We start from the raw sequence: 288358 nt of genomic DNA, 5'->3' as shown, positions 1-288358 counted from the left end.
AAAAATATATAGAGAAGTATATAAAAGTCAGTATCCTAAATACTTCCACTTATATTTTTTCTATTCACTATATATATATAAATACATCTGTCTTAAGCAGGAACTTACTTTACCTACTGTTCTGAATTACTTTTTTTCACTTGACTGCATATCATGACTGTATTCTCATGACTCCACACAATAATTTACCTCATTGTTTTTAGTTGAATGCATAACATTTCATGGAAACGTGTAGTCTTTTTCTTTTTATTAGGGTTTCACATGAAAAACATTGTGGTTACTACATTCACCCATATTATCAACTCCCCTCCACATATCACATTGTCCATCACTGTCCAGATATAGAGTCACTACTTGTCTTCTCTGTACTATACTGCCTTCTCCATGACCCCTCTACATCCTACATTATGTGTGATGATCATATTACCCCTTAATCCTCTTTTCTCTCTCTTCCCACCCACCCTCTCCACCCTCTTTCCTTTTGGTAACTGCTGGTACCTTCTTGGAGTCAGTGAGTCTGCTGCTGTTTTGTTCCTTCAGTTTTGCTTTGTTGTTATACTTCCCAAAGAGTGAAATCATTTGGTACTTGTCTTTCTACACCTGGCTTATTTCACTGAGCATAATACCCTCTAGCTCCATCCATGTTGTTGCAAATGGTAGGATTTATTTTCTTCTTATGGGCTGAATAATATTCCATTGTGTATATGTACCACTTCTTCTTTATCCATTCATCTACTGATGGACACTTAGGTTGGTTCCATTTCTTGGTTATTGTAAATAGTGCTACGATAAACATAGGGGTACATATGTCTTATTGAATCTGATCATTTTCTTAGGGTAAATTGCTAGGATTGGAATTCCTGGGTCAAAGAGTATTTCTATTTTCATGTTTTTGAGGAATCTCCATGTTGCTTTTCACAATGGTTGAACTAATTTGCATTCCCACCAGCAGAGTAGGAGGGTTCCTTTTTCTCTGCATCCTTGCCCGCATTTGTTGTTCCTTGTCTTTTGGATGTTGGCCATCCTAACTGGTGTGGGGTGGTATCTTATTATGGTTTTAATTTTCATTTCCCTGATGATGAGCAATGTAGAGCATCTTTTCATGTGTCTGTTGACCATCTGAATTTCTTCTTTGGAGAAGTGTCTGCTCAGATCCTCTGCCCATTTTTTAATTAGGTTATTTGCTTTTTGGGTGTTGAGGCATGTGAGTTTTTAAAATATATTTTGGATGTCAACCCCTTATTGGATATGTCATTTATAAATATATTCTCCCATACTGTAGGATGCCTTTTTATTCTACTGATAGTGTCCTTTGCTGTACAGAAGCTTTTTAATTTGATATAGTTCCATTTGCTCATTTGCTTTTGTTTTCCTTGCTTGAGGAGATGTATTCAGGAAAACGTTGCTCATGTTTACCTTCAAGAGATTTCTGCCAATGTTTTTTCTTCTAAGAGTTTTATGGTTTCATGATTTACATTCAGGTCTTTGATCCATTTTGAGTTTACTTTCGTGTATGGAGTTAGACAATGATCCAGTTTCATTCTCTTGCATGTAGCTGTCCAGTTTTGCCAACACCAGTTGTTGAAGAAACTGTCATTTATCCATTGTATATCCATGGCTCCATTATCATGTATTAATTGGCCATAAATGCTTGGGATTACATCTGGGCTCTCTAGTCTGTTCCATTGGTCTATGGGTCTGTTCTTGTGTCAGTACCAAATTGTCTTGATTACTGTGGCTTTGTAGTAGAGCTTGAAGTCGGGGAGCTTAATCCCCTCAGCTTTATTTTTCCTTCTCAGGATTGCTTTGGCTATTTGGGGGTCTTTTGTGGTTCCATATGAATTTTAGAACTATTTGTTCCAGTTCGTTGAAGAATGCCGTTGATATTTTGATAGGGATTGTATTGAATGTGTAGATTGCTTTAGGCAGGATGGCCATTTTGACAATATTAATTCTTCCTATCCATGAGCATGGAATTTATTTCCATTTGTTGGTGTCTTCTTTAATTTCTCTGAGTATCTTGTAGTTTTCAGGATATAGGTCTTTCACCTCCTTGGTTAGGTTTATTCCTAGGTGTTTTATTCTTTTTGATGCAATTGTGAATGGAATTGTTTTCCTGATTTCTCTTTCTGCCAATTCATCATAAGTGTATAGGAATGCAACAGATATCTGTGTATTAATTTTGTATCCTGCAACTTTGCTGAATTCATTATTGTTTCTAGTAGTTTTGGAGTGGATTCTTTAGTTATTTTTAATGTACAGTATCATGTCATCTGCAAACACTGACAGTTTAATTTGTTCCTTACCAATCTGGATGCCTTTTATTTCTTTGTGCTGTCTGACTGCCATGGCTAGGTCCTTCAGTACTATGTTGAATAAAAGTGGTGAGAGTGGGCATCCTTTTCTTGTTCCTGATTTTAAAGAAAAAGCTTTCAACTTTTCACTGTTATGTATGATATTGGCTATGGGTTTGTCATATAGGGTCTTTATTATTTTGAGGTACTTGCCCTCTATACCCATTTTGTTGAGGGCTTTTATGATGAATGGATGTTGAATTTTGTGAAATGCTTCTTTAGCATGCATTGAGATGTTCATGTGATTTTTGTCAATCTTTTGTTGATGTGGTGGATGATGTTGATGGATTTTTGAATACTGTACCATCCTTGCATCCCTGGAAGAAATCCTACTTGATGATGATGGATGATTTTTTTTTTTTTGTAGATAATTATTTTTTATTGAAGGGTAGTTGACACACAGTATTACATTACATTAGTTTCAGGTGTACAACATAGTGATTCAACATTTATATACATGACAATTCTAGGTACCAGCTATCACCATACCAAGCTGTTACAATATCTTGACTATATTCCTTATGCTATACATTACATCCTTATTTATTTTACCATTGGAAGTGTGTATTTTTTTTTTGTGAGGGCATCTCTCATATTTATTGATCAAATGGTTGTTAACAACAATAAAATTCTGTATAGGGGAGTCAATGCTCAATGCACAATCATTAATCCAACCCAAGCCTAATTTTCATCAGTCTCCAATCTTCTGAGGCATAACAAACAAGTTCTTACATGGAGAACAAATTCTTACATAGTGAATAAGTTACATAGTGAACAGTACAAGGGCAGTCATCACAGAAGCTTTCAGTTTTGTTCATGCATTATGAACTATAAAAAGTCAGTACAAATATGAATACTCATTTGATTTTTATACTTGATTTATATGTGGATACCACATTTCTCTCTTTATTATTATTAGTTTTAATAAAATGCTGAAGTGGTAGGTAGATACGAGATAAAGGTAGAAAACATAGTTTAGTGTTGTAAGAGAGCAAATGTAGATGATCAGGTGTGTGCCTGTAGACTATGTGTTAATCCAAGCTAGACAAGGGCAATAAAACATCCACGTATGCAGAAGATTTCTCTCAGAACACGGGGGGTGAGGTTCTAAGCCTCACCTCTGTTGATCCCCAATTTCTCACCTGATGACCCCCCTGTGACTGTGCCTGTCTTAGGTTGTTCCTCCCTTGAGGAATCTTACCCGTCTCTGGCTAACCAGTCATCTTCCGGGGCCATACAGGGAAATGTAAAGTTGGTAAGTGAGAGAGAAGCCTTATTGTTTGAAATGGTTAGCTTTTTATTTCTTTGCATATTTATGCCCTGTAGCTTCTATGCCCAGCATTTGTCTTGAGGTATCTTTACCACTTGGAATAATTATGATACTCAGTAAATTTGATATGAGGCACAAATTCTGTTTAAGGGTTGTAATTAGGAAGGAAGAAGAAAAGCTATAGAAGTAGCAGGCGGAAGAAAACATGGGAAGATTGATTATTTCTTTGACATATCTTCTTGTAGAGTAACTTCAGCATGTATAGGTTTTAAGCTACTACTTAAATTGTGCACACACATTAGCATAATAGGAGTATAGTTACATAACCAAAGCATACCTGTAATTACAAGCCATCTCCAGTGAAACCAAGAAAACCTTAGGCATTTGTGAAAACTTATCTGTGATATGGTGGATATTGTCCAACTGAACTTGAACAGTCTGAGAGAAATCAGACAAATTAAAACAACCCATTCCTGGGGAATATTCACATCCCTTATGTTCTTTTAACAGTAAATAGTCTGTAGTTGTAAGATTTTGGAGCGCTACAATTTGCACTTCTCCTAATTCTTGGTTGAGTTCCAACAGTATAGATCCAGTCAAATTTGTTGTTTTACTGTATGCACAGGCCAGCTTAGATATCTCCTTCATTCCCATGGCAAGTCCAGGAGCTGGTGGGATGAGTGCATCTACAGCTGTAGCAGTGCATGGATCTTTGTTGGGGTTTTTTGATGATCATCTTCTGGCATGAGTCTTCCCGAGAGTGCTGATGTTGGAAGTTCTTTTTCATATTGTATCTTAGTTCATTTTCAGGGTAGCCCAATTAGGCTTTGATCCTCTGTATAAACACAAACAGACCCTTTGCCTACACTTTTATATGCCATTTATACCCTTGTGTAGAACTCATTGGAGGTTACCACACAGGAACTGCCCCATTTTTTTTTTTTTTGGTATCACTAATCTACACTTACATGACGAATATTATGTTTACTAGGCTCTCCCCTATACCAGGTCCCCCCTATAAACCCCTTTACAGTCACTGTCCATCAGCATAGCAAAATGTTGTAGAAATCACTACTTGCCTTCTCTGTGTTGTACAGCCCTCCCTTTTCTCCTACCCCCCCATGCATGCTAATCTTAATACCCCCCTACTTCTCCACCCCCCTTATCCCTCCCTACCCACCCATCCTCCCCAGTCCCTTTCCCTTTGGTACCTGTTAGTCCATTCTTGAGTTCTGTGATTCTGCTGCTGTTTTGTTCCTTCAGTTTTTCCTTTGTTCTTATATTCCACAGATAAGTGAAATCATTTGGTATTTCTTTTTCTCCGCTTGGCTTGTTTCACTGAGCATAATACCCTCCAGCTCCATCCATGTTGCTGCAAATGGTTGGATTTGCCCTTTTCTTATGGCTGAGTAGTATTCCATTGTGTATATGTACCACATCTTCTTTATCCATTCATCTATCGATGGACATTTAGGTTGCTTCCAATTCTTGGCTATTGTAAATAGTGCTGCGATAAGCATAGGGGTGCATTGATCTTTCTCATACTTGATTGCTGCATTCTTAGGGTAAATTCCTAGGAGTGCAATTCCTGTGTCAAATGGTAAGTCTGTTTTGAGCATTTTGATGTACCTCCATACTGCTTTCCACAATGGTTGAACTAACTTACATTCCCACCAGCAGTGTAGGAGGGTTCCCCTTTCTCCACAGCCTCACCAACATTTGTTGTTGTTTGTCTTTTGGATGGCAGCCATCCTTACTGGTGTGACATGATACCTCATTGTAGTTTTAATTTGCATTTCTCTGATAATTAGCGATGTGGAGCATCTTTTCATGTGTCTGTTGGCCATCTGTATTTCTTTTTTGGAGAACTGTCTGTTCAGTTCCTCTGCCCATTTTTTAATTGGGTTGTTTGTTTTTTGTTTGTTGAGGCATGTGAGCTCTTTATATATTCTGGATGTCAAGCCTTTATCGGATGTGTCATTTTCAAATATATTCTCCCATACTGTAGGGTTCCGTTTTGTTCTATTGATGGTGTCTTTTGCTGTACAGAAGCTTTTCAGCTTAATATAGTCCCACTTACTCATTTTTGCTGTTGTTTTCCTTGCCCTGGGAGATATGTTCAAGAAGAGGTCACTCATGTTTATGTCTAAGAGGTTTTTGCCTATGTTTTCTTCCAAGAGTTTAATGGTTTCATGACTTACATTCAGGTCTTTGATCCATTTTGAGTTTACTTTTGTATATGGGGTTAGACAATGGTACAGTTTCATTCTCCTACATGTAGCTGTCCAGTTTTGCCAGCACCATCTGTTGAAGAGACTGTCATTTCGCCATTGTATGTCCATGGCTCCTTTATCAAATATTAATTGACCATATATGTCTGGGTTAATGTCTGGATTCTCTATAGTCTGTTCCATTGGTCTGTGGCTCTGCTCTTGTGCCAGTACCAAATTGTCTTGATTAATATGGCTTTATAGTAGAGCTTGAAGTTGGGGAGTGAGATCCCCCCTACTTTATTCTTCTTTCTCAGGATTGCTTTGGCTGTTTGGGGTCTTTGGTGTTTCCATATGAATTTTTGAATTATTTGTTCCAGTTCATTGAAGAATGTTGCTGGTAGTTTCATAGGGATTGCATCAAATCTGTATATTGCTTTGGGCAGGATGGCCATTTTGACGATATTAATTCTTCCTAGCCACAAGCATGGGATGAGTTTCCATCTGTTAGTGTCCCCTTTAATTTCTCTTAAGAGTGACTTGTAGTTTTCAGAGTATAAGTCTTTCACTTCTTTGGTTAGGTTTATTCCTAGGTATTTAATTTTTTTTGATGCAATTGTGAATGGAGTTGTTTTCCTGATTTCTCTTTCTATTGGTTCATTGCTAGTGTATAGGAAAGCCACAGATTTCTGTGTGTTGATTTTGTATCCTGAAACTGCTGTATTCCGATATCAGTTCTAGTAGTTTCAGGGTGGAGTCCTTAGGGTTTTTTATGTACAGTATCATGTCATCTGCAAATAGTGACAGTTTAACTTCTTCTTTACCAATCTGCATTCCTTGTATGTTTTTGTTTTGTCTGATTGCCGTGGCTAGGACCTCCAGTACTATGTTAAATAACAGTGGGGAGAGTGGGCATCCCTGTCTAGTTCCTGATCTCAGAGGAAATGCTTTCAGCTTCTTGCTGTTCAACATAATGTTGGCTGTGGGTTTATCATAGATGGCCTTTATTATGTTGAGGTACTTGCCCTCTATTCCCATTTTGCTGAGAGTTTTTATCATGAATGGATGTTGAACTTTGTCAAATGCTTTTTCAGCATCTAAGGAGATGATCATGTGGTTTTTGTCTTTCTTTTTGTTGATGTGGTGGATGATATTGATGGACTTTCGAATGTTGTACCATCCTTGCATCCCTGGGATGCATCCCACTTGGTCATGGTGTATGATCCTTTTGATGTATTTTTTGAATTCGGTTTGCTAATATTTTGTTGAGTATTTTTGCATCTACGTTCATCAGGGATATTGGTCTGTAGTTTTCTTTTTTTGGTGGGGTCTTTGCCTGGTTTTGGTATTAGGGTGATGTTGGCTTCATAGAATGAGTTTGGGAGTATCCCCTCCTCCTCTATTTTTTGGAAAACTTTAAGGAGAATGGGTATTATGTCTTCCCTGTATGTCTGATAAAATTCCGAGGTAAATCCATCTGGCCCGGGGGTTTTGTTCTTTGGTTGTTTTTTGATTACCTCTTCAATTTCGTTGCTGGTAATTGGTCTGTTTAGATTTTGTGTTTCTTTCTGGGTCAGTCTTGGAAGGTTGTATTTTTATAGGAAGTTGTCCATTTCTCCTAGGTTTCCCAGCTTGTTAGCATATAGGTTTTCATAGTATTCTCTAATAATTCTTTGTATTTCTGTGGGGTCCGTTGTGATTTTTCCTTTCTGGTTTCTGATACTGTTGATTTGTGTTGACTCTCTTTTCTTCTTAATATGTCTGGCTAGAGGCTTATCTATTTTGTTTATTTTCTCAAAGAACCAGCTCTTGGTTTCATTGATTTTTGCTATTGTTTTATTCTTCTCAATTTTATTTATTTCTTCTCTGATCTTTATTATGTCCCTCCTTCTGCTGACCTTAGGCCTCATCTGTTCTTCTTTTTCCAATTTCAATAATTGTGACATTAGACCATTCATTTGGGATTGTTCTTCCTTTTTTAAATATGCTTGGATTGCTATATACTTTCCTCTTAAGACTGCTTTTGCTGTGTCCCACAGAAGTTGGGGCTTAGTGTTGTTGTTGTCATTTGTTTCCATATATTGCTGGATCTCCATTTTGATTTGATCATTGATCCATTGATTATTTAGGAGCGTGTTGTTAAGCCTCCATGTGTTTCTGAGTCTCTTTGCTTTCTTTGTACAGTTTATTTCTAGTTTTATGCCTTTGTGGTCTGAAAAGTTGGTTGGTAGGATTTCAATCTTTTGGAATTTTCTGAGGCTCTTTTTGTGGCCTAGTGTGTGGTCTATTCTGGAGAATGTTCCATGTGCACTTGAGAAGAATGTATATCCTGTTGCTTTTGGATGTAGAGTTCTATAGATGTCTATTAGGTCCATCTGCTCTACTGTGTTGTTCAGTGCTTCCATGTCCTTACTTATTTTCTGCCCAGTGGATCTATCCTTTGGGGTGAGTGGTGTGTTGAAGTCTCCTAGAATGAATGCATTGCAGTCTATTTCCCCCTTTAGTTCTGTTAGCATTTGTTTCACATATGCTGGTGCTCCTGTGTTGGGTGTATATATATTTAGAATGGTTATATCCTCTTGTTTGACTGAGTCCTTTATCATTATGTAGTGTCCTTCTTTATCTCTTGTTACTTTCTTTGTTTTGAAGTCTATTTTGTCTGATATTAGTACTGCAACCCCTGCTTTCTTCTCGCTGTTGTTTGCTTGAAATATGCTTTTCCATCCCTTGACTTTTAGTCTGTACATGTCTTTGGGTTTGAGGTGAGTTTCTTGTAAGCAGCATATAGATGGGTCTTGCTTTTTTCCATTCTATTACTGTGTGTCTTTTGATTGGTGCATTCATCCCATTAATATTTAGGGTGACTATTGAAAGATATGTACTTATTGCCATTGCAGGCTTTAAATTCGTGGTTACCAAAGGTTCAAGGTTAGCCTCTTTAGTATCTTTCTGCCTAACTTAGCTCGCTTATTGAGCTGTTATATACACTGTCTGGAGATTCTTTTCTTCTCTCCCTTCTTATTCCTCCTCCTTGGTTCTTCATATGTTGGGTGTTTTCTGCTGTGCTCTTTCTAGGAGTGCTCCCATCTAGAGCAGTCCCTGTAAGATGTTCTGTAGAGGTGGTTTGTGGGAAGCAAATTCCCTCAGCTTTTGTTTGGGAATTGTTTAATCCCACCATCATATTGGAATGATAGTCGTGCTGGATACAGTATCCTTGGTTCAAGGCCCTTCTGTTTCATTGCATTAAACATATCATGCCATTCTCTTCTGGCCTGTAGGGTTTCTGTTGAGAAGTCTGTTGTTAGCCTGATGGGTTTTCCTATATAGGTGACCTTTTTACTCTCTAGCTGCCTTTAAAACTCTTTCCTTGTCCTTGATCTTTGGCATTTTAATTATTATGTGTCTTGGTGTTGTCCTCCTTGGATCCTTTCTGTTGGGGGTTCTGTGCATTTCCGTGGTCTGTTCGATTATTTCCTCCCCCAGTTTGGGGAAGTTTTCAGCAATTATTTCTTCCAAGATACTTTCCATCCCTTTTCCTCTCTCTTCTTCTTCTGGTACCCCTATAATACGGATATTGTTCCTTTTGGATTGGTCACACAGTTCTCTTAATATTGTTTCATTCCTGGAGATCCTTTTGTCTCTCTCTATATCAGCTTCTATGCGTTCCTTTTCTCTGGTTTCAATTCCATCAATGGCCTCTTGCATCCTATCCATTCTGCTTATAAACACTTCCAGAGTTTGTTTCATTTCTGTAATCTCCTTTCTGGCATCTGTGATCTCCCTCCGGACTTCATCCCATTTCTCTTGCATATTTCACTGCATCTCTGTCAGCATGTTTATGATTCTTATTTTCAATTCTTTGTCAGGAAGACTGGTTAGGTCTGTCTCCTTCTCTGGTGTTGTCTCTGTGAGCTTTGTCTGCCTGTAGCTTTGCCTTTTCATGGTGATAGGAATAGTTTGCAGAGCTGGGATGAGTGATGGTTGGAAGAACTTCCCTTCTTGTTGGTTTGTGGCCCTCCTCTCCTGGGAGAACGGCGACCTCTAGTGGCTTGTGCTGGGCAGCTGCGCGCAGACAGGTTTTCTGCTTCCTGCCAGGCTGCTATGTAGTTTATCTCCGCTGTTGCTGTGGGCGTGGCCTGGCTCGGGCTGCTGCTTCAATGTGGTGGAGTGGCATTGTAGGGGGAACGGCTGGGAGGCTATTTATCTTCGTAAGGGGCCTCCCTGCTCCCTGCAGCCCAGGGGTTAGGGTGCCCTGAAATCCCCGGGTTCCCTACCTCTGGATTAAGTGTCCCGCCCTGCCCCTTTAATACTTCCAAAAAGCACCCGGCAAAACCAAACAATGACCACCAAAAAAAATATATATATATATATTTTTTAATTGAAAAAATTTTTTTTAATTAAAAAAAAAGGTGGCCACTCGTTTTTCTTTATTCTCTGGTGCCAGTCTCATGCATCTGCTCACCGGTCTTGCTGCCTTGTTTCCCTAGTATTGGGGTCCCTATCCCTTTAAGACTTCCAAAAAGCGCTCGCCAAAACAAAACAGCAAAAAAAAAAAAAAAAAAAATTGTTCGCTCGCTTTTCTTATGTCCTCCGGCCCCCGGCCCCCGGTGCCCACTCACTGTTCTTGCTGCCCTGTTTTCCTAGTATCCAGGGCCCCCCGTGCACGCACTGTGTCTGCGCTCTGGCCCGGATGGCTGGGGCTGGGTGTTCGGCAGTCCTGGGCTCCATCTCCCTCCCGCTCTGCCTATTCTTCTCCCGCCAGGAGTTGAGGGGATGGGCGCTCTGCTCCCGCCGGGCCAGGGCTTGTATCTTACCCCCTTCGCGAGGCACTGGGTTCTCTCAGGTGCGGATGTGGTCTGGATATTGTCCTGTGTCCTCTGGTCTTTATTCTAGGAAGGGTTGTCTTTGTTATATTTTTATAGATATATGTGGTTTTGGGAGGAGATTTCTGCTCCTCTACTCACGCTGCCATCTTCTGCGCCCCCCTTGGCAATGGCCTCTTATAGTCATGCTGAGGTTTCAGGGAGACCCACAGGCTACGGTCAAGCTCTGTCCTTGAACCTGCAGTGAAGGCTGGGGTTCAGCAGTTGATCCAGTATTACCCCCCCGGGGGGTCTCGATCCGGTGGCCGCTCAAGTTCTCCAATGGATGATTTTTTTAAATGTCTTCTTAAATTTGATTTTCTAATATTTTGTTGAGTATTTTTGCATCTATGTTCATCAGGGCTGTTGGTTTTTATTTTTCTTTTTTTGAGGTGTCTTTACCTGGTTTTAGTATCAGAGTGATGCTGGCCTCACAGAATGAGTTTGGAAGTATTCCCTCCTCTTCTACTTTTTGGAAAACTTTAAGGAGGTGTTAATAGGTATTAGGTCTTCACTAAGTGTTTGATAAAATTCAGTGGTGAAGCCATCTGGACCAGGGTTTTTGTTCTTAGGTAGTTTTTTGATTACCAATTCAATTTTGTTGCTGGTAATTTGGTCCATTCAGATTCTCTGTTTCTTCCTGGGTCAGTCTTGGAAGGTTGTATTTTTCTAGAAAGTTGTCCATTTCTTCTAGGTTATCCAGTTTGTTACCACATAATTTTTCATAGTATTCTCTCATAATTCTTTGCATTTCTGTGGTGTCCGTGGTGATTTCTCCTTTCTCATTTTTGATTCTGTTTATGTGTGTAGACTCTCTTTTTTTCTTGGTAATTGTAGCTCAGGGTTTATCTATTTTGTTTATTTTCTTGAAGAACGAGCTCCTGGTTTCATTGCTTCTTACTATTTTTTATTCTTCTCAATTTTATTTACTTTTGCTTTGATCTTTATTATGTCTCCCCTTCTACTGACTTTGGGTCTCATTTGTTTTTCTTTTTCTATTTTCATTAACTGTGAGTTTAGGCTGTTCAAATGGATTTGTTCGTCTTTCCTGAGGTAAACCTGTATTGTAATATATTTCCCTCTTAGTACAGCCTTAGCTGCATTTAACAGATTTTGCAGTGTTGAGTTATTGTTTTCATTTGTCTCCATATATTGCTTGATATCTGTTTTAATTTGGGTATAGATTCATTGATTATTTAGGAACATATTGTTAAGCCTCCATGTGCTTGTGGGCTTTTTTGTTTTCTTTGCATAATTTATTTCTGGTTTCATACCTTTGTGGTCTGAGAAGTTAGTTGGTACAATTTCAATCTTTTTTGATTTACTGAGGCTCTTTTTGTGGCCTAGCATGTGATCTATTCTAGAAAATGTTCCATGTGCACTTGAGAAGAATGTGTATCCTGCTGCTTTTGGGAGGAGTGGTCTGTAGATATCCGTTAGGTCCATCTGTTCTAATGTGTTGTTCAGTGCCTCTGTCTCCATACTTATTTTCTGTCTGGTTGATTTATCCTTTGGAGTGAGTGGTGTGTTGAAGTCTCCTAAAAGAATGCATTGCATTCTATTTCCCCCTTTAATTCTGTGTATTTGTTTCACATATTTGGTGATCCTATAGTAGGTGCACAGATATTTATAATGGTTATATCCTTTTGGACTGACACCTTTATCAGTAGCTAGTGTCCTTCTTTATCTCTTGCTACTTTCTTTGTTTTGAAGTCTATTTTATCCGATACAAGTATTACAACTCTTGCATTTTTCTCCCTATTATTTGCATGAAATATCTTTTTCCATCCCTTCACTTTCAGTCTGTGTATGTCTTTGGGTTTGAAGTGAGTCTCTTGAAGGCAGCATATAGATGGGTCTTGCTTTTTTATGCATTCTTTAACTCTGTGTCTTTTGATTGGTGCATTCAGTCCACTTACATTTAGGGTGATTATCAATAGGTATGTACTTATTGCCATCACAGGCTTTAGATTTGTGGTTACTGGTTCAAGGGTAGTTTCTTTACTATCTAACCATCTGACTTAACCCAACTTAGTATGCTGTTATAAACACAATCTAAAGATTCTTTTTTTAAATCCTCCTTTTTCTTCCTTCTCCCTTCTTTATATATTAGGTATCATATTCATGTTTTGTACTCTTTGTGTATCTCTTGACTGACTTGGTGGTAGTTGATTTAATTTTGCCTTTGCTTAGTAATTAATTGGTCTAGTTACTTTATTGTGGTTTTATTTCCTCTGGTGACAGATATTTAGCCTTAGGAATACTCCCATCTATTAGCAGTCCTTCCAAAATACACTGTAGAGATGGTTTGTGGGAGGTAAATCCTCTCAACTTTTGCTTATCTAGAAATTGTTTAATCCCTCCTTCAAATTTAAATGATAATTTTGCCTGGTAGAGTATTCTTGGTTCGAGGCTCTTCTGTTTCATTGCATTAAATATATCATGCCACTGCCTTCTGGCCTGTAAGGTTTCTTTTGAGAAGTCTGATGATAGCCTGATGGGTTTTCCTTTGTATGTGATCTTTTTTTTCTCTCTGGCTGCTTTTAATACTTTGTCCTTATCCTTGATCTTTGCCATTTTAATTACTATATGTCTTGGTGTTGTCTTCCTTGGGTCCCTTGTGTTGGGAGATCTGTGCACCTCCATGGCCTGAGAGACTATTTCCTTCCCCAGATTGGGGAAGTTTTCAGCAATTATTTGCAGCTGGCACTGGCTAGGAGAAAGGAGCAGCAGTCTGTGTATCCTGGTGGTGGTCCTCAGAGATACGTTTCCAGCCAGGCAGATGGAGTGCCTGAAGCTCCTTAAAGTTTCCAACCTGCTGGGCTGAGTGTGCTGGGACAATTTTGTCCACCTGTCCTTTCTCCTGAGTAGCAAGCTCTGTGCAATCCTTGCCCCTTTAGCAGCCCTCACTCTGTTGAGAAGTCTCTCAGAGTGCCCACCTTTCTTTTGTCTCAGAGCACCTGGTTGTATGTACCTGTTCTCCCACAAGTGGCTGATATCTCAGTGTCTCCAAGTTTTCTTTCTGTCTTAGCTTTCCAAACCCACTAATCTTCAGAGCACCATGTAATGTAGGTTTGTGCTTCCAGAGCAGATCTCCAGGGCTTGGTGTTCAGTCATCCTATGCCTCCATCCCCTCCCTGCTCCATTTCTCTTCCTCCTGCTTGTGAGCTGGGGTGGAGGAGGGGCTTATATTCTGCTGGATTATGGCTTTGGTACTTTACCCTTTCCTGTGAGGTCTGTACTTTTCCTCTGGTTTAGGTAATCTCCTGCAGCCTTCTTTCCTGTTGCTCTTTCAGGATTAGTTGTATTTGCTATATTTTCATATTATATGTGGTTTTGGGAGGAGGTTTTTGTCTCACCTCCCATTCTGCTATTTTTCAAGAAGTCATGTGTAGTCTTACGATCATGTACAATTGTAAATGTTACACTAAACATACTTGGAGAACAAGAATAAAAGGTGTATAAACTTGGCCTCAATAGCCAATACCCCTGAGCATGTAAAGAATGAAGGAGAGCTTGAGTAAAACTTATAGATTTTAATATTACATGGATGAGGGTGTTTAATACAACACAAGGCAATATCCACTGTAGACCTTACACTTTCTAAACATCTTCAATTATTTCTAGGAGACAGAAATTCCATGGGTGGGTAGAATATTCTGACGATTGCTGAATTAGGAAAGGTATTCCAAGTTCTCGGACAAAGTCATCAGCCAAGTATTATACTGACTGATTCCAAACAAAGTAGCAATCAAGACTGCATCTGGCAAACAACACACCTGGCTTGCTTTCTAATGTGAGATTGACTCCTCACTTACTGGATATCTGGGTCCAGAGTTCCTTTTGAGGGCATTGGTAACACCAACAAATGGTGGAATGGCAGGTGGAGGTGACTTAACACAATACTCACTCAACTTAGGGAGAAAAGCGTACTCTAGGACTAGGATAAAGAATAGTGATTCTATTCTGGTAGCCCTTTAGGAAGTACTCCATACTCCCAATTTTGTAGATTTTAACTTGCAAAGACCTCAAAGCAAATATTTCTTAGTGATGTAATACTGGGCAAGTCACTTAACTTCTCAAACTTAATTCTCTCACTTAAAAAATAAGGATTATAGCACCTGGTTATTAGAGCTTTAGTGAGAATAGAACAAGATAATCCATGCAAAGAGTTTAGGATAAGATCTGGCACATAAAACATTCAATATCCATTAACTGCTGTTATTATTTAAAAGGGAACTAGAAAGGAAGAAGACCTTATCAAATCTAAATAGTGTTCACAAAAGACAAGCATATTCACTGATATATCAAAGTTAAAGAATGTACCTGTAGGAGGAAAAATTGGCCTATGATTTAGTGGGAATAGTTTCCCACCAAATCCAGACTGAAATAATGTTCTGCTTCAAAAACATGATATAAAACTAAAACAGACATCAGATAGGGTGCTGAAAGTTGCTGAAAACAATAGTTTACCTCCCACATTGATGCCATTCAGCTTGTTAAGTACTAAAAGTCAGATCACAGTTAGGTACTGTACCTTTTTTCTGCCCCTGAGGGCATAGTAACCAACCAGGGCACCTGGCCATGAGTCAGTGATCTGTGTTGTAACGGCAGCTCTTCCGTGGCATCTCTCCAGGGATGAACCAGGCGTTTTCATTTCCTTCTAGTTTCACATGGGTGGTGATTATTTATGGAGTCACAGGAAGTGAATTTTTTTTAGTTTGAGCAACCAAATGTGGGTTTTGAGGGTCATTCCTTAAATAACAATAAGACTAATACTTTGATTAACCTAAGTCACTCTCTTTGTATTTGCTGTGTGGCCACTGAGGGCAATATTGGCATTAGGGTCATGTCACAAACATAGCTCCCCATGCTGTCCTGGAAATGGTCCATAGGATTCTGTCTGATGTTCCCAATTTCACTGTTTGCAGCTATTTTCTGCAGCAGTTTTCTATCTCTTCTACTGCAATTGGTTGCATGTGGCTATTGGCTTTTCTGGCTTTGCTCCCATTACGTGGACTTGCTTTCCCAATTCTGTCATCCTTCTAAGTTTTCTTAGTTTACTTTTGGCTCTAACCCCTGGGGATCAGACTTTTCTTTGCAGGCCAATGCAGTTGACTTTAAAGCTGTAAAAAACAGATATTTCTCAGTTGTTCCTGGTGTGATGAGGTGCATTGCCCAGCTCGAATTCCTTTCTTTCTAAAAATGGGTTAAAGAGTCTCTAGTAGAATCGCCTATCTTCTTTAGAATTTTCTAGAGTCAATGACCAATTGAATGTTGCTAGCCAGACAAGGTCTTTCTGTTTTAGTCCATGGTGGGAACAGGGGGCATCTTAAAGGTCCATTGCTTTCTTTTTCTTAATTAATTAATTTTTTATTGAGGTATAAGTGACATACTATATTAGTTCCAGGTGTATAACAGTGATTCAATATTTGTGTAATTGTCAAATGATCACCACAATAAGTCTAGTTAACATCTGTCACCTTACATAGTTACTAAACTTATTTTTCTCATGACAAGAACTTTGAAGATTTTTCCAGCAACTTTCAAATATGCAATTCAGTATTATTTACTATAGTCATCATGCTGTATATTACATCACCATGACTTATTCTGTAACTGGAAGTTTGTAGATTTTTGACTCCCTTTACTCATTTCTCCTCTAACCTCCTGCCTCAGACAACCACCAGTCTATTCTCTATATCTATGAATTTGGGTTTTTAGTTAGTTTGTTTTAGATTCCACATGTAAATGAGGTCATATAGTATTTGTCTTTTTTTTTTTACTTACTTCAGCATAATGCACTCAAGGTCCATTTATGTTGTTGCAAATGGCAAGATTCCTTTCATCTTTAGGGCTAATATTCCACTGATATATATATATATATATATATATCACATTTTCTTTATCCATTCATCAGTTGATGGACACTTAGATTGCTTCTGTATTTTGGTTATTGTAAATAATGCTGCAGTGAATATGGGGGTGCATTATATCTTTCTGAGTTAAGTGTTTTCATTTTTGGGGTGTAAATAACCAGAAGTGGAATTGCTGGATCATATGATAATACTCATTTAAATTTTTCGAGTCCCATCCATACTTTTTTCCATAGTGGCTGTACCAATTTACATTCCCACCAACAGTGCACAAGGGTTCCCTTTTCTCCACATCCATACTAACACTTGTTATTTCTTGTCTAATAGTCATCCTAGCAGGTGTGAGGTGAAAACTCATGTGATTTAGATTTGCATTTCCCTGATGATGGTCCATTGCTTTCTTATATCCACACAGCATAGGCTTAAGGCAGTCAAGTCACATGGATCTGACTGCATACATAGCCTAGATTCTGGACAAGAAGACACACCATATTCTTATTTATGTATTTATTAAATATTTATTCCTCATCTCAAATTGTATATTTATTGGGTTCCAAAATCAATGAGAAGAATGAAAAGAGCAACCTGACTAAATGGATTGGAAAACTTGGAATGATTAAAAAAAAATATTTGAAGGTAGGGGCTATGTTAATTTCACTCATGTTTAAATCCTAATTCAGATGTAGTGAACACTGCATTCTTGGTATTTATTCCCAAATTCTTCCCTCTCAATAGGACCCATTTGCCATTTGTAGATCATGTGGCTCCAGAGAAGCTGACTATAACTGTGGTTCCAGGGGTGACACACATGACTTGGGCTAAGCCAATCATTGTATTCCTTTCTCTGGTCACAGTATTGGCTTAAAAGTGTGCATGTGATGTACTGTGTACATCAGCTGATCCAATCACAATGAATCTCAGAATTTTGCTTGGAATTATGGGCCAAAGAAACTCTCTGAGAGCTTCTGGTAGCCATTTTGGGAACAGGAGGGGATGAGGCAGAAACTACAGAAGCAGAGCAGAAAAATTAATGGCAAGAAAACAGGTTCCTTATTTGGCTTGTTGAGGTCCTGGATCAAGCCCAGCCAGAAACTAGCCTCATCTCTGCACTTTACAGTTACATGAGCTAAAACATTTCCTTTATTTTTAAGCTATTTTGAGTCATGTTTATTTGTATATGCAAATAAAACAAAAGTATGAAAGTACCCTTTTTTATATGAAAGTATCCTCACCAATATATATAAATGATGCCTACCACATAATAGGTACTTAATACATATTTGTAAAATGTGTAAATGATTGAACAGCTATACCACATTGAAATTTCAATGAAGACTGAAAATATCTTCGTTTTATCTATACTTGAACAATGATTAAAGCTAGAAAAATTAGAAAATCAAGACTAGAGAAAACCATTGATTTACATGAAGCATTTTGATAGTCGTTTGGTGAAACCCAACTGAATGGGTCTGTGAAAGTTCTTCTGGATGCTAAACATGATAACCTTTTAACCAGAAGGATGCTACATAATGGAAATAAATACCCAGACCATCTTATCTAAAGTTACACCCTCCCCTACAACAGTTTCTAACACCTTCCTTTCTTAATTTTCATCCATAGCAATTACCACCATCCAACATATGTATTTCCTTTTACTTATTTTACTCAGGTGTATATATGCTCTGTTGTCAGCTCTGTGGGGTTGGGGATTCTGATATCTTTTTCTTCACTTCTGTATTCCCAATGCCTAGAATAGTGCCTGATGTGTAGTAAGCAATTGGTAAATATTTGACGAATGAATAAAGCTTAACCTTCCTTAGCAATCAGCAATAATGACAGATTACACATAAGAATTATCACTTAGAATAATATAGGGTCTTCAGCTTCAGGTTAGCTAGGGTAGTTTCTTAAGACCCTGAGACACCATAGATCTAAGCTTAAGGGAGTTTTAATTCCACCAAAGATTAGATGGGAGGCATGAATTTCATTTTGTTCAAAAACCACAGAGACACAGTTGGGCAAGACATCTCTGTGTCCTCTTATCTATATTGTCACTTTCATCTCTGACAGGCCCTACTTTGAGTACCCAGGAGCCAATCTAAGTGAATCTAAAACGATGAAATATTTTGAGGCTGATAAAATACACACAGACAGGTAAGTCCAGAATACCAACATTTGCATTTTACTTTCAGAGTAAACAATTCCTTTAATTCAGCTGCCATTTTTTCAAAATAATCAAGTTATGTAGCAAAATTTAAATAAGGGTTTTTGTTCTCAGGAATTGTTTTATCAGATTCATATAAAATAGTTTAGGGATGCCCAAATGTGAGGGTAGGATCTGTTAAATAAATTTATATCAGAGATATACTCAGCAATAACCTAGAAATCCTTTGATTTCCCAAACCAAACCAGGAGGTATGTTTTAAAACAGTGCAAGAATTTACTTGTACTGCATTTTGTCTGGGTATTTCTAAGCTTTTCTGAAATTAGTGACATTCTTGTTTCTATAGAAACTAATGTACCTTAAATGGAAAAGTAAAGGAGAACTTAATGGCCAAAAGTAAACAAAATGAAAAAGCTGTGTGACAGAAGTCAAACATAAGAGAATTGAGCTTGTCACAATTTTCCCTTAATTTAAATAACTTGATTGGAGAAAAATATCTTCAAGGAGTAACTCATGAATAGTTAGTTTGTCATATGTTAATAGTCATGAATTACTTTTCCCTTGAGTTTTAAGCATCAGATCATGCTGGAAGCTGGGGTAGGATCAGGTGAAATGAAAAAGATGACTCTTTAATTAAGTAGTGATAGGCATTTAATTGTGTTATTATCACTACTTAAAGGCAAATGAAGAATTTATTTAATATAAACTCGGAGAGTAAGTCCTGATGTTGTATTACAAGGTAATAGGTATTATCTGGTAAAATCTTACAAATTTGCAGCAGATTATTTAGCAGGATCAATGAGATGATTTAAATTATTCTCTCATGACAAAGAAACTTACTGTAAAAAGTATTTACATAAATATACATACATACTGAACAAACACACATACTTATGAAAAAAGTGGATAAAGAAAATATGCCCAGAGAAACTTTGCAGCTTTGGAATTTAACTATCAGTGGAGATTCTTATGGCATTTCAATTAGTTCAGGGGCATTTCAGTGCAATGCGGGTCTATGGGACAAGATTGGTCAGGAGCAGACTGCAGATAGGCATGAGTGCAAAATAGTGTCACCCTTTAGCTGTGACTTGTCACAAATGGGCACTCCTTGAAATAGTATATCCTGGGGCTGAATCCGCATTCCACAGTTTTCACCAGGAGACTGCTCACTCGAGTGGGGCTGAGAGAATGACAGATATAAGTGAAGGAGTGAATGGATGGATCACTTACTTGCTCTTTGTATACTATGATAGGATTAGATATTTTCATGCCCTCCTCCTCTGAATTCTGTAGTAAAACTTCTAATTCTTACTTGTTCAGAAGTCTTCAGGGTACCCAGACTGGTGGGAGGCTGGGATGTATGGAGGTCTAAGTTTGTAAATGCTCTGAACTACACAACATTGCTAGGTGTCTTGCCAATGGGTTTCAGCCCTGGGCAAGTTCGCTATGGATTCAGTGTGACCAAAGAAAATGACAGCAAAGTGTTCTTGGGGTGAAACGGTTATACCCAATTTTATTTCCAGGTGGCAGGTGAGTCACTAAAATTCCATTCACTCAGAGTGAGTCTGCATGCAGCAAGCCAGTCTCTGCCTCTGGGCCCCTCTGTCTGCACAGCTGTCCTCTGGGCCTCTCTGTCCTCAGCGCTGCCACCACTCCAGCCTCTGCTCTGCTGCAGCCTTGCAGCCCTGCCACCGTGTCATGCCCATAGCACTGGGTGGAGTTCTTTTTATAGAGTCAACAGCCTTTTATTGCCCACAGGTGTGCAGTAAGCTAGTCAACCAGGGCCCGGTGAAAATCCTGGCCACAGGAACTCTCATTTTATCCACACTAGGACATGCCAGGCAGGATGGAGCCTTTAAATATTGTTAATAACTTATACACATGGAAATAGGGGGCCATTTGGTAAAGCAAGGGATAAAAGTGGAAACTGGTGGCTTTTCAGAGGGCCATAGGATAAGAAAAAGAGTAAACAGTGAGGTGGGAAGATCCAGAATGACTACGACTGACATAGGGCTCTGTAGAGATAATGGGACTATTCTGAATCCCAACAAATGAGAGACTTGTGGGCAATTTTGAAAGGCTGAGACAGGGTCCATGAAGTCTTCCAGAAGAAGGGTTTGTTCTGAAGCTAAGTGGACTGATGTATTGACCAGATAGACTATGCCCTTGTTTTTCCAAACAAAATATAGCCTTGGATGAAAGACTGAAAACTTTAGCAAGAATAAAGACAGAATAGGGAACACAAAGGACTAGGGTTTGAGATTGGGCAGAGGGACAATTGGGAGAGGGAATCAGAGAGAGCAAGAGGTTGCTTTAAACCTGTGCCAAGCTAATTGAGTAATGTGAGGCTATGTGCTTCTGACTCACATAATCTCTGTGTCACCTGTACTTTGAGATTCTCTCATCTTGTCATATAAACAGTTTGTACACCTAAACTGATTGTGTGTCCTAGTTCAGTGGCTGCAGTGTGGAAAGGACATGACTTCAAGAGAAAATAAGGGAGAGTCCAGAATTCCAGGAAGTATTCTGTTTAAAGAAAACTTCCCTGATTTCTTCAGGTGATGTTAGGAGAAACATTCTAAAAAATGACAGAGGGAACCCAGAAGACCATGTTTTCTGCTTGAGGGTTGTTTCAGAGGAAGTCATCTCACCTGCTCTTCTTGTGAGATGCTCTCTGTTCTGTGGAAGTGGCCTGATCCTCATTTGGCTCCATAGACTTGGCTTTTCAGAGCTGCTGGGGTGAGTCACTGGTGGTGCTTACATTATTCCAAAGCAGGAGGGAGGAAGATTGTGCTAGTCCCTGCTACCACCATGAAACTTTGGGTGGTCTCTACTTAGAACTTCTTGAATGCTATCAAAAGAAAGCAGCCAACTGGAATGTCCTTCCAAAGGAATTCCAATATTCATCAAGTGGTGACCTCACTATGTGCCAGGTCTTTCACTAATTATCCTCCTTAATCTTCACAACAGCCTGTGAGGTACTTCATCTGTCTTGCAGATGAAGTTGCTGAGGTTCAGAACACTAAGTAACTGTCAATTCACTTAACTAGTGAACGCACACGCTGAGATCTGAACCTAGATCATGTTCTTTCCACTATGTGACTCTCCTAGTCTTAGCTTTGCTCACAGCTACGCAGTCTAGGACACAGTCTAGGAGTCTAGGATTCAGCTTGGCTGTTTAAGTCCTCAGGTTGCCCACATGGGTGAAAACTTAAGGCCCAGTTGTAAAAATCATTGTCTCTATTTGGTGGCTTTTTTCTCCTGCAAGGCCTTCCTGTTACTCACTATGGATTTCCCAGTGTTGTGATAGATCTGCACATAGAAATGACCTTGTTTATTTGAAAAATAGCATCTGGTCTGGTGCGATTGGTTCAGAGGCTTTAGCCACCAGTTCAATAGCCCAAGCTCTTTTTGCATTAGACTTACCAGCCACCCAGTGGTTCTCCTGCAGGCCTCCTCTTAGGCACTGATCCTGTCCCTAACAAGCACCATCTGGGCAGCAGGGTACAGATGAAGAAGAGAGCACGCCAGGGGTAAGAGAGGTCAAGCTGGCTGCCAGAGACCCTCCCCACTGAGTAGGCTGTCCTTCCTCCTGGCCAACTTCAAAGAGACAGTACATGCGGTGGTTAAGGTCTCAGGGATTCAAGTCACTTGTCTGTTCTGATCACCACCTACTTGCTTTGTTGGTGAAGGAGGGATCCTCTGTTCAAAGTAGTACAAGATGGCTGAACACATGACAGCCAACACTGATGGATAAAATTAACAGCAGTTCACTAGTCATATATATTCACAACATGAGGGCAGAGGACACTGCATGCCACACATGGGAATTGCACTTGGGAGCAGAGTGAATCAGAAGGGGCTGTGGGAGGCAGGCTTTGTAATAAGAGTGTGCAGTGCTCCTTAATTCCCATGAGAGGATTGACTGGCTTGTTTGAATGATTTTGTAAGCTGGCAGGGTGATAAAACCAGTAGGTTGAGGACCAGGTGGGGTGCAGCTGATCCAGCTAATAGGGACACCAACCAGGGAGGAAGCCTTTCCTACTGGATCAGGGGATAGGGCATATCTGGTGAATGCAGTGGGTATCATATTTAGGCCTTTGAGACCATGAGAGGCTCGAAGATGTTAAAGCAGCTCTTGAAATTTTAGGCCCTACAATGCAAGATCTCACATTTGTGCTCCACCATGTTCTGGACATTTGGCCTTAGGCCAGTTATCCTGCAACTTGTTCTCCCCTGAAAAATACTGTGTAGTACTTATCTCCCTAGGGCTACTATGAGAGTAAATGTTAAGTGCTTAGCACAGTGCCTGCCACATAAGAAATACAGAGTAGATGTCAGTTATTGTCATCATCACTGGAGATAGGAACAGTAATGGATGGTTTCCTGCCAGTGTTCATGGGTGAACATGTAGCTGAGCAAGGTCTTGCTTTTAGTTGGGTCATTTAGTCACCTCATCAGTCACATGGTAAATGAAGACATTACTGTGTTCACATTGCTGCCTTGACTTGACTTGGGAGCAAATGCTTCGCAGCATTATGAGGCAGATGTGGAAGGGGTCAGTAAGTGGCTTAAAAGGTTGAGGGGGAGAAATAATAACAAAGGCCTTCTATAAAGCTCAAGATTTAGACTGTTTATAAATTCTTTCCTTTTACTGCCTGAAATTCTTTATTTTGATCAGAAATGGAAGTGAAGGGATTAAAGTAATCAGAAGAGCGATTTGTAATTGGTCTCCAGACTGTACTCCTGTTTCCATTTGTCAAGAGCAAGCTGATGAATAAAACTGCATGGAAGGACTTTATTAGCAGTAGCTTTCCTCCTGCAGCTGGGATTAGAGGAATACTTTAACCTTGACACATTCATTTTATGATCACAAAGCCCTTTGCCTTTCAGTCTATTTTCCCCTTTTCATATTGCCCTGATCCTGGCAGAAGCTTTTAAAATTATCAGAGAATGGTTCTATATTTCTCTCTTTCTCTGTCCCCTTCTCCTCCTCCTATTCCACAAATGTACCCAACAATCTTTGTTAAGACAAAGAAAACCAAACCCTCAAGGATATACGTGTGACAATATTTTTTACATGTATTCTAGAAGGCTGCCAATAGGGACAAAAAGTATTGCCCTCAATGAAGAGCCAGTGCATATAGTATTGATTTCCAAAAAGAAATTTATTGAAATTAACAGATTTCCAGGGAAACACAAAACATGTAAGAACAATGCATTTAGCTGTCAGCTCATATGCAAGGAACAAAGGAAATCAGGAAATTGTATGTCAGAAAAATATGCATGAGACATCTCATCCAAATGGTGATTATGAAAAGGATATATAGATATCTTGTTTTAAAAATCCATTTAAAGTTGGTGTGTGGTGGTTGCCACTGAAGTGTATAAATTTCTGAGGTTCAAATACACAGTTGACATGTGTATTTGTTAATAGATCTTTAGTCAGAGTTAAATGTGAATTGAAAAACACTAGTATCCTAAAGATACAGCTATCTTTGTTGTTTGACAGGTGGAGAAATCTATCCACTGGGCACAGATTTATTATGATTATGGAGTTTTACTTTACTTTCTTCTTTATCCAGCAACATTTTTGACTTGTTTTGAGGCATATGTCTCATTAATTATGGTATTTAGTTCTCAGCTTGTAATTGGTATCTGGTACTAACTCACAGAGCTCTTAGTGTCACTGTTTCAAGGGGGCCTGATGAATTCGCCCGAGGTAAACTAAAGTGGAAAGTACCGATTTCTCAAATAACTTAAGACATTTCTTGTAGCTTCCAAAATTTAAGATTGTTCCAGCACAGGGGGTGGGAGTTGTTAAAGGTAGGTGGTACATCTGATTAATCTTCTAATCAGAGGTTTAGAGATAGGGTCTCTATATTACTGGCAGGACTGTATGCCAAAATGCAATCAAATAGGAAACTGGGTGCCAATGGTAATTTTTTGAAATGTGCTTTTATGACATCCTCCACAAAGATGAAAGCCATGTTCCCTAAAACAAACAAATAACACCGGACTTGGGCTAAAGCTCTGATAGGAAATTTATTTACGTTTCACCAAATCTGACTTGAAAGTAATTGTACATGATTTGAAACTTTTAATTGTTCTTGTTGTTTCTCTCTGCAAATAAGGAAATCCTGGCTTTCTGTAAAAAAACCTCTAGATCCTGGCTATTGGTTTTTTTCAAGGTTCTGCCACACTAATTGCTTTTTGTTTGATTCTGTGCCCTTCTGAAATTGAAGGTTGCCTCGAGGCAGGAACCAAGCTTCTGTGGTGACTTGTGGGTTTGGGGACTGGGATAACCCACAACTGTGGTTACAAGCCATTCTCATTATCCCATGGTTAGATGTGGCAAACCAGGGGGGCCATTTTACTGCTTCAGATCTGAGCCTATGACTGGAAGGGTTAGAATCTCAAAGCTTTCTCTTTGCATTATTTGTCATTTCTGACTGATAACAGCACCACTTTCTTTTGGGAACCAAACACTGGTCATTACGGTTTTGTCTTACTATGGTATTTGGTGTTGCATTTCACTGTTATTCAACCTCAGATTTACAAACTGGGAATATATTAAGGGATATGTGTCTTGCAGGAGATAGACATTTCACTCCTTTTCAGTGATAATATGACTTGATTACTTCTACACCAACATATTGCTAATATTGCTATATGATTGCTTCCTTTAAGTCTGTCTAAACCGTGGTGGTGAAAGTTAAGGTGATTTTATTGGTGTCTGAGAACATGTATGTGTTAGATGAGGTCAGGAACAATTTCATCAGTTCTGTGACTCAGCAGTTTTGTAAATGGGATTTCAAAATCATAAATTCAAAGTATTAATAAATAAATTGCTTAGTTATCCAGACAGATCTACTCGGTGGGGTAAGTAGGCATCCTTGCTGAATGAAAAGTTTTCAGAAAGTGGTAGTTAACAGAGAAGGCTATGGGTCAGACTACCTGGCTTCAAGTCCCAGCTCTGTCACTTTCTGGTGAGGAAACTCAGTGGATTCAATTCTCTGTGCCTCAGGTTCTCATATGTCACCTGAAGGTTTTAATGTTATCTGTGACTTAGGGTTGTTAGCACATGCCTAATGCTTTAGAACAATGCTGGGCACATGGTGGTGGCTTAATAAATGCCAACAGCCATTATTTTCCTAAAACGTGCCAGTACTTTTTAAATTGTGCCTATTAAATGTAATTTGGCCTTTTCTTGCACACTCTTGGCCATCATGGGGACTTCAGTGACCTCAAACTGATGCCCTTATGGGCCTGGAGGCTATCTAACCTCCTGCTCTCCAGGTGGCACTGCCGTAGCCTTAAACCATTGGCTGGGATCTTCCTGCTCCTGCTTACTGTCTGCCCACCACACTGTGGGCCAGCTGGGGGTTTTTCTTGTCTTCTCCCTCACAGCTCACTCTGTTTGCTGCCCTCACTGCTACCCACCAGGCCCCAATTAAAACACCAGTTCCTTATGCTTCCCTTTCATCATAGTCATCCTGCTTATAATGATCACAGTCAGTCTTTTTTCCCATTATCCAGTAAGCTTCTGGAGTCTAGGGACCACTCACCTGTCTTGTCCCATGCTCTCCCCTAGGGCTTTGGGGCACAGGCTCCTGAGAGCTAGCACCTACTCTACTTGAGCATGTGCTCCAGAGGCCAACTCTCTGAGTTCAAATTCTGGTTTTCCAGTTTGCTGACCTGTGTGTGATGGTGAGAAGGTTATTCAAACTCTCAAGTTTAAGCTTTAGTGGCCTCATTAACAAAAAGGACAGTAGTACTGCCTTCTCAGTATTGTTGTGGAGATTAGATAAAGTGAACTAAGTGAAATGACTAATGTATAATAAATGTTCAATTAAAGTTAGCAGTTATAATTGTGGTAAGCTGAGAAAATAATCTATAACCTCCATCTGTGTATCTCCCCCATCCTCTGTTGTAGAGGTGGTGGGAAATATTGCATGAAATTCCAACACGTTGGAGAGAATGGAGTTAAAGAGAATAGTTTTCAGTGTATATTATGGCATTACAAAATGACAAAGCAGGGAGTTAAAATAGGTATTCTGTTATTTCAAATTAAAACTAAATATCATTGTTTAGCTCATAAAGCAACATGTTTCATTTTCTAAGAGGCACCTATACTATCTCATTTTATCTTTGCATTAAACTTCTTCTGGGAGTTAACTATTTGTCTCTGTGGCTCAGATTCACTAGATACCTAATTGCAGGTGTAGCCCCAGTGGTTCTAATCACCATTCTGACTAAATTTCAATAAAACTAGTCCCTGTGTTCTCTCACTGTAATGATATGATCTAAGCAAATAGCATTTTGTCTTCAGGACACGTTGGTCACTGTCATTCTGCATTGGTTGTGGATCATAGATTCCCAGAGCGCCCAGACCTGGAAGGAGCATCAGGGGCTACTCGTTCAAACCCATTGTTTTTACAGGTGATGATTAGGAGGCTCCAAGAAGTTAAGCCACTTGTCTAAGACCACAGAGCTGATTACTGGTCATGGGGCCAGAAGACTCCTATCTCCTGTTGGTTGCTCTAATATTTGTGAGAGCACAGGTGCTTTGACTTGTCCATAAGCACACTTTCCACTTTTCACTTTGCTTACAGGTTTTGATTTTTTAAAAACCCACATTTATTAAGAGGGCACTAGATTGGGGATCAGCAAACCTGGCTTTTCTGATTCTATCCCTTACAAGTTTGGGGAATGACACTTATTCTCCAGTCTTTGTCTATAAAATGGGAGGAACAGGATGCCTGCCCTACCACATGAGCAGGGTTGCTATAGGCTCATATGAGCTAATGGAGGAGAAAGTACTTTGAAAGAAAGACTAAATGGACACTTGTAAGAGCAAAGTTTTGGGGTCAAAACATCCTGGTCATGAGCCATATAACATTTATGTACCCTTGCAGTTCATAAGTGGGAATAAACCTTATAATCTTACTAAATCTGGAGATTTAATGAAATGGCATATAAAGTACCTGACACAAGGTAGACTCTCAATAAATGGTAGCTATTATCAAATCATTAAGATATTTGACAAAAACAGTGCATCATTATCTGCTTTGAATTTAAAGTGCTGTGACCAATTCCTGTTCAATGCTGGCCCCGTGGTAATAGATTTCACTGTCTGTGATTTTTGTATATCTTCCACACTGAGAACAGAATTACAGTCAACATTAGAAATGCATGATGCATTTATGTTGTGCTGAATTGAGTAAATTCAAAGTGTGTTTATACTTATAAAATGGCTTGTTAGAAACCTTACCTGTAGAATTTATGAAGGAAAAAAAATGGCTATTTTGAGAATCAGTTCTTAACTTATTCAGGTTGTTTTCAAAACAATGAATGGTTCCATTTATTCCAGTTAAAAATCTAGAAAACAGTGTGTATGGGGAAATAAGGTCCAAATCACAGAGTAGGAAGGCTTTGCATCTTCAAATGGCACTGGGCCAAGTCATCATCTTCACATACAGTGTGTGCTTGTGTGCAAAGGCCAAGAGCCATCAGGAGGTAACCAAAAAGGCCTAGATAGCAAGAGTGCACCAGGCCCAGGCCTGTTAGGAGAATGGAAACTCCATGTGTAGACACTTCCCCACACAGAAAAGCAGGAAGGGCACCCTATGGCTCTTTTAACTTACACCACTTTTACTTCTCCATTTATGGGGAAGAAGAAGGATTGAAAAATTAAGCTGATGCATAGTCGTAAAGTCCTCATTAGAAAGTAAAACCACAGGGTGGGACTGATCAAAATAAATTATATTGTCATAAAGCAATTAAGAGAAAATCAGGCAATCATAAGGTGATAAAAGCTTATTAGTTAAAGTGCCTGGAAAACACAGCGGGTTGTAAAAAATTAAATTCTCACACATGGAAAAAAATGCAAATATATGCAATTGTCTCTCTGTGGCAAAGAGTCAGGTTACTGATGTGTGTGAAGAGTTAAAATAAAAGCCTTGAAAAATGTGAGGTGCAATTTTATTTCTCATCTGTGCTTAGATTTGAGGATTTCTGTCTTATAAATTCTTTTCTTTCCTTCACAATGTCTTATAAAATACCTTTGTTCTCTGAAAATAAGATATATCCTTTAAAATGAAATGGAAGAGCATGTAATGAATTTCACATAGGTTTCTACTCTTCAACTCATTGAGACCATCCTGGAATTACAGTCTTTAGATGTCAAAACAATCTTATTCTAATGCTGTTACTAGAAATGAAGAAAATGAGGCACCAAGAGGTTAAATCCAAATTTCCACTTAGCTGGTAGGTTAGTTAATGGGAGCAGGTTCGATTCTAGGGACTAGCTCACCTCTCTTTCCCAGATCAGAGCTCTTTCACTAAGCTACTTTGCTTTTCTGCTGTGATGGTAGCACTTGAAACATTTGTCTGTATTAGAAGTTGGCAATTTTTTTTTCTGTACAGGGACAGATAGTAAATATTTTTGGTTTTGCAGGCCATATGGTCTTTTTTGCAACTACTCAACTCTGAGGGTATAGTGCAAAAGCAGCCACAGAAAATACTTAAACGAATAAGCATGCATGTACTCCAATGACCTTATTTACAAAAACAGGCCAAGGGCCAGATTTGGCCTGAAGGTGGTACTTTGCCTACAGGTGGTAATTTGCCCTGGCATGTATCATTCTTTCAATAATCATTAAGGAGGCCTTAAAAGAACTTAAAAAACATTTCTGGAGGTTATAAGGACGTTTCTAATGGGAAGATTGACCAGTTCCTGGTTAGGTGCATATTCTAAGCACTATTCTCAGTTCTCTGAGGCTGTCCTCAACGAGCCCAGCCCTTGGTACTATAAGTGGCAGAAGCTCCAGTCTTGGATTAATTTTATCCCTTTTTTTCTGTTTCAATAGCAGGTGATCACACAGCATAGACTGGTGTCAGTACACAATGACCTGGTAGGTCTCCCAGGAGAGGTCTCTCTCTTTGTTCACAAAGGCTGATTTGAGCTTAAGGCAGGGATCTAACTGCTTTTCTACAACTGGATTAACAATTGTGCTAACACTTCCAAGTAATCTGTCTTTTGGCACTGATTAGAAATGCCACATTTATCACTATGAACTTTCCATATGAACATGAATCTGGATTTCCACTTCTGTTTTATTAGTCTATTCATCCATTTCTTGATGAATCTTTGCAATACTGTATCTTCTCCACCAGGTAAGTCTTTATTCAGATTTTCTTTTATGTTTTTTAATAAGAATGTATAGTTTGCTTTATATTTGTTGTACATTTTCATGATGGTTTTTACATAAGCTACATTTCACTGATTTCTAAATTAGCTAACAGGAATACAGTGGCTGAAGCCCATGTAGCGAAAGCACGAAGGACTGAGCTTTAAGCAGTTGCCAGCAGAGAGCCTGAAAATGCTTTATCATTTCTAAAACCTCTTTGGTACTGGAAGTGACAGACTGGAGTGCACCAAAACAAGAAGACAGAGTGGACAGAGCCAGGAAGAAGACAGAAAGCCAGGCAATTTTATAAAGGATCTGAACCCATTCCAGGAGCAAGATGGCCTTGCCGGTTTGGTGAAAGGTCTCTTCACCTTGCTCATGAGGAGGGATTGGAAGATCCCCCAAGGGCAAGGACTGCAGGGACTCCGGGACATGCAGCACCTTCCTAGCAAGTTGCACAAGCTTTTAGGTTTTAGTTGGATGATACAGATTAGTCTGCATTTACCTTATTCTTCCTTCCAGATCTCTGCTTCCCCCATTCTGTCTGATTGGCCCCAGTTCTTGTCTTTTGCCTATATTGATTCAGCCCAGCCTGCCTTATTTTCGTTACTTGCTTCTCATTCTTGCATTCACTTCTGTACCTGTGTTTATTTAACCTGATTTATTTGGCATCACCTGCATTCACTACCTGATTCTAGTCTACTGACTTTTACTTTGCTCTTAGAATGATCTCCATTTGGGCCATTTTTGTCTTCTGTTCTTCCATTCCTGGGCATCTCCCTGCTGCTCTGGCAACCACGTATTTCCCAGGAACATCAGTACCTCAGAGCTTGTGGGCCTTTTGGGTGAGACTCCAAGCTAACCCAATGCCTCTATCTTCCCTACAACTCATTATTGTTCTAGTTTGTACTGGTAGTTTGAATTATTTCTGTGTGTGTGTGTATGTGTGTTTCTGCATTAACTATTTACTGAGAGATATCAAATGCATTCTATAGAGTAGGATCACTTCTCACTAATTCTCTTGTTTATTTTATAAAGTCCTGTGTTAAATGAAATGCTACAGGTATTGTTGAAGAGGCTTATCTAAACCAGATGGAGCCAATCAACCCAGGGAGACGCTGTCCTGGTGAGTATACTGGGTGGTGCCCCTTAGACTAAGGTGGACACTGCCTTGATTGGGTTATTGTTGTAGGTTTTGCCACTCCAGTGGCATATTATTTGATGTTTGTTCTCATGTGTAAACATTCCTCTTGTACAAACTGAGATACATCTATACTAGCAGTCTCAACCATGGTCTTAGGATTATTTTGGCAAGTTTTAAAAGATAAAGATGCCCAGGCCCCACTCCAGACCAAATGAAACAACCAACTCAGAATTTCTGAGGGTGGGGCCCAAGCATTGTTATTATTAAAATTTTCCAGATGATTCTAACATGCATCCAAAGTTGAAAACTACTGGTTTAGCAGAACTTTTGGCAGCACCAGCTGTTCTGCTGCCCCCCCTGTTGTCACCAGATATCTCTCTTAAATGTACAGAAAACTTACACGAGCCTCATCTATGATTTAGGTCATTCTATCTACCTTAGAATCAAACCATGGATTCCTTTTTGTACTGTCTCTATTGTGCTAATCCCAGAAAGTGATGTATCAGAGAGAATTATTTATAATTTTTAAAAGGGTCACAGCAATGCCCAAACCCCATGGGTTTGTCTCCATAGGGAAATGGCTGTGGTATCTTTGAAGAATCTGGTAGGAATTTCAACAGAGTGGAAAGTTCATTGCGTATTAGTAGAATCCAAGCAAGTGCACAGTAGGATACTATTGTTGAAACAACTTTATTTCAGTCAGTCTTTCCAGGACATGCTATAACTAGTCTAACCAGAAAATTAATTTATTAATGACAGGTTGCAGGTAGGAGGACTGCCCAAACCCTGCCATGTGATTGCTTCTATGAAGTGCTGCCAGTGCCATTGGAGGTCCAGACAGGGCAATTCACCATGAGGATCTGGGGCCAGACCCCTGGAAGTCTTTGTGCAAGATTATGCCCAGTTCTAGGAAACAGTAATTTTTTCAGTACTGGGGAAGTAAGACAGATAGGGCAAATTCCTAAAACATAGGAAGGCTGTTAAAAGATATGGAGGGGCCTCAAAGAATGACGCTCTGTGCTCTTTCATTTTCATTAGCAGGGGTACCCTAGTATGCAATCACTCCTAATAAAAACTCCTTGGAAAACACCTGATCTGTATCCCTCATCTGTATTTCTATGTGAATCTAAAACTCTGGCATTCCCTCTCCCTGGAGCATGAGTACTTTGTCTCATCTCTAATGATAAAATGGAAGAAAGGCTTTGTACTCTGCTAAAGACGTGCATGTTATCAGTGGTATTGGTGGGAAGACAGTTGTAAATTATGTGTAAAGAGGACGAGAAGAATCTCCCTTTTAAGTCTATCCAAAAAAGTCAACTCCAGAAGAGTTCTCTGTCACTCCTTGATCTTTCATTAACACAGAAGTTGCCCCTCAAGTCCAGAGTTGGACTTCACAGTTAAGAAAGTTTACTATGTACTTGATACAAATTTTGAAACAGCTGCATTAAACTACTAATAGAAAATTAGAGTTATGGGGAAAGGATGGTAAGAAAATGCTGAGAACATGCTTAAAAGTTTTTTAAGTACAATGGATTTTATGGAGAAGATAGTACTCTTCCCATCAGGGAGAGGGGGTAAAAGGAATTTTTAAATTATAGAATAACAGGAGGGGTTTTATTTAGACCAAAGGAACAGTTCCCCAAAGTGTTGCCTTTAGGGAACTCAGTGATTCCCCTGGCCCTTCGGTAGAGGCAGTTCTCATCTAACACAGATGACTTCCGGGATTTGCCTAGAGGCAATATAATGACCCAGATAATCTCTTCAAGTCTCTTCCAGGTTTTGATGCTGTTAAAGAGCTTTTTCCTGGTCCTCCAGTGGACACCAAATTGGTGTCTTCAAGCACACTAGTGAAATTTGTACAGTCAAATGAAGCCTCTGGGTAGTTAGTGGAATAAGTAAGTAGATACACATCTGAGAATCTGCCTGCCTAGTGATCAAGCTTCACTCTCTCCTCATAGTGTAAGCAGTTTGCATTCATCTGGTCCTCTGTCCTCTTATACAGTGTGGCCCTTTGCTTCTTGAAAAGAAAAAAAAGTCTGAAACACAGACTTCAAAGACAAAAGGAATTCTATTTTAGCATTTTTATTTCATTACACTGGGACCAATCATTAAAGGTCATCAGTAAAGAACAAATAAGATAAGCATTGGTCTGGACATCTTCCAAAAAGGCTGAGAAAGGAGTGACTTCAGAGCAAAGCACAACATAATTAAATGTGTGCTGGCTGCTGATGGTACATATTCAGTTCTGTTTGCACACAGGAGGGAGCAGTTTTCTATTACAAGCATTTGTTTGGTATTGGTCCAGTTCACCAAGGGAGAAAAATTGCATGTTGGAACACTTACTGTGTTTTCCAGCTATGTAATGATACCATTTCTTGCACTTGTAGATTCCATTCTGTTTCTTGCTGTTGGAAGCCTGTTGTAGTTGCTAAAGGATGGTCAAAGTGTAAAAACGGGACCTAACATTTCAAAAAATACATTTGTTTCTACTAAAATTATTGAAAAATGAATGGAAACAAAATTATCTTGATATTAACATCTAGCATTTATCTATCTACTAGGTACATTAAACATCTTATCTCAACTTTACCTCCATAAAATGCCTATGAAGTATCTATTGTTGAGGAAATGAGGTTCAGAGATGTTAGGGAATTTGTTCATAGTAAAAAACAGATTTTCCCACAACCTTTCCATTTGGCTACATGGCAACCTTTGGCAGACTTTGCTGCAGTTGGCAGCTGTTGAGTGTTGTAACGGACAGTGTCAGTGCCCTGCCATATCTTCATACCCTTACCACTTCAGTACATACTGTCCAACTTCTCAGTTGGCAGTTCTTTAACTGAGGACTTCCTCAGGCTCACTTCAGAGCCCATTCTGCCCCTGCAGCAGGTCCTCAGTATCCTTGCATAAGGACTCCACTTCTCCCCAAGTGGCTGTCAACTATTGACTAAGTGAAGCTGGCATATAAATATCCTGTCCCTCATTTTTCAGGTGGGGCCACTTTAAGGGCTTATATTCTATACTGACTTTGAGTTCCTCAGTAAGAATAATCTTCAGTTATCCACAGTGGGAACTTGCTTGGAGTCCTCCAACTTCTGTATTCATGCCTTTTGTAATGTGAGTTTGCAGCTCCTCCCACCCAGAGATGAAGGGTATTTTGCCATCCTTTGCATCTGTGCTGGCCGGCCTTGAAATGTGCTTTGGCCACCAGAGTGAGGCAGAAGTGACCATGTGCCAGTTTTGAGCATCGGCTCCAGGAGGCTTTATGTACTTCTTTATTTTCCTCTCACTCTTGTTCTCATTCTCAGATGTCTTCTACCACCATATAAACTAGTCTAGGCCAGTGTGCTGGAGGGTAAGGAAACATAAGTAGAGCTCCTGAGAGCCTGCAGCCATCTGAGGGCAGCCAGACATAGCTGACTCACAGTTGACCCCATACACATCAGTGAATCTAGCTACTCTCAGCCATGTCTGGCCCAGACCAGTGAAACCGCTAAGCAGACCCAGAGACTTAGGGGCAAAAATAAATATTTGTTGTTGTATGCCACTGGTCTTTCCTGTGCAGCACTTCTGTGGCGATAGGTAACTGCTGCAGTTACTGCAAGCTCTTCTTATTTCTGCTGTTTCTACTTGTTCCCTTTCACTATGCCTTTTTCATATATAGTCACTTTCTCTGTTCCTCTCTACTAATGTTTGTAAATATATCAATATTTACTTCTGACCACTGATGAAGCTGAAATTGCTCAGCAATGTGCAGTAGACTCTGCCACTAATTTTACTGTAACCTAAAATTCCAGATAATCTTTTTAGGCCTTTCCTTCAGTTACCCTGATTATTACAGGTTGAATAGCTAGTCTATTTTTGTTTAGTATGACTGTAATATAAGGAATCATCTAAAGAGTGGTAGAGGCTGAGACAACATAGAGACCCTCAGAAGACACAATGAGGAAGGAAGATTCTCTCCAAAACAATTTTTTAAAAACAGAAAAGAGAAGATGGGAAACAGGACAATGCCTTATTTCTCCATTCTATAAATAATTGAGCCTCTAATATGTGCCAGGCACTGTTAGGTGCTGAAGATGTAAGCTTGCATAAGTACTTGGTTTCTGTCCTTAGAGAATTAAGATTTTAGTGGATGATTGTGCTAGAAAAAATGAACATTATGTAATTCTCCATATTCTGGGGGCTTGAGAGGGGATTTTGTAAATGTGTAATTTCTCAGGCAAGGACAAAGTTTAGACAAGTGAGAGAGTTCTGTGAGGCCAGTGGTATCCCAGACTATGAGGCCAGTGGTATCCCAGAAGGCAGCTTGAAGGAGACCAAAAGCCTGAGGGGCTGGTGGGTGGGACCAGCACTAGCAGAGAGGAGTGAGGGTTTGACAGAGAACAAGTAAGGGGAATTCACTGCCACTACCAAATGTGCAGTGAGGTCCTGACAACCTGGAGGCTGATGATGGGGAAGTACATCCTGAGGGCTCTCCTGCCTGCTCAGGAAGAGAAATCAAGCTCCTGTGGTTGCTGAGGGAAATGGGTTCTGTGGTCACTCAGTAGTTCACAGATTTACAGGTAGTCTAGCTACTTAATAGCAATCAATGTGTCATTTGGCATTTGTGTTAATTAAACTTTTTAATAAAACTTTGGGTTAAGAGTGCTTATCTCATATTTCAGACTTCCTAGGAGTGCTTAGAAAGGAGCTCAGAGTAGGGAAAATATGCCATTTGGCAATATTCCATGAAACTAGTTACCATGAAGAAATTGTAAAAATTTGCACAGAAGGGTTACAAACATTTGAATCAATTCAGAAGATAATTTACTTTAGTTTTGCCAGATTCTCAATATTTCCAAGTTCTTTACCTCTCACATGGAAACTTGTGAGAGATTCTATCACTTTACCTTATAAAGATCCCAACAATATGAACTGGTCCCTTAAAATCTGACTTACTTTTGAGATCCCACAGAAGTCTACATGCTAACACCGTAGGAAAATATGTTTTTCTTTGCTCTTTATAACAATCACCAACATGAAATAGTTCACGGAAGCTTACAGTTCAGTACAGGCTCTCTGTGTCATCTTGTGAGACCAGAAAATGATAGCACTGTGTCAGCCACTTAAATATAAGCTCTTTAAGGGCAAGGATTTTATGAGTTCAGTTTAGCTTAGCTGTATTTCCAGCACCCTATGTATTTATCCAATAAAATAATAAAAAGATTAGAAAGAGAGGGGGAAAAAGATGGCAGTGTGAGAAGTGAGGCAGAAATCTCCTCCCAAAACCACATATAACATGAAAATAAAGCAAATACAACTAATCCTGAAAGAGTGACCAGAAAGAAGATTGCAACAGACAGCTTATGTCTGGGAAAAAGAGAAGACCTCAAGGAAAAGGGTAAAGTAGCAACTCATGTACTGGCAGGATCCAAAGCCCTCCCCCCACCCCAGCTCACTGGTGGGAGGAAGAGAAACAGAGTGGGGAGGGAGGAGAAGCCCAGGACTGCAAATTACCCAGCCCTGGAGATATTCTCCAGGAGCACAAACCTACATTGCATGGTGCTCTGGAGATTAGATGGGTTGGAAAGAGGGACAGGAGGAATACTCAGAGAGACTGAGATTCCAGCCACTTGTGGAGAAAAGGTAACCACAACTGGCTACTCTGGGACAAAAGAAAAGTGGGTTCTTCGAAAGACTTCCCAATAGAGAGAGGGCTGCTAAAAGGGCAAGGATTACACAGAGCTTGCGGCTCAGGAGAAAGGACAGGTGGACAAAATCATCCCAGCACACTCAGCCCAGCAGGTTGGGAACTTTCAGAAGATTCAGGGGCTCCATCCTGGTGGCTGGAAATGCAGCCCTGAGGCCCATCACTGTGATTGATACACAGCCTGCCACTCTTTCCTCCAGGCCAGCACCTGCTCTCAAACCTAGTGCCCCTTTGAGCCAGGCCACATGGAAGGCAGCCCCACCTACAGCAGCTACAAGGACATATCAGAGAGGCTGCTCCCTGCACACTCAGCCCACTGGCCCTGGCAGCAGAGGCAGGCACTGCAGCTGGGGAGCAAGAAAGAGCTCTGTCCTCCTGGAAGGTACTGGAGCCATTCACCTGTGAACCCCCCACCATCTCTCCAGGTGCTGGGCAGCACCAGAGAATAGAGCTCCTGGGCACTACATGGTGCTGCCTACACAAAGGTATCATTCCACATTATTTAGTACAAATGCAAAAGAACCTTGTTCAATCCAAAATCCCTCAAACACCAGAAAGAGGGCTCAATGAAACTGAAATCACCAATCTTTACCTTCTTGATAAATATTTCAAAATAAAAATTATAAACATGCTCAAAGAGCAACAGAAAAATATTCAAAATCTCAGGGATGACTTTAAGAAAGAGAGATTTTGAAAAATACAGTATTCTGAAATGAAATGTACAATGGAGGGATTTAAATGCAGACTAGAAGAGGTAGAGGAAATGGTAAATGGAATAGATATAAGAGAACAGGAATACAAAGAAGCTGAGGAAGAAAGAGAAAAATGGATCTCTAGGAATGAAATAATAAGACAAATCTGTGACCAATCCAAATGTAACAATATTAGCATTATAAGGGTACCAGAAGAAAAAGAGAGAGAAAAAGGGTTAGAAAGTGTATTTGAGGAAATAATTGCTGAAAACTTCCCCAGTCTGAGGAAGGAAATAGTCTCTTCAGGCCATGGAAGTGCACAGGTCTCCCAAGACAAGGGACACAAGGAAGACAACACAAAGACATATAATAATTAAAATGGCAAAGATCAGGGATAAGGACAGAGTATTAAAAGCATCCAGAGAGAGAAAAGATCACATACAAAGGAAAACCCATCAGGCTATCATCAGACTTCTCAACAGAAACTTAGAGGCCAGAAGGAAGTGGCATGATATGTTCAATGCAATGAAACAGAAGGGCCTTGAATCAAGAATACCCTATCTGGAAAGATTATCATTTAAATTTGAAGGGGGAATTAAACAATTTCCAGATAAACAAAAGTTGGGAGAATTTACTTTCCAAAAACCGTCTCTACAGTGTATTTTGGAAAGACTTTTCTAGATGGAAGTACCCCTAATGCTAAATAACTATCACCAGAGAAAATAAAACCACAGTAAAGAAGTAGACCAATTAATTACTAAACAAATGCAAAATTAAATCAACTACCACCAAGTCAGTCAAGAGATACACAAAGAGTACAAAATATGATACCTAATATATAGAGAAGGGAGAAGAAAGGAAAAGGAGAATTAAAAAAAGAATTGTTAGATTGTGTTTATAATAGCATACTAAGTTGGGTTAAGTTAGATGGTTAGATAGTAAAGAAACTACCCTTGAACCAGTAACCATGAATCTAAAGCCTGTGATGACAAAAGTACATACCTATTGATAATCACCCTAAATGTAAATGGACTGAATGCACCAATCAAAGGACACAGAGTTAAAGAATGCATAAAAAAGCAAGACCCAGCCAACAGACACATGAAAAGATGCTCCACATTGCTAGTCATCAGAGAAATGCAAATTAAAACCACAATGAGATATAACCTCACACCAGTAAGGTTCGCCACCATCCAAAAGACAAACATCAACAAATGTTGGTGAGGATGTGGAGAAAGGGGAACCCTCCTACACTGCTGGTGGGAATGTAAACTAGTTCAACCATCATGGAAAGCAGTATGGAGGTTCCTCAAAACTCAAAATAGAAATACCATTTGACCCAGGAATTGCAATCCTAGCAATTTACCCTAAGAATGCAGGAGCCCAGTTTCAAAAAGACATATGCACCCCTATGTTTATCACAGCACTATTTACAATAGTCAAGTAATGGAAGCAACCTAAGTGTCCATCAGTAGAAGAATGGATAAAGAAGATGTGGTACATATACATAACGGAATATTATTCTTCCACAAGAAGAAAACAAATCCTACCATTTGCAACAACATGGATGGAGCTAGAGGGTATTATGCTCAGTGAAATAAGCCAGGCAAAGAAAGACAAGTACCAAATGATGTGACTAATCTGTGGAGTATAAGAACAAAGAAAAAACTGAAGGAACAAAACAGCAGCAGACTCACAGAACCCAAGAATGGACTAACAGTTACCAAAGGGAAAGGGACTAGCAAGGATGGGTGGGAAGGGTGGGATAAGGGGGCAGAAAAAGAAAGGGGCCATTATGATTAGCATGTATAATGTGGGGGTGCACAGGGAGGGCTGTGCAACACAGTGAAGACAAGTAGTGATTCTACAGCATCTTACTACGCTGATGGACAGTGACTGTAATGAGATTTGTGGGGGGGACTTGTTGATGGGGGGAGTCTAGTAAACATAATGTTCCTCATGTAATTGTAGATTAAAGATACCAAAAATAAAACACCTCAGATAATAAAAAAAAAGAATACAAAAATAAAAAAGCAAGACCCATCTATATGCTGCCTACAAAAACTCATTGAAACCCAAAGACATACACAGACTGAACGTGAAGGGATGGAAAAAGATATTTCATGCAAATAATAGAAAAATGCAAGAGTTGTAATACTTGTATCAGATAAAATAGACTTCAAAACAAAGAAAGTAACAAAGAAGGACATTAAATACTGATAAAGGGGTCAGTCCAACAAGATATAACCATTATAAATATCTGTGCACCCAATATAGGAGCTCCCAAATATGTGAAACAAATACTAGCAGAATTAAAGGGGGAAATAGAATGCAATGCATTCTTTTAGGAGACTTCAACACACCACTCACTCCAAAGGACAAATAAACCATACAGAAAATAAGTATGGAGACAGAGGCACTGAAAAACACATTAGAACAGATGCATCTTCAGATATCTACAGAACAGTCCACCCAAAAGCAGCAGGATACACATTCTTCTCAAGTGCACATGGAACATTTTCCAGAATAGATCACATACTAGGCCACAAAACGAGTCTCAGTAAATTAAAAATGATTGAAATTGTACCAACTAACTTCTCAGACCACAAAAGTATGAAACTAGAAATAAATTATGCAAAGAAAACAACAATGCCCACAAACACATGGAGGCTTAACAGTGTGCTCCTAAATAACCAATGGATTGATGACCAAATAAAAACAAGTAAAGCAATATGTGGAAACAAATGAAAACAACAGCTCAACACTCCAATTTCTGTGAGAAGCAATGAAGGCCATTCTGAGAGGAAAGTGTATAGCAATACAGACCTATCTCAAGAAAGAAGAACAATCCCAAATGAACCATCTAAACTCACAATTAATGAAACTGGAAAAAGAGGAACAAATGAGGCCCAAAGTCAGTAGAAGGAGGGACATAGTAAATATCAGAGAATAAATAACTAAAATTATAAGTAGAAAACAATACAAAGAATTAATGAAAGCAGGAGCTGGTTCTTTGAGAAAATAAACAAAAGAGATAAATCCCTAGAGAGATAAAGAGAGATAAAAAGAAAAAAAGGAATCACAAACAGAATCAGAAATGAGAAAAGAAAAATCACTATGGACTCCATAGAAATACAAAGAATTTTTAGAGATTACTATGAAAAATTATATGCTAACAAATTGGATAAACTAGAAGAAGTAGACAACTTTCTATAAAAATAAAACCTCTCAAGACCGACCCAGGAAGAAACAGAAAGCCTGAACAGACCGAATTACCAGCAATGAATTTGAACTGGTAATCAAAAAACTACCTAAGAACAAAACTCCTGGTCCAGAAGGCTTCACTGCTGAATTTTAACAGATATTTAGAGAAGACCTAATACCTGTTCCTCCTTAAAGTTTTCCAAAAAGTAGAAGAGGAGGGACTACTTCCAAATTAATTCTGTGAAGCCAGCATCAGTCTAATATCAAAGCCATGCAAAGACTCCACAAAAAAGAAAACTACAGACCAATATCCCTGATGAACATAGATGCAAAATACCCAACAAAACATTAGCAAACCAAATTCAAAAATACATCAAAAAAATCATCCATCATGATCAAGCGGGATTTATTCCAGGGATGCAAGGATGGTACAATATTCAAAAATCCATCAACATCATCCATCACATCAACAAAAAGAAGGACAAAAATCACATGATCATCTCAATAGATGCTAAAAAAGCATTTGACAAAATTCAACATCCATTCATGATAAAAACTCTCAACAAAATGGGTATAGAGGGCAAGTACCTCAACATAATAAAGGCCATATGACAAACCCATAGCCAACATCATACTTAACAGTGAAAAGCTGAAATATTTTCCTTTGAGATCAGGAACAAGATAAGGATGCCCTTTCTCCCCACTTTTATTCAATATAGTACTGGAGGTCCTAGCCACAGCATTCAGACAACAGAAAGAAAGAAAAGGCATCCAACTGTTAAGAAAGAAGTTAAACTGTCCCTGTTTGCAGATGACATGATATTGTTCCTAAAAAGTCCTAAAGAATCCACTCCAAAACTACTAGAACTAATAACTGAGTTCAGCAGAATTGCAGGATACAAAATCAATACCCTGGAATCTGTTGCATTATTATATACTAACGATGAACTAGCAGAAAGAGAAATCAGGAAAACAATTTCATTTACTATTGCATCTAAAAGATGCAGGAATAAACCTAACCAAGGAGGTGAAAGATCTATACCCTGAAATCTATAAAACACTCATGAGAGAAATTAAAGAAGACACCAATAAATGGAAATACATCCTGTGCTCTTGGGTAGGAAGAATTAATATTGTCAAAATGGCCATCCTGCCTAAAGCAATCTACAGGTTCAATACAATCCCTATCAAAATACTGACAGCATTCTTCAATGAACTAGAATAAATAGTTCTAAAATTCATATGGAACCATAAAATACCCCAAATAACCAAAACAATCCTTAGAAGGAAGAATAAAGTTGGGGGGATTAAGCACCCTGACTTCAAGCCCTACTACAAGGCCATAGTAATCAAGACAATTTGGAACTGGCACAAAAAAAGACCCATAGATCAATGGAATAGAATATAGAGTCCAGATATAAACCAACACATATATGACCAATTAATATATGATAAAGGGGCCATGGGTATACAATGACAGTGCCTATTCAACAACTGGTGTTGGCAAAACTGGACAGCTACATGTAAAAGAATGAAAGTGTATTATTGTCTAACTCCATATACAAAGTAAACTTGAAGTGGATCAAATACCTGAATGTAAGTCATGAAGCCATAGAACTCTTAGAAGGAAGCATAGGCAAAAATCTCTTGAATATAAACATGAGCAACTTTTTCCTGAATGCCATCTTCTCAGGCAAGTGAAACAAAAGCAAAAATTAAGAAATGGGACTACATCAAACTAAAAAGTTCTGTACAGCAAAGGGCACCATCAGTAGAACAAATAAGCATTCTACAATATGGGAGAATATATTCATAAATGACATATCTGATAAGGGGTTAAGATCCAAAATATATTAAACAACTCACATGACTCAACACACAAAAAGCAAATAATTCAATTAAAAAATGGGCAGAGGATCTGAGCAGACACTTCTCCAAAGGAGAAATTCAGATGGCCAACAGGCACATCAAAAGGTGCTCCACATCTAATCATCAGGGAAATGAAAATTGAAACCACAATGAGATATCACCTCACACCAGTTAGGATGGACAACATCCAAAAAAACAAGGAACAACAAAAGCTGGTGAGGATGCAGAGAAAGGGGAGCCCTCCTGTACTGCTGGTGGGAATGTAAACTAGTTCAACCATTGTGGAAAGTAGTATGGAGGTTCCTCAAAAAACTGAAAAGAGAAATACCATTTGACCCAGGAATTCCACTCCTAGGAATTTACCCAAAGTAAACAAAATCACAAATTAAAAAAGACATATGCACCCCTATGTTTATTGCAGCACTATTTACAATAGCCAAGACATGGGAGCAACCTAAGTGTCCACCAACAGATGAATGGATAAAGAAGAGATGGTACATATACACAATGGAATATTATTCAGCCATAAGAAGAAAACAAATCCTACCATTTGCAACAACATGGATGGAGCTAGAGGGTATTATGCTCAGTGAAATAAGCCAGGTAGAGAAAGACAAGTATCAAATGATTTTACTCATTTGTGGAGTATAACAACAAAGCAAAACTGAAGGAACAAAACAGCAGCGGACTCACAGACTCAAAGAAGGGACTAGCAGTTGCCAAAGGGAAAAGGCATGGGGAGGGTGGGCGGGGAGGGAAGGAGAAGGGGACTAAAGGGTAATATGATCAGCCTACACAATGTAGTAGGGTCAAGGGCAAGGCAGTATAGCACAGAGAAGACAAGTAGTGCCTTTGTATCATCTTAGTACGCTGATGGACTGTCACTGCAATGGGGTATGTGAGGGGGACTTGATAATATGGGTGAATTTAGTAACCACAATGTTGCTCTCATGAAACCTTCATAAGTTGTATATCAATGATACCTTAATAAAAAAAAGAAAGAAAACAGAAAAATGAAGGAAATAAAAAATAACAAAAAGAAAGATTATATACCATTTCACATCCAAGTATAGATAACAAAACCAATTAAAAACAAAAATGAATACTAAAAATAACACTTCGTCTCTGGGGACATGAAGAAGCAATGCACTTCTCAATATATGAATTACCTATACAGAAAGTATGTCTATGTGGCTGAGGATGCAAAGAAGCCTTAGAATAGTCCAGGACAAATGTCCCAGGTCTTATAATTTGAATCTCTGGGAAGCTTCCTCTATATCTTTTCTGAACCACATGCTGCCTATCTTCCCATGTTTGGAACCAGGTTTGACCCATGATGATGAATATAGAGGGAGTCCCCTGCTAGGCCTTAGCCTCGGAAGTTTTGAGTAACAGAGGAGAGGGGGTGGGACACTGAGAATGAAACATGGGGTCGTGGTTCATAAAAAAGATGGGTCACAGCTTTCTTTTTCAGGGTCTTTTGTCTAAGTTCTTTGATTCCATAAAAACCTGATCTTAAAATACTAACTTTATTTTTGTTCTTCAGATATAGTTTGTCTATGTGTCTGCAAAAGGCCCGGGACTTGCTTTGCAAGTGACACCTGGTAAAAAATTCAGTGAGGCCCACCCAAATACCAAGTCTGTGACTCTATTCACTTGTAAAGTCCCAAATGTCAGCCATGCACTGACATGCAGAGGAAAATCATTTTGGGTAAATGATTTTGTTTACTAAAAGCCTATAGGTATAATTTTCTGGATTTCTTCTCCAGAAGACAAAGATGTATTTGATACATAGTTTTGATAAACATCAAAAAGATTTGACTTGATCTTAACTTTGCCCTCTTGGGCTTCCTTTGATATCATCAAGAAGTGCTTGAATTGAAAATCAAGGGATGGATTGAGGCCCTGAGTGATATTTATTACTGTGGGAGTATAGTTCATGCTTTGCTTGATTAAGGAGCAGAGAAGGGGTCATCAGCAAATGTGCCCCCAGGTCTGTGTTTATCAGTCCTGGACTAGAGTCTCAGAGTTGGAAAACACTCATCAGTTCTAGAATCTAACCACTCATTCTGCACTCACATCCCAACTATGACATGTTGCCCATCTCTCCTCTCCTCCCCTGAGATGCCCATTCCATAGAACAGAGATTACAAACTGGCAGCCCACAGAAGTGTTTTGTTTAGCTTTCCTGGCATTTAGATGTTTTTTAAATTTAGCTTGTAACATTTAAAAATTGGAAGAGTCCTAATAGATGCTTGGAACTTTAGCTTCTCCTGAAAATCGGTTAACTACATTCGTGCTGTATTCTTGTGGACACCAATAGCCTAGACTATGGTAGCTATTCTTCCATTTAGGCAAAGCATATGCTTTCCAGCTTACCACCATTTCCACCCAGACTGCTTTCCACTTATCCTGTTGCCTCTCTGTGCCTTGGAGTCTCTGACTTCTGTCCTCAGATCCCCTATTCACTGCTTGGCACCATAAGAAACCAACTCTAATCAATGTGAACATCCATGTATTGTTTATAAAGGAGAACTCACTTCTTTAGTTACAGTCTTCCTATTTTCTCCACTCTTTTAGTTTGCATCTCCACAAGTTACTGATACTCTAGCTCATTTGAATCAAATATTGTCTGGGCTCTCACAGGGTCTAGCTTTTTTAATAGGTCCTATATAGCTGGCGCAGTAACAAGAAAATAGTATAGTCTCTACACAGGAGTTAATGGCTCCTTTAGACAAAAGGAAAAAGGAAATTTTTGTACATGAATAAATAGATCAGGATGAATTCTCTCTTCCAGGTGTGGAAACCTTCCCACTTGCAGAGAAATTCATCTTATTCACTGTTGGATAGTTGGTTGTTCCTATGATGAGAGAACAACTGAGGCCCTTTAGAACATTCTGTGCTGTTGGACATAACTTGAAAGAAGCAGAATGTGTAATTGTTCATATGGGAACTGAGTCTGATATCTTTGTCTGATTGCTAATATCATCAAAGCAAATTTTTTAAAGCTCCTATGATTTCTCTGGATTCACTTGGTGTTTATTATGCTTAGCTCAAATCATGGGAAAGCTAACATTTACTTTACATTCATATTCAAAATATATTGGCATCATGATTGCTTTTGGGTGGTCTAAATGCTCTCTCAAACTTGGACAGGGCTCACCTGGCTGTTAGGAGAGTGATTACCTTACTTCTAAATGATCAGATTTCCACTAATGATTAATAATAGGACTCCCTTCAATGGTACTTCTCAGGAATAAATTTTGTTAAATATATATATACACACATTTAAATGTACACATAGTTATACAGAGAGATAAGAGAAACAAGTGGGGAAATTGTAAATGCAGAAAAGATTAAAACCACTTGAAATGGACATTTATCTCTCCTTTGTCATAAGTAGTGAGTATATACTTCCATCTTACCGAGCATTTCTGTGAAGTAGAAGAAGCTGGTCTTTCTCACTACCCTGCCCCAGGTCCCCAGCTGTTTCATCTTAACAGACAACGGCACAAAGCACCTACATTTACTAGGCAAATGCATTGTTAGGTGGGAGGAAAGGGAATCATTTCAAGTAAAATAAAGTACAACACAAATTTTTAACACATTCAAACTCTACTCCAATTTCTGCAAGTCTAATCTATTTAACAGTTCTAATTGTGTCTTTTTAAACCTTAACCTTGCAAAGTGACTTAGAACTGACAATAACACTATCATAACATGCAAAAGGTTTTTTTCCAGCACTATTTTTGACTGGTTGGACACTGGAAGCTTTAGAATTCTACTACCTAATTTTTTTTGTATCATTAATATACAATCACATGAGCAACGTTGTGGTTACTAGATTCTCCCCATTATCAAGTCCCTACCACATACCCCATTGCAGTCACTGTCCATCAGCATAGTATGATGGTATATAGTCACTACGTGTGTTCTCTGTGCTATACTGCCTTCCCCGTGCACCTCTCCCCCCATGTTATGTGTGCTAATCGTAATGCCCCTTTTTCCCCTTATTCCACCCTTCCCTCCCACCCTCCCTAGTCCCTTTCCCTTTGGTAACTGTTAGTCCATTCTTGGGTTCTGTGAGTCTCCTGCTGTTTTGTTCCATCAGTTTTTGCTTTGTTCTTATGCTCCATAGATGAGTGAAATCATTTGGTACTTGTCTTTCTCTGCCTGGCTTATTTCACTGAGCATAATACCCTCTAGCTCCATTCATGTTGTTGCAAATGGTAGGATTTGTTTTCTTCTTATGGCTGAATAATATTCCATTGTGTATATGTACCACATCTTTATCCATTCATCTATTGATGGACATTTAGGTTGCTTCCATGTCTTGGCTATTGTAAATAGTGCTGCAATAAACATAGGGGTGCATATGTCTTTTTGAAACTGGGCTCCTGCATTCTTAGGGTAAATTCCTAAGAGTGGAATTCCTGGGTCAAATGGTATTTCTATTTTTAGTTTTTTGAGGAACCTTCATACTGCTTTCCACAATGGTTGAACTAGTTTACATTCCCACCAGCAGTGTTACTGACTATCTAATTTTGTCGGATTTTTTGCCTAGTATTGAGGCCTGTGTGTTTGGATAAAGGAGAAGTCTATGGTAACATCTCAATACATACATTTTCATATAAAAATATCATGAGAAAAAGAGAGAAAGGGAAGCTGCAAATGCATTAAAGAAAGTGAAACAATTCAGTTTGCCTTAGACATGCTGGGTGGCAAATGGAGTTACTCAAGTTGAGTCTATATAGTGAAGGGATAGACACTTGTGTCCACTCCGATTGTGGTTATTCAATTCACAGAAGTCTCCAGAATGGCAAAGTCAGGGAGAGTACCACAGGACAGTGGATCATACAAGAGAGGGTTGGGGAATTTACCCAGCAACCATGGAACCATTCTTTGAGTTGGCATAGGGTTCTACAGGAAGTAGAGTGAAGTGAAACCAAAATAAGAAATACCAAGATCTGGAGAGAGACAACTCTTTGGGATTCAGATAGAGCCTTCACTAGTAAAATGAAAACCCCTTGTATTGAATTTTGGTGCCCTTCAGTTCACAAAATGACCTTATTGCTAATAATTTATTTGTAACTGAACAGAAAGGGATTTGGGGAAAGGGATTCCTATTGGGAAACAACTGAAAGAATCCTGTGTGGTTATTTTTTAAGTTTGAATTTATTTATGATGAGATTTCTTAAAGAGGGCCCAACTTGTTTATGTATTCAAGTGAGTCACTTGAAGGGCAAAGTTTATGCCTTGGTTAATGTATTATTGTTTATCTGTTTTGTGAAGATATTCTTTCTACTTTATTTATAAAATCCAGTTAAGAACTGCTTATTCATTTGGCATCATCGCTATTGTGTAAATGAGTTTATTTTTGAATTTTAAGAATTTCCTTTGTGGAGTATGGCCTCAAGATAAGAGGACAAACACTTAACTCACACTCCAATCACCATCATCAGGAGCAAGAGGGGGGTTTCTTTGACCTGAATAGAAAACACTGGGGGGTAGAGAGGAGTTGGCAGGTCATCAACATAATTAACAAACATTCTTTAAGAACTTGTTTTGATAGACTAATTCTGCCTTTCGAGAAAGACATGTGAAATCCATTCCTCTAAGCATTTCCTTTGGAATCACACCATAGGACTATTTTTTAATTTCCTTTCAGCCACAGCTGTTGACTCAAGGAGATGGTGTCACCTGTTGTCTTACCTGTTGCAAACATCATTTGGCTGTTGAGCCATCTTTCAGGACTGGACACCTGAAGATGGATGTAGAAAAGAGGAAACTGGAGAGTGAAGACAGGCAGGCATTTGAGAAGTCAGACTCCCCAAGGCCAGGTGCATTAGGATTAAGGAGCAGGCCTGGACTTGTTTCCTCTGTAAGTGTGCCATGGCCCAGTCACAGCATGGCTAACACATCATCCATCCCAGATAAGACCCAAGAGGTACTTTCAGGTGAGTGAATGAAACCTCTTATTTGTTTGGTTCAACTAATCCTCTGTTAACTGACAGAATGAGTAGGAGGGAGAAATACAAAGGAGAGGAGGAAGGACACCCACCCCATTTAGAAATATTTCTTTTTTCAACTTCCTCATTTGTAAAGTGACAACAATATTATTCATCAGAAGTGATATTGGAAGGCTAAATAAAATTAATGTTGCAAAAGAGCCCACCAAGATTCTGACCCACAGAAGATACATAACCTGCTGGTATGAATCTAAACCACCCCTTGGTGCCCATGCTAATCCCAGGCTATGGTGGGAAGGGGCAGCTCTGAAGCATATGTGGGAAGTCCATCAGCACTTAGAAATACATCAGCTCTGGCAGTCAGATGTATGATCCTGTGTCCACAGTGGCCATCCTTGCTAAATCTAGTGTGCTGGTTACTGAACAATTGCCTCTAAGCTTCCAATCCTTTTTTCTCTTCCAATCCAATCCAATCTCTTTTCCAATCCATGTTCCCTGAGAATCAGCCAATAGAGAATACTAGAGGAAGACTGGAAGGCAGGGAGAGGAGAGCATGGCATTATAATTTGTTCCCAACTCCAACTTGTACGTGTACTCCCAGAACTAGTCTTAATGTCCCTATCCCATTCCCTCACAGACAACAGCACCAGCCAGGTGGTGACCCTTCTTGGATGTCTGAGTCCCAGGTCTGTGGAATGTCTCTTCTAGTTTCTATGTTCTGATAGCCCCAGTGTTCTCCCTGTGTTTTCTTAACTTTAGAAATAAGGGGAGTTTTTATAGTTAATATTGCTGCATTATCTTGGTGCATCCTTTTTGACTTTTTAGTTCTTTGACACTTAGAATACTGTACACACTCTGATACACCTAGTTTTTTTCTTGTCACAATCTATCTTGTCAATATTATGTATAGAGGTCTTCCCCATTTCTTATATTAGCTGCGTAGTATTCCTTTAGACTGAGGCATCATAATTTATTAACTAGTTCCTTATTGTTGGACTTTTGGCTTATTTCAATAGTTAATTGAATTTTATATTTCAATATTTATTTATGTGGCACATCAAGTGGAGTTGTCCAATGGGAAACTGGTGGGTACAGCTGAGGGAGTTGAGGTTCAGAGAGGACTGGGAGCCACTGGTGTCTTAAGGATGGCTGAAGCCAGTGAAGAAGATGAGATTGCCCAGAAAGTGAATAGAGAGAAGAGGACTAGGACTGTGCAGTGGAAGCAGAGCCAGCAAAATAGACCAGAGTGGGAAAAATCCAGGAATATGAATGCACAGGCCTGGGAGATTAAAGTTTCAGGGTTGGGGTTGGAAGGGGCAACAATATGCAACTCTAAAGGGGGTCTCATAAGCCAAAGCCTGAAGGAGGTCATGGGATATGGAAAACCACTAGAAGATCCTTGGTAGATTGTTGAGGACAGGATCTGCTTGACAGTGAGGGCAAGGTCCCAACGGGGCAAGAAGCTGGATTTGGGGCAGCGAGAGTAAAAAGTGCGTTTTCAGAAATAAGGGAATGTGCTCATTGGAAAGATTTTGTTTTGCTTGCTTGTTCATTGGTAGGATGCAGTATATTTGGTCCTACTTGAGGACCAGTGGAGAGGGAGAGGACTAAAGAAATAAGGCGATAATTTAGAGGTCATCGTGTTAGAGGAGAGGAGAGGGAATATGATCAGAGACACAGGTGTTTCACCTTTGGGAAGAATTGTCCTCTTCAGGATGAAAGTAGTCAGTAAGGATGGAGAAAAATGTTTGAATATGTTGGGGAATGAAGATGGAGGAGTTCTTGCCTGATGACCTCAATTTCCTCAGTGAGGTAGTAGATTATCTCATCTTCCAAGACAGCAGGTGTGAAGGTTCAGGAGCGAGTGGAGAGTTTCAAACAGCTGCTTTTGAGAATGGGAAAGGGAGCCAACACATGTCCATGTGACAGCAGGGAGAAGATGGAAAGCCCACCAAAATGTGAATGGAAGGGCTGCTCCTTATACATCTGTAGCTCTCTAAGAAGACTGTTGCTTCCTAAAGGGTCCTCATTTGATTTACATCTGCCTTAGCTCTGGGTTTAAAAAGTGGTGTCAGCAGTGCCTGGAAGTCAGCATGCCCACCCTGTCTGACAAACGCTCCTCAGACGGACAGCCCTCCGGCCCCTCTGATGAGGCCAATGAGATGCTTGAAAAGTCAGGCTCACAGAGACCCACTGGCATGTGAGAACCCACAGAAAATGTTCCTCCTGTGCATTATTTATGACTTTGCTGCATTTATATAATATCCAGCTTCCTGAAAGTAATTTGTTTTGGACTGTGTAGTGCTGGGCAGCACATCAAAAGTATGCTAAGCAGTGGTAATAAAACATTGAGGTTTATGGTCACTGAGGTATTAAATATTGCTCATAAATTATAGGGTGAGTATTTTAAATGAGCTATGGCTTGGAGAACAGTAGGCGCCCCATCTCTGCACGTATTAATTGCTAGTGCCTGGCTTATTATTAATTATCAGTAGTTTCAAAGGCTTTGTTGCTGTTCTTTTCTTAAGGAAGCACTCTATGGCCTTTCTATGGTTCTGTGTGTGTGAGTGGATGTGTTGTGTGTATAAGCTGGTATTAAGCATAACAAAAGTGTGAGGATCCTTTAGAAGACTGTAGCTTCTGGTAGCCTTTTGCTTAAAAATCAAGTATCCATCTGTTTTAACCACAGGCACTGTGGTTGCTCTTTCCTAACAAGGCAGGCTGCTTGCTGCTTGCTGCTTTGGACTCCAAGTGGCACAGTCAGAAGGACAGTCCAGATCTGTTTCACTTCTGGTTCTGATCCGTTTGGCCCCTCTGGTTCTACAGCTCTAGCCCAGCTATTCCCCACCCTTTTCTATAAATCACACCTCACTGGCATCTAAATTTCACAGGCTCCCTTTCAGTTTGAATACTGTAGTCCATCTCTGGCAGTGCTTTGTCATCATAATCTCCATAGTACTACCTTCATTTCTCTGCAAGCCTTTGTGTATTCTCAAATGAGTTCCTTTAGATTCTTTTTTAATTGTCCAATCCAGAAACTACCAAGGAGTCCCAGAGGACACCCAAACACCAAACTTGGAAAGAGCCTGGTGTTTCAGTAGAACTGAATGGTTCACACTTTGGGAATTTCATCTAAAACAGACATTCTAGATATAGAGTCAACCCAAGGGCATGGAACCTTGGAGGGTTCTCCCCAGCTTTGTAAAGTGGGAGGCCAGAGCTGCAATGGGCAGTTCAGAAGTTTAGGAAGTAGGTGGCTGAGCATATAAATCAGGTTAGCCCCCTGTCATTAAGTGGCCTTGACTTGTGCTAGTCAACACACACCTTTCACTACAGGTGGCTCTATGTGCCTACTTTTTTCCAGCAAGACCATCCATACTTTTTTAGTTTGATTTTAATCATATGAAACAAGGAATTCCAGAGAGGAAAAGTGGAGGTTATAGTTTCTTACTAATACAGGTCAAACCTGCTCTGTCCAGTATGGTAAACAAGGGCCACCTGTGGCTCGTGTGCTCTTGAAATGTGGCAAGTAAGACTAAGGAACTGTATCTGTCATTTTATTTAATTTCAACGAATTAAAATTTAAATTAAAAAACCAGTACTTGATTTAGTTATTAGAAAACTTTTATGTATGTTTGGAACAACTTGAGTATTGAATTTATCATTGCAACTCTAGATTTTATAAATCTAAATACAGAGCACATAATTCTAATGAAAATTTAGCAACCAGATGAAGATGCATTGTGTCAAAGGCACACCAGATTTTAAAGACTTGGTGTAAAAAATACTTAAAATGTCTTATTAAAAATTGAATTGATTATAGGATATTTTGAATATGTTTAGCTAAATAAAATCTCTTATCAAAATTAATTTAACCTGTTCAGTTTTATGTTTTTGTGACTACTAGAAAAATTTTTAATTTCATATGTGGCCCACTTTGTGTTGCTATTGCACAGCTTTGGGTTAGAACAAATATTTCTTGGAGAGGTGCAGGAACCCTTGGAGCCCATTCCTACCGAATTCTACAGAAATCTCAATTGTAGCAATTACTTGGCATTAGTTGGGTGAAAGTTTCAAGAAAGTGCTGAAATGCTAACTTAAGAGAAACTGCTAGGACTAGGAATTTAGACTCTAGACACAGATTAAGAGTTTGAATCTCTCTGTAATAATAATCACTGTCATCTTTTGAGTATTTTTAAACTTTACATAACTGATGTATGCCTCCACAGCCTTTTTTCTTTTTTGTCCTGAACATGATATTTTTTGTGAGTTTTTCATAGTGATCCAGAGTGATACTTGTAGCCCCAGTTAAGTCAATTTCATTGTCATATAGTGCATGGTATTCCATCATATGACTTCACTTATTGGCCTCCTTTTGAAGGACATTTAGATTGTTTCCACCACTTAGGTTATCCCTTACCATTACAAACAAATGGTCCTGTGAGCGTTCTTGGTTCATATTTCCTTGAACACATGTGCAAGGGTTTCTCTAGAGGGCAAGTTTGCAAGTAAAATGTTGAGTCTTGGTGTATACACATCTTCAACTTTATTAGAATAGTATGAAATGAATCACCAGGCATTATATCAATTTATACTCCCAACAGCAGTTCCTTCACTCTCTTCTCCATATGTAGTTTCTTTAGATGAAAGTGTTTTGCAACCTAAAGTGTGAAACAGTGTTTCATTGCTGTGATTGTTTGCATTTTCCGCGCATTTTCTCATGTTTTTTTGATCAGTTAGGCTTTCTTTTTTGACTTGTTTGTTCATAACAATTGCTAATTTTTTCCACTGGGTGATTTGCCTTCTCATATGCAGGACTCTTCCACCGTCATTCTGAAACAGATGCAGAGGTGATGGCTGAGCTGTTCCGTATCTCACTGTTGCTCCTTTCACCCTATGTGTTTTTCCTTTTCTTTAAAATCTTAAGCTTTTAAGTTTGGCATCTGAGATCAGAGAAGGACCTCCACTTTCTAGTTCCCCACTACTTCTGCTGTTTCTGACAACTATAAGGAATGGAGTGAAAAGACTTAAGCAAGTTGTTGTAGCAGTGAACCTTGAACACCAGCAGAGAGAAAGCAAGGCAATCTACTTCTTCACCATAGTCAATAGTGTTCTTCCTATATTATAGACAAAAGCTGCTGTTCACAGGAGTAAAAGAAGGTATAACTATCACATTTAGCATATTAATATTGAGAAGGTTCCACTGAGACTGCAATTAGATAAGAAAAATGAAATAATGTGAAGATTCCAAAATTACCACTAGTTTAAAAGGAGTGATAAAAACTAGTGTAAAGATAGCAACCATGCTTTAAAAAGCATCTTTTGCATCTACAGCTATATATAGGTTGAATTCATGAGATTGCAATTTTTAAGCTGACAGGAAGACACAAAACTCTCTCAATAATTCTAGTTTATGTCTTCACAGACTCTTGTGAAGCAGGCTTGTAAAGCTTTTCTGTGGCTTGTAATAGCTTTTGTTTTTTAGGACACTTTCTATCATAAGTATAGATATGGTCATTAAATGTTAATAGTGATACCTAGTATTTACACAACACCTTTCATCCAAGACCTCAAAGAACTGGGCAAACATTAACTAATTCTCATAAGAGCCATGAGGCAAGAGTTATATTCACTTTATTGATGAAGGAACTGGGGCATAGGGAACTTAAGTAAGTTAACTTACCTAAGGTCACCTGGGGTGAACATTATAGCTGAGAGTAGGTCTAGAACCCATGCTCTCTGTTCATGTTTGTCTAAAAAGTTATCTACTTGTTTTCAAGATTTGTGGGGTTTTTTTCTTTTCCCTTTCTATTCTAATGAGTTTTGTTAAATAAACAATTATGAACAGGGAAAATTTTTAAGGCTTAAAAGCAGATTTCCACAGGACAGTACAATGTCCTAATTTTGGAGACGTGACAAAAGAATACAGGTGTGTGACAGAAGAGGACAAAAAGATTATATAAGCTGTATCCACTGGTTTCTGATAAAAGAACCCAAGTCAGTCGGTAAAAGAAATTGCCCCTCATTTCTTTAAAATTCACAAAGAACATACTACCATTTCAGCCACCATTCCTTCTCTAATGAGAAGATTCATTCTTCTTTCTGCCTGACAAGTCATAAGGAACCTCATTAGTTCACTTGTAGCCCATTTTATTAAGGTCTGAATTTCCTTTTATACTGAATTGACACCTGACCTCACTGGTTTTAGTCCAGCCCTCTGGCATGATGTAGAACAAGCCTAAACCCTCTTCAACATGACAGACCTTCAAAGCTTTGGACTGAGATTTTTTGTTTCCTTTACGCCCTTTCCCTGGAGCAACCAGTTTCAGCAACTGTAACTCACATGTTGCTGTTTCTGGGTACATTCCCATCATGTTCACCCCTATCTGACACACTCCAGTTGATCAAGGTCTCCTTCAAAATGTGGTACCCAGAATGAAACATAATATTCCAGATGTGGTCTGAGATTGGAGAACAGCTGCTCCCACTAACCACACCATAGTTCTTCCTTTGTTTCAAAACTGTGGGTTAGTCTTCCTGCAGTCTTTTCTTCTCCAGGCAAAACAAAACAAAACAAAACAGAACAGAACATCAGAACACCCCAATTTACATAGCCATTTCTCAACTATTTAGTTTTCATTATTTGAATGATTTCTAAGCCTATTTCCTAACTCTTTTTTTCTAATGTATTTTTAAATTTCATAGAAGTAGAGTTCAAATACACTTTTAAGCTGATTAAAAATGGTGATCCTCAGTTTAAGTAAATCTTAAATTTTTTTCAGCTGTTAGACTGTAACCTTGAAATTTGGGTGTATATCTAATATTTGTCATGCAAGTTATGTTCTAAATCTGACAGGAGGTTTATTGTTTGTTGTGTGTGTCTGTTGCATGTATTTCTGATTACAAAAGAAATGAAGTTTAGCACAGTGCTTAATAACTCAAGTTCTGGAATCAGATATACATGGGTTTGAATTCCGTTCCTACAACTTAGGAGTCCTTGGACAAATTTATTTAAACTCTTTAAATTTTAGTTTCTTAATGTGTAAAGTGAGGATAATTACAGGACCTCTCTCATAGGATTATTGTGAAGATATTGTGTAATAATAAACATAAAAGACTTAGCACAGAACCTGACACAGAGAAAGCACTCAGCAAACATACACTATATTTATTGTAGAAATATTTGGAATATTCAGAAAGGAGGACATAAAGAAAAAGTCACCTATAATCTCCAGTTTATTCCAGAAGTAACTTAAAATATATTCTTCAACATTTTTCTATACTTGCACTACTTCTGAGTAAAAGGAATTCTTGCAGAATAAGCAAGGTTTTGAAAATTGGCAATGAAATTTCTAATGTATCATGATAAGCACTAAGATAATATCAACATTTTTATGATAGATTTAGCTTAGAACTATAAGAAATACATATATACAAATGCTAAGTTGTTATTACAAATTGCTTAAAAATAATACATAATGGATCAAATATTCTGTCTTTTACAAAGCAGATCAGAAGTGGATATTATTGATATAACAGGTATGTTTAAAGAAAGCTTCTGAGGGCATATGCACATATACACCCATGTCTTAGACAGGAAATGTTAATGATGGGACCAAAGAGCATCAGGTAAATTGTTCTCAGAATCTTCTATGATTTTATATACCCAAATTAGAGATTAATCAAGTTTTGGTGATAATATAAAAGTAATACTTTGAAACTAGTAATATCATTAGGGGATTTAATTTCTAATCGGCAGTTCATTCAAATTTATTTATGGGATTTATCTTATTGGTAAATAGATTTAAACTTGCATTAAACTGATTCAGTTCTTCCTTTCCCCTAATATTCCGTCCTGTAATGTAGTCTCTAGTCTGTGAAAAAGGATCTATGGTTTCCAAAGCAATTTTATTTTTGGCTTCTCTGCTGTGCCTGTCATGTGTGAGAGTGTTGTTAACACGGGACCACACTTGTTCACCAGGATGGAGCGTCCAATATCATTTCACACCCGCTTCACACAGCCTCTTGCAACTGCTAATAATATCTGGTCATTGAGCTGGATTCCAGCCAAAGTGGGGAGACTCCCAGCACCAAAACCCTGAGGCACCCTTTCCCATCCTTTTCTCAACCCCCTGAGCCACACCATTACCACGTAATAAAACTTCTAAGCCAGACACTAGAGCCAAGGGGGGTGGCATTGACTCAGGCTGGCTCTCTGTCTCTCCAGCTCCTCAGCCACAGGTTGGGCCAACAACTCCAAGGTGGAACTCTAGCCAGACAGTACTGGGAGCTGTGAAGGCCTCCCGAGGCTTGAGCGGATGCCAGGCCGGAAGAAAATAGGGCCGGTGTGGCATGGGGAGGGGAGCAGGGCCAGTGACATCTGCAGTACAGTGTTATCGGCACAAAGGTAGACTGCTGTGGAGGCTGTACGAACAGTAACCTGTGACAGACCAAGAGGGTGTGGGCTCTGAGTCACACCCACAGGTGTGTTATTACCGAAGTGATGTACGGGGTCTGGAATGTGACTTAAAAGGCCTTAATGAGACATTATCCATAAATACATTAACTGCTTCAAGTAACATGGCACTCAAAAGTAAGAGCAACCCCATTCTTACGAAATCTGTGCTCTCAGGCCACGAATGAGCAAATTCAAGAGATGCACTCAAACAAAGTAAGTGAAAGAGACAGGGTGCCACTTCTTTCTGCAGGAAGCCACACATTTCTTACTCTCTATATCCTTCTCTGCCCATTTTCCCAACATACTTTCCATGACTAATATAAACACCTTTCCAAATTTGATATCCCATTAGTTCTTAGGAAAATCTTACCCTTTCTTGTCATCCTAACATAAGATGTAAAGCCTTCCTCTTTTTTTGTAGTGTTAACTGACTTCACACAAGAGAACAGGGGTCTTTCAGGATGGTAAGAGATGTGTTTACTAATCACTTTGCAAGTACAGAGACTTCCTCTGGCCTGGGGCCCTGGACGTAATCAGTAGTGTTTCCAGCTTTACGATTGCTGACTGTAATCCCATGAGACATGCAGTGACTGTCTGCAAAGCTGACTTCCACTAGCCAGTGTGGCTGACAGGACACTAGACCAGGCTCCTCTGAACTCTACAAGCCTGTTGCCATCTATCAAGCTAGCAACCTCACCTGAATGTCCTCAGGGACCCCAGAGAGCATCTTATCATCACCAAAACCACACTGGCAAAGATAGATTCAGTTGCCATGACCAACCTGACCTCTAAACAGGATGGTTACCTCTTTCAATTTTTCACAGCATATATGCTTCTATTTTCTGTTTCTCTGCCTGTGGATTAGGATAGTTTACAATTGAAACCTGCTTCACCTTGATGCTACTTGACTTTTTCCTTTTAACAGTGTTTTATCATCAATAATACTACTAATACTAGTACCTGTATTTGCACATACTTGTTACTTTTTCAGTGTTTCTAATTGCATATTATCTCATTATTAATTTTTCATAATAATCTTATAGACAGTTGATTATTTTGAATAAATTCAGTACACTATAAAGAGTATCAATTTTTTCTTAAGATTATAATTTACTCACTGTCTTTGTACAAAAGATATTAGACACTGTCTTCATATACTAGCTCAAATTTTAGCTAATGTCCAATGTAAGAGACTGATTTTTCCTAAACATACTCTTTGCTTAATTGAAGGCATTTTTCCTCATTAGGAGAAAGGAGGAAGAAACTAACATTTATTGAGGCCTAATACAAAATGGTACCTTTTCATAGCTAATCTCATTGAATTCTCCACTGATCCTAAGAGAGAGCTCTTACTATGTCTGTATTCTAGACAAGAACCTTGGAATATTGCCCAAGGTCACAGAGCTAATAAGTGTCAGATCCAGTATTTAAACTCAGAATTTAGAATTCCATCTGGCTCAAAATATTCCAATAATGAGCCTGAATTTCTTATGTTAAATGTTAACTTTTAGAATCACAAAACCATAAGTACTCAGCATTTTAGCTTATTTGATAAAACCAAATAATACGAAATCCAGTTGTAAATACAGAGTCCATAAGCTAGAAATAATCTTGCCAAAAAAAAACTGCAAAGAAAATACACATTTTAAGCTTAATTATTTACTAAGGACTTGCTTTTCAATTATATCACTTTAGATTAAGAAAAATCTAAATAACTGAAGTAATGTTAATAAAGGGTTTTATTTCTACATAATTTACATACTTCAGCTTACATTTTCTAAATGATTCACCTGTATTTCTATTCTGTTTTTTAATTAAAGATTCTGAGATTTTATTAGCTAAATTATTCTCACTGCCAGATAATAGCCATCTCTCTACTGGTGAGGTAAATGTAGACAAATGTTGAGTAAATACTAACTACCATATTGTCTGCTTTACACTTCCGCTGCACTGGAAATTGGTAGAAACTCAAATCTACTAAGTGTGCATCTTAAATTAAAAATATAGCTGGAAATTAAGCTCAGGCTGTTAGAGGAACACTGCAACAGTCTTTTACACTTTAAAATGGGTATCTGTTGTTTGTGGCCTTAGGCAGATCATTAGACCTTTCCGCATCTCAGTTTCTACGCTTGGAGGCTTGGAGGATGGGGCCAGATAATTACTGCAGAACCTTAGTTCACTAAGTTCTACTCTTGCTTCTCTGTCTAATTGCTGTCAGGGCTGGGTATCTGCTCTTTGGGATGGCCTCCTCCTCTTGGTAAGAGCACCTGCCCCCACTCTTGCTTTGCCAACTGCTTCTCTCTTCCCAACACCCCAACAATTACTTGTCTTGTATTTCTGGTGTGGTAGCTACTTGGGCCCTCTGTCCACCCGACCACAGGGATGATCCAGTGGTGAGCATGTGAGCCAAGTAGGGCCAGCCCAAGCCTCTCTCTGAGATTTTCCATAGTGCCTAGAAAGGAAATTAATCTTTTCCTTTTGGAAGTCTAGTCATAGGGTGTATGCTAGAACCACCTGTTCTCACGTCCCTAACATGTGAAAGAGCCAGTGAGCAAGAGGCCAGGCCTCATGTAGAGGCCAGGATGAGAGACATGGAGTAGACAGATTCCTGATGGGGCTCAAGGCCCTGGATCTGGTTGACACTGAGGTCAGCTGCATGGCCACCTTCCTGTGATTTGATTATGGGAGTCTATAATGACCACTTCTTTGCTTCAGTCCTATAAGCCTTTGTGTCTGTCACTTACAAGCAAAAGGATCCCAAGCAATACAATTCTCCACCTCCTTCCAACTACCAGTATTCTATATTCCAATTCAGTTAAATTTAGTAAAAATTGTTTTTATGATTCCAACAACTTTACAACTCATCATGTCCTCAGAGCTTTTATTCTGAGGTGGTGCAAACGACAAGATTTAGACTGGTGTAATTTCAACTTTTGAGCACTGAGTTTCTAAGAGGTGGACACCTTTAATCATAAAGCAAAGAAATCTCTACTTTCACAATGACATCTGAGACCTTTAGTATCCTGATTTTCCAAAAGGGAAATCAAGCAAGTAGAAAACATCAAACAAATTACTAAGTCACTAGATAGAACTTCTAGGATGAAATTCAGGGGCAGAGGATGTCCTCTATCATATAGGATTTGACACTAGATCAAGAGGCAGTAGGGCCTTTTCTTGGTGGTACATGTAGGGGAACAGGAAGAGAGAGGATGGAGAAGCCACACTGGCAGGTACCTCTGAAAACTGATTTGCTATCATAGAGATTTTCTGGTCAATCCTGGAGAGATCACTGAGCAGTGTATCCTATGTGAAGGCCCACAGCAGTCTTGGCTCCCTGTTGCAGGGGAAACTAGGGACACATGTTTTGGGGGAGTATTTCAGCACCTCCAGCAGTATAGAGAATATATAGGGACACTTCCTTAATGACAAGGAAGAAAATCACATATAAGAACTCTTATCTATGGCTAAAAATACAGGCTGGGAGGAGAGGTCATTTTGCTCCACTAGTAAGAAGAACTCTTGAAAACCCAGAGGAAACTGCCAACCTTGTGTTTGGTGCATGGCAGAGCTGGTGAAGGGTGGGTGAGAAGCCACCACACAGAGGCCAGTGGGCGGCTGAGAGCACAGACGGACTCTGCAGATGGCGGGAGATGGCTCCTGAGAGGGAACCGACTGGAGCAGCCGCTCTCCACCACAGACACTCAAAGATAAACAAGGTCGTTTTTCCATTGTAAGTACAATTTATTTGCTTTAAATACAAGTAAGCCTGAATCAAACTGCAAGATGATGTGTAAATCCCAAGACTTCAATTCCCTTTTTCTTCTCATACCATTGTCACAGTAAGAGCAGTATGTAGTCTCCCTAGCTGAGGTTTGTATCACATGAATATAATTAGCACTGCAGCATACTACTAATATTTTAGGAATTAAAGCTTTAACACTGCCACAAAAGATTGTATAGTAAGTTACTCTAAGCACCACAATTTTGGTCACTGTAAATTCAACTTTGATGGGTTTATAGGACTGAGCACTCCACATATATTCTCTGTGCCTCCACTGCTTTAAGCATTTTCTAGTTATACATTGGTGCTGGGAGGTGCCATTAACATGTCTGACCTAATCTCCTTGTCTTTTGAAGGCCAGAACACTAAGGCTCAAATAGATGACATGACTTGCTCAGGGTCTTGCAGGTTGTTAATAGCAGAGCCACAACTAGAAGCCAGGTCTTTAGAATACCAGGTCCTGACTCAAACCATGGCTCCATGAAGTCTTCTACAGAAGATGGACATCATGACAGGAGTTTCTATGAAGAAATAAAGGGGACCAGCAAACCAACGAGAATGGATTTGACTGAGCAGCTCAAAATTGTGGCAACGTAAAAACAAGCATTTACTTAAGTGAAAATGACCAGGTACTCATTTTTTATCTCAAGCAAGATGTTGAAAAGTTAAATAACTATAATTGCCTTTAAGGCTTGGATGGTAGCTAACCTTTATATAATACCTTTCATCTGTAAGTTCTCAAAATACTATAAAACTACTATGATTAACTCAATTTTGCAGATGGGGAAGATGAGGCATTGGGTGGAATAAAAACTTACTGAAGTTATACAGAGAAACAAGAATGGAACTTTGCCTATGACCTTTCTTTGAGCCATAGAATTATGGAATTTTGAAATGTCCATAGTAATTATCTAGTTCTACCTCTGTGTGGAAACTGAGTTATAGAAAGGTCTAATGATCTGTCTAAGGTCACAAAGCTAGTTAGTAAGTGAAGTGCAATAAAACCCAGGCCCCCTGCATGCCAGGGCTGGGCTCTTCCCGTGTTCCCACAGCAGTCTTCTCATGTAGTCCTGCTCATGAGTCCCAGAAGGGGCTTCCTAATGAAGCTTTCTAGCCACAAGGTTGTACTTGTTCCCTTGTTCCTCCAAGTGATGGTCAGCTCTAGGAGACAACCTGTCCTTCCTCTGGGGCTGTGAAGACCTAGAGTGAAAATAACCCACTGATTCAGGAAGCCTGCCCGGCAACCTAGTCTCGGCTGGTGAGCAGCAGCTCCTAAACTGCTCAGCTGTATCCACTGCCACAAAGGTCAGTGACCTAACTAGAGGTCAGTAGTTGCCACAGTGGCCTTGGCAGCACTTGATGGCTACTGACTGGACTTGTTGGTTCCATTAGATTCTTAACAGTGTGTTCTCCAACTTGAAAACATGTAGGATTCTTCCCCTTACAGGCCACCTCTAAGCAAAGAACACCCTCTTATTTTTCCTTTAAATATTCTTTTGGCAACCACAAGACATGGCATCTCTGCTACAGTTGAAAATCTGCTCCACATCAAAGCCACCTTTTCTTTTCACAGAGCTTTTTATTCCCAGCCCTCCTGAATACTCCAAATGCCACCAGTGTTTACATTTCTGTCCAGCCTACACGTCTTTTCCTGCTTAAGAACCATATGCCCTATCACTTTAGTCATGTGGCTAACACACCCTGCTTCCTTCCTTTTTCCTCCAGCTCTTCTGGCCTCTGACTCAGTTACACCCATCCTGGCTAATGGTAGGGAACATTGAAAAAATACTGGTTCTTGCCAATGCCCTCTGACATGGTTCTCTTGTTCAGAACTGAAAATACTGCAGCCACTCAGTAAGCCACTAGGGTTCCTCAGTACTGGTCCTGTTCTGCCAAGTATTTCAGTGAATGTTCTCTTGGTGGCCACTGTAAGAATATTTTTTCATCTGAAGCCTATTTCTGCTGTTCTTTTCTCTAGTGAACAAGAATCAGGAAGTAAGTTAGTGATGACTGGGTTTGGGAAGGAGATAAAAACCAAACAGGTTGTAATCCATGTCTTACCTCAAAGTGAAGATAGAAACCCTGGTCTTCTCAGTGACACTAGGTGGAAAAAAAGCAACAGCTACATTCGGGGTAGCAAAGTCATTAACAATCTCCTCTGATCCTACTAAAATGTGGGGGAGTGAATTTTCCAGAGAATTCTTCATTCTTTCAGAGGGAAAACCTTTGAAAGGTTAAATCGTGCCATATTCTTAGGTCATAGCTGGACTCATTAATTCAGTCACTGAACCAAATATCTATGAACTACCATGGTGGGAGGAACTGTGCTAAATTCTGGAGATGGAGTAGTAGTAGAACTCATATGATACCTGCCCCATGGAGTTTACAGTCTAGCAGGAGACTGCATTGGTTTCCCACCTTACCCAATGCAGTCTCATCAGTCAGTTGACACCTTTGTAAATTAAATATCCATGCAGTATAGGGAAACACAGAGTATTTATTATATGACAATATAGACTGTTACACTGTTGAGACATTTAGTAGTAAGTCCTGCTAAATCTGAAAGATGCAAAACTTCCCAGCCTTTGGGTCAGCTGCCTTGCCAGCAGGGGGCACCATTTTGCACTTGACCAGAGAGCACCCCAACCTGTGAGTGCCCTCTAGGAATGGGAGGGTGAGAGAACACTGCTCACCTGCTGTGAGCTATGGAGCACTCCAGGTGGGCCCAACACTCTGTGCTACGTGCATAATCCAGTTTACTACTCACAGTTACCCCCTCAACCCTGTCAAGTAGGTTTTGTTGTTTTCAACTTTGTGGAGAAACTGAAATTCAGAGAGGGGAAAATTACTCATTCAAGGTGAACAGCTACTGTCAGGCCTGAGCTCAGATATGTTTACTCCAAAGTTCTTGATTCTCTCCCGCATGACACACTGTCTCTTATACCATAGAAATTGAGATCTACAATGCAAAAACTCAAAACTAAAGGTCTGCTAAAGTCATAATTTGTATAATAGAGGAGATATATTTTTACAAAGAAGCTGTTTGACCACTGGATCCATTGACTTCTCTCTTTCTTATCTGGGGGTCTTTAACTACAGAAATATTCAGGCTCTGTTGCCCTATATACATATATATATGCCTACATCGGTTTCAAAAGATATAGTTCACATCTGGATCTATTATTTCATTCTTTGCCCTAGTCTAGACCACAACAAAAACACCAACATAAAAACACAAATAAAAGGGAAATGCTGCAGGAACACTCACATGGGAATTGTTATGTAGAAATCATGTCCCTGAGCTCCACTTGTTCTGCCTTTCAGATCCAGTTTATCCCCAATTCTCAAGACAATGTAACAGTTTGTCATACCCTGAAGGGGAACAAAAAAAAACACAAAAATTGTACTTCAAAGCACAAAAAACTCCTTACTAACTTAAAAGAAATGAACAAGCAATTTAATATGAAAATGAGTCAAACTTACTAAAAAAAACAAACTTAATTTGAAGCCTATTGAAAGAAACTAAAGAAATAATTAGTTTTTTTTTTTTTTTTTAAGCAGATTGTTTTGAAAGGAAATCAGGCTTTTCTAAGAAACCCTATGCTTGTTGATTGTGGTCAGGCAGTTGCAACAAAAACTTGGAAATGTAGGATTCATGCTTCCTTCTCTAAATTGTGAATGTCTGATGGACTGTAAACCTCCAGAAAGGCTGTTTATTTATTCTGTGTTGTTGTTTGTGTGTCTATAGCATCAGTAGGGCTATTACAATATGATTTTTTAAACTATTGATCCTCATAAGATTGTAGGAATTTCCAGCACAAAAGGAGTCATCCTGCCATGATGTGGTCTGGCAGGTGGAAGGGCACTGTGTCATGAAATAGTGACCAAGGGGACACCAGTGAGAAAGAGATGTGTGTATTTATATCAGTGTACATGGGAGCTCACATGAAATGAGTCACTAATAGCATGTAACCCAAACATAATGGCACAAAGTCATATTTTGGAAGGAGCTAAAGAAGGAGGTATGTTATATAATCTGAGCTGTGAGCTGATCTTCAGGAAAAATACAAAACCTGTGTTACAAAGATGAGCTGGCTATATAAAGGGAGCAATGAGGAGGGGATAGAGACCAAGGTTAAGAGTAGGAGTGATGGATGAGAGGGTTTGGGAAAAGATTCTTCTCTCCACATGAGTGAGGGCAACTTAGCTTTGTTATTCATTTACAAGTACCTCCTATACAATAGAGTCAGTACTAAGCATAAATATGACATACTCACTTTTAAGCCAAGGGCCTCCAACTCATGGCTTGTTAATCTAATACCAGTGATAGGGTCTCAGCTGTGACAGGAACCAGAACCGAGAACAATTTCCCATGTGGGAAGGAGTAGGAGAGCAGTAGCATCAGGCACGTGTCACAGAAATACTGGGAACCTTATGAAGTGTAGGCACCCACTGGTAGCTGGGGAAGGCACCCTAGCTAGAGTAATAAATAGTAAATATATCTCAGTTAAGCAGAGTTATTTTCCCAGTTAAGCAACTGCCATGCCATTGAGAAACTCAAATGAGTTTGATTGGAGATGAACTGTGTTTTTGCTGAGTGATGGACTGATTGATTGAGTGCATTTACTGATTTTGTGCACTGTAGTGATTATTAATCTCACCTACTACATACTTCTCTGAGTGTTCTGGGAATTATCATTTAATGGATCCTTGAGTGAAGGCATATGATAGAAAAGGACAAGATACTCAAAGGGAAACATTTGGATGGCCAGAATAGGTCTTGTTGGGACTGCTGATACAGTTGCCTAAGTTTTTCTTGGAATTCTGGGTCATTCCCTCTCTCTGGCCATCTCACATCCTGTGGTCTAACCAGCACTCAGGGCTTCTTTGGTCGAGCACTTTGGCCCTGTTTCCTCCTTTTGCTTGGCTGGCAACTCTCACATAGACTTCAATGGCTAAAAGCTGTCAACAGTTCATAAAAGGATCAAACACCTTAAGATGTTGTATACAAGTCCCAGTGATGTTTTCAAATACACTTCCTTTCCTAGTTCCTCACAGATAACCTTTTGGCATGCAGTGAAGTAATTTGGAGGGCGGATAGCCAGTCTTGATTTGGGGGAAATTTTTCCACCCCTAGTTGTCATCATACGGGGTTTGGTTGGAGAGACATTTCATCAGTGGAACCTTGTAATGTTCCTGTCAGCAACCTTCCTCTTCTTGGGGAACAGAGGTCAAGGAAAAGCCTTTCAAAAGAGGCCAATTGTAAAGGCCTGGGCTTACTTTCATGTCTGCCATCACGGCTCTCAACCATTCCTCCCCAAAGAGAAGCAAAAGAAAACACAGCTTTCTATGATGTCTCTTCCTTTCATGCCAGCTTAGTTCATAGTAAAAGAGCTTCAAAATGAAGTTAAGGTTGCAGTTTTTTTCCCTAAGTTTCCAGCTCTGAGGCTAAATAATGGTAGGTAGGATGTTTAAAGAGGACTTAGAAGATAAAGAGCAAGAATATTTTGTGGGCATCATACCATGGCTAGTGAGGTTTTCTTGCTTTCTGTGGTTGGAGGGAGTAAATGGATTAACTGGCAAGGGAGAGGTGAAACTGACCCATTATTCAGAGAATCACAGTCTCTGATCAGCCTGTGAGAAACTTTTCCTAAGGCCTCCTTTTAGTTTTCTCCTTTGGGATTCCTCCTGAGAACGACAAAACAGAAAATGATTTGAGTGACTGTTTTCTCTACTCTCCCAAGGATGGCAGAGATTTGGTGCCATCCTGGTAAATGCATAGCAGTTAATTCCATTTATACAATGGATACCTCACAGCAATGAGGGCTTAATTCCATATCTGAACTGGTTGAGGAAGACTGTTAAGAGAAACACTACACCTAAAGGCCCAAGCTTGGGTCAGAAGATAACAAATTGCCTTTCCAAGAAGCACAGATATTAAAGTGGTTTAAAAATAAATGCACATACTTGAAATTTAACTTCAACATAGTCACAGAGTTCAGATGAATCCAAGAAAAGTTCTAAAAGTCTTTTAAAGCTTTAGATGGGATGGATGGTCACAACAAAATGAAACAAGATTTCTCCACTTTGGATTCAAGTGACCAAAGGTGAGCATGTTTTTCACAGTATTAACCCCTGTAGCAACTCATTAATTCCTTCCTCTTTCTAACAATAACCAAATATTTTGTTGGGCACTAGCTGGGTGATGAGCATTAGGGGCCCATTAAATATTTCATCTGTAAATTAGACACTGTCTGTTGTCAAGGTGCCCATAGTCAGTGCAGGGAGGAGGGCAGGCAAGCAAGACGGCCTTGGCAGTGAGAGACCAGAGATGGACTCGAGCTGTGGAGGAAACAGCATCTTTTTGAGTTGGTAATCAGCTGTATTTGTAAGTTAAAGGAAGGGGCTAATTTGGGTGGTTGGCTTTTACCTCTGGCCTTAAACGGGAAACACATGAGGTACAACTCAGTTGCTGCGGTTGTGGTGGTTGTATTTTGTTATTGTCATGTGCATGGTGGGCGAGGTGTGTTGACAAGTTTATTGTTGAAAGAATTTGAGGTTTCAGTAAGGCATCCAAGTGAAGGTGAACAAGTGAACAGCTGGACACAAACACATGGGCTTCAGGAGAGAGATCTCACCTAGAGCTACAGATCTGAGGGCTGTTAGAAGTTGTGGAATATGTTCAGCCCATTTGTGGAAGACGTGTTTACTGAGGAAAGGAAAGGTCTTCCTTTTTGATAACTTGAGAAGAATAGCTATATTTTTGGTAGCAGCTTCTGTCCTGCATATTCAAAAGGTAATGTAAATATAGTCATCAGTGAATACTTGGGCTTGACTTTGACCCAAGGAAACCTTTGCAGGCTTGCTGCTTTAGGTACCAGATTCAACAGCTTTGACACTGTTTTCTTGGATACAATTCCCTGTTCCTATTTTAAATACTATACTTTTTCAGTTTTCCCTAAGCACTTGACTTCCCTGAGAGAGACTAAAAAACCATCTGTACTTCCATATATCCTCTTTGGAAATCCATTTGATTATGCTGCTCATTGCAGGAGGGGATTAAATAGGAAGATTAGCTACTAGATTTTAATGTAATTAGTATCTAAATAGCCGAAGTTTTGCAGATTCCTAACAGCTTAAAAATATCTACATCAATTCTTATGACAAAAGAGACAACTATGATGATAAATTTTAAATACTGACTTCTGTCTATAAACCATCATACAAAAAAGTATGCACGACAAATATTGAAACACTGCATTTATTGAAAACCATTGAAAATATTGTATAAGTTGAAAAGCAAAATTCAGAACAGAGTAAAAGTGAGAGGTAATAGTATAGTTATCTCACCTAAGTAAATGAAGAAATTATTAGTGATAATATTCAAAATTATGTGTGATCATTTATTGACACAGAAAAAGCAAGTCATGTAGATTAAAATGGCAATAATTTCTATAAGAAATAAAATAATTAACTCCAATATCTTCATAAATGTACTGCACTTCAAAAAGGTTTTCTTACTGCTAAGTGGACCCCAATATTATGTTGTCCATGGCAGAAGAGAAGAAACAAGAGTTTTGTGAGAAGTCATACACATCGGTGGTTAAGAAGGTAGGCAGTGGAGTCAGACTGACTGTATTCAGATCCCTGCTCCAGAGCATGATCTTGGGAAAATTACCAAACTTCCCCAAGTACCTACTTGTTCAGCTGTAAAATGGGAATAACATTAGAATTTGGCATTTAAGGCCCTTGATACAAGGAATAAATGAGACAACAGAGAGTCCATGTGTAGTAACTGTTCAATAAATCTTATGATGCCATGATGATGGTGATGACTGAGAGGGGTTTTGAAATGAGATGTGACTGAGAACCATACTTTATTAAAACAGAATGTTGGATAATTTTATGAAAGACACTATTTTACACTATGATACAGAGGGAGAGTCAGTGCTGCTGTATTCAGCTGCATAGTCTGTGCACTGCACAATTCCAGGAGCTCAGTTCACAGAGATGGTGACATGCACAGACCTTGCTGGCTTTATGCTGGTTCTAGCAGAAATTAAACCACAAGGATAAGAATTTCCCATTTCTTCCCCTTCTTGAATTAAAGAAGAAGTTGCTTTTTCATCATTTAATCTCAGAACTCCTAAACTTATACATAGTTCTTCACTTCTGCTCCCTTACCAGAATCAAGGACCCCAAATAAATGCCTCTAGGGGCCAGGCAGTTAAAGAAACATGTGAACTGAACTTGCTATCATCAAAACAGAGTGGAGGCCTCACCTAAAGGTATTTATGTTCAAATGTTTTGAAACACTATGTAGCCCAAATAAAACACAACTTGATGACTTAGCATACTAACCAACTGTGTGACCTTGCTTGAATCATTTAATCTCAGTTGTCTGAATGTAGATAACTGAAAGATGGGACAGTTCTTTCACTGTTGACTCAGAAATGATCATGGAAGCTCAGGGATTCAGCTCTTGTTCAGTCTTCTCAGTCTGTCTTCAGAAATTATTGTTTCCTGAGTCAGACTAAAGATGTTGGTCTGAAAAAACAGAGCCTCTATTCTCCCATGAGTAGCCCATCTCCCCTCTTCCAACTTCTGTGTTTCATGGTCTCCTGTTTATTTATGTGAGTATAGCCTTTTAAATTATTTAAGTAGTATCTGTTGATTGTAAAATACAGCATTTGAAAAATACAGAAAAGCAGAAAGAAGGAGTAAAAGTCACATTTCCAAATATATTGACACATACTTGGTTTTCCCCTAATACTCACAGATAAGTTGTATGAAATTGGGATCATTCTGTACATGCTCTTTTATAATATGTCCAATGTGATTAATATTTTTCTTTAATATGTTTTTAAATTTAAATAAATGTTTCATTTTAGGAAAGTTTACAAAAAAGTTGTAAAAACAGTATGAGCATTTCTGTATTGCTAGAGAGAATGTGGGAGGCCCAAGCCCTTGGGTCTCCATTGCAGCAGAGCGTTCTTGGCTATGCGCAGGATAGAAATCAAGCACGGGCAGGAGGTACAGCATAAGGCAAATTTATTGAGAGGTAAAAGGTATAAAGCATGCAGCAATGCAAAGAGGGCTATTTCATAGACAGAGTGGCTCCTCCCTGGTGGCCTGTTAGTGCTCTTGCTGGAAGTGCAACGAGCATGTGAAGTAGAGGGCGGAATAGCCATGATTTCTCTGCAAGATTCTTAGAAGAGTGGGGCTTTTCCTTATTAGGTCTCTTGTGGGGGGTGTCATGGCAATTGTAAGCTGTCATGGGTTGATGGTAAATGAGATCTTAATGAAGTTAGAGGTCTACTCCATGTCAAATTGGATGCCATCTTGGTTTGATTTAGTTCCAGCCAGTTTCTGTCGCATCTTGCTTATCAGTCTCAGGCTGTTAAACAGTATCTGTTTAAACAGATCCCTGTTGCTCCTGTATCTTGCTAGTCAAGCTAGGTCAGACTTACTGTCTGCTTCCCCCTGCTATCCCTTGCATCTCATATATACTCTGCACCCATTTCCTCGATTGCTAGCATCTTACATTACTATGTCACCTTTGTCCCAAGTAATGAAACAATATAATACATTACTATTAACTGAACTGCACACTTTATTCAGATTTTGCCAACTTTCCTAATGTTCTTTTTCTGTTCCAGGATTCTCTTCAGGATAGCACATTACATTTTGTTGTCATGTCTCCTTGTTCTCCTCAAAGCTGTGACAGTTTCTCAGACTTCTCTTGTTTTCCATGGCCTTGCCATCAAAGGAGTACTGGTCAGGTCAGGTATTTTGTAGAATGCCCTCAAAGTTGGATATGTCTAATTGATTTTCTCATGGTTTGGCTAGGATTGTGGGTTTGGGGTGGGGAAGACCATGGAGGTGAAACCCCATTTTCGTCCCATCGTATTGGGAGTGCACGACTTATCACTGATAATAGCAGCTTTGATCACCTGGTTGAAGTAATGTTTGCCAGGTTTCTTCACTGTGAAGTTACTTTCCCCCTCTTCCCATAATCTTCTCTTTGGAAGCAAGTCACTAAGCAAAGCTCACTTAAAGGGTATGGAGTTAAGCTCCACCAACTTGAGAGAGGAGAACCTACATAAGTAACTGGGAATTTTTCTGTATGGGAGATTTTTATCTTCATTTATTTACTTGTTCAGTCATTTATTTATATCAGTACGGACTCAAGGCTATTTTATTTTAAACTTTGAGTTACAATCCAACACTATCTTAATTATTTTATTGCTCCAACTTTTGCAGTTTTGGCAACTGTGTGCTCTTTCATGTTGGCTCCTGTGTCTCTTTGACATGCCTCCATCCTTTGGCTTTTTTGAGCACTTTCTTGTTTTCTGGCACTAAAGATGTTCCAGGATCGTTTTGCATATTTCCTGTCCCAGATCTAGAATCAATCATTTCTCCTGGGAGCCCAGGTTGGAGAACAGTATTAGAAAATAAGATCTGGGTGATAGGTGTGGTTATTGCTACTATAGTGCCATTGCTCCTAGCCACTTTCAGCAGACAGGTATGGGAAATGTATGCACATATACTAATTTAGGTATATGCACACATCTATAATTGTTCCTGTATCTACTCATCTGGATCTATGTATTTGTATCTACGCTGAGCTAAATATGAGTTCATATTAATGTCTCCAACTCTAGTCGATTACCACGTGACTTATTCTAGCTTTCCCTCTTTGCTTATCTGTTACTTCCCCCTCCCACCATAAGAAACCTGACTTCCTTTATCGTCTATCCATTTGGTTGTTTGTTTGTTCAAATCCCATAAAAATTTACAACTATTTCAGAAGTGTTAACCAAATTCATGAGAAACAACTTTACCAACTAGAATACAGTGCTTATGCTCAGTTTCTTTTGTCTTTTGTCTTACAGTTTCCAGTTAAAATACAATTCTCCAAAGTTACTTAGGGCAACACCTTTTCCTCTCCATCCCATTCAATGATGTTATGTCACATGTTTGTAATACAGTTATATTCTCCTGTCAGAGTCTACATTCTATCCTGAGGTTTCTTGACCTCTTAATTTTTAAAAATTTGCATATATTACAGTTCACTGTATACCACAAAGTTCTCTGGGTTTTGACAAATGCATAGAGTAATGATATACTACCATAGTACCACACAGATGAGTTTTTTAATCCTAAAGAATTCCCACTGCTTCTCCTACTATACTTCCTCTTCCTTATACTCTAAGCAACCACCGATCTATTTCCATTCCCTATAATTTGGCCTTTTCCAGAATATCATATGAATTGATTCACATGGTATATAGCCTTTATGGTCTGGCTTCTTTTGTTTCTAAAACACATTTATGATTCATTCATGTTGGTGTGTGAAATAATAGCTTGTTCTTTTGTATTGCTGAATAGTATTCCATTGTATAAATATACCAATGCTTATCCATTCATCTATTGGAGGACATCTTGGCTACTTCCAATTTTTGACAATTATAATAAATGTCAAATTTATTATCAAATAAATTATCTCCTGTTATAAACATTTGAATGGAAGTTTTATGTGGGCATAAGTTTTCAAATCAATTAGGTAAACTCCAAGAGAGTGATGGTAAGTCTGTGTTTAACTTTTGAAGAAACTGCAAAAGAAATCTCCCAAAGTGGTAGACCATTTTGCATTCCCAAGAGCAATGAATGAGAGTTCCTGTTGCTCTCCATTGCTCAGCATTAGATACTGTCAGATTTTTACATTTTAGCCATTCTAATATATGTGTAGTGGTATCTCATAGTTGTTTGGATTTGCACTTCCCTAATGAAAAATGATATCAGACATTTTTTCATAAGCTCATTTGCCATCTGTATATTTTTTTCAGTGTAATGTCCAGATCTTTTGCCATTTTTAAGTTGCATTGTTTTCTTATTGTTGAATTTTAAGAGTTCTTTATATATTCTGGCCACAAATCCTTGTCAAAAATGTTACTTGCAAATATTTTCTTCCAGTGTATGACTTGTCTTTTTATTCTCTCAACAATGTCTTGAATATAGCAAATGTTTTAGATTTTTATTAAGTCCAGTTTACCATTTTTTCTTTGTGAATTGTACTTTTGGTGCTATAGCTAAAAATTCTGCCAGTCCAATATCACACTGATTTTCTCTTATTATTCCTTATATAAGTTTTATAATTTTATATTTTGGTCTATGATACATTTGAGTTAATTTTTTTATAATGTGTAAGTTACAGGTTGAGGTTCATTTGATTGCACAAGAGTGCCTAATTGTTCTAGCACCATTTGTTGAAAAGACCATCCCTTCTCCATTGAATTGCCTTTGCACCTTTGGAAAATAAGTTGACTGTATTTATGTAGATCAGTTATTTCTGGGCTCTCTATTCTGTTCCATTCGTCTATGTGTATATCCCTTTCCTAATTTCATATTGTCATAACTACTGCGGCATTATGGTAAGTCTTGAAATTGGATAATGGAAATTCTCCAACTTTGTTCATGTCTCTCAAAATCATTTTGTTAATTTAAGTCCCTTGTCCTGTGTGTGTGTGTGTGTGTGTATCAGCTTTTTGATACCTACAAAAAAAAACTTCTGAAATTTTGAATTTATAGGATAAATTAGAATTGGCATCTTAACAATATGTCTTCTAATAATTATATATGAGATATCACTCTATGTAGGTCTTCACTGATTTCTTTCATTATTGTTTTGAAATTTTAAACTTACATATCCTGTACATATTTGGATAGATTTACACCTATCTGCTTTTTCTCCTGCTATAAGTGGTGTGTGTGTGTGTGTGTGTGAAAATATGTATATACATTTTAAATTACGAAGTCTAATTCTTCCTTGACAGTATACAGAAATACAATTTATTTTTTATTTTGACCTTGTATTTTGTATCCTTTGCTGAACTCACTAATTTTAGGAGCTATTTTATAGATTCTTTGGAATTTCTATGTTGACATCTGCAAATAAAGACAATGTTATTTCTTTCTTTCCTATCTGTATGCCTTTTATTTTTCTTGCTTTATTATACTGGCTAGAATATCCAGTATGACATTGAAGGAGAGTAGTAATAGAGGACAGCCTTGCCTTCTTTCTGATCTTAAAGGCCTTCCTCAGTTCTCCCATTGTTCTGGACCCAGAGGTTTTTTTTTTTTTTTCCTTTTCCTTAAATGTTCCCTTCCTACAGCTGTACTGGGTTTTCACCAGTGCCCCAAGGGCAACAGTGCTTGTAGCTCATCCTCTCACCACTTTTCAGATTAAATCATTTGTTTTTTAAGGGAGAGAGGGGGATGGGCCTGGGTGGAGTTAAGTTCCCCTTCAGCAGCAACTGCTTTCCTGTCCTCCAAGCCATACCACAAAGGACACTTTGTTAAAACAGTCTCCATTCTTTTCCAGGGAGCACCTGGTGAGTTTTGCGGAGAACAACCTGAAAAGGGTGCCAGCTCCCCCAATTTCAATGACCCAAAGTGCTTTCCATTCTTACACCAGTACCCCCTTGTCCTCTACCACATCCCAACCACACAGTCAAACTCTTCTTATTTGTGTTGAATTGCATCTACCCCCTACAAGTCAGTGCACACATCTTCTTTCTCCCTGCAGCCGTCTGTTGCTTCTTGGACTTGGGGCCAGTTAGTCACCCTGTGAATTTAACAACTTGATGGGGTCAAAAAAACTTATGAAGGTGCAGTTTGTCTGGCTTTATAAGGATAAGAACAAGACTCTTTCCAGCTTTTTATAAACTTCAACAGAAATAAAAATAACTTTTAAAAATAACCAGACTTTTTGTCCTACTCACACAGAGATCCATATAGAGCTAGGATTCCAATAGCCTCCTTCATTGTGGTTCAATGGAGGTACAGATAATTTCCCAGCTCTGCTCTTTTTTCATAAGGCTTTATTTTTTAGAGTAGCAAAATTGAGAAGAAAGTACAGAGATGTGCCCATTTATCCCCTGCCCCATTATCAATATCCACTGTCTGAATGGTACATTTGTTAAAACTGACAAAGTTACGTTGACATATCCTATAAGGTAGATACTTTCTCCCCATTTTAAAGATGAGGATACTGAAATGCAGACAGGTTAAACAACTTGCCCAAAGTTGCAGAGCTAGGGAGTAGTCTGTACCTCTGTGAGACCATGATAAGAAGGTTGCTGGAACCCTAGTGTTTTCAGGGTAGAAGAGGACTTAAAGACCTTCAGTGTCCTTATTTTGAGAATAGGAAACTAAAACCCAGCGCCCAACATCACCCAGTTGCTCAGTTATTTATTGCAGAGCCAGAACCAGAGCTCGGGTTTATTTACTCTTAGGCTAGTGCAACTTCTACAATTCTACAGATACTGTTTGATAAGGCTGAACAGATAGACGTCAGCAGAGAGTGAGATTCACTTCCTATTGATTCCTGTTGATAGTGTATTTGCCTATGTCCTAAAGGTAGACCTGTAGCAAACCACATACAAGTGTGCCTAAGCCAGTCTTTTTCCTGAGATGAACCCCAGAAGACCCCAAAAGACTCCCAGGCAGCCAGTTTCAATTTGGTCATGTAGACTAGTCCTGTTGTCCATATATCCCCATTCCCTGAGTTCTCTCTATCACTGCCCCTATCCCCTTCAGGTCCTCTGAGCAGGAGGTTCAAGAAAAAGAGGAGGATGGAAGGGAAAAGTAAAGTAGGTAAACAAGACAGAAAATATCATTCTAAAGGAGAATATCTATGACTACCCCAAAGGCAAAGGAAGTTAAAAACATGTTCTGAGGATAGATAACAATGTAAAAGTTAATTTGAGGCTCCCTACAAGGCCTAGTGAAAAGATTGCACTTATTTGGGTGTTTATAGTCTGGCATGATTCACATTACTTTATAGTTACACATCCTATTCATTTCCTTTATAATGTCAAATAAAAGGGAAATAATAACACCTTATGTTTGTATACTGCTTTACAGCTTACTAAGCACTTTTACAACCGTGATCTCATTTGATCCTTGCAGTAATGTTGTGAAGTAGCCATGGAAGGTTATTATTAACTCCACTTTACAGATGAGGAAACTGAGGTTCAGAGAGATTAAATGAATGTGATCCACATCTTAAGCTAGGAAGTAGGGGCCAAGTCTGGACTCTAGGGCTGGGGAGAGAGTACTGCTCTGTGAGGGACTGCCTAAGCACTAAGCATGGCCAACGGTAGGAAATTTTTCTACTTCATGGATTCAGGATTCAAATCAAGTCTCAAGTTTAGGTGCTGAAAGAGGCTTTGAAGGCATATGGACATGGCACAACAACTTGCAGGTGGGTCAGGAGGTGAAAATTCTCTGCAAATAGGAATTAGGTTATTATTCCTAGCTTCAAGGCAGATACAATTTTTATACCATCACTGCTAGAAAAGTGAAGCAAATGCCAGTGAAATGGAAGCCCAAGAAAGCTTTAGAAAGGCTGCAGAGAGCCAAATAACTTGAACTCTGCTTTCGCCCACTCAGAAAAAAAAAAAAAAAGGAAAAAAAAGAGAGGAAAATGGAATTGAGGAAAAAAACAGTAAAACAGAAAGACACTCCTGGAACTCTGTCTACCAAAAATAACCAAGTATTTCTAATCTCCCTGTAAAATATACACAAATAATTTCAGAAGAACTAAACACACACATCTTCTAGGCTAAGCTATTTGTGAATATTTACATAATTTTGGAGTATAGGAAGTTTTCTAAGCATGACACCAAGACAAAAATCATAAAGGAAAAGATTTATAGATATTATACAAAATTTAAACATTTCTCTCTCAAGTCAAAATAAAATGAAATGCCATAAACAAAATTACAAGTGAAAAGAACAAATTAGAAAAATATTGGAAAATATGTTAATGTCTACATTTTTTAACATCTCAAACAAATTGATGATAAAATAATAATAATAAAATGAGCTTTCCATTTGAAAAATATGGGCTTGGAACATGAATAGGAAATTTAAATCAGAAAAAATACATAAGCCAGTAAGCTTATGGCAGTATGTTCCACCCTTATTTGTAATCATATCAGTTCACAGCAAAATAAATTAATTTTATTGATTTGGGAAAATGTTATAATAAATATATAAAAGAGATTACTAACTTTTATTTTCAGTATTGTTCTTTTTTTATACACATCTAAGTTCTGGAAAATACCTTTTCAGTGCCCTGAAAAGGCATTGAGATATGAACAGTGGTTCCCTCTAGGAGGAAGGATTATGGATATTTTAAATGTAAAGTATCTTTTTTTTCTTATTTAATTTTTAAGTAATGAACATGAATACTTTTGTAGTAAAGAAACCAAATTGGCCATTACACCTATAAGCGAAGACATAACTTCCTATTACACTATTGTTTCTATTTAAAAATTCATATTTGGCTTACAACACTTGAATTTTCAACCCCCATTTCAGGAATATAATTTGCCATGAAATGGGAAGACTTTGTACACTCCATTTGAATAAATAATTTGAGTTGGCTTGTTCCACACCTGGTGTTCTTGTCCTTCAGGGTAATTCACATAGTTACCTCCTAGCTTCCTAGATATAATTACCCTACTAGGAAAATAAGCACCTAGGTTATTATATAAACAAACAGCATAATCACAAATGGTGTCTTCTGGAATTGGGATGTTGCCTATTTTTCTTTCATAGCAAAAGTAGATTTATGTATATTTTCTGTATGCTACATCAGAAACTTAGAACTTTTGAATAAATCAACCATAGTGGTCCAATGTCAACTTTAATGCAACAGATTTCTTCCTTTAATTTTCAGTAATCTTACCCCAGGCATCCTCATACACGCAGTCCCATTAACAAGCACAACCTGGTATGCACATCATTGTTTAACCAGATACTGATAAAGAGAATGAGAAAACATTCCCACAATCAGTCAGAAGACAATGCTAAGACTCTGTAAGAGGCAGTTTGCCAAGGCTTTACTTTCTGCCTCTAAATAGCCCCCAAATTCAGATCATGCTCATTGGAGAAGGATGATCTGATATATTTTAGGAGACTGAAATTCTGAGAATGTTGTTTTACCTGGCCTGTCATGAAAGAATTTGATAGAAGTACTTATCTTAGTGAAGGTCAAAATAGCAGATAGATTTTACATACCGAACCTGCTAATGTTTTTTATATCACAAAAATAAAGACAAAAGTTCCCTGTAAGAAGGCATCATTAGTGTCTATGTTGTACATCATGAGTACATGTTTGAAGTGGAAATAACTGGCTCTGCTCCTGCTTAATCATATGCAAAATAGACTAACTACTTTGTATATTTGGGCCACTGGTCTCTGCCCCTTCATTGGCAAATCCCCTGACTACCATCACTCATAGATAGAAAGGACCCTTATTCCACTGGGTCTGTGTGTGTGTGTGCTTGTGGGCGTGCACACATGTGTGCATGTGGGGGTGGTGAGGGTCTCATTTGGAACCCAGGTTGAAATGTTCTTTTGAGTCTGGCAGAAGTTGCCCAGTAGCAGTGGAAGATATTTCATAATAATAATGATGATACCACCTCACACTTTTCATCTTCAAAGCACTTTACCAACAGTAATTAATTCCCATAATACTCATGAGGTAAGTAAGTAAACACCATTATCCCCATTTATAGATAGAGAAACTGAGGTGAAATAGCTGAGCAAATAGCCCAAGGCTGAAAGGAGACAGTGTCAGAGCAGGGATCAGAGGGAAGAACCTCCTGGCATCTGCTTGTTCCTCAGGTCACAAACCCCCAGCCCTGCGTCAGGAAAAAGTGACCATGGAGCTGGAGGGAGCTGGGGGCTGAGGCAAGGCAGGATCTCCCAGCAGGCCCAGCTCTGGCCTCACTGCCCTGGGAAATGAATGCTGCTATTCATTGTGTGGGCAGTTTGTGGGCATTCACTTCAAGATCCTTGCAGAATAACAACAAAAACCCTATTGAGGCTCCTTTCTCCTCGGACCACATATTTCCTGAGTTTTTCCTTGAAATCAGGGGATATATGGTACATACACGCCCTCAGGAAGCAGAATTATTCAGCCCACCCTACGATTCTTGGGAGGCTGTATTCAGAAATGTGACCACAGACCAGGCTGCACTGCAGGAACCTTTTCCTACAGGGTTTCTGGACGAGCTCCTTTGCAAGACATTGAAGAGCCATCTGGCTGGCTTCACACTGTGGGACCCCAATACCCTGTGTTCAAGGTAGCCAGCAGTTAGACTGAAACCTTCTATTAATGCTGACTGGTGGGCCAGCAGAAAACATGAATTGAAATGAAATGAAAATGACTTATCAAGGCTTACCTAGTATCAGGGCACTAAGAGTTGCTGACCCAACTCCAAGACCACCCTGCTAGACAGCATCGTGGCAGTCCCTCACTGGCCCCAAGGACATACCGAAAATGCTCTTCCATTTTGTTCATCTGCCAAAAGATGCAGCTACCTATTACCTACCCTGCATCTCTCCTCCCATCACTTCAACCTGCCTTCAACAGCCTAAACATTGCCATAGCCACCCACTCCACATTTGTGTGGCAAATCTACAAGCTGCTGCTTTAAGCATTATCTAGAGTGTCATGCCTTGGCCCCTAATGAAAGCTAATCGCCTTTGAAGTGCTGAACTAAACATAACAAATAGTTATACCATTCAGCTCAATTCTCTCACTTTGGTTGCACGTTTCGCCTCCCATTTGGCAACATGCATCCTACAGAGCTTCTGAGAAAGGGAACTTTCTCTCTGCTGCTCTCCCTGATTCTGCTAGTAGACCAGACCTCGGGAAGTTTGGAAAGTCTCTCAGAGAAGTTCTGGCCCAGAGAATGTGGTAACAACGGGCCAGGAAAACAGTGGGGCAGATGCACTGTCAGATCAGACATAGCCCCCAGCCCTGCCGGAGAGAGGCCTTTGTATGGTACCTCCGGTGGCATCTAACCGGCTGACCATGGATGACAGTGTGTTTCTCCAACCCACCTCATTCACTTCTAACCTGTTGTTGAAACAGGTGGGGCTCATAGATCACAGGTTTACATGTGTCCTTCCAACAAAAATGAAGTCCCTCCAGGCAGCAGACCTGTGGGGAAAGAAGCCCTCACAAATGAGTAAGGCCCATATCATGAATATATAGATGACATTAACCAGACAAGAAACACTGAGATCAAGAGTGGCCTTCTCCTTCCACATAATTGCAAAAATTGGACAATCATAAAAATAATCCAGAAAGCCTGAACAACGTGGTTACAATGTCTTGATCTCTGGTTTCCAGGCAGGCACAGTTCTCCCCATCTGACCAAAAGTAAGTGAAGCCCACAAGAATTCTTCTCTGCCCTGCATGGAGTCCACATCCCCCTCACACACTGAGATCCCCTCCAGCCCTGTGGCTGGGCACGTGCAGACCCAGGCATTGCACAAATGTTGTACCCTCCACAGTGACACACTCCAGGTGAATGCTGGAGAGGAGGGCAGAACAGAGAGGCATAGCTTCTCACCACATAAAAGACAGAATCTGGCTTTCTGCCAGAGTGCCTGCTGAGCAGTGACAAAGCACGTCACACCTTGGATTTTGAAGTGCAATAACTAGATCCACAATGTTGATACTTCAGGGGGGTGGTGGGTGGGAGTTGAATTTCTATTTCTCCAACTCTGTAATTAATTTATCTAGCAACAAGGCTATAATGATGCCAGGAAGAGAAAAAGAACCCCTGTGGGGCTGTCTGTGGCTTTTCCTCAGAACGACTGGTTCCTATTGGGATGGGGCTGCAGTCTAGTGTAAATGAACTCAAAACACTTTGTGTGTGTGTGTGTGTATGTATGGTACATACAATATGAGGTGAAGGGGTATGTGTGTGATGTGATTGTGTTGTAGCGTGTGTTGCATTTATGTGTGTAGAATGTGTGTGTGGAACATACATGTGTGTGATGTATATATATGAAGAAGGGTGTGATGTTTGGAATGTGTCCTGTAGGGTGTGTGGGCTGTGTATATGTGGTATGTATGATACCTAGTGTGTGTGTGATGTATTTATGTGTGCAGTGTGCATGTGTGATGCAAGAGTATGAGGGTTGATGTGTGTTATATGAGGTGTATGAGTATGTGTGGTGTATGTGTTGCATGTGGTATGTAGGAGTGTGTGTGGAGTGTATGTGTGGTGTGTATGTGGTGAATAGACGCGTGTGTGTGTGACATGTGTGCCCGCTCAGCCGACCAGCAAACATCTGTGCAGACAGGCCCGTCCCTTACCCCTTCGATGTTAGTAGGGAGGCAGCCCCACGCAGCTGACGGTATCCCTCTGCTGCCGCTCTGAGAACCAAACGGCAGCCCAGGAATAAAGAAGGCACTGCTCAAACACCACGCCCCTGGGCCTCTCGGGGAAGGGTTTGAAGTCGAGGATGTTGAACTGGGATTCTGTCAAGCTTCTGCCTGCCCCTTGGGCTGCACTGCGGAACGCGGGTCTTTTTGTGGGAGTTCAGAGGGCGCAGGACAGGGAGGAGACGTATGTCACCTGCCCTGCTGAGCCCCAGGTTCATGCCTCCACCTTGGCACTTGCCGGTGATATGGACAAATCAGTTAAGCCTCAGTTTTGACATCTATAGAAATAACAACAACGTGTTCTTTCTGGTATGAGAATTTCATAAAATAACACTGCACTGTGTCTGTGGCATCTTACTACACTGATGGACAGTGACTTCAGTGGGGTATGTGGGGACTTGATAATATGGGTGAATGTAGTAACCACAATGTTTTTCATGTGAAACCTTCATAAGAGTGTATATCAATGATACCTTAAAAAAAAAGAAGATAAAGAGATGGAAAAGAGAGAAAAGTAAAGAAAATTAGAGGATTAGTCTAGGAGATCTAACATCTTACTAGTGAGATTCCAGGAGAAATCAGAGGAAATGGATAGAATAGCATAAGAAATTATCACAGAAATAATTCAGTATGTTTTCCCCAAATAGAAGGACATACATTTCTAGATTGAAGAATCCCAGTAGGTGATCAGCACAGTGGATGGGTACAGACCCACACTGAGATGCATCAGTTTTGGAACACTGGAGATAAGGAGACACTTCTCAAATTTTCCAGAGAGAAATAACAGACCAAGAATCAAAAATCAAATGACATTGAACTTCTGAAAAATAACTGGAAGCTGATTAATCATGCTTTCACAAATCTTATCACCTACTCTTTTTTTTTTATTGGAATGTAGTTGATATACCATTTTATATTGGTTTCAGGCATACAACATAGTGATTCTAGAATATATATATTACTAAATACCTCAATAAATGTAGTTACTACCTGTCAAAAAAAAACACACAACACTGCACTGTGAGTTACTATTTCCCACCCTTGTCATCCTTGGGTGTGTGTTTCCTCTGGAATCGGGGTCCCTTGGCTTTCTTTTGGCCTTGGAGGTTTTGGTACTCACCTTGTACCTAAAAATGCCATCTGCAAAGCTCAGAACTCTGGCAAATAATACGGCTCATAGTTTGCTGTCACCATTTTCTGTTTCTAGTGCCTGTGGATACTGTTACCAGGCCTGTGGACAGTAACTCACCTTCTTCATCTGGGGAGTGAGAAGGGAGGGAACATAAATTCAGTAGAAAAGGAAAGAACATAAATTTGCCGAGCCTCTAATTCAAACCAGACACCTTGGCCAAATGCTTTGCCATGGGCCAGTATTCAAAGTAATGGTTGAGGGCATAGACTTGTAAGTTACTGCCTGTCAACTTCTGTGTGACCTTAGACAAATTACTTAACTGCTCTGAACCTCAGTGTTTTTAAATCTCTACATTAGAGGTAATAGTAACTAAGTTTCATGGGATTATTTGAGGGTTAAATGAGATAAAGAATAATAAACTCTAGCACAGTACCTACCACATAGTAAGTAGTAAATATGTTTTACAAAAAGAATCCCCTTATTCCCCTATTCAGGTAGCTATTATACCCATACAGAAAGGGGCTCTGATGAGTAAAGCAATCTGCCCAAAATCACACAGCTAACAAGTGGTGGGCCTGGCTGTCTACCCAAGTCCATCTTCTAGCATACTGCTTGGACATGTTCTTTGCCTTCTATTTCTACCACATCAAGCTCACTGCTCTTGCAGCCTTTAGAGATCTCTCCATGAGAGACTGCTGAATGCCAGAGACACTGTCATCCAATTAAGCTCTAGTCCTGAAAACACGTCAGGAAGAGGCCTAGGAAGAAAGAAGAAAGTGCCATGGACTGGAAAAGGACATTACTTCCCTCGGTAGGAGCTGAAAAAGAGTCTGGCCTGTGTTTGTAGAAAATGCCCTACATTATATTTTTGGGATGGAGAATTTGTTGCTGAGTAAAAGGAAATCTGATGACTAGATACCATGACTATCCTCACTTATAACAGAGCCCACTATGATCTTTCAGGCCTCATGCCTTTGCAAAGGCTATTCCCTCTGAAAGGAACACCCTTCCTCCTCCCTCCCTACCCCTATCTCTACCATCCCACTCTGCTCCCATCCCACTATGAATATACCTCTCCCATCCAACTTTGAATGTAGTAGTTAGCACCTTGCTCTAATTATTTGTTTATGTGTCTGCTCCCTGCTCCTTGACTATACATACTCAAAGACAGGTGCCCTGTTCCATTCAATGGTTGTTTCCCCAACACCTGGTATGGGCATCTGATGAGAAAAAGCATCATCAGAGCATGGCATATACCCATCATTTGTTGATGCAACACCCACAGTGTTGGTGAGAGACACTGATGTTATCCAGACTGCTGACATTACCCAGGTACTGTGCTGACACTCTCAGTACAGGGCAGAATGAGGTATAGGCTCAGGTATGTGGGGTGTACATCACCAGGACTCCACAGAAAATAGAAACCACTTCAAGTGTGCACAGCAAAGGGGATTTATTGGTTTCACAGGTGCTGGAGGGCCTAAGACACCAAGGAGAAGAAAGGAGAAACCAGAAATTAGCAATAGAGGGGAACCACTGCACTCCTAGGCTGGAGAGACAAAGACAGGAGGTGGGTTCCCAGAGCCTGAGCAGAGGCTGCCTGACAGAGGACAGGACCAGAGAGGGCCTGTCTGGGTGGGTGAAGCCACCAGGGAGACCCAGCCATAGGTGCACAGAGAACATGGGGAAACAGAGGTTTCTCCTTCCGCCTTCCACTCTGTGGTCAGTGCCCCACTGGCCTATTGTAGCTACAAAGCACCTGGGGGAGGAGCTGCAAAGTGCCTCCTACAGGCTCAGTCACTCTCCAATACAGAGCAGAGCCTGGAGAGGAGAGGGAATGGATCTGAAGGTAAACATACCCAGGATCAGCCCACACAGTTAATATTGCACTTTGTGGGAAAAGGGCTACTTTCGAGAATATTCAAAGCCAGGCTGAGAATGAGTGGAAGGGGTGAAAGTGAAAGTCATATAAGTTCACTGGTTTCAGAGCAGTAGGTGGGTCAGGTGGGGTAGTTGCTGTGTAACAACCACAAATTTAGTGGCATAAAACAATATACCTTTACTATCTTCAGTTTCCCTGGGTTGGGAATCTGAGCATGACTTAACTTGGTTCTTGCTCAGGGTCTAAAGAGGCTGCATTCAAACCGTTGGCTGAGCTACATTTTCATGGGTAGCTCAACTGGGAGAGCACCCACCTCAAAGCCACCCAAGGCTGTCAACAGAATTCACCCCTGTGGCAATACAACTGAGGGCCCAGCATTTTGCTAGTTGTCATCTGGAGGCCATCCTTAGGTTCTTGAGCTGCCCATGGTTAGTGGCTGTGATGGCTTCTCCAACATGTCCACTGACTTCATTAAGACCACAAGGAGAGTTTCTAGCTCAACTCTGTGGAGATAGAGTCTTCTGTAACATAACTTAATCATATATATAACATCCCAGCATTGTTCTGTATTCTGTTGGTTAGGAGCAAGACCCAAGTGGTGCTTGCACTGAGGGGAGGCGATCACACAGAAGCATGAACACTAGACACAGAGGTCACTGGGGGGAACCTCTGTCCACAGCAGTATATCTCTTACTGTAGCTTTGTGTAACTCAGCTTTGATTTCCTTGTGCAAATTTGTAATTTTTAGAGTACTCACTAAAGAATAAAATGTCTTGTGACTCTATTATCATCCAACTCAGAAATTAGCACTAAAATCTGTGGATATTACAATTAGTGAAAGCTCGGAGATACCATAAAAATTTGCTAAAGCAAATTCCATGCCAAATTATCCTTAAATTTTAATTTGGGCTCTCCAAATACATCTTCAAAGCTTTAATGTTTTGCAAACTCTTTGAACAAGAAATTCCAGTTCTAGAAATTTATTCAAGGAAAATTATCATGAATGTGTGCAAAGATTAAGCTACAAGGATGTTGACCACAACATCACTTATAATTGCAAAAAATAAAACAAAAAACCCTTAAACTGTAAACAACCTATTGTTTTACAATAAGTTATTGCCTACAGAAAGCTATGGTGCAGTCATATAATAGCATACGATGACCCTTTTGAATATTGAAGTACATGTAAAAGTGTTTACTATATAATGCTAAAAAGAGGGAAAGATCTTAAAAGAGCACATACACCATGATCCCATCTTGTCTTTGCTTTGCTTTGTTTTAGCATATAGAGTCATGGATAAATGACTGGAAAGATTTACACAAAATTGTAGCAATGATGCCTTTAGATAATGGGATTCAATGTGATTTTTATTTTGTCTTATTATATTTTCTGAATTTTTTATCATAAACACTTATTACTTTTATAATAAGAAAAATGTTAATTTAAAAAATTTAAATTTTCATGATCAAATATTAGTAACAAAGGGTACATTGAGAGCAACCAAGAAATTGCTACTTTGCAGCTTAGTATTAAAGAGAGAGATAACTGTGGGTCATGGTTTTCTTATTTGATAACTCTGTTGCCCCAAGCAAATCAATCTCACTAACCTTGTTTGACTCATGTGTAAAATAAAATGACATTTACTCTACTAATAGAAGTGTTTACTGTTAATGATTAAATAAGATGTGTAAGAAAGTGATTGTCAAATTTTAAAGCCCAAATAGCAAAGTGTTTTTCCCTTTGACATTCAAATTAAGATATATAATACAGAGAGAGGAATGAGAAAGGATCTTGTGGTTAAAGTTGGCATCAACCATATTCTGTGGCAGGATTTTCTCCACAGCACTGCATTCAGTTATAATCTCTGGCATTTGGGGTCGCTGTGTCAGAGTGTGTGTCTGTTTAACATTGGCTAGCTGCACGGTCTTGAGAATATCAGCTACCTCTCTAACTTTAGTTTCCTACTAAAAGCTCGTAAGGCAAGCATTATGTTAGGTTTATGGTTTCTTACCAGGCCTGTTTCTGCCAAGATACTGATGCTCTCTAGGGCTTTTTCCAGCACTGATATTCTATTATTAGGGGAAAGTATGTTTTCATGGGTACAGCATAGCCAAAAGGATCCATCAAAATGGAGAAAAATGGGAGTCAGGGTTTTCCACTTTGAGGAGATTGGTTTGTCACAGTAAAGAAAAGATGAGCGGATATTGGTGACATATTATATGAGTGGTATAATATCCCCAAGCCCTCCCAAGGCTCTGCTGCATTGGTGAGAGTGGTGGCATTGAAGAATACAAAGGACATGGGCTCTGGCATCAGATTTGCCTGGGTTCAAATTCTGACTTGATCTTACCACCTGTGTGGTCTTAGCAAGTTATTTCATCTTTCTGAGCCTTGGTCTTTATCTTTAAATCTCATGTGACTCTTGCCTAACATGGTTTTGGGAGAATTAGGAACTAGTACAGTGCATGGCGCATAGTATATGTTCAGTAACCAGTAACTTTAATTATTATTTGGAGTTCATTGAAATAAAACAATCAGAATATTCTTAATATAATCTAGTTTTTCATTTCGCCCAGGTCAACAAGATGACATTGCCATCTAAGATGTATCCTTGTCATGGTTCAGATATCCTTTGGTGATGCCCAAGTCTTCCAGGGTAAGCTTTTTAGTCACTGACTGCATTTGAGTATTCAACCATTAAATTCCAAATTTATGTGGAAGGAGCATGTCAAAATACCATGTGGCTCTAAGCATTTCCAACAGGGCCGAGTATGTTTCTTTCTACTTAAAAGACATTTTCTTGAGCTTCCCAACAGTATTTCCATTTAAGCTTTCCTACAAATACTGAGAAGATGTAAAAGTCCCAAACCTATTGCTACAAACATTAAGCAGTGAATCAAATTCTGCCTCATTCCTTTCCTCAAAGCTGTGAATCAAGTGGAGAACCATGACAGAAAGTTGTATTTAGTGGCCTAATGTGTAAAGACAGAATATGATGTGACTTCCATTAGTAAATGAAGTTGTATGTTTTGCCATGTCACCTATACCCAAAAAGGTTTGGCCTAGCATGGGGCAGGAACAGTTCTTTTAAGAGGAGGACAGTCATGATCTCCTGGTTACCTGGGACCAGACTGACTATATGAGCTTCCTTTCCTGTCCCTTAGCGGGGCTGTTCCCAATGGTTAGGGTTTTCTCAGGGATAGCTGGGCACCCAGTTCCTTGGCACTAAATATGTTGTTTTTTCATCTTATTGATTGTTTCTTTTGCTGTGCAAAAGCTTTTTAGTGTGATGTAGTACCACTTGTTTATTTTTGCTTTTGTTTCTTATGCTTTTGGTGTTATATCCAAAAATCATTGCCTAAGACCAATGTCAAAGAGCTTTCCCCTTTGTTTTATTCTATGAGTTTTACAGTTTCAGGTCTTAATTTAAGTCTTTAATCCATTTTGAGTTAATTTTTGTGACTAGTATAAGATAGGGGTCCAATTTCTTTTGTCTGTGAATATCTAGTTTTCCCAACACTATTGAAAAGACTCATTTACCCATTGAATATTCTTGGTCCCTTGTCAAATAGTAACTGACTGAATATACTTGAGTTTCTTTCTGGGCTCTTGACTCTGTTCCATTGGTCTGTGTGTCTCTTTTTATGCCAGTTATATATCATAGTTCAAATTTTGGTGTCCATGTATGGACTAGTATATAGAAATACAATGGATTTTGTATGCTTATCTTTGTCTTCCATTCTTGCTGAACTCACTTATTGGTTCTAGGCAGTCTTTGTAGATTCCTTTGGATTTTCTATATAGAAAATCATGTCATCTGAAAATAGGGACAATTTTATTTCTTCTTTTCTGGTCTGTATGTCTTTCCATTTTTGCCTATGGCACTGGCTAGAACTTCCAGTACTATATTAAAGAAGGGTGCTAAGGGTATACATCTTTGCCTTGTTTCTAATCTTAGGGTTAACTCCCATTAACTATAATGCTAGCTGTAGGTTTTTTGTAGATGCTCTTTATCAAGTCAAGGGAGTTCCTGTTTATTCTTATTTGGAGAGTTTTATTGTGTACAAGTGTTGAATTTTGTCAAATGCTTTTTTGGTATCAATTGATATAATCATGACTTTTGTTCTTCAGCCTGTTAATATGGTAGATTATGATTGATTTTCAAATATTGAACCATTCTGCATCCCTGGAATAAACCCCACTTGTCATAGTGCATAATTCTTTTTTATATTGCTAAATTATATTTGCTAATATTTTGTTAAGGATTTTGTGGTTTTCTTGGGTTTTCTTTTGGTACTGATATTGTCTGGTTTGGGTATCAAGGTAATACTAGCCTCAGAAAATGAAATAGGAACTGTTCTTCCCTCTTCGGTGTTTAGAAGAGGTTATAGACTGGTCTTAATTCTTTTAAAAATGTTTGGTAGAATTCTCCATTGAAACCAGTTTGGTATGGAGATTTATTTATTAGGTGTTTTAAAATTGCAAGTTCAACAGAGAAGACAAGTAGTGATTCTACAACATTTTGCTACGCTGATGGACAGTGACTGTAAAGGAGTATATAGGGGGGACCTGGTATAGGGGAGAGCCTAGTAAAGTATTTGTCATGTAAGTGTAGATTAATGATAAAAAAAAAAAAAAAGCAGTTCCTGTGTGGTGACCTCCAATGAGTTCTACACAATGATATAAAGGGCATATAAAAGTGTAGGCAAAGGGTCTGTTTGTGTTTATACAGAGGATCAAAGCCTAATTTGGCTACCCCGAAAATGAACTAAGATATGATATGAAAAAGAACTTCCAACATCAGCGCTCTCGGGAAGACTCATGCCAGAAGATGATCAGCAAAAAAAACCCCAACAAAGATCCACGCACTGCCACAGGTGTAGATGCACTCATCCTACCAATTCCTGGACTTGCCATGGGAATGAAGAAGGAGATATCTAAGCTGGCCTGTGCATACAGTAAAACAACAAATTTGACTGGATCTATACTGTTGGAACTCAACCAAGAATTAGGACAACTGCAAATTGTAGCGCTCCAAAATCTTACAACTACAGACTATCTACTGTTAAAAGAACATATGGGATGTGAACAGTCCCCAGGAATGGGTTGTTTTAATTTGTCTGATTTCTCTCAGACTGTTCAAGTTCAGTTGGACAATATCCACCATATCATAGATAAGTTTTCACAAATGCCTAAGGTGCCTAACTGGTTTTCTTGGTTTCACTGGAGATGGCTGGTAATTACAGATATGCTTTGGTTATGTAACTATACTCCTATTATGTTAATGTGTGTGCGCAATTTAAGTAGTAGCTTAAAACCTATTCATGCTGAAGTTACTCTACAAGAAGATATGTCAAAGAAATAATCAATCTTCCCATGTTTTCTTCCGCCTGCTACTTCTATAGCTTTTCTTCTTCCTACCTAATTACAACCCTTAAATAGAATTCGTGCCACATGTCGAATTTACCGAGTATCATAATTCTTCTAAGTGGTAAAGACACCTCAAGACAAATGCTGGGCATAGAAGCCACAGGGCATAAATATGCAAAGAAGTAAAAAGCTAACCTTTTCAAACAATAAGGCTTCTCTCTCACTTACCAACTTTACATTTCCCTGTATGGCCCCGGAAGATGACTGGTTAGCCAGAGACGGGTAAGATTCCTCAAGGGAGGAACAACCTAAGACAGGCACAGTCGCAGGGGGGCCATCAGGTGAGAAAATGGGGATCAGCAGAGGTGAGGCTTAGAACCTCCACCCTCCTGTTCTGAGAGAAATCTTCTGCATACATGGATGTTTTATTGCCCTCGTCTAGCTTGGATTAACACATAGTCCACAGGCACACACCTGATCATCTACATTTGCTCTCTTACAACACTAAACTATGTTTTCTACCTTTATCTCGTATCTACCTACCACTTCAGCATTTTATTAAAAATAATAATAATAAAGAGAGAAATGTGGTATCCACATATAAATCAAGTATAAAAACCAAATGAGTATTCATATTTGAACTGACTGTTTAGAGTTCATAATGCATGAACAAAACCGGAAGCTTCTGTGATGACTGCCCTTGCACTGTTCACCATGTAACTTATTCACTATGTAAGAATTTGTACTCCATGTAAGAACTTGTTCGTTATGCATCAGAAGATTGGAGACTGATGAAAATTAGGCTTGGGGTGGATTAATGATTGTGCATTGAGCATTGACCCCCCTATACAGAATTTTATTGTTGTTAACAACCATTTGATCAATAAATATGAGAGATGCCCTCACACACACAAAATATATATATATATAAACACACTTCCAATTGTAAAATAAATAAGTAACCGGGATGTAATGTATAGCATAAGGAATATAGTCAAAATATTGTAACAACTTGGTATGGTGATAGCTGGTACCTAGAATTATCATGTATATAAATGTTGAATCACTGTGTTGTACACCTGAAACTAATGTAATACTGTGTGTCAACTACCCTTCAATAAAAAATAATTATCCAGGAAAAAAAAATTGCAAGTTCAGTTTTTTAACAGAGGGCTATTCAGATTCTGTATTTCATATTGGATGAGTTGTACTAGTTTGTATTTTTCAGGATATAGGCCATTTTATCTAGTTGTCAAATTTATATATGTAGTGGTATTTGTAGTATTCTTTTATTACCTTTTGTTGTTTACAGAGTTTTTAGTAATATCCCTTTTTTCAATCCTGATAACTGTTTGTTTCCAAGTATTTGGTTATTTTCTTGTTATCTTTCTTTCATTGGTTTATAAATGAATTCCATTAATATCAGAGAATACATTTTGTATGACATATCTGGATTCAATAAGAGAAACAGAACCACAGGACCATATAACTATGCATATACTTATATTTATTATCATGTTTTATATATATTATATATGTAGGTTTTTAAATGTACATTTTTATAAACCTATTTTAGTGGTTGATCTCAATATTACACAATCCATATATAACTTCTCACAGTCTACTGGTGTATAGAAACATTACTTCCCTTTACAACCCTTCACTTACATTTATATCATATTTATCTTAAATATTTTCTTTATATACGTTGAGAACTACATAGAGTGTTATCCTATTAGTTTCAAATGTCAAACATAATTTAGAAAATTCAAGAGAAGGAAAGTCCATTATATTTACCTCCATTTTTCCTTATGATTTTTTTCTTCTTAGTTGTCTAAGATTCATTGTTTTATCCCTTTATTCCTTTTGTTTTCCATGGTTTCTGAAAAGAAGTATGCTGTCATTGGAATTGTCTTTCCTCTATAGGTAAGGTTTTGTTTCTCTCATGATGTTTTGGGTTTTTTTTTCCTTTCTTTCTTTTTTTACTTTGTTTTCAGAAGTTTGACACTGATGCATGTTAGGTGTAGATTTATTTGGGGATTCTAGTTGAGCTTCACTTTTTTAAGTCTACAAATTTATATCTTTTGCCAAATTTGGGGACTTCTCATTCTTTTTTATTCTGAGTCTTTTTCAGCCCCACCCAATTTCTCCTCTCCTTCTGGAACACTGATGACAGGAGTAGTAGATCTTTATTTATAGTTTGACAGGTCCTTGAGGCTGTTTGTTTTTCTTTTTCCAGTCCATTCTCCCTCTGCCGTTAGACTGGCTCCTCATGTTTGATGGCTTCATCCACTGGTGTCCCTCCTGTTCTCCCCATTCTGCTGCTGAGTGGTGGTAGTTGTTGGCAATTGTATTTTTCATTTCTAAGTTTCCATTTGGCTCTTCTTTATATTTTTTATTTCGTTAAGGAGACTTTCTATTTGTTATTGTTTTAAGCATCTTCCTAATGACTCACTGAAACATTTTTATGAAGGTTCCTTTAAATACTTGTATAATGTCTAACATCTGTCATCTCGGTGTTGGCATCTATTGATTTTCTTTTATTATTCAGCTCAAAATCTTCTGATTTTTGATACCATGAGTGATTTTCTATTAAAACCAAGACATTCAGGGTATTATATTATGACACTGTTGATCTTCTTTAAACCTCTATGTTAAGCTACCTGTGGGACCCCTCTGGCAGGGGAGGAACAGAGCATTGCCTTATTACCAATAGGTGGGAGTTGACACCCAAATTTTTTCTTCCCCTCTTGGCCTCTGCTGGCATCCAGGATGGCCATGCTCCTCATTACTGCTGGGCAGAGGTGGGAGTTGCGTTCCCCACTAGGCCCCCACTGATCCTGGCTGAGAGAGGTAGGAAAGCCTCCAACCACTTTCCATGTGGCTCCACTGGTACCACAGTGGGTAGTGGCCTTGTTTCCTCTGGGCAGTGGTGAAAGTCCTGATTCCCTACTTGGCCTTCTTTGGCACCATCCTGGCACAGGGGTTAGGGCACTTCATTATAGCTCAGTAGTGTAGAAATCTATGCTATCATTCAGCTTCAATTATTGTGGAAGAGGGTGAGGCCACAATTAATTTTTCTGTAATTTTTGCTAAAGTAGAACAGTTATTATTTACAAGTTTTCTGTGTTGCTACATTGCCCCATTCCTGGTCCATTGGTCAGAGAAAGCCAACTTTTGTGGGGGCTTCTTTCTGTCTGTGCCCTTTGGTGTTTCCACTTGGTAACTTCTTCAGCTCCAAGTCTAAGATATGTGAGGCAAAAAGAAAACTCAGGGAGCTCACCTCTATGTTCTTTCTGGGGTCCCAAACTCCTTAGCTGGTTTGGCCTCTTGTCTTCACCTTTCAGGGTCTTCCCATATTCCCTTTATATGTAATATGGGAGTTTTAACTGTATTCAGTGGGAAGATCAAGGAAAAGTGTTTCTACTCTATCTTCTTGCAAGTGGAAGCCCATGGTTTACTTTTAACAAAGACTCAAATAGTAGAAGTTTTCCCTTAAGCAATAAAGCATTCACTTTTAGCAACTACAAAGAGCTAATGTAAAACTATAATTAATGAAATATTTAATCTTGAAATTAGCTAAATAAAATAATAGTGTCTGTATATTCTAATTTATAACAAAGAAAATGCCTGTGTATGGAGTCAGAAGAGCCTAATTAATATTTTAAACCATGAGTGTAAATTGAAGTTTCTTATGAGGTGCCAGACCCATCGAAATGAAATTAAGGACCCAGAGTGCTCAAAATCTGTATTTTATTGCATGGAACCCATCTTTTTTTCTTTCCTTTCTCTGTTTTTTTCTCCCTCCCTCCCTCCCTCCCTTCCTTTCCTTCCTTCCTCCCTTTCTTCCTTCCTTCCTTCCTTCCTTCCTTCCTTCCTTCCTTCCTTCCTTCCTTCCTTCCTTCCTTCCTTCCTTCCTTCCTTCCTTCCACTGTCTCTCTTTCTTATTTGTTTACATTCTCCTTCCATCCTTCCTTCTTTTCTTCTTTCACTTTTCTCTTTTTATTTTAAGACTTTGTCTTTTTTCTTTTTTTGTCTTATACTGTTGATTCCTTTCCTTTTTTTCTGAGTCTGCTGTTAGATTCAACTGCCCAACTGGCTGGAAATATCATTTAGAAAAATGTCATTAATTTATGGACTATTCTGGACAAATCATGAGAACACTTTAGCCAAGGATAATTCTGTAGGCTTCCTCTGAATGGTGACTTGGAATAATACTCCACAGCATTTTGCTTTCTGACTGTTCTACAAACCCTGCTTAGAACAGCATTTTCAAACTTTATATCCCATCTTCAGAAATTGGGCCAAGTTTTCAATCTACTCCTAATTTTTACTTTAAATTTTTCTTAAATCAACTTTTTAAAATCTTAATTAAGAAGAAAATTGAGGAAAGAAGAAAAGGAGAGAGAAAGAAGGAAAGAAAGAAAGAGAAGAAAATATAATTGTATTGGTAAAGTTTTTGAAAGGGCATGCTCCCAGATTCTATTTCAGCCAATTGGGACCTGGATCCTACCTCAGCCAATCGGGACCCGGATCCTATTTCACCCAATCGGAGCTTGGTCTCTCTCCTCTCCAGTCAGCAAGGAGCTCACCCACCACCCTTAGACCCTGCCAATTGACCAGAGCCATGACCTATCACCCCACCAACTACCCCTAGATCCAGCCAACCAGCCAGAGGCACGACCATCACCCCACCAACTGCCCTAGAACCCCATAAAACCTTTGTGGTATTGAAACTCGCTCTCTTTCTCTGGCATCTTGCCACTGTGTTGGTGTAGATGAAAGACTGAGCTAGAGCTAGCTCGAATAAAGGCTCTTTGCTTTTGCATCGGTGTTGGCTCCTTGGTGGTCTTCTGGGATTTGCGACTTTGGGCACAACATTTGGGGGCTCGTCCGGGATCCCAGAGACCCCCCAGGACTCCCTACCTGGAGGGCCCTGTGCCGGCTGGTGAGTGCACTCAGTTATCTGTCCTTGTCTACCTGTGTCTCATTCTGTCTTTATCTGTGTCTCACTGTTTTTGTTTGCGAACAAGCCTGTATAAGCCTGTAGGAGCTCCAATCTGTATCTGGGTTGGCATTGACTTAGGTGGATGCGCTGGTGGGTTGCCGACCAGGGGTCTTGGGAGACGTCCCTTGCCCCCGTCTGGAGGATGAGGTCCTCATCTGTGAGGAAAGTCAGCTGCTGTTGCAGTCCAACAGGCCCTCAACTTACTTTCAGTTTTGCATCCACGGCCATGGCAGATTCTTCTCTGTAGGCACCTGTTTGTTGTTTGTCATGTTTGTCTTAGTTTTGTTGACAGAAGAAATGGGACAGATGCAGACGACCCCCTTGTCTCTCATGACAGACCATTTCTTTTTTTCAGACGTTAGGGAGAGAGCTCACAATTTGAGCACGGACGTCAGGAAGGGAAAATTTCGTGTTTTCTGCACCTCCAAGAGGCCGTCATTTAACGTTGGCTGGTTGCCGGAAGGAACATTTAATCCAACCACTCTCTTACAGGTTAAAGATATTAGGGGAAGAGCTAACAACCTCAGTGTGGAAGTCCAGAAGGGTCGGTGGCAGATTTTTGTTCTAGTGAGTAGCCAGTTTTCAATGTCGGATGGCTGCCAGAGGGAACCTTATCATTATGTCTCAGTCTGTATGTTTGTGTGTCTAAGTGTGTAAATGAAAATATCTTTCTACCTCCGGATGGTATTAATGAAATTGATTTAAAGACAAGCACTTGTGAAAATTGGGCATTCCAAAACTTCCAGAAAATCTGATAAAAAATGTTAAGCATTAATGCTAATTTGGGTTTGGCTGAGGCGCATGTCCTTGTAGTTATCAGCTGCCTAAGTTTACCTAAGGTCATTTAAGTCAATGTTATCTGCTAAATCTTTTAAGAATAAAATGCTTAAAGGCTTGGCTTTGTCTAATATTCAGTAAAGGTCTTGTAAGTAATCTAGCATAGTTGTTACGAATGAGTGAACTAAATGAGTGTGGCAAGTGAACACCTTTTTAATTGTGTGTTACAGTGTGTATACCTACCTGCAGCCTGAGAATCTTTGTAGTAACCTAAAATCTTTAAGTTTTGCTAAGTTGATATACTTTATGTTTAGTGAGAGATTGTGCTGTAAAGCTCATAGTTACAGAAATTATAAAATGTCCATAAATTTGTCAATCTAAAGAATGCTAGTGTAACAGTTTACAATAGCCTGCTTCTCAGTGTTCACTAGAAATTAAGGTACCTAATGGTTTTAAGTTCTACTTAAAACTACTTAAAGTAATATGGAAAACATTTCTGCATGCTAAAGAATGTGTCTTTTGATAATAGAAAGTAACTTTGTTCTAAAGTACAGCTGTTTATTTAGAGGGAGAACTCTAAATATAAGAAGAAGGTTGTAGAAAGTTTTGGAAGAATTTAATATGGTCATTCTATATAAAATTAAAGCAAATGAGTCTCGGTATCAAGTACATAGCAAAATTAGAATTTTGTTTTCAGTTAAAAAGAAAGTTTTCTTAAACTGTTAGTCTGCTCTTAATGATGAAAGATTGCAAAAGGCTTTCTAATTGTTTCATCAAAGAAGTTTCTCATGCTTAAAGTCTCAATGAGTTGTCTGAGTATTTAAGAAAATGACATCTTAATATTAAAAAGACTAAAAGCTAAAGTTTGCTAACAACTGTGTAAGCTTCTTTATTTGCCTTTGAGGTATTTTGTCATTCTGGTTAAATGGATAAGTATTGCTTCATAGCAACCTATAATACTATTTAAGCAAGTGCCAAATAAACTTTCTTCTGACAACTTCCTAAAATCAAATTCAAAAAGGTACTTTTACCTCTAGTTAACTCTGATATTTTCCAGAGGGCCCCTGGAACATGTCAGAGGAATTTTTTTCTCATTGGAGAAAGTATTTGACTAATTTGGCTTATTTATCTGATATATACTTACCTGCTTACTTACCTGGAAAGCACTGTCAAAGGGAATGATGCTAAACTTTGTTACTGAACGTTTTTTTGTTATAGAAATATCCGAATTTCCTTATGTCTACTGTCTTGCAGTAAGCTCTCATCAGATCTTTAACCATTGTCATTTGTAAGCTTTTTGCCATTTGTAGTCACCGTTTTATTACTCCTACACTAGTAAAGAACTAGATTTCAGCAGAACAGGTATTGGTTACATAGGATTAAGTGAACTAAGGAAGATGGTTTTGTGACTTTTTGTTTCAGATGTTGCTGATAAAGTGTTTTAAGCTTTTTATCTTAAGCTGACAACAGTTTCATGAATGACAATACCTTTATAAGCAGAATTGAAACATTTATCTTTCTCTCTACCTGACCCCTCAAGAATTTAAAACCTTTCAGTATTTTTATGTTTCATGGCAGTATGTTTATTTGCATAAGTTCAGTAAGAACCTGCATTCCTTGTAAGAGGACCAATTAAAAACACAGGTTATAGAGGTGGAGCCAAGATGGCGGCGTGAGTAGAGCAGTGGAAATCTCCTCCCAAAACCACATATATCTATGAAAATATAACAAAGACAACTCCTCCTAGAATAAAGACCAGAGGACACAGGACAACATCCAGACCTGCGAGAACCCAGTGCCTCATAAAGGGGGTAAGATACAAGCCCCGGTGGGAGAAAAATAGGCAGAGTGGGAGGGAGATGGAGTCCAGGACTGCTGAACACCCAGCCCCAGCCATCCGGACCAGAGCGCAGGCACAGTGCGTGCGTGGGGCCCTGGATACTAGGGAAATAGGGCAGCAAGAACGGTGAGAGGGTACCGGAGGCCTGGCGCCAGAGGACATAAGAAAAGCGAGTGGCCATTTTTTTTTTCTTTTTTCTGTTTTGTTTTGGCGAGCGCTTTTTGGAAGTCTTAAAGGGATAGGGACCCCAATACTAGGGAAACAGGGCAGCAAGACAGGTGAGCAGATGCCTGAGGCAGGCGCCAGAGAATAAAGAAGAATGAGCGGTCTTTTTTTTGTTGTTGTTGTTAATTTTTTAATATAAAAATTTTCTTTTTTTTTTTGTGGTCGTTGTTTTGTTTTGGCAGGTGCTTTTTGGAAGTCTTAAAAGGGCAGGGCGGGACACTTAATCCAGAGGTAGGGAACCCGGGGATCTCTGGGCACCCTAATCCCCTGGGCTGCAGGGAGCAGGGAGGCCCCTTATGGAGATAAATAGCCTCACGGCCGCTCCCCCTCCACTGCGACTCCACCACTTTGGAGCAGCTGCCAGAGCCAGGCCACGCCCACAGCAACAGCGGAGATAAACTCCATAGCAGCCGGGCAGGAAGGAAAAGCCCTGTCTGTGCACAGCTACACAGCACAAGCCACTAGAGGTCGCTGTTCTCCCAGGAGAGGAAGGACACAAACCAACAAGAAGGGAAGTTCTTCCAGCTGTCACTCATCCCAGCTCTGCAAACTATTCCTATCACCATGAAAAGGCAAAACTACAGGCAGACAAAGATCACAGAGACAACACCAGAGAAGGAGACAGACCTATCCAGTCTTCCTGACAAAGAATTCAAAATAAAAATCATAAACATGCTGACAGAGATGCAGAGAAATACGCAAGAGATATGGGATGAAGTCCGGAGGGAGATCACAGATGCCAGAAAGGAGATTACAGAAATGAAACAAACTCTGGAAGGGTTTATAAGCAGAATGGATAGGATGCAAGAGGCCATTGATGGAATTGAAACCAGAGAACAGGAACACATAGAAGCTGACATAGAGATAAAAGGAACTACAGGAATGAAACAATATTAAGAGAATTGTGTGACCAATCCAAAAGGAACAATATCCGTATTATAGGGGTACCAGAAGAAGAAGAGAGAGGAAAAGGGATGGAAAGTATCTTGGAAGAAATAATTGCTGAAAACCTCCCCAAACTGGGGGAGGAAATAATCAAACAGACCACGGAAATACACAGAACCCCCAACAGTAAGGATCCAAGGAGGACAATACCAAGACACATAATAATTAAAATGGCAAAGATCAAGGACAGGGAAAGAGTTTTAAAGGCAGCTAGAGAGAAAAAGGTCATCTATAAAGGAAAACCCATCAGGCTAACATCAGACTTCTCGACAGAAACCCTACAGGCCAGAAGAGAATGGCATGATATATTTAATGCAATGAAACAGAAGGGCCTTGAACCAAGGATACTGTATCCAGCACGACTATCATTTAAATATGATGGTGTGATTAAACAATTCCCAGACAAACAAAAGCTGAGGGAATTTGCTTCCCACAAACCACCTCTACAGGACATCTTACAGGGACTGCTCTAGATGGGAGCACTCCTAGAAAGAGCACAGAACAAAACACCCAACATATGAAGAATGGAGGAGGAGGAATAAGAAGGGAGAGAAGAAAAGAATCTCCAGACAGTGTATATAACAGCTCAACAAGCGAGCTAAGTTAGGCAGTAAGATACTAAAGAGGATAACCTTGAACCTTTGGTAACCACGAATTTAAAGCCTGCAATGGCAATAAGTACATATCTTTCAATAGTCACCCTAAATGTTAATGGGCTGAATGCACCAATCAAAAGACACAGAGTAATAGAATGGATAAAAAAGCAAGACCCGTCTATATGCTGCTTAAAGAAAATCACCTCAAACCCAAAGACATGTACAGACTAAAAGTCAAGGGATGGAAAAACATATTTGAAGCAAACAACAGCGAGAAGAAAGCAGGGGTTGCAGTACTAATATCAGACAAAATAGACTTCAAAACAAAGAAAGTAACAAGAGATAAAGAAGGACACTACATAATGATAAAGGGCTCAGTCAAACAAGAGGATATAACCATTCTAAATATATATGCTCCCAACACAGGAGCACCAGCATATGTGAAACAAATGCTAACAGAACTAAAGGGGGATATAGACTACAATGCATTCATTCTAGGAGACTTCAACACACCACTCACCCCAAAGGATAGATCCACCGGGCAGAAAATAAGTAAGGACATGGAAGCACTGAACAACACAGTAGAGCAGATGGACCTAATAGACATCTACAGAACTCTACATCCAAAAGCAGCGGGATATACATTCTTCTAAAGTTCACATGGAACATTCTCCAGAATAGACCACATACTAGGCCACAAAAAGAGCCTCAGAAAATTCCAAAAGATTGAAATCCTACCAACCAACTTTTCAGACCACAAAGGCATAAAACTAGAAATAAACTGTACAAAGAAAGCAAAGAGGCTCACAAACACATGGAGGCTTAACAACACGCTCCTAAATAATCAATGGATCAATGACCAAATCAAAATGGAGATCCAGCAATATATGGAAACAAATGACAACAACAACACTAAGCCCCAACTTCTGTGGGACACAGCAAAAGCAGTCTTAAGAGGAAAGTATATAGCAATCCAAGCATATTTTAAAAAGGAAGAGCAATCCCAAATGAATGGTCTAATGTCACAATTATCGAAATTGGAAAAAGAAGAACAGATGACGCCTAAAGTCAGCAGAAGGAGGGACATAATAAAGGTCAGAGAAGAAATAAATAAAATTGAGAAGAATAAAACAATAGCAAAAATCAATGAAACCAAGAGCTGGTTCTTTGAGAAAATAGACAAAATAGATAAGCCTCTAGCCAGACTTATTAAGAAGAAAAGAGGGTCAACACAAATCAACAGTACCAGAAATGAGAAAGGAAAAATCACGACGGACCCAATGGAAACACAAAGAATTATTAGAGAATACTATGAAAATCTATATGCTAACAAGCTGGGAAACCTAGGAGAAATGGACAACTTCCTAGAAAAATACAACCTTCCAAGATTGACCCAGAAAGAAACAGAAAATCTAAACAGACCAATTACCAGCAACGAAATTGAAGCGGTAATCAAAAAACAACCAAAGAACAAAACCCCCAGGCCAGATGGATTTACCTCGGAATTTTATCAGACATACACGGAAGACATAATACCCATTCTCCTTAAAGTTTTCCAAAAAATAGAGGAGGATGGGATACTCCCAAACTCATTCTATGAAGCTAACATCACCCTAATACCAAAACCAGGCAAAGACCCCACCAAAAAAAGAAAACTACAGACCAATATCCCTGATGAATGTAGATACAGAAATACTCAACAAATATTAGCAAACCAAATTCAAAAATACATGAAAAGGATCATACACCATGACCAAGTGGGATTCATCCCAAGGATGCAAGGATGGTACAACATTCGAAAGTCCATCAACATCATCCACCACATCAACAAAAAGAAAGACAAAAATTACATGATCATCTCCATAGATGCTGAAAAAGCATTTGACAAAGTTCAACATCCATTTACGATAAAAACTCTCGGCAAAATGGGAATAGAGGGCAAGTACCTCAACATAATAAAGGCCATCTATGATAAACCCACAGCCAACATTATGTTGAACAGTGAGAAGCTGAAAGCTTTTCCTCTGAGATCAGGAACTAGACAGGGATGCCCACTCTCCCCACTGTTATTTAACATAGTACTGGAGGTCCTAGCTACGGCAATCAGACAAAACAAAAAAATACAAGGAATCCAGATTGGTAAAGAAGGAGTTAAACTGTCACTATTTGCAGATGACATGATACTGTACATAAAAAAACCTAAAGACTCCACCCCAAAACTACTAGAACTGATATCGGAATACAGCAAAGTTGCAGGATACAAAATCAACACACAGAAATCTGTGGCTTTCCTATATACTAACAATGAACCAACAGAAAGAGAAATCAGGAAAACAACTCCATTCACAATTGCATCAAAAAAAATTAAATACCTAGGAATAAACCTAACCAAAGAAGTGAAAGACTTATACTCTGAAAAGTACAAGTCACTCTTAAGAGAAATTAAAGGGGACACTAACAGATGGAAACTCATCCCATGCTCGTGGCTAGGAAGAATTAATATCGTCAAAATGGCCATCCTGCCCAAAGCAATATACAGATTTGATGCAATCCCTATGAAACTACCAGCAACATTCTTCAATGAACTGGAACAAATAATTCAAAAATTCATATGGAAACACCAAAGACCCCGAATAGCCAAAGCAATCCTGAGAAAGAAGAATAAAGTAGGGGGGATCTCACTCCCCAACTTCAAGCTCTACTATAAAGCCATAGTAATCAAGACAATTTGGTACTGGCACAAGAGCAGAGCCACAGACCAATGGAACAGACTAGAGAATCCAGACATTAACCCAGACATATATGGTCAATTAATATTTGATAAAGGAGCCATGGACATACAATGGCGAAATGACAGTCTCTTCAACAGATGGTGCTGGCAAAACTGGACAGCTACATGTAGGAGAATGAAACTGGAGTACTGTCTAACCCCTTATACAAAAGTAAACTCAAAATGGATCAAAGACCTGAATGTAAGTCATGAAACCATTAAACTCTTGGAAGAAAACATAGGCAAAAACCTCTTAGACATAAACATGAGTGACCTCTTCTTGAACATATCTCCCCGGGCAAGGAAAACAACAGCAAAAATGAACAAGTGGGACTATATTGAGCTGAAAAGCTTCTGTACAGCAAAAGACACCATCAATAGAACAAAACGGAACCCTACCGTATGGGAGAATATATTTGAAAATGACACATCCGATAAAGGCTTGACGTCCAGAATATATAAAGAGCTCACACGCCTCAACAAAGAAAAAACAAATAACCCAATTAAAAAATGGGCAGAGGAACTGAACAGACAGTTCTCCAAAAAAGAAATACAGATGGCCAACAGACACATGAAGAGATGCTCCACATCGCTAATTATCAGAGAAATGCAAATTAAAACTACAGTGAGGTATCACGTCACACCAGTAAGGATGGCTGCCATCCAAAAGACAAACAACAACAAATGTTGGTGAGGCTGTGGAGAAAGGGGAACCCTCCTACACTGCTGGTGGGAATGTAAACTTGTTCAACCATTGTGGAAAGCAGTATGGAGGTACATCAAAATGCTCAAAACAGACTTACCATTTGACCCAGGAATTCCACTCCTAGGAATTTACCCTAAGAATGCAGCAATCAAGTTTGAGAAAGACCAATGTACCCCTATGTTTATCGCAGCACTATATACAATAGCCAAGAATTGGAAGCAACCTAAATGTCCATCGATAGATGAATGGATAAAGAAGAGGTGGTACATATACACCATGGAATACTACTCAGCCATAAGAAAAGCGCAAATCCTACCATTTGCAGCAACATGGATGGAGCTGGAGGGTATTATGCTCAGTGAAACAAGCCAAGCAGAGAAAGAGAAATACCAAATGATTTCACTCATCTGTGGAATATAAGTACAAAGGAAAAACTGAAGGAACAAAACAGCAGCAGAATCACAGAACTCAAGAATGGACTAACAGGTACCAAAGGGAAAGGGACTGGGGAGGATGGGTGGGTAGGGAGGGATAAGGGGGGGAGAAGAAGGGGGGAATTAAGATTAGCATGCATGGGGGGGTGGGAGAATGGTGAGGGCTGTACAAGACAGAGAAGACAAGTAGTGATTCTACAACATTTTGCTATGCTGATGGACAGTGACTTTAAAGGGGTTTATAGGGGGGACCTGGTATAGGGGAGAGCCTAGTAAACATAATATTTGCCATGTATGTGTAGATTAATGATACCAAAAAAAGAAAAAGGCAGTTCCAGTGTGGTGACCTCCAATGAGTTCTACACAATGGTATAAAGGGCATATAAAAGTGTAGGCAAAGGGTCTGTTTGTGTTTATACAGAGGATCAAAGCCTAATTTGGCTACCCTGAAAATGAACTAAGATACGATATGAAAAAGAACTTCCAACATCAGCACTCTCGGGAAGACTCATGCCAGAAGATGATCATCAAAAAACCCCAACAAAGATCCATGCACTGGTACAGCTGTAGATGCACTCATCCCACCAGTTCCTGGACTTGCCATGGGAATGAGGAAGGAGATATCTAAGCTGGCCTGTGCATACAGTAAAACAACAAATTTGACTGGATCTATACTGTTGGAACTTAACCAAGAATTAGGACAACTGCAAATTGTAGCGCTCCAAAATCTTACAACTACAGACTATCTACTGTTAAAAGAACATAAGGGATGGGAACAGTCCCCAGGAGTGGGTTGTTTTAATTTGTCTGATTTCTCTCAGACTGTTCAAGTTCAGTTGGACAATATCCACCATATCATAGATAAGTTTTCACAAATGCCTAAGGTGCCTAACTGGTTCTCTTGGTTTCACTGGAGATGGCTGGTAATTACAGGTATGCTTTGGTGGTGTAACTATCCTCCTATTATGTTAATGTTTGTGCGCAATTTAAGTAGTAGCTTAAAACCTATTCATGCTGAAGTTACTCTACAAGAAGATATGTCAAAGAAATAATCAATCTTCCCATGTTTTCTTCCGCCTGCTACTTCTACAGCTTTTCTTCTTCCCTCCTAATTACAACCCTTAAATAGAATTCGTGCCTCATATCAAATTTACCAAGTATCGTAATTCTTCCAAGTGGTAAAGATACCTCAAGACAAATGCTGGGCATAGAAGCCACAGGGCATAAATATGCAAAGAAGTAAAAAGCTAACCTTTTCAAACAATAAGGCTTCTCTCTCATTTACCAACTTTACATTTCCCTGTATGGCTCTGGAAGATGACTGGTTAGCCAGAGACGGGTAAGACCCTAAGGGAGGAACAACCTAAGACAGGCACAGTCGCAGGGGGGCCATCAGGTGAGAAATTGGGGATCAACAGAGGTGAGGCTTAGAACCTCACCCCCCCCCCGTTCTGAGAGAAATTTTCTGCATACATGGATGTTTTATTGCCCTTGTCTAGCTTGGATTAACACATAGTCTACAGGCACACACCTGGCCATCTACGTTTTCTCTCTTACAACACTAAACTATGTTTTCTACCTTTATCTTGTATCTACCTACCACTTCAGCATTTTATTAAAAATAATAATAATAAAGAGAGAAATGTGGTATCCACATATAAATCAAGTATAAAAATCAAATGAGTATTCATATTTGAACTGACTGTTTATAGTTCATAATGCATGAGCAAAACCCAAAGTTTCTGTGATGACTGCCCTTGTACTGTTCACCGTGTAACTTATTCACTATGTAAGAATTTATTCTCCATGTAAGAACTTGTTCGTTATGCTTCAGAAGATTGGAGACTGATGAAAATTAGGCTTGGGATGGATTAATGATTGTGCATTGAGCATTGACTCCCCTATACAGAATTTTATTGTTGTTAACAACCATTTGATCAATAAATATGAGAGATGCCCTCACAAAAAAAAAAAAAGTACACACTTTCAATTGTAAAATAAATAAGTAACCAGGATGTAATGTATAGCATAAGGAATATATTCAAAATATTATAACAACTTGGTATGGTGATAGCTGGTACCTAGAATTATCATGTATATAAATGTTAAATCACTGTGTTGTACACCTGAAACTAATGTAATACTGTGTGTCAACTACCCTTCAATAAAATTAATTATCTACAAAAAAAAAACCAAAACACAGGTTATACTACCAAGGCTTTGACTGGAATGTCATACCTGAGAGACAAGTGCACAAACTCAGATATGAACAGCTTTAAGGAACTAAGGTTGACTTTATATAGCCAACAAAGCCCCTTGGAATAACTGTCCTGGTACCTTGCTTACAGGGTTCCCAGCAGCCTTACCAGGTGAGTAAGGAAGGTCACTTCCTGGCAGGTTCAGGAACCTCAAGATGCCTCGGGGACCTCAAGATGAGTGGAATTCACCCAAATCTACAAGTACTGCAGGCAAAACCTGATGGCAAGTCTGGCTTGGCTGTCTGGCATCAAGAAGCCTTTAAAAGTTCAATCTGAAATTCCTTACAAAAAGTTCTAGCAAGGCACGTTTAAAAGAGCCTATGTAATCAATTGCTCTTCTTGCTGCACTTATGCAAATAATCAAGCCAACTGTTAATTGTTTTCTTAATCTTGCTAATTCTAATAAAAATAAGGGTGATTTTAGAGAAAAGTGTTGTTTCAATAATGCTGTCTTATCTATACTAAATCCTAATATCCAGAATTCTAGTTTCCCCATAATACCTGACTATGATTCTCAATTAGAGTCTTCATATTTCTAGTTCTCATATTCAGCCATGCATTCTTAATCTCGTCAAGTTTGTCCTTCCAGAATAGAAAATGCAACTCCAGATGTTGCTACTTAACCTAATAACACAATTTGTTTTATCTTGCCTAGAAGCCACAAAACTGCAAATAGTAATAGAAATGAAACCCAGAATAGAAGCGCCAACTTTCTGAGGCCCTCTCAACTGACCAAAGTTTCTAGGCAGCTAGAACCTTTGTGGTATTGAAACTCACTCTCTTTCTCTGGCATCTTGCCACTGCGTTGGTGTAGATGAGAGATTGAGCTCGAGCTAGCTCGAATAAAGGCTCTTTGCTTTTGCATTGGTATTGGCTCCTTGGTGGTCTTCTGGGATTTGCGACTTTGGGCACAACAGTTTTATCTTAAAAAAAAATAGAAAGGTACCACAATCTCCCATGGTAAACAAGTTCATATCTCTTAAATTTTAGAGTGACAAAGTTCTGTGTGATGTCCAGTCTGCCTTCCTATCCCTGATGGCCCTTTAAATTCAGTTCTGTTGGTTTTATGAAACTAAATCTCACCAATGCACTAAATATATGACCCATAGTAGAGGACCAACACTTTACTCTTGTCTTGCCTTTAAAATTTGTCTCATATACCTTGTCTCCTTTAAAACCTATTGCCCTGCCACTTGACAAAAACTCAGCAGACCATGGCAGAGGCTATGTAGGGACTCCTGAAGCTTCACCATATTAAGCCCTGGCCCGTTCTCTGGAACAGAGTCTTCTACTATTCACATGTGTGGCCATTGAAGTAATCCTCCCATCATTTTCAGACCTGTCCAGGTAAGCAGTCAAATAACCTGTGTGTGGATAAAATGAGAGTTCCTGTGGCCAGGATTCTCATCTGGCCATGGTTGACTAGCTCACTGCACACCTGTGGGCAATACATGGCTGTTAACTCTTTAAATAGAGCTCTACCCAGTGCTCTGGGCATGACCCAGTGGCAGGGCCGCAAGGCTGCAGGAGAGGAGAGCAGAGACTGGAGTGGTAGCAGCGCCAAAGACAGAGCCTGGAGGATGGCTGTGTGGGATGACTGTGCAGACAGAGGGGCCCAGAGGCAGAGACCAGCTTGTTGCATGCAGACTTGCTCTGAGTGAATGGGATTTTAGTAACTGACCTGCCACTTGGATATTCACCCCAATAACATTTTGCTGTCAATTTCTTTGGTCACATTGAATCCATAGTGAACTTGCCCGGGGCTGAAACCCATTGGCAAGACAATTGGCATAGTTCATTGTTGACCAAGGAAAAAGACAGGCTGCCCTTATGGGAGGGGTGCTTAAGCAGGCTGCCTCTGTGAATGGGAGACAATGGATTGTTCCCCAGTGGATATGTGGTCTGAGGTGGCTTGCCTCCTAGAGGACTGGGCCCACCCCAGGACTGGAGGCAAGTGGAGGTGATACATGAAGTAGTAGGGGTGGCCCTTGGTATAGTAAGTAGATCCTTTGAGAAGCAGAGTGCCTGGGAGGCAGTGGGAACTGTGGGTTGGCTGCTTCTCATAGTCTTAAAAAAGGTCTACATAGGAGACCTGAGAAATGGTGGCATGAGAACGTGAGCTGCAAACCTCTGTGGACTCCCTGAGGAAGGAGATGGCATTAATGTGGGAGGAGGCAGCACGAGAGCGCCAGCAGCAAGGTGCCATTGGAGATGAGAAGGCAGCGCTGCCAGGTGTTCTGAAGGAGGAAGAGGCCACCAAGGAAAAGGACGAACTCCTGAGGGAAGCACAGGCAGAGGTGGCACGAGAACGTCAGCTGGTAATCATTGAGCTGAAGGTAAGAGAGCTGCTGAAGACTGAGCTGGCATTGTTGCAAGGCACTGTAGCAGAGGAAGCACTCGGGGGAGGGGAGAGAAAGGTGCCATCAGCCCCAGAAATGGAGGAGCTGGGGAAGGATGAAGGGGTGGTGCTGGAGGCACTGGCACCTCCTGTATTGAAAGCATGCCCAGTGGTTGTAAAGAAAACAAAGACCCAGCAGCTGAACGTTCTCCAAGGAGAGGAGCAGCCCCCTCCCCAGGTCATGGAGCACTCTATGGTCCGCCCCTATACTCAGGCTGAGCTGGGGGCTGTGGGACTTAGGGGTGGATGGAATTGTTCTGTCGGGATCAGAGATGGGAAAGCTGTCTTCTCTGACAGTGGAGCCTGCCTTGAGGCAGTGATTACAAAATGTGAGGTGACACGTACAGTAGCTGAAGCAATGAGAACCCGGAAAGAAATAAGATCTGTTACTCACAGGAGGAATTTGAGGGGCCCCATGAGGGTCATGAGGACCCAGATGTGGGTTGATTTGATATGGGCAGGAGTAGATGGAAGGAAATTAGACGGGAAGCCAAGCAGGATCTTACTGGAGCCATGGCAACAACTGAAACCAGAGCAGCAGTTCTAGCCATTAATACCAAAGAGGCAGAGGTCAGAGACAGAGCCACGAGTCCAGCCTGTGTGTCTGCAAGACTTTTGCAAGACTTTTTGCTGGAGAGGCTGGAGAACAATGTTCAAGCTTCCTTGCACAGGGACCATTGCAGAGGACTAAGGGCACGTAGATTGAGAGGAGAGAATCCTGGAGGGGTGGAGTGTGGATAAAATGAGAGTTCCTGTGGCTGGGATTCTCACCTGGCTGTGGTTGACTAGCTCACTGCACACCTGTGGGCAATACATGGCTGTTGACTCTATAAAAAGAGCTCCGCCCAGTGCTCTGGGCAAGACTCAGTGGCAGGGCTGCAAGGCTGCAGGAGAGTAGAGCAGAGGCTGGAGTGGTGGCAGCACCGAGGACAGAGGCCCAGAGGATGACTGTGAGGGATGGCTGTGCAGACAGAGGGGCCCAGAGGCAGAGACTGGCTTGCTGCATGCAGACTCACTCTGAGTGAACGGGATTTTAGTGACTGACCTGCCACCTGGAAATAAGTTTTGCTTATTGCCTCAAGAACGTTTTGCTATCAATTTTTTTGGTCACATTGAATCTATAGTGAACTTGCCCAGGGCTGAAACCCGTGTATTGGCAAGACACTGTGTAAGACAGTTTACAAAATAAGGAAATACAAATGATTGAAATGAATAAAAATTATTTGCCCAGCCTCATTCTACTGAGATTCAATATATCACCAATCAAATTATCAAAGATTAAAAGTTTGACAGTGCGCATGTGGGAGAGTATGAAGAAATGGGCACTGTCCTGTATTGTTGGGTGGAGTGTAATTGGTATAATCCCAATGGAAAACAATTTGGAAGTATCATTAAAATTGCAACTATACATATGCTTTGTCCACCAGTTTTTCTCCTAAGGTGTATTCTCACATAAATGATGTATTTAGATTATTCATTGTAGCATTATTTGTGACCATTTGGAATGTTCAAGAATAAGAGACTGGTTAAATAAACTGTGGGGCATTTAGCTAGAGGGCTTTAATGCAGCTGCAGAAGAGAATTAAATTCTTTTCTGACCTGGAGGATCTTGAAGATATTCTTACATGGGAAAACAAAGGAAGGGGAGACTTCAGCTGGGTACAGGAACAGTTCTTTTGTCACGTTCTCCATGCAAGCAAATTCCTAGATGGGCAGTCATTTCAAAGTGAGATTCATTGGCAGATACTATGCTCCAGCTGAACATAGCAAGCAGGAAATTGCAAGACAAGCAAAAAACCTTGAAAATATTTGCTGCCCCCATGTAGGACTTTATGATCTGTAATCACTAAAGAAATTTCACCTTGCACTTAGTGAATCTAGGGAAGGAAATTATAGACATATGAATATGCATACACATATAGTATATACTATATTTAATATATATATAATGACCTAGACACTATATAAGTATTTGAGTATTTTGTACCTTTATAACAGTAAATATAATTGTGTCCTAAGAGTTAACTCAACCACTGATTGTTTGATGGTAGAATTGTTATAAACGACTTCAAAAATTATATGCAACAAACAGCTATGGAAACATAGCAAACAAGCAGAAAGTATTTTTTGCCACATAGTGTGTGCTGGAGAGAGGGGGGCGAGGTGCTTTTTTACTGTAAGGGGCATTTGCTTGCAAATGTCGAAAACTCACTGGTTGAGATTTAAGCAGTGAGCAAACTTATTTAAACTTTTAAAAAAATTATTTAAAATGTAGTTAATTTTTCAATTTACTCAGAGTTGTATGCATACTTGCAAGGCTTTGAAATTAGACATGCAGAGAGATTTCTTTCCAAGTCATTTTAGCTCCCTTCACAGACCTTTGGGCAAGCTGACTCTTGCATAACCTGAAGTCCCTTCAGTTGAGGATATTTGATTGCCTGACACAGATGGGCACTGATAATCTCAGAAACTGTTACTGATCACAGATGTGGCTCCTTGGAGGCTTTAAGACCCTTCGGCCAGTTGAAGCCATTAGGGTGCTTTGATAAACGCTTGCCATGTGGTTGGAGACAACAAGAGGGCAGCCCCTGAAAATGTCCGGGCCTTGAATCCAGAAGGGAGAGGGGGTCTGGGAGCCATGTGTATCCAGTTGAGAATAGCAATAAGCACAAAACAATATTAACTTTAGAAATGAGATGAAAGCCCATGTGTGCTAGCTTTCACACAGAAGGGGAGACCCAGTGAACCCCACACCCCCTTCAGCACTGCTTTTAGATGGAAATCATTTTGTTGAATACTGACACAAAAGGAAGATACAAATGCAGCAAAGAGCCTTAGTGAAGAACAATTACATGCAAGTAGGTTACATGAAAATATAGTCTCAAGTGTATGATATCTTGTGAATATTAATTAAGGAAATTATTCTCAGGGCAGCTAGTGTTTAAAACAAGATCTAATCTCTGCTGAGTGGGCCCGCCATCCTCTCTCTCAGTGTTTAACTTCAAAGGGCTTTGGAGTTAGGGCAAATGAGATTATTATTATTTCAATCTAGAGAGGAAACATATTCGAACCAATTTGAAAGTAAATTCTAGAATTACATATAGCAGCTAATACAAAGAAGAAAAACGTACTCCACATTCATGAATGTTTGTGTGCTAAAATGTTTCTTAGCCTTTTTCATATGATCTACTCCATCCCCCTACAAAATTTGCACATTTCAAATAAGAGCTGGAGTGGGATATGGGCCAGCTGAAGATATAATTTTATTACACAGTTCTTTTCTTTGACTTGGAGCCATTGGAAATAATATTACTATTAACAGTAGCTAACACATATACATCTGTGTGTCAGGTACTAAGTGTTCTCCTTACATCAGCTCATTTAATCTTTAAGAAAGTCCTATGAGGTTTTGCATGGCAAACAGAAATGGAGAGGTATTCGTTTGCCATAGCAAAATACCACAGGCTTAAACAACAGAAATTTATTTTCTCACAGTTCGAAGGCTAAAAGATCAAGATCACAAACAAGGTCAAAGTGTGAGGATGGTTGGCTTCTCCTGAAGCCTCTCTCCTCACCTTGCAGATGGCCGCCTTCTCTCTGTGCCCTCATGTGTCTTTCCTCCATGCTGGCACATCCCTGGTGTCACTTTGTGTGCCCAAATTTCCTCCCCTAACAAGGACTAGTCAGGTTGAATTAGAGCCCACCCTATCAGGTTCATTTTAACTTAGTCACTTCTTTACAGGCCCTTTCTCCAAAGAGAGTCACATTCTTATCTGTGGGAGATGAAAGCTTCAACACATGGATTTTTGTAAAGGGGGAACACAGTTCAACTCATTGCAGTAAAGCAACCATCCCATGCTCTCACAACAGGTCAGATTTGGAGCTGGGATTTGAGTCCTAGCACTGGAGTCAGATGCTTAATAACAATCATGCTATACCCATAATTATATTTGGTGTGAAAAAGGCAATATATACCTATTTCAATCAGAATCATGTTCTGATGACCTGTGTAACTCTGGGTAGGAAGATAAAGGCAAGACTTTGAAAAACAAACAAACAAACAAACATCTTATTAGACAGGACCAGTAAAATTGAATCATATTCAGATTATTAAGGATATTCATATGAATTTGGTAGATGTGTACTTTTTTAAAAGTTTGGGGGAAAATAAGTAATTACCTAATAATAGGATTGTAGCTGTTGGTGAACTCAGTGCTGCTGCCATTCAGCTCTCTTACACAACTATAAACAGATACTGGGTATGGATGGGTATTGAAGTGCCCAGATGCTGAATGGATACAGTTACAATGGGATGAGAGATGCAGATGATGAACAGAGACAGAACGACTACAGATGTGGGCTGGAAATGGAAAAAGACAAACATATCCATGTGAGTTCCCCAAGAGTTTTTCTTTAGGCTGCAGTGGTACCACAGTAAATACTGGAGTTCAGTGCAAGTGTGTTCTGCCCTTTTGGGATCAACTTGAGATTTAAAACAGTTGGATTGCACCAGACAGAGCCAGTCTCTTCCCCTGCCATTTGCCCTGCACACTAGCCCAGCAAGCCTACTCCTAGTTTCCCAAATGTGCTGGGCAGGGTCCCACCTGCACACCTTTAGTAATGCTTTTCCTCTGCCATGAATGTCCTTAATCACCCCCATCCTTCTCTCCAGTAGGTAAACCCCTTCTCATGATTTCTGATGCCCTCCTACCTTGGAAACTAAGGTCCCTGCCCTTACTGTCCCAGTGATCTTTATCATTTTACTCCATTCCATCACTTTTTCTGTGCTTCTGTGTCTCTCTCCTTCACTTAACAAAGTATTTGAAAATGTGAGCCTTGTCTTTTGCATTTTTATACCTGCTGGCTGCTGACACAGTGCCAGGCACATTGTAGATACTCGGCAATGATTGCAGAATGAATGTTCATCCCAGAGAAATCTGAGGCTCAAAGATATGTTTTCTTAAAAATAACAATAAACCACTTAAAAAATAATAAAAATGTTGTCAATGTTTACAATTTCAGTGATTTCACAGAAGATAAATGGAGTATTGGCTTCTCTTTAAAAATCAATATATCTGACAACACTAGGTTTGAATTCCCCAAAAAACAATGAGTCGAAATTGAGTAGTGACTGTCCCCTTTGGGCAAGATGTTCACTTTGCAGTTTGCCCCAGTCTCCACCTACCCCTTCCTTAGTATTTTTGCTTTACATCCTGTCCTCTTCCCTCATTTATGAAACCCACTTGACCTGCCTTAGGTATTTTTCACCTCCTGGTCTCATCAGACCAGGTCTTCAGACCCTCCTCTACTTTTGATTGCCATGCCCAGCATGCGTGTGCTACAGGGGTTTTCTGTCATTGATTTTTTGCCATCCCACATCACACTCCCCCTGTCTCCTCTGAAAAGGCTAAAGAATTGGGAGAAGGATGCTTCTTTGGGGTTATGGAAAGGCAGCTGAAGGAAAGATCCATCTTCTTCTGGTGTATCAGGTGTTGGCACTGGTGAAAGGCAGGATTACTGGCCAGGGTGGGCAAACAGGTCAGCTGGGAATGGCAGTCCCTATATTTCAGCCAGCAAACATCTTTTCAAAGCCTACTTTGCATAAAACAGTTTTGCTGACCACATTCAAGTCTCAAGGAAATAGCTACCTGGGAACTTCCTTTCTGCAACAGTAGCACCCTGTTTAAAGGAACTAGGAACGGAATATGATCGTCTCATGTATATGTTGCCATGAGGTTTCAGACGACTGTACTGGCATGAGCTTTCAACACTGAAAAAATAAATGAAAGCTCTATGGAAATAATGGGAGCCCTGTGTCCAGGAACCCAAAGAATAATAATCCCAGGCTGTCAGTCATCTGGACCGAAAACGGTTTCTCCCTCTCTCTTTGGTGTGCCTGGGATGATGTGACACAGACCCTTAGCCCAGGAGTGATATGAGCCCTGGTCAGGGACACAGAAGAGGCTGCCCCATCACTGCTGAAATGGCGAGGAAGACAGGGGGCTTTTCCTTTGTAAAGAGTGAGGGTCACTTCCTGTTTGGGAAGACAGGTTGTGCTTCATGAGCCCCAAATATCTGGACTCAAGGGGACCGTCAAACCCAGATCTGGAGGATCATAGAACAGGAATGTGAAACACATATGGATAATTTACATATTCAGAAGCCCACTAAGTCTTGTCCATGCATGGCCTCCCAGCCACCTGAAACAATAGACTATCCTTACATCCATTTTGCAGATGGCAGTGCTGCAGCTAAGCAAGCCCACTAAGCTCATGAGCAGCGGGTTACAATTTGAACCCAGGTCTTTCTTTCTAACCCCAAAGCCATGCCCCTAGTTATCACTCTGTGTTACATCCCCATTCACTCACTTCACAAATACTTATTGAGCACCTACTATGAGCCAGGCACTGTTCTAGGTGTTTGGGATACAGCAACGAACAAATCAGATAAGAACCCCTGCTCTCTCAGAGAACTTTTATTTGACCCAGCATATATTGCTATATAAGTCTACATTCTGCAGTTGTGAAGACTGTTTCCAGGAAGGCCTTTCTGCTCAATATCCAGGGAAAATATGTAAATCTGGGGAGAGGTATGAGCGTAGTTGCTACACATGCATTTTTAAAGTCAAGTCAAGGGGCTAAAAAAGTTCCTGCTGAACTTGAAAATGAGGTTGGGGTATGTTCTATCAACTTTTTCTGGAGGCAAAAAAATACCCCAATTTTAATTCCCGTCTGAACTCAGCCACATGTCGAGATAAGGAGGGTGGGGTTATAAATCAACTCAGCTCCCTGGGGAGAAAAATTGTAGTAATAAACTTTTTAAAAACGATGATAATAGTAAGCTATATGATTTCAAAGTGACTCACCACCACTCCCCCCTTCTTTTTGACAACTGAAATTGATTTTGAAAGGAAAGGCTGTGGAGATTTTCATAGAATACAATCCAGACGTTCTAAATCTAAACCCTCTCGCTGAAGAGACTGCAGGTCTGGAGAGCCTGGGCTCTGTTGATAATGCCCTACACTGTGCCCGACACACTATACCCCCCACCACATGTCCCTCCCATGTCTGAGAGCTCATAGATGAAGGAAATAAAGATGGAATGATACTAAGACTGAAATCAATACAGCTTTCTTTTACATTTCCCAATAGTCTCAATAACTTCAAAGAAGCAGATATGAATATAATTAATGAGCAGAACAAACACCAAGTGGAAAATAAATCTGGACCTTGTTTTATGAGTTCTGCCAGAATGATGGATTTAGAATTACAGACATGTTTTGTTGGCAAATCTGACAGCTCACTCATTTCCAAATGGTAGGGCATTTTAGAGCAGTTGAAGTTCCATCAGCCTGGGTGCCCCTTAGGAAAAATACTTGCTGGAACTACTTGGTACCCAACTAAACAGAGCCCTTGTACTTTGATGCATTCAGCTGCATTAAAATTTATGTTTGAATCAGTATTAGGACAAATCCTCCAACCAGCTCTCCATTTGGCTGCTTCTGTGAGCTAATCCTGTTTTAAAATCTGTATATTCTTAGGAAATAGATCAAACTGAGTAACAACAATACTCAGAGGAAATTCACACTTTTATTTGGAAAAGAAATAAGAGCTATCACTAGGGAATAGACACAAAGACACACACACACAAAAAAAAACCCCAAAATAAATGCTGTGGTCATTCTAACTCTGTCTTTAATTGTGTGGCCTCCTTATAGAAATTCCTCAGAAGTTCTGATCTTCAGTTTCCTCCTCAATAACAGTAGTAATGACAATAATAATACAAGTGCATTAATTGGGTGTGCACTATATATTAGACCTACACTGTTCTAAAAGGTTCTTACCCTTACCTCTTTCAGCCCTCACACCAGCCCTATAAGATAGTTCTGTCACATCCCCTTTTTAAAGATGAGAAACTAAGGCTGAGAGGGTTGCAATGACTAGCCCATTCTTTCAAGAACATGAAAGCTGACATTTTGAGTGAGGCATCCTGACTCCAGAGCCACCATTCTTAACCACTAGTTGTGTAGGGCTGGCATGGCAGTAAAGAAGGTATCAGGCATGAGTTCATTGACACACCTGAAGGTGGTTTATTCTCTTTCAGCTTCTTGATCTCTAAAATGATGATAATAATATTTGCCCACCTGACATCCTGAAATTACTCTATTTGGCATGTAAAAGTCAAAGGAAGAGTAAATGAAAAAGGTCCTTCTAATTTCATCCAGCCTACCGACAACACTGTGTGTTACAAAGACCTAGGTACACTAGTTCTTCTGCTCCTAAACTCTCTAGCTCCTTGTGGCCAATTTAAATTACTCTTCAGGTTTAGTGCAACACATCTACATGGTAAAGAGTTCTGAAAGTTCTTCATGAATATAAACTGTGTGAAATCAAACCAAAGCATTCAGGCTTTGGAGTGACTATTAAAAAGGTAGCTTATTAACATTGACTTTCTATTCGGGGTAAAATCTACTAGTTGGTGCTCCACAATTTTGGTCTAGTGTTTGACCCCAGTGACAACTCTATTTCTAATGTATCTGCCCTCCAAGGAATACAGACACATGAATTTAGCCAGAAAATGGCCCAGCAAGCAAAGAGGTCTCTTTACAAGACTTATACAGAGAAAAAGAGAATAACAATTTGTTCTAGTGATTGCCATGGAAAATATACAAATGTCTTGATAGTCTTTCTTTTAAACAGATTGTAAAAAGTGAAATTGTTTGCACCCTTAACTAATAGTAGGACAAAGACATGTAAATCTTGATCCAGCTGGCTGCTCTGTCTTCAGCTGAGGTGAGCATGAACTCCAGGGAGGAGACGGCTCTGCCTGAGGGGAACCGACTGTACTTCCCTTGATTCAGGGGCAGAGACAAGTGTGCGGAGGCCATGCTACTTCTCAGCTCTGACCAAGGAGCGGGGCCCTGGACCAAAGGAACATCTTGGATGCTCTGTGTCTGTTTCAGCAGCAGCATGACCGTGAGACTTGGTTTCTCAGCCCAGCAAAATTAAAAACACTGGGCTTGGCCAGAGGAGAGAAAAAAACCCAACCACTCACATGAGTGAAGCCTTCATCTTTTTATGTGGTAAGGAAATTTAAGATCTAATCAGTAGCTTAATTGAAAGGCTTGGTGAAGAGGATCATGAAGCTCTTCTTCCTGCTGCTAATTTTCATTTCAGCCCTCTCGTGGTGCCTTGACAGGAGTGAAGGTGATGCCTGGGCACCAACCATTTTGAATCGCAGGGTCCCCTGGAAGGAGGTTGAAGTGCTTACCCCCTGAAATCTGCAAAGCCACTGCAGGGCCAGGGGTGCTTTGTGGCACTGCAAATGTACACAGAGGCCCCATCCCCTCAAACCTGTTTTCCTTAAGGGCCTTAAGTCTCCTACCTCTGCCTTCTTGGGGCCACACTTCCTTTCCTGCCAAAGAAGGAAGGCTTGGCCTGTGATCCTCACTCGGCCACCTTTTGTGAGAGGCACATTTGTGGGACTTGGGGGTTGGGTGGAAAGGGGGCAGGGGACATGGATTAGGAGTGGAGAGTTTGGGGAAGGGTCCTAAAGATTGGGAGGAGTGCAGAAAATGAAATGATAGAGCAATAAGGAGTAGTGCCCCTCAGGAACTTTAAAGGACTTTTAAGGGAACACCACCTACTCTTTTTCCCCCTTCATTTTTACAGTCTTGAGTGCTCCTACTAAGTGTTTAATCAGAATCTGCCATAATGCTAATTGAGGTACCACTTTGGTGCACAGGATGAGCTTTCTGTTGTGGGAATTAAGACTTTAATAATGTCTCCTTTGTGCCTTCACCAGTTTAAAGCCAGAGCAAAATGTCATTACAGCAGAGGCTGTTAATGGACCAGGTGGTGGCTGCTGCCACCGCGCTCTCTGCCTGTCTGCCTTCGTTTGGCTCTGCTAGCCCCTGTCATCTAACTATCTGTTCTTCTTTCTGCTTGATGGCTTTAGAAGTTATCAAGGTATTATTTAAATCCAAATTCAAGTTTTTTTAAGAAAAATGATAAGAAGAGTAGGTTATTTTTAGGAGCATCACATTTCAGTCCAGATGAATTGAATATAAAAGCCATGAAAAACATCCATGGTTTTCAAAAACTGTGAAGCCAAATCAACTCTAGGCCTGCCGTGATGCAGTGGCATATTCCATCTCTTCTCTACCTCAGGATTTCCATCTGAAAAAAAATGAAATAACCAACCACACATACTAATCTCGGAGTGGCAATTGGTGGATTTAACAGCACCCTGAAAATGAGACTCCTCTGTTTAATGAAGTTTCTCATTCAAAGGTTCATTTGGCTAATAAAACCCCCATTTTTCACTTGTGTTTGAAGCTAGTCCATTATTCTCTTGTGTGTTTTGAACCAGTTTTCTGTGAGCTGTGGTCGCTCCTGAGGATGGATATGAATGGCACTTATTAGGAAGGGAAGAGCTCATGAATTCAGATCATCCTTAATGCTGAAATGAGCTGTAATGAAGGCCTGAGATCAAAGTGCTTGAGGAGCAACAGCAGATGAATGGGCCTCAGTGCTGGGGTCTGGGTTGCTGCAGAAAAGGATTAGGAAACTTCACTTAAGTAGCCAGAAAGGTTTCCACAGGCTAGTCTGCCCTGCATTTAATTGTTCATGGGATACGTGGACGAAAGACTCTTTAACAGATATGTAAATAGTCTTCCTCAGAGAAAATGGTAGTATCAGATATTTTCTACAAGGGAGAGGAAAGGCTTTAAATTAGTAGCAAGAAGAAGAGAAGCAAGGTCTTTCTTAACTCAAAAGGAGGGGCTCAGGGAGGGGACCCAAGGGACCAGCACAGACCCAGAAAGACAGAAGGAAGGGCATCCATCAACACCAGCCACCTTCCCTCTAGACATCAGAATAAGCATAGGCCGTCCTGCCAGGGAGAAGCACATCCCTCTTTCTCTAAATACTGAACGTGAAACAAAACAGAGTGCTGGCTTTGCAGCCAGGGTCGCTCCTTGCCACGCATTCTAGCAACAAGATGCAGGGGGAATCAAAAGCAGATGCAGTGGCAGAAGTACTCCAACATTTTCACTCATCTTGAAAAGATGTCAAATATTATTTGTGTTACCCCTCTGGAAAAAGTAGACATTTTCTTACAGCATGAATGAAAGATGAGTACAAAGAGTTAATTTGAAACCAGTCAAGTCCCATGTTCATCTACTGCCTCAGAAATCCTTCTATTTTAACGATCAATTTATTTTCAAAGCAGCGCCGATCCTTTTGAGGGGAATTCCACCTCTCACAGCTGCACGACGTGCCCTGCAGTGTTCAGCTTTCTTACCCACCTGCTCTTTTTAAAACAGTGTGGATTTCCCAGAGCTAAGAGTGTGCCAACCTGGCTTAGCCCGCCCAAGAGCCATACTCAGCCTGCAGCCACCTAAGTGTCCGTGAATACACCACAAACCCCTGCAAAACAGGCAAAGCGACTCCGGGGAGCAGCCACACAACCACATGGCAAAGCCACACACTCCCTCTCACCTTGCAAAGGACCCTCTTGAATTTTCTATGGTTGATCTGTTAACCTAACTTGGCTTCCCCCACTGCCCTGTTCAAAAGTAATTGCATTGAAAATATTATTTGCAAAAATTTTTAAAAACATCAAACAAAATTTATGTTTCATATTCCAAGTACAACCCCTGAGGAGACTAGAGGATTCTATCTGTCTGAACTGGGACCGTGTGGATGTGTTTGTTTTGAAATCACACCTAGCCAGGACTTTAAAAGCTCTCCTTAATAGCTTTTGGTTCCTTTTTTTTTCTCTTCTTTATTCAAATACATCTAATTTTGATGTTCTGAAGTTTAAATGTGGCTGCTACACATGTGGTTATTAACAAAGAACTTCTGCATTAATGCAAAAGCACATTTAATAGGCAGAATGCTGTCCCTTTGTGCTTTTGAGGGCATTGATAGTTCTCTTAACTAGGAGGATTGTGAGATCTGACTTTTAACAATGAAATGCACCCTGCTCCCCCTTTGTAAAAAGATTTATCCTAGTTTGTCAAGTCTTCTGAGGTCCACTATTACTATATTCACTCCCAATGTTAAGGAAAACATAGTGAAGAGGAAACATTGTGCCAAATTCCCTATTTTATGATTATGATTCATTGGAAAAATGCTTGATTGGTTCTAAATTAAATTTAATGAAATACACATGGCAAAACTTTGATTCTTTTCTTTCAGCCTTAATGCCTAACTTTTCATATCTCTACAGTTCTCTCAAAGTTGACCAAGAACCTCAAAATAAGGTGATGAACAATTCATGTGTGTGCCATGGCAGTGCTAATGACTGTGATAGTAATAGCCTGAAAGGTGGGGACTGAACTTTATTGAGCTTCATTGAAGAAGATCTGGTATTATCATCCTACAGCACCAAACTTCATGTGTTTTCTTTCTGTCTTTGCTAAGACTGTGACTAAGACAAAGATCACTGTTTAAGCTATATTATCACATAATGTAGAGATCTATAACATGCAGCTCATGAGCATTACTTAGACAGAATTTAAAGATTTTCAGGGATATAGCACACTTCAGGGAAGTAAACAATTTGTTCCTATTGAATAGAGCTTGCATATCCCCAGGTAATTGCAAAGAACAGAATCTTCAGAGTATCTCCTTTAGCTTTCAACCCCACTTTCAGCCTTAATGTCATGGTGGTCCCAATTAGTGACCATCCTGGCACACAGGCAGGCTGCCAGGGTGGCAAACTCTGCAGATGCAACTTGTGACAGAGGAAATTTCCAGCAACTGGGGAAAGGGCCACGTGGCAGGAGTGTTCTCCCCACACTTTCTTTTCCCCTTTGCCATACACCATCTTGGCTAAGACTTGGGTTTAAACACAATGCAATCACCTAAACCAATTATTTTAGTTTGATTTACCTAAATATTAAAAAAGATTCTTTCCATTAGGGGAGTTTAATTGCTTCCAGCTGAAAATATAAAGCAGAATCAAATGGGAATCTTGTAAATCCTCATAGTGGACCTATTGATTATGCCTCCTCAAATTCTGGGTCTCATAAACAAAATCCACTTGCTGGGTGTATATGTGAACAAATCCTCTGACTCCTGGAGCAATTCCTTCACTGTGCACTGTAGGCTAGACAATAATTCTAGAAATATCAGAACAACAGTTTGGAGTTTTACCCAACCTCATATTTTAAGAACCTCAAAGTTGTGTTATGAATATTTTAAAGATCTGCTTACGGTTGTTTAACTAGACTGGATTATTCACAGTGATACCCTCAAAGCCTAGAACAGTGTATGGAGCATAGTAGATTGAAGTGGAATTGAGTTACTTTCCAGCATCCACCTCACCTCTCCTCCATTGGGTAGCAGCTATGCAGTTTGGGATTCTCTGCCTTTCTTCCAACTCCAGGGGCGCACCCTAAATAGCCTGGACCAATCAGTATAATCTTGGCTTCCTATCCACAGTGATAGGCTTAGAGAAGGCACATGACCCTTCTCTAAGGGTCCTTCTCTATGATGTTGGTTCAATAAGAGTGAAACCCAGACTTTTGTTTGCTGATCAGGGGGAAATTCTTTCTTACTCTAGACAGAGCAGTGTCCAGGTATGAGCTTTAAAATAATACAGTCGTATTTCTACTAGGAGACTAACCACCCTAAGAATAAAGGCAGTGCCAAGAGGAGAATCAGGGCAGAGAGAAGGGTAAAGAAACAGAGCTCTGCTCAGGCCATTCTGAATCTTGAAGTAACCCTGAACTTTTTCAGTTATGTAGTCCAACAAATTATTTTTATTGCCTAAGTCATCTTGAGCTTCATTCATTTGCAATCAAAAGCTTCTGAATTAACAGAAACTGGTTTAATAAATAACTGTTGATTAATTGCATAGTTACATATATTGGAATTCAGTCTACATAAACATACAAATATTTTCCCCTTTGCATTCCCCCATCTAATCTGGGCTGCCATAATTAAGACAGAAAGCACAAGGGCACTTTTTCTTGCATCTGTAGTGGAAACCTCAGCAACAGACAGTAACTGTTACAGGTCTGTCAAATAGATGCATTAAAATTTAACAGTATTAATTACCACATTTCTTTCACCAAAGTTTCTATCATCAGCAAGTTTTAGAAATGATTTGAAAGTTGTATTTGTATTTTCATCCATGATAAGAAACCATTGCCTGGTAATTTAATGGACAGAAAAAGGTGCTATCAGTTCTTGAAAGATTTCTGTATGCTCCCATAAAAAAAAAAGATGTTACATGTACTTAATACACAAATATGAAGTAAGAAACAGAGTTAAAATTGTTAGGGAAAAAATCTTTTAAAGAAATCTCCTGATGGTTCATCATGAGTAAGATAAGAACATCTTAACAAGAGCGCTGGGTTTGTTCTAGACCATCCACCCTCTCCCTTGGTCTCCCAGTAACTAATGACCCACAGCTGGCCAGGGCACAGACTGGTTCTAAGCCCTCTATAGACATCTCTATGCAAAGTTAGTTGGTCCTCCACAGATCCTAGAATGTAAGCTCCAAGAGGACTGGAACTTGACTTGTTCCACACTGTATCCCCACACCTGGAATGAGACCATGGTATGTGCCTGCATACGATCAGTTCATGACACACTGTAACCTCTCAGCCATTATTTCTTGAGTAAAAGAATGATGACAGTTTATGACTTAGGTCTCATTTGCCCTTCTCTTATTCTGAGTTTCATATAAGAAGTAGGAAGAAGCAAAAGACATAATTTAGTTAATTTGGGTTTTCCCTCAAGTTGCTCTTTGATCCTTTTGATACTCATTGGGTTCCTGCATCCATCTGAATGCTCTTCAGGGCACACTACACACCCTCAAGGCGTTTTTCTCAACAGAAAATAGACAGTCTGCTTATAAGGAGGGAATTTGCTGAGTGTTTAATATAAAAAGAGGATGGAAGTGACCCTTTTTTGCTGATTGTGAGGTCTTAAGGAAGTCACTTTACTTCTTTACATTTCAATTTCCTCATCTCTTAAAAGAAGAGAGTTGAACTGTCTGAGGGGCTTCCTGAGCTGTCTTATAGAGCCCAGGGTATTTTGTAGGCAAAGAGATGGTGAGATAAGGCCAGGGCCCAGAGACCTCCACTCCCATTCTGCGTAAGAGAGTTCTGAAGCTGACTGCCTGGGCCCAGTTCACAACCTTGCTCTTTACTAGCTTCATGATCTTAGCTGAGTTACTTTCCTTCTCTGTGCCTCAGTTTCCTCACCTCGAAATAGAGATGACAGTAATATTTCTTTGTAGGGTGTTATGAAGATGAAATAAATCAGTATATAAAACTTGGTACATGAAAGTGCTGTGTAAATTTTAGATATTGTCCTCTGTTTTATATATTATATGTCCCATGATATTTCGATTTAAAAGGTTTAAAGGTCTGCTGCCAACAAAATAAAATTACTTAAATAATTCAGGGTCTTTAGTTAGGATGTAATGGGGAGTACTAATTACAAAGGGTCCAGTAGACTGGTGTTAACCTCCCCAGCCACTGCCTCACCATTGCCCTTAGCCCCACACCTCCCTGCTGCCGACCAAATCTTCCGCACAGTGCCTACCTCGGCGTAGTGGACGGCACCGCTTGTGGGAGCTGGCTTTTTCTTCTGAGGATCATTCTGCAGTTCCATTCACATGGCCTCTGCGGGGCTGGGCGACTCATGCTTGGTGCTAGACAGAGAAGGGCTCCGTGGCTAATCGCCTGCATTCCTGTGACGACTGAAGGAAAAGATAAATTTCCTTAACAGGCAACATTTCAGGAAAGGCATTTTCTTAACAGAAAATGGTGAATATCTGAAAAGATAGAAACCTCAGGCAGTTTAAAATTTTGCAAGGAAGTTGTGCCTGGCAGTTCAACTGCTTTAAAATTCATTTTCTGAAGATACCATATGAATCTAAATAAAACTGGAATGATTACGCTAATTATCCACACTAATAACCTTGCTCAGGAACTCCTTTATCTGTGGTTTCACTTCCCCAGCATTGTAAAGACTGTGAGGCATCTCCTTCTTTCTTTGACCTGGAAAAGTAAGTTTGAGTTAATTGACATCAGTCCCCAGAACTTTGAGTATGGTTCAGTGTATTTTGGGATTCAGCCAATCTCTCCACACCCTGACCTACGTACTCACACCATCCCCCAGAGAGCCCCATTTTCTCAGTGTGCTCCTCAGATGTTGAGCACACTGAATATATATATATATATTTATATATACATATATTCTTTATATAAAGAATATATAAAAGAATATATATTCTTTAATATTTGACCTACATTAAAATTTTTAAAAATATTTGTTTTCCCTCTTTCTCCCTCCATTCTGTCTTCCCTTCCTTGAGCTCACTCAGTATAAAGTAAACAAAATTTTTGTCCTATACCTCAGACAAAGGAATAGGGCAGAGCCATCTTATCCCAGAAATATGCCAAGATTAATCCAGTTTGCAGGGGGATGTAGGAGCTATAAACGGGCAACAAGGAAGAAACTGACCCAAGCGCACAAAGTAGAGGACCTTGTACCAGGAAGGGCTAAGTACCAGTGACACCAGATGTTGCTCCCTGGGTGCCAGGGGTAGTTAGCCCCAGTGCCTCTCTTTTGGGGTGGGAAGTGGCAGGATGGTGGAAATCTCTCCTGGCATCAGAAGTGGTGAAAGTATTCTCTCTCGCTTACCTCTATCTCTGGCCCTACTCCACCAGTCTCTTGGAGGTTTTAGGGACTAATTTATTGGTGAGAAACTTCCCACCCTCCAACCTGCTCATGCCTGGTTTAGATGACTTCCACTTCTGAACAAGTAGGAAACAGATGCTCACCATCCACCTCCCCCAGCCCCTATTCTCTAAACCTGTTAGAAAATGTCAAGCGATTCATAGCTTTTTCCATACTTGCTCCCAAGCATACATGTGTTGTTTCAAGGCCTAGGGTTTAAGAAATCCACAGAAAAGTTTCTAGATATTCTCCTTCTTTGTTACAATATTGTCAGAATAATTAAGAAATAAATACATTGGTTTATTGCTAACTGATGTATTGCTGGGAATTTATTCTTACAGAGGAAAACTTCCACCACCAAGTAGTCACCAGTGCCTTCCTGCCTTCCACCAGGAATGGGGAACTCACTATCACCAAAGGCACTCAATTGTGTTAGCCCAGTTTTCTTTAAGAGAAACATATTTTTCAATCAAATGAATATCTGCTTCCCAATTGCATATATCTATTAACTTTTTTCCACTAAGATTGCTACTTTATAGTGCATATTTGCTGGTTTTGCTTTTTCATTTGTTCAAGTCTGCCCAGAATCTTAACTCTCCTTCTTTTGGAATTATTCTCCATGGTGTGAGTCTTAGAGGGAAGCAGAGCCTAAGGGGACAGGGCATTCCATCTCCTCATCCCCAGACAGCTTGCACATGGTCATGTAGCCAAATAGAAGCTCCTCTGAGTAGGATTTTTAATATCAGACAGGAGCAGAGGTGCAGGTACATCCAAAGCTATCCACGGAAGCTGAGACGGGTCTGGCCACTGTGGCCAGTGTGCAGTGGAGGTGATACCGGGCAGCACCGTGGCTAGATGGCTCTTGTGGCATGACCGTGGTTCTGTCCTTTGCTGCCAGCCTCACTTGGCTCTGGAGTGTTTTCCCAAACAGGTTCTCCAGTCTTCTGATGACCCTTCACATCACCGAATAACCTTCCAACAAATTACTTTTTTGATTAAGTTAACCACAGTCAGTTTCTGTTGTTAGTAATCATAAACCCTGACTGATATACCCTTTCAAATATTTGAAGATACTGTGTACTCTTGCTGTCTTCTTTTAAACCTCTTTACTTACTCCAGCACTCATCCAGATGGCTCGGTTTCCTGTCCCCTTACCACTTCATTGCTCACCTGTCAGTGTGAACCCAGTTATCTCTGCAACCCTAGTGAGGCAAGAGTAGCAGAGCTGTATTCTCTCTTTCTAGATCTAAATAGGATAATTCTATTAATATGAAGGCTACTGTGGATTTGTAGCCACATCACACTGTTGACTTGTACTGAGTCAAATAAAACCCCAAATTCTTTTTCACACTTGTGTGTGTGTGTGTGTGTGTGTGTGTGTGTGTGTGTCTTACTTGGAAGTCTGGAAGTCCTCGGGCATTAACAGAGTCAGAGTTGCTCTGTCTGGGAGTACCCCAAATTGTCCAACAGTTAAGTTCCCTCCCTTTTTCTCTGATGAATGAGTTCTACTTCACATGCCATTTCCCCAGGGTGAGGTTTTGGCCTGCCCCCTTCCCAAATCTATCTTCTCTCTGGGGGACTGAATAGGCTGCCCTGAGCCTCGCACACCCCCAAAACTAAGTCTCCAAATTATGCAGCTGACCATCCCTCATGACAACCACCTGCCTACAACCACCATGAGTCGCTTGTTCAGTCCCTGCTTCAAATGCACACGCTGAATGCCAGGCCCAGGAGGTGATGGGTGGCTTTAGGCATAGCACCCATTCTTTACCTCTCAGACTGACCTTGTATTCATCTTGACCTTCAGGTTTATGTCTCAAATAATTAAACCCCATATTTCCATGTCTCTTCTCAATTGACCTTGCACATGGAGGGCTGGGGATAAAAGGAGGAAATTACACTTGCCAGGCGCATATTGTACACCCACCATGGTGCTAGTCACCTTAACAGCTTTATCTAATTGTCTTACCAGCTCCCTCTGATAGATATGATTGTCCAAGTTTTAGAGATCTGGCAACTCCATCTCAGAAAACATAAATAACATCCATCAAGTGGTGAGTCTAGAATTCAAACACAGATTTTCCCTGAACTCTCCTGGCCCAGTTCTGACATAACTAAGGTAACTCAAGTTGTGAATGAGAGAGTGAAGCATAGAGCCCGCTGAAGCATGTCACAGGTCCCACTGAATTCGTTTCACCACGTCAGTAGAGTATGAGTCTTCAGGGTGACACATAGTCTTCATGTCATTTTTCGTAAGAAACGGCTTGTAGCCTCCTCAACCCTTTATATGAAAAATGGAGTCAGCATGCTCAGATACTTAATTATGTATGCTGTGTGGTCCTAATCCTCAAAGTACTTCTTATTTCTGAAGTTTATTTCTCCAAATCTATAATGCACTTTGTGGCAAGAGGATCCCACCTTCAGGCTGCCTTCTGAGGGCCAAAAATGGTAAAATAGCAACAGGCCTAAACCTCTTCTTGGCTTCACCATGGCTTAAGCTGAAAGGAGTGGGGTGACCTGAGACCTGCTTAGCCAAGGCTTTTGATCCCTCTCAGACTTTTCCAAGAGGGCAATGCTACTTATAGGCACACATAGTCTGAAAACTTAATTTTGATCAGTAGTTTGAGTAATTTCTACCACCAAACCTTTTTTATAAAATGCTTACAAATAGAAAAATTGTCTGGTTCCAATTTGTTTTATTGATTCTGCCAAATAGGAAGGGAAGCATAAAGGTCTGGGTAATCCACAACCAGAAAACTGGTGTCTGATGAGAGCTAATGGTATCTTGGAGGTAACACAGTGCCAACAGCATTGGGTTGGTTTTGTTTTGAAACGTCCCATCCTGGAACCACAATTGCTACTGCTTTGGTGGCAGAAGGAAGATGTTTATCCTTCACAAAGACTGCGAGCTGTCCAGCCCTTTATGTAATCTCCTGGGCCACCAAGGGGCCAGCCACATGGTGTCTGCAGTTGTAGAGGGAGGCAGACAATTCTCATTCCAAGAATTCCTCCACTGTCCATCCAGCACAAATAACAGGTCACTTCCCCTCCTTCCAGCAGCAGAGAGCCTGAGGCTCCAATACTGACTGCCAGCTTCCCACCCAGGCCTCACCGCAGTTGTACTCTGCTTACACAGACTCTCCCACTCTCTGCACGGTTGCTTGTCAAGTGAGCAGCTTGCTCTTGGTCGCTTGGCTCCTCTCTGAAGTCGGCTGCAAGGGCAGCTCACCAAGGGGGACAGATGGCCAGTGAAAGCCAAAGTCAGATTCTCAAGCACATTGCCCACACCTTGGCCCTGCCTGGGTCCCACAAGGAGATTTGTTACACAGAGTTGCTCTCCAGCAGCCAAGCTCCAGTTCCCCATGTGTGGTATTTGCAGCAACAGAGAAATCAACCCAGAAGGAAACACTTTTGATGAGGTGCTTGGGAATTCTGGGCAAATGCAGTGCCCTTCTGGGGAGCCACTTTCTTTTGAAAAACTGTCTTCTCTTGAGAGAAGAGACCTGGGAGTGGGGAAAAGAGGTGACAAAAATTTGTCCTAGCTCACACTCCAGGGGTGAAACAAACCAACACACTTGTCAAGTGATGAAGACATGGTGAGGAAATAGAAAACCACAGCCGATGCTTATTGCCTCAACGGCTGTGACATTATCTCACCACTCATTTAGAACATATGTTCAACAGCAGCATGAGGATTTGGCATCTCAACTGTACTCTGAACACAGAGTGAAAGAGGTAAGAAACAGTGTGTGGGAGAGGCCCATGTGACAAATCCTCCAGAAATTCTGAGAGCTCCCTCTTTCCTCCCAGTGTCATCACCACCATCTCTATCATATGCAAACTTTTTTGTCATCAAGAACCATAATAAACACATGTGGCAGTTCTGGCTACCTGTGTTTGACATTTGCGAAGAGAAGGTAATGCTACCTTACTCTCCTCCCTGACACCGTCCCCCCAATGTCCTCCCCTGTCAAGGGGAAAAGGTGCAGACTCATACTCTTATCAAGCATTCAAGTGATTTCATGGGAACACCACACTTTGTTCTACTCTGGCTTCTCTCACCAGGGGTTGGGGGCGGCACATCTTCAAACGCCTGCTGGCTTAAATGGTGACAGCTGCATGCAACGGGCTTGCTTACAGCCCGCCTGGTGCAATAGGAGATAACTGCAGGGTAGGACTTCAAAGACAGACAGACCCACGGCAGCCATTCCAACAGCCTGGGGCTGCCGCCCCCAGTTGGTGGCTCCCTGCATGCAACAAGTGAGCCGAGGGAAACTAAGAAATTGGACCTTTCCCATAGGTATTGATTGTGATTGACGATGCAAGGAGGTAAGAATGAACCAGGATTGGTGTTTGGGGCTTTCTGCAAAGTCCTAAGCACATTTGTCCTAGACAAGTGTTTTTGTCTTAGGTAGATAGTGATGTGAACCAGATCATCACAGCATGTTAGTTTGAACCACACTCTTATTTTTGTAACATCGTATTTAAAATTTTTAATTCAAAAATAGAAACATGCAAAAATTTTAATTTTCTATGTGTGTGTATTTCTCTGGTGTCGCCAACTTACTCATCTTTGCAGAAATCATTTATTAAAAGTTGGCTCTCTGTTAAAAGTTCTGGTGGCCTTTGATCTTTGACTGAGGAGCCGTTATGGGAGAAACTGTCACACAGAAGATTCAAGAGATGACTTGAAATCCTCGGTTCCTTGCAATGGGTAGCACAGATGGTTGTTTAAGGAACCACATTAAAGAGCCACCGTGAAAGGTAGTTATTTCCTGTCTTCTCCATCTGGCAGGTCCTAACGAAATGCACCCCAAGGAGCAGACTCACTGTGACATTGTGTAGACATATGTGGCTACTGATGAAGCCACTCATTTTGGTAAATTGCCTCCCTCTGTCCCATCACCCAAGTCAACCCCATTTTTCCTTTCTGCATATTAAAATCCTAACTGAACATGGGCAAGTTTACATAACCTCCCTAAGCCTTGATTTTCTCATCTGTGAAAAGGGAATGAAAATATTGCATAATAAATGTAATGTTTGGCTTCAGTTAGGTTGAGTTGGTTTTGTAACTTAAAAGGAGTCTAATTAGTAAATAAATGATGATTTATTGATATAATGGAATATATGGCATTCAAATGATGAAATATAATATAACCAAAATGTCTTAAGACCTAGGGAGAATATGACACTGTGACTGTTAAATGAAAGGAGCAAAGGTTTTGAAGAGTAAATGAGAAAATCCATGTAAAATGTTTAGTCTAGTGTATCACATGGTCACACTTAAAACATTTAAGCCATGATCACTTTTACCTCTCCTTTGTGTCCAGATCAAATATGATCTCCCTAATGAAGCCTTATCTGGTTGTCCCAGCCAGAGATAATCTCTCCTTACAGCTCCATATAGTCACCCTGCCTTTGGCATTTATCACTGTATATCTTGGATTATACAAGTTCATGTCATGTTTTATATCACTTTATACTAAATATTCCCCCTTTTTGTTTTGCTTCAGTTAGCTTGAGTTGGCCCTGCAACTTGAATGGAGCCTAGCAAACTGTGGTGTATTCATATGATGTGATGTAATATAACCAAAAATGTCCCAAGACATGGGGAAAATGTGAATTTTTAACTGTTAAGTGAAAAGAATGGCATGGAAAACTGTTAATATGGAATGTTTGCAAGCAATAAAACAAACCCTCCACCCCAAAATTGTGTGCATATACATACACATACATAAAAAAAGCGCTGCTAGGAAATATCAGTGGATGTTATTTGGGCATAAGTTTGTAGCTGATTTTTTATTGCTTCTCTTCATATTTAAAAAAATTTTTGCATTTCTACTAATCAGGAAAACAAAAAATAATTTGCTCTTTTTTTCTTTTTTTAAAATAAATTGTACTTATGATCATTTTAGAAACCATCTCAGTCCTGCACTCCAGCATAAGGTACATGTTTAAAGGACCTAGACCCTTTTTACTTTAGTATTTGTTCCCTTTTATTTTTAACTTGGTTTATGCATTTTTCATCCCCTGCCTTCCACTATTACTTGTTATCACTAAAGACAACATAACAGATGCCACCAGAATACAACTGAGTCTTTTATTTTTTTTTGAGCAAGTCTGTCTTATGACTTGACCAGTAGTACTGTTGTCTTTATTAGAGATTATACCTATCACCTCTGCTTTTTGTAGAACTGATTAAAGAGTCATTTTTTTTGTAATTGAAATATAGTTGATATATAGTATTACATTGGTTTCAGGTGTACAAAAGTGTTATTTTGACAATTATATACATTACTAAATGTTGTGTAGTTGCTGTCTGTCAACATGCAAAGATATTTCAGTATTATTGACTATATTTCCTGTGCTATACTTTAATCCCCATGACTAATTTATTTTTTAATTGGGTGTTTGTACCTCTTTGACCCCTTCACTTATTTCATTTATCACCCCATCTCCCTCCCCTATGGCAACCACCAGTCTATTCTCTGTTTATGAGTTTATTTCTGTTTTGTTTGTTGCTCAGATTCCACATATAAGTGAAATCATGTGGTATTTGTACTTTTCTGTCTGACTTATTTCACTTAGCATAATATCCTTCAGGTCCGTATATGTTGTTACAAATGGAAATTTTACATTCTTTCTTTATGGCTAAGTGATATTCTATTGTACATATGTGCCACATCTTTATCCATTCATTTGTCAATGGACATTTGTTTGCTTCCATATTTTGGCTATTGTAACTAACGCTGTGATAAACATAGGAGTGCAAATATCTTTTCAAATTAGTGATTTTGTTTCTTTGGGAAATTCCTAGAAATAAAATTACTAGGTCATGTGGTTTTTCTATTTTTACTTTTTGGAGGACCCTCCGTACTGCTTGCCATAGTGGCTTGCACCAGTTTACATTCCCACCAACAGTGTAGGAGAATTCCCTTTTCTCCACATCCTCACCAACACTTGTTATTTCTGGTCTTGCTGATATTAGCCATTATGACTAGTGTGAGGTGGTATCTCATTGCAGCTTTGATTTGCGTTTCCCTGATTACTGATGTTGAGCATCTTTTCATGTGTCTGTTGGTCATCTGGATGTCTTCTTTAGAAAAATGTCTATTTAATTCTGCCCACTTTAAAATCAGATCATTTTTTTTGGTGGTATATGAGTTCTCCATATTTTGGATATTAGCCCCTAACATACTCTTTTTTTTAAAGGGCAAATTGTGAAATATGACTGTGGTATAAAAAAGAAAAGAAAGGGGTTAGGGAAAATTTCATGTGTTTCTAATTTCACGTGTTCATCCAACAAACACTTTTACAACTACTGTAAAGATGAGGCTCTAGTAAATTCTGCAGGAGAAAACAAATCTAAGACAGGTGCTGACCTCAAGAGACTTACTGCTTAGTTGGGAAGATGAGACATATAAATGGGAGTAATAGCAAAACGGGGGAGCAGCAGAGAAAGGACAAGATGAGTGATTTTGACATCAGGGTGCCTGAGGGAACCTGAGGGTGTGTGCCTTGGGGAGAGGCTCCACAAAGAGGCAGTCTTAAGGACTCCTTAAAGGCAGGACAGGCTCTGTGGCCACACTCACTCTTACATAATTAAAGAAGTCAGGGATGGAATGATTAAACTACATCTATATATTCTAACATTTTTTATTTAAATCATTGACTTCAAATGTTGCCCCCACTGATTTGTTTCCAGGGTTGCCAGCAAGCAGTGAAATACCTTGAGTGTGGATTGTATCAACTTTTGGTTGACCTATAGTGAAATGCCGAAAAGGCATGCATCAGAAAGAGAAAAAAAGCAGGCCTGGGTATCCTCAACTCAGGAAGGATTTTTTTCCCCTCCAAGACCATCAAGAGTTATAAAATTTGATTTTTTTAAATGCTAAAGTATTTTCATTTTTAAAAAGGTTCAGAAGTTAAGTTTTTCCTGCATTGTTTCTGAGTAGGACATTTACCTGATTTTCTCTAATCTAATAGAAATAATTTAATCCTCTACTTTGTTCTAGCCAAAAATTTCTACAGTCTCTGCAAAGCATCTTTGTGTAATTTAGTGTGAAGATATCCAAATTTACTTCATATAGAAAGGTGAAAAAGGAACAGGTTTACTTTGATGGAAATTTTGTCCGTGCCCAAAATTTCTAGATTCTCCATTCTGCTAACTAATGGAAAAGTTGGTCATCTCAAACTATGGCAAATCCAAATAGTTGGTTATTTCTTTGTAATACATGTAGGAAGGGTGATAAGAAAGAGGAGTGGTAGCCCAATGATACTTTCAAAAGAAGAAGAGATCATATCAGTGCTATCATAGGTGGACACATAAAAGTAGCACAAATATGCAGGTTACTTAGAAACCTTACCTAACACAGCCTACTGTATTAACTTACTCAAGGATGACATTTAGGCCAGAAATTTGCCTTCAGTGAAGTGAGAGGCTTATTTGGTCAAAGCCAGAACTTTTTGATATTTCCCACTAACTCTCAAAACAGAGATTTGGGCTTTCAGATGCTCTGAGAAGGCTTTCCACATGAAAAAGCTTACTATGAATTTACATATTTCTGGGATCTGGAGAAAGCTGAAGGTCAGTACTTGTATGAAGACATTGATGTTGCCATTAGCAACAATTTTTATCAGGCTCTTAGATGCAATATTTGATGGTGGGTACTCCTGATTAATTATCATTTCATATATAGTCAGGGGTCAACAATGGCATTCCAGTGCTGAACTCATCCCAGCCCACAGCACCAAATGGCTTCCAAACAGATTCAGTCAGCGGAGGCCCATGCCAGTAGCAGCTGAATCCTGGCTGCAGTTCAGGACTAGTCCAGCTGTTCCCCCTTCTCTGGGGTTTCCCCAAAACTTCTGTTTCAAAGACAAGGCCAGAGGCTGCCTAGCACTCAGCCAGAAGCTTGGGCAGATGCTGGAGGTGTCTCAGCCCAAGAGAGCAGAGGTTTACTCAGCTTAGTCTTATCACCCCTTGATTTACAGAACTGAAACTAGTACCTCCAAGGCAATTTTCTGCAAACATTTTTTCAAGTCATTGAAAATATGCATAATATTATCAGTTACCATTTATAGCTTCTGTATTTCTAGTAACTGGCATTGTTGTTACTTCAGGCGAGCCAGAAAACAAGCATGCCAGGAACTGACATGGTGTGTTATGTCACAAAAACAAAAGAGCTCTGATAAATGTCTGCTTGGCTTCTTTGTGGGTTTCCCTCTTCCTACTGCAAGTTGTAGCTTTTGTCTTCTTTTCCACTCTCAGTATGGGGTGTGTGTGGAGCAATACAAGAATCTGGAGTTTCTTTCAAAGATACTTTCATTCTAAAGATAGTAGGTTTATCAAATGGCCACAACTTAAGCAGACACAAGAACTCTAACCATTTCCTTTGTCTTAGATCTAGTCACCTAGTAATGTTTTTAAATAATTGCTATTCCTGGAAATTGTGCTCATCTGGCCGCATATTCATAGTGTAGAGAGGAAAAGACATGATCTTTTCTTGTCATTAAAGCCTTAGGCAGTCAGGATTGCTTGAAGGATAGGGAGACAGTAGAGACTTTCTCAAGTAGCAATGAACAAAGAGAAATAGATATTAGTAGGAAATGTGGAAGAGGAGAGGGGGACATAAAACTATGAAAGACAGGGTTGCAGAGAGCCTCTCTCTTTCATTCTACCTACCTACCAATCTCTCCCTGTTGGCATCTGTTTTTACTGGCTGATTTAGTGCCATTACAGACAAAATAGGAAAAGATATTCTCTGCTGGGGCCATTTTCAGAGGTTTTGATCTCCTCTAAACATAATATACATTATTACTTTTGTAAAAGAGGAGCCAATATTATTCCTGGGTTGGCATATACATGAGTGTGATTTGTTTATACTGACTGCTGCTTTGGGTAGATGTCCACATACAGCCTGATGTGTACACATACGTTAGACACAAACATCTCCCTTCAGTGGTAAAGACTGTTAGACATTTTCCTTTTTTTCCTAGACACATAACTAGAAACACTGAAGAAAAGCTACTTGCTGACCAGGAATACTCACCTTAGACTCTTACTTGAGCAAGAAATTAACTCCTGTTATGTTGAAACCATAATACATCTTTGGTTCTACTTGTGACTGCAGTTTAGCCTAACTTAACAAATACACCCACGGTCACATTTATATTAACATTTACACATACACACACATCATATAAGTGCAGGTATCCTCAAAGATCTTTTTCAAATTAGAAAAACATTTAGTTCTCTAAGAATATATCACATCTGAAGACTTTTCTAGCTGTCAGAGCACTTTCATATACATGCTCTCCTAGAATCTTTCTAGCAATTTTGCAGGTCAGTATTGCAGTCTACAGGTGGCTGAAATAGGGAAGTGGCTCTCACAGATTCACACAGCCAGTATGAGAAGAGTTTAGGTAGGACCTGGATCTAGATCTCTCTCTCTGGAAAGACCTTTCCCTACTCACCAGCGAATGAACATCTACACATCTTACCATATCTCAGTTCAATCTTCTACGGACTAACCTGGCCACCTCTACCCCAGGTCCAACCAACTATCTGTTCTTTTGTGACCCACTTAGCCTTGTACATACACCCACTAAGGTACTTCCCACATTTTATCATACCTGTTTATTTATATTACATGGACTCCAAGGATCTGGAGTGAAGGATGCAGGTCTTAATACTTCTTTGACCTAGTAAGCACATGACTCCAATTCCAACTGTCAGTACACCAGTGGTAACTTTCATGGCTCCAAAAGCATGAGAACAATGTGATAAGAGGCATTTTATAATGGTGCAAAAGCAATGTTTCCTTTGATAGAATTTGAGCATGATTAACAAGGCAAACAAATTTTTAGAAGTTACGTATGAATCAACTAGGCCTTCCTAAGTTTGAAAGCTAGCTGGAACACAGATGATAGGCCAGAATTGTTTTAATCTGCTTAAAGTCAGTTTTGACAATAGGAATGGTATTAAATAGTCCTAATAATTCCAAAATGCAACTGTAATGAAGATTAAAATAAATACACACATAATACAGCTAGCCACACATTAAATGAAAAAAAATATAATCTTGACTTCTTTTTTTAAAATCTCATTAAAAAAAATATGATTCTCTCTCTTAAAGGGGCCTAGTGAAGATAATTGAAATTGAATGCTTCACCTAGCCCCACAATCTGCACAGGTGAGGTGCAATCATGTTAACCTAGTGTCCACTGATTGTAAGTAAGGCACTTTGGGTTAGGGACTTATTTCACCTCCATGAGCCAGGCAAGCAGTCAGGCTTAAATCTTGGCAGCAGAATTATCAGAAATAACTCTCACATCTTTCTATCAGAGCTCTGAGACTCTGAAGTAATGCTTCAGCTTTATGAAGGTAGATGAAAATGGAGGAAGGATACTTGCCTGCTGGAACTACATGGGAAATTGTAAAAGACCCACCATTTGTCATTCGGAACAAAACTGGGAAGGGTGAACAGAACTCGTGCCAATGTTAGTTTTCTAGAACATGCCTTGGGCATAGTGAGATAGAAAGGGGGAGAATCAACTGGTGAGCATTCCTGGCTGAAAGACAAGATTCAAATAAGCTGTTTAGCCTTTGGTTTCAGCGTTCCCAAACATCATAAAGATTTCAGTTCTTGTAAAAGGGGAGCCAGTTGTTTACAATAGACTATTCTGGAGGGAGTGGGTGTGTCTCATGAAGCAAATATTTGCCCATAGGAGGTAATAAAATTGTATTAAGCTCTTACCCACTGCTGTACGTGGTCATCAATGTGATTAGCTCACTCAAGTCTATTTTAAGATCCTGTCAAGCACAAACATTAACAAGAACCTGGCATTTCTCCTTAAGAATATATAATCGACCTTTCAAGTCCGTAATCTCGTTTATCAAAGCGGATGGCAAGGATTTATGCAGAATAGTTTGCACACCTCTTTGATTTCAGCCCCCTGAGAACCCAAACACGCATCCCACCCAATCCTGTTTTATTTTCGCCATATCCTGTGTTGTTGAATGGACCTCTTGTAAAAATGCAGCATAACCCCCCCAATCCAGTTTTTTTCCTGAAGTTCTAAATGAATCTTACATCAGTTTTGTCAAATGTGCAGCTCTCTTACATTTCTCAGGCAGCCTTTAAAGGTCACAGTTCTAAAAAGTTAGGGCAATCTGTTCACGTGGACATGGACCCACATGGGTAAAAACAAGAAAGCAGTATAATCGACTGCTAAGCAAGCTATACAGTCAAACTCCTACCCCAAAAGATGAAGGATACAGGTGGGTTGGAGTATACAGATCTGGAGTTTTCTTAATCAGTCACCCTCTACTTAAGTTATATCTTTTAACTAAACCTTCTGGCAAAAAAATACCATGACCAACAGTACTCTTTCTTCATTTACAGCAACAGTGAAATGCAGACAGAGAACTGTTAGTCAGCTACTGAGGATGAACCAGAAGGACAGTGGAAGAGCTGGAAAATGAAACAGAATTTAGGCCTGATTGCCCCCCACTAAAGCTAAATATCGCCATTAAAACTCCCCTTGGCATTTCCAATTATAAGTTTAACAGTTGAGCTCAACCCCTTCTCATCTCATACTAACTCTTTCATAATCGTGTGACTAATTTTTTCATAAACATCCATAAAACCATGTTTCTCATAAACATCCATGCTTTAACTCTAAATTATCTTTCAAGTCAGTTCAGGTGTTAACAAGAATCCAAACCACTCTTTGCATGGGGCTGAATGGTGTGCACAATCCAAAGAAAGACACCAAGGAAGCCCTCAGCTCTGTTGCTATAAAACTAATAAATAGTGCAATAAACACAGAAAACATTCCAGAGAAAGCCTGTGCTCAGAGGTCGGTTGCATGACTCAAAGCAGCAGGCTCCTAATATCAAGAGTCGTTGGAAGATTGGGGTGTGAGGCTAGGAAAGGGATTACATGTCATAAGAAAAAGGAAATTATGTTGATAATGATTCCTGGAGTTACTGCCAGCAACTTCAGCCAACTTGCCTGCAGCTTCATCAGAATGTGCCAAATGTGGGCCCAATGCCGTCAGGATTAAGAACATTCTTCGCACAGATCAAAAGAAGACCCTCAGAATGTTTTTTTTTTTTTACCAATGTAAATATTGTCCTCCAAATATGAGATCTTCAGACTGTTAGACTTGACATATATTAGAATAATGTTCTCAGTTACTGTATTAATATGAACCAGGGCTAACCCTTAATATCACCTGACACTCATTCATTTGTTCATTCGATTATTGACTGTATTTGCTGGGCATGTACAGGGTGCAATGGATTTTGTTCCTTGTGTACAACATCCAAAGTTGGGGCACAGGATGGCATTGTGTTTAAAAATACAGGCTCTGGTGGAATTCAGATCTTCGGCTATTCAAAGGGTCATTGTAAAGATTAAATGATAATGTGTGTAAAACATTTGGCAGAGCCCCTGACACACAGATGTGCCTAGTCCAGGTTAGCCATTATTTAAAACCGAAATTCTGGAGTAAGGGCAAAGTTTCTGAAAAAGAAGGAAAACATTAGATAGGATGTTCATTCAGATCCTTAACACTCACACATATTCCCTCTTCACACACACACAATACTCCTAGAACTCTCACACTTTTTTCAAGTAAATATTTGCAATTAAGTTTATTCACACATTTGTGCTCAAAATGTTTTTTCTTAAACAGTCTGGGAGAGGAACAAGCAGGGTGGGAGTTTGTGTGGGGCCCACTTTGGACTGGCATTTGAATCCCAACAAGTACCATATTGTCTGTGCCAAAAAGAGACTGCTGCTGGCAGTCCAGGAGAGTGTTGACTTGCCTCTGAATTATACCATTGTCCATCTGAGGAGAAAGTGATCAGCTGGCAAGGAGAAAACAGAGGACAGGAAAATAATTCTTTGTTACAGCAGAGAGGGTTCTTACACACTCCTGGTGTCCTAAGACAAACAGGAGCCATGGCTGTATCCAGTAATGAGTTTTCTCAGAAAAGCCTTGGGTTCTCAGTGCTGTGGCCTTGCAGAGCTACCTGCAAAACCTTTTCCTGAAGTGATGGACTTGTCTTTTGCAACCAGTTAGCACCTGCTCTCAAAACTTGATCCCTCCCTGATTTATTTCATGTGGAGCCAGGGGATCAGGACTTAATTAGCAGTGATATATCTCATACTGATCAGTTCCACCCAGCTTCCCCCGGGGCCCCAGATTTGTTTCTGTTTGGGATTCTGAGCTTGCTGGGCGGCTTGTGTTTGCAGTTATCTGGCAGACGTTTCCCAGTGGACTCGGGGCAGGAGCCCACCTCGTGGCAGAGCCGGTGGGAGGCAAGTCTCTCGGCAGCTGCCACTCAACCCAGAGCCGCGGGCCCAGCGCCCAGCCGGCGCCACACCCCTTGCCGGAGCTTCCAGAGTTGCGGGGATCAGGCCTCGAGAGAGGGAGAAGGCGGCTGGAGCGGAGTCTCTTTTCCCTGTAGGAGGGAGGGCCATGGAGGCCTTAGCCCCTTGTGTTTGCAAATGGCCCTTGGGCTGCTGAAGAAGGAAAGTTTTTCATGAGGGAAACCGCCTCCTGCTCTGTACCAGCTTGAAGTCAAAATAACATGTTTTGGCAACCATTATTTGGCAATTAGGGCCTCAACTCACTGAAAGCATTCTGCCGTGCGAAATATGCCTTGGAAAGAAAACACTAAACCACATCTGAGAGAAAATATAGGAAGTGAACAAAGGGGTGACAGAGTAGTGAGAGCAAGGGGGAGAGGCGAGAGCTGGCACCCCTCCCCCCAGGCACGCTTGGCCAAGGCGGGTGATGACTGGGCGGCTGGGCATTTCCATAGGTAGCCCTAGCTCCACTCTTGCCCAGTCCAGGAAAGGCCAGGGGCCCTGCATGTTGGGGTCCTGTGTATCCGCCGTGTGTTCGCCTTTCACTGGCCCTCAAAGCAGCGCTCCAGCAGGATGTAAGCAAAGGTTCCATGGAGCAATGGAGCTATGCTGAGATCATATAATCCCAGTGGGTGCACACCTCCTGCTGATACCTCCTCCCAGAGAGAGGCACCGGGGGACAGTCAGCCTGGGATGCTCCCCGAATTGAAGCACCCTCCAAGGATGGCAGCTCTTTTCTCCCTTTCAGCCGGGAATCACCCCATTTTGAGGGAGAACATGCAGGAAAAGAGATACTCCTCTTTCCACCATTCTGGGCACTCACATTTTTTAATGAATAGAAAAAGTAATCAAGTAGAATATACTCCTTAGGGGTACAATTTGACAGAAATAAAAGGAGGCTATGACAGATGGCCCATTGTTCCAGATCAATGTGCAGCTATGTTCTATGTTAATTGAGATGTCACAAACATACATGTTGTCCCCTGCTATAGTCTTCCCTCTAATATGGAGCATTTTCTTTCCTCCCCTGCCCAGTTCCCCAGGTTTTTTAGTGGAAAACTTAGGGTAAGATTTTGAAGGCAGGAAACTGCCTAGCAAACCTTCCCACACAATAGCACGACTGCACTGCGAGCCGAACAAAACCTACCCTCAGGTGCACAGGTGGTAGACAGTGCCAGGATACTTAGTCTTACCTCTCTTATAACCCCAAATGCCACCTGAAATTGTACCAAGCGGAAATGGATTTCACTGGTGACTCTAATATTACCAAACAAGTTATTACCCTGTCAATGTGCATATATCCCATGAATACTGTTTGGTTTAATTTTATACCTGTAAATTAATTTCCCCTCACTATTATGTTAATTTTATGATAATTTTTCTAATAATACTGTATGTTAGCATAGGAACTTTTTAATTCTGGGTTGCTTATGCATACCCATTGGATGAAACATTTTTCATTTAATCAGATTTGTTCATTTCTACATAGCCTATTTCTGTGCAATCATTCACTTAACAAATATGATTTAGTCATGTGATAGCATTTCTGAATTCAGCTTTCATAATACAGGCAATAGTATTTGCATTTTAAAATCAAAGCATTATTTATTTTGGTTAGTATATCAAATTTAAGGTTTCTAGTGGTCATAAACTAAAATATTTAAATCAAATATGAATAATATCTAGCACACCATCTTATAAATCTTCTGTGATCTATACTTTTGCATAGATAATATCCCCCCCTGTGTTCAAGTGAATGAAATCAGAATACTATCAACTTTTTTCCCTTTGTGTATTATCCTTTAAACTTACTTAAATATAGGATGGCAAGTTAAACCAGACTGTGCACAGTTGGAAGAAAAATCTAGTCAGCTTGGCACTGGTCTTGCCAACTCTCTATCCCTCTTTCACTGGGCCCCCCTTTGCTCTGTCTCAGTGCCCACAATCTGGCAGAGTTATAGGAACTTGGTGGTGTGCCTGCACATTTTGGCTTGCCTTTCATTTGAAAATTTTAGAAAGAGTTCTGCCTGCAACTGAATTTGGACCCTGAGGAAAAGTAAAGTACATAACATTTTCCCTCTGAGCACTTAATAGGAAAAATATTTATCTCCACCACTGAGGTCTCAAGGTTCTAAAAGAGTTAACATCTTCTAAAGGAGGCTATCAGGACTCCATCCCTTCTTAAGCAGCGACCTACATTCACATGGGCATATTCTACTCATATAGGTGCGATGACTCTTGGAGATCATGTATCTACTGCCAGGAGTAACAGGAAGAACATATGGCAGGTCCAGGAGTTTAATACATACATGTTTTAATGTAAATTTCTATTGCCTGTAGAGATGACAGCTAGAATATTATGGCAGAATGCTGCTCCACCCTTGGAAGTGGAAGGAGATCCTACCCCAGCAGAAAAGGAAGTAAGCTCGTTTTTGCCAACATTTGAAAGGATCATGGGAGCAGAAGAGATGGTATAGATTCTATTTAGAAAAGTTTTCTAAAATCAGTTGCTCTTTGGATCATCAAAAGCCATGTAAATCCATAATGCATGTTGTAGGAGCTAAATAAACAATTGTTAAATGAAGAGATAAATATTATAGTCTGACAGACCTCACATACATAGCTTCTAACCCAAGTTTTTAAGGTACTAGATTTTTTCAGGAACATGAATGTCACTGTATCACTGAATGGCATTCTAGTATGCTCATTCCTAATTCAATACATGGGTTAGAAGAATAATGTCTCTGAGCTGATTTTCCTTCTAATTAATTGGCTTAAAAGTAATCAGGAGGCAGGTTACCTAAGTGCAATGTGTTTTTCTTGACATGCTTGTTGGTGGGTTACCTGCTAGGATTTTCCTCTCTGTCATATCTCACAAGAACATTACCATAATGACACATAGCATGGGTATCATTTCCTTTGCCTTATACCTCTTCATTGCCTGACAAGTCACTATGCTTTAGGATGACACCGTCAAATACTTAGCTAATGAGTTATTATAGTGTATATTAGGATAGTGACAGTCCACAACAGTTTTAAGAATTAAGCGGAAGAACAAAATGAAGGATGAATACAAGATACATCCAGTGAGACATGGTGGGGATGTGGGTGATGTTTGCCATCTTATGTAACTGTCTGAAATGCAATCAAGTAGGATCTCAGTAAAAGAAGAATCTGACTGGAAAAAGTGCCTTCTTAGGACAGTAAAGAAATTTAACATGATTGGGAATTGAATTCTTCTCCAAAGGAAGGGCTCCTGGAGAGCCCTTGGTGTGGATCTCTTGAAAATTTGTAACAACTCTGCTTTGCCCTGGGAGAAGCAGATTTTGCTGATCTTGGGTAAATCATTTAACATCTGTGGTTTGCTGGCTGAACTTACAAAGAATAATAATTGAGTAACTCTTCCCAGAGATAGGAGAATGATAAGTGAGCTGTGGTTAAAGCACCTTCAGTGACTTGGATATAACTTCAACATGAGGATATTTGATTGGGAGGTGAGATTATTATTTAATTGACTAGAATTCATATGTGTGAAAAACCAAAACTGCACACTGGTGTTGTACTTAATTCAAAGAGGTTAGTACACTTAGTATGCTAGAGTAGCATTTAATAACCTTTATTCACTGAAAATAGACTTCTTTAATAGTGACTCCATAGTGTCTTTGTGTGCGACCCAAGCTGGTCAGAGCTAGGCAGTCTCCAGCTTCTAAAAGCAAGGGCTTGTCTATGTCTGTATGTGGGAACAGTAGCATTTCAATTTTCTACACAGAGTTTGAGAGTTGTCTCCTTTATTTCCTGTTGACTCAGCTATCTTCTTCCCACATTTTGGGGTTTGTGGTAAATGAAGAATTTGTATCTGGCCACTGGAAACAAGGCCTCTGAATAAGCTGAGAATTGTGTAGACCCTGTGATTTTTCTAAATGATCTAAAATTCTCCTTTCTTATAGATTCAACAACATTAATACAAGTTGTATACGCACTTGCTAAAAGTAGGACCTCAGTGATAGGAGAAAGCTTAACTAAATACTATATAAAACACAAATTTAAGATTCCTTACTTCCTTGAAAGTCTTTGAAAAACAAATAAGCCCTTGTGAATGATACACAAAGCCTTGTTGTTTCTACAACTTTTCTCTCTTGACAGGCACTAGGCCTCCACCAAGGGAAGGAATACTTAAATTCATAATGATAAAAAAGAAGTTGTCTGTGCAAATCTACATGTATACTGCAAAAGAACATGACATACATTTGCTCCAATTCATTTAATAATTTTGAAGGGTTTTACAAATACTTTTCTATTTCTTCCTATGTTCTGCTTCTTTCTCCTTATTCCTTATGTAGCTAAAAAAAATCTTAAAAATTACATCAGTGTTTACAATTCTCATTTTAAGCATCCTAACTGAAAGTATTAACTCATTTGAATTATTTGCCATTTTGTTTCTTTTTTGCCATTTTAGCCATTTTTAAGGGTACAGTTCAGGGTTGTGCAACCATGACCACAGTCCATCTCCAGTTTGCCATTTCCTTGTAAACATCAAAATTTAGAACTGTAATCCAAAAGAATTGTCCTCATGCTCAGTACAAGACTGGGAGCTACCAGATCCCAGGACAGGATTAGGAGGCTTGTCGGAGGCTGGACTGATTTGGTGTGCTTGGGGTTCGGGCCCTGCTGGCAGAGGCCTGCTTGAGCAAGCATGCAGGTGGGCACAGCCAAGCCTCTGCCTAGCAGATGAGTAGGTTGTGTGAAGTCTGAGGGACATGGAGAGTAGACTATAAGGGGAGAGGAAATGGGGAACCCAATGGCAAGAATCTCTAGGGAGACAGAGAGCAAGGTGTGATGTGAGGTGCACAGGATCAGGAAGCTCCGAGGGCAGATCTTCAGTGAGTCAGCCTCCAGGCGGTCCAGGGGTCTTTCCCCTGGTCATTCTTGGTGTAGCTGCCAGACAAGAGCATGTGTAGAGGTAATGTTGCCGAATGTGTGTTTCTTCTTCACTCTTCTAACTCCCATTTCCCTGACCCAGGTTGACTAGGGAGGGAATGAACTCCTTTCCACCAATTGGGATTCTGTATTTCCTCATATTCATTGTATTTGGAAACAGAGCATTGGGGTCAGAAGAACTGGTGCCTGGGTTTTGCTGGTGAAGACAATCCTTTGTCTCTTCTCTCCCCAACGCCTCCACGCAGCTTGCCTTTCTGCTCCTGTTATTACACACTGGGGTTTTGTGATTAGTATTGTTGTTGGGTAAACAACTGTTGTTGCTTGTTGAAAAGGAGACAGGAATTTTGTGGGGGCTTGGCCAGAGGGGCTCAGAGGGGATGGTGTAGCATTTGTTTCCCCATCTTTCTCATGAAGTCTCTTTTCATGAACAGGGATAACCAGAAGCTTACAAACTGGGAGACTGCAGACTTAGAAGTTCCATGATCAGGTGTGGCCCAGAATTATGGAGAAAGCTTTCTCTCTGCCTTTGCACAGGAACTAACATTACCTTGATATCCCAAAGCTGGAAAGTGGCATGGCTCTGCCCTGGGTATTGCCATTCATGGTGGGCGGCTGCAGAAGCAGTGCTCTTCAAAATGGCTTCATGGCCAGGAGACATGCACACCTTGGAGCCAAAGGCAGAGAAGAGTGGAGAGGGTATCATGTGGTAGCAAGATCTGACAGCTTGATTTGTGGGCACAAGTAAGGTATCCCCTTGGGATTTCCACAAGTAACCTATGGACACTTCAAGAAAGAGCTTGAAACCTGCTATCACAAGGGTATAGGCTGTGAGCTAACTTTTGGGTTATTCTATTACTCCCAAAATTATATTATTTATTAAGTGCTATTAAGTATAATATATAATTTATCATAATTTTCTCTGCCAAATGGCAAATACACTAGTTATGGTCTAAAACATGAAACTTAGTATTCTGTGGGACAATAGTATCTCAATAAAGGTATTGAGATATTTCAGTCAGAAGTATCTTATAAAGATTTCCAAGCCAAAGATATAAGACACTTTATTATTTTAAAGTAGCAAAAATGCTGCAAGTTTTTAATTCAGCACAGGACCCTCAAAAGTTTATTCATATTCTGAGATTCAGTGAGCCAAGATCTAGGGATAAAACTGTGAAGCAGAGTCTAATCTTTCAACGAAGAGACACAAATTTGAGAATGTTCTCTATAAGACATGAGTTGAGTGAATTGCCGGAAGAGAGGAGGCCTGGAGAAAACAGCATTCATGGAGTGGGCAGGGGACGAGTCCCCACAGGGATGCAAAAGCGGTTGGAGAAAAGCGTCCTTCGGGTCCTGGCTCCAGCTCCCCTCTGTGCTTTCTCTTCCTGATGAGGGCACCTGGGGCATCTGGACATCTTCCATGCATGTTGAGAGGACTAGGGAAGACCCAGCCTATGTCAGGGCTTACCTTCTACTTAAACACAGCGTTTTTTTCTTGATTGTGGCCACTCCACACTAACAGGACCACTATACCAGGAACAGTCTTCTTTCAGAGCCCCAATTGAGAAGGATTACAGAATTCTTTCCACCCCAGGATTCCCAAATCTCCCTGGGAGATCTCCATTTCTTCCCCCTCCCTCTTGTTCCTCCCCCACTTAGGTTTCAATTCATACTCACATCTCACCTCCCTGGTGTTTCTCTGCCTCTCTCATCAGGTCACATCCCCCAGCCCAGACCGGGTTTGTTTTATTTTGCTTTGTCTTGTGGCCCCCTGTAGGACAGGAAACCACCATACACCATAGTCTAGCGTTCATCCTCCCTACTCTATGGTTATCTCTGTCAACTATGACCTAGTTTTCTCTTTTGTTCCGCAGATCCTCTCTTCTCTCAACAAAGCCTGGCTCTTGCAAATGAAAATCTTGGCTTTCACATCTGCTTTCCCTGAAATGAGCTTCAAGGGCCGATTTGGAGAAGCTCAACACTGACTCCTTTGTTCTTGGCTGGTTACCACTGCCTTCCCCCTGAAGCAAGAGACACCCTCTGCTTCAATGGGTGGCAGCAGGAATTTCTGGGAAAGGGAAATTTATCCAATAATATTTTAAAATATCGACCTATTATAGCAGAATGTGAGGCAGCAGCTGAGGTTGGAAACCCTGAATTTGTAGCAGCACTAATCTCATAGTTGCATGATTTTCTTTAGCAACATTCAGAAGACTGAGTTTTAAGCAGACAGTTGGACAGAGCCAGACTGGGGTGTTGAGAACCAAGTTCTTTGAAAGACAAGGGAAAAATGAGTTGAGACTTTTGACAAGACAGTGATTATTAGATAATGGAAAAAGTAAAATCAGAAGGGACCAGAGGAAATGTAAGGGTCAATAGGCTAGAAGTTTCAGTAAATCTAAAGATAAGTTGCTTAGGAAATAACTTAGTGGGAGTGAGTGACATTCTTGAATTTATGATTTTAGAAATGAAACAGCTTATGGAAGCTCAACTCAGAGTTGCACCCAAGTGTGCAGAAAACACCTTGCTGTTCTCCAAATTATTTTACCAATCCTGGAAGCCACCTAAAACCTAGTGCATTATTTTTGGTGTAGAATTCCTCTGTTAACTATTCTGGGTGGTTGCTTCCAGCAGGAAAGGGCTGTACCGCAGACTTCCCAGTGTCTGGCCTCTCACAGCTCCCAGAACACCTTGTCCTCACTGTGGAGAGGGCTCTTTAAAACAAAGCCAGGGGAAGAGTAAAATGTGAGCAGCTCCTGTGGGTCTTACACAGCACATTTTCTTACCTTATGTAAAATAATCCAAACATACAGGTAAAAATCAATATTTATAAAGCATTTTATAATTTACAGAATTATTCTATTGTCTATTTTATTAACCCCCATGTCATTGGGGAAACAGGGGCTTGGTGAGGTTAAGTCCAAGTTCATAAAGCTAGTTCATCCTCACACCTGGCCCAGGTATCTTCTCCTACCTATCTTCTCAGCCATACCCCACAGTCCATATTGTCCCTGAGCTGCCTTTTGATCTGTATGTACTCTGTACACACCTCTTTCAATTTTGTTATGATAACTCACCTGCGTATGTACTGCACCAGGCCCACAGAAGGCCCAGCATCTAGCACAGAGCAGGGCTCCCAACAAGCCCTCACGAGTGGTTCTTCTGTGAAGACATGGATGACCCTGGAAAGAAGACAAATGCTAAAGAGCACCTGTGAGTTACTAGTGCTTCCCTTAGTACGTTTGCTGACACCCCTCAAGCTGCTGGGGTTTTCCAGTCTTCATGCTCACAGATTGATTTGTGAAAAGGGAAGGCCTGCAGGCTTGCATTGACTGGCCCAGGTACACAGCAGAGAATACTCCAGAGAGACTGGCATTTATTTAGAAAATGGAAGTTTCATGGGCAAATAATCGCTCCTGGACCTTTGGGTTTGAGGAAGGAAAGGGCAGGAAGGAGAACAGAATTTTTACAACCTTGTATATAAAGATCTCCTTGTAAAACCAAACTTCAAAGGGAGAGAGAATATCACTCCTTTCCAAGGAGTCTCATTAATTATCACAGCATATCTGCAAGGAAAGCACATTGCAAGGAATATTTCTCAAATGAGAAAACCGAGTGTGAAATGGCTTGATTACCGGCAAACCAGAAAAATACAACCCAGTGTATTTCCAGATTCCTCTTTTAAAGTGCCAACAACCTCCAGCAGGCCATTTAGCTACTCATTAAAGAAACATTTATAGAGAACCTGCTTTCTGCCAAGCACCATGCCAGGAGCCAGGAAACACAATCCCTGACCTAGAGGATTTCATACATCACCTGATCCTAGTGAAGTTTGCAAATAATATAAACAGGCAAACAACATCTGTGACACAATGTGCTAAGTACAGGGATAGAAGCATGAGCCAAGAGCAAAGGAATTACAGAGAGGAGAGTGATTACCTTTGCCTGAGAAGATTAAGATAGACTTCAACTGAAATCTTTAGTTCATCACAAGATTTTGAAAGCTGATGTTAGCAAAGTTCTGGATTAATACTTTAAATGAAGCTCTTAAGTGAGGACAAGCCCTTCCTCCACTGTAGTATGTTTTCATAATCTTACAGAATTAGTTAGCCACACCCCAACCCCACCAGCAATGGAAATGAACTATGTGGAAAGCTGTCATAATCCCTAATATTCATTTAGTACTCACCATTTTACTATGCTTATATTGTTACATGAATTAACTCATTTAATTCTCACAAAAAAATCTACAAGTAAAAATATTCATGCCCCCATTGTACAGATGAAGAAGTTTGGTGGGCTTAAGTAACTTGCCCAACAGTTCACACAGAGACAATCAAATTACTGTATTATTTTGAGAACAGTCCCTGCTTGAATTAATGAAAGTGATTAGTTGTTTTGGTTACACGAATATTGATTACACAAGTTAGCATTAATTTTTGTGGCTCAAAATTAACAGTAGTCACTTAATTAAATAAAATTAATAGTGACCTTCCTGTACATTTTTTCCTTCTCTTTTGGTAACAACTAAATTGCCCCTCTCCCCAAAACCCTCTGACTATAAATGTAGGTAAAATGACTACTTTCATGTCATATTATGGGCTACAGAGTTGAGGTGATAGACAATGGTGCTGCAAGTTCAGAACACCTTTCATCTAAGCATTAAAGTTAAGAATACTTAAAGAGGTAGCTAAAATATCCTTGACTGGGTATGTTAAAACAAAGCGCCTAATTAGAGATGGCTTTGAGTAATACCTTTCTTTGTCACTTAATATCCTCTAACCATGAAAGCCCAAAGGTTTATACTTGTACTACAGAAACATCACTTCCAAGGGCAGGATAATCATTCTTCTGGCTTTTAGCCTCCTCACCTCAGACAATGGGAACTTCAGGATTCATCTTCACTATTCCCATAATGGAAAATTCCAGATTACCTCCCTCTTCCAGCAGAGTTAAGTAGAATCTCCACAACAGATTCATTTAAAGAAACGTGACTTGCTGACAGATTAATGATTGAGTATAACCATCAGTGTAGAATCAGTATTGGTGGTACTTATATGCTCAACATTTAGCCTCAATTGTCTGAGTTTGAATCCATTGCCTTTACTTAGTAACTGTGTGGCACTGGCTAGTTATTTAAACTTGCTAACTCTAACTTGCCTCATTAGTAAAATACAGATGATAAACTGGTAGAGATTGCAAGTTGCCTGGAGACCTTATCGTCTGGTTAAGTTTAGTTAAGATTTCAAAGAAACTTGAACACCAAAAACAAAATACTAGTGCCAGGGATGAAAGCCTGTCTGTCTGTCTTTTACCACAGCAGTAGAATAATAGCTGAGTACATGGCTGCTCAACTAAATTATGTTTTCTTGTCTCTTTTGTAACCAAGTATGGCTATGACTAAATTATCTTAATGGAATATTGTCTTGCCAATGGGTTTCAGCCTGGGCAAGTTCGCTATGGATTCAGTGTGACCAAAGAAATTGACAGCAAAATGTTCTTGGGGTGAAAGGGTTATACCCAACTTTATTTCCAGGTGGCAGGTCGGTCACTAGAATCCCATTCACTCAGAGTGAGTCTGCATGCAGCAAGCTGGTCTCTGCCTCTGGGTCCCTCTGTCTGCACAGCCATCCTCTGGGCTCCTCTGCACAGCCATCCCGCACAGCCATCCTTTGGGCCTCTCTGCACAGTGGTCCCTCACAGCCGTCCTCTGGGCCTCTGTTCTCAGCGCTGCCACCACTCCAGCCTCTGCTCTGCTCTCCTGCAGCCTTGCAGCTGTGCCACCGTGTCGTGCCCAGAGCACTGGGTGAAGCTCTTTATATAGTCAACAGTCTTGTATTGCCCACAGGTCAGAGAATCCTGGCCACAGGAACTCTCATTTTATCCACAAATATGAATAGAAATTAGATGGGTCACTTCTAGGTCAGGACAAAGGGATACTGGAGGAGCACTCCTCTATGTACTCTCCCTTTTTCCTGACAGAAGTGGTAGCAACTGCAACAATTATAAAGAATCACCCCACCATCCTGGGTCCCTGGATGATTACATGGAGCAGAGGCATATATTTACTGGATTTATGAGATAAATAGACTTCTATCCTGTTTGATACATTACATTTTGGGTTATTTATACAATAATAATATATAAATCATAAAATATTTACAAGGATTGAAAAAGACAATGCACATGCTCTTAGCATGTAACATTACTAAATTCCCGCATTAATGTGAGAGGATTACATAGTGGTTAAAAATGGGAACTTGCTACTCAAGAGTGTGTGTGCAAATTCTGGCTATGTTTCCTGAGAACCTGTTTAAACTGAGAGATGTTTTGTAATAGGGAGAGAAAAAAATGGGAAGTCTTCTCCTATTCAGGATGTGTCTGAGAAAACCTGAGGGCAAAGCTAGGAACTCTTTGCATTATCACTGTGAGGCTAATTCCTTTTTGCAGGGAAAGCAAGCTCTTGCTGAGCTCTAAGTCCAGTGACTCAGAAGCCCTTATTTGATCCAGAAAACCTGCAGCCAGATTTTAGAAGGCACAAGGTCAAGGAGATAAGGATCTAAAAGTCAAACAGCAGTCTCTAATTAATGTCAACGATCTGCCCTTTACAACTTCAGTTTGGTCACTAGTTGACAGTCAAATTAACTATAGTTCATTTCCTAGTACAGTCAACTTACAATTAGGCATAATAATGAAGGGAAGTAATGGCATTCATGATTTAAAATAGCAAGTAATACAAAAATAATTCTATTTGACTTTGGAATTGTGTGCATGTAGCTTGTAAATGTATATTCACCGTTTCATCATCTACACAGGGACTTGCCCCCTCCCAAAAGATTTGGGGACAATTCGTCTGCATCTCCTTTCTGTTGTTACTTTTCTATACCCATGATTAACTACACACATAACTAAAATAAAATCATTTGCTTCTTTACTGTGTAATTAGCAAAATTACTTCTGGACCAGTATTTTATTTAAAGTTCAACCATCTTTTAAATCTTCCCTAATCCATCAGGTTTCTGGAAAATATTCATGTACTCCCTACAGCACAATAATAACCTCTGCAGTGGTTGTGGCTAGAAAAATCGTGTCCAGGATGCTGTATTGTCCATCTACTCCTCTCCACCTCATTCCCCTGCTATATATCTGCCCTGTTGTAAAAGGAACATTAATCTAGAGCCCCAAAATTCTTTAATGAACCATTTTCAGTTTGATTGTTTAATTTTTAGGAGCTTCGTTTTAGTGGGGCTCCTCAGGAAAAAAGAGCATTAAGGACTACAGGAGGCTATTTGTTTCCTAACCTTTTGACCCATGTTGAGTGTCTGGTTTTCTCCAAGCACATTCTATTATCAACAATGGCTATACCAGAACCATAGTGCAGAGGGCTTAATTAGACCTAGGCAGAAAAGAAATAACTTGTGCTTCATGGCTACTGATAAGAAAGCAGCATTGCCTCCTAAATCAGTTCCTGGAAACTCAAGGAAAGTTGGGCCAATAAACATTATTTAATATATTACCTTCCACTAAAATGCTTCCTCAAACCCTCATACGCTGATGGTGTTAAATGAGATTTGGTGATATCTAATAAAAATGAAGATGTACACCCTTAAGGACGTAGCAATTCCACTCCTAGATGTATACCATAAGATGAGCACTCACATATACAGAAAAGAACATGTACAGCTCTATGTTCATTGATGAATTATTTAAGAAATAGCCTAATATCTACAAATGCAAGAATAAAAAAGTAAATTCATGCAACAGAAGTCTATACTATAGTAAAAATCTATCCACTTTGATGTATGAAAATGTGTAAGTAAAAATCAATATAAAAACATAATATTGAATTTAAAAAGTCAGTGGTAGACGTATGTGTCTCTAATGTTTTATTTCTCACAAAAATATCTGAGTAGTGCTCTAACTGGCAAGATTATCATTTAAATTTAAAGGACAGATTAAACAATTTTCAGATAAGCAAAAGCTGAGAGAATTTACCTCCTACAAACCACCTCTACAGTACATTTTGGAGGGACTGCTATAGATGGAAGTATTCCTAAGGCTAAATAGCTGTCACCAGGGAAAGTAAAACCACAGCAAAGAAAGCAGAAAATTAATTACTAAGCAGATGCAAAATCAAATCAACTACCCCCAAAGTCAATCAAGGGATAGACAAACAGTACAGAATATGATACCTAATATATAAAGAATGGAGGAGGAAGAAAAAGGAGGGAAAAAAAAGAACTTTTAGGTTGTGTTTGTAATAGCATACTAAGTGAGTTAAACTAGACTGTTAGATAGTAAGGGAATTACCCTTGAACCTTTGGTAACCATGAATCTAAAGCCTGCAATGGCAATAAGTACTTACCTATAGATAATCACCCTAAATGTAAATGGTCAAAATATATAGGAATACATGTCTACCTCTGGAAAGAAGAACAGTCCCATATAAACAGTCTAAACTCACAATTAATGAAACTAGAAAAAGAAGAAAAAAATGAGGCCTGAAGTCAGTAAAAGGAGGGACATAATAAAGATTAGAGCAGAAATAAATAAAATTGAGAAGAATAAAACAATAGAAAGAATCAATGAAAGCAGGAGCTGGTTCTTTGAGAAAATAAACAAAATAGATAAACCCCTAGCCAAGAAAAAAAGAGAGTCTACACACATAAACAGAATCAGAAATGAGAAAGGAAAAATCACTACAGACACCACAGAAATCCAAAGAGTTATTAGAAAATACTATGAAAAATTATATGGTAACAAACTGGATAACGTAGAAGAAATGGACAACTTTCTAGAAAAATACAACCTTCCAAGGCTGACCCAAAAAGAAATAGAAATTCTGAAAAGACCAACTACCAGCCACGAAATTGAATTAGTATTCAAAAAACTACCTAAGAACAAAACCCCTGGACCAGATGGCTTCACCACCGAATTTTTATCAAAAATTTGTTAAGACCTAATACTCATCCTCCTTAAAGTTTTCCAAAAACTAGAAGAGGAGGGAATACTCCCAAACTCATTCTATGAGGCCAGCATCACTCTAATACCAAAACCAGGCAAAGACACCACAAAAAAGACTAATATCCCTGATGATCATAGATGCAAAAATCTTCAACAAAGTATTAGCAAACTGAATTCAAAAATACATCAAAAAGATCATGCATTTTGATCAAGTGGGATTTATTACAGGGATGCAAGGATGGTACAATATTAAAAAATCCAACAACATCATACACCACATCAACAAAAAGGACAGAAACTACATGATCATTTCCATAGATGTTGAAAAAGCGTTTGAAAAAATTCAACATCCATTCATGATAAAACCTCTCAACAAAATGGGTATAGAGGGCAAGTAACTCAACATAATAAAGGCCATATATGACAAACCCACAGTCAACATCATACTTAACAGTGAGAAGTTGAAAGCTTTCCCTCTCAGATTGGGAACAAGACAAGGATGCCCACTCTCCCAACTTTTATTCAACATAGTTCTGGAGGTCCTAGCCAGGGCAATCAGACAACACAAAGAAATAAAAGGCATCCAGATTGGCAAGGAAGAAGTTAAACTGTCCCTGTTTGCAGATGACATGATATTGTATATTAAAAACCCTAAAGAATCCACTACAAAACTACTAGATCTAATATCTGAATTCAGCAAAGTTGCAGGATGCAAAATTAATACAGAGAAATCTGTTGCATTCCTATACACTAATGATGAACTAGCAGAAAGAGAAATCAGGAAAACAATTCCATTCACAATTGCATCAAAAAGAATAAAATACCTTGGAATAAACCTAACCAAGGAAGTGAAAGTCCTGTACTCTGAAAACTACAAAACACTCATGAGAGAAATTAAAGAAGATACCAATAAATGGAAACACATCCCATGCTCATGACTACGAAGAATATTGTTAAAATGGCCATTGTGCCTAAAGCAATCTACAGATTCAGTGCAATCCCTATTAAAATACCAACAGCATTCTTCAACAAACTACAGCAAATAGTTCTAAAATTCATATGGAACCACAAAATATCCTGAATGGCCAAAGCAATCCTGAAAAGGAAGAATAAAGCTGCAGAGATTAGGTTCCCCGACTTCAAGCTCTACTACAAAGACACAGTAATCAAGACAATTTGGTACTGACAGAGGAACAGACCCATAGACCAATGGAACAGACTAGAGAGCCCTGATATAAACCCAAGCATATATCGCCAATTAATATACAATAAAGGAGCCGTGGATGTACAATGGGGAAATGACAGCCTCTTCAGCAACTGGTGTTGGCAAAATTGGACAGCTACATACAAGAGAATGAAACTGGGTTACTGTCTAACCCCATACACAAAAGTGGATCAAAGACCTGAATGTAAGTCATGAAACCATAAAACTCTTAGACGAAAACATAGGCAAAAATCTCTTGAATATAAACATGAGCAACTTTTTCCTGAACACATATCCTCAGGCAAGGGAAACAAAAGTAAAAATGAACAAATGGGACTACATCATGCTAAAAAGCTTCTGTACAGCAAAGGACACCATCAGCAGAACAAGAAGGCATCCTACAGTATGGGAAAACATATTGGTAAATGACATATCCGACAAGGAGTTAACATCCAAAATATATAAAGATCTCACATGCCTCAACACCTAAAAAGCAAATAACCCTATTAAAAAATGGGCAGAGGATATGAACAGACACTTCTCCAAAGAAGAAATTCAGATGGCCAACATGCACATCAAAAGATGCTCCACATTGCTAATCATCAGGGAAATGCAAATTAAAACCACAATGAAATATCACCTCACATCAGTTAGGATGGCCAACATCGAAAAGACTAGAAACAACAAATGTTGGCGAGGATGCGGAGAAAGGGGAACCCTTCTACACTGCTGGGGGAATGTAAACTAGTTCAACCATTGTGGAAAACAGTACGGAGGTTCCTCAAAAAACTCAAAATAGAAATACCATTTGACTGAGGAATTCCACTCCTAGGAATTTACCCTAAGAATGCAGCAGCCCAGTTTGAAAAAATTATATGCACCCCTATGTTTATTGCAGCACTATTTACAATAGCCAAGAAATGGAAGCAACCTAAGTGTCTATCAGTAGATTAATGGATAAAGAAGAGGTGGTACATATACACAATGGAATACTATTCAGCCATAAGAAAGAAACAAGTCCTACCATTTGCAACAACATGGATGGAGCTAGAGGGTATTACGCTCAGTGAAATAAGCCAGGCAGAGAAAGACAAGTACCAAATGATTTCACTCACCTGTGGAGCATAAGAACAAAGCATAAACTGAAGGAACAAAACAGCAGCAGAATCACAGAACCCAAGAATGGACTAACAGTTGCCAAAGGAAAGGGACTGGGGAGGGTGGGAGGGAAGGAAGGGAGAAGGGGAATAAGGAGCATTATGATTAGCACACATAATGTATGTGGGGTCACGGGGAAGGCAGTATAGCACAGAAAAGACAAGTAGTGACTCTATAGCATCTTACTACGCTGATGGACAGTCACTGTAATGGGGTATGTGGTGGGGACTTGATAATGGGGGGAATCTAGTAACCACAGTGTTGCTCATGTGATTGTTCATTAATGATAGCAAAATTTTTTTAAAATCTAAGTAATGATGGCAAGATATTGAAATTGTCAAAGCCCCGTGGAGCATCCAAGAGAATTTATTGTATTATTTTCTAGACTTCGCTTATGCCTGAAATATAGGACTTTCTCAAGTGGTCTCCTGATGGATGGATATGGCTGGATGTCACTGCGTCATTTATGTTTACAACAGGGAATGTTGGTCATTGCTTTGACAGACATTAACAGCTAAGAATAAGCCAGCATATGGTGGGGATAAGGTCCCAAACTATCCTTAATTGCCGTGGAAAAACAAACAGTAGCTAGCAATACCATATATCAAGCATTTATTATGGACTAGATTGAATGCTTAACATGCACTGTCTCCTATACTCTTTGCAGCAATTCCAGGGAACAAATACTATTATAATCCCCATTTCATAGATGAGGAAACTGAGTTATAGAGAGTAGTCCTCTCCATAGTAAGTGGAGAAGACAAGAGTCAAGCCAGGTCCTCTGGACTCTTAACCACCACTCTGTAGTACCTCTTCTTGATGGATTTCCACTGTGTTTACAAACAGTTATTTTCTGGATTTTTTAGTTCAAAAGTTCATTGAAGTTCCTAATAGAGGAGGTACAGGAATTACTGTAGCAACCCTCTGACACTGGCTGAGGCTCCACGCAGAAGCATCTCTGCTGCTCACCTGCCTAGCCCAGCTGCTACTCCATGCTTGGGACAACACCTCTCTGAACTTGAAAGATGTCCTGTCAACAAGATCTTGGGAGTCAGGTCAGTGGCAAAGTGTCTCCTCATGACAGCTCTGGAAGCAGCAATGTTCACTCACAGTTTAGATCTATTCAGCTGCAGGCCTGAAACAGAGATGTCGTAAATCCCATCAAAATCTCCTCCATTATGTGACACACTTTGTTAGGACAGAATAAGGGGTTCAGCTCTGTTGGACCAAATCAAGTTGGTCTATGTGGAGTATAACATTTCAGATTCAAATCCCTGCTAAACCCCCTGCTTAGGCTCGTGGTTAACAATATTTTTATATCTGTCTGTAGAGATGACAGGCAGCCCAGCTCTCGAGTGGGCCCAGCGGCCTTTGCACGACTGCTTTTAGAGGCAGGCTCCATAGATGAAAGGCAGAAATCCAACCACCCCAGTGTCTCCTGATTAGCCTGGAGAAAAGCTGAATGACAAACATGTTTCCAATCTGCCTGGCCCATGCAGGGAAATGGGGCAATCTGGCCTGAAAAGGGATTTAGACTTTTGTTGTGTGCAAGGGAGGGGGGATGGAGAAAAAAGCTGATGTAAATCCGTCCACAATGCTTTCCCACTTGGTGATCTCTCAGATAAGAAACAGCCTGGCTGTGGTTCAGACCCCTACCATGCCTGTGCATCTTCTCTCTGCCTGCTTCACTACTAGATAATCTTGCTCCTCTTGGACAAAGTCAAATATTATTGCAAATGGTCATTTCAGAGCACTTGCTCTTCTGGCCAGAATCTTAATATGTTTGTTGATTAATAAAATTAACCTACAGTAAAATTCTCGGTAGAACTGTCTAGGTGAAAATAAGCATCAGTAACCATGCATACGCTACCTATTGTATAGGTGTGTATATTGTAACAGTGTATACATTACCTAGTGTATAGATGTATTCATTGTAACAATGCATTATATTACCTATTGTGTAGATATATACATTGTAACAGTGTATACATTAACAGTATGCATTCAGTTGCCTAGCTAATCATATAATCCTACGCTAGTTTCAAAGTCATATAAAATGCTATATAAAATGATCACAAGGTTTATGTGGCAAGTGCTAAATGTTAAATATGTGATTTATTTATTGGAGACACTGCATTAAGACAGAATATTTTCCTTTCTTCCCAATAGAAGAGCCCCACAGATATTGAAAGTACACATAGTTGATGCAGGGCTTCTGTTAACTATTTAAGTCAATAAGTCATTCATCACTTTTTATTAAATAATTGTATGTTCAGGTAGGCAGGATTTGGACACTACATACTTTTGAAAAATTCACAAGCCACAAAAATGGAAATTCTGTCCTTTAGGAGCATATATTCTGGCTTCAAACAAATAATCTTTTTCCTTTCTCAGTGCATATACTTGGGCATTGTTAGTATTATGCTGATGGCATAAAGGGCAGGGCTCAGGGAAATCTATCCCCTCCAGAAGTCCCTTTACTAGGGTGTGGATGTGAAAAAGCACCTAACTGATGGTTTCCTGCTACATCTCCTGGTCACCTGGCTAAGTCCAGGGCATCTTGCTCTGTTGGCATCAGTACAGTGCTTCTTCAAACACAATTATCAAGACAGTCTTCAGTGACCTCTTATTGCTGCTGTATTTGGGAAACTGCATTCAGATGCAGATTGGCCTAAATCCTATCAACCCATTCAACCATGTCTGTGTATATGTGTGTGCACGCACACATTTGTGAACACACATCACACGTGTATTTCCACTTAAATAAATTCTCCCTAGAGCATTTAAACCCCCAACCTAAAATTTCCAAATGAGGAGAAATGCTTATTTTCCCAGGCCACTTTGTCAATTGCTCCTATACTCTTCTTATAAATATTTCATAGCAAATATTTAACATGATTCTTTCCCCAATCAGATCAGCTTTGAAATGCTCCTCAAAGTGAATTCTCCTCTAACAATAGCTTGATGCAAAAGCTTTTTTTTCTTCTTTCAAGCACAGGGTCTGCTGCCATAGCAGCAGGAGTAGTTCTTATTTAATGTAAAAGAAATACTTTCATTGATTCAGTAGTCCACAAAGGTGGGGGCGGGAGGAGGCACAGCACAGGCGTACCTTGCACGTACAAGATGGAGGCTTAGCCTACCTTGGCCTCCCTTCCCCTCCCCCAGCGCGCCTGTGATTATGACCCGGCCTGCATTAGAACTGTAATGGGAAGTGACAAGTTTATGTAAATGATCCACATACGGATTTTGCTCTTGTAAAACAGAGCAGTTACTTTGGGCTTTCTAATTATTTCATGCCTTGTGGTTCTCTGATGGGGCAGAGATGACTATACTTGAAAAGTACCCTGTGATTGACAGACTTCTGTCCCCCTGGAGCTCATTAGGGCTCTGGGTTTCGAAGATGGGAAATAACCCTACCAGACACCAAAAAAGAAAAAATAATTCACCCAGCACCAGTGATTCTGTAGATTCATTTGTTCAGATTTGTGTTTTGTTGGGGAACAGTGTTATCAGGAAAGGGCCCTATTGCCTTCCTGATCCAAACAGACTCTCTGCTCTGGTGCTTTTGATTTTTAAAACCTGCATTTAGACTCACACAGGCTGTGTGATGTAGAATTTGAAGGGTATGAAAAGCCAGTAGGATTTTTCACAAGGAAGTGGGGAAGAGTCAGGTGAGAGGAGCACCGTGCCATAGGGAGCCGCCAGACTCCAGCCAGACGGCGAGCCACTGCTGTCACTTCGCAGACTCAGTATAACCTATTCCTCAGTCACATCAGCAGACAAATCAATGAAGGGAGCCAATAACATGGAATAATTGGTTAGGAAAGTCTGTCCCCTCAACTTAAATACACTTGGTGTGAAGGAAAAGTGCTGGGATGGGGGAAAGATTGTGAAAAAAATCACAAAACTGAAAAGACTTTAAGGTTTAGCTGTTTTAGTCTTCCCATTTTATGGATTAGAAAATTAAGAGAATAATCACACAGCTAGACTGTAGCTTTCCATCCAATACCCATTTCTTTGCAGCTGAACCAGGAAGCGGGTAAGATTGGGGAAAATCAGGTGACATGAGGTTTCAAGATGAGGAAGCCAAAATCTGTTAGTGCTCATAGAGGGGGGTCATATTTTTATCCAATACACTTATATGTGTAAAAATTGTACGTTCTTTATATTTCTATAACTGATTTTACTTTCAAGCCACGTATCACTGGGTAGTAAGGAAAACTGAGACTTCCTAAATAAAATAAGTTCAGTGTCTCCCAGTTTAAAAGTTCCATTCAGCTTGGTTTATTTTCTTTTGGACAAATAGTCAAGTTCAATGCTCACACTTCTTATCAGGGCTGTTTGTCTTCTTTAGAGTTCTCCAGTCCCTATGTCTATTTCCCCAAGAAGACGTCAGGGTAGGTTGTGTGTCTTTATGGTGACTAGGTTGGGTGCATGTGCTGTTCTCTGGTTCTCTGATGCTCCTTCAGTTATGTCCACTGGCAAGTAAATGCACATGCAGATGAGCCGGCTTCCCTTTCCCTCATCACCATGAATACAAGTAAGTTTCCCTTGAAGCCAAGAAATCATCTTGGAAACTAAGAGGGAGACTGCAGAATATTTCTTCAAAATGAGATTGTATTAAACTGTAAGATTCTAAGACTTTTTTGTATTTGGCAAAATACCACCAGATGCCCTTGTCTACCCTTCCCTATTTCTGTCATTGAGAATGAGGGGCTCATGAGGAAGTCTGAGTCTGTTCTGAAAAATAGTTACCATGAACTTCACATCTGAGCCAAAAGTATACATTTTGACCTCCTGCTATGTGTAAGCAACACAGAGCCAGAAACAAAGGCACAAACCATCAGCTGGAGATGAGGCAGTAAGTCAGGGGCCAGAGGAGCAAGTAGATTGAACCAGGTGTAAGTTAGACGGATGTGTGGAGAGGAAAAGGCTGACCTCCAGCAGAGGCTACAGAACCTCCAAGCTGGAGACAGTAGAAAAGGAGGAAAGATGCCCACCTCATTTTAGAAGGTAAATAAACATTGCTCTAAAACTAGTACGGACAGCACAGGTCTATTTAACCTATGAATACAGATTAGAAAATCCTATAAAAATTACTATCTAAGTGAAGGTAATAATGTATTGAAAAACAAACCCAAGTGAGGTTACCTCAGGAATGCAGTAAGTGTTTAACATCAGAAAACCTATCTTAAAAGAGAAAACAGAAGAAAAGTAGAGACAATTTATGAATGCAAAAGTATTTCATGAGATTTAATATTTATTTATGAAAAATAATAGCCTCAGTAGACAGGAATAGAAGGGAGCTGCTTTAATCTGATACAGACATACATATAAAACTAAGGTCAACATGACAGTTGACAGACAAAGCTTAGAAATTTTCAGTTCCTTTAATGTTTGAAACAAGACAAAATTCAAATGATACCTGTCACTATTTAATCTGTTATTGGATGTCCTAACAATCAAAATTTCAAAATAGAAGAAGAAAAAAAGATTGTAACATGTGGTGGGTTAGAAGATACCCATAAATTATCGGGCAGTCCCTTCAAAAAGTGCAGCTCAATTTCTCTTCCCTTGAGTTTGGGCAGGACTTAGTGAACTGCTTCTAACAAAACAATAAGGTGAAGTAATGTGTGATTTCTGACACCAGGCCAGACTCCTGGATTCCCAACCTCAGAGAGTATGTGGTAATAAATGTTTGATGTTTTAAGATGCTAAATTTTGAGATAATTTGTTTGCCCCAATTGGTAACTGATCCATAGACGTTGGAATTAAAGACATTAAATCATCATTCATTGCTGACAACATGATCATCTGCACAGAAAAATCCAACAGCATCCACAGAACATTAAAAATAGGGAGATTTCATCAAGTTTACCTTAAGCAAAATCAACTTAACAAAAATCAGTAGTGCTTTCCTATCCCAGCAATAACCACCTGGAAAATAAAGCAGCAATCACAATAGTAACAGAACTGTAATGTATGTGGGAATCAATTGTAAAATGAATGTATAAGACAACTTTTATTGAAAAAATACTAACATTCTATTAAAAGAAGAATGAACAAATAGAAACATATACCACATTCATGGTTGCTGACTTAATATTACAGATATTTCAGTTCTTCCTCAATTAATGTATAATTTCAAGCAAAGACAGTAAAAATTCTAGCCAGGTTTCCCATCTGCCTGGATGGCTGACCATCACCCATCTCTGTGTCCCCTAAACACCAAATACCTTAAATGCCTCTCTACCTTCATCACTGGAGTCCCTCAGGTTGCCTTCAGCTAGGTCTCTATCAAGGGCCTATCCCACCCCAGGGGCCATATCTCCTTTCCAAGTCCGAGCCCTATATATTCTGGCTCACCTTATTATTTACTGAGCTCCAAGCTTTTGTTGTGAGTTCAGCTATGGTAATAGGGGGCAAAAAAGGAAGGAGGAGGAAGAATGATGAAGAAGTATGAGGGCATAACAATGTTAAAAATAACATTTGGATCCTGTGAAAATAGTACCCCTTTGAAGAGTTTCATTATGAAGCCAAGAGACTATATAAGATGGGAACCTGATTATCAGTTCATCTGAGTAAACCCATGGGCATATTTATTTACATTAATGAAACTACTAGAAGTGAAGACTTTATGCAAAGTATAGAAAACATATCAGAAGAAAAGATGCCAGAACTGTGTGGTTATTCTAGTTAGAACAATGCAAACATTTTTTTTGTCTTTGTGAATGAAAAGTTAAAAAATTATAAACTAGTTCAGATTTGGTGGGGTGAAAGGGAAAGTTATATATGAAATAGGGCTCTATCAGAAAAGAATGCAAGATCACCAGACCAGAAGTTCATTTCATCCATTAGCCCATAGAAAGGCTATAGTAAAAGAATGCAGTCAAAAAAAGGACATCCTTTTTTTGTGTTTGTAGCTGTGGTTTAAAAAATCATCTGAGTGCCCTGAATAGTCAAGTGAATCAGCTGTGAAGGATTTGACTCAATGCAAAGGCAAATATTGGCCCCTTACCTAGACACTGCACTCTCTCTAACATATTCATATCCCACTTCTCCTAACTTATTCCTATTCATGCTTCAAAGCTCAACTCTGATGTCAACAGCTGTGGGATGCAAGGACTGTGTCTTTAATTCCTGTCTTCCAAAGACCCAATCCAGCACCTTAAAGATAGTAGGCCCTCAATAATATCCACTCAAAGAATGAATGAGTGTGTGAATGCTGTCGCTCTCTATAAAAAGAGAACTGGATGTCATTTCTACAAAGACAGAGGGAGTATGTATGCAGTAGAGAACAGCATCACTGAGCCAGATGTGAGGGACAAGTAAGAAGGAAAGAAACAACAAAGTGCTCACAGGCATGGGGGGGAATCATCAGAGAGTGGAAAAGAAGAATGAGGTGGTAAGTAGGAATTTAAAAAGAAAAACAGAGAAAAATAAAGAAGATGCCATTCAGGCTGTGCGAGGAGGAAAGGCAAAGACAAACACTTCTAAAAACTGAAGATAAATGATAGTTGTGGTGAGAAGACAAGAGGATGCAGGTGCCTATTGAGAAGTGAAGATGAGGTGGGCAGATTGCAAAAAACTTAATCTTATCTGAGATTCCTATAGAAGGAAGCTGAAGCATGAAGAAATTACGGAAACTACAGAGTGGAAAGGAAAAAGGGAAATGAGACAATGAAAACCCAAGAAGCTATGTAGAGAGCAGAAATGCCAAATGGAAGAGTAGAATAAAACAGCTAATGTTCATTGAACATTTGCTTGGGCCATTGTGCTAATTTAAGTCTTACTGCATTCCCTCTTCATGACAGCAGGTGCTATTTCACAGATGAGGGAACAATCCAGAAAAGGAGTGTCACATTTAAATTCACACCGATAGTAAATGGCTGAAAGCTCAGAGCTTAAGACAGAAAGGAGGGAGGCAAATAAAATAATGGTGAGGAGAGGAAGAAAAGGCTTGGAGGAAGCCCAGGTACAGCAAGGCCATTTGTCAAGTGAACGTGATTTAGTTCCAAGTGGGACTGGACAATAAAAACAGGGAGAGAATGTTAGAAGTTAGCCCTTTGTCTTCTGAGGAAATAACTTAAGGAAAAAAAAAAAACCCAAGAAGGAATGTTTTCTTTTATACATTAGAATTTGAGAATTACTCTGCAGGAGGAGACACAAACTTGAGAATTAAAGAAGGCAGTACTCTACATGGGGCTCCAGTTTGATAAGAAAGTCGGCAGTCCTGTCCATGGTAAGTTTGGGGAGGAATTTAAGTTTCAGGGGAGAAAATACATAAATGAGAAAGGAATGAATAGGCAAGGATGTGACTCTAAGGAAACAGGGCTAGAGGAAAAAAGGTCCCCCAGCCAAAACAGCAGCCTGAGAGAGATGAAATGGAGAACTGAAATGTTTAGTTGGGTTTATGAAGTGTTGCTGTGGGGCTGCATTTGGGTTAGGGTTACAGATCCCTACACAATCTTCAGCAAAAGCAATGAAAAAATAAGTCTTAGCATTCTGCATATGGTTGGATTTCTTATATAAAATGTTGAAGGGTACAAGTGAGACTATGGTTTTATATGGAATCAAGAAAGCCTGTTTGACAAGAGGAGAGCTAAATCTGAATTGCATAGATATACTACTTGTAAAACAAACCCATGAAGCATCACATATCAAAAGCCTGAAAAATTAAAAGCCATGCCTATTTGCCAGCAAATTGTACTACTTGAAATTCATGTTATGGAAATAATATATGATATACATGAAAAATTTTGCCTGCCATTATTTCATTGGAGAAAGAATGTGAGGAAAATGAATGCTCAGCAATAAGTGGCTGGTTAAATAAATGATGCTGCATACTTACTATTGAATGCTACCCACCCATAAAAGTTACATTACAGTCATTCATTCATTTGGCAAATATTTATTGAGTATCTTCAATGTGGCCAGTGCTTGCCTAGACACAACTCACCATTTAAGTTTTTTAATTTAAAGTCAGCACTGCATTCTCAAGGATGGTCTCCATCCTCAGAAGCACCTCCCAGGGGTGCGTTAGCTGTGACTGTAACTTATTCCATCATACTGCCAGACTGGCAACTTCTGGGTGCTGCAAGACATCACATGACTGTAGATCCCATGAATCTAGAAAGTGGATTTTGGTATGATGTGATATTATTTGAAACCCTGTAAAGGCAAATCACACAGCTTTTTGATTTCTATTCAAAGCTAGTAGCCTTTTGTGTCATCTGATATATGAATCAGAACTATATTCACAGGCGTGTAATATGCTTCCTCCAGAACCCAAAGAGGCTATGAGGTGTTATGCTTTCTCCTTTGTGGTGGGAGGCGCAAGATGCAGTAATTTGTCCCTCATTTTGGAGGGTATTAGGGGATCTTCCCCCATGCCTAGACCACTGAATCCTCAAACACTTTGCTAATGTGGAGGCCTCTTAATCTCTGTAGGATTTATCTCTCACCATCTGGAGGGCACGTGTCTCACCAAGAGACCAGTGACTTCTTACTCATTGATCTGATTAGCATGATGTCATTGCTCTAATGGACGAGTATGATGTTTGGCAATAAGTCTGGCCATTCAAGACCCTTCAGACTATTATGATAGAGGATAGGAGAGTTAATATAGTCCTATGTCAAGATTGTAAATGTAATCTATTGTCCATTACAAATAGATATGAATTGTATTTTATTCTCTTTCCTTTGATCAGTGGCCTCATGAGATTGTAGTCATTTTCCAGCTTCTATCTGATCTTTTCAGGGGTCGGACTGGTGAAGTAAATAAAGATATGATGGGGCTCATCACCTCAGCATCCTTTAGTTTATCAGTATGGCTGGGATGTGATTTTGGTTTTGATTTATTATTTTGGCTGGGAGAGGGGAATGGGTTGCATGGTTCTGAGCTTCCATTTGTTCTTCCCACTATGATAGGTCTTAGACCCAAGGCAAGAGAACCAATATAGGGATTGTGCCAAATAACAAAGTGTATCTTCTCCCATTGCACATTTGGGGACAAGAAGTGACCACTGGGATGGGCCATGGACCCAGTGGACCCATGATGAGCCACAGGTAAGCCGGGAGTCAGTTTATTACTTGGCTTCTTCCTGCCCTCATAATGATGCTTCAGGTCTCTGAGTATAAAAGTTAATTTTGATCCTGTATTTGGGTATTCCCCGTTCATTGGTATATGGCCACCAAAGTAAATGGCCATAGGTCTCTTTGCAGAATAACTGAGAAATCATTAAAATATGTATACTTGTCATGATATTGTAAAATCCTTCATTCTGAGAATGGCACCTCCTTCAGTCAGAGATTTCTCAGGGTTGGAAAAGTAGGAAAAAGAAGATGACTATATATTGAAGTGATTGCCTTCAGCCTCCTGAACATCCATCCTTGACCTCTTCTTGACTGAACAATGTAAGTAGCACTCTTGTTGGCTGCCTTTTTATCTGTCCCTAGGGACAATATGTTCTGTTAACCAACTACATAACTTGCTATGGGGCAGGCTCCCTGACTGCACTCTGACCTTGCTGCTCAGTCCTGGTCCCTGATGCTTAAGCACTGCCTTAGCCTCATCCCCACTGCTATCAGTGAGTCCAGTTTGGTAAACGTCTTCTGTCGTGAGCCTTCACCCAGATGGGAAAGCCACCACTGAACTTCTTAGTGGTGATGGTGCCCTCTCACCAACACATTCTGTAAGTGGTGAATTCTCTGGACTCTCCCGTGGAGTATAGTCATCTTACATAGCAGCTATGCTGTAACATGCCCACTTCTCTGATCCTTTTAATCTCTCCTTCTGCCATCTGCCATGGCAATGCTGTCATTTCTGTCTCAGTATGGACTATTTCTTTTCCGTGCTTATAGGAGCCCTCCTAATAGCACATTTGCACGATCACTTGGTGTCCTTGCCAGAATGTTAAATCCTTCATCCTGGGAAAGTATTTTCAAATCAATAAACTTGCCCTTACCCAACTTTATGTTTCATGACCCCTTTCTGTTCCCCACCCCCACCCAATATGCTCAGAAATCAGTTTCTTGTATACTCTCCCAGCTTCTGATGGTACATGTTAGATTGATCCTTTCCTCCTTTATCAGACCCACAGTGTCACTAACCAGACTATGTTGTGACTTAACCCTCATTGTCCTGATGACCAGAAAGCAGGGACAGATTCCAGAGAAGGAGCATGTTCTCTTGCAGGAGAAAGGCCTCTGCAGCATCTTCAAGCAAGGAGGCAGTGCTCATCTTGAAGAGGGAGGAGTAGACTACTTCTACTAGTTCAGAGGTCAGAGGAATCTGAGATTCAAGACTTTTGGGTTCATCAACCCAAATGTCCCCATCCCCATGTGTTAGGAACCCATACATTTCTAGTCTTCCTTCCTCAGTTGAGAATTAAACTTTCTTTAGAATTCTATGAATTTTATGATTAACTCCTGGTCTTGGTCCTTAGCTTTCTGTAACCTCTGGCTATAGAAGACTGGAGAACTTTATAAAACTACCAAGGAAGCTCTCTGGCTATCATTCTTAGCATTTAACTGACAGATATTTGAAAAAGGTCAGTTGAGCTTAGCCACGACCACCCAATTCCACTGGCCTCATTTTATTTCACCCATATTTATTAGCACCTGATACATCTCCCTAGCTGATGCATTTTCTTCCACCCATATCCCATCCCAGTTTGCATCAGTGAAAGCTTTAGTAATGTCCTGCCTCCTTGGGCCAGGGGTTGTCTGTGCTCCACCCACTACCACTGATGGGTTTCTTATTGCCCGCTAGAGGCAAGTGACCCAGCTCCAAACTTCTTAACAACTGCTTTCTCGGCCCATTCCCAATACCAACTGTTACAGGTTGGGTTCCCCAGAAAGAAAACTCTGAGACAGACATTAGCATATGGAAGGTTGATAAGAAAGTACTCGGCGTCATGTCTTCTGAAAATGGAAGTAATGGGTTGGGTAGGACTAGGAGGAGAAGTGGGGCTGCACTTCAGTCCTAGTTGAAGACCCCAACCTACCCCACAGGGAATCATGAAGCTGGAAGCCCTTTAGAATTGTCTAGAGTCTGCAGAGGAACCTGGCCTTTATTTCCCTGCATCTTCAGTCATTGGAAGCCAGCAACTGATGGAAAGGAGTGTGCCCTTGGGCAGGATGGACATCTTCATCCAGCAGTTCTAGAGAGAGCTGAGGGCCAAGGGCTGTCTGCCAGCAGCCCACAGCTGTGTAAATATGTCTTCTAGTCCTGAAGGGAGATTTGGGTGGTATATCACGGCATCTGTTAAAACAATTTTGGATGAACCAGCAAGATGTTAAAAACAGATTAATAAATGAAAAAGAAAAATCAGGTTATAAAAGGATATGTCTAGATTCCTTCTGCAGTGACATAACCAATAGGTTGACAATGGTCCTGTTTTGGTAGTGATGGGATTCTGATTTATTTTTCCTCTTATTTATCTATTTTCCAATATTCCTTTAATTGATTATTTATAAAATAAGAGGGCACTTTTAGCCTTAAATTTTTCAGAGGATAAAGTTGGATATTATATGAAAAATTAGAAATAAGATATTTTAAATTTATTTTATGATAAGCTATTCGATTAAAAAGATTTAAGTTGTGGCCTTTATTGATTTAAGTAGGTAAAAGTATAAAAGTGAGTGGAAGAAAATATACTGGATTTTACAATTAGTGAAAATATCCATACTGCCTAGTTCTTCTCAAATTTCAAGTTATATTGCTACCACATTACGGCTTTTATCTGACCACTCAAAAACTCTTAATGAGAAATTATTAAAAGTCCTACTTTGCTGCTGGACAAAACAAAATATAGAGAGGTAAAAGGATTCAGACAAAGCTACACAAATTATTGGCAGAAAAGACACCCTTAGCTTCTGATTTGGAATCCTATTTTCTAATTATTCAGCTATCCTTTCTCTAGGTAAAGTTTAGGTCAAGGGCATTCAATGCCCAACTCACTTTTTCTAGAAAGACCCTCTTAATTACCGGTGCTCATTAACTTTATATGTCTTTATTAGGGCATGGAAGTAGGGGTGGGGAATGGGAGATGTAAAGGAAACAGGAAGTAATAAATTAATTTCTAACCAAGGTTAGCTGTTGCCCTGAGCACAAAGCAATGGATGGTGCATTGCTCCAGGGGCTTATATTGGCAAAAAAATTATTTTGACAAAATTTTTAGGAAGTGGACAGAAAATTCTGTCAAACATACAAAATATTCACCAGCTAAAAACTGTAGTGAGAAAAGAGATTTGAGTTAAAATGTTTCTCTATAAGTCATTTCTTCTATATGTCTATTCTTTACAGATTAAATTGGAACTAAAGCAACCTACAGGGAAATAGAATGAGACTGTCTTAGTAAAAGGAATTAGAAAGAGATCTGCAAGCATTCTTTCAGTTTCCCAAGCAGTTCTGACAAGCATTTCAAGTTCTTCAAGCAGCTTTCAATCTTTCGTAAAGTCACATACTACTAAAGTCATCAGTAAATCAGTAATTCATCATTCATCAGTTGAAAAGTAAATGAAACTAACCTATTCAACCCAAGCCTAATAACAGTTTGGATATGAAATATATAGATATTCAAGACTTGTAGAATTTTTCTATGTAGTCAGATGCAAAAACTTCACAGATCCTGTGGACAATGACAGGAAGTGCTTTCAAAACCTGAAATTGATAAGAATCAACACAAAATACCTTAAACAAGTGATCAAGTTTAACGCAGACTGGCATTAAAAGCCTCCTGATGTAATGAGAAGAAAGACGCTCTCACCAGGGTAGTAGTCTTACAAAAGGTTTCACCTGGATCTATTAACAAGCCAAGTCTATAACGCTGGCCTGACTCTCCAATGTCATTGTCATGACAGGAAAAAAAAAACAAAGGTGGGGATGAGGGACTGTTCTAGATTAAAGTTGACTGTAGACATGATTACTAAATGTAATGAATGATATTTGAGGGGATCCTACACTTTTTAAAAGAGTTTTAAAGAATATTTTTTAATGGGAAAACTTGATTATTGGCTATATTCTAGATAATACTTTTACAACAATATTTTATTACCTATCTATCTATCTATCTATCTATCTATCTATCTATCTATCTATCTATCTATCTATATAATGGTGTTTTGGCTATATAGATGAATATTTTATTTAGGGAATGTGTGTGATGTATTTAAGGGTGAAATGTCATGATACCTGCAACTTACTTTAAAATGGTCAGGAAATAAAGAAATGTTCATGTATAAAAGAAATGTTTATATATATACACACAGAAAAATGTTTATGTGTGTGTATATCTATATAGATATATAAAGGTATATAGAGAGAATATGACAAATATGAACAATGGACAAGTCTAGATCATATACTGTCCAAGTTTTCCATAGGCTTGACTTTATTATTTTTTTTCAGAAAGAATGAATGTAGATAAAATGAGAGTTCCTATGGCCAGGATTCTCACCTGGCCCTGGTTGACTAGCTCACTGCACACCTGTGGGCAATACATGGCTGTTGACTCGATGTAAAGAGCTCTGCTCAGTGCTCTGCCATGATACGGTGGCACAGCTGCAAGGCTGCAAGGCTGCAGGAGAGCAGAGCAGAGGCTGGAGTGGTGGCAGCGCCAAGGACAGAGGCCCAGAGGACAGCTGTGTGGAATGACTGTGCAGAGAGGCCCAGAGGACGGCTGTGTGGACAGAGGGGCCCAGAGGCAAGAGGAGAGACCAGCTTGCTGCACGCAGACTTGCTCTGAGTGAACGGGATTTTAGTGACTGACCTACCGCCTGGAAATAAAGTTGGGTAATAAACCCTTCCACCCCAAAGAACGTTTTGCTGTCGATTTCTTTGGTCACACTGAACCCATAGCAAACTTGCCGGGGGCTGAAACCCATTGGCAAGACAATGAATGAACCCAATACAGAGGTGATTGTTTATCCATGGAAATGATTTATCCAGCAACGTAAGTGCAAGTGGTTTTTATGTACAGGACACTTTGCATCACATTCTCCCCACCTATGTCCTTGAGTTGCCAGCGGAAGGGAAAGGTACAGGTTGGAGCCCTTTTTAAAGAATTAAAATACATCTAATCATTTCATTTTCACTCTTCAGTCAAAGGAGAAATATTTTAGAACAACTTTTTAATCTATATGAACTGATACCTATTATATACACTCTGTTAATTTTAAAGAAATTAATTGTGAGCTTCTCTGTTGCTTCCTCTAGGAACTATGTAAGGAGATTTTAGAAATGCATGGCTTATAATCAAAACAGTTTACAATCTGGCTATACAAATTTAAATTTTGACCATGGAATAAATAGCCAAGACTAGTACTGCATTTAAATACACTTTTCTAATTTATGATGTCACAGAAAAATAATTGAATTAGGTTGAACATATGAACTTGATGTTTTTATAGGTCAAGAACAGTTGAGTAGAGGCAATTTCATATGGTTTGACTTTATACATACAGTGCCAATTATAATTGTGAGGGGATCTTGTTCGTTTAAAAGTTATTCTAAAAAGATTTTGTGCAAGTCATTGAAAATGCTCTCAAGTTTTAGGGAATGCTTTAATTACTTTATTTTGAACAACAAAATATTTTGAGGGAAAGACACATTCACCTCAACTAACCTCAGCTAATGCCTACTTTGGGTGTTTTTCATGGTTACCTGGCAGAATCTTCTTTTTAATAAAAAATTTGTTAACAGATTTAGTAGATAATTATTCCACAGGAGTTGATCCCACAGTCATAAATGTTTTATTTTTTAAATTTAATTTTTATTTATGTTGAAGTATATATAACATAAAATTTACCATCTGAACTATTTTAAGTGTACAGTTGAGTGGCATTAAGTACATTCACATTTTTGTGCAACCATCACCACCAGCATCTCCAGAACAATTTTCATCTTGTTAAATTGAAGCTCTATAATCCTTTAAATCATAATTTCACATTCCTTCCTTCCCTAGCCCCCATTCTTTTTGTCTCTATGAATTCGACTATTTTAGGTACCTCACACAAGTGGAATCATAGAGCATTTGTGCTTTTGTGACTGGCTTATTTCACTTAGTATGCCTTCAAGGCTTATCCATTATAGCATATGTCAGAATTTCCTTCTTTTTAAGGGCATAATAATATTCCATTGTATGTATATACTATATTTTGTTTATCCACTCATCTATCAATAGACATTTGAGTTGCTTCCCACCTTTTGGCTACTGTGACTCATGCTGCTGTGAACATGTGTGTACAAACGTCTCTTTGTGACTCGGCTTTCAGTTCTTCTGGATATGTACCCGGAAGTTGAATTGCTGGATCATATGTTAATTTTGTTTTTAATTTTTTTGAGGAATTTCCATGCTGCTTTCTATGTAGTCTGTACCATTATATATTCCCACCAACAGTGCAAAAGGATTCCAATTCCTCCATATTTTCACCAACACTTATGTTATGATTTATCTTTTTTGATAGTAGCCACCCTAATGGGTGTGAGGTGGTTGATTTTATTTTGAACAAGAATTTTAAAGCATACTTTTAAATAGTTACTTTACAAGATCAGAAATATATAACTTTAAAAGCTTGTGGAGAAAAAAACTTATTAAGCAAACAAGTACCCACAGCTTATAACAAAATTTACAACATCAATCCTGAATCCAAAAATTGATAGATGGTATGCTTTGAAAACTGTATTTGAGGAATTAAAAGATGACTCTATGAAGAAAACAACACGAATGTCAAAGTTGCCCATGAAGAATCAAAATAAAATTGTTTCATGAAATGTGTAAGTGGAAAAAAGCAGTATTTTTAAATTAATATTTTATGCATATAATTTAAAATAGATATATGTCTGTAAATTAATAAATTACAAGTAGGCAGTTGCCTGTTTTAATTATATCCCCAAAGTTTATGTATTCAAATTGGCAAAAAAGAAACTGAATTAAAAGTTTATATATTCAAAACAGCTAAAAATATGACAACAACTTATACTGGGGACCACCTTCTACTCAAGTGTGTGCAGAATATGATTTAATTAATTGTTCACAGAGCACTTGTGACTGTCTCTCTCTTTGCAGAAAGAAACTGGCAGCCTGGGCACATCCTGAGCAGAGATCAAAGACAATGTTTGATGAAGGTGAATTTGAAAATGATCAACTAAATTTTTATTGGAAATAACCCTATGTTAGGCCCCAGGAGTCAGACTATGTGAGTATCACAAAATAATTCCTTTGAGGCCAGCAGAATGACATTGTTCTAACTACATAATATGCAGAATGATGGTGGTCCTGTACAGAAATAGGGGCAAGTTTGTGGTAGACCACATCACAGGCCTCTGGGTGCAACTGGGCTGGACTGCGCACAAGAAAAGGTCAGTTAAACAGACATGGTTCTTTATTCTCCAAGAGCTTATTAACCTCTGAAACTGGTGCAGACAGAGGTTTCAGAGTTTGCTGCACACTAAAACAAAACAACACACATACAACAATGAAATTACTAAGAATGTGTATGTTTAGTCCAGCAAAGAACTGCTGAGTGCCTACTACATACCAGAGCTGTGTTAGATGCAAGGAATATCAAGCTAAACAGGACGCAGTTCCAGAGAAAGACGATGATAGCAACCTCACTGAGCACTGACTACATGCCAGGCCCATTCCCAAGCAGTTTATGTAAATCAATTCAAGTAACTCTCACAACAGTCCTTACCATGGCCTGTGAAGCCCTGCATGATCAGGCCCAAAGCTCCATCCCAACTTAATTTCCTGGTGGTCTTCCTACTAGCCTCTCCTCTTTAGCCACACTGGTCTTGAATTTCCTGACCTCATCAAGGATATTCCATCCTCAGGCCTTAGCACTTGTTGGTCCCTCTGGCTGGTGTGCTCTTTCCAAAGACAGCTGCAAAGTTCCAAACTTACTGCAGGCCTGTCCTCAAATGTCAATGTCTTACCTGAGGGTTTCAGCCCCAGGCAAGTTCACTATGGATTCAGTGAGATGGAGAAATGACAACAGAATGTTTTGGGGTAAAAGGGTTTATACCAGACTTTATTCTCACAGTGGTGGGTTGAGCACTAGAATATTGTCTACATCCACCAGTCTGTAAGTCCATAACCCACCTCCATCTCTGCTTCCTCCCAGAGTACTGGGTGGAGCTCTTTATATAGTGACTCAGTCAATAATAGCTCATTGCCTACAGGTGTGGGAGCAGTAGCCTAGCAATAGGCCAATTACATCATCAAGTAGTTTAGCATCAGGTGAGGATCATGGCCATAGGAACTTCCATTTTCCCCACAGTCACATTATCAGAGAAGCTTCCCTCCTCAACCATACCGTATAGAATATAGCACATTGCTTCCCACCTACAATGGACATAGCAATGCACCCACACCACCTTCAGGACTAAAACACTGACTTCCCCTCAGTGCTGGAAATGATGGCAGTTGATAGCCCTAAGCTCTTAGCTCTCTCTAGAGATTGCCCTCAACTGAAGAGAAGCACCTTCTTAGAGGCAGTTCTTGTCTGGTGGCTGATCAAAGCAGAATTATAAATGCCCAAGTCCCCAGCCCCAACTTGAGTCAATTCTGAAAGGCCATCTCAGCTTCAGAACTTCCCATGGGTTCAGCTGAGGCCCAGCCTCTACCATTTTGCCCCCACAGGGGTTGGTCCTGGGAGTGCTCCCTTAATGAACTCCCTAGGCACTAGTCTCTCAGAATCTGCTCCCTGAGGAGCAAAACTGCCACAGCCCACAGCATTCTCTTTCTTGTCAACTCTGCTTTATTCTTCTTCAAATAACTTAGCACATCAAAACATATTGTGTATTCATTTGCTTGTTTTTCTCTGGCCCACTATACGTTAACTCTATGAAAGCAGGTACTTTGTGTTGTTCACTGCTGGTACTTGGAGTAGCACCTAGCACATAGAAGCTCAAAAAATATTTGTGGAATAAATGGATGGGTGGATAATTTAACCAATACCACTAGGAAGTGGATATTATTATTGTTGGCATTTTATAGTTGAGGAAACCAAGGATCAAAAAGGTTAAATATTTTCCCAAGGTCATGCAGCTAATGATTGGTGAAGTTGGTAGAAAGATTTCTAAATGGGGTGTTTCAATAGAATATAGACAGTAAGACATGTGCATAATGTGCCTAGGAAACTAGAAGCAAGCCAAATAAAAAGATTGATTGGTAGGGCAGAGTTAAAGGAAACATGAGAGAAGTAATTTTTTTGCATCAAAACTTAGAAAGAATCAGGGTATAAGACTTGTTTTTTCAAAAAGTCTAGAAAGCAAAAAGAAGCATTTCACCACCCTAATGAATTGTAAAATATTCTGGATTCCAACTAAACAACCCTTTATCCATGCTCAAAGCCATGCATAAAGCAGGTGTGTCTTGCCAATGGATTTCAGCCCTGGGCAGGTTCACTATGGATTCAATGAGATCAAAGAAATGACAGCATTTCTTTGGTAAAAAGATTTATACCCAACTTTATTCCCATGGTAGCAAGTCAATTACTAGAATCCTGTCCACTCAGAGCAAGTCTGCATGCACCAAGTCGGTCTCTGCCTCTGGGCCTCTCTGCCCCCACAGCCATCTCAGTCTCTGTCCTCGGCCCTTCCACCACTGCAACCTCTGTAGCAGCAGCAATGCCACCATATTAACCAGAGCACTGGGTGGAGCTCTTCATATAGTGTCAGTAACAACATATTATCCACACAGGTGAGAATCCTGGCCATAGGAATCACTTTATCCACAAGGTGTTTCTACTGATTTTCATTTTTTTCCCAAAACAATCAGTTACTTATCATTTAGCTAAGATTTAGTTCTTAATAATTTCTATTATTAATTTATATCAATTAATAATCAAATTGTTGTGTCATTACCTGTATTCCTGGCTGTTCCAAGGTGGCAGGGCTTGCTGGGGATAAGGAAGGAGAGCAGTACTTGGTCACACTCACTGAAGATTTCAATTATACCAACAGATGATGGGTGAGAAGGTGATGGAAAATGGATCCTTAGAAAGGCCTCTACATTTTTATTAGAAAACTCAGTCTTTAGACAACTGAATAGTTGCTTAGAAAATCTATCATTTGTCTTTTTATTCTCCTGTAGGAAGAGGAAAAAAAACAAACAAACATGTCCTGAGGTTCTCACAGAGAGAAGTGGCAAAAAGTCACACTGTCAGTAGAACAAAAAGGCATCCTACAGTATGGGAGAATATATTCATAAATGACATATCTGATAAAGGGTTGACATCCAAATTATATAAAGAGCTCATGCACCTCAACAAACAAAAAGCAAATAAGCCAATTAAAAAATGGGCAGAGGAGCTGAACAGACAGTTCTCCAAAGATGAAATTCAGATGGCCAACAGACACATGAAAAGATGCTCCACATCAGTAATCATCAGGGAAATGCAAATTAAAACCACAATGAGATTTCACTTCACACCAGTAAGGATGGCCACCATTCAAAAGACAAATAACAACAAATGTTGGCGAGGTTGTGGAGAAAGGGGAACCCTCCTGCACTGCTGGTGGGAATTTTCGTAAACTAGTTCAACCATTGTGGAAAGCAGTATGGAGGTTCCTCAAAAAACTCAAAATAGAAAGACCATTTGACCCAGAAATTCCACTCCTAGGAATTTACCCTAAGAATGCAGCAGCCCAGTTTGAAAAAGACAGATACACCCCTATATTTATTGCAGCACTATTTACAATAGCCAAAAAATGGAAGCAACCTAAGTGTCCATCAGTAGACGAACAGATAAAGAAGATGTGGTACATATACACAATGGAATATTATTCAGCCATAAGAAGAAAACAAATCCTACCATTTGCAACAACATGGATGGAGCTAGAGGGTATTACGCTCAGTGAAATAAGCCAGATAGAGAAAGACAAGTATCAAATGATTTCACTTATCTATGGAGTATAACAACAAAGCAAAAACTGAAGGAACAAAACTGCAGCAGACTCACAGAACCCAAGAATGGATTAAGAGTTCCCAAAGGGAAAGGGCCTGGGGAGGATGGGTGGGAAGGGAGGGATAAGGGGGAAAATGGGGCATTACTATTAGCATACATAATGTAGTGGGGGGGGACACAGGAAAGGCAGTATAACACAGAGAGGACAAGTGTGATTCTATAGCATCTTACTATGCTGATGGACAGTGACTGTAATGGGGTATGTGGGGGGGACTTGATAATGGGGGGAGTCTAGGAACCATAATGTTGTTCAAGTAATTATACATTAATGATATCAAAATTAAAAAATTAAAAAAATATATCGCTGCTTTTTGGAAGCAAAGCAAGGAGTGTTGAGGACTTGAGTGAATAGCTGTTTGGAGAGGGGATGGGAATGGGGGTTTGAAAGAAAGTTGGGTGTCCCACAGCCAAGAGAGAGCATTGGTTTTCTTTTTCCCAACAAAGAAACACATAGCAGCCACTCTGGCTTTGTGGGGAATATTTCAAAGATCACAAGTAAAAAATTCACAATACAGGAAGTGGAACCATAGAAGAAAATCGGAGAAGAGCACACAACTCTCAGTGGCCTGCAAAAGGAAGGATAATGGAAGCAAGGAGACAAAATGAGCTACACCAAAGACTTAGGGGAAAAAATGATGCTTTTACAAGTCTATCAAGGGGAATAAAACCACCAAAGGGAAATGTACCACTAAATAAAGGAGGAAGAGATGAGATGAAAACCCAAACTATTAAAATACTCATCAGACCACACTGCATACTGAAAGCTCTGTGCTCATTAGAAATGTCTAACACAGTATATTTTCTCTAATTATTGATATCTCAAGGTTGACTGTCAGGGAATTGAATTCAGTGATTAAACTGCTCATTTGCCATCTTCCTTCACCAAAGGCTTGTTTGGAGCTGAGCTCGTTTCGGATTGAGGGCATCAGGTGTGTGAGCCTAGAAGGACAAACAAAAGGCACAGCTTTGCTCCAGTTTCTTCCAGAAGCTACATTCCCCCAGCCTGTCTTCCACCTCCACATTCCCTCAACACACAGTCCCAGACAGGATTACCCTTATTCTTCTATTTCACAGCTATTTATTGTCTGCTAAGTACCTGGCACTGTGGCAGGCCTTGAACCAAGGTCAAAACAAACAAGGTCTCTGCTTAACATGGAATCACACGGAGCTAGAGACATTAATGAAATGATCATATGAAGGTTATATTACAAATCATGGTAAATGCTAAAGGATTGCTAGGAGAATGTGCCATGTAGGGTTCAATCCAGCCTGAAGGGTCAGGGGAAGCTTCCCCAAGGAATTAGGGCCTCTGCTTAGAACTGAAGGACAAGCAGTAGGAGCCAGATTTGGCTGTAGGGACGGGGCTTGGAAAGAGTATTGCAGCAGAGGAAACAACAACTGCAAGGGCCCTGAGGGCAACTGGAATGTGGCACAGTTGAGGACTACAAGACGGCCAGAGTACATATTGCAAGAAGAAAAGCGCCACAACACAGGGCCAGAGAGGTGAACTGGAGGCCCTACCAAGTAGGGGTTATAGGCTATTTTAAGGAATTGTGTCCACTCCAAGAATGGTAAGCAAGGGTTTAAAAAGGATGGGGGTATTTGGCCTACCAGTTATTTTTATCTATTCCGTTAAGTGGAGCCAGATCAGCTGGGAGTCCATGCAAAATAAAAATGTAGAACTCCTGGTAAAAAAATTATTAAGAACTTCAAGGCTGTGATAGTAGAGCATTAAATCAAGCATGTGGCCTTCCTAAGGTGGTGGTTCAGGGTGAAGCAGCCCCCGAGTCCCTGGTACCATTTTGGTCACAGGTGAGTCAGGGCAGCTCTGCGACAGGTCTCAGGCTTGGGGTCAGTCAGGCGCTCTCTGAGCTCCATGAGAAAGCAAGGTGGCTCCTTCTCCATGCGTTTTAAAATACCATGCATAGTTTCTGCTCCTCTGATTCTTTAACCAGTAAAAAGAAAGAGTTTAGCAGAAGTAAACAGATATGAGAGAAGCAATGAAGCTGAATAAGTGACTTGTCTGTGAGGTTTTAAACTAATACAAATGTATCTATCTCTCTCCATCTTTCCAGGCCAGAGTCTGGAATACAGGGAGGCAAGTAAGGGTCCCTAATTTAAGGAGGCACTTATTCTCAAATTCATGCAAGTGCAGGGTCAGCACCTGAGATTGAGTACCTCCTTAAGTCTGCACATTAGTGTCTGGCCTGCCTTATCCTACTCCAGGCCCCGGTCAGGGCCATTCACCAGAATGTGTGAATCTTTGTGACACCAGTAGGCAGCAGGTCACCCTATGCCAGGACTAGATAAAGGCCTGAAGATGAGGACAGGCCATCCTTGGAACACTTTCTAGGATTCAGTAACATGGAGCAGACCTTTGAAGCTGTCCTTTTGCCAACTTTGGACAAGTAGTCTTGAGCCACACAGATCTGGGAAGCCCACAGGTATCTTTGTAGTGTGAGTGTACATCAAGCGCAATGCAGTGACCTGCGCAGGCTCTGATCAGTAAGAAACAGTTTGCTGACTTACTTGTCTAGGAATTCAGACAGTCAGCTGGTGATATGGAAACAACTCCACCTGTGTTAGCTCAGCCTTGTTCATCAACGCTGTATTTATTTCAGTCAGACCTCAACAGCACACAGGCTCCCACTATTTTATGTGAGGAGAAGTGAAATGGTGATTCTGTGGGTCCCACCTTCCTTTCTTTTTCCATTTTCCTGCCAACTCACCACATGTATTCTCTTACTTCATCTCTCTGACCCCTCATATAGCTTCCTCATGCCCCAGGGACCATTACAAAGCAGTGAATGTGGTCTCATCTGTGGATAAGTAAAAGCCCTCTGCGGGCCCCATCAGAGGCCTGGCTGGGCACACAGATAGCAGGTTCCCCAAGTGCAGACTGTCTTCAGAAAGTACTTGGACCCTGGAACCCTATCTGGTTTTGTCTTTCTTCTGTCTATTGCTTTGTCTGGATTTTTGCTCCTTTTTTGCCCTGAAAAGTGCAGTTATATATTTCCTGGTAGAGGGTAAAAAGGCCGTTACTGATTTGTCCTTGCATCATTATGCTTCGCCTCCTTTCATCTTTATTACCCGTCTATGTCTTCCTCAGAGGTCTTGTTTACATAAAACAGGACTCTTGGATGCAGAAAGTGCTTAATGAGTCTCAGCATAACCACTACAGAGCAAACATGGTACACTCACCCTTTATAATTATGAATCATTTGACACATTAAAAAACGTCTTCAGCAAATGGTGCCAGGCAGCTTCTTTCTAGATTTTTTTTATTACTATAAAGATCAACCATAAACTAAATTATGAGCTTGGGCTATGATATCCTGGCAGTAAGCTCTAACAGTGAGGGCACGTATCTTGAACTGTGCTCAGATTACATGCTTGACTAATTTGGCTCTTCTTATTCTCACAAATCCCCCCTCCCTTCCTTCCTGGTGAGAAATGCATGTCTGGGGATTCAAGGAATGACACAAAACAAGGGCAAGAGAATTTCAAGCAAAAGGAATAACCTGAGCAAAAGGAACAGTATGTGAGAGGCCAGTTTGTTCTTAGGTGAAAGGTAGAATGTAGATGCAAACTTTGAGGAAAAATGTGGTAGAAAGATGGGCAGGGATGAGTTTAGGGAAGGCCTTGAATGCCATAACAAGAAGTCTAGGCTTTACCCAGTAGAAAATGGAGATTAATAAAAGGTTATTAACAGTGATACTGTATCAGAGGCATAATCTAGGCAAATATATTTCATCTTGAGAACTTACTCCTTTTGATTTAGTAATGGCTGGCAGGAACATTGTCTCAAAAAGGATTCTGGGCTCCATGAGGAAGAAATAGGTTCATTTATCCGTTCAGTTATATAACTAGTCTAATAAGAGAATTCCTTCTATTTAAATACTAGAGAACCTCTGGGAAAACAATGGTTTAATCATCCTTGAGCATATCTCCCTTTTGTTTACCTCAATAAGATCTCAGGAATAGGGGAGCAGCATTCATCAGAGAATTTTATACAAAAGCAATCTTACCTTAATCAATGTAACAGCAGAACTGAAACATCATTAGTTAATAATATCGGCCAAGTCTTTTGAAGTTCAAAAGTACCATAAGTACACTACAAATTGTTGTTAGTAACTAGTGAAGAAGAGACATTTTTCTAGCGTCCAACGTAAAAGACCAGGTAGTAGATTTGAAACCTCCGCCGGTGGCAATCCCTCCTCCTGCCCTTACCTGGAGCACCCATGTCCTGTCCTGCTGGCTTTGTCCATCTGCCTGCTAAGTGACATCTCTTCAAGGAGGTGTTTGTTGCCTAACCCTCCAGGCACCATCTCCTCTCTGTGGACCTAACACTTAATACATTGTATTATAATTGTTTGTTTAGTAATAATTGCTAAGACTTATAAATATCTACTATGTGCTAGGCATTATTTTTTTTCACCATCTTAACAGTGGTTTGTTAAATGTTTAACATGAGCTGCCTTATAGTAGGACATTACAAATCTTTTTTTTCAATAAAATGTCAAAGTTAATGTATTTCCTACATAAAGAACTCTCACAAACTGATAAGAAAAGCATAGGGCCCCACTGATACTTGGTCAATAGAATATTCACAAAAGAAATCACTACCCCAAAGAGAAAATCCAGCTAGCTGACTCATATACAAACGTGTTGATTCTTGATAATAATAAAAGAAATAATATGAGTTGTTATAATTTTTCAACAATACTATTACTAAAGATTAGTTTTTTAAAAAATCACAGTTTATGGTCCTGGGAAACCCTCGTTTGTTCCGATGATACACACTTGTTCTGATCACAGGCAAGCAGTTTGAATTTGTATCAACATCCTTTTAAAAAAGAAAGTCTCCATTCAATGCATGACCTGGCATCTGCATTTGCAGGCTTTTAAAAAATTTTTACTTTATTGAAGTACAGTTGACATACAATACTATATTGTTTCCAAATATACAACATAGTGATTCGACAGTTAACTACATTATTAAATGGACATTACAAATATGATATTCACAACCATCCTACAATATTACAATTATTCTTGGTTCACAGATGGGGAATGTGTGACCCAGAAAGTTTACATAATGTTTCAAAGGTCACACAGACTATCAGCTTGACTATAAACTCGCATCAAAATCTAAAATTTGAACATTGACAGAGTATTTTAAGACATTAAGGAGTTCTTGTTAACTGTTTTTTTTTTTTTGGTGTGATAATGGCATTATAATTCTTTGTTTTAAGTCCTTATCATTTAGAGATACATTCAGAAATATTTACTGATAAAAAGACCATACAAAACCCATGTCAATAAATCATATCAGGCCCAAAGTATTCCATCAGTGCATATTCCCCAGGATCACTGTAGTAAAGAAAGAACCACAAAGGTTTAGAAAGGGCCAGACCAGGGTCTTTACTTGACATGCTTTGACATGGGATGAGTCACTTCACCGCCTCCTTTGTAAATGAGTATAGATTGTAGTCAGATAGGATCCAATTTGCCTGGGTTTAGACATAATCTTAATCAAGACAATATTCTCTTATTCTATGTCAAAAGTCTTGAGGGTCAAACTTCTTACTTCATTAGTGTTTGTATAAGCTCTAGGATCCTTACTTCAAATGAAATATTACACAGATGCCTAATTTATAAAATGTAAAAGACAGTTGCTCTGGTTTAAATGAGAGCTGAGCATCCCTCAAAATAGCACCCCATAAAAACCCGCTCATCTATACCATCCAGATACTGTTTCGATGATTTATATTTTTATTTATTAGTTTATCAAATTCTGATATCATCCAAATAAAATGGATACCATTTGAAGGTGAGGCAACTGAGGCACTGAGAGATTAAGAAACTTATCCAGTGTCATAAATGCAGGAAGTATCTGAGCTAGGATTCAAACCTGGGCATCCTGGTTCTAGAACCTGTACTCAGCCACCACTATACTACGTCCCACTCAATGTGGTTACACATTTATCTTCCATTAAACCGTAGGCTCCTTGGGAAAGGGTCAGGGTATGTGACTTTGTATTCCTAGTGCCCTGCCTATGCCTAGTGTCTAGTCAAGAATAGGGGTTCAGTAAACACATGCAGAATGAATGAAGTTTATTGGATACTTTTCAGAGGTTAAATCAAAGTTCATTAAACTTTGTGGATATGAATGGGAGGCAGAGATCAAGCTAAGTCCCTTACTTTAAAGATGAAAAAAACTGATGCCCAGAAAAGTTAAGTGATTTGCTTAAGACCAGCTTGTTAGTAGCAGAAGCAGAATGAAAACCTACGTCTCTTGACTAGTAAATCACTAAAAGTATCAAAATCATACAGGATTGGATTAACAAATGCTATGTCTCTTTCTATCTTGAAGCTGTTCTTTTTGGAGTCATGAGATATTGATGATTAGGGGAGTAGGAGACTGTCCCAGTGACAGTAAAGCTGGACCCCTCTAGGGGTCCCCCAAGGTGGGCTTTAGGGGATGTTCTTTTGCAGCATTCAAAATACCCTTAGGTGGCACCAGCTGGCAACCCACCAAGTGTCTACTAGCCAATATTATCATGAGCCAATGGTGCCCATTTTTCCCAAGTTCTCTCTCTCTTTCCTAGATCTTCAGCTAGAAGACCACAGACTATAGCCTCAGCCCCATTCCAGGCCAGAAAATAATTGGATATAACTCAAGAGTTCCAATTCAGTATTCAGATGACTTAAGTCCTTAATTCAGTATCAGATGCCTACTCCTTTTCTAACCTCATTCTAGAAACTGGGCTTCTTTCATGTTTTTGAGAACAGATCCCCACATATAACCCAATTCTGGTTGGACTCTTTTTTCCTCACTGGCCTAAGATACAATCTTGATAATGGGCTTACTGCAAAATGCAGGAATAGAAAACACCTGGCTTGAATGCTGCCACTCTACCCTCCAACCTCCATTTCAGCAGACATCACTAATGGGTCACAGCATTCTTTCCAGCAGAGCCTACCAACAGTTTGTTGGGTGTCACTTCATCATTATGCCCTTAGTGGTTTTCTTTGCTTGAAAAATGAGATTCTTCTACTTAGCACCCACTTACCTGTAAGCTGGAATAAATTGAGGTACATAAAACTTTAGAGAACTAAAGATGAAACATGTTATAAATAGTATTATTACAAGTAGCAATAAATCAGGAAAAGAATGTAATATGCAAGTTGAAACACAGACTGGAATTAAACCTCATAAATATAAAAGAACCCAAAGGCATGCGGTTCTTTTATTCTAACAGTAAACTGCTTAACCTAAATTTTAGATTAACAAGGCACCCAAATAGCCACCTCAGAAAGGTATCATTTGAGAAGGTTGGAGGAGGATAATCAACAGGAACATTTTTGAAAAGGTGGCTAATCTGTTGTCTACCTTTAATGTTTTTAAGGAAAATTTATACTAGTAAAATCTGACAGTTTACTATATGCCAGAGACTATTTCTAAGCTCTTTACATTATTAACTTATTTACTCTTCACAGCAATCCTATGAAGTAAATCATATTATTATTCCCCATTTTAAAGACAGAGAAACTGAGGAACAGAATTCACATATCTAAATGGCAAGGCCAAAATAAGAATTTAGGCAGTCTGGCACCAGGGTGAATAGTCTTAACCATAGTGTTATGTATACTTGGGCTTATATGTTGATAAATTACTATTTTTTAAAACTCTTCCTCTTCTCCCATTGGCTTATTCTGTTTGTCTCTCTTCTCTGTCCTCTTACCACCATTATCTCTGGCTGGCTTAAACTCCAGCAGCAGGCCAATGAATGTTGCAATAAACTACAACAAAACACCCCTGCAATGACCACGACCTTTTTATTCTTTTCGAATGAAAGTATCTAGACAAGAATATTAACTAAGCAAATAGATATCAAGGAACCTCAAAACAAAAAGTGAGTATTTTGCTCTGGCACATAGCATAACAAAAGGAACACTGAGTATATATATATATATATCTTTTTACTCAGTGATAGCCATTGCTCTTTGAAACCTCACATGCTTCCTTCCTCTGGCAATTCTTTCTTGATTTCTCTTATCTGAGAACTCTGCTCCAAATTGATGCCTTTCAGATAACTTTCTCAATGTAATTCCATTTCAGAGTATTTCAGATTTGGTCAAATTCTTAGAAATCAACTAAGTTGATCCCATGAAGCCCCAAGAAGTAAGCGACTTGGCCAGCATAAGTCAGTGGGTTAGTGCATAACACAGCTCTGAACCTGGGCCAGACCAGCTCTGGGGCCTGCCTTCCAGGAAACATCCTTGAATCTGAATAGCAAGTCAGAATATGGGCTTTGCTCTCCAACAGACCCTTCTGCCAGTCCCAGTCTCACTACTTAGTAGATGTATGATCTTAAGAATTATTTCATCAGATATTACTGTCAGAAAGAGACTAAAATAGAGTTGCCTGCAAAGGGTATATGACTGTATATTCAGAAAAGGCAAAGAAATTCACTGAAATGCTATTTACATTCATAGATAATCTTTTATATCTGCTGATGTATAATAAACATGCAAAAATTGATGATCTTCCTGTATAACAATAATAACCAATTATGTTTAATTAATTTCTTCTCAAATAGCTACCAAAATTACAAAATATAGACTTAGCAAGTTATGCATATTACTTATATTTTGGGATAATTGGTTTGGTAGAAGAAGAATATTTTTGCTTCTAAATGGAAAAATTTAATGTATAAAGGATGCCTGGTTCTTCAGAAAAATATGTATCTATAATACAATCCCAATCAAAATCCCAATGAAACTTTTCTTCTGTAAATTTAAAATATTTGGCAAAATTAATGTGAAATTCATCTAGTGAAGCTGTAAGTAAAATTTAAAAATTTTCAAATTATAAATCCCTGTGCGTTGTATACTGTTACTATCCCCATTTTGAGGTAGAGAGAATTTGACTAGGAAGTGAGGAGAGCCAGCTTTCTAACCCAGGTAGTCTGGCTTCAGACTTTTAACTACATATGGCATTATACTAACTTTTAAGTAGGGGGCTAATGGAAATAGATCCTCCCAACCATGTAGGTTTGATCCAGGGCTATAAAAATAACTGAGAAGATTCCAAGGGCCTGTCTAATTGTTCAGAAGAGAAGCAAAGCAGTGGGCTCTCTACACAAGGTCTCTCTGGCCCTGCTACGCTGCATGCCTCGCTATCACTCCCTAAGGCAGAATGAAACCTTTCCTCAGAGGGTAGAGCAAATGACGGAAAACAACCTGGGTGTTCTTTCAGAGGGGACTGATTAAATAAATTAAATAAATCCTGGCACATCCATTCAGTGGAATAGAACACGGCTGCAAAAGAAAGATTACGGAAACTGTTCATGTACCAGTGTGAACAACACCGTGATGTACAGTTAAATTTTTTTGAAGGAAAATACAACACATCTGTGTTTACTTACATAAGTATACAATATCCTAGAAGGACATATAATAAAGAAATAATAGTGACTATCTGGGAGGAAGAGGACTAGATGACCAGGGACGGGAATGGGAAGGAGACCTCTCTCATATTTCTTGAGATTTTGAAAATTAAATAATTAACATTTAAAAGTGGGTGATAGATTTTTCTGTGATTTTTCTTATTTGATTACCTGGGGACATTTTATTTCACTTTGGGTTATTTCATTCATTCCCAGAATCTCATAGGCTCCCGTCTACTTACTCAGTTAGAAATCCACTACTGCCTGATAGGCCAGTGTTTAGGGCTTGTTTAATATTAGCTTGTAAAACACAGTTAGGATGGTGTGTGTTTCAATGACTTTAGAATTGTTTTTACATTGTATGTAAATGACTAAATGTAAACAATCTGTAGGAAATAAAAGGCTTATTTTTCTTAGGAAACAGAGGCTACTTTGATAATCATGGTGTCACATTTATACAGCATTTTATAGTTAATAAAATCCTTTCACATGCACTAGGCCATCTATACCTCACAACAGCATTGAGAAGTAGCTATTATAGGCCCCATTAAATAGATGAGGAAACTGAGGCTCAGAGAGTTCCAGTAACTTGACCAAGGTCAGAAAGCTATTAAACAGTGGAGCCAGGACTGACCCAAGTATTCTGACTCAAGGCCTATGAATTTTCCCCCTGCCTTTTTATACAGTAATTGTAAAAAGAAAAAAATTAATATACTTTTTAAAAACAGAAGAAGTCTGAAACACTCAAAATCCCATGACTCCAACAAAAAACATCATTAAATTTACATATTATCTTCCAGGGTTTGTCCATGTGCCTAAACTATTATCTAGTTATAATAATAATATATGTGCAATTATGTATTCTGTCCCCTCCCTCCCCCACCTCCCTGCCAACTTTGTGCTGCTATCCTGAAGCATTTTCTGAGTTGCAACATAATTTTCATAATTAGTAAATTAATAGGTTCATATTTCCTCAAGAGCCATAGTAATGCAATCTGCTATTATTTAACATGGATTCATTTGATTCATTCATTCATTCAATAATTACTAAACTCCTACTACGTGCCAGGCCTTGTGCCAAAGGCTAGGGACATGTCAGTGACAGGCACACATGCAGGAGAGACGCTGAGGTGCCTTGAAGGTGAGGAAGCAGCAGGTCAGGGATAAGGCAAAGCTCCCTAGGTAAAGTACAGGCTAAGACAGTTGAAAATCATTGACCTTTTTACTAAAGAAATATAACACTGCTGCAAGACTTTTGTGATTACAGTCTTTTCCTTTTTAATGGTTGGTTTTACACAGGTAAATTCCATTTTTATGGCTGAAGTATTTGTGTTCCTTTATCTTGGTACCAGAAATATGTGAGTGTATGGTTTCATTATGACCTCACCAACAGTGAGTATTTTTATTGAAAATCAATGTTAATTTTGCAGTTGGAAAATGGTTCCCCATTGTTACTTTAATTTGTATTTCTCTAAGAGTGATGTTAATATTTTTCCATAGGCATGTTTATTGTTTCTTCTTGTATGAATTTTATGTGTTTTGCCCTTTGCTTAATTATCTCTTAATCGTATTATTTTATTGTCTATGTGTGAGAGCTCTTTACATTATTTCATTCTATTTATTTATTTTTTTTAATTGAGGTACAGTTGATATACAATATTTTATTGGTTTCAAGTATACAACTTAGTGATTCAACAATTATATACATTATTAAATCCTCACCCAACTAGTGTAGTTACTGTCAACATAGAAAGAAGTTGCAGAACTATTGACTGTATTCTCTATGCTATACTTTCATCCCCATAACTGATTTATATTATGATTGAGATTTTGTGCCTCATTATCCTGTTCATCTATTTTACACGATGACCCCAAGCACTCTCCCATGGACACCACCAGTCACTGCTCAGTGTCAATGAGTCTACTGTAGGGACACCAAGAATATCAAATAGGTCTGAGGTCAATTCCAGCCAGTTGGCAGGGGTGACCTTGGAGCATTATTTTGAGGAAGATTCTGAGTCAATATTCTGGCTGGGCAGAAAAGGCTGCTGTGCACAAGAAATAAGGGATTACCAACATAAGGGGGTTTTATTTTCAACCCTTGGAGACTGTAGCCTTCCTTTACCTTTGGGATATGGGAGGGTATTTCTCAACATTTCTTGAATTACAAAATCCTACCTTGCCTCGTCTTTCCCTGAGGCTGCTTGTTGTGGTCTTGTCCTTTTTTCCTTGTACTTTCCAAGAGCCACTGGGAAGGGCGTGACCAAGTTCAGAGGCAGTGAATAGTGGTTTCCTGATATCAAATACATCAGCATGGAATGATTTTCTCTTGGTTGTTTGGGCTGAGGCCCAAGTGCCTAGCCCTGTTGCTGTCTTTCATTGGATTCAAGACACCTGACTTGCTCCTAACCATGAAGCAGCAGGATCTGTTTTCCTGAATGAGAGAGCACACATTTCCCCCTTTGTTACTTAGTTGCTGTTACACGGATGTGAACAAATGGCTCTTCACCTTCCACTTCTATGTCAACCTCTTGGAATAAACATAAAGAAAACTACCACTGAAAGCTTCACGCAGAAGAACGCAAGAGGAGACAAAGTGGGCCTTATAGTCAAGAATCCACTGGTTGGGCTGGTTCCCCATTTGCTCTGCAATTAAAAAGGTGTGTATGGCATTTCTCAATTATTTTTTATTTGCTTATATGCCTCCCTTACAAGGAAATCGTGAGCCCCCAGTTAAGATCCATTAGGCGCACAGCTCTAGGAAAGTTTAAACGAGAGCAGTCGGCTCACGTGGTCAGCTAGAGCCGTACTTAGGAACGTGTGGCGCAGAAAATCTGTTTGCATTTTAAGATATGACAAAGATCCTGGAACTCCAAAGATTTTTTTTTCCAACCAATTTCCTTCAAGAATAGCCAATATAGAAACATTCCCAAGGGATTTTTCAGTTTATTTATGTTAAGAATATATGGAGATTGTATTTATCTCAATTTGCTGAAAACAATAGAAATCGTTTTTCTCTTCTCCCATAATTGTTTATTTTCCTTTATGCTTTACCTTAGTCATATCCAAACAAGTTTGTCATACTTGCTCATCCCTTGATTATTTCAGGTATTATTTGGATCTCCTTTACTTGGCCTTCCCTTGTAAATATTTCTGCTGTCTTTGTAAGTTTCTTCAGGCATCTCAAATATACTGTTTTTAAGTTCTTGTTTTATTTTTCTTCCCACTCATGAAAAATGCATATGTGTTCTGGGGTTATCTGTTCTAAACCCCACTACAAAACAATGCTTTACAACTTTTGTAGCATTGCAAACTGGGAATAAATCAGTATTTCCCACAAGATAATTATAAAAACTCTTATGTCTCCACCTGATTGATTCTAGGTTTAGACCACTGTGATATCTGATTAAAAGATGGCCAATTCTCACTTAACCTAAAAATAATGGAAAGGAAGAATACTGTATGTTCAACTAAATCATAGATTACTATTTTTATAATAATATCACATTCCCCCCTCACCAGAATGCAGAAGAAACACTGAAGAGTAAAATTGGCCTAATTTTTTGTTGTTTGCCTTTCCATCTTCTTTTGAGCAACAAAGAGCAAAGAAAAGGGGAAAAAAAAGGGAGTCAAGGAGGAACATCAAGAGATGTGAAAATGCCATGAACTATCCCTAGAGAGTGAAAAAAAAAAGGCTTTTGTTAGGACTTTCAAGATTGTGGACATAATGCTCCATGTCCATTCACTGGCTCTAAGCACAGCTTTTACAGCCAGTCATAAAATGGAAAGTAAAGGTTCATTGTGAAACAGTTGGCACATATTTTACAAAGGTAAGACAGGCTGGCACCACTATAATTTATACCCACTAGCATGGGGTTCAGTGGTGATCCCTATGGTAGAGCGCATAGCCAGTAAAGAACTTCAAAAGAAGAGAGAACAAATTATAAAATGTAGATTAGTGTAAGCAGTTTATATTTGTAACTATGGTGAAATTAAATTAAACTTGCAAAGATTAGCAAAATCACTATTTCATATAAATAACCCAGCAACTCTATAAATGGATACAGATTTCACACAATGAGTTTTGCCATAAAAAAAGACCCAGTTATTGCATCTAAATCTACACTATTTAACTTTTAAAAGAAATGAAGTGATAGCTCTTGAAAGCACTTAAGGAAGGTCATCTGTCAAATCTGCACTTAAAAAGATTTCCTTGTGAAGACAGAATAACTGCATCATCCCTTTGCCTTGTAATAACCCTCCATATTTCTAAAAATGGAAATTGACTCCTTAATCCTTACTTGTAGAGTTAAAACAATTCCCTCCTCATCAGCTTTTTCTTAAAGAACCCATTTTCCATATCCTTGATTGGTTACTTTTCTCTTTTTCCCCACTCACATTTTTCTCTTAAAATAAAAAAAGTAGTTAGGTCTCAGTATCGATTCTTCCAGACCCAATCCAGAAGCATTTTCACTTCTTCTAACTGTTGTGTTCTTTTCTTGAGTTTGGGCAGTTCCATCAAAAATATAACCAGACACTTTTGAATTCCTGAGAGAAGAGATCTGAACACAAATTAGAGATGACAACTAAACCTCTAAAATCATAACAGCACTAATCTCTCTATTAAGCATGTGGAGTGTCTGCAGACCACATGAGCCGTTTACCTGTGAACTTAACAGCTTTCCTATGAGATATTCTCTCTGCTCATCTTAGGACTTGCCCGAAGAGCTTATACTGTAATGCACAATACTGAAGGGGGCTGAGCAGAATGCTGTGGTGAGAATACTTAAATTAGCTGGTTTTTATTGTATTACTTTAGTTGTGAGAAAGTTGGATAAGTCAAGATTTTTCTGAGACCCCAGAGATCAAAGAGAATTCAGTTAGGGGCAATGCTTTGAAGAATAACAACTATAGTATTCTTTACCAGAAGTTCTGTGAAATGTAGGTCTGACACACTTATTTCTGCAATTCATATACACAATTACTGCCAAGGAAATCTGTTGAAAATGTAGGTTTGATCACTTGAAACTTGTAGGATTGGCATTTGGTTTCAGGACAGCAGATTGCACCATGGTGCAAACTGAAGGTGTATCCTGAATTTGTTTACAATGGCCACACCAGCCATGCCCCTCAGAAGTTCCTAAATAAATATGGAATGCTTGGTTGTCAAAATAAAACAGATTTTAGTTTGTTTAACCAGAGGGACCACACTTCAGAACTGAAGGAGTGCTATAAATCCAAAATGTATAAACCCCTATCTACTTCTTTATCATGTCTTTAGTACCTGACTACTCAAGGTGTGCCCCCCACCCCTCCCAAACCAGCAGCATGAACATCACTTGGGCACTTGTCAGAAATGCAGAGTCTCTGGCCCTTCCTCAGATGTTAAATCTGCATTTTAACAAGATTCCCAAGAGATCTATATGCACATTAAAGTTTGAAGATTACTGCTTAATAGATGTTTTTTTAAAAAATAAATATTAGCTGTAAAATGATTTTGTCTTCTTATGCTCCCTCACCAGAAAGTTAAAAATACTAATTTAATAGAAACGTAGCGATTACAACTCCCTTGGAAAGCCATTAGCAAGTCCTTCTGTCTTTAGAATCATAGGATGACCTATTTCATCCAAGCACTAAATCCAGGGGAAAAAAAGAGTTAACAGACGGCTCTTGGCAAAACATCAGATATTCCTTTCCATGTCTTACCTTGTCTAGTGAGGAATCTCCCTAGAACTGGCTCCTTTATTTCACACACTTTTCTACCATTTAGAGGGTAGAAAAACTTCAAAGGAGGACCAGGTGCTCTAAGACCAACAGCTGTTTATTATTATTATTATTATTTTTTTTTTTTAGATAATTATTTTTTATTGAAGGGTAGTTGACACACAGTATTACATTACATTAGTTTCAGGTGTACAACACAGTGATTCAACATTTATATACATGATAATTCTAAGTACCAGCTATCACCATACCAAGTTGTTACAATATTTTGACTATATTCCTTATGCTATACATTACATCCCGGTTGCTTATTTATTTTACAATTGGAAGTGTGTACTTTTTCTTGGTTGTTGTTGTTAGGGCATCTCTCATTTTTATTGATCAAATGGTTGTTGACAACAATAAAATTCTGTATAGGGGAGTCAATGCTCAATGCACAATCATTAATCCACCCCAAGCCTAATTTTCGTCAGTCTCCAATCTTCTGAAGCATAACGAACAAGTTCTTACATGGAGAACAAATTCTTACATAGTGAATAAGTTACATGGTGAACAGTACAAGGGCAGTCATCACAGAAACTTTTGGTTTTGCTCATGCATTATGAACTATAAACAGTCAGTTCAAATATGAATACACATTTGATTTTTATACTTGATTTATATGTGGATACCACATTTCTCTCTTTATTATTTTTAATAAGATGCTGAAGTGGTAGGTAGATACAACATAAAGGTAGAAAACATAGTTTAGTGTTGTAAGAGAGCAAATGTAGATGATCAGGTGTGTGCCTGTAGACTATGTGTTAATCCAAGCTAGACAAGGGCAATAAAACATCCACATATGCAGAAGATTTCTCTCAGAACAGGGGGGGTGAGGTTCTAAGCCTCACCTCTGTTGATCCCCAATTTCTCACCTGATGACCCCCCTGCGACTGTGCCTGTCTTAGGTTGTTCCTCCCTTGAGGAATCTTACCCGTCTCTGGCTAACCAGTCATCTTCCGGGGCCACACAGGGAAATGTTAAGTTGGTAAGTGAGAGAGAAGCCTTATTGTTTGAAATGGTTAGCTTTTTATTTCTTTGCATATTTATGCCCTGTGGCTTCTATGCCCAGCATTTGTCTTGAGGTATCTTTACCACTTGGAGGAGTTATGATACTCGGTAATGTTTATTATTTTAATTAATTTACTGTAAGAGTTTAGTTCCATAGCCGTCTGAGGAGATTTTGAACACAACTGGAAGAGCAAGTAGCCTATATGCATACTCACTAGAGATCATCTCTACCTTACAGCTCACAGCAAGTGAACCTTAAAAAGGTGGGGAGGGGGAGAAAATTCTATTACTAAAAGTTCTTCGAACTTTCTCTCACCTGTTCAAATTAACACAGGGTTAGAACTGGGGGGCTCTAACTTGAGGTGGATTGAGCTAACTTGGGCTGCATAAATTCCAAACCAGCTTGTGGTGTGTTTTCCATGACATCAGGCACTGGGCAGCACTTCTTTGGGGAGAACATTTTAGAAGTAGAGGCAGGGGTGTCATGAAAAAGGGGCAGATAACTCATAGGTTTCAGAGGATATGCGAAATAATTTCTCACAATTTTAGGTTATTTTCACTGGGGTCACAGAAGCAGTTGGTGGCCATTCTTGATAGTTCCCCAACCTATCCCTTTCCAGAAAGTACTTAGAAATGTTCAGGCACTTTAATGAATCATTTGTAAATGGGCTCTTAAATTTCCCCTTTCTTGTTTTATCTTGCATAGTAAGTGTAATAAGTGTAATTATGCACGGCATATATTGTGCAGCCATGTGTCTGTAGAGAAAAGTCCAAAGACAAGTACTATACATGACTCCTTAGAGTTGTGCTTCTGAAAAGTGGACCAGAAGTCACCTGCATCAGAATCACCTGGAGTGCTTTTAAAATGTGGACTACTGAGTCTCCAGAACTAGTAAATCAAAACCGATGGAAGTTGGGTCTTAGAATCTCAGTTTTTAACAGGCTCCTGGCTGATTTTTACACATGCAAACTACTGCTTAAAGTTTAAACTCCAAAGACAATGAGCAAATCAGTTGAATTTCTGACTATGAGAGCACCCCAGCCTGAACAGTATTCCATCACTGTCTCTACCACTTAGGTAAGGTATGAGTGAGTCTGAGGTGTCTTAACATCTTCAGGAATCCCAACCCAGCCTAGGTTATTTCTCCACATAGACGTAGGGAGAGAAGTAAAGTATACTAGTGCATACCCTAATACACTGAAATTCTTCCCTGGTTATTGAAATTATAGTTTGGTGGATCTTCAACCCAGATCTACTCTGCCCAGGTAAAAGATGTGTCCACAACCAGCTAGCTGCCAGCAGGTTCTCTCAAACTGTGGGATTAGAACAATCATGGCAGGAGAAAAGTGGTACCTTAGCTAGATGGATTGTAGAAACCCCTGAAGTCCCACCTAGACTGCCTGGGAACACATAGCATTCCAAGTAGGCATCTAGTTGGTCCATATCTGAACTCACTTTGCAGCTAATTTCTCATACCTTGGATTGTTTTTGAATGTTCAGTGCCACCAGAATTGTGCTCCCAGTTCTTAATTTCTACACTAAGAAATGGTTAGCTTGAAATTTTCCATCAAGATTAGTAGGCAGCTCTGGTTGAGATTGCCTTTTCACCAAGCTCTAAATTCACTGTGTTCTTGTCATGTTATTTGTGTTTCCTTTGTCTTCCCCTGGTAGAAAGGAAACATTTATATGAATAGCAGAATAAGAAGGTAATCCAGAGAGAGAACCATCAGAATATTCAATGTTTATGAAGTGAATACTAATACACCTTTTAAGCTCCAAAGACAATGAGCAAATCAACATATACATAGTAAAAGAGTTCTCTCTAAATTCTGTTTCTTATCAACTTAAGTTCAGATTTCCACTGAAATCAGCAATGATGTAACAGATTTCTGGTAGGATTCTCCCATCAACCCATATTCCCAGCCCAGATTCATAAACCATCATCTGGACACCTATATGTTATTATCAATAACTAACTGTCTCATGTTTCACTTAATGTGAGATTTCCTCTTTGAGGGCCTGTATTAAAAAAAAATACACAAAGAATTAAGTTTCGCTTCAAAGGAATAATAAAAGGAATGTTATGCTTGGCCTAATAACTAAATGATTTCCATCCTCATGAAAAGCAGACAGCCATAGGCATATGACCGGGCTCCTGACAGGTAGCAATCAGTTCTTTTTCCCTAGAAATGACTGGGTTTTGCCCCCATAAGCTGCTCAAAACTAACTACACTCAGAATGAGGTAAGCTTGGCATTTACACGACAGGAAGTGAACCGGTGAGCTTGAGTGGCCTGCCACAGCGCTCACATTTTAATACTTTGTTCTTTATGCTCTCAACATCATTGATATGTAAAGATTTATTTCGGATGACTCAAAGAAACTTTAGTAACCCCAATGAGGTACCTATTTAGTGTCTGGTATTTCTGGATCTGAAGTGTCCAGATCACTGGGCAATTCATTTAGAACGTTTTACTATAACTTCATGTGTTCAAGTGACAAAAGGGAGAATGGTATGCGACAGCCAGTCAGAGGTGGGAAAATGGCTCTTTTCAATATGAGCTTTGGGAAGCACTTACTCAGTTGGAGGGTCGTGAAGCTGCGGCCTGAGCGTTCATGGAGCTGCCTGGAGCCAAGGCGAGGGCTTCTTCTGAGTTTGTTTTACTCCCAGCAAAGGTGTGAAGTTCTCATGGGTCATCAGTTCGTGAAATTACTAAGGGGTTGTTTGCCTTTAATTTCCTTGAGGATTGGTAGGAAATAAAGTCAAGGATTATCATTCTTTAATAGATCAAAAGCAGAGAGCTTTTCTAATAAATTGAATGATTTGTCTCAAGTTATGTAGTAATTCCACACTGAGCCTAGATTAAAACTCAGAATATAGGGAGGTCGGGGAAGAGAACGTAGAGTGTGTTTTCTGGGCCCATACCTTGTCGAAGAGGATCTCACACCACTCTTACAAGAACCTATGAGGTAACTTTCTTATACCCATTTTGCATGAGGAAATAGGGACTTAGTTTAGGTCATTTGGCTACCTTCACACAGTGGGAAAAATACCAGAGCCAGGAATCAAACACAAGCCTTCTTTCTTCAAAGCCCAGGCACTGTAAGCTCTAAATCTAGTGTTTCTGGAAGTCTAATGTGTGTACCGCTCCTTTAGGTGTCCATGGAAGAAAACTTTACTAATGCAGTAGTTCTCAAACTTTATTCTGAGTGAGAATCACCTGTGAAGCTCGTTAAACTGCAGCACCCCACATCCTCCCCGAGAACCTCTGAGTCAGCACCACCCAGGAGAATCTGGAGTGTTCCGATGGTTTCACTGTGAGAAACTCACTAGGGAAGAAAATGTAATTAGCAGTAGGAACCCACTTCACAGGCATTTTCCTTTTTTAATAAACAGGTAGAAAAAGTGGGGAGACGTGGATTTTAAGTCCACACATTATTTTTAAATTTCACTCTATTTAAAGGAAGAAAACACTGAGGAAATAATAGTAGAGGTGGCAACAGATCTGCGAAAGACTGTAGAGGCGGTACTCTAAAGACTGGTAACTGGGAAACCCAGTGCCTCACTGTTCTGAGGTTGGATGGAAAGGGATATGCCTCTGTTTGCCCAGATATAGGCATAAACTGAAAAGCAAAGACCTGTCTAGGAGCTCAGATGGTGATCCTACCACTGGGGAAAGCATGGAGGTGAGGACACAAGAAAGATCCCTGGAGTCCAGAGAGTGGGACCTTTTCCTCACGTAGCTGAAGTCACAAAGAAGCATCTTCTATTGCCACAGTGGTCCAGCAGCAGAGGGACATTACAGCTTCAGGTTCTCCTGGGTTCTAAGGTTTCCTGACCATTTGAGGTCACAGACCACTTCAATCATTAGGAAAAGCTTTGCACCCTTTCCCCAGAGAAATGCTCATACATACACACAAAAATACGTCATACTCTTTCAGGGGCTTCCAAAGCTCTTTGAAGTTCATCCACAAGCTCCAATTGAAGAACTACTTTTTTATGTGAAAACAAAGAGTTAATTTCAGCTCATGGCAATTTGGTTTCAATTCCATTTTTCCTTCCTCTGAGTAAAACATGTTTTCAGCAGAAGTTCTTTATCTGACATAGGAAACTTTTTAAAAAAAACTTTAATAAGTGTAAAATAAAACACTGATAACAAAAAATTCCCACATAAGTATAATGTATGAACTATTATCAGGTGAACAGCCTGTGACCACCACTCAGGTTAAGAAATAACTGCCAGCAGCCCCTCCATGTGCCTCAGCCCATCACAGCCCCCTTCCTCCCTTCAAAAATAACCTCTATACTGAGATTAAGAGCAATCACTTCTTTGTAATCCCTTCTGGTTTTATCACCTAAATGTCTATACTCAAACATTGTCATTTAATCTTGCCCTTTCTTTAAAATCTGATATATATATATATATATATATATATATATATATATATATATATATTGAATATATGTATACAATCTGTTTTAATATACCAGTTATCCTCCATACCTTATTTTTTTCCTTATAATTTATAGTTTGAAAAAATCTCAGGGTATTAAACTATAGAATTTCCTACAGGCTGGATTTTGTTGATTGCTTACCCTTGTTGCAGTTCATTATGTTCTCCTGTCCACGGTTACTTCCTGCAAATTGTCAGCTAGATCCAGCAACTGGATCAGATTCAGTTTGGCAAAGCTCTAGATGGTGTTGCAGTCTTCCATCAACAGACATATAATGTCTGGTTTTCACTCCTTTTTGACATAAGCAGACATTGATTCAATGCTTGGGTCTATGAACTGATCAGGAGTTATAAAACTGTGATATTGTAATTGTATCCTTTTGTTTTCATTTGTTAGCTGTATAATTTTATAAGGAGATAGCTAGTGGTATGGTTCACAAAGGAAAGGCAGGTAAATGCTTGATTCTTCTCTTTTATCTACTCAGTTTTTAAAGTTATGAATGGGTCTCTATTATCTTCAGAAAGTGACTAGGGCTATATATATAAATATATATATAATTATAAACTCACATATTTAAACATATTTAATTGATTTCAAGCCTTTGCAATCTTATCATTTTGAAGCTCATATTGGTCATTGGAAGCGTTGTCTTCAAATTGATTCTCAAGTCCATTAGACATGACCCTTCTAGTCTTTTATAGCTTCTTTGCTATCTGATATCTCAAGATATTCCAGACTTGTCTCATATGTCTCCTGTGTCAGACTTGGGATGAGTCATTTTCCAGTAAATCCCTGTTTCTCTTAGAGGAGAATGGAATTTTATGGCCTAGGTACTTCATGACCGGGCTCTAGGAGTAGTCATCATTTCTGAGTTCTTGACTGTTCTAGACGTTTCCAGTGAGCAGAACTGGGAAATATACACCAGATAAGCTTATGTATTTTTAAAGATAGAGTACCTCATAGGTTCATACTAATGTTCCCAGGACAACAAGATTTTTACAAGGTTCATGTCTCAATATTTCTTGAATTTTTCCATATTTATTATAAGATTTTGTGCCCATTTTCCTCAAAAGTCAGTTTTGCTAGATATAAAATCTTGGCACACATTTTCTTTCTTTTGAGTGTCTTAAATATTTTTATACCCTTTTCTTCTGGCATAAAGCATTGCTATTGAAGTCTTATAATAATTGGATTTTCCTTATGTTATATGCTTTCTTTGTCTATATACACAAAAGATTAGAATTTATTTTTCCTTTTCCTTTGAAGTTCAGTAATTTTATAAGAATTTCTCTTAGTGTGTTGGTCATTTGGGGTCCATTTTCTCATGTTTACAGTGCACTTTATAAAATGTAATTTCATTTTTTTTTCTATTTCAGAAACATTTTCTGGAATTTAGTATTTTTTTTTTTTATTCCCATGCATTGGTTTTCTTCTTTAGGGACTCCTGTTATCTGCTTGTTTTATTTCTTTGCCTGTCCAAATATCTGTCTCACTATCTTGGATCTTTTTTATTTCTTTCATCAATTCTTTTAGAACTTTAAATTTTTCTTCTTTTAACCTTGTATTTCTCTTAAGGAATTATTCATTATATTTATTTATGCTCACATTTCTACTAATTTAATCTTCAATTTTTAAAAAATAGTTTTTGTTCCTTACTTCCTGACTTCTCAGTTTTTCCAAGTATGATTTTTCTTGTTCCTTTATGTTTTGAATGATTTTCTTAAAATATTCAGTTTGTTTTGAAACAGTACACTATAGTTTTTATCTTCCATATATCTTTCTTGTACATTCTATTGCCTGTTGAGATACTATTATGCTTTCAATTCTCTTTTTACTTATAGTAACTTTGTATAAAAGTTGACCTCAATTATTTCTGTTGCCAATTTTTATGTAAAATTAGCTTTCTTGAACTTTTAGGAAGAGTTTTGGTTCATACAACTTTTCTAACATCACAGAGATCCCTTCTCTGTTTTTTTTGTAGATTGTTTAAAATACATACATGGCAGCTATAAATAAATGACCAATATTCCTCAAAGTTCTCAAGGTTATCAAAAACAAGGAAAGTCTGAGAAACTCTCACAGTCAAGAGGAGTCTAAAGAGACATGATAACTAAATGTTATCAAACTGGCCTGCTTTCATTCCCAGTTTCATCTATTTTAGGGTTTTCCCACTCTCATATTCATTAAATCCAGCCCCATTGCTAACCGCTATTTTCTCTTATACAGACAGCAGAAAGGTACAGGTCTTGTGGCTCATATTTTAGGGTTTGGTGGTTTACCTTGTTCCTGGTTTTTTCTTACATGTTGTCCATGGATTTTGCTCTGATGATCTAGTTCCTCTGTTTTTCTCCTTAGTTTAGGATCCTGAGCTTTCATATATATATGTATTTTTTAACAGCTTTGTTGAGTTATAATTCATATAGCATACAATTAACCTCGTGTTTTTCCTGGGGAAATTCAGGAGAATCAAAAATCATGCTGCCACCATTTTCCCAGCAGTCTAAAACTAACCTTTCAGGCAATCAGCCCACTTATAGGCTATTGAGAGAATGAGGATTTTATTATGGTAGCAGATCCTATGACTCACTTAACTATAGACTGGCTAGAATGTGTTGTGGGTGGTAAAGATATGGTGCTGTATTTTTCCATGTGTTTAAAAGCAGAAACTCAAGGGCTTCCTGTCATATGTGGTATATAACAAGTTCACAGTTATTAGCAGTGCTATGATGGTAGCATTGGCAAGGACATCAATCATCTTATTATATTACTTTATCACCTGAATTTCTCCTAATTGATCAGTTTTTGAGGAGTAAAAGGAAGATCCAAATATAGAGAAGTGTAATTTTGTCATTTCTGCCAGGGCATGCATACCTGTGTGGAATTTTCTTCCTCTCACCCAAGAAACACAGCTCTGTGCTGGAGGAGATCTCAGTGATACAAAACCCAGGCAACATCAGAAGAGTGACACACTGTGAAACAGAACACCTTATTTCCAGGGGTCCACTTTTAAAAATTCTTAAAAACAAAGTGCAGCAGAACCAAAAACCAACTCTCAAGATCTTGTCGGAAGTTCTTTCTATCTTTCATAATTTGGGGGGCACACAGAGACTGTAATATCATGTTAAAGAAGAGTCTTCTCCAGGCCTATCTAATAAGCTATATTTTTTTCCCAGGTCCCACGAACTTGATTTTACTGCTATCTCTGACAGACACTTAACACAATAGTCTGTAAACTGCTAACTAAGCAAAATTAAACTTGTTAGAAAAAATCCACTCAGCCTCCAAGAGTTTCTTCCCCAAGGTGCTAATAAGTTCTCAATATGAAGTTAGACAAATTTCATCTGTCTGCCTTGCCCATTCTTTAGGCAAAGGGCTAAAAGGCAGCCAAGAAGAGGAAGTAACAGGCCCTCATGTAATCCATAGCCTGGATAATCAAGCCCTAAATAAAGCATAATAGGCTTTATAAGGTTTTATTTTAAAACTGCAACTAGACCTTGTTGGGATTAGACAGTGGCTCTTTCTCCCAGAACATTCTAACGATGAGAGGCCACCCTCAGAATGCCACCCTAAAACAAACTGAGCCCCATACACACCACTAGTCATGGTTTGTTTTCTTATATAGAAAAAGTTTATTTTATTTCACTGCTCCATCAAAATTATTTATCTCATTTATCATACAGTTCCTGCCTAGTGTGTCTTGCCAGAACTAACATGCATGAAAATTATGTTAATGGGCCTTGGTCTGGTTTTAATGTACTTCATATAATCAAGAAACTAAACAAGCAGAAAGGGCTCTGAAAGGTGCTCATTCTACTCAGAAGAACCACTTGCTCTTCTAAAACACGTTTTTGAGGAGAGTAACTGCCAAGGATCAAACCAACAGCAGTGCTCTTAGAAAAGACCTGTTTATTCAAAGAAGAAAATAGACTGAGGGACTTATCATTGTATCCTACTCCAACAAGTACCCTAGGTTTCCATTAACCAGTGGTGGTTTTGTGGAGAGAGACTGGGAAGTGATTTGGAAAGGATTCTTAACACGAAAACTGGCCAAAAGAAAAATTAAGTTTTGATTTTTGAGGAGAAGCCGACTTGGTGAAAATCATCCATTGCTTGAGGAAATCAATGTGTGTATACACAGGGATGTCACTATAATGCTGGCCCGGTGGTCTACTTCCAAAGCATACTGACGTAGGAAAAGTGATATTATAAAAAGGTCTTTCTGCTATTTCTGAGAAATGAATAGCCTAGAATTTAGTAAAAGGTGGACTCAAGTTATCATAAATTTTCCTTCATAGGTCTTATAGAAAAACTCCATTAAACTTTCCAAAGAACTGAAATGTGGAGGAGTTTTAAATAACTTGTGATACTGCTTTGAGTATCATATTCATATGCTAACTCTTTATTAAAAACTGCAAAAAAATTTCTTGAGAGCCAGGAATTGGGCTGCTCCCTGGTATAGTACAACAGACACACACACACACACACACACACACACACACACACACACACACACACACACACACACACACCTTATTAACAATGTCAAAAGAATGCTGAAACCAGATAGAATGTGTCTGAAATGAAAATAAATAAAGACACTGATCTGCTATTTTTAGTCATTTAAATGGATCAGATGGATTGACTGATCGATCAAGCCTATGGAGTTGGATGTAGTGGTTCAAATGGCCAAAATATGAGACCTCAAAAGGACTCTGCAATGTATAAAATATGTTACCTTCATTCTTATCTCAGATACCATTAAGGACATTGACATCATCTCTGTCCCAGTGAGAGGAGGACCTTTGTGAATTTCTCACAGGAAAGCTGGCTTCCAAGGTTTGTTTTCATTTTGTTTTGTTTTTGTCTAATCTGTCTTCCATTAAGAACAAGAAGTATTTTGCTTCTTTAAGAATAAGAAGGCAAAACACAGATAGCCGGTCATCACCAAACTCTAAAGAGCAGGCTGCAAATGTGAGAGGAGGTGGAAGGGGCAGGTTGCTGAAGCAGGGCTCTGGAGATCGAAGGCTGACAAAAAGTCTGGGAGCAAAATAGGAGCCTGAAACATGATATAATTTAAATAAAACATCCTCCAATAAAGTACCTTCCCAATATGGTTCAACAACAGCTAAAATTCCACAGTTGGACCTTTTGTTCTCTGAGTCAAGTTAAACAAGGTTCTGTCCATGGAAATGAATACATATACCCCTGAAGAAAGGTGGCACATTACACTCATCATTTATTTTGCCTTTCAACTCAATATGTGAGTCAAATTTCCTTCCTTACTGTTTGTTGTAATAAGCAGCTGCTTGGGGGCAGGGAATGGGGGCCAGAGGAGGCAGTGGTGAGGCAGAGAGAGAAGGGGACAGCAAGAGGACCCCTGCAGTGGAAAGAGAAAATAAACCCTGCAGGAGTGAAGCAATAGAAATAGAAATAAAAATAGAAATGGAAGCCAAATCTCAACCGTGCACAACCCCCTTGGCATTTCACTTTGGTGTTTCACTGTCAGTCCTGCAGGTAGAACAAGAAAGTAATCCCTCTCTACTCTTCAATTTTTTGACAAATATTAGGCCTATAAATATGCCACATTTTTAAAAGATGTTAACCCACTATTGTACATCCAGAAAAGTATGACTCGGGAGATAAGAATCATGTAACATGTTTGAGGAGATCAAGTATGTTTAGCTAGAGAAGGTTCAGCAGAAGCGTGATAATTAACTCAGAATTTGTGAAGGGTGGGAAAGCAGATAAAGATGTACACTTTTAAGTGTTGCCCTTGATAACACATAAAGGACCAATGAGAAGAGATAAATTTGGGATCAATGTACAATTTTCTAGTATTCAGAATTATAAAAAATGAACTGATTCACAAAACAGTGAGGGCTCTGTCTGTAGAGGTCTAAAAATCAGCTACTGAGTACTCATTAGAGTTATTATAGAAAGGAATTATATTAGTGAGAGCTCTCAACTGCAAATGACAAAAACTAATTTAAATGGCTTAATCAAAAAGGAAATGAATTGGTTCAGTATATTTCTAGATTCAGCATAGAAGGATCTAGAAGCTCAAATGATACCATCAGCAATCTCTATCATTCAGTTCTGCCTGCATTCATGTTAGCTTCATCCTCAGGCTTGTTATCCCTAAAATGGTGGCGAAGATGGCAACTTACAGCTTCAGTCTTATGCTACACCAGCTAAGCAATGGGTATGGAAAGACTTAACTCTTTCTTGGTAGCACCAGCAGTTTCTGGAATCTACTCTGGCTTGGGTCAAGTGCCTTTTGAACTAATTGCTATGGCATTGGAAAAACAGCATTCTCATTAGCCCCAACTAAGTTATGTGCTAACTCCTGCACAAATCTTCGTGATCCTGGGCATGTAGCACTCTCTTTGGCCAGGTCTGAGTCATGAGCACACCATTAGAGCAGGAGAGAAGGATAGGCATGGAGTCAACGGTTCCTCCCTCCTAAACCATGTAGACTGAGAGTTGCCAATGGAAAAAAGCTGAGAGAAGAGTTTCAGGGCAGACAAAAATAACTCTCTTATGATGAGTTTCTTCATTGGATAAGAGACAGGCCTACAAGACTTTTACAGACTTTTTTGATTAAGAGTTTATTTATGGGTAAGTCAGTTTGCTGAATCAAGAAGTACTCATTCTAAATTTAAAGCCAAATGTTTGACTTTTTACTTAATCCCTTAAATACTTAGTAATACAGACACAGGAAGTGACTTATTCAAGTAATAGCCTATTATTCACCTCTGTTTGTAAGATGTACATAGATGGAAACCAGTGTCCTGCTAGTAAGATGGCTCTCTGGAACATAAAGCCCTGATATGTAGGACGTGCCAGTTTCCATGGTATGAATACTCACAAAACAGCCAGTCTCACAACAGGAGGTCACTAAACTCAGAGCTGGCAGGGATGCACACAGTCGTCGCCCCTGAGTTGGTGTCATCCGGCTCTAGTACGCAACTTGACGAGATGTAGTAAATGCTCCCAGCCTGTGAAAATGCTTTCAGATATGGAGTTCAGGGTTTTTTTTTCCATTTCATTTGAGGATGTGGTAAGAGACTATGGATTTAAAATACAGCATAAAATAATTAAATTAAGTATATCAATTTCCCTACAGTAGATGCTACTAACTACTGCAGTGGATTTTTTGCACATGATATGGAATTTCCTAGTAGTTCTCATTTCTTATGGTTTTATTTGAATGATCTTGAAAGTAAACAGAGGCATTGCTAGTTGTGGCTGATTATGATACTTTCATACTTGTTTGTAAAATCTAACACCCCTCTTCAAGTAACAAAAACTGGTATACTTTTGGCAAAATGAACCAAATCAGACAGGAAATAAAACATGTGATGACAGTTTATCAATGACTTGATTTGTTTTATGATAAATGCAAAAATCCCACAAAAACAAATACAACTGTGTATGAATGTCACATGGTGGGTGTTCAGCAAGAAGGGAAGAAGAGACTGTGAGGACCTGGCACAGAAATTCAATGGCAAGCCATTCGTTTCCGTATTAGGGCACATTAATCATACGTCTTGCAAAGCTTTTTGTTATGTTTCCTCCCAAAAGGTCTCAGTTCAGACTTTAAGGATCCAAGTCCCAGGTATTTATTTAGAAGAAATTGCTTGTAATTCAACCTTTTCAAATATTTTAAAATAGAGCATAGTTAAATATGTATTTCCATGTTCATAATATGTTGTTGGAATTTCAGAAATTTATTTTGTCCTCACCATCAACAGCTTCAACTATTTAACCATTTTTGAGCTATTAAAAAGGCAATTTCAGCTAAATACTTGGAAATCATAATGATAGTTAACAATTATGTAACCCTTACTGTGTCACAGCCACTGTTCTAGATAATGTAGGCCCTTTGATGCATTCACTCAGCAAACAGTATTGCACCAGACTGAGGTCTGTAGGCCCAATCAGTGGGTTCCAAGAGGCCACCCAAACAAGCAGAGCCTGCATCAGAGACCAGCCGATGAAGCCTGAGAGGGGCACAGGAGGACGAGAGCCGAGGGAGGCCAGAAACAGGGTGTTGCCTTGCTCTCCGGAGTTGTTTGGGCTGCTTGTTCCACTTACCATGTCATAAACAGAACAAATATAGAGCATCGTTTTAAAAATTAGAAATACAAATTTAAAAATGGGTGGATGTTAAAAAAATTATGTGGGGAAGGTATTATTTATTAATTTATTTGCTTTTTTTTGTTATAAAGTTTTTTTCCAGCTATATTAAGGTAGAATTGACATGCAACATTGTGTGAGTTTAAGATGTACAATATGATGATTTGATACATGTATATATTGCAAAATACAGAAAATATTTGTAAAATTTTAAATACAAATGAGCCTTTTTCTCTGTAGGTTTACATAAATATTTTCCTCTCAGTTAAACACTCGAGCTGATAGCTTTTTTTTTTTTTTTTTTTTTTTTAGCTTTTCTTTTTTTTTTTTTTATTGAAGGGTAGTTGACAACAGCATTGCATTACATTAGTTTCAGGTGTACAACACAGCGACTCAACATTTATATACATGATATTTCTAGGTACCAGGTATCACCATACCAAGTTGTTACAATATTTTGACTATATTCCTTATGTTATACATTACATCCCGGTTACTTATTTATTTTACAATTGGAAGTGTGTTTATATATATATATATATATATATATATATATATATATATATATTGTGAGGGCATCTCTCATATTTATTGATCAAATAGTTGTTAACCACAACAAATCTCTGTATAGGGGGGTCAATACTCAATGCACAATCATTAATCCACCCCAAGCCCATTTTTCGTCAGTCTCCAATCTTCTGATGCATAACGAACAAGTTCTTACATGGAGCACAAATTCTTACATAATGAATAAGTTACATGGTGAACAGTGCAAGGGCAGTCATCACAGAAGCTTTCGGTTTTGTTAATGCATTATGAACTATAAACAGTTCAAATATGAATACTCATTTGATTTTTAAACCTGATTTATATGTGGATACCACATTTCTCTATTATTATTATTTTTAATAAAATGCTGAAGTGGTAGGTAGATACGAGATAAAGGTAGAAAACAGAGTTTAGTGTTGTAAGAGAGCAAATGTAGATGATCAGGTGTGTGCCTGTAGACTATGTGTTAATCCGCGCTAGACGAGGGCAATAAACATCCATGTATGCAGAAGATTTCTCTCAGAACATGAGGGGGGAGGTTCTAAGCCTCACCTCTGCTGCTCCCCATTTTCTCACCAGATGGCCCCCTGCGACTGTGCCTGTCTTAGGTTGTTCCTCCCTTGAGGAATCTTACCCGTCTCTGGCTAACCAGTCATCTTCCGGGGCCATACAGGGAAATGTTAAGTTGGTAAGTGAGAGAGAAGCCTTATCGTTTGAAAAGGTTAGCTTTTTACTTCTTTGCATATTTATGCCCTGTGGCTTCTATGCCCAGCATTTGTCTTGAGGTGTCTTTACCACTTGGAAGAATTATGATACTCGGTAAATTCGACATGTGGCACAAGTTCTATTTAAAGGTTGTGATTAGGTAGGAAGAAGAAAAGCTACAGAAGTAGCAGGCAGAAGAAAACCTGGGAAGATTGATTATTTCTTTGACATATCTTCTTGTAGAGTAACTTCAGCATGGATAGGTTTTAAACAACTAATTAAATTGCGCACACACATTAACATAATAGGAATATAGTTACATAACCAAAGCATACCTGTAATTACCAGCCATCTCCAGTGAAACCAAGAAAACCAGTTAGGCACCTTAGGCATTTGTGAAAACTTATCTATGATATGGTGGATATTGTCCGACTGAACTTAAACAGTCTGAGAGAATTCAGATAAACTAGAACACCCCATTCCTGGGGACTGTTCATATCCCATATGTTCTTTTAACGATAAATAGTCTGTGGTTGTAAGATTTTGGAGTGCTACAATTTGCACTTCTCCTAATTCTTGGTTGAGTTCCAACAGTATAGATCCAGTCCAATTTTTGTTTTACTGCATGCACAGGCCAGCTTAGATATCTCCTTCATCTTTCCCATGGCAAGTCCAGGAACTGGTGGGATGAGTGCATCTACACCTGTGACAGTGTGTGGATCTTTGTTGAAGTTTTTTGTTTTTCTTTTTTTTTTTTTTTTTTTTTTCTGATCATCTTCTGTCGTGAGTCTTCCCGAGAGTGCTGATGTTGGAAGTTCTTTTTCATATCGTATCTTAGTTCATTTTCGGGGTAGCCAAATTAGGCTTTGATCCTCTGTATAAACACAAACAGACCCTTTGCCTACACTTTTATATGTCCTTTATATCATTGTGTAGAACTCATTAGAGGTCACCACATAGGAACTGCATTTTTTTTTTTAATCATTAATCTACACTTACATGACGAATACTTTGTTTACTAGGCTCTCCCCTATACCAGGTCCCCCCTATATACTCCTTTACAGTCACTGTCCATCAGCGTAGCAACCTGTTGTAGAATCACTACTTGTCTTCTCTGTGTTGTACAGCCCTCCCCTTTCTCCCACCCCGCTATGGATGCTAATCTTAATACCCCCCTACTTCTCCCCCCCTTATCCCTCCCTACCCACCCATCCTCCCCAGTCCCTTTCCCTTTGGTACCTGTTAGTCCATTCTTGAGTTCTGTGATTCTGCTGCTGTTTTGTTCCTTCAGTTTTTCCTTTGTTCTTATATTCCACAGATGAGTGAAATCATTTGGTATTTCTCTTTCTCTGCTTGGCTTGTTTCACTGAGCAAAATACCCTCCAGCTCCATCCATGTTGCTGCAAATGGTTGGATTTGCCCTTTTCTTATGGCTGAGTAGTATTCCATTGTGTATATGTACCACATCTTCTTTATCCATTCATCTATAGATGGACATTTAGGTTGCTTCCAATTCTTGGCTATTGTAAATAGTGCTGCGATAAACATAGGGGTGCACTGATCTTTCTCATACTTGATTGCTGCATTCTTAGGGTAAATTCCTAGGAGTGCAATTCCTGGGTCAAATGGTAAGTCTGTTTTGAGCATTTTGATGTACCTCCATACTGCTTTCCACAATGGTTGAACAAGTTTACATTCCCACCAGCAGTGTAGGAGGGTTCCCCTTTCTCCACAGCCTCGCCAACATTTGTTGTTGTTTGTCTTTTGGATGGCAGCCATCCTTACTGGTGTGAGGTGATACCTCATTGTAGTTTTAATTTGCATTTCTCTGATAATTAGCGATGTGGAGCATCTTTTCATGTGTCTGTTGGCCATCTGTATTTCTTTTTTGGAGAACCGTCTGTTCAGTTCCTTTGCCCATTTTTTAATTGGGTTATTTGTTTTTTGTTTGTTGAGGCGTGTGAGCTCTTTTATATATTCTGGACGTCAAGCCTTTATCGGATGTGTCATTTTCAAAGATATTCTCCCATACTGTAGGGTTCCTTTTTGTTCTATTGATGGTGTCTTTTGCTGTACAGAAGCTTTTCAGCTTAATATAGTCCCACTTGTTCATTTTTGCTGTTGTTTTCCTTGCCCGGGGAGATATGTTCAAGGAGAGGTCACTCATGTTTATGTCTAAGAGGTTTGTGCCTATGTTTTCTTCCAAGAGTTTAATGGTTTCATGACTTACATTCAGGTCTTTGATCCATTTTGAGTTTACTTTTGTATATGGGGTTAGACGATGGTCCAGTTTCATTCTCCTACATGTAGCTGTCCAGTTTTGCCAGCACCATCTGTTGAAGAGACTGTCATTTCGCCATTGTATGTCCATGGCTCCTTTATCAAATATTAATTGACCATATATGTCTGAGTTAATGTCTGGATTGTCTAGTCTGTTCCATTGGTCTGTGGCTCTGTTCTTGTGCCAGTACCAAATTGTCTTGATTACTATGGCTTTATAATAGAGCTTGAAGTTGGGGAGTGAGATCCCCCCTATTTTATTCTTCTTTCTCAGGATTGCTTTGGCTATTCGGGGTCTTTGGTGGTTCCATATGAATTTTTGAATTATTTGTTCCAGTTCATTGAAGAATGTTGCTGGTAGTTTCATAGGGATTGCATCAAATCTGTATATTGCTTTGGGCAGGATGGCCATTTTGACGATATTAATTCTTCCTAGCCATGAGCATGGGATGAGTTTCCATCTGTTAGTGTCCCCTTTAATTTCTTTTAAGAGTGACTTGTAGTTTTCAGAATATAAGTCTTTCACTTCTTTGGTTAGGTTTATTCCTAGGTATTTTATTTTTTTTGATGCAATTGTGAATGGAGTTGTTTTCCTGATTTCTCTTTCTGTTGGTTCATTGTTGGTATATAGGAAAGCCACAGATTTCTGTGTGTTGATTTTGTATCCTGCAACTTTGCTGTATTCCGATATCAGTTCTAGTAGTTCTGGGGTGGAGTCTTTAGGGTTTTTTATGTACAGTATCATGTCATCTGCAAATAGTGACAGTTTGACTTCTTCTTTGCCAATCTGGATTCCTTGTATTTTTTTGTTTTGTCTGATTGCTGTGGCTAGGACCTCTAGTACAATGTTAAATAACAGTGGGGAGAGTGGGCATCCCTGTCTAGTTCCCGATCTCAGCGGAAATGCTTTCAGCTTCTCGCTATTCAATATAATGTTGGCTATGGGTTTTTCATAGATGGCCTTTATTATGTTGAGGTACTTGCCCTCTATTCCCATTTTGCTGAGAGTTTTTATCATGAATGGATGTTGAACTTTGTCAAATGCTTTTTCAGCATCTATGGAGATGATCATGTGGTTTTTGTCTTTCTTTTTGTTGATGTGGTGGATGATATTGATGGACTTTCGAATGTTGTGCCATCCTTGCATCCCTGGGATGAATCCCACTTGGTCATGGTGTACGATGGTTTTGATGTATTTTTGAATTCGGTTTGCTTAAATTTTGTTGAGTATTTTTGCGTCTACGTTCATCAGGGATATTGGTCTGTAGTTTTCTTTTTTGGTGGGGTCTTTGCCTGGTTTTGGTATTAGGGTGATGTTAGCTTCATAGAATGAGTTTGGGAGTATCCCCTCCTCTTCTATTTCTTGGAAAACTTTAAGGAGAATGGGTATTATGTCTTCCCTGTATGTCTGATAAAATTCCGAGGTAAATCCATCTGGCCCGGGGGTTTTGTTCTTTGGTAGTTTTTTGATTACCGCTTCAATTTCGTTGCTGGTAATTGGTCTGTTTAGATTTTCTGTTTCTTTTTGGGTCAGTCTTGAAAGGTTGTATTTTTCTAGGATGTTGTCCATTTCTCCTAGGTTTCCCAGCTTGTTAGCATATAGGTTTTCATAGTAGTCTCTAATAATTCTTTGTATTTCTGCGGGATCTGTTGTGATTTTTCCTTTCTCATTTCTGATACTGTTGATTTGTGTTGACTCTCTTTTCCTCTTAATAAGTCTGGCTAGAGGCTTATCTATTTTGTTTATTTTCTCGAAGAACCAGCTCTTAGTTTCATTGATTTTTGCTATTGTTTTATTCTTCTCAATTTTATTTATTTCTTCTCTGATCTTTATTATGTCCCTCCTTCTGCTGACCTTAGGCCTCATTTGTTCTTCTTTTTCCAATTTTGATAGTTGTGACATTAGACCGTTCATTTGGGATTGCTCTTCCTTTTTTAAATATGCTTGGAGTGCTGTATACTTTCCTCTTAAGACTGCTTTTGCTGTGTCCCACAGAAGTTGGGGCTTTGTGTTGTTGTTGTCATTTGTTTCCATATATTGCTGGATCTCCATTTTGATTTGGTCATTGATCCATTGATTATTTAGGAGCGTGTTGTTTAGCCTCCATGTGTTTGTGAGCCTTTTTGCTTTCTTTGAACAGTTTATTTCTAGTTTAATGCCTTTGTGGTCTGAAAAGTTGGTTGGTAGGATTTCAATCTTTTGGAATTTACTGAGGCTCTTTTTGTGTCCTAGTATGTGGTCTATTCTGGAGAATGTTCCATGTGCACTTGAGAAGAACGTGTATCCTGTTGCTTTTGGATGTAGAGTTCTGTAGATGTCTATTAGGTCCATCTGTTCTAGTGTGTTGTTCAGTGCCTCTGTGTCCTTACTTATTTTCTGTCTGGTGGATCTGTCCTTTGGAGTGAGTGGTGTGTTGAAGTCTCCTAGAATGAATGCATTGCATTCTATTTCCTCCTTTAGTTCTGTTAATATTTGTTTCAGGTATGTTGGTGCTCCTGTATTGGGTGCATATATATTTATAATGGTTATATCCTCTTGATGGACTGAGCCCTTTATCATTATGTAATGTCCTTCTTTGTCTTTTGTTACTTTCTTTATTTTGAAGTCTGTTTTGTCTGATACCAGAATTGCAACACCTGCTTTCTTCTCTCTGTTGTTTGCTTGAAATATCTTTTTCCATCCCTTGACTTTAAGTCTGTGCGCGTCTTTGGGTTTGAGTTGAGTCTCTTGTAAGCAGCATATGGATGGATCTTGCTTTTTTATCCATTCTATTACTCTGTGTCTTTTGATTGGTGCATTCAGTCCATTTACATTTAGGGTGATTATTGAAAGGTATGAATTTATTGCCATTGCAGGCTTTAAGTTTGTGGTTACCAAAGGTTTAGGGTTAGCTTCTTTACTGTCTTACTGTCTAACTTAACTCGCTTGTTGAGCTATTATAAACACAATCTGATGATTCTTTATTTCTCTCCCTTCTTATTCCTCCTCCTCCCTTCTTCATATGTTGGGTGTTTTGTTGTGTGCTCTTTTTAGGAGTGCTCCCATCTAGAGTAGTCCCTGTAGGATGCCCTGTAGAGGTGGTTTGTGGGAGGCAAATTCCCTCAACTTTTGCTTGTCTGGGAATTGTTTAATCCCTCCTTCATATTTAAATGATATTCATGCTGGATACAGTAGTCTTGGTTCGAGGCCCTTCTGTTTCATTGCATTAAGTATATCATGCCATTCTCTTCTGGCCTGTAGGGTTTCTGTTGAGAAGTCTGATGATAGCCTGATGGGTTTTCCTTTGTAGGTAACCTTTTTTTTCTCTCTGGCTGCTTGTAATACTTTGTCCTTGTCTTTGATCTTTGCCATTTTAATTATTATGTGTCTTGGTGTTGCCCTCCTTGGATCCCTTGTCATGGGAGTTCTGTGTACCTCTGTGGTCTGAGAGGCCATTTCTTCCCCTAGTTTGGGGAAATTTTCAGCAATTATTTCTTCAAAGACATTTTCTATCCCCTTTTCTCTCTCTACTTCTTCTGGAATGCCTATGATTCTTATATTATTCCTTTTAGATTGATCACTCAGCTCTCTTAAAATTCTTTCATTCCTGGAGATCCTTTTATCTCTCTCTGCATCAGCTTCTCTGCGTTCCTGTTCTCTGTTTTCTAGTCCATTAATGGTCTCTTGCATCTCGTCCATTCTGTTTTGAAGTCCTTCCAGAGCTTGTTTTATTTCTGAATTCTCCTTCCTTAGTTCTTGCATATTTCTCTGCAAGTCCATCAGCATGGTTATGACTTTTGTTTTGAATTCTTTTTCAGGTAGACTGGCTAAATCTATCTCCCCAGGTTCCTTCTCAGGGGAAGATGTAGCAGATGCCGAAGCTGTCTGGGTTAGTCTTGTCTGGATCATATTTTTTTGCCTTTTCATGTTGACAGGTGCTATTGACTGTCAGCTGGGAGGGCCAAATTTTCACTTGCTACTGGCCTTTCTTTACTGGGACAACTGCGACCCCTAGTGGCTTGTGTTGGGTAATTGCGTGTAGACTGGGTCTTTGTGTCTTGCCTGGCCGGAAGGGAGAAATTTCCCTTTCTGTGGGCGGAATTTGTCTCAGGCTGCTTCTCTGCTTTCGCAGCGCCCGGTGGGGTAATGGATGGGGGGGCTGCTTGACTATTTGCCTCCGTGAGGGGACTCAGAGCTATTGCCCAGGGGGTTAGTGCACCCGGTTTTCCCTGTAATTTCCAGCTGCTGTACTGTGACCTGGGTTGTTTCCGTCAAGCTGTTAAGTCCCTGTCCCTTTAAGACTTTCAAAAAGCCCCCGCTTTTCTTTGTCACAGGGGCATCAGCTTCAGCACCCGCTCAAAGGTCTTACTCCCTGTTCCCCCAGTATCCAGGGCCCCCTGGGCATGTACTGTGTCTGCGCTCTGGCCCGGATGGCTGGGGCTGGGTGTTCGGCAGTCCTGGGCTCCGTCTCCCTCCCGCTCTGCCTATTGTTCTCCCGCCGGGAGCTGGGGGGAGGGGCGCTCGGGTCCCGCCGGGCCGGGGCTTGTATCTTACCCCTTTCACCAGTCGCTGGGTTCTCGCTGGTGTAGCTGCAGTCTGGCCACTGTCCTGCGTCTTCTGGTCTCTCTTTTAGGGCTAGTTGTGTTTGTTGTATTTTCAAAAGTATATATGTTTTTGGGAGGAGATTCCCACTGTCCTACTCACGCCGCCATGTTCTCGAGCTGATAGCTTTTGCATTCTACAAAAATACAACCACTCCATTGGTGAAAAATGAAATTTGACTATAGTGCATAATTATATCATTTAAACAGTGGCACACACTCTTTTTTTTTTGGATATTTTACTTTGTTGTTGTTGTTGTTGTTATTTTGTTATCATTAATCTACAATTACATGAAGAACATTATGTTACTAGGGTCCTCCCTTCACCGAGTTCCCCCCCAACACCCCATTATAGTCACTGTCCATCTGCATAGTAAGATGCTGTAGAATCACTACTTGTCTTCTCTGTGTTGCGCAGCCCTCCCTGTGCCCCCCACGCACTATACATGCTAATCGTAATGCCCTCTTTCTTTTTCCTCGCCCTTATCCCTCCCTTCCCACCCATCCTCCCCAGTCCCTTTCCCTTTGGTACCTGTTAGTCCTTTCTTGGGTTCTGTGATTCTGCTGCTGTTTTGTTCCTTCAGTTTTTCTTTGTTCTTATACACCACAGATGAGTGAAATCATTTGGTACTTGTCCTTCTCCACTTGGCTTATTTCACTGAGCACAATACCCTCTAGCTCCATCCATGTTGTTGCAAATGGTGGGATTTGTTTTCTTCTTATGGCTGAATAATATTCCATTGTGTATATCTACCACTTTATCCACTCATCTACTGGTGGACACTTAGGTTGCTTCCATTTCTTGGCTATTGAAGGTATTTTTAAGGAAACCCTAAGAGAAAAGATTGATCTATTGAATTTGTCTCAAAATTCAAAACTTCTGTAGAAAAAATACCACAAGTAAAAAGACAAACTTGAATAAAACTTTTGCAATATACATACTGCTTTGTACAAAAAGATCTCTTATAAACCAGTAAAAAGAGGGAAAGAAAGAGGGAGGTAGGGAAGGAAGAGGGGAAGGAGTAAGGAAGAAAGACAAAAAAGTAAGCAAAAGACCAACATGAAAAGCTTCTCATAATTTTATATTCATCACTCATAATTTAAAAATATAAATCACTTATAATTCTCAAACTGCAAATGAACACAACAATGAAGTATCCTTTTTTAACCTACACATAAAATTAAAACAAGTATGTCAGCAGGTAGACGTGATAGATAAATTATGCAACTTTTCTTGAGGATACTTTGGTGAAACATCAGAATTTTAAATGCATATATCCACTGACTCCACATTGAAATTCAGAATCCAGAAAAATAAATAAAATCGGGTTTTTTTAATGAAGAAGCAAACTACCTAAAAATGAACACACTATTGTTCCTAGATGATTGATGATGTAATTTATAGTATGAGAGAATGTAAACTTTCCTGGACTGCCCTGATGGATAGCAGATCAACTTAGAAGAATATTTATGAGCAGAGCTAATAAATTCTGAGCTTACTTTGATCTGTGACTTGCTTGAATTGGTTTTGCCTTTGCCTGCCCCAGATTGATCATCCCATAGAAACCGAGGCTATTCAATGCCCAGAATATCACATGGGTTAGTAAGCTATGAGCAGCACGGCACCAGGAGCCAGGTGGGAGAGAGCACTCGAGGCAGGGTAACAGAAAGGGCAAATGCTATGTGCCTGCATGGGCAGACATGGTTTCATAGAGGAATATTACCTGCAGTGGGCCTTGAACAACAGGAAGCAATTGGAGGGCCCCCAGAAGATTGGAAGGGTGTGCCAAGGGTAGCAAAGAAAAAGACTAGGACTCAAGCAGGAATATTTGAGACTTAAAGACAAATCTAGAGGATATCGGAACAGGAGCAATGAGAAGCTTGGCGCTTATGTACGACTCTCAACAGACCAAGGGAAACAGAGCCCCAGAGTCTCACGATGTTCTATACTGGTATGTCCCAAACCTCATACATCATGACACCCTCAAAATCTTGCCATATTGGCCAATAGGCATTTCACTCTAAATTTTTCCTTTAAGTCTCCTCTTTCTGTCTTCAGCCTCATCTTAATAATACCCATGAAATAACAGGTTTGGTATGTTAGAAATAGTCCTTCTAATACATGTTAATACTTAGCTAATAAAATCTTTTTAAAAGTTCATTGAATTACACCTAAGATCATACTGTGAACCAACAAAGGGACATATATCCCACCATGGGAAGTGCTGGTCTTCAGGGATAGTCCCTTCAAACTGAGCACCATGAGAGGTGCCATTTGTTCACATTTACATCATATGTGACAACTTAGACCAAACAGGAAGTGTGAACTTGAGGACACCAGATGGCATTTTTAAACCATGCTGAAGCATAACTGAACATGCAACAGTAGAATGAGACACTAACATTTTGGGGCAACTGTTGTGTGTAGTCTGTGTGCTGGTTATTTAAAATATCTTATGAATGGACATGGGATTTTCACAAAATCAAATACTGTAACCAAACAAGTAATCTCCTAATGCAAACATCTTCATATTCCAAAATCCTGATAACCTGGTATTAAATATCATTTCAAAGTAGTCTGGGCTCAGTTTTGACTTTGAACCTTTGAAGAAGGTTGCTGGATACCACTTAAAAGGATGACTATCCTCTAAAGAGGAAGACCACAATACCACAAGAAACAAGAAACAAATACAACCATCAATTATCTTACAACATTTCCAAAGGCAGGAGAGGTTTCAAAATAGTGTGGCAGCTGGTTGGGGTCATGGCGTGATATCTCCTTTATCGATTTATTTTCTAAAGGTACATGTATTGATGTCTCTCACCAACATAGTTTTCTGGGTGACCAAGAAAGTTTTTTAACTAAAATCGCAATTATGTCAGTATGGATCTCTCATCATGGAAAACTAAATCACTTATTTTCCTTCGGTTACAGAAAAGAATGAGGGAATCACAGTTGCCTTACTCTCCTGGTGAAATGGGCTATGGTTTGGGGGAGTTGGCCAGAGTCTATTTTTATTCTCCTGTTTATCCCTAAACCACGAAAAAACCTTCTTCATGCCACCAGCAAAGCTGAAGGGGGATGGGCCTGAAGGTGCCCAATGTAGCATGTTCTGGGGCACTTGGAAAGAACAACTAAAATGATTACACAGTTGGAAACTAGTCCTTACAATGAAAGAAGTAAAAGAATTTAGATATATTGTGCGTTAAGAGAAAGTAGCTGAGGACAGACACCACTCTATTGCTAAGGGTTATGGGTGGTTATTGACAGGGGGGTGACAAGGATCTGTCAACCATATGCAAGTGGAGCAATACTGAACTTGACATATGTTTCTTGTGAGTGCAATTCCAGTGCTTTATAGAATATTGCCAGTGTTCAAGAGTCAGGGTACCAAAGAGTGTAGGCACACACACTCTGGAGCCAGGACTCCAAGCCTCAGTTTCCCTGCCTATACAATAACAACAGTAATAGTGGCCACCTCATTAGGTTTTTGTGAGGATTATATTTGATACTATATGTAAAATGCTTGAACAAACACCTGGCACATCGATAGTGCTATGTGTTTGCTATTGTTGTTTTGTTAGTGTTCCATTTATTATAAGCACTTGCTCTATTTCCATCAAGATTAAGAAGTTGAGGATTAAAGTGCAGTACATTGAGTAGACAGGGGGAGTGGGAATTTTTTCCTCTAGGGTTGGACTGTATTTGTTGTTGTTTGAGACAGCATTTCTGAGTTGGTGTGAACATAGTCTTTCTAGAAGGTAAACGGAAGCAAGATAACCCACTGGGTTCTTTGCAGCCAGATAATTTGGTATCAAAAATGTAACCACACCAGCTCTGAATAGAAAACTTTTCCCTAAATGCATCTCACAGTTTTATTTGTGTGCATATGGCCAACAGATCTTTGCTATCTACCAGTCAATAAACATGTGTGATGGCGTCTCTCCCTACAGCAGGAGGTGGGTGAAGAAGTGTCTCTGAATTCAAACTTTACAAAGGATGTGAGCAGGCTCTGTGTGTCTCTGCTGTCCATGTCAGTCAATAAAATTAGGACCTTACATCACCCTTTCTTGAAGGCATTTAATGAGTTACATATTCATTGTTTTTAGAAGCACACTGGGGTGACAGTACAGCTTGTGGGTAGACAAAAGAACTACTCAAGCAAGATTCTGATGCCATAAAAACAGTGTTTAAGTAACTTAAACACTGGTGAAATCTTCTGAACGAAGTGGGAGTCTGCTTACTGAAAGACTGAAGAGGAGCTACTTAGTGGTAGACAGATGTGGCTCAGTGGTGTTTAAATCCTGGATATTCTTGACATTGGCAGATTCAGCTATTCCCAGTAAACCACTGGGGAGCGACCTCAATGGTCTATGCCATGTAATCATTTGTAATTCTGCTGCAAGGTTGGAGTTCTTAAGGGACCACATAGTTAGTGATGGGACATAGCGGACTACCCATGGGCAGTCCAACAAACTGTCAAAATTGGAAAAGCTGACTTATTGTACATATTGGGACCACTTTTGAGAGAAAAAGCAGGTGTCACTAATAATTACAATAGGACAACAGGCATAAACTGACTGTCCCGGGCAAATAGAAACATATGAGTGCCCCAACCAGTATCTAGGTTTAGGCCTCTCTATTAGTGTCAGCCACATCTCTGATTAATTACTTTTAAAAATATATTTCTTTATTTAAAATAGCAATAAAGTAAGAAACAAATTTTTATTTCAGGTTGGTTAGCTTGAATGCAGGTTTGTAGACAAAATGGGTAACTGGGGAAAGCTGTTAGGCTATGAAAACATGTCTGCTTGGAAAGTTCATCAAAATCTTGCCCTTGAGCCTATGTGAGACTCTCAAGAATTTATTGACTTGTCAAACAGAGCATCTGAAGATTGTATGTCCTAACACTATTCCTGCCAAATTGGGCCAGGGCACTTAAACAAGATGACTGCCTGAGTGCAATGCCAAACATCACCAGGGTTTGTTATTCAGATCATTAAAGTAAATGATCAAGTGGTCACTGGTGATATCTTGAAAGGTAACTACTGATGGCTGAAATTAAATATTTTACTTAGAAAATTTTGGAATCAAGAGTATCATATAAGAACAGCCTACTAAGTAAGCCTTTCGAGTAAGATGAACTAGGAAAATAACTGACATGTTGTACATTCAGAATGTGCCAGGCTTTTTACTAGACTCTATGTATCCTCTGACTTAATCTTCACAGCTCTGTGAAGGAGGTGTTATTATCATTTTGCAGCTTGAGAAATCAGAAAGTTTGCATAACTTGCTCAAGGAAAGTCATTTATATTTTCAGCAAACGTCTTCCACAATCATGGTCAGAAGGCATGCTTGAAGTTGGCAGTGGAAAGTCAACTTTCATCTTCTGTTCATCTGGGAAGGGGGAGAGAAAGTAATTCTCTGCTGCTTCCAAGAAACCACTCCTATTTAATCGATCACGCCCCAACAAATTTCTAAAGTCTAATTAGGCTAAGATCAGTGCCTTCCTACAACCTAACCTGTCTATTTGTTGGCCATGATTTTATTGTTCTGTGCAATTCCCAAGAGATCTGGGGGATTCTGGGGCAGTCTAAGTGACATAAACAGGACAGTGGTTTGCAAATATTTTACTATCAATAACAAGAAAGTTCTGTTTTGGATAACCTCTTGCCTAATCTTAAACTCAACATCTGTGTTGTCATTAAAATGAACAGGGAGAAACTGGCATTAAGGGTGTAATGGGAAAAGACTAACTACAAACTACAGCCAATAAGTGACTGAAGAGCATTTTGTTACAAATGCAATGATAAGCAAGTGTGCAGAGCACCAGTCCATTTAAAAGCTAGACTCCAATCTGTACTACATGACCCTCAGATGAACTTGCTTTAGGTTAGAAGGTGAACAGACTGAGGTTTAACCTGTAGTATATCATTTTGATTTTTTTCATGTAAAAGAAATTGGTATGGTTATTATAGTTATGCTGCAATAATCCATTTATGTACAGTTTTTGTTAATTCTGTCTACTATAGGAAATGGGAAGGTGTGGTGAAGAACACTCTCCAGTCGAACTTTAAGTGAAAATGTGTTTCATGTCACCACAAGTCAGGTAACACAATGATCCAGGATTTTTAAGGCATATATGAAACATTGAAGTCTGGCATTGGCAGATTTCAGAAGCAAACAGAACAATTCAACTAATCAGCAGAGATCACCTGAATCTGTGTGTCCAGCTGGGCAGTGTGTTCAAAAATGAAAAAATGTTTTAGCTGAATTCTCCAAGACACACCTTTACTCTGAAAAACTCCTTTGGTAGAAACAGGCTTCCCACTTCTCCCAAGCCCCCTGGCAAACTCCTTATCATTCAAGATGCATCTTCAGTATCACCTCTGCTGTGAAGCCTTCCCCCAGCTCCAAGGCAAGCTCCTCTGGCCCCTTGTACAGATTGATATCCAATTCCCGTGCTCATCGCACACCATGTTAGCATTCGAGAGTGATTTGCCTCCAGCATATCATCCCACGACCTTTGGGGCTGATTCTAATGTCTGAAGGATTAAAGACAGGATCTCTTCCTCCTTCAATATCCAAGAAAATGACATGCACACCTAGTGGAAAGTTTCTGTCCAGTACAGGGCAAAGAAGTAACTCACAAATAAGTGTCTGTTCATGTGTGAGTTGTTCCCTCGGCTGTGAGTACCTTGAGTCCAGATATTAGGTCTTAACTGATTTTTTTTTGTAATCTGCACTGATACAGCACAGGCTGCCTATGCCTCATACAAAAGTGTATGTTCATGCAATAAACTGCCATGAAAAAAATTTAACCACTCTTCTCTTCTCTTCTCTTCTAAAAATGCCATTTCCCAAGTTTTTCTTTTCTAGGATCCATCTAGATTTTAAAACGTTTTTATTTTTGCTATAATTGCAGTAGCCTCAAATTTGTAAAGGAATACAAATTTAAATTTCCAGCCTTGAGCTCCAGATTCATATAAGCAACTTGATTCTCCACTTCTGTATCTAAAAGGCATCTCAAGACTGTCATGGCCAAAACAGAACTATGGATTTTTATCCTCACCCCATCCTGAAAGAGAGCCTCCAACTCTTCCTATCTCAGCATCTTCAATATGTATCTTGTATCTTCAATCTCACATCCGACTAATGCTATCACCCTCCTCCGAGGCACCATCATCTCACCTGAATAACTTCCAGCTAGTCTCCTGTTACCATTCCTGGCCCCATACACACAGCAACAGCAAAAGTGCTCTTCTTAAAATATTAATCATAGCATGTTATTCCTGCACTTAGAAGTCTCCAGTGGTTTCTCAAGATACTTTGAACAAAATCCAAACCCCTTTTTGGGGGCCTCCAATGATCCAACATGGCCCTGCGCACCTCTCTGATCTCATTTCCTACCTCTCTACCATATTCTCCCTTCTGCTCTAGGAACCTTGCAGACTAATCTCCTATTTGGACTTTAAATTTGTTCTTTTCTTAGCCGGCAACACACTGCCAGGTCTTCTGACCAGCTCCCTCTCATCATTCTGGTCTCAGCCTAAGCACTGGCTCCTCAGAAAAGCTTTCCCTGAGCAACCCTCTGAAGTGGATCTCTTAGCACTATCTAGAACACCCCCCTATGACTTTTTCTTTGAAAATAATTTTGTGCACTGTCTGTCTTCCCCACCAGAATGCAAAGTTCATGAGAGTAAACACCTTGCCTGTCTCACTCAACTGCTGTATCCTCAGCTCCAAGACAGGAAAGGTGCTCCCTTGGGAAAAGAAAAGGGAGGATTCTGGAGGAAAAAAGCCACTGAGAAATTTGAATTTCTGTATAGTCACCAGGAAGTGCCTTTTCTGTAGATGATGCTTTCTTTGTTGTCAGCCATGGGAATGAGTGAGCACTACACACAAAGAACAATCTAGTGACAAATGTGAAACAGTTTGCTCTATGATGACACTGCCAACATAGAAGTTTTACAATGTGCTGGTCGAACAGATGTTATCCAAATTGCCTGTTGGGCCAAAACAGCTGTGTTGGACAGGTGGCCTGCTCAAAAGAGAGTGGACAGGACTCTCACCTCATAGAATGTATTCTTGCTGACTGAAAACCCTGTAGCAAATCTAAAACATGCTGTACCAAATGAACAGCCAAACCTTTCAGTAGAGTGGGAAGGGGCTGAAGTACTAATCTGTTTTATAAATTACAAACCTTGATCCTACTCTGACCCAAATCTGGGACACTGTGACTAGTCACTTTCCACTCCAGATACATACATTTTCCTCTGGTCTCTCTATTTATGCATGCCTGATACCAATCTCACACCCCCAAGTCCCTGGCATCCACTTATATATAAAAAATATCCCAAAAGCTATTGCCCAACAAAATCTATTACTTCTGGCTATTTTGATGGCTATTGTGAAATATAACATGATCTGCATAAAGAATATATGTAATAACTGCTCATCACTGTAGAATTATCAGAGCCACCAGCATAGTACTAATCACACGGAGGTTAACGTGGCTGTAACTCCTTACAGATTCATTCGGTCTCCTCTGACTCTTAAAGCACATAATGGGTTCTTAGCTGAGAATCCAGAAGACTCACTATTGTCTCCTCTATCATCATCCTCCTCGTCTAAAAAACATCTAATTTTTTTGCTTTCTGGTCATTTCTTGGAGAATGAGTGTTGGGAATCAGGTGTTCTTATCCTGCTTCAGGTTGAGTCCTTACTTTTATACAATGTGGTGTAAGCACATGGGCTTCAAAATCATACACATTGTGTAACCTGGGCAAGTTAGTGGATTTCTACCATTTGTGACTTCTTCTGATGTGTGATGTCCCTCTTTCAGGCCTTTCATGATCAGCAGGTCACAGTCTGGCTGTCACCTATCACAAGCAGGAAATGCTGCATGTGTCAAGAAATTCCTATTATGTTTCTTGTGTCACGTGGCACATCTGCTAGTGACAGGTGCTCTGGTGGGTAAGAAGCAGCCACCTCGAGTTTCTGTGCTGAGGGTGTTGGGGAGGGCAACAGAAGGTCTGCCTCATTGCCTTAGCATCTGAGAGAAATGAAGGACCTCCAACAACACTGTTTTGAGATAAAGTAGTTAGGAATTCAAGCTCTGGAGTAACCAGAAAACCAGTTTGCTGTCACTTACTGGCTATGTGATATCAGGTGGCAACCAACCTCAGTCTCAGTTTCTGAAAATGAGAAAAAATATAGCACCCACCTTACAGGCCAATGAAAGGATTAAATTAGGTAATATATGTGAAGGGTTTAACATAGATCCTGGCCTGTGGGAAGTGTGTCAATTAACCTTAGCTTTTACTTTGGTAGTATAGAGAATTTGAATTCCCAGATGTCATTTATTGATGCAAGTGATTAAATACATCTCTATATACTTATTGTTTCGAAGTATACCAGGGAAGGTTTGTGCAAGAAAGGCAGAAACTCTTCCTACCCTGTGTTTCAAATATTCTTGGAAGGGTTAGAGAGAGGAGGGAATGTGCCAACACAGGCATTAATCCACAAAACTAATTACCTGGGAGCCTAATGCACAGGTACCTCAGTGTGGATACTAGATGAAAAAAATATGACAGAAGCAAGATATCCCTCTTCACAGAATATTGTGAAAATTAAGTGAGTTAAATTATTTGAAACTACCTAGAGTCTAAGAAGTCATTTTCTTTGCCTCTTCCCTTTTCCTGGTTTGGAAAATGTTTAAAGTCTTTACTAAATAATTTTATTACACACAAAAAATTTTTTACCTAAAAATTTAAAAAGAGACTGTTTCTTTCCATGGTAAATTCTTGGACTGCTCTGTATTTATTAAACATTTTTTTCTAATAAGCTCCCCTTCCTTTCTCACCCTTTGATCCTTTCTTTCCCTTGTGGTCCCTCCATTTCTCACATTCCTTTAATTTATATTTTGTTGCAGAATCCTGATACAAGAGCTTCCTTGTGGCACCAATCATAGAATGACTTTTTAAAAATGGTCTGTTTCTATAAAAAAGAGCAGAATCCTAGCAGGATGCATCCAACCATACTCTGATAGATACTCTTTTTTTCTGATAAAAAATAAATAGCTCTTTTGGTATTCTGTGCAAATGAAGTTTGACTTATTATAAGTTGGAAACACATTCAGCCCCCTCCTCAAGAAAATATGTCTTTCAATGTCAGAATTCTTGAAAGTCCTTGAAAAAAATTTACTCCCCTCTAGAGTTGTATTGATGTATTTTTAATACTGCTATTTTCTTTTATTGTTGCATAGAGATGCAGTCTAATTTTGTTTGTAGCTTCTAATAAAAAGGAACCAAGGGAAAAGCTAGTAAGGGTCTATTGAAAGAGTTAAATCATTTCCCTACAGCTTTCCTAAGCGGAACTGATAGTCTTAGTCTGACTTAGAGAGCTGCAATAGAAAGGCTGCCAACATCTGTTTTGGTCAGAGACAGATAAAAGAGACTAATTCATAGCGGGAATAACCCATGTATGGCATTCTGTATTCCATTACCCTTTTCACAAAAAAATACACATGATATAGATAGATATATTTCTACCTAAACTTTTCCACAGTGAAAATAAAAAGAAGGTGAAAGGCTCAAAAGAGTTATTGATTTATTTACCTGGGATACAGCCAGGAGGCCCAGCATATCAACATCAGAACTGGTCTTAAAATCTAAAAATAGAGAAGTGAAAATAACTTTCCAAATATCTGTAAGAACATGGGTTACGGCTGACATAAACAACTGAAATGCAAGAATAACGTAAAATCTTCACCTAATCCGTTAGTTACAACCTTCTTACTATTAAAACAAATTCAAGCCCCACTAGTGTGTAGCAAAGTGAATTAGTTGGAGAACCACCCCTTCTCTCATTATTTGTAAAGATGCTAACTGGTGGCAAGAGACGCAGTAAGCAATCTGGATAACTGATGAAATTGCTAAGCCATGCAGAAATAACCAGGACATGGCTGTGTCAAGACATCAACACCAGAAAAAGAATATTTTGCATTGACAGGAATGAGGCTGTGGAAGCAGGGGAGAGAGAGGTTGGTGTCCTGGGTTGGCTGGTAGGCTGGGAATGAAGGCTGTCAGCTCCATTTCTTACTTAAAAATGCACAAAAAGCCCCCAACACCCCCCAGGTCCTCAAGAAATCTGGTTAACTCTGAATTACTTCAGATGAATAATTCAGGCTTGAAGTTGATCTTTTTTGACACCAATCATTGCATGATTGAAACAGTGTTATGATAAGAAGAGGGTTTTATAATAACTTTTGATAATGGACGTGAAAATCTTAAGTCAAAGCAGCCCAGAAGATGAACTACACGCCACAGTTTTGACACCAACCTATGATTCCCATGACAAGAGAATCTCCACCTTCGCTGCTCCAAAAGTGGGGGGACAGGAGCTCTTCTTCCTGAGATTTGAATTCTCTCGTCCACACAAGAATTAGGCACAAGCTCTTTGTTTTGAATCCTACTCTTTTGCTCTTCATGTCTTCCCTTCTTTGTCATCTTTCCCGCCCCCTCCCCCAGCCCTCGCCTTGGGAATCGGTCATGGGGCCTGAGACTGTGCAGTGAGGACAGAGAGACCTTCTTAGATAAGCACTTTTAATTAAACAGAATAGAACCAGGAGCACCCCAAGGTCCTGTGCCGAGGAAGTAGCTATGTCAGAGGGGAAGCAGCTCCTGCACACAGAGGGTCAGGCTAATGTGGCAGAAGAAGTGTTTCTTCTATCTCAGAATCTGAAAACATTTGCTTATGAGCAACTGTCTTGTTAAATAACAACTGTAGTCTTTGATACTCAGAACACAGTACAAATGTTTTTTGTTTCTGAATTCTTTAACATCATAGAGCCTTAATTAACCAGAACGCTATGAAGTGGATCACTACCACCACCCTCTAAAAAATTTATTTAAAACTTTTTCATCATCCCACTATTTGAGAAAGATATAAACTTTAACTGACTCACAAAGACCACAGATGTAACTGATAAAAATGTCTCCATGTATACCTAAGACAGTATACATTCAGGCCAATCTCTTAAATCTTCTGCAGGCAGAGCATGCAATACTGAATGTATAATGATCATTCCTGTTCAGCATCTTAATCCTGAAGCAGAACAGTGCCATGCTGATGGAAGAAACACTGTTATGTTCTCTGTTCTTACGAAAGCAAGAAAAACTGCTACTGCCCCTCAGAAAGATTTTCAACAAGAAAGAAGAATTTTCTTTTTTCCTTTGCATTCCAGATAATTGAATTTCTTTTTTCCTCTGCCAAAGAATGTCAATACTGTGATCCTTCTAACAAATCTGGGAGTAGTAGCCTGGAATTATTTATGATTTATGCCTACTGCCATAAAGGATTTGAGGCCTGGGTTTCAAAGAATTGATATGACCAATATGTTAGATTCTGCCCTTGACTTTTTGACCAAAGACATGTGCTTCACTTCCTCTAACTATAAAACAAAAGACAAAGAGTCATAGGATAACAAAGTTAGAAGGGACCTTTACTACTGGAAACTGTAGATCATTTTATAGAAAATCAAATCCCAGAAAAGTAAAATAACCTGTCCAAGGCCAAAGGGCTCATCAGTAGCAGAACGGGAAGGAGAACCAGGTCCCCAAACTCCAGAGCTTCCCCATTGGCCCAGTCTCCCCTCCATGCAGGAGTTGTTAGGAGGGTACTACTATGAGGGCAAGACCATTTTGTAACATCTGTAAACACTGGTACACACCCTGGAAGTACAAACTATTAAGTCCACTTTTCCTCTAAACACCAGTTTCCACCCTGATATTTAGACTAACCCAAGGGGTACCTCAAATGGATTGAAAATGGTATTTCAGCTCCCATGTGGCCATCATCATATTCCTCCTTTCCCACCATTGTCCCTGATGTCGTCACCCCTCGCAAAGCCACTGGGGTCCAGGGGCCCTGCTTCTGAAAGCAGCAACGCCCCCCTTGGGCTTCCAGATGGCCCTCCCTGGGTGGCAGGAGTGGGGAGCGGTGGGGAGAGTCGGGCTCTCAGGCTCTGGGCCAGAGCTGTGGCTTTAGCAGAAGCTGGGCTTGGGGGTGTATAAAAGAGAAAGAGGTGTAATAGGTCATCAAGCTGAAAAGGGCCTGGAGCATGTACTGGGAGATGGCTCCGTGGGTTCAGAGTGCTAGAGAAAATGATGCCATGGGAAGGCAGTCTGACTGACTAAAGGATTTTTTGTTTTTTACATGTAGTTTTTTTCTGAATCAGGTCCACATTTAGGGTCTAGGGAGGGATGACAAGAAAGACTGCCATTTCTTCTTCTCTTCTGGCAAAACTATCATTCATTCTTGTAGAGGTCTCCAGAGCCCATCTCAAGCAGACCAAGTACTTTCCTCCCTCACCGGTGCCATAGCTCCTCTCTCAGTGTCTAACACAGAAGAGATTTTGACTCTGGGAAAACAGAGGCAAATTTCTAGCAAGAGTAGGAAAGTCAACTTTATTTATGGGCAGTGGTTTGCTAGTACAAGTTCTACAACGAGTTCTCCAGGAGAAAATAATGTATACATAAATACGTGTGTAAATTTAATATAAATTTACTGATAGAATGTGTGGCTACAAAGTACAAATATAAAAATGTATACAAACATCTGTATTATAAATTCAATATAGTCAGTTGATTTTTCCCAGAATACTTTCCTTGATTTTTACCTTGCTTTGTATCTTTAGCTAGCCTATGGTTGCAATTACCAAACAAGTATAATTGGTTAATATTTTCATTTATGTTAAGGAGTAATAAACAGCAAAGACACATGTTGGAATAACACTTGTTCATTGATGATGTAAGCAACTTCTTTGTTCAATCAGATAGTAACAATCAGTTTTTGAGTGCCAGGAGACTATTTCCTCCATTTGATGGGTTATTCACAATGTAATGACTGCAGGCACAGCAAGTGTTTAAATTTAATATACATTATTAACATTTTCTCCATCACTTTCTTAACTCTCAGTAACCAACAGAGCAGTGAGTCAAAGTCTGATCTGTGACCAATTTCTGTGAGGCAAATACCCCCACCACGCTGATTTCAAACTAGCAATGTGATGTCGCTGAACAAAGAGTTAGTATGTTAGGTGTAAACAACTTCAAGAGCACAGATTATATGAAAATGTAGTAAAGTAACTAGAAAGTAGTAAGTTTGGGCTATTTTTTACCTTTGTTTTTAATATATAATCGTAAGTTTATATAATTTAGCTTTTCATAGTGGCTGTGTTGAACAACTGGCTCACAAAAGTCCCCAGCACTTAGCAGTCGGCTCCTGTAAGCCGGCACAAGCTGGCTCCAGCCCTCCGCTGGCGGGGAAAAGACTCATTCTTTTGAAAATGAACTGTCAGGGGAAAGATTACTTTTTCATAAGATATATGTTCATATTAAGTTATAAAATCATTTATTAAGAAACTGAATTTTCAAAACCCTGTCCAGTCAGTAGCTTTGGCCTTTCTGTCCAAGTGTGTGGGGGGTTGGCTTCTCCCGCTTCCCCCACAGCCTTTAACCACCACCCCACCAGCTCTCCCACAGGAGCCTGCTGCACAGAGGGATTCGTTTCACACCCCTCATGAGAGCTTCACCTTGTCCTATCCAAAATAACTCGCTCTGGAGCCAGTTTTTTAGTGTAATATATTCCAAACCTTTGATGGGGAAACTTGTACTCTTGAAGCTGTTCAGATGTGGAGCCAGCGGAGAGCTCGCGGGCCACACTGGCTTCTGCAGCTACAGATGCTGCGGCCAACCCCGGGGCCCAGGGACACCTTGTGGATTTCTAGCATTCCTTGAGGGAAAGCGGATCCATAGCCTATAAATGAATGCATTATGCTTATCCACGTACATGTTTTTCATCTGTGACAGGTATTTTATGGATTGGAGCCTTCATTTAAATGTTACATAATCCTCCTTTAATAAATAATGTGAATATTAAATATAATTGAAACAAGAAAGACTGCCTTTGTTTTGGCATAACTGGTTCAAAAAAGGACTCACCAACTAGAGATTGATCATCAAAAAGATCAGTTACATTAGAAAGTATGATCACATGCCTACCATAATTTAATCATAATGAAAGAGCATAAAAGATATAAAGATTTTTGCCTTTTTATATGGTTATCTTGAACTCATCAAGTACAAGAAGCTAGAAAAATGCACCATTTGGTCAAATTACTAATTTGGCTTAACTAAAAGCAAAGTCAGGAGGAATCAATTAAAAATGCTAAGTTACAAAATACTTTATTACAAAACACTCTTTAAAGAAAATAAGTTGCATTAGTCTGCAAAATAAGGCATAGCTGAAATTTCTATCCACATTATCGAGTTGAGCTCTCACTTCAGTAGCTTTAATTAGTGGGAGATTGATGTCAACTAGCAGGCCTGTAACCTAATCTCAAAGAATTTGTATTTGTAGCATTTAGCATAATGGCTGGCTAAACACTTGGAAGGGCTTTCTAGAATGAATGAGTTAGTTGATGTCTTAATGACTAAAGACAATTTATGAACATTATTTTAAATGTTTCATCTGTTATAGAGACTAAAATATGTTTGCACTTTTACTTATGATTCTAATTTTTTAAATAAACATTTTTTCTGTAATCAAAACTTAGGCCTTCACTAAATTATCACATTTTGTTTGAATTATGAGAATCTAAAATCCAGAAGCTGTAGTTCTGTTGTTTTTTCCCGTCCAGGATCCATTTCTCTTTCTGCCATTAACAGCGCCCTGATTGTCTCCTAGGAAACCATCTCTTCCTTCTCACAGTCCATCAGGATACACTGAGGTTAGTTAACTCCAGCACTCCAACCCCAGTTCACAGACGCACATATGATCAAACATGGTCAGTCAGAGTATTCTATCCTGCTATCCACAATGACTCATTTGGGGATGGATATGTGACCCACTCTGGACCAGTGAAATACACTTGCTAGACTTTCGCTGGAGCTTTTATGAGAGAGGTGCTCTCTTTCTGCTGGTATGCTAATCTGGTAGGGTGTAAGCCTGGTGTTGACGATAGCCACATGAAGCTTAAGGAGAGAGCCAGACCAGGAATGAGGCCAGTACCGGAGAGTGCGGAGCTGGGAGACAGGAGAAGACAGACTCCTGATGGATGACATTATCCATGTCTCTGCGCAGTGACTACAGACTGCTTCACTCTCAGACTTTGAATTTCATAAATCTATAATCAAGTTGTGTTTCTGTCATTGATAACCAGATCAGTCTATTCTACAAGTTTATTCTATGCTTAATTTCAAAGCATGTTCTCCTTGGTTATATTTTAAATCCCAGTGGAAGTACATAGGTTTCTGTAGCTGACACCATGAATAATTTAAATTCCTGCTAATCTTCCAAACATTTTAATTAAGGACTTCAGTAGTTCAGAAAACTTAAGAAGTTCTAAGCTTTAACAAAACCTATGAAGAAAAGGTTTTTCTGTGTACGTTGGTGGCCTACAAAAGCTAAGTAGATACATTGCTTTCAGAAAAGGACAGCAGGATGGAATAATTCAAATCTTGGAAGACAATGATTCAAAAAGTCCTTCCTCTGTACTAGGGCTTTGTGCACTGGCTAAATAATATCACCACTGCTAAGGGACCAGATTTAGAAATATGGCACGAGGATGGCAAAAACCCCACAGCTTCTCAACATGTAAAACCCAGAAGACAAGCATTCTTCCAGAATTCATGGAATGCCTCGCAAAACTCTTCAGAGGGGAACTTAAAGAAAATGATTCTGAAACAATTTCCCATCATCCCTCATCCTGTACCGTGGAACTGAAAGGGAAAAGAAGGGCATAGAAAGAGGAGCTGTCCTGGGTGTGGCCCCACTTCTGGTACTTGCTGCCCGAGTGACCCAGTGAGTTAGCTTCAGTCTCTGCCTCTAGAAAACGAGGATGATCCTTTCTTCCTGAGAATCAGTGGAAACAGCGAACTTTAAGTATCCCAGGAGCTCTTTAAATGAGCTGTCAACTATCATTTTCATCAATGTATTATTAGTATTGTTATGTGTATTGATGGAGTTCATACTTCAAAGAAGATTTGGTGTGGAAAGCAGTTACTAGACAGAAGCTTATCTGTGGATCACGTGTCTGTGCACCCGAAACTCACTTACACAAGGGTCTATGTACCTTTACAAGAGGATGTTGTGGACACTCCTCTGCCTTGTAAACTGTGCTTAACTGTGAGGAGCACAGTGAACCCTGCTTTCCATGCGACATAGCATGCTAAGGACTATCAGAGTCACAAAAGGGTGTGAGAAAGTCTCTACTTCCTAAGAATATAGAGGCCAGCTGTGAGGCCAAACATAGGCCACAGCATGAACAGCAAAGCAAAGGGCAAGCAAAGGGCTATCTCAGTAGAAGTAAGAAGTGATTAAATCTAGCTGACTGTTAAAAATGAGCAGTTGCGCAGTTTTTAAAATGGCTTAGTTTTTAACAGGTGCTATGGAAGAGGTTTCACAAGAAAACAGAAAAACCAGTGAAAAGGCACTGAGTAGTGAATATGCATAAGGGGTTCATGAAAGCTTGGGGCTGGGGAATAAACATGAATGAAGGGTCTGTCATACTGGGGAGGGCTTTGAACACCTCGCAAAGAAGTTGGACTTTTTTTCACAGACAATAATGAGTTACTGCAGTTTTTAAATGAATGAGCTCCAAAAAAACAAGCTAAAATTTAGGAAGAAAACTCAAGCCTGTGTGAAAGATTTCTTGAATACGAAAAAGTATGTTGGCAGGTAGAAAAAGTAGGGAGGACTGTAGCTTATTCAGGTAAGGGAATATTAGAACCTGAATTTTGCAAGTGTCAGTGAGCATGAATAAAAGAAGATATTTTAGACTTCTGCCCTGGATTATTTTATAAAATAATATTTTAGAGATTGCAGGATAAATAATGGATATGGGAAATAAAGGGAATACCAGTACTTCTTGATAGAATGATGCAGAAGTTGATACTACTGCTAATCTGGTAGGAAATTTTAAGTACAGGAACACAGTTGGGAATGCAGGTACATTCTGTATATTTGAGTTTTGAGATGCTGGCGACATAGTGGACAAGACATTGAAAGGCAGTTTGTAAATAAAGATGTCTAGTCAGAATAAGGTTAGAGGTAGGGCTGGAGATTTACTAATCGTGAGATCTCCCAAGGACAGACCGTAGAACGGTAAACAGAGGTATGTGGGAGAAGAGCCAGAAGGGATTCAAAATTAGAGGTCAACACTGAAAGAATCCTGAGTCACTGAAGGGAAGGGATGGAAAGTTTTAAGATGAAGGAGTGACCCCCATGTAACAGGCTTCAGAAAGAAGGAAGATGAAAAAGAGCGTGTGCCCATTAGAAGTTGAAGTTTGCTCATTTGACTTTAACTGAAAGTGTGCAGTGTTAAAAAAATCCCATTTAATATATACAAATATTTTACAGTATTTTTTATCCCTAGGTCAAGCCCAATTAACACACTAGTTGAAAAGTAGATATTATAGAAAAGTGGTTTAAATAAGAGCAATCATTTATATTTCCTAAGTCCCAAGCACTCTCTCAAAAGTTATTTTTCTGGTTTTTCTTTCTCCAAATTACTGTTTTCCAAAAAGAGGAAAAAAATAACATCAGGATTCAGGTGATTTTTTTTCTTAGTCTTGCACTTTAAATGTTTTTCAATTTCTAAAAATATTTTAATTAAGTTTATTTACAAAGCACTAACCAAGGAATTATCGTTCTACAAAGCTTCCATCTGAAAATATATGTGATCACTTAGATAATGACAGATTATTCAAATTTACTTTAGAAGAGAAACAAAAGAGACTTGGGTTTCTTGCTGTGTTCTGGGAGCTCAGCAATGGGAGGAAATCCAACTTATGGAGAGGAAAATGAGAACACCTGGGGGGAGACCTATTTATTTTGGTAGTAGGATGTTGCTGGCCAGGAATATTGCTTGGCAGAAAAGATCTTCACAGTGGTTCATACAAGCTTTCTGGGAAAGGAGAATGAATGAATGGATGGATGGATAGATGGATGGATAGATGGATGGATAGATGGATGGATGGATGGATGGATGGATGGATGGATGGATGGATGGATGGATGGATGGATGGGTGGATGGATGGGTGGATGTCCCTTTGGATCCACCAGCATCACAGAAACTTGTTAAAGTAGAGGTGGAGGAACAAAACCTAGACACCAAGGTGAGAATCTGAGAGAAGGAAAGGGGAAAGGTCTTCTCTTCAATGAGGACTGACCCTTTGGGGACGACCATGTCAGATTCTCAGCCAGGTGCTCTACTGGGAGAAGCCATTGGTAATTTCATGGAGTTGATTTCTGTCCCAGTGACTCCACATTTCCAGAAATATCAGCCTTCAGTGTTTCTATATCTCACTGTTTAGATTTCTTCGCTTACTTCTTTACTATAAAATCTATTTCACTCCGAAGTTTAACAATTGGTGAAATGGGAACTTTAAATGGAATTAGCTCCTTTCTAGCATTTCCTGATCACTTATGATTAAGGCTGATATTTTTTAAAGATAACTTGAAGTCATTAAATATTCCTCTAAGTTTAAACATTTCAAAATTTTAGATTTTCTTTCAAGTACTCTAGAAACATCCATAGCAAACCGTTTCTCCCTTTCTCTATGCAGTTGATTTTTAACTGAGTGAAGACTTTTTCCTCCAAAAAGAGGAATTTCCAACATTCAAAGATTGCTGCTCATGCCATCATTTTCCAAAGAAATCTGCAGGAATTAGGGCTTGCACTCAAGTTTTCAGTTGCTCCAGTAGAATACAGCTTATCTAAAAGAAGCCTGAGGCACAAATCCAAAGCAGTCACAGTCTTTTCTGGCTCTAGTGGCTGACACAGAGCTGCTTCTAGTTGCCAGTGTCCCAGGAGCCACAACCACCACACAGAAAACTCCAGAGCATTCAGTCTGGACCCAAACCTGCCCCTGGTAAACAGGAAGGCCCATCAGATGAGCTGATCAAGGGCAAAAGAGAGGCACATCAAAGACAGAGTTGCCCATAGTTCCCTCTTTTCTCCCTCCCTTCCTTCTGTCCTTTTTTCCTCCCTCCCTCCCTCTCTCTCTACAGCTTTATTGAAGGATAATTGGCACACGTTAAACTGCCCATATTTAAAGAATACAATTTGATGAGCATCGACATACATGTATACCCATAAAACCATCACTACAATCAAGGTAATAGACATTTCCCTCACCCCCAAAAGTTCCCTTGTAACCTTTTATAATCCATCTTTCTCTCCATTCCCATCCCCAGATCACCACTGATTTGCTTTCTGTCACTGTAGATTTGTTTGTACTTTCTAGAATTCTAAATAAATGGAATCATGCCATAGGTATTCCTTTTTGTCTGGCTTTTCTTAACATAATGATTTTTAGATTCATTCATATTGTTCTGTGTATGAATACTTAATTTTGTTTATAAGATAATCTGGATATACTACAATTTAACTATTCACCTATTAATGAACCCATGGGTTGTTTTCAGTTTTATAAGTAAAACTATAATGAACATTTATATACAAGTATTTGTGTAGAAATATACTTTCCTTTCTCTTGGGTAAATACTCAAGAGTAAAATGACTAGGTCATATGATAGGTATATGTTAAACTTTTTAAGAAATGCCCAAATTATTTGTGTAGAATTGGTATTATTTTTTCCTATAAATATTTAGTAGAATTCACAGGTAAAGTCATCTGGACTGGAGTTTTGTTTGTGGGAAGATTTTTAAATACTAATTCAATATCTTAAATAAATATAGGATCACTGAATGTTGTCCCAAGATTCAGTGAATGCTCTATTTCTTTTGGGGTTCTTTTTTCCTGTTTGTTTTTTGCAGTCTTTTTTCCCTCTGAGTTTCATTTTGGATAGTTTCTATGGCTATATTTGTTTTCAAATTCACTTATCTTTTCTTCTGTAGTGTTTAATCAGCTATTAACCCCATGTGGTATATTTTTCATCTCAAGCATTGTTTTTTGTCACTAGAAGTTTGAGTTTTTTTAAAGTTTCTTCCATATCTCTCCTTATTATGCTCATGCTTTCCTTTATTTTCTTGAACATATGAAGCATATTTACAATAGTTCCTTTAATATCCTTGTCTATTAATTTATGATCCATGTAATTTCTGGGTCTGTTTCTATTGATTTATTTTTATTCTCATTATATTATGTATTTTCTATTTCTCTGTGTGCCTAATCATCTTTTATTACATGTCAGACATTATGAATTTTTGGTTGCAGAGGAGTGGGTTTTTGTTGTATTCCTTTCAATATTCTTGAACATGGTTCTGGGAAAGTTAAGTTACTTAGAAAGAGGTTAATCTGTTCAAGGCTTGTTTTTCATTTCTGTTAGGCAGCTGCATGATAGCATTTAGTGTAGGGCTTGACCCTACAACTAAAGAAATACCTTTCTGAGCACTCTACTGAATGTCCTATGTGTCAAGAGTTCTTTCCTCTGTGATCGGTGGGCAGATGCTATCCCTGGCTCTCCGGAATGTGAGCTCCGGGGATTGTTCTACCTAATTCTTCCCACTGATTCTTTCCCTGGCCTAAGAAATGTCCTTAGATACATGTACTGATCAGTACTCAGCAAAGGCTTGAGGGGACCCTCTGCATATCTCCAGAGCATTTCCTCTCTCTCTCTGTAGCTCTCTCCTCTCTTGTATTCAGCCCTGTGAATCCAGCCACCTTGGCCTGCTCTTCCTCATCAACACAGGGAGGATTCCACTGCAACCTAGAAATACTCCCAGGCAGTAGGCTGCGCCAGTCACAGGGCTCACATCGTGTTTTCCTTCTCTCAGAACATTGTCCTGTACTGTCTAATTTAAAATAACTAAACACGATAGTTTCACATATTTTTGTCCTTTTTTTTCAATTGTTTTATGCAAAAGGGTAAACCCAGTCCATTACTCTATCACACCACAATGTGAAGTTCTGATTCAGGGGATTTAATGTCAGAGACCTAAACTATAAATTTCAAGGGTTAATGTTGAACTATTTTTACAAATTTCTGAGTCCAACTCAGAGCCACATAACACATGCCCTAAAGGATTCAGTGTTCCTGAAAGGAACCCTATTTTCATTTTTTAAACTGAGATTTAGTAATGTAATTTAAAGTAATTTTCATATGCTAGCTCAATAATTTGGAGATATTTTCTCTCTAGTTCTGTGTGTGTGTACATAGTGAGGTGTGGGGTGTTCCTGTAAACACATGAGTATATATTTTATATCCAGCTGTGTCACTTAAATAAATTTATGAGTGAACTTTGTTTAATGCACACAAACAGGAAATAGCTACTTGTGAATTCATTAATTAGAATTTTGTTTATGGAAGTTTTGTGAATAATAATCCTTTGTTCACATGAGTGAGATCCTGCTGTCAGTATGAAAATAAATGGAGTGAGTTCCCCTTAAGGAACCACATTGAAGCTTCACTACACAATCAGCCAACTCCACTCAAGAGCCCTCTGCATTTCCCATGTCCTAAGATTGGGTCTTATTGTCAAAGGAGTAAGCTCTTAACCAGACTAGAGCCTTGCATGAGAACTAGTGGCCCATTCCCCAGATGCATTCTCCTTCCTGTCTCTGCTCCTAGAGCTTCCTTGGCTGCCTGCCCAGACCCTTGAATTCTCAAATTTGGGCCCATCTTATTTCTTATGCCTGGCTGAAGCCAAGGCCATCCACCTTTCCTTGACCTTTGGTACAAACTTTCTAGTCTCCCATCTGCCTGTCCACCTGGCCATTGCTTGGCCTGATGCCCAGTATATGTTAAAAACAAAAGGCAAGATAGAGAATATGTTTGTTTCCTCTGAACTGCAGAAGAAAGCCAGTGGTCAAGAGAGATGGATAGGTATGTATTTATAAAGTTAAATGAGCCAAGGACATAGTTACAATATAAATATAATTCAACAAAATTGTTAAAGTGCCTTCCTAAGCCAGGCACTATGCAAAGGTCTGGAATACACAAGCTGATAAGGCTTTAGCCCTGATGTTGGGGGCTCAGCCTCTAGTTTGGGAGATGGGAGAGAAAAGAGATTATAATACAACATGTGACAGAACCATAGCTTCTCCTTGCCTGTTTAGTTTCAAACTCTCTATTTTTAACTCCTTACATTTTCAGACAACAGACTATGTATATTACTACTAGATGTATATTAAGTATATTACATACTGACACTATGTCCTGACTGATTTGCAGTAAGCGTTTATATGTCTGTCTGACTAAATTATAAATTCCCTAAGGACAAGAGCCATATGTTATTCCTTTCTTGTGACTAAGGCAAATTTTCTTTGAGTTGAGATCTATACAACTCACATATATAAAGGTCTACTATAAAATAATAAATTAATTACACAAGCAACACCTAATAAGCTAAAGCATACCTCTTGATAAATAGTCATGATTCTAATATTCTAAGAAAATATAGTTACAATTCACAATGGGAAGTTAATATATTAATTAACTAAATGGTTAAAGGGTAAACAAAGTGAATGTATGAAAGTTGCTCATTGTTCACCTTACCCCAGGCTTTATCTTTAATATACATATGTAGTGAACTTCTATCTGCATATAAGCAACTATAGCACTGCTGGCACCAAGCATTTGATTAATTGACAAAATAGTGACTAGAATTCATATTTTCAAATAAGAAAAATTCTAGATTCTGCCATTGTTATCATTTTCTAGTCTTTTGGCCACTACTTTCATCTACCACACCCCTACTACATATAAAGTTGCCTGCAAGGATGAGAGCCTTAGATAGTTTTGTGCCTAGGGAAAGGCAGTAAGGGTTTGGCTAGTAGCCAGGGAAGGACAGGACGGGAGGGGCAGTCAAGCTGACTCTATTGGTTAGGACTCTTCCAAGTGACAAAAAATCAGACTCAAATTGCCATAACAATAAATAATAGAAAAAAATTTTATACTTCAGGGACAGCTAAATTCAGGGACTTTAATAATGTCATCAGAACCCTGTCTCTCCACCTCACAGCTCTATGTTGGCTTCATTCCCAACCTTATTCAGGTCTTTGAACAACTCTACCTTTGATAGAATCTAAATGCAGTGACATATTCTCCATAAACTTAACATCGTACTTGATAGTGAACAAAAGATGAATGAAATTGTCTAACCACTCCCGGTGTGCTGCAATGTCAAGTTTACTGACAAAAGTATTAAAATATAATCTGACTGAGAGGGGCAAGTACTTTCTGTTTTGGCAGTTCCTAAACTCAATGATAGCTTCAAGTCTCATAAACCTATGCTGTGTCATACAAAGTGACAGACACACAGTTTGGTAGGTCTGACGAATCTGAACCTTAGTAAGCAATACTTACTCATTTTATCTCTTAAAGAGCATGCTGGGATTTATAATCCAGTTTTAATTACATTTGATGTCCTCAGTTACTCATTTGTTATGGTGAGATTAGTTCTGGCCTTTGTCTCCATTTTGGCCTCACTCATATGTAATTTGCAAGGTCAGATTTTGTTTATTTAGGTATTTGTGCCCTGAAGAGTGATTATCCAAAGTAGATGGGTAATAAGTAAATTTTAAATGAATGGCCTCCATCTTTAGCAGACTGACTACCAGTTTCTGGAATTTTGCTGACTCTGCCAGTATCTGCATGCACACTTGCTAACACAGTAAAGAGCCTGTATCTCTCAAGATTTTGGATTATATGCATTGTACATGTGTGTGTGTGTGTGTGTGTGTTTTAATTAAGATGTAACTTACATATAGTCAAGTGCACCGATCTCAAGTACTCAACTGTGCGACTTGATGAATTTTTACCAGATGAATAGACTTGTTTAATCATCAAGCAGTTCAATAAATAAAACATTTCCAGAAGGCTTCCAAATGCCCCCTTCCAGTCAGTATACCACCAAAGATAACTGCTATTCTGACCTGTGTCACTATAGATTAGCTTGTTTCTGAACTTCATATAAATAAATCATACACTGTATCAGTTATCTTTTCCATATAACAAACCACACCAAAATGTAGTTGTTTAAAACATATCTTTTCCATATAACAAACCACACCAAAACTTAGTTGTTTAAAACAACCATTTTACTTGCCTATAATTCTCTGAGTCAACAATCTGGCCTGGGCTCAGCTGGACAGTTCTTCTGTTTGTTTCATCTTGGGTCACTCATGTGGCTGTACACATCTGGCAATTCGATTTGGTGCTTCATAATCTAATGGGGCCAAATGAACCTCTGTTGGTTTTGCTGGCTGTTAGTTGGACTGTATGTGTCTTGCAGGGCAGCTCAGGCTTTATCACCTGGCATCTGTGTTACAAGCAGGGGAGAGCTGCAAGCCTCTGAGGCCCAGGGTGAGAAGTCACACAATGTCACTTCCCCAGCATTCTGTTGGTCAAAGCAAGTCACAAAGCAACCGATATTCAAGGGAGGAATGTATAGAATCTGTGTCCTGTTAAGAGTAGCTCCAAAAAAGTGTGGCCATTTAAAAAATTCACCACATACAACATATACTATTTATGCCTGACTTCTTTTGGTCAATATTGTATCTATCAGATTCATACATGATATTGAGTGTGTTACTAGTTTTTTTATTGCAATATAGTATTCTGTTATAGGAAAATGCCACAGCTATTTATCCATGCTACTATTGATGGGCGTGTGGGTTGTTTGAGTTGGACATGGGGCAATTATGAATAAAGCTGCTATGAACATTCCTGTTAATGGCCTCTATTGGACACTCATATCTACTGGGTATATACCCAGGAGTAAAAGTATGAGGTCATAGGGCATATGTACATTAAGCTTTAGTTGCATTAATAAATATTTTTCCAAGTGGTTATTGCAAAGTGTTGGGATCTACAAGCTTCACAGTGGCTTGGTAGATTATTTCAGCACCACTACCCATGTGTCTTCTTGGGTTCTCAAACAAAACTGGATTTTGTTTTCCTCTGTCATATATTCCTATTACTCCTTTAATGGTAAAAAATGATTTAAACAGCTATTTCTTAATTCATTTGATTTAAACAAATTTCCTTGAGCAATCAAAACATCAACCTTTTCTTCTGAATGGTCTGGAGTTCTGTGGCAGATCTATTATGTCTAATTGGCAGGGAATGCAGCAGATGAAGCAAATATCTTCACAATCACCCCAACACCAAGGTGGGACAGAAGAGTAAGGGGAGGGAAAATAATTAATTGGAGACTACTGTGTGACAAACACTATGCTATGAACTCTGCCTTTGGAATCTCATTGTAGCCTCACAACAATATTGTGTGTTTACTTATTATCCCCATCTTTTAGATGTGTGAGATTCATCTACCTACCTAAAGTCACATTCACCTGCTGTTGGCAGAGTCTAGATCTAGATCTTCATATGTACCACCTAGCATTGTATCAAATAATTGTGAAGTAAAAATCCTCAAAGTGAACAAGTTTCATTAATCTGGTCCCTTGATTAGAACTCAGATATACTGAGGCTCAGAGAAAGTCAAAATGTCAAGTGTTACAAACTCCTCAGAATGTCCTCACACACTCAAAATGTCTCATACAGTTAGTTACGAATCATTTTTCAAACGACATTTCCCCCACCTGCCTCAGTTATCAGAGGATGGAAGGCCCTTTCCATATGGCCCAGAGTGAGGACCGCTGTGTGGGGACGTGCGCCAGGAGAGCAAACTCACGCCACACTCCTGGGTTCTCTCTCCTGACAGCATTCTCCCAGCCCAGTGCCAACGCCTCCTTGCCCCTAGGTGATGGCCTTCCGAGCTCTCTGACGAACCTCTGTTTTCCTTTGGGGTCCCTGTTCCCCCCTTCCCCGTTCACCCCTGACTCACTCTGCCCCCAGATGTTGGATTAGTCCACCTCTGTCCTGTGCACCCCACATACCCAACAGGCTCCTTTGTCTTTGCTCAGCCCTCTCACTAAGCTCAACACAGCCCATCCAAACATCCACCACTGGGCCCAGTTTACAGCTTAGGGGAATTTAGTCTGTGCTTCCTGCAGTTTTGTCAACCACAGAAGAACACTTGGCTCTGCCTTACATGCTATCAAAACAATGTGCCGCTGCACACAGCTGTTATTTCTCCCATTCCTAACACACACGTAGGCACACACGCATGCTTGCATGTACACTCCACACACAACAATCTCTCCGTGGAGATTAATCAATGCCCTGTCTTTTTCAGTCTGTTATTAAATAAGATGCTCTTTTCTTCTGTGAAAGCTAAATGTTGTCCATAATTATCTAGGTCCTGCCTAAGAAAGGGAGAAAAACTATAATCTATACATTCTGCAATTGTCTCAGTCTTTGAGATGCTTTTCAAGGCTGTGATTCACTGTGGAGCTTTGAAAATCACCCACGGCAGCCTAAACAAAAACAAAGGTCCTTCTGATTACTACCTGCAAGAACACAGCCTGGAACCTCCTGAGTTCTTAGAACTTTCATCCTGGATGACACGTGTGAAGTATCAGTGAACACAACTTGTTGGCTGTTCTCCTCAATGCTGGCTTGTCTCTCAAGTTTCCTTTTTCAACCCTTCTTAGTGGTAACGCTCATTCCCTACAGCCCATCACCTTGGAGATGGGCATACTCCAGTCACAAACCCAGTTCTTCAGTCATCTCCCAATGTCTGCTTACCTCTGAAGTTAAAGCCATCCACATATAACACCTCTCTCCATTTTTGTTGCTACCATGTTTCTAGCTTTTTCGTAAATTGTATGTGATTCAAATTTTGTTCTTACTCATGTGTTTAACAACAGTTGCTGCATTAATGATGCCTAAAACCTGCATCAAGCCCTGGGAATATAAAGGTAAATAAGACTATTCAAGGTCTATGTATTTGCAGCCTAGTGGGAAGGCAGACACAAAATAATAAGGAAACAGGGACCTGAGTGTTACCAAGGAGATAAGTACTGGTTCAATGGAAGCCCAATCCCTGTAGGCACCTCCTTGTCCAGTGTCCAGTGTCCTCCCTTCCAAGCCCCGTATCTTACATGACCTGATCACTTCAACTTTTCCTCTTGCCCATGAACAGACCCCCCACTTTGGATCCTGTTATCTGTAATTTAAAATTGCTCACCCCCAAGATCTTAAACTCAAATGCCTTCCTTTAATGAAAGCCTGCAATCCATACTAACCCTGCTTTCTGCCCTTACTTTCCTTCAATCCTTAAAATATTCTGTATTCTCACTACTCATTGGTCCCTTTTAAGACCCTTTTACAATCTCTACCTAGTGCCATTAATTCTATTAGGACATGTTCTCCAGTCTTAACTTACTTTAAGAATCCCTAACCTGGGTCTTCAAATCAGCCATATTCACATTTTCCCCTCCCAAGATACTAACCACTACAGGAAACATTAAATGTAAAAATAACAATTTTAAAATTGAATAGTTCTACTGCAATTTATACATCCATTCTCAACTGGCCCCTTTTCCTACCCAACCATATTTTTATTCAGTGAAACCCAGTCACATTCCCTACAAAGCCAACTCCATATCATTCCCTTTCTTTAAATCCTCCTACACTTTGCCTCAACTGTGGCCACGAGACGGTTCTTTCAACTTCCCCTGACCCTCTTCAAAACGTCTTTAAATTTTCACCCACTTTCTCTCCCTTCCTTCACAGCACAGAGAATAGCTTCCTGCTCTGCCAGGCTGACCCCTGTATTTGTGACCTTACTCATTTCATCCTCTGAGAACCCACATCAATTGTCAGCTCACTTGATTCTTCCATTTCTCCCTCTCCACTGGTCCTTTTTCTCCACCTATAAGCAAGCTAAAATCTCTCTTCCTTAAAGAGCATTTCTTTGATATACTACCCCTCAAGCTACCATCCATCTCCTTTTCTTCTCTTCATTGCCAGCTTCTTTAAAGAAACCTATACTCACTGATTTCTGCCTCCTGACCACCCACTCACAGCTTGTGCCTGTGCAATTTGGCTTCCAGCCATGTGGCTGTAATAATAGTGCTTTAGCACAGATCACCAAGGAAAACACAAGGTACTAGAGAAATCACTTGAAATCAAGGTTTAGATAGAATGGAGTTAGGCCTTTTCAGTAAATATTCTCATAAGAATTAACCACCACCCAATTCTCACGGTTGTGTTGTTGATTTAAAAGGAAAAAATATTCTTAATTGTTTTTCTGAAAGAGGAAGAAACTTCAGGATGTAAATTACAAATCATGTGGGTTCTTTTTCCTCTTTCCTAAAATACTCAAATTTTTGGAGCATAATGACAATATTTGGTGTTTCATATAACCACCTTTATAATGTATAACTTTTTAATTTTGTGTGAACTGAATCATATCAGGTCTTACAGTTCAGACTACTCTTTGTTTATAAAAGTTGTTGCTAGGAATAGCAATCAATTTAAATATTTCATTATTCTGAAGGCAAGAAAAATAGGAATAAAAATTTGGGGAAAACATATCTAGATTGCAGATCTAACATGTCTAAAATCTCCAGTCCTTACAATCAAAAGCCATGATACACACCCTTATAACTATAGCAGAATAAAATTTAAAACTGGTATTATGTTTTTGTGAATTTCAAGAGATTTTTAAATTCCTAATGTGGCTGGTTCTATCCACACCTTGACTCATGACTCACTTTCACTGGGATTCTGCTGACAGTCTTTTCTAATACATTCTTGCCTTGCAAAGTCTATCATTATTTCTGCCCTGACATATCTGTATTAGTGTCATCAGTTAACCCCATGCTTGCCAGTTTCACAATATAAATATTTTGTAATTAATATAATGAGACTCAATCATAGTATAAGAATCAACTGACCCTTCAGAAAACTAAGGGTGTGGCCTCTCTGGTCTCCCCAGGTTTTAGACAGCTAAAGACATTTCTGTTTCTCCCTGTTGCTTTATGCCTCATGTTATGCAGGGTGATATCTGAGAGCATCTACAGAGTGAAAGCATCTCTGTCATTTAAAAAAAATTAAGTGTTAAAGTTTAATTATTTTAGAAGAAAAGAGGGAGGAAATTATGCTTTGGAGAGTGTTGAAAACCCTTGGTTCACAGATTTTATTTTTTAGAATGCCATTTTTTGTGGGTGTGTTCTTAAATAGAAAGAGCTCACCTCAATGACTGTTCATCATCACATAGTTAAGAGGAAAGAGCTGAATGCTATTTGCCAGTACCTGGAAAATGCCAGAACCCGATGGCCAGGTTGCATGGAGGTTACTCTCTACTGCAAAATTACAACGGTAACCAAATACAGATAGCCAGGACTACCTTTTAATTGTAATTACCTAACAATTCAGAGTTGGGAAATTGCCTTTCTCTTATACTGCACAAAAAGTATATTCAGTTCAGAACCACATGTTAACTGTAGAACAATTATGCACCTTTCCATGGCTATTTCCTGACAAGTGCAGTAAGAAGCCTGGGGTAAACTCCTCTATATCATAATTAAGGCTGTAATACATGTTGTCTTTTGTCCAACACTGCTTTCTTAGACAAAGTTACTCACACACCAAAGGGAATTCCAGTTGCCATGAAAAATAAGACACAGGGATGCTATAGAAATTTCCCACAATTATTTGTTCCAAAGTAAATACGTTTCCTTTGATTTGACAAAACCATAAAACACAGAATTGTATTGTGAAGCTTTGTTTAGCATTGTGTTTACCAATACCCTGGAGGCTTTACTCTTTGAAAGGCAACAAGATTACATCATGCTGTTTCATCTCTCATCACTTGGCATGCATGTATGTTATACTTAACAATCTAACTTCATCAGGGAAATACAATGAATTCATGAGTCCAGATTCTGTTTTATACTCCATTTGTGAAGGATAGTCATGACTTAGCTTAAATAAGACTCTATGCCTTGATTACAGATTTTGAAGCATGAAAGAGTTGACCGAGCCTGGGTCCCTGATACAGTACATGAAACAAAAGTATTCATACTGTCTTTGCTGATGGACTCTGTAGGCATTAATTCATGTATAGGATATAAACAAACAACATAGAATACCGAAGATTGTCATTTCTCTTGATTTATCATCACTCTTTTCACTCATTATACAATAACTTCATTTTCACTGAACTTTCTTTTCTCTTCCTATCAAAAAGGCCTTCAAATGTGTGAGCCCTTGAACTCTCCTCTCCAAAATCATAGGCACTTCAAGGGAGCCATTTGTTTGCATTTTAGATGGCAAACTTCTTTTTCCTCTTTTTCATCTATTTTATTAGACTATGGGGAAAGTGGGATAATAAAAGAGTGATGAATGCCCACAAGTCACACAAGAAGTCCCACTACTTTAAAGTTTCTCTTTTGGGTTGTCCTTTATTTATTTATTCATTCAGTAAATACTGAGCAACTGAATATGACAAGCATTAACCTTCCAAGAAACAATACAGAAGGACCTTGTAGTTCTATGCCCTCCTTCATTCTGGTTCTCTCATGTCACTACCCATGGCCACACCTCGGCTTTATTGCCACCTGGAATTGGGTCACTCCAAACTCATAAAATCAAGTCACATCTTCCTATTTATATCTTTTTCCTGTTCCTTTACCATTTTTAAATCTAGTTTTGATATCATTGACATGTTTAATTTCTTACCACTTACAACATACCTGGATCCAGATACTAGCTTACCTAGAGTCCACAGTTAGTCATTGTCACAGTGCTCTAGCCAACACTGTCCTTTCTAGCCTCCATTGTTCTCTTGCTGCCTTCAGCATGACCATTCCTAGCTCACTTCAACCCAGCTGGATGCACAGAAGCATCAGGGGAAGGGCACAGCTGCAGAGAAAGTTCTATCCTTTGGAGTACTCTGTGGTTTGTATCTGCTTCTGACAATTGCCAGCTCCATGGCTTCCTTAAGTTATAAACCTCCATAAGCCTCAGTTTCTCCATCCACATGAAAGGCCATTTTAACCAGAGAGCAGAGATGCCATAGGGCATATGAAAGGGTGAGTCGATAGTGACTAGCATTACTGGTTCTATTTCTAGTTCAGATCTGCTTAGCCCTTTTGGAGAAAATTGTGTATTCATGTTGCTGAGCTCCATTATAAATTTATGAGCTCCAGCCTCAGCTGGGCCCTCAGGGGTTTCTCATCTCCTCCCTTCCCATTCTCCATAATAGCAGCTCCAAACCTTTACCACTGCCCTCAAGGGTCCTACCAGTTCCCTGTTTCCCTTGCCCTCAACAGGTGGCCAAGCCTCTTCCTTCACTGAGACAATGGGTGCCTGTGAGCAAGTACAATTTCTGCTGTCCTGATCTCTCCAGTCAGCTCTATCATCATGCCTCCTCTCCCACCTCACTCCTGCCTCAGGAAGAGAGGTAACCCAGATCATTAGATTGTTGACTAAGTGACTCGAAATATTCACTGAATGCTGACCAACTATCCATCAGGCCCTACGCCAGGTGCCAACCTGCCCTGAAGCAGCTCTAGCCTCATGGAGGAATCAAACCAGTAAACACACAAGAACCAAACAAGGGGGTTCATGCTACAACACATGCAAAGACAGGTCCTAGCCAAGACTTGCAAGAGCAGCAAGGGCAGCCTCCTATGGGAGGTTGCATCTGAGCTGAAAACTGAAGAAGAAATAGTAGTAGCCAGGTTGCAGAGAAGAGAAGGGGGCTTTCAGGCAAAGAAAGCAGTATGTGCAAGTCATAGAAACATGGAAGAGCCAGGTGCTAGGCTTAAATTTCATTGCAGATCTCAGAAACCTGGAGGGGCACAGCTGTTGGATATTGCAACTAGGCTAGAAACACAGTATGTGGCACCAAGTAGGTAGGAATGGAGAAACTAAACAGACCCTCCTGCCTTGCTCCAGATGAAAGCACCTGGTGTTAGGGAGGCTGATCAGGAAAACCCCTCATCGGGACATGCACTCCTGTGCTGGACATGGAATGGCTTTTCCTACATGCAATTCAGATGACACTAATAGATTGTGACCATATTCTTTAAGGAAAATCAGCCAAAGTCGCTTCACCATTTTCTGTCTGTCCTGAAAGAAACTATAGTTAGAATCATTTTTATTTAGCAATCCTGTCTGCTTTCCTTTTTTGCTATGTGTCCTTCCATAAATAAGAGAGAAACATGTCCTTTTGTATCCCAAATAAGGTAAATGAAAGTTATAAGTAGCCTTCAAATGTGGGCCCACAGTTTTTTCTTTGGAAGGCATAAAAAGTGATCAGAGACCTTCACAGTTTCCTAGAAAGCATCCTGGGCAAGTGTCGGGGACCCTGCTGCAGGCCATGGCAGTCCTCGGCCATGCACCACACTCTGAGGTCTTAGATCTCCCAGAGAGCTGCAGATTCTTACCTTCAGGCAGAGGGTACAGTGGGTTGCATCTGAATGTTGTTTAGATATTTTTAAAAGGAATAAAAGGTTATTAAATTATTTGACTGGTTTCTGTCCCTCAATGCATGGACTTTTGTCTCATTTCACCTGAAAGAATTGAAGTCACTCATACCCTTGATAGATGTCTCATGGCTTTAACAGTATCTATATTCCAGTAGCTCCTTGGATAGTGTGATTTATAATAAGAAATATATGTTAGGTCTTTGTCCACATTTCTGGCACAGAGCTCCTAAAACCATTGGAATTTCCTAAATAATAGGTTGAGAAGCATCATTTTTGTTATCTTAATGAGGTGACTTTTGGGAAGCACCTAAGGGTGGGAGCTGGTTGTCAGGAGAACCCACCATGTAATTGGAGGGTTGGAACTTTCAGTTCCACTCCCCTGACTTCTGAGGAAGGAAAGAGGCTGGAGGCTGAATCAACAGCTAATAGCCAATGGTTTAATCAATCGTGCCTATGCAGTGAGGCCTCTGTGAAGACCCGATGATGAGATTCTGAGAGTTTCTGGGTTTGTGAACAGGTGGCGGTTTGGGAAGAGAGCATGGAGGCTCTTCACCCCTTCCCCACATCTGCACCCCTTCCCCACATCTCGCCCTGTGATTCTCTTCCATCTGGCTGCTCCTGAGTTATGTCCTTATATAATAAACAGGTTTACTCTAGTAACTAAAATGTTTCTCTGAGTTCTGAGAGCCACTCTAGCAAATTAAGTGAACCCAGAGAGGGAATTGGAATCAGATTTATAGCCATTTAGTCAAAAGCACAGAGAACAACTTGGGCTTTTGACTGGCATCTGAAGTAGAGGTCAGTCTTGTGGGACTGAGCCCCTACCCTGTGGGATCTGATACTGTTTCTGAGAAGATAGTGTTAAAATAGAGTTGACCTGTAGGGCACGCGGCTGGTATCCAAGACCTGCCTGGATGTGTGCTCTTCAGTCCTCAAGCCCTGGGACTTACACACTTCCTACTGTTGACAGCCTCCTTTGTTGGACTTCCATACTTCTTCATAGTTTATCATTATTATTATTTTGAATTATATAAAAAAGGTACACCATGATCTAAGAACCTGTCAAGAAAGAAACTGTATCTGATATTCATCATTATGTCCCCAGCACCAAGTACAGCACTGAGCACATAGTAGGTACCCAGTGATTGTTTGAGTGGATGGATAAACAGATGGTTGTAACAATACATGCGGACCTGGTTAAATGTTAAATGTTTCCAGTTTTGGACTTTCCTGTCCTCATTCTAGTTTGCCTTGAACAATCTCATTCAGTTCCACTATTTGGACTCATTTTCATGGTATTTTCTTCACTTTTTACAATGCATAAACAAACAAGGTTTGTAGTATATTTGCTAGGAAACTTGCTTTTTTCATTAATATTTCATGAAAATTATTCTATATTACTGTATACCTCATTCTTTGTAACAGCTGCATAATATTCCAATGTAAGAAAGTGCCAAAATTTAATTTCTGTTGATGACCATATAGGTTATTTCTAATTTTTCTGTACTATAAATAATGCCATACTGAGTATCTTTACAAATATATCATTGTACATACGCATAAATGTGTCAGTAGGCTAATTCCTAGAAATGGGACCATCTTCCATTTTTCATAAATACTGAGAGGTTGCTCTCCAAAAATAAATATTTTTCAACCCACATTTCCAACAAGAGTTGCTTGAGAGGATCAGTTTCCTCAGACCCTTGCAAACACTAAATACTGTGACTCTGTTTTAAAATCTTTGCCAATTGGGCATATGAAAAATATATCACTGGCTTTAATCTGCATTTCATTGAATATAAAAAAGTCAAGGTGCTTTCAATCTGTTTCATGGACATTTGTGTTTACTCTTTTAGGTACCATCTGTTAGTTCTGCTTTTGGACTGTTATCTTTCTAATTAATCTGTGAGGACTTTTCTAAGTTTTTTTTGTTTTGCTTGTTTATTTTGTTTTTGCCATATTGGTGAAGCACTTTTCATTGCATTAAGGTTTATGTTCTTGGTGGATTTTATTTTATTAATATTAAAATAGTCCCTTCTGTTTTGATCAGTGTGTTTTGTCTTAAATTCTTTTCTCTTATGAATATTTCTACTCCTAATTTCCTTTTGAGTGCATATATTTATCTTCTCATGATTCTTTTTTAAATAATTATTTGTCATTTACTTATAAGTATGTCTCTCATAAATAGAAAACACTGGTGTTGCTTTCCCACCCACCCAACTGGGAAGTCTTTGCTTGTTGGTGTGTGTGCTGCTTAGTGGCATAGGGGAAGAGAAAGAACTCATGTCCATTCATGCCACCCACTGGCACATTCTTCCTGCTGATTTCCTCTTCTGCCCTCTCAATTTGTACTTCAACTTATTTTATTTGCTTGTTGCTTCTTTCTTCTTTATTAGATCTTGCCTCTTTCACCCTAACAAAGAAAACTGAACTTACTTTCTCTATCAATCAAGAATTATTCAGAATCCGTAACCTATTCCCACACAACCATTAACTTCATGTCTGCAGCAGAATTTTAATTCCTCTCCCCACTCTGAGGCTTCTGAAGTAAATGGAAGTTTTGGTTACAGATCATTTTATTGTTATTATTTGTCTTTTCTGGTATAAGAACCCTTAGAATTTGCATTAAACTTTATAACTACATCATCAGTTAGTTACTGTAAATTTTATTATAGTCACCATTCGCTATTCACTCACCATTCTGTCTTCTATAGCTCAGCTTCCTTCCTTGATTTCTTTACTCTGATTTGTCATTTCCCTGAGTACTTCCCTGAGTTACTTTTTTTTTTAAATAAAAGTATGTAGGTGGCATGTTTTCTATATCTTTTCATCACAGTTGAATGATAGCTTGGCTGTGTGTGGAATTCTGGGGCCATGGTCCTCTTTCCTCAGATTCCATCATCTCTGTAAAAAAGTCAGAATCCAACCTGATTCCATTTCCTCTGCCTGAAAACTTGGATTGAGCATCTTCAAGGATATGAAGTAAAAAGTTATTCAAAAAGAAAACTTTAATGTCTATCTCAAGGATTTGATGATTTCATAAAAATGATTTAAGAATAATTTATATTCTACTACAAATATAATGGCTATTTTTTACCGAAGGCATAATAATTTGTTTTTTTAACTGAATAGCAAAAGAGCAAGTGTGATTTATCTTTATGATAAAAAATCAGGTTATGTAGAATGAATTATTTTCTAACACCGATGATTTGGGGAAAGTTTATAAAATTATGTTCTACAAAATAAGTTTCCCAAAAATCCAGAAGGGTCCTTGGAATTGGGTGGAAATGCCAGATTCAATTACATAACATTCAGCAATGGAACAGGGTGTGTTAGGCACTTTACCTACACTATATTCTTCAGAACTGGTTCTCAAAGGAGTTGAGGGCCCAACACTAGTAAATAAGTGGCAGAACTTGAATTTGAACCCAGGATTCTATGCATCCAGTACACATCCTCTCTGTAGTACACCATGTTATCTAGAGTGTCTTACATGTTCAAGATACTAGGCTAGGAGCTAGGAAGGATGCAAAGGTGAATGCCATCGAGTCCCTACCTTCAAGTTATTATATAGGTAGATCCTATTTATTGTTCTTAGTTTTGAAAAAAGAAAACTAGCATTTTTCTTCTTGTTAGTAAAACTTAGGCCATGAATCTGTGATTCAGAAGAAAAATGTCCTCATCCAGGTGCATTTTTATACATTAGCATTTAGGGCAAATTGCCCAGAAATCCTAAACTGATTTACCCCCAGGATCTCAGCTCATAGTTACTGTTGGAATTTTTGGCAAGTTGATTTCCCTAAGGGTAATAGTCAAATTAAGAAGTCTTCTTAAAGAAAAGGTGTTACAGTCTTAGGCAATAGTTCAAAGCTTGTTGTTCAAAGGCGGGGAGGGGGGCTCAGCTAGGCAGTGCTTCAGTAGTAAAAAAGTGAGAGATTGCCAATTCCTTGCCCTAAGCTCTTGCATAATGGATCAGTGGTGCAGTTTGATGTGCAGTGGTGACAAGCTTTTCTTTGCACTCAAAATCAGAGGGGACCACATTTTAACTTCTAACTCCAAAGTTGTTATGGTAGATTTGGGAGGTAAATATTTCCGAGCTCAAGTTTGAACTCTCTGCAAGTATGAAGTACCAGTGTCCAGATAAGCACTTCCACAACCTACGACATTCTTACAGTAGAACCCAGATTGATGAGTTCTGTTCCCATTGAACTGAGGGCACCCTTAGATCAACCAGAAAAACAATTATAGCAACAATAGCTACCTTTACTGATCATTTAACCTATGATATGTACTATTCTAAGGCTTCTATTATTCACTCAATCCTCACAACTCTATAAGCTTGTCTACCTATTTTATAGGTGAGAAAACTGAGGCCCTCTGAGAGTAAGTGATTTGCCAAAAAATATACACCTAGTAAATGCAGATCCAGGGTTTAAACCCACATAGACTGGCCCCTGAGCATGCATTACTAACCACTGCCATTTACAAGGTTTCATGTGGTCCCATCTAAACTTTAGAGAAAATTTTCTTCATCACTAGGATCGATCTTGCTCCAGCTGAGTGTGAGTTTGGCTGAGGAAGTTGACTTGCTATAGGACTACTCCTACAAAGTTAAGCAGTATTCTTTGTAGACTCCAAAGGGATCCAGAAGCAGGCATGTCAAGGAAATTTAAACATCAAGATTTGATATGGTGGAAATCAGTTAAGAGGACAATATTAGGAGGAAGTTACAACTGAATGGGCAGGCAGGTCAGCACTCATCCCGTAAACACAGTCTCTGCAAGCATGATTAAGTCGTGTCCCCCCACCTGGTAAGCCAAAGGTGCTACTGAAGCACTGCCTAGCTGAGCCCCCCTCCCCGCCTTTGAACAACAAGCTTTGAACTATTGCCTAAGACTGTAACACCTTTTCTTTATCTCCCTGTTGTCCAGATAAAAGAAGCGACTTAAGAACTGGGTGTGGCTGAGGCAAATGGAAGACATTATGGGCAAGGGACTGAGAAGGCAGAGGCTAGAAATTAGAATAAACATAAAGGGAACAATTTTCAGGTCCATGTCCAATTCCAATTTTGGAAAGCATCTACTTAAAATTTCCCAATTTGAATTAAATTTCTACTGTCAAAATATCCGATCTACCTTAATGTCCCTTTCTTTTATGCACCATGTACAAGAAATGCTCGGTACAGGTTTGTTGTTGATTGATTTCAAGCATAAGAAGGAAGCTCTGCCTGTCATGTTCCCCCAGTCTCCCAGGATCACCTGGGAGAATCACCTCCTCCATTTTGCCGGTAAGCACTGCCCAGGATCGGACACCTCCTTGAGAAAGCCTGAAGCTGTATTCATGACTAAGCGCTAGCTAGACGTGTCACTGCTGGCCCAGATGAGCTTGACCAGTAAGATCCAGGGTGTAGCAAACCAAGGAATCAGCAGTCCTGAGTAAGTCAGCCAGCCATCAGCATTTTTTTTTTAAGCCCCACAAAAGAGTATTTCATACTGACTAAAATTCCCCTTCGGCAAAGTAGGACTTACCAGGAATCTAGAAATCAGAACATCAGCTTTGGGCTCTTGTAGACAGCTTTTTAACTTTATATGGCGATGAAACATCTGAGGTATTTTTAGTTATTTCATCTTCTCACATTCACAGTTTTCAATCAAGGATGTCTCTGGCTGTAAGGGGAAGTAGCAGCAGGAAGGGGAGATGGGCCACCTTTTATATCCATCATCCTCAGAGGCTTTGCTTTTTGCAAACTGACCATTCCACATGAAAGAATTGTCTTTCTTTCGGGTTTGATCTAGTTCTCTGGCAAGACAAACGTGACTTTTCTTAGCACTTCCCTTCCTCTGGCCAAGGCACAGACTGTTTAGACCCTTGGTCTCATTTCTATGACCCTTAACCTACAGGAGACTTGTGCTCAGGGTTGACTGTGGGTCTGTTGGGGCTCCATCTGGAACAGCTGGAGAATTAGGGGATCACTTTCTGATTGGTCACATGTCTAGAGAAAGATAAGCTCCATGACATGAAGTCTGTGTCAGTCTTGAACATCCCCATGTTCCCATCACTGATCATAATGCCTGGCATATATGGGCATTCAATAAATACACGTGTCTGTTCAATAACTTCTACACAAATTTCTCAGTAAACTTACCTTTGAACAGAATCTAGTGGGGCTAAATGGCAGTACATGAGATAATCTGGAAGAAATTTTATCCCATTTGTATTCTGAGTAGCTCCTTGTCACTATAATGTGTCAACTTGGCTAGGCTAATGTACTCAGTTATTAGATTAAACATAAATCTAGATGTTGCTGTGAGGTTGTTTTGTAGATGTGATTAACATCCACAATCAGTAGACTTTAAGTAAAGGATAATCTGGTGGGCCTCTTATAATCAATTGAAAGAACTTAAAAGTACAACTGCAGTTTCTCCTGGAACAAATAAAACCCACCTGTGGACATCAGCTGCCTGAGAGTCTCCAGTCCTGCTGGTTCTGGTTCTGTGGTAGAACCCTGACTGGTGCACTGCCCACTGCAGCCTTCCTTCAACAGCATCCCTGTCAGGCTGCGCATGGTTTGTGCTAACACTTCCAGGCAGAGTAGGAAGCCAGAAGGGAGGGACATAGCCTCTTTCCATCAGGCTGCCTCAAGTCAGTGGGCAAGTGTCAGGATCTGCAGTCTGCAGCAACGGGAGGCCTGGGAAGGAGCGACAGGGAGCCCTTTGCCTCCACCATGGGGAGCACATGCCCCCTGAGTCTCTTCCACTGTTCTCGCCCCCCAGTGGGGCCAGTGGCTGGGGGAATGGGGGTGCGCAACGCTGATGTATTTCCATGCTTAGGCACAATCAAGTGAATCAATCTGTGGGAAAGAATGCTTGCCTTTGTTTTTATTAATTTTTCACAGTTTAATATTATCTCAGGGCATTTATTTTGCATTTAAGATGAGCAGCACAGATTTGTATATGTTATGGTAAATAGACCATAGTTCTCATTTTGGTAAGGAATGTGGAAGCCCAGCCTATTCACCAGCATTGACATGAGGGAGAGATGAGACATGTTTGTGCACTTACATGATGTTCTTTTTGCTGCATATGAGGAATTTAATTTTCATATTTGTTTAAAACATTAAGATGTGCATACTTAGCAATTCCAGGTCTAAGAATTTATCCCAATAATATGTGTAAAGTATGACTTATAAGAGATTTTCATCTCAATTGCGGAAAATTAGAAGCCACTTAAACGTCCAGCAGGAAGAAGTTAATGAGCTATGGAACATCAATATACATTACAGTAAAATAAAAGCAGCTGTCATTCACTGAATAGTGTGCCAAGCACAGTGCTGTAAGGGTTTCATATGTATTTAAATCCTTTAGTCCTCACAACAAACCTACAGGGCAGGTTTTATCATCTTTGTACAGATGAGCATTCTGGCTCCAGAGCCCATGCCCTGTGTCTATGTTGAGCCTCACTATCAGAAGGATGATGTTATTTCAAACATTCATGTATTCACATACATATATACAAAATGCAATAACAATAAAAATGGAAAGTTCTACATTTTAAAATCAGCAATCTTCCTTTTTTCTTTATTGCTCATCTCTACTACATTTTCTACAGTAAATATCTAATATTTTATAGTTAAAAAATAAAAAGAATAAAATTTCCTGTCATTATTTTGATTGGTAACAAACTCCTTATTTTCCCGGTCAGAGACCAGAATCAGCCCCATCACAGATTGATGTTCAGGTCAGCTCCTCGAGCCAATCATTCAGAAGAATATGAGCCAGGTGGCAGGGAGGACTCCTACAGGGCATAGGTTCCAGGCCCTATTCACACACCATCAATGAGCCAGTCAGCCCACCAGCTCTCCACTAGGAACATAGCTAATCTGAGACTATCTCCTGGACTTTCCTTTAGTTCATTTCCAAACCTCATTTTCTCAACCCAGCCAAGGTTTATGACTACCAACAATGACCACTGTCCATAATTTTTTGAAAAGTCGGGAAATAAAATAAGTAAGAAATGTGATGATAAGCTAGGATTCCACAGAACTGTCTGCTCACGGACTTGCTGTGGATCCTCTGTAGCCAGTGGACATTTTGAATGATATGAAAAATAACCAGACTGTATGGACTCTTCATTTGACAAAAATCCCATGGCTCAGAGAGGTTAAATAACTTGCTCTCAGTTTCCAGACTGTCAGAGGACAAACCAGAATTAAACCAAGTTTCTCTCCATCGAACCTTGCTACTTCAGGAGCTTGGGCTCTGGTGAAAGGGAAGAAGGAGGTACTGGTACAAAAACTATAGATATGTGATAAAATCATTTTCTATTCACTCTTATTACACTAGCAATATATACAAAAGACAAGTATACAGAGTAAAACATGAAGCTTCCACGGTGATCACCACAGATAATTTGGGGTGCGACCTTCCAAACCCTTTCCACAGATGTCATATTTGTATTTAGTGGTGTGCTGGAACCAGCTCATACTGGTTTTTCAGAGTCAATTTTTTCAGGAAAGTTGTGAGCTCGTTAAATATAGTCATTATTAAAAATTAATCTATTACAAACTTACAATAAAATTTATTAAAAACAGAGATGATAAACACTCAAAACTCTTCACTTCCTTTATCTTCTTTACTATTGTCCATGTTCCTGGGGTTTTTTACATTTATTGTATCTATATGGCAGGAAGACTAATGGTGTGTTACGGGCCTTGCTTCCCAACCTCCCATTCAGTGACATCACCTTCATAGACTCCTCTCAGTAGTGAGAGTATTTACACCAAGGAAATTGACAAACACTACAAATCAGGGCCTAACCTCCCTCCCCACAGACAGCTAGTTTTTAAGCATTCACTGGCATACCACAATTGACACAATTTTTTGAAGTATTTTTTTCTTTACACACATAGACTATTGAAAACATTTGAAAGTTTGTTAAATGCATTTCTTTTACTTGGTGAAAATAAGGAAGAAGCACTCACTGAAACATGTAAAATATCTTTGCCATCAACCTGTCTTTTATTGGTTTCATCTTCTCTTCCTCGATGACCTGCAACCTTGATCATCTAACCTTCTGTTTTAATTAAGTCCTAGTTCCTTTTAACTGTCCTCTGCAAGTACATTCTGCCTCTGCTTCTCAGTTCACCCCCATACCTTTCAAGCTTTCATAAGGAGAGAAAGAGCATTTTTAGTGGTAAAGGTGAAGTTTTCCAAAGGTAATTACTTAATAGGCCACAAAACAAGAATGGCTGGGTTTGCTTTGCCTTGGCGAGCACTACATCCTGCTAGGGGCTCTTGGGGCACTCCAGGCTCCTGAGGGTCAGAGGGAAAGCAGTATACTTAGTCCCTTTTGTTTACACACCAAAAGATTAGGTTTCCTTAAATTCCTCAGGAATTTCAGAAGATTAGCCTTTAGATAGGAAACTTCATAGGCTGAGCAGACTGAGAAAAGAAAAAAAGAAAAAATCATGTCACCCTCGAGCAATTTCATGAAGGGATGAAATTTTAAATCACATCATGTCTCACACCCATTTCTTAGTGCAAAATAAATCACTTGAACAGAGTGCAAGCCAATTTTTTACTTTAAAAATGTTGTGTCCCAGGGCTGTCTTCTTGAACTTCAAAAGCACACTTTGTAATTACTCTACCTGTCAAAGGAAACTCCACATTTCACCTCCAATCTTCTTCAGCTTGTGTTATCACTTTTAATTGTTAATAAACCACATTAATTTTAAACTGATTATTCTGCTTGGGAATTCAATGTTTTCCAGTAGAATACACTGAATTATGTATAAATTAACTTATCTATGTTCAAGCGCAAGTTAAGTAGAGCTTTTACTTACTACCCATCATTGGTTTTATTTTTAGTAATTTCTGCTCATTTTGGAGACTCACAGAAATTCATGTCCCTCATTTTTTAAAGGAATAATTTTATGGGAATGAGAAGAATAAAGAGTGCCAGGGGTTTTATCAAGCCTTCTGCCCAATGTTGATACCACATTTGATTGTGGGGTTGTAGCCCCTGACTGCAACTTGTTTTGCTTTGCTTTAAGGAAAGTAAAGGACTAAAAAATATGCTAAACTCAGACCACACAATCAGCCTGTATAATTCATTCATATTTGTTTAAACCCTTCATTTTCTTAACAACATTTCCCCCAACCTGGAATGAGCTGGACAAGTACTTCTTATCAGCCTCCCTGCCCCTGTGGGCACCAATTGTGTCTATTTGGGGAAAGCATTTATTTGCTCACAAACCATATTTTTCCAGCCTAGTCTATTTTCTCTCACGGTAATAAGATGTTTTTGAGAATGGAAACATGTCATGTTTGTTTCCACTTTGGCACCAAGCTGAGAATTCAGGAGCTGAAAGTAGTTCCTGCCTTACTCACAAGTTCTCAGAGCATCTTTCTCTGCACCATAATTGTGCCTGTAGTGCTGAACCCTCCACCTGAAGGGCTCTCTGCCTCCTCTGCCTGGAAAGATCTACTGTGCAGCGCCTTCCCAGCCTCCTGCATGAAACCGCTGTGCCTTTCTCCGGTTCCCACATGGGAGCTCCTCTCAGCACACCACCACCACCACCATCACTTCTTTCTGTGGGGCTAGGCACTGTTGTACGGGTTTTATATGTGTGAACTTATGCAGTCCTCACCACCACCATCATTATTCCCACTTAATAGAGGCACTGATAAGCTGCTGGGAGACAACAGAGCGCAGCAGCTCAGGGACTGTACACTCAGGAACTCTATTGTGTCTCTCTACTCCATTGTGCTACATGGTCACCAGCATAGTTGTTTCTCCACTTGTCCAAGCACTTCCAGAGGGCAGGGACTATCTCTTCCCCATTTCTACATTGCCCAGAATGTCTGCATCGGGCCTGGTGAGTAGTAAGGGATCATTAACTGCTTATGGAAAGAATGAGTGGATTTTTCCCACCACCTCCAGTTATGTTAGGAGATGTCTCCAACAAGAAGACAGACTATGGTGGCTTCAGGGAAGAAACTCGCCAAGCTGGTAGCTCTGGACTGTATGTGACCTGAAGTCAAGATCTACCCACTGCTGTGCTAAATACTGTGAGCAACATAACTGACTTCAACAATCAGGTAAGTGCTGATCAAGAATCACCTCCCCTAGAAATTCACAGCAAGTAAAGGGTCACAGACGGTGCTTGACATACTGTGAGTCAGTGACTGAGGTTGGTGTAAACTAGCAGAGCTTATTCTGGGTTGGTGATAAAGTGGGGGAGGCTGGCATTAGTATACCTTTCTGATTCTTTTAGCACTTCACTAGCAAAATTATAATTTCAATTTATTCAATTATTTATATATACCCTATTTTTCCCCCAAAGTGGTCTGTATATTCAGCAGATTTGTAAGTTGGAAGTGGAAAGAAATAAGAAAACAAAAATAAGGACAATAAAGGGAATTTAGAATGGAGCTAATACCAAAAGAAAAAAACGTGTATAGCAGAGTTGTTATATATTTGCTATGGCTGGGGCAAAAGACTAAAATGCGTATAGTACTTTACAGTGTGCATTTGCAAAGGCTCTCATGCAGGACCTCCAGACAGTCACTCACTATACCTAATGTTATTATGTACAGGTTACAGGTGAGGAACTTCAGGTCCAAAGAGATCAAGGAACTTGATCAAGTTCACAGAGATAGTTAAGTGTGACTGGAATCAAGACCAAAACGAACGCTTTGGGGTGAGGAACTAATTCCAAAGCTGTTGCCTGAGAGGACTTATGAGTCAGCCACACTGAGCTGTCTGTTCCAAATGGGAGAAAATAATCAGCCATGATTCAGGTAAAACATTTATTTGTCCCTTTAATCTACAATTACTACAGTATAATAGTTATAATTGCAGCTGTGTGAGATCTGAGCTTGATTCTAGAACTACTGTTTTGTAAGTCTGACGGTACGTTTTCATATATTCCCACTGACATAAGTCACTCTCTCTCTTCCCCCTTCTCACAGCTCAGGTGTAAATATTATTTTCCTGAGCTTGCTTTCTGGGTTAAGATCAGAAACTCCATATCCATCCCTTTACCCTGAGTTCCTTGGGGCCTAGTGAAATCTCCTCAGGGGGGATTGCTGGGGGAGGAGTGTGGTTCCTGGGCAGACTGGGTCTTCCGTCTGCACAGAGTATGAGGAAACACATGGACCCCCATCCAGAGGCCTAACCCTGATGCTGCCTCCCCACCTCTTATGAGATTGGAGCCAAAATGTGAACCTGAAGGGGCTCAGACATAGGTGCCGGGAAAAAATGCAAGAAGCAAGCAAAAGAAATTTCTGATGATGAAGAAAGTGTTCTCATGGGCAGGTAATTACGGGAAGGTGTTTCCAAAGAGGAACCTGTATCTCACTAGCCTCAGTGGACTTGCCTGCCCCTCCAGCCTCAGCTCTCCGTCCACCACTCCCACTGCTCCCTGGCCACCCCCTTCCGCAGGGCAGTTCCCCACCCGAGCAGCCCCAGTGAAGGTGCTCTGGATGCCGCCTTTCCTGATGTGCGCATCTGCTGCTGCGCCAGCACCTACAGAAGGTTTCACCGCGGGGTACACAAGCGGACATGGTGAGAAAACATACTGCCGCCCACTTGGACCTAGAATTGGTGGCAGCCAGACACACGGGGGAACGGGGGTTCCTTAGGCTCCCGCTGATTCGCTGTACCCAGGAGAAGTGCAGCTGCAGTGATAGCCGTCGTCCCTGAACCGTAAAACTAAGGCTGAATCTACTGGGGGCCTGGATCCTTACTAAGGGGATCTGGTCAAGGGCACAAGCGACCTCGCTGCCCCCACTTCCTGACTTTCTTACGTGGCCACTTTCAGCTGTGATAAGGGGTCAGCGTGGACACACGCAGCTACTGTGGCTCAGAAAACTCAGCACAGCTCCAGGGAGGAGGCAAACACCAGCATCGTCTTGAGGCTACGTGGAGCCCAGGACGTTATCGAGCTATAAAACCATCCACAGCGAATAGACGGTGGCACTGTTGTTGTTTTTAGTGCTTGTGAAGGAACATGAAGTAAAACCCAAAGATAACTCAGAAAAAGAAAAGGGATTTTAGGAGATAGCTTAATCATCTTCTTAGTCAGATACCCTGGCCAGGTGACCACAGAAAAGCAGGCAACTCGTTTACTGGAACAAACTTTGGAGCAGCCACAGTATGCCTTCATTTCACAGGGGAAGAGACTGAGGCTCGAAGAAGCTAAATCAAAGTCCCAAGAAGTTCAATAAATGTATGACCAAGGCCATGGCACAAATCAGTGTTAGGACAGGAAACTAAATGAGTAAGACGGGCAGTAGCGGCAGAAAGGTAGTGAAAGAAAGCAGCTTATATTTCAGGGCTATTGGGACAAGGTAGGTTTCTCCACAAATTAGAGACATGCATACCCTGTTCTCTCTTGCTGGTCCCATAAGATTCCCTTGATCCCCATTGATATTCCCACTGCTATATCCCTCCCACCCATCTGGAGTGGGTGCTATTTCACGTTTGCATCTGGAGACACTGTCATAGATGATAAGACACAGAGTGGATGATAGAAGTCACCCCAGGAGCAGCACTAGTTGCTTCATTCATCATCCTTATTTTATATATGCCCTCCCACTCCTTTCCAGGAAATAAAACAAAACTTGTTGCAAAATCATCTCATGACAGCTTATGTTTTTAAGGCTTAAGCAGTACCAATATGTGACCTTTAGTGTTTAAAAGTGCCGCAATGAAAAAATGAGTTCAGAATGTCATCATCCTATTTGCAAGCAGACAGCTAAAATACCCTCTTCAACTTGCTTACAAAAGTAAGTTAGAGATGAATTAGGAAGAAGACTACAGCAAGTGTTACTGAGTTTTAGGGTTTTTAAAAATCAATGTTATCTCTTAAGACCTAGCTTCTTTTTTTCTATAGTCTGCTATTTGTAGCTTGAAGTAACAGCTGGCCCTTGGTGACAGTGCTCTAAGGAAGTCATCTGCTTCTAGTGACTCTCTTAGGAGCTGAAGATGAAGGCTGCAGGCTTAAGGGAATCCTGAAGACTGGATTCTAATTTATTCACTGTTGACTTATTTACAGACGTCTTTTTCTAAACTCCTTTGTGATTTTTAATAATATATAAAGTTATGTCTTACTTTATAAATGAAACTGATGGGCACTGCCAGCTATATCAAAGATTACTATTAAACTGAGAATCTTTGCAAAGGCTGTAGGGGGGAGTGCTCAGAACCTGGATATGCAAACCACCATCTAATATTGCATGTTATGAGTAACTGAACACATCTGGGAAAAGAACTGTGCTTAAAATACCTACTCTATTTTAGAGCACATCTGTGGTGCAATTAAAGAACCTAGTGTACAATTAAAATTTAGGTCAGCACACAGCAACAATGGGGCTCTTTGATGTGAGGTCAGCTTTGGTCATTCTCTTATACTCATTAAACAGGTTAATCAACTTAGTGCAGAATATAGGACAGGAGTAACCAAAAATCTATTTAATTACCATTGCCCTTAAAGCATTGGCAGGAAGATCTGTCTTATTCATTGGACAAAGCAACTGTTATTCACTGTCAGTGCATGCTGGAGCTAAGGGCACCATTTCTGGAACTGTGTGCTTTAATTTCAGCTAAAGTATAGATAGTACACAAATATTTGTATTCATTATTAATTAACATGTTATAAATCATTTATAGTGTATTATACTATAAACATAGATGGTCTGGTGTGCACCTTTCTTTTTCCCTGCTGTATATTTTTCCTTCTTGATTGAAATAACAAAGCATGGGTCAAATTTGTGGAGTATGTCTCATCATCTTTATGTCTGTTTGCCTTCCCCTTGAGTCCAGAAGGTGTTAATGTGACATATTTAGCTCAGATGAGTAAACTTGATTCATGTTCTCCTAATGTGTTTTAGGCAGCACTCACAAGAAAGAACAATTTAAAAGAATGAGTAGTGCCTAATGTGAATGTTTTAGGAGAGAGAGACCTAGAAAGATCTGGACTTCAGGTCAAATAGACTTGGATTTTAATCCAGCTCCCTGATGTGTAGACACTTATTGGTGAAATGAAGGTAATAAGACCTACTTTGCAGCATTGTTGTGAGGATATAATAATGTAACATATATGAAGTGCTTAGTGCAGTGTTTAGAACATGATAGAACTTAATGGTAACTATTTTTATCATTAAGAAAATGCTTTTCTAAGTCACTGAGGAATCTACACATCATTAATCAGGATGAAATTTCCTTTTCCTTCTTAAAAATAATACTCAGTGCTTCTCAACACAAACCACTGTTTTTTTTTTTTAATGATGAAACTGAATACACAATATATGATGTTAAAATAAATAATTAAAATCCTTTGCTGGACTTTTAAATAATGGGGTCTAAATGACTTCAAGAGGAGGGTACCTTGAGTGTGTGTCACAGGCATCCAAACCCTTCCAGTGTCATGCCAACATAAGATACATGGGGCCCCATCTTTGGGGAGCAGAGGGTAACTGACATGGGAACCCCAAGGTTAAAAATCACAAGTAGCTCCAATAACCCTCGTTTCTGACCCTAGGAAAGTACATTTGATTGTCATTACTTGCAGTAGTTATGTTCTGTAAAGTCACTTCAAACGCTGAATTAGCAATTACTGAAGCTCTTAGGGGAAATACAGGGTTAGGTTCCTGTGAGCCTCTGGTCACATCTTTGTCAGCTGATCAATATGTAACCTTGTTTTATGTGTGTTTCTGTTTAAAAGGCACCTTATTTAATATATACTGTTGATTCATCAACATTGAACCCACAGTCATTAGCACCATAACTCATGCCTGAACAAAGCTTAAATGTTTTTCTCCACAAAGCACATCACAGCTTTCTTGCACACAGGAACATTAGATGGTGTCGCAGATCTATGCTTGGTGACCATTTTAAACTGCAAAATCACCACCAAAAAGCACAAAAATATAAAACACATGGCACTAAAGTGACTGCAAAAGGGGTGCTTGTTTAGAGTATGAGAGCAGAAACCAGAATGCAGAGGATTATGTTGCTCAGCCTCTGGTGGGAAACTTGTGCATTGGGAAACTCATATTTTTCAGCATTCTGCACAGTTCTGAGAGTGAGTGTAAGGGACCACCAATACTGATTTTGGGTGTACAGATAAATTTTAACAGATAAGGAAATTCATAAATGCAGAATCCATGAACAATGAGGATCAGCTATATCATCTTGAAAATTGACGTGCCTCCTCTCAATAAACCCAGCTTGGTAACTCTTCTCTTCAGTGTTTGATAGAAAGCTGTTTCCTTGGGTATGTGCCAAATTAAATTGTCAACTTGCATTTAGGTGCAATATTGCATGAAAAACACTAAAACAAAACTTTAAACACTAGAACAAAACTCTGGAGAGTCTCAGATTGAGGAGATTCTAACTCTGTGAGAATCAAGAGTAAACTAGGACCAAATAGAGGATCAGTATATTCAGGTCTTCCATCATCTATTTATTATGGAATAGAAAATTTTAAAAATGATAGCTAGTAATCACATCATGTTTATAAAGCCTAAGTTTATTAATTAAATATGTATTAATATGGTAACTTATACTTTTACTATGATTATTTAATGGTTCAAGTTGTTTTCTTCTATTTTTTCTTTAGAAATTTGGTTTTTGTATTCTGGGAAGGAAGGAAACTATCTCAGGTGGCTGGAAGCAGCAAGGCATAATAGTCGAAAGACTAGAAGCCATGGATTTCTACAAGTGTTCTCTCACCTGACCCCATATGCAAAACATCTATGGATTTATGCAGAAATTAGCCACTGTCAGGTTCGACAGGGTCAGCCAAGTGGAATCTTCTCCAGGTAATTCACAGGATGATAAAATGTTAGACCTGGAAGGGAGCGAACAGTCACCTAATTGAGCCTCTGCTTCAGAGGAAAAAAATGAAGCTCATAGATGGTAAGTGACAAAGCTAATTAATAATATACATATAAATCAACCAGTTAGAAAAGTTACATGATCAAACAATAGATTTTGAAGGTAATTTGATGAAACCCACTACTTATTTAAAAGAAGAAAACTGAGTATGGGCGCTTGCCCCCTTACAATTAACATGTTATAAAAGCACATTATTTTTTGAAAGTGTGCCACTGAAGAGGGACTAAAGAGTGTGTTTACAAACAAAATATCATATGTTGGTATGGATGAATGGGTAACGATCTGCAGCATCACTTGAAATTATTCACCAAGTAAGTTAAAAATTAAAGAGCTCAGTGTTTTTATAAACTAGAAAATACAGGTTTAATATGGGTCTATTACTTTTATAATAGTGGAAGAAATTACAAAAGGAAATATATATGCTATAAAAATTACAATCTTCTGTTTTAAAAAAATGACCAAAAGCTCAAGTAAATAAAATGAGAAATAGATTTTAACAGACTCTTATGGTTGCCTACCCAATAGCTTTTCTCTCTTTTTTACTTACTAACAGAACTCCAATTTTGTCAAATAACAATGTGTCCAACTAAAAAGTCCGTTTGAGACATCTTTGCAGCTAGGGGTGGCGATGAGGTAGTTTGGACAGAAGGAATGCCTTAGAGACTGCTAAATAGGGCATCCCGAGAAGCTTCATCAAAGAGACAAATGGTAACGAACGCTTGGTGCTCTGCCCAGGGCCTCTCGGAAACCCTTATCTGCTCTGTGCACCCTGTGTACCCATGCCCTTGTTTCTGTGGGTTCTGATCCTAACAGCTGGCACCTGCTACCTTCTTCCGACAGCTACCTTGAGGTTGTTAGAGCCTCTTCACTTACATGTCAGAAGGGCTTGATGGTTCACATCCCCATCCCTCCCCAACTGACTGGGGCAGGAGCCTGAATATACCACTACTTTACTTCAAGGTGATGCAAATTTGTACCATTTATTTTCAGAGTTTTCCTTGAGATCAGGCTGAATCACTCCCTTGCTTGGTATTATCTTCTCTGTGGTTTTCTCTTATTCCATTGTCCTGCCAATGGGTTTCAGCCCAAGTTCACTATGGATTCAGTGTGGAAACCCAAGTTCGCTATGGATTGATTTAGTGTGACTGAAGAAATGATGGTAGAACGTTCTTGGGGTGGAAGGGTTTATTACCTGGCTTGTTCTCCCAGCAGTAGGTAGAGCACTAGCGTCTATACCTCTGCCCAGAGCACTGGGCCGAGCTCTCTATATAGCATAATAATAGCTTATTGCCTACTGGTGTGGAAGCGATAGCCTAGCATCAGGCCAGTTACGTCATCAAGTGGTTTAAGTTCAGTGAGGATCCTGGCCATAGGAACCCCAACTTCCCCACATCTATTTCCCAATTTCTCCTAGAAATACTTCCTTAGTAAACATCTACCACTAGAACAGGCCAGGCTCTGCTTCTGGGGAATCTGACCTAAGACATATTTTCAGCTGACATGACCTTCCATCTTTTGCTCTTTTGCCCTTCACACTGCCATCTTCTTCCTTCCTGGAGCACGGAAGAAAAATGCCTGGAAGTTCGGCAGCCATCTGGCAACCATGAGGCAATAAGCATTGAATTAAAGGTCCATACATTAAGGATGAGGTAGCATAAAGATGGAGATGGTCTGAGTACTAAGTCTGTAAAATTTTGACTTACACCCCTAGACTTCTTTTTGCATAAGACAATATGCCCCCTCCCCAAAGTTGTCCGTAATCCCTTAAACCTGTGGCTATGTTATGTTACATGACAAAGAGGAATTAAGGGTACAAATGGAATTAACGTTGTTATTCTGCTAAACTTAAAAAACACAGGGAGATTATTTTGGATTACCCAGGTGAGCCCAGTGTAAATCACAAGGGTCTTTGGAAGTGGAAGAGGAAGCAGAAGAGAGTCAGAGATGTGATGTGATATGATATGGAAGCAGAGGTGGTAGTGATTATATGCATGAATGACCCCACTGCCATTGCTGCTCTGAAGATGGAGGGAGGGATCGTCCGCCTTTAGAAACTGGAAAAACAGTGTAGAGAAAATGAAAGTTCCATGGCCAGGGTCCTCACCTGGCCCTGGTCGGCTTGCCCACTGTGCCCATGCAATGCTCACAGGTGCAGGCTTGCACACATGTGGGCAATGGGCTGTTATTGATTCTCTATAAAGAGCTCTGCCCAGTACTCTGGCACTGTGAGGCCAGGGAGAGGCCCTGAGGCGGAGACCAGCTTGCTGCATGCAGACTTGCCCTGAGGCAAACAGGATTCTAGCACTTGATCTGCCACCACAAGAAAAATGCTAGGCATAAACCCTTTTACCCACAAGGTTCTGTTGTCATTTTTCAGTTTTAGGAGATCCCGAGTGAACTTGCCCAGGGCTGAAGCCCTCAGGCAAGACAGAGGAAGGAGATTCTTTCTCCTAAAGAACCCAGAAGGGAACTCAGCCCTGCCAACACCTTGGTTTTAGCTCATTTTGGGGATTTGAGATGCATTTTGGACCTCTTACCTCCAGAAGCCACCAAGTTTGTGGTAATTTATTACAGCAACAATAAGTGTACTTGCAATTTACTAGAATAGATCTTAAGTGTTATTATCAAAGAGGTAACTATGTAAAGTGATGGATATGTTAATTAACTTGATTGTGATAATAATTTAACAATATGTACATATATCAAATCACATATACTTTAAATATATATTTTTATTTGTCAATTGTATCTCATTAAAGCTGTGGGGGGAGAGGAGGAAGAAAATAAATATACCTGGTTTTCTGTTATTTGTGGCCTATTCAGTCCTAAGTGATATTTTTTAATTGAAAAAATGGCTTGTATTTTTGATACAGAAAAATATTATACAAATCAATAAAAAACACAATTCAATAAGCTGATGGGCAAATAACATGTGTAAAACAAAACTCATACATAAGGAAGTAAACATGCTAAGATACAACATGGACATAGGTCTTCACAAAAATATAAAAAATATTTTTAAAAATAAAGAGAAAGTCATTATATTACATGAAGAAGCAAGACACAGAATTTCTACTGATTCCAACTATATTTTTAAAATAATTATTGACAAAAGAGTGGAAAGAATAAAATGTTTTTAAACAGTGAGATTTGGGTGCCTTTCCCTGCTTTCTGTTGCCTTTTTGTTCAGGCCGTGTTGAAATGGCCAGTTCTCTCACTTTATTCAGATCCCTTTGGAAGGAAAAAGAAAATAAGCTTTGCCTTAAAAAATAATTACAACACAGAATGCGATTTGTAGTAATACAAGGAAGGATAAGACCACGTGCAGGCATGAAGGAGGGGTGAGACCTTGCCTGGGAAGGCCTCCCAAAGGGCAAGGAATTTAGTGGGGTCTTCTCCAGGCCCACAAGGCGAGGAGGGCACTTCCAGTGGAGAAATGGCTGTGCATAAACCCAGGGTGTTGAGTAAAGTACAAATAGCAATGCTGACTATCGTGCCAGGTGAGAAGGAGAAAGCAGTGTAAGATTAGCTTGGACAGGTAGAAGCCTGACCTGAAAGGGGTGTACATCAAAACATTCATGGCGAAGTAATTTTTGGCAGCAATGAGCCATGGTCATATTTGTATTTTATAAAGACTTCTCTGCCACTAGGTGAGGATGGGTAGGGGACTAGAGGCAGTGGGATAAGTTAGTTCTATTGCAGTTTTCTGGCAGAAGGTCTGAGCCGAAGCACAAATAAGGGAGATGGAGAGAAGAACTTCAACAGATATTAAAAGGAAGAGCCTACGAGCTAAGGGGAATGAGTTAGAGAAATGGTGAGACTGAGTCCCAGAGGTTTATTGAGCATCTTTCTACCAATATTTTCCTAGTTTTTTTTAAAGTGAGAGCTAATGTGCAGACAGAAATCAATGTAAATAAATGCACAGCATGTATAGCTCCATGAATCATCACAAAGGGAACACACTTTGTAATTACCAAGCAACAGATCACTTCTTGGGGCCTCAAAGGAAATGACACCCACTTGCTCAGGCCAAAAACCTAGAAGACTTCTGTCATTCCTTTCTACTTCTCATCTACACTTAACTTGCAGCAAGTCCTGTCAGCTGGACCTTCACAGTATTTCAAGACGTCAACCTGGTCTCGCTGTCCACTGATATCGCCCTGCTCTACGTCACTATCTTTTCCAACCTGGGCTGTTGCCATAGGCTCCTGCCTGTTCTCTCTCATTCCACTCTTGCTCCCCACAGTCTGTTCTCCACACAGCTCCTGGGGGGGGCCCTTTTAACATAGGGATTGTGTCATGTTACTCCCTGTAGTGGATCACCTGACTGACCCTAGTTTTAACACCTTCCTGTATGGGTGCCCTTTGTCATGTAACTTTATAGTGACCTGCCTCTCCCTCTTTAATTCTGGGCTCAGCTGTGTGATTTGCATGATAGAAATGGCACATGCAGAGGCTTGACCTGAGTTTGGGCATTAAGGCTCTTTCTTTGGCATAATGTGCTAAAGTCCATGCTTCTCCCAACTTAACTGAATTCAAGTCTAAATTCAAGTCACACAAGATCTATCTGATTGGTAGAATATAATTCACATCCAGAACTCTAGCTCCAAAGGCATCCGTGAATCCCTAAATGACGAAAGGAACACAAGAAGGAAATTACCATGAATGCGGAATGATCTTCTTCTTAGTTCACAGTGTCGCCACATCCTCCTGCTCCGATCTGCCTTTCCAGATTGCCCTGCACTGTCTTGCCCCATGCTCGCCAGTCACCCTAGGCTTCCCAAACCTACTCTCTGGCTCTGAGGGGGCCAGGACCCCACCTTTCCCTGGGCCTTTCTCTAGCCACACTAGCCCATTTGGTCTCTGCCACACCCCGCCCCAGAGCCTTTTAGCAATCTCCTCCCAAGTCCACAGCCAGCATTAGATCAAAGGGAATCTCCAGTCTCTCTCACTATGCACCTGTCCCCCTTCCTTCCCACTGTGCCCTGGGCTTTCCAACTGTCCATCCTGTCTCCGCCTTGACCTAGAAACCAACCACTTCGCATCATCTTTCTGGCTCTTTGAATCCCCTTAACAGTTCAGGTCAAAACGATCTCTTTCTCTTCTGATTTTTTTGCTCACTATGTCACATATTTGGAAACAGAACCAACCTATCCATTAGGTACACAGCACAGTACCTAGAGGTCCACAAAAATGTTTTAATGTTAATTTCTTCTAAAATAAGAAAAAAGAAAATAATAATGAAGATTTAATAATGAAGATGGTCTGGATTATATTCATCGTTGTACACTCCATTTGTAGAATTAAAAAAATGTTTTTTTAGTGGAGGAGGCAAACGTTTCTAAGGCAAGCAAAAGTCATACATGATCCTGGTTGCTTTTGAGTATGCTATTATCTTTTGTTGGGGTATGTATGCTTCCACTTAACTAAGACCTCCTTAAAAATGAGGATGGCCTTTTTTACATATTTGTCTTCCTTACAGAAACTTCTTACTAGAAACTTATTTTGATTGACTGACCATGTGCAACATACTCCCTCCAATATAGAAAGGTCAGTATTGGCACTTTACTTTCTCCATTCTGGGGTCAAAGCCACAGATGGTAGACTGAGTGAGCCCCCCACACACACAGTTGCTCAGTCTTCATGAAGACAGTGGAGATGACCCACTGTTGGTGGGAAGCTCACGTCAGGTAACATTCTCACATGTTATTAGAGGCTAGTGAGAGGAGGCAGTAGGTATTGCTCATTTGTTCATATAGTGGAATCTGAATCTGAGCCCCCCTTCCCTTATGATTTGTGTATCCTAGGCAAGTAACTTAAGATCTCTTTGCCTCAGCTTCCTCAACTAGAAACTGGGAAACAAATAAGTACTAGTTTCAGAGGGCCATCATGAAGAACAAAGAAGATAATCCACATCAAGGCCTACAGTGGTGCCTGGGGAGCACTCTAGAAATGGTAGCTGTTGGTATTAATTGGACAAAAATTTGAGTGTGAATATGTTTATTAAATTGACAATTGATGCATGTTTGTTGAATGAACCAGCAGGGAGCACACATCCAAGGCCTTGTCTCTGGGCTCTGTTTCTCCCCAGCTCTCCTCAGTTGAGTACACAGGCTGCTGGAACTTCCAGTCACTCTGACCCAGCTACATAAATCAAGCACATTTGTATCCCCTGGCCTTTGGTGGAATGTAGGTACCTGGAACGTATCTTACCATGCTGAGTGTCTGCAGACAGAGGAGAGAACTTGTCAGCATCCCTGTGGGGTGATAAGAGAAGGATGTAACAGTTGGGGGAATTGCCACAGTGGCCACCTAACTGGTCTTCTCAGCCCCTGTTTTGCCTCCACTTCAGGGCATTCTCCACAAAGCAGCAGACAGATCTTTTTGACCCCGTGCATTAGATCACATCACTTCCTTGATTATCCCTTTAAGGACTTCTCTTTGAAAGTACAGACTCTCAATGTCTTACTAAGGCCTCCATTTCATGCCCCAGCCTGCCTCTCCAGGGTCCTCTCTTTCCTGTTCCCCCTCCAGCTCCACACTCCTGATGTGGCCTTAGTTTTTCAGTTCCTCAAGCAGCGCATTCTTTTCATCTGTTTCACTGAGCTCCATGCCTGCCTCTCCCTTGGAGCTCCTTCTGCCTACACCTATTTTCTCTTCTCACTTCACTTGGCTAATTCCCATTCCACTGCTGCAGAATGACTCTGACCCTAGACAAGACCAGACCTCCACTTTGCTCTCCCACAGCACCTAGGATTTTCCCAGCCAGCCCGGCGGCCTATTGTAATGACCTGTAATGTCTTGCCTTTCCCAACAGAGGGTAAGCTTTGTGGGGCCACCATTATGCCTGCCTTGCTCATTATCCTTAGCACCTAAAACAGTGCTTGGCTCATAGTATCTCTCAACACTTATTTGTTGACTGAAAGAACGAGTTAGCAAATTAAATAAAGTACTAAGGGAGCAAAACCAAAAATGAAACTCAGTGCCAATAACTAGTGTGCATTCAGTAAAATAACATGAGGTCAGGGTCAGAGAGTAAGAGAGGTCCATGGGCAACTGCTCTGTGTCTCAGTTTCCTGTCCATAGATTGAGGATACTAAAATGCCTATCTCACAGGGTTATTGTGAAGATGAAGTGAGTTCATGGGAATAAAATGCTTAGAACAGGATTGGACACATATTGGCACTGTATGTGATTATTGTTTCTGTTCTTCACACAGGGAGCTTTTCCTGGGTGGGTGAATGCAGGGGCAGTCTGCTGTGGCAAGCTGTGCAGGAAGGGATGCTTGTGGACTGGTGATGTCCTATGCCCCGTCCTAGAGGGGTGTAGAGCAGAGATGGCTGAGGCTGCTCTCCCTGGGGTATCCTGTTATCTACCACACAGTATGGATTAGAAAGTTATGACCCTGCTCTGTGGAAATACTCATAACCCACTGCTGTATTTTCAGCCCATCTGGAGAGCTGAGCCCAATGAGTATTCCATCCTTATCCTCCCTAGTCCCCAAGAATAACACATCAAAGAGCCTGTTTGCATCCCTACAAAAGATAACAGCACTGCCATAAGCTTCAGGGTCTACACATGCTGCAGACAAAATGAATTAATAATTTCACATATTTATGAAATATAAATTAACGTGAAAAATATATAACTCCAAGTGAAATTCCTGCTTCTTAAACTGAGCAGAGAAGGACACTTTGGTAAATGAAAGGCTAGTAAATTTTCATTATATGGTATCACCAAATTGGAATATATCCCGTGGAACAAATCATCCGTCTCTGATACACAGATGTTGACACAACAGAAGCATCAGGCTATTTGGGACTGGGGGAGAAGGGGTGGAACCCAGGCAACTGACTTTTTCAATTACATTTGGTTATTTGGCTTTTTCTTAACAATAGAAAAGGAAGTAATATGATCAGTAAGAATTCTAGAGGCTGTAGGAAATTTATATAAGCACAGTAAATTACTCATAAAAACCATGGCACATTTACCTTCGTCTTTGTGTATAATACACCATGTCTATATGGAACCTAGTTTGCTTTGATGGTAAACAGCTATTCTGTCTGAAACCTTGCTTTCTCTTGTTCTGCTCTGTGGTAAGACTCTCCCTTAATAACCAAACTGGTTTTCCTGGAAGAAGAAACAGAAAACAGTGTGAGAAATGTGCATATTAGAATCCTTTCTTCTCCATAATATACTGTAGTGGCAATTTACATTCATATTCAAAGATGTAAAGATCTATACACCAGCTTTATAGAGAAGCAGTAAAAATGCAAAGCTGTATCCTACATTAAATATACCACAGCGAAGAAAAAATTTGTCAGTCTATTCTACAAGGACAGAATATACTCAAAACCAACCTTTTCTCTTCTCATGTCCCTGACCCTACAACAAAACAGTATGTGTATCTGCAAGAACGCCGTAGGCATATGGATTGTTTATTACTGGGTTTGGAGATTATTTTGTTGCTAAATAGGCCTGAGAGAGGCTCTGTATTATCTGTGAGCTATTTCCAAACATTAGTAAGGACCCATCATCAGAAAAGAACACAGTTTTGTAACTTAAGGTTCTGTTTTCCTCATAAGGAAGCTTCCATTCAGAACCTGAAATAATACTATTATATATATATACTTTGCATGATTTTCTAACTACAAAAGAAAAAATAAGATTAATAAGAGAAAACATCATTAGCATCACCTCCAGGTAAAGAAATATGTGAGCTGGAGTGGAAGGTCTTTATATGTAAAGCCAAAAATGCTTATTTCCATGTTGCAAAATGTGTCAAGTTTTGCAGAGATAATAGCATTTACTGAAAAATGTTAATTATAATAAATCCCCCAGAAACACCCTGAGCTAAAATCTCTCCCTCTAGCTCAGGCTAGTCTGTAGAACAGACCAAGGAGCTTGCCCCTGCCTCCTCTCCTGTTCTCTGGCCTTTTCTGAATGCTCCCAGGTGAACTAGTAATTTTACTTTTGGCACTAGGGCCTAGAAGTGGAATGCAGAAGGATGGAAAGTTACCCTTAGTGGAAGCTCCCAAAGGGCCACAGCCATGGAACAGCCAGCCAGAGATTTACTCAAAGTTCGGTTGGTGAGTGCTGCCCCAGCCAGGGCCACGGAGCCTCTTGGCAAGGCCCACCTACACGGACTCTCATGCTGCAGCCACACACTGACTCACCTGAGAGAAGGGAAAGAGGTTCTTCCCACTCCCCACTCCTCCATCCTCCATGTGTATCTGAGGCAACTCCATCCTCTCCATTAGCACCTGAGAAACCATTTTGAGAGTAGAATTAAATAGCAATGCATAGAAAGAGGAGAGGCTAAGCTAGTGTGTGCTATCTGCACTCCCCAGAACCCTTATTATTGAAACTTTCCCCTAGACCTGTTCCTTCACAGCATAAATGCTATGTTGCCAAATTGCAAGGTGTGGTCCAGAGAGGGATATGTTGGATATAAAGCTGATTTAAGAACTGGGTGGACAGCAGATGGCCAGTGTACAAAAATGACCTTTTTAAATTAGAAATTTCCATTTTACTAAGGGCTCTGCATGCACTATCTCTGGAAATTTAAATGATCTTTCCACTCTGCAGAGGGAGAAACTGAGGTTCAGAGACATTACATGACTTTCCCAAGATTACATAGCTGGTAAGTATTTGAGCTAGGTTTGAACTCAGATTTTTAAGACCCCATAGTTATACCCACTGAATCAAACCATACTGCTTATCTTCACAGATTAGGCAAATGCCAACAGTATGAAAAAGAACCCTTTTTTGATTTAACAAGCAATGCTTTCATCAAAGTATGTATGATAACCTTATCAATAGCATTTGAAGGGGAGACATTACAAAGGCATAAAGAAATGTTGGTTTGTCTTCCTATACACACACACATACATTTAGGTTAAATTAATGAAGCAGTGCAAACACAGGAAGGCACATGTTAGGCAGAAAGGCTGTACCACATGATCAAACGATCTGACTCCAGGGTCATTAGGATTTTCCTCCAGCCATATGACAAGAGCCTACACCGTCAACCCCAGAAGCTGCAAAGAGCAAGGTTGCCGCCTCCTCCTATGGGTTAATTAAAGAGCAATACTACTAAGGGCAGTGTGGTTTCCTCATAGGATCCTAGAACAGAAAAATGACAAAAATGGGAAAACTAGTGAGACCTAAATAGAGTCTAGAGTTTAGTTAAAAGTAACATACCAATGTTAATTTGTTTTGTCAAATATCCCATAATTATTTGAAATATTAACATTAGGACAAACTGAGTAAAGGAAATACAGGAACATTGTATTATCTTTGGAACATTTCTGTAAATCTAAAATAATTCCAAAATAAAAGACTCGGTTTAAAAATTAAGTAAAATTTAAATGTAAAAATAAGAGAGAGAGAGCACAAATGCTAGAGACCAGAAAATCATCTTGCTGAAATCTTACCATTTCCAAAGGAAAAACCATTGCAGGGTAATTTTGCAAATGTTTTTAATATGTTACTAAGATGTCACACAGGTGCAAAATCATTGACAGTGTATATTTAAATAAAGAAAAAGATGATTCGCAAAGATTAGAAATATGCATCAGCTAAGCCAAAGTCTTGCTTCATCTGAATCACTCTCTGGGCAGCTTATTCTCTTGCTAGTACTTCATTAGGAGGGCTTCTCTTTACTGGAGTGAGTATTAAAAGAATCAGCTACTAGACACACAAAAAAAGCAAAAATTACCATGTTCTTGGACGACTTAATATCTTAAAATTCAATTCTCCCTATATCAACTTGTAAACTTAACATGTTTCCAACAAAAAGGCTAACTATTTTCGTGGGAGAACTAGACAAACTAATTTCAATGTCATAAGCAAGCAAGATTAGCCATGAAAATTTGGGGGCAAAGATTAATAGGAGAGAGAACAAGCTCTACCAGATTTTAAAATACACCATAAAACTACAGTGGTACTTGTGGTACTGGTGTTATGACTAGACAGCCTGATCAATGGGATAAAAGAGGATGTCCAGAAATAGACCTAAATTCATGAGGTAATTTAATATAATAATTAAGAAACATTAATGAAAAGTTATATTATTCAATAAATGTTGTTGAGGCAAGTAGGTGGTGATATGGAAAATATCCATAAGGCTGTATTTTTTTACCTTATACCTTCTACCAACATTAATTCCAAATGTATCAAATATAAATTAATAGACAAATAGATAAAACATGAAATGATTTCTTTTAAATAAGCTATTTTGGGAAAAGCCTTTTGTGTAAAATAAAACCTTTAGGTCATAGAAGAAAAGACCTAGATATTTGACTACATACCTTTCTGCTTATGTGGGATTAGGGGTGAGGTACCTAAACAAAATACAATACAAACAGTAAACTGACAAATATGTTTGTGATTCATATCCCAGATTAAAAGACTAACATTATTAATATATAAAGAGCTATAACAAATCAATAAGACAAAGAATAACAACCTAATTTAAAAAGGGGTAAAGGATAGGAACATACAGTTCATAGAACAGAAAATACAAAGACCTCTTTGAACTTAGGCAATGATGTTCATCTTTACTTATAAGAGAAGTATACATTAAACTACATTGAGGCACTATTTTCCCTTCCATACTGGCAAAGATCCAGAAGTTTGATACCACATTGTATTATTAAAGGTGTGAAGAAGCAGGCACTCTCATATGTGGCTAGCAGGAGTACAAATTGGTATGATCTTTATGGAAAGCAAGGAAATACAATTTCAAACAAGACCACTAATGCTTATACATTCTGACCTAGCAATTTCAATTCTAGCTATTTACCCTCAGGAACACTCTCACAATTGCAAAGTCCCACAACTACAAAAATATTAATTGCCACATTATTGGTGATAGCAAAAGATTAGAAAGTACCTAAGTAGCCATTGATAAAGTACAGGTTAAATGAATTAGGGAACATCCATATAATGGAATACTATGCTACAGACAGAAAGAATGAAGGAACTGTATAGGGACTGAGTGGGGAAGGCCTCCGGAATATTTAAGCAAACAATGAAACAATGAATAACATGCTGTCATTTGGGGTGAAGGTGGGGCCATATTTATAAATGGATATAAAATCTTCGTAGGAAAACAACTGGTTGTGGGGGACAAATGTAGGAAGAGACTTGGTGACAGAACTTTGTAGGTTTTCTCTGTTGGCCTAATTATTTTATAATGAATATTAATTCCATTTTAAGTAAGGAAATTCCATCAAAATGCCCTGTAACTACTCAAAGGAATTTCTGTGGAGAAAGTGAAAACAAGTAAAACCACCTGGTTCTTCAGGCCCTCTCTGTGATCCTCAGCAGTCCCTACCCTCTCCCTAGGAAAACAATGTAGTGTTAAACCCTCAAAGCCTACCAGCTCAGTTGTTAAGGTAATTGTGTTTACTTTTTTCCAAACAAAGTAATTTGAATCAGAAAAGTAAATGTGCTCAGCCTTCTGGTTCTTTGATGTCATCTTTCCCCTTGCCCCGGAGTGTGCGACCCCGCCCACAGCAAGCCACCCAGAGCAGACACACAAATTCTGTAAGCATTGCCATAGCTACATACACCATTCTGCTTGTGATAATGATGAAAAACAAATAAAACATCAGAAGAACCAAATTTTAAATGAAACCATAGGCCCTGAAAACCACAAGCTGTGGGGATTTTTTTCCTGCCCTTTGAACACTTATGGAGATTATGAAATTTTGGAGTATTTTAAAATTTCAGAACAATTTTTAGTATGGCAAAGTCAAGGGACAACACTATTTTCTTTCCTGAAAATAACATCTGATCAAGGCAAATGGTATGTCTGAGACATAAAGAGCCAGCACCGGTACCTCATGAGCCCAGCAGATGCTCTCCCTCTAGGTGACCCTGGTTAAACATCGCAGCAGCTCTAGCTGTGATTTTAGGATTTTAGGTTCCTCAGACTCTGAAGCTGGTAACTTGCATGGTCACGCAGGCTAGATTTCCACAGGCAAAGGACACAGTCACCCATCCCGCATTAGTTGAACTATGAGCGTCATCCAAACAGAACCTCCTGTTCTGAGGCACCTAATGTGCTCTCTGCCCAAGCCACCCAGCCATGAGTCTGTCCTCACCCTGTGGGCCCTGGGTCTCCTCACCTGGAGCCCCAGGTTCTTTTCACTGTTTCTCCCTTTGTGACACTCCTCCCACCACCACCCCTTTTCCTTGTAACAACAAATTTGAAGTTGGAAGGTATTTAAGAAAAAAAATAGGAAAGATTCAAAAGAAAACTGCTAAAATATCTTTTGCTCATTTAACACCCTGAGGTTAAGCCTCTCTAATGGTATTTAAATCCTTGGGGTTTTTGTCTTTCATTACTTTATGTACTTGCAATAAAAACATTCCTTTAGACTTCAGATATTCTAAATAAAACAAGAACAAAACTGTGTTTCTTCTTTACAGCTCTCCACCCAAATGTTACCATTGTAAATTAAGGTAAGAAAATAAATTCACTACTGGTATTTAAATGTTTGCTGTCCCAAATATTCCTTTCCATTCCCCAAATTTGTTTTATATAAAACAATGTCCATAAAAACAATAAATGTTCATTCTTTATCTGCTAAAATTTTTAGATCAAAGTACTGTGAGGCCCAAATTCCCAATAGCAAAAGTAATACTGTGTTCGACAGGAAGCCTTCAACTTCCCAATAGCAACCTGACCAAATTTGGCTTCCATTTATCTCTAAGCACTGGCAGTGCAAGGTGTAGACATAATAATGTGATTGTCACTCCACATTTGCATGACACACTTTGCAAATAGAGTTTCACTGACCCTTTAAGTTCACAGTGTGCTAGCAGGCCTGCCTGTTGTTGTGCACACTAGGCGACTTGTTGTTTTTCTGTGTTTGCATGTTTGTTTCCCACTATTAGAAGGTAAACTCCAGGGAAGAACTAGATCTTCTCTACCTCTGTAGCCTAAGAGTAGGTTCCATATACTTATTTTAAACTGACTTAAATGTTCTGATTTTTTACTATTTTCTTGGGCTCCCCAAACTGCTTTTGTGTCCCCCTGCCACCTCACCCCGCCACCTCAACACACACTCTATGCAAGATGGACCTAGAGCCTTCATTTTCCCTGGCACATTCCTACTTGCTCCTCCAGTCCCATTCAGCCGACCATTTACAGGGAGCTGTGAGAACCTCCAAGAGGTTCCCCCCATGCCCCAACCCTGAATCAGGCCAGGTTGGCACAAACTGTCCCCACCCTTTCCAGCCCCAGCTTGCCCAGAGCCTCAATGTCCTCCATTAGCTGTGCTTCACCTCAAGACACCCTCCCACCCCCCCACACACACAGGTGCACACACGCACAGCACACCAGGCAGCCCATGACTCTCCACCCAGACCTGCAGAGGGTTCCCACGGCAGTCACAGCTGTCTGCTGGGCCCCTGCCTTCAGCCCACAGGGAGGGAGCAGCTCTGTGTTTCTCAAGGCAGAGTTCCCACCCAGAGCTTTTGTGTCTGCACCTTGTTCGGTGACAAAGTTGTCCTTGAGGACATGCTCTTGTGTAATGAGCTTGGCAAAAAAATTTTAAATGACTACCCCAAATCTATTCCAGGGCAGATTATGCATGGGTAGATACACACTGCCCAGCCCTGCACACTGCCCTGTGGTGCTCAGAGTGCCATCGGGCATCTCTTTCAGAGTACACGGAGAAAGGACAGGGGTTAATTCATGGACCTGGTGAATACTTTTTGGTGAGACAGACTGCTAAATTACTCAGTGACACATAAGTATGGATACTATTGAGCCATCACTGTGCTAGTTGCCACAAGTGAGACAGCTGTAAGACACGGTCCCTGCCTTCGGTGCCCTCCACTGGAGGCAGCTTGGGCACAGGTTCCAAAGTCCAGCTTTGCCACAAACCATCTGGGTGATCCTTAGTCTAGCTCTGAGTCTCCATTTTCACTCTGAAATAGAGATACTCAGCTTTGCAGATGGTTTGGGGGATTAGAAATGACAAATGTGACACACAGGGCATACAGCAGGCAGGGAGAGGGTCAGTAAATGACAGGTTTTGTTGTTTTTTGAGTGCCTGCTGAGAGGCACAGCCCATGCTCTCAAGAGAAGGGGGCAAATGTAAGCAAACACATGGGTACCAGGGTAGACTTCTCCATAGGGTAAATATCCACAGTGGTGAACAGAAGAAGGGCAGTTATGCTTTCTGGGGTGGAAAGTTGTTCACAGAAACGGTGAAAACAACCTGAGCTGTGAAGGATGTTTATGTACCAGACAAGTTGTGAAGACTGGAATGGTATTACAGGTGGAAGGAACAGTATAAACAAAGGCCTGAAACATTGCCCATAGTTCAGAATGCCTGATCCTTCAGTATAAACCTGAGCCAAGTGGCATAAGACTATTGTATGGGAGAAAGGAGGCCCAAGGGCGAATCTCGGTGGAACACAGTGAATTTTTAGCCCCATTTGTAAGGAACAGGGGTGTTCACTGAACATGTTTCTTCCTGAAAATCTTTATCTTTGTTCATTGTAATTGGAAAAATACATGTTCACTGTTAAAAGAAAAACCAGGTAGTAGAAAAGTACGTAGGCTAAAAAGCAAACAATCCTGCCACATTCCTTTGAGGTAACAGTTTAGTGCTTATCCTTCTAGACTTTTCATTGAAGAGAGTTTTAAGCAAAAAAAGTGTCAAGATTTTGTATTAAAAAAATCACTCTGGGCATAAGGTAGTAGGTGGGGTGACTGAAGGCAGGGAGAGTCCCCAGGTGACCAGGGCACGTTCTTTCAAAGATGATGAGAGCCTGCATGGAGGCGGTGCTGTGGGGTGGAGAGGACACTTGGGTCCTAATCAACGGTAAAGTGACAGAGAGGGAGGAGTCAAGGATGACACCTTTATTTTGGTTTCAATTAATGAGATTGGAAATACAGAAGAAACACAGGTTTGTGGTGGGAAATTGTGTGTATAATTTTGGACATGATGAGTTTGATGTGGCTGTGGGACAGCGAGGAGAGGATGTCCTAGATGTGGGGCTAAGCAGAGAAATATGGCTTAAAGAAACAAACCTGGAGTAAATTTCATGTGCTGGTGAGATCATTCAGGGAGAATCAGAGGAAGGCCTACATCTAAGGAATCAGTATAGTAGAGAACCTCTATCAGAAGATGGAGAAGGAGCAGACCTAGGAGGAGAGAGGGCAGAGTGGTGTCAGTGTCTCAGTCAGAAGGGCAGGACAGCACTGCAAGAAGGATCAGCAGGGTCAAATGCTGTGGAAGGAACAAGTAATTTGACTCAAGTGAAAACCAGCTCTGCTCTTAGTGGTCATCAGAGAGCTTCACTGGAATGGGTGCAGTATATAATTTATGTACATTGTTAGAAAAGAACAGGAAGGAAATATAACACAATGTCAACAGTAATTATTTCTGGGCATTGAAATTATGGATGATTGCTATTTCTTTCTCTTCCTAGAAAAGAGATGAGGAGGAAGGGAGGAAGAAGGGGGTACAATATTCCAAAAGAAGCATTTAAAAATTATATAGATGAAGCAAATTTATTCAACATGCTCAAGCATTTAAAGTCACAAGAGAAGATACAAACTTTATGGGGAATAAGGCATAAAATAATTTTGCTGCCACATATTACTGCTTGCTGCTTTGTGAAGGAAGGTGCCACATGAAGCATGGTGGGAAAGTCTGGTCCCTGAAAAGACCCCACAAAGCCAGCTCAGGAACCCATAGCAGGGTGTTCCCCAAACGTCAGCCGTTTAAGTCCATGATGTTTGTCAAATCCCTGTACCACCAGTCCTATCATTTGATAAACGTTATGTTTAAATCAGCTCACTTTTTAAATTTAAAGGGATCCATTTTTATTCATAATAGTAAATTAAAAAGTCAGTATTACAATAAATAGAAAAGTAACTGAAAAATATGTATAACAAAAACAAAATAACTCTCAGTAGTCTAGCAGGATGCTCTCAACAACCCTGAGACCGGAACTACCTCTCTGGGAAAAGGAAGATCAAAAAGAATCACAGTGGTTAAAGCCTTACTGGTACTGTCTTAGTTTGGATTTCGCTAAAATCAAACCCTGTGGCAAGAATGGAAACACAAATAAGAGAATTGGGAAGTGAGGTAGAAAAGGGAAGGAAGCCAATAAATGACATGTTATCAAGCCAGTGATCACTCTTGGCAACCACAGCTTAATTCCCCTGGGGAAACTCTGGGAGCCCGTGCACAACACACCTCAGAATCAACCCACACAAAGGGTGGAGAGCTGGGGTATTTATACATGAGTCACTGCTGAAGGCTGATCCTGCGGACATTAATTCCCCAGCATTCCCGGGCTGCCTTGCAGGCAGCAAAGCAGACCCCACGGGCAAGAGAAGACTTGGGGCAAAGCATACAGGTGCTGCTGCAGGAAGTTTCCAGGAGTAGTTGCCTTGATAAAGGTGAAGAGACAGGGACAGGGCTCAAAAGGGGCTGTGAGATACTAAACTGAGATTGAAGAGAATAGAAAAGTAAACAGCTTTCTCATTATTTGAGTCAAAGGAATTTACGCCCACCTGTTAATCACTGGAAACCATCCTGTACCACCAAGCTCAGGCTCCCCAGCCCTAGGAAACCTTCTGATACCCGGTAAGGCCTGCAGCAGCTCAGGAAGCACAGGGCCTGACCCGACAACTATCCTGATGGGACTGGCCACATCTCATCCGAACCAGGCCACAGCAAAATAGAACTTTTAAAGCACTTTAAAATTTAAACATACTTTCCTCCCTATCAATTAGAAATAGCCTTATCCTATCTACCTGCCCAATAGAATTGTCAGAAAGATTCTTCTCTATGTAGAAGCACAAGCCATTAGTTGATAATCTATCAGTTGATAGCATGGCCCAATGAGAGTATGATTGATCATTTCAAACAGGAATTTTTACCCTTACAAAAGGACCATCAAATTGCTTCAAGTAATAGCTTCCCTGATTCACTTAAAATGCGATTTATTTACAAATACCAGACTACACCCATCTGTAACTCACTATAACAAGGGATGAAGTATATAGGTAGTATGTGCTACCAAACTGTGTGTATGTATTTTTGTAGATACTCTTTCATTCAACAAACATTTATTGGATTCCTTTTACATGGCGGAACTATTCTAGGCACCTGGAGATAGAGCAATGAAAGAAATACAGAAATCCCTTCCCTTCATTCTACTGAGGAAGCTTGTCAATAAATAAATGAATATTATGTACAGGTTGTCAGCTGGCAATAAGTGCTACAAAAATAGCAGGAAAAGAAGATAGGGGATGCCAGGGCCAGTGGTTCTTGGGGGGTTGGGGGACAGTGGTTATCATTTTAAATAGGGTGAGATCAGGGAAGATTCTACGACAAGGAGTGTTTGGAAAGACCCGAAGGAGATGAGAGAATAAGCCATGTGAAGATCTAGAGAAAGATTACTACAGAGAGAGAGAGGAAATAGCCTGTGCAAAGATCCCAGAGCAAGAACATCCCAGAGATTTGAGAAACATCATGGAATGTGGTGAGGCTGATGCAGAGTAAGTGAGGGGAAGAACAGTAGGAGATGAGGCCAGAAAAGTCAGGGGCAAGTATAGGTCATATAGGGTCTTATAAACCATTGCGAAGTTACTACTGGAGAGTTCTGAGCAGCAGAAGCAGCTGACCTGACTTGGGTTTAAGAGGGTCACTCTGGCAGCTTTGTAGGCAGTAGACAGGTGTGGTGAGAGCAGAAATGGGGAGGCCACCTAGGAGGCTATTGTTAAAATCCAGGTAAAAGACGGTGGCAGCTTGAACCATGAAGATAAGTAGTTAGTTCTGAGTATATTTTATAGGTAAAGGATTTGAGATAGATTAGATGTGGGGAGTAAAAGAAAAGGAAAGGATGAAGGATGGTTCTAAGGCTTTTGGTCTGAGTGGCAGACAAATAGGCCTGCTATTGCTGAGCTAGAGAAGACTATGGAGCAGGAGATTCAGGGGAAAATCAAGAAGTTGGATTTTACAGATAACTATTAGACACCCAAATGGAGAGGTCTGTAGGCAGCTCGATATGCAAGTCAGGAGCTAGATCTAGGCCAAAGATACAACTCTGGAGTTGTTAGCAGCATCTACAGTGAATTTAAAGGCATGAGACTGGATGAGGTCATCAAGGGAACGAATAGACAAGACAGTCTGAGAGGCTGGTACTCCACCAATGAGAGGTGGGGGAGAAGATGGGAAACAAGTAAAGCAGACTGACCAGGAAAGAATCAGAACTGATGGCATCCTGGAAGCAAGTGAACAAAGCATTTGGAGAAAATGTAATCAGCTGTGCCAAATGCTGATGATGGGTCAGACAAGGCAGCTGAGAATTAACCATCAGAGTTAGCAGTTTTCGTGGAGAGCCAGGGACTAAAGCATGCCTGGAGTGTGTTCAGAAAAGAGTAGGTAACAGAGCAAATTATTAATATATGCAATGGATGAGTCTCAAAATAATTATGGTGGGTGACAAGCCAGACAAAAAAGTACAACCTGTGTGATTATATATATATATATATATATATATATATGAAATTCTAGAAAGTACAAATTAACCTGTAGGGACAGAAAATGAGCCAGTTTTGCCTGGGTACTGGGATGGGGGACAGGGAGGACCAGATCACAAATAAAACATTTGCAAATGATCAAAATGTTCATTATTTTGGTAGTGGTCCTGGTTTTACAATTGTACATAAGAAAAAACTAATTGAATTATACATTTAAATGTGTGCAATTTCTTTAAAAAAAAAAAAAAGAAAAGAAAAGAGTATGTAAAGAGGAATGTACTTGCATTTGCTACTTTGTGTGAGTTTAGCACTGTTTGGAACCTAAAGAAATGTCTGATTTTCTTCTCCAGAATAAAGTATAATTGAATATTAGTTCTGCTCAATTTATTTACTGATAATTGAGGTTTAAAAAAAAAGTTTCTTTCTTTTTGGTTTAAGATATTTAATAATTTGTTTAATTTTCTGCTTTACTTTTTACATGAATAATACATACTATCATATGTATTGTATGTGTGATGGATATTCTGCATATGTAGTCTCTGTAGTAAGTGGCTTGTAGTATATAGAAATCAGTAAGTTTCTCCTCTCAGTTCCCTTCTGGGGAGGCACCAATCATCTGGAAGATAGGAAAAAGGAGACAGTAGGAAGAGAAATACACAAGCAATACTTCTGAATTATCTCCTACCTGGTGATGGAGTTAGTTCTATTTAAATCCAGTATGGACATAATGATCAACACAGAGTTACATTCATCAGTGCTCCCAGTGAGGCCAGCAGCATCATCACTGAGTCCTGCACAATGTAAACTGCGTTACCAAAATAAAGAGAAATTTCCCCCCTTACCTTTTAAATTAAATTTTTTGTCATGTTGATCTGACAATAATCCTGGGTTTTTAACTTTATCAATTAGTTGGAATGGCTGCAGTATCATTTTTATTTGATTGTAAGTTCCTCTTTCATCTTACTAAGACTAGAACTCTGGAGAGATAGGGTCACTCAGCTTCTGATTAACTAGAAGTGAGGGCAGTTTTAGTCAAAGAATCATAGTCCTAGTCTAGATATACAATTATTGCTGTTTTTCATACTTCTTTTTCTTTTTTCTTATCTTTTCTTTCTTTTCTTCTCCTTGTTTTCCTTCAGTGAAATAGGAGCAGAAACGAAATAGAGTTATTTCCATGAAACATTTCTTCCACAGGGCTGGGAGCCCTCAGATAACAGTCCTATATTCAAATGTGAGAGGCAGAAAATGTAATTTACTTGAAGCATTATGTGAAACAGAATAGTTTTTTTTTTAAACCAACCATAGTAAGTGAAATATAGTAACTAATGGACAATGTCTATTTGATTTTTCAACCTTTTTCTGTTTTTAGTAATCAAGAAATAGATATAAGGACGATTTCCATTTAAAGATTTTTGCTGCTGCTATTGTTGGACTAATGAATATAATTAATTATAAAGCATTAACTCTTGCATGAAAAACAAACAAACCAATAAAAACCCACACTGGTTTATAAATGAAGGGGAAAGACAAAAGAAAATATTTGGCTATAAAGTAAATTTCCTCTCCTGCTTGTTTTTCTCAGATTGTACCTTAACTTGTACTATTGCTCCCTGTCCAACTAGCCTTCTCATAGAAATTAATCTGTATTGCTATCTTAATTTTCAGTTCACTTATTATTCTTACCTACATAGCCACTGGACAAAAGGTGTTTCTTACCCAGATGACACTTTGCAGCATCCAGTTCACTACCTTGGGCACCAAATTATCCTTCCTATCAGTTCTTAATTCCCTTCATTTTCAGAGGTCAAACTATGAAATTCTCATAGCTCACCAGTGGAAAGAGTTTATCAAGTCATTTCACACCTCACACGCTGCAGGGTCCATGAAGAAAGGGGGCAGATGAAAGGTGCCCAGGAGCAAGACAGCAGCTCGGGAGTGTTTTGCAGTCCATACTTGGAGTAAATCCTGATTGTTGTTTGCACATTATTGTTTTTTATTTCCCTCACAGTATGCGATGTCTTTTTGGACTACCAGGAGAGTGATCTAAGAAGTTTGGACACTTAGCTAAAAAGTTGTCTGAACTGAACCACACTGCAATCCATCCCACAGTTCTCTTTGGGACAGTTCTGACCCATTTACTGAGTAGATTGTTCTGGCATGGTCTTTGAACCCATATATAATTTGATTAAATTTTCCCCTTCCTGTAAGTCCAGGTTTATCTTCATTTTAGAGAGAGAGGGAGACAGAGAGACAGAGGAAAGACAAGAACGTTGGCTATTTCACAATAAGGGGAAAAACATCAGTCTACATCCCGTGTGAAGTTTTTAACACTTCCCAAAAGGGAAATCCAGGAAATGCTTTTCTTTTTTTTAACAATGAGAACAATTTTGTGCCAGAATAAGAGACCCCATGTTTGCTGTGTTGAACTGCATGTATGCAGTGGACTACATCAGAGAGAGGCTAGAAGAATGCTAAATTTAGGGAGCATGTGCAGGGGGCTCACATAAACCCACTGTGTTGCTCTCCTGGGCTTCTATAGCCACCAACAATTCCGACATTCCCAAGTCTCTGGGACACAGCTGCCTCTGGAAATCCCACCGCTTCCTTCTCAACTCACCCCCACAGGCTCCTCCCCCAACAGCCACGTCTGGAGCAACCAAGAGCTCTTCTAACTGTCTGCTGAGACCACAGACATCATTTCATTATTACACTGAAAAACATCTTGCAGTACAAATATTCACTGAATTGTTTGGTGTTTCAATTCAGCATTTCAATAGTCAACCCAGTACCGTGAGTTCCATTTCCTCCCTTCCTGTAAAGTACATTATTAGCATATTTTCTGGAAAGGCATATTTTAACATGACCAGTTTTTTAGATAGAGAAATTAAATCACAGACAGTGTAAGGGATAGGTCCACAGCAGTCATTAAGAAAAGAACAATCTAACAGTATATCACATTTCACCAAAAGTGTAACTTTAAAAGTCACTTCAAAATAACTTTACCCCATAGGGGAATTTCGCAGTGATTGAAATGTTCTGTATCTTGACTAGCATGATGGTTTCACAGATTTACTGAGTTATCGAAACTTGTAATAAAGATGTTTCTACAAAAGCACATGGAAGCTGTATTCAGAACAGTGCTGTTTCAGTGAATGGAATGATACACTTATTCTGTAAAGCACGTAGTGAGGAGTTTTCTAAAAAAGTATTGAATTGTCCAGCTGGAACCTGTGCATTTCACTGTGCTTAAATTTTACCTTAAAAATGAAAGAGCCCATCTTTCTGTTTGCTACAAATGGTCAGAACCCCTTTGTATTAACTTCCACATGCCCACCAGTTGGCCTTGAAACTGTGTCTGCTGTGATGCAGTGGCTCCAAACTGCCACGCTGCCTCATCCTCTGCTTTGCTTTGGCAATTTATTAATTTCTTTTTATTTTTTAATTGTCAAAATTACCTGGGATCTGCTCTGTTGTAAAAAATCTTTTTTGTCGTATTACATTTTAACATTTTTTTATCTTCTTCCTTTAAATAAAGTTGATTCATCACATAAATGTTTTTAAAAGGAAAAAGAAGAAAATAAAAACCACTCACATCTCTACCATTCAGAGAAAAACTACTGCCAATATTTTAGTGTCTATCCATCTAGATATATTCAATAGATATTGACTGAGGGCCTACTTTGTAGCAGGAATTATTTTGGATACCAGATATATATACACTATGGTAAATAAGATAGTGCCCCTGCCCTCATAGGGCTGCATGCTAATAAATTATATGTATAGAGGGATTTTTAAAAATGAGATGGGATTGTACTTAATCTTTTATAACCTGCTTTTTCCACTTAACAAAACATCACTAACGTCTTTTCAAGTGAATAAAAATAATTGTATGACATCATTTTCACAGCTGCATAGTGCTGTACTATGTGGTTATATTAGCATTTGATTTTAACATATCTCCTAGTTCAAACAAGTAGAACTTTCAAAGTTATAGGCAGGATGATTTTTGCAAATATAAAGCATCTGCCTAAGTCTAAGGCTAATGCCTTATTAAGATATTTTGGTCAAAAACTCCAGGCACAGGACAGAGGAGATTTACTACCTGGCCCCTAAGTGGCCAAGAAGCAGCTGAGGAAGTATAGCTGAAAATGAAGTCTGGGATGGGAGTGGGATCTCTCCATGTTATATATTTCCTGAGAAACCTTTGAACCTTCTAGATGACTTACAGAGAACTTTGAGCTTAGCAGTTTTGCAGGGGAAGAGAAACTCATTCTAGAAAATGATACAGGAAATCTCCAATTTACATATTTCCTAAAAGTTCAATGGTAAATCAATTATTTAGAATGTAGAAAAATCACTCAAGCAATTCAGCAACACACTTGAACCACTACTGTTCATTAAGCCCCTATTACGTGCAAAGCACTATGGTAAGGTACTTAAAATGATTATTATAATCTCAAGCTAGTTCACAAATACTTATTTCATCCTCCAGTGAAGGTGAAAGTCTATATTTGAGATGAAAAATAATATGTAACAACATATTGTTATTAATATTCTTTGGTACATTGTTGATCATCTACTGTTTGCAGGGAATTGTGCAAGCACTATTGTAGTCTGGGGCTACCAAAGATGGATTGGACAAAAATTTGACTCCAGCCCCATGGTCTAATCTAGTAGCCTCTAGCCATATGTGTGCTGAGCCCTGGAAATGTGGCTAATCTGCACTGAGAGGGCTGGAAACAACAGAGCAAATTTCAAAAACCAATATGAAATAAAGAATGTTGTATCTTTCATCAGTAAGTTTTTTAAATGATTACATGTGGAAATGGTCATGCTTGCATACTGGGGTTAAATAAAATTTATTAAAATTAAACTGATTCTTTCTAGCCTTTTAACTTAAAATTGCATGTGTGATTTGCACTATATTTCTATTAGTAGCAGTGTTCATCTACACAATTATAGTTACTACAACCTACTCAGCATTTGTACTGTGTGCCGGGTAATTTTATATCAAATGTAATCTGTGAGGTAGGTATTGACAGATGAGGGAACTGAGTGTTCTAAAGTTATATTAATTATATATATTCATTGTTCAACATACATCTAGTGCATTTTCTGTGCACCAAAGGCTGTTGTAGGCAGCAGGGATATAGCAAAACCAAGTCCCTACTCTTGTGAAACTTACGTTCTAGCAGGAGAGACAGGCAATAAACAAGAATAAAAATGATGTCAGGCAGTGACACTGAAGAAATGAAGGCTGTAAAGAGGCAGTGTGTCAGAATGGGGATGGGCTATTTTTAGATAACAAGGTCTAAGAAACAGAAACATGAATAGAAGGGGTGAGTCCTCTGAATATCTACCTGGACAGAGCTTCTGGGCAGAGGCAAAAAGTAAAGGATTGCGGGGGGTGTGTGTGTGCACTTTACACACTGGATGGGCACAGCAGGAGAGCCAGTGGTCTTGGAGAACTCACTGCTCACAAGGAGTAGGAGGAGGAATCCAGGAGCCAGTTCACATAGTGACTAGGAAGCTACCACAGCTAGGAAGTGTTCCAGGATGACCGGCTGCTTTCTGGCACAGGACTGTGTCTGACACAGGACTGTGGTGGTGCAGCCTGGTGACCCTGGCTTCAGGAGCTGGAGAGGGAGACTTCCCTATGCTGAGAAGTTCAGCAAGCTCCCGCTCCCTCGCTCTGCACTTTCCTGCCCTCAGCTGCATGCAAGGACACTGCCATTCATTACTACTCTTGCTTTAATAAATTCCTTCCTTACCTACTACACTCTTCCAACCTGCTCAATAATTCTTTCTCCTTCGGAGTCAAGACCCCTCACCCGTCCAGGCTGATGTTTCACCTCCTGCACCGAGAGACCTCCCCAGACGCAGTGGCCTGGCAACAGTGCTTGCCTGGAACGGAGCAGGAGTGGAAGCTGGAGACTGGTGAGCACACTACTGTGGTAGTGTGAGATCTTAGGAGGTCTGTCTGACTCAGCCACTGGAGATTTGTTGTT

The 288358-nt window shown here is 39.6% G+C and overlaps 1 protein-coding gene and 1 non-coding gene across 2 annotated transcripts; one reads left to right on the top strand and one right to left on the bottom strand.

Moving 5' to 3' along the window:
* Positions 1 to 93849: 93849 nt before the first annotated feature.
* On the top strand, positions 93850 to 258876 carry LOC130683964 (uncharacterized). The gene is made up of 5 exons (XM_057503251.1): positions 93850 to 94957; positions 96386 to 96420; positions 105597 to 105704; positions 258368 to 258490; positions 258747 to 258876. Exons 1-5 carry the CDS (start codon positions 94658 to 94660, stop codon positions 258874 to 258876), a joined length of 696 nt encoding a protein of 231 aa, XP_057359234.1. The 5' UTR covers positions 93850 to 94657.
* On the bottom strand, positions 121256 to 121385 carry LOC118930108 (small nucleolar RNA SNORA31). The gene has a single exon (XR_005031886.2). It is a non-coding gene; the product is annotated as a small nucleolar RNA SNORA31 (small nucleolar RNA).
* Positions 258877 to 288358: the final 29482 nt, after the last annotated feature.

The sequence above is a fragment of the Manis pentadactyla genome, chromosome 5 (assembly GCF_030020395.1).
Source record: "Manis pentadactyla isolate mManPen7 chromosome 5, mManPen7.hap1, whole genome shotgun sequence".
NCBI lineage: Eukaryota > Metazoa > Chordata > Mammalia > Pholidota > Manidae > Manis > Manis pentadactyla.
The sequence above is the reverse complement of the archived record's forward strand: the minus strand, read 5'-3'. Positions and strand labels throughout refer to the sequence as shown.

Bases quoted from the DNA above. Each gene is read 5' to 3' on its own strand.
- LOC130683964 (XM_057503251.1), top strand. From the start codon at position 94,658: ATGTTTGTCTTAGTTTTGTTGACAGAAGAAATGGGACAGATGCAGACG. The intron at 105,705-258,367 runs GTATTGAAACTC...CCCCTTCCGCAG, and splicing joins AGGCAGCTAGAACCTTTGTG to GGCAGTTCCCCACCCGAGCA. The intron at 258,491-258,746 runs GTGAGAAAACAT...GGCCACTTTCAG, and splicing joins GGGGTACACAAGCGGACATG to CTGTGATAAGGGGTCAGCGT.